Source organism: Camelina sativa, chromosome 19 (assembly GCF_030686135.1).
Source record: "Camelina sativa cultivar CO46 ecotype springtype chromosome 19, ASM3068613v1".
NCBI lineage: Eukaryota > Viridiplantae > Streptophyta > Magnoliopsida > Brassicales > Brassicaceae > Camelina > Camelina sativa.
Window position 1 is genome coordinate 19636149 of NC_141898.1, and position 288358 is coordinate 19924506.

Here is a 288358-nt window from a genome sequence, read left to right on the forward strand (position 1 = left end):
CCTCCACATTCATAACACTGAATCTCCTTTCTCTTTGCAGAGTAGTCAGTGTCTGGTTTTGTCGATCTACCACTAGGCTTGTCCCGTTCTGAATTACTCCAAGCCGCTCATCTTTGTTTTTGTTTCTCTCAACCTTTTTCAAGGCTTTACCAAAGTTGTTGGCCAGCAAGGCCATGCTATCCTTGATTTCTTGAAACCGATCAGGTTTTTGCTCAGCTTGAAACGCCTTTTAGACGGTTTAGCTTTGTCTTCATCAGCTTCCATTTCTTCAGATTTCAGTATGCCAACCAATTCTGCAAATGTCATTGAATCAGTATTACTAGCTACCCTCATCACAGACTTATGAGCAGCAAATTTGGTCGGAAGACACCTTAGTAGTTTCTTTACTAGTTTTTGATCCTTGTAGGTCTTCCCAAGTACTTCAGCTTCATTTGCTATGGTGCTTATCTTTGAACTGAACTTCACAATTGTTTCATCAGGAGAGAGAGAGGAGAGATCAAGAATAATTTCCTTTTTCTAGAAAATCACTTGCTAACAATTACGAGTTTGAATGGGATGACAAAAAAAATAAAAAAGCAGGTCACCCTTTAATGCAGTCCTCCTATCATCAAGTCACAATTCAAGAATTTTTTTACTTTTAAAAGTTAATGCAGATGAACTGCACACAGTTGAAATCTTTTTTGTCTTTTTGTGGTAAATGTAGGAGCAGAGCCGGCCCATGAGCTGCAATTAGTTTTTTTTTTTTTGGGCCAGTGGCTCTGTGTAGGAGAGATGCATGCTGATCTACTCTACAGTTTTTTTTATGATGTTCACCCTTTTTTATGCAGACCATTTAAATAAAATAATAATTCAAACACATTTTTTTTTTGCTTTTTTTTCTTTCCAGTTTTATAAAAAAATTATATAACACACAATTAAAGTTTCTATCATTTTCATTCTTATTCTCTATCAAAAGTATTTTTTTACACAAACTAAACATAATTTATTTATCTATATATTAAAATATTCTTTTATCTTTTCTATACTTATTGATATTTAATAAAATTCTGTAAGTAAATAAAATACAATTTTTGTAATTATTGATATTTATGGTTATGTATTGTATATAACTTATGTACATACTAATTTTGTTGTAGTTAGTATTATATTATATTTAAAACATTAAATAATTTCGATTAGAAAATATAATATATTTAAAATATATTGAACCGCTTGATCTGCACTTGAACGGCCAAATCTGCTTGATCCGCTTTTGTTCTGCTTGATCTGCTTGAACCGCTTGATATGCTCTGCCCGATACGCTCTCTCCATTCGGAGCCTACATTGAAGATTACAATTATATAATAATGATAAGAAAAGAAAAAAGCACAAACAGCAAAATAAGGAAATCACATAGTCATTATTAAACTAAAGTCACTTTATTCTTGTCTAGTTAGAGCTCTCCTCCAATCAAATATTTTCCCCACTTGTTCTTCACTTCTATCTTCAACTCTAAGGTAAGTTTTAAAAAAAAAAAGAAAAATAGTTTAGAAGTGACAAACAGATAAGGAAGATCGTAACCTCTGGTTAAAGAAACAATTTTGTGGTTTGGTGTTGAGAAGTTGATATTGAAATAACTAGAACCTTGAATACTAATACAAGAACACCAAAGATATAAGTAAACTGAGGTTTATTAAAGATTCCTCAAACAACTATCTTACAAGCTTGTTTGATCAGTTTCATGCAACACCACAACATGTAGTTTGCCACTAAATCGATCATAATCTCCCCAACCTTGCCTGCAAAGCAACAGCTATGCTCACTCGTTTATTCTCTCACCAACAAAGACACTCAAGCAATATCTTTTTTTTTGCTTAATTCTAGACTTACACTTTTCTACCTTTGAAAGTGCTAACCCTAATAAGATGTGTTTCTTTCTCTTATATAGACTTCAACAATCTTCACTATACTCTTCTTTATCCAGCAAATCCTCCAATGCTTCATGTCCTTCACAATACCTCTCTTTATCCAGTAGGTCTTGAGAAGTTCCCCATCATCATGTTGACTTTACCAACCCACTTGTTTGTAGCTTCCAACGAACACAATTTAGGCTGACACCTTTTTCGCCCATGCTCCCCATCTCCATCCTCAATGTGTTTCACTGTCTACAATGTGTTGTGCTGGCAGATGCCACTTGACAATTCCCCGCTTCGTCTGAAGTCCTTCAGGCATGTTCAGACACAGCTTGTAACTATTACAGGAACTCTGTTTCTTCAGATACTACCCTTTTAAGTTAGGTGTTGCTTGCAGGGAACGGGTCGGAACGGGTCTGAGGAGTTTGAGATCTTAATTTCAAGACTTTGGTGAGTTTGATGACTTTAGTGAAACAAACAGATTGAATTGATAATATGGTCATGTTTTAGGATCTATAGTTTTTTTTTTTTTTGAATTTAATGTTAAATTATATTCAAAAGAAAAATAAACGTTTTACAATGCATAGCAAAGCTTTTTCTCTCAATACATTTCTAGGATAAATCTAAATAGAGTTTAGTGAGGTCTTGCCGCAAACCAAAGTTGTATGGTGTTATCTTCTCCAGTACCTATAGTACTCAACCGGTTTCGAACATTTTTGTCTATAATTTTGATCAGCTTATCTTCCGTCGATGGTTGGTTACCATGGCGTCTGTCATTCCGTTCTCGCCAAATGGAATATAAGGTGTTCTGAAATGTGTAGCTGATGATGAACCGAGTTTTCTTGTCCAGCTCATTACCGCCTATCAATGCGACAATGTCTCGCCAAACAGCGGTGTACTTAGTCAAGAGAAAGCCTTTAGTAAGCGCCTCCCACACCTTCTGTGAAAAGGAACATTGAAAGAAGAGGTGATCACTTGTCTCCATGGGATGGTTGCAGAGTTTGCAGGTCGGGTCAACGTTGTGGTTCCAGTGATGCATCCTGTCTCCAGTTGTAAGCCTGTTCTTCATGACCAACCAAGTTATAAATGCATATTTCAGAGTGCAAAAAGGAAACCAAACCGCTCTGTAATTAGGCATTGTTGGATGAACATCCCGAATGAGGGACCAAGTTAGGATCTATATTTTCCATAAGGAGGTTTACTTCTTTGACAAACATTTTTGTTATGCTTCGAAAGGACGTCCTAATTCTCCCTCGGAACTATCGCATTGCACCAGATCCACACAAAACTTTGACCTCGTTCTATATCTCCCGCAAACTTAAATAGTCCTCCTATTTCTACCCGAATTCATAATTCTATTGCTATTTCTCCAAATTTTATGGTTAAAACAGTTTACTAATCAAACCTAATAGAAACCGATACAAATCCGGTATGAAACTAATTTTTTAAATCAAGCAAACATTAAAAACTCGACCCGACCCATAAACAATCCGATGCGAGACCTTCTTCTTCTTCACCGGGTTATTCAAAGCTAAAAAATTATTATTTTTGTGAATTTTGATTTTAAAATTAAGAAAGTACATTGTCAATATTTGTAATAAGGAAGTGTGTCCAATATTCCCGAAGTGTGACACACACACTTTCTATGGTCAAGAAGTGTGTCTTTATTCAATAAAGTTTTTTAAAGTTTATTACTTTGGGAACTGGATTCCTCATTCACCGGGATCTTCTTCTCACCACTCACCTCAATCTCACTTCCATCTCCGTCACCGAAACCGCTGAGGTCCGTCTTCAGAACGGTGTTGCCGCTGGCTCTCTTCCTTCACGGGTCCTACCCCTCTCTCTCTCAAGTTTGATTCAGTTTGATATTGTGATTTTCATGTATTGTCGATTGCTTGATCCGGGTCAATTTTGATTCAATGTAATCTGCAGAAACAAGTTAGTGTATATGTAAAGTCTAAAATCTAGAAAAAAACAGAAAGGGAAATTCTGAAAAACCAAAGCTCACAAAAACATAGTAGAAAACGGTTATGCAAGTCATAGGTGCGCGAAAGAGTTTGGAACAACACTTATAACACAACCTCTAGTGTCTTCATGTTGTGGCTCATGCTCCTAAACTGTCTTTGTATATGATTCAGTGAGATTGAACTTAACTTGTAAATTATTGATTTGTATTTTGACATGTTTCAGATCATGGTACCATGCCAGACCATCGTTGTGATGATGATGGTGGTATTGGTCACAGTGCAGTGGTTGGGGTGTACTTGTAGTTTTGCAGAAGGTTATCCGGAAGACGATTTGGTGGTGGTGCTTCCAGGTCAACCGAAGGTCGGGTTCAGACCATTCGCAGGATATATCAATGTGGACTCGGAGAATGGTCGTAGTCTGTTTTACTACTACGTCGAGGCTGTAAAAGAACCCGACACTAAGCCCTTAACCCTTTGGCTTAATGGAGGTCTCTGTTCCGTTTCTCTGTTTCTGTTAATAGTTTCATCGGTTTAAGCTAGTTTACTATTTCCATATTAAATTACATATTTGAGGTTTGTATTGCAGGTCCAGGTTGTTCTTCAGTTGGTGGAGGAGCTTTCACTGAGTTAGGTCCATTTTACCCCACAGGCGATGGTCGTGGCCTCCGCATTAACTCCATGTCTTGGAACAAAGGTTTGTTGAATTGACTGTTATATATATAAAGAGAGCAGAGAAACTCTGTAATTCATGCTATCGTATCTTGTTGTGAAATGTGTAGCCTCGAATCTGCTATTTGTGGAGTCACCAGCGGGAGTAGGATGGTCATACTCGAACAGAAGCTCTGATTACAACACCGGGGACAAGTCTACTGGTAAAGCTCTAAATTGCATTTTTCAAACTATATTAGAAGACTGTTCTTTCCAGCTGATCACATGTTTTTTATTTTTTGAGAACAGCTGATGATATGCTTGTGTTCTTGTTGAGATGGTTCAAGAGGTTCCCAGAGTTGAAGTCTCGCAACCTCTTTCTCACTGGCGAAAGCTACGCTGGTGTGTCTTTGGTTATTCTGATTCTTAGTTTAAGAAAATGGAGATTATCTGAAGATCATGGAACTCTTTTAGCTTAGCTGGTTTGCTATTTAATTTCCTCAGAAGTTACTTGTCCATGGATCTTCCTTTTATCTAACCAGGATTTGACTTCATTCTCTCGCAGGACATTACATACCTCAGTTGGCTGACGTGATACTTACCTACAATTCACGCTCAAGTGGGTTCAAATTCAACATCAAAGGCATTGCAGTAAGCAAAAAGGAACCTTCTTCTTGGCGTTACATCAACTCTTTTGGCTCTCTTCTGATTCCTTTGTGTGTTCTTCATTTTTCTGATCAGATTGGGAATCCACTTCTGAAGCTTGACAGGGACTCTTCAGCTGCATACGAGTTCTTTTGGTCGCGTGGGATGATCTCTGATGAAATGAGACTCACAATCATGAGCCAATGTGACTTTGCCAATCCCAAGAACATGAGCAATGCATGTATAAATGCTATCGTTGAATCCAGCGTCCTCACTGAGTATATCAACAGTTATCATGTTCTTCTTGATGTATGCTACCCGTCTATTGTCCAGCAAGAGCTGAGGCTCAAGAAAATGGTTAGCCCCCTTTCCACATGTACAGCACAGTCAATATCTTTTTTTTTTTTTGTCAACAATAGATTAGCTCAGATGAGCCAATGCGAAGGGAAATTGTTTACATACAAAACATTATGCGGAGATGTGCGCGCACAGCGTGCCAGAAGATCCGTTTTTACATTTGCATTTCTATGAATAAAATATAAGGAAAGAAAAGAGAACTCCTCCCTGTCCATCTTGATATCATCAAGATACGTCGAGAACGCCAGCCAGTCGTGTGGCGAAGACACCATCTTCACCAAATCAGCGCAGTCTGAGTGGAACGCCACATCACGGTAATCATGTCCGATCATGCAACGCATCGCCCAAATGAAAGCTTCGACTTCAGCGTGTAAGGGGGTAAGACTTCGTCGAAAGTTAGTAGCTCCCATACTTGGCGTCAGATCCTGAGACTGGGTACAAAACCATCCGGCTCCTGCGAAAAGATCTCCTAACTTCCAAGAGCCATCAACGAAACAACGATAGCCTGAAAAGAACATGGTAAGGGAAGTGTTTGACCCCCGTAAACGAGAGTCAGCAACCGTTGGCTGGACAGTTGAAACCACAGCTTCACCCTCCTCCTGAGCCTGCTGCCAGGATAAAGCCTCACCTTCAGCTACCCGAACGACCTCCTCTGGTCGCTCCGTGATATTTTCAAAAACCTTTGCATTACGCGCTTTCCATAAATATCACAAAATCCACGGGAAATCTGACACATGGGATCCCGGGCTTTTGGGATCCAAGAAATGATCCATATTAGCATAAACAGACTCCACCGGAAAACAATGTGATCCTACCGGTACCTGAGATAAAGCCCACACCTGACGCGCTGGTGGACAGAGAAACAGAACATGATTAATTGTTTCCTCCTCAGCACCACAACCTGAACAGCCCAAATCACACGCGATACCACGCCGCCGCAAGTTTCGTGAAACCGGAATACACCCAGACAATGCTTGCCACATAAAGTGGTGGAGTTTTGGTAGGCAACGAACCTTCCACACACTAGCTAGGAGAGAGGTTTTCTCTGGCCCGTCACCAAGCGCCTTAAAAGGCCCGGAGATCGTCATACGTGCCGCATGATAACCAGATTTAACCGTATACCTCCCATTCTTCGTAAAATGCCAACCAAAAGAATCCTCCTTTGGACAACTACGTAAAGGTAAAGCTCCTATCAACGCAACATCAACTGGATCAAAGTGTTCAGAAAGGACATCCATCCGCCATGAATTTGTCTTACAATCAATTAAGTATGACAATCAATATCTTTTCTAAAAATAATAATATAATAATAATAAACTTGTTGTTATATTTCTTTTAAAAAATAGTTTGTTTGAGATAGTATTTATTTTTAATATTGTAATTGTTCGGTAAATCTATATATATCCTTTTGAATACTAATTATTTTAGAATATTATAGTTTTTAATTTGTTTGATGTATAATACAGTTTTATATTGCTTGTTTGTATTATTTGCATCATTATTTTGTGAATTATTTTGAAGTAGTAATTATAATATTGTAATTGTGAGTAAATAAAATTTATGAATCTATCAGCCACATAAATTTATTTTTACCAATCCGCCAATGAGAAAAATTAAAATACATATTTTTTCCTTATAGATTGAGTAATATATTTTTGATTTTTAAAAATTCAAATCACAACATATGCAGAAATTGTTTTTACATATTTATTAATCATAAGTATTATATGATAATTCAAAACAATTTGTAAATAAAATGTAAAAAAAGATGATAGGAGAACTATAATTTAACATCTTAACAAAATCTTTCAAATCTAGTTATTAAAATAATCATATTATCTACTTGGATATAAATCTTAGTTTTAAAAATTCTGATTTGGTTATATATTTTAAAAAATAAATAATAATTTTCGTCCATAATTAATTAGTAAAAGAAAATATTTTTTTTTTTGAAAATTAATATTTATTTAAAAGAGTTTATTAGAAAATTCTGATATATTGTTTATATTTGGTCAAAGTATTTATTATCTTTATTAAATTAAGTAATTAATCTTTATTAAATATTTCTAATGGCATTTGAACGTAAATTTTTACATTTTTTAAGGTTAGTTTCATATTTGTACTTCTCAATTAATATAGTAGGATATAAATTTTGTAATCATATTAATTAAGGATTAAATTTAAAAAAGATTATTACCTTTTATCACTTAAAATAATGAAAATTTGTTAAAAATACCCTTTTTGGGATACCTCTTTACAAAAATACCCTCTTTTTTAACATTTTCATTTTTACCCTTTTTTACATAATTTCAATGTGTTAAATTAATTTTTAGAATTTTTTTTTTTTAGGTTTAGATTCTCATTTTACATTTAGGATATAGTTTTGAGGGGATAGGGTTTAGTATTTGGAGTTTAGGGTTTAGAATTTAGTGATTTTATTTATAGAAAAGGGGTATTTTTGAAAATGATCAACATGAAAGGGTATTTTAAAAAAGTAACATGGAAAAAGGGTATTTTTGAAAATCCCCAAAAATAATTGCAAGCGAAATTGTTAAGATCGAATCTAAAGCATTTATTAATTAGATTTTGGAAAAACATATTATATTTAGTAAGAAGCCTTCCAAATTCAAACAGCAACAAAATAGAGAAGTTAGGGGAGGTATTGGTTTAGGATTTAGAAAGAATTTTAATGGCTTTATGTTTTTGCTGATTGTTAGAATCATAGAAAATTGAAAGTTAAAAATAAAGGATTCTAAGAGATTGTTTAGGAAGTTTTTTAAAATGTTGATGATTTGTTTTTTCTAATCTTGTAAAATCTTTCTATTTGATGAAAGAGTTTTCATGACTTTTGTTATGAAGGAAATGATATAAAATCCTAAACCAATAACATAAAATTTGAATTCATTAACAATCCAAGATTCTTTTGTTTTACTTGAATAACATAAAACTTTTAATGACTTTATAAAACTCTTAATCCAATAAGACTAGATTTATCAAGATTTTAGATAACTTTTTACAAATCCACAACCAATAACAACCAATTATAAATATACCTTATAATTGAACTACATAAGGTATATATATATACCCATCTCCAAGAATTCTTTATTATGCCGAGAACCATAACCATAGCTTGGCTTTGTTACTTTAAAACCATAATCATAGCTTAATTGTGTTCCTTTAGTTGACCTAGAAAAGAAAACAGTTTATAAAACATAAGATTTGCTTATTTTATGTTAAAGAAAATGATAATATAAACACAAAAACATAAACCAATAGAGAAATCATATTTGATTTTGTTAGAATATAAAATCTATTTAAAATACACATATAAAGGAGTTTTTAATAAGGTTTGGTGTAGTTTAAGACTTCTAGAATTGTTTTCTGAAAACATAAATCATTGTTTTTTCTGGGATTCGCCATGTTGTTGATATCACTCTACACATAGCCATGCGCATACATATCAGTTTAAAATTTAAAGGCATGGTCAAGATAATGGAAATCAAATAATGAAATATATGTACCTCTTCTTTGAGTATTATTGAGAATATGTAACTTGAAAGCGTGTTGTGTTGACCTATTAAGAAAGCCAACATATGAGCATGAAATTAGAAAAAAACATTCCATCTTGATCCCCAACCACATTCCATCTTGATCCTCAACCTTGGTTCCCAATAGGTGACTCAATCGGGCTGGCTTCAATCTTATCATCGTGCTTATTCTGTTATTCAAGTAGACAATATATATGTAAGTAGCAATAGAAACAATCAAAATGGAGAAACTGAAAATGATTTGTTCTAAGTTATTAGAGAGACTTTATAATACATTATTATACAATTGCTTTACTGACTTACTTTTTTTAATTGCTATTTCGCCAGTCTGGATGAAGTTCTGAAACATCATTGACATGAGCCATGTGAGATGAAACAGGAGAAAATGTAAGTTTCATTGGAAACTGTGGAAAAGATTTTTTCAAAAGTTTTAAACAAAACAGTAACACTTACTGCAATATCAGCCAATACCATCTCTAGTGTCTCTCCAGTATATGTGCTATATTGCTTCCACGTATAACGATCTTGACTCTTATTTTCCAGGTTGTTTTGAAAGACTTAATATCCGAGACATGAGTGAAACCATTATTGGCGGCCATCATTTCTATTAAGGTGAATATCTGAGCTATTATTTTAGGTTTGATTTGCTTGATTGTTTATACGTCTCTTTGGTTTTTATAGATGTTTAAGATATGAGTAGTTGTGATTGTGGTAATATTTGCAATATTCGATTAGGGATTAGTTCAAGATTTTATGGAATCAGTTTAAATTTTATAATTAATGTTTTGATTTTATTTTCGGTTTCAAATGATCTTGTAGAGGATGATTAGGGATTGCATTAAAATTGATTACGATTTTAATTGATTTGATTGGACTCGCTGATTTTTTGGAGATTAGATGACGAACAGAAATGGTAGGTTGTCTTTGGAGTCGCTGTTTTTTTGCAGATTAAATGACAAACCAAATTATACGAAAAATATTTAATATGATGCTGTTTGGATTTTAATTTGCTTACAGGTTTGGAAAGAATAAACTGTTTGGATGCTCATGCAAGATATCCAAGATCCAAATGAGATCATCCCCAAACACTTTGGATCCACATCTTTTATTCCCATTTTATTACCTATTTGCCCTTAATTTTTTTTCTTCTTCTTCCTTTGTTTTGTCGTGAGGGCATTACATGTCATACATGGTTTTTTGTTTTTTTTAAGCCTAAGTGTGCTTCCAAATTAATTGTATAGATACTAAAAAAATAAAAACTTTTAGAGCATCTACAGTGGAGAGCTCTCGCAAAGTTTCTCACCACTAAAATCATATATATAAAAGTTGGCTAACTCTCTCTATACGAGTGTTATATCATCACACCAAAAAATGATATGTGTCTTTTTACAGATTTTTTTTATAATTAATCAAATTAATTGAAGGAAAATCAAAAGACACTCTTAACTAAACTTAATGAAAGGAAATAAAAAATTTCATTAAGACCATATACTAATTAAGTAATTATCATATGTATATGGTCTTCTCTCTATTCAATTCAATACATTATGGTAAGTTAGTAATATTGACATGGAGACGTTAGACGTACCAATAAATTCAAGAGAAGACACACTCTCATTTATTCAAAGTGAGAGATCTAAGAATGTTTACTGAAATGACTTTTTAGTTTTAGGTTTCTTTTTCTCTTTCATATGAAAACTCATGAAGCAAATAAGTAATTATAGTTATACATATGTTTTTTAAATTATGTCAATCCAGATTTTAATCAATAGCCTACCATGATGCATGTAACTCAAGTACTAGAACATGAGAGAATATATGGAATAAGAAATTGTTTCCCTAGAATCAAGTTAAACAAGTTTGAAGCATTATCCATATAAGTAACCTAATTGCATAGAATTGTGTCAGTATATCCTATATTGTTTTTGTAGGTATAGAAATAATAATATGGATATATGAAAAAATACAATTGATATTTTGAGTCGAACATGAATCTTACCATACAAGTTGTAACTAAATAAATCTTAATTTATTAACTACATAAAAACACACAAAATAACAAAAACTAACCACATGAATAGACAACATAATTCTTTTGAAACAATTTTCAAAGAAAAGCAAGGTAATTTTTTTAAAAACAAATTTCTAAACAACAACCCGCGCTTAGCGCGAGTATTCACCTAGTTAAATAAAAAATATTAAAAAAATTTTGAAAAAAAGAGTGAGAATCGATTCTGAAAGGACAGGAGAGACTAACCCATGAAAACTACTTATGTGGGCCCCAAATATTACACATGTCTTCCTTTAGTTGGTTTCTATTTTATTATGATAATTGTATCTATAATAATTTTTATAGGTAAATAAATAGTTTATATGTTTTTATTACTTTATTATTTTTAATTACAAATCATAAAATAAAATTATCAATATTATAAGTTCTATTATGCATAAGTTTTAATTATTTATTAATATTATTTTCAATAATTAATGAAAATTAGAATAAATCTTTTAAAAAATTATGCTGCATTTATTTTTATTTTTTTTATCAACCATTGGGCCACAACAGGTCGGCTCATTAGCCTAATCCCTATATTCGTAGGGAGCGAGACTCGATCCCTGGTGTGATGGTGTCTTGTGCATTAAGATGTTACCTTTAGCCACTGCACTAAGGTCACTTCACAAAAAAATTTGCATTATTTTAAGAGAATGTAATGTATTAAAAGTATTTACGGTTTTATTATTACTATTATCATAAATTATATTAAGAGACATAACTAATACTCCCCCCGTTTCAAAATATATGATGTTTTAATTAAAGCACGCAGATTAAGAAGTTTTTACTTTTAACAAGTTCAACCAATCAGAAACAATACTGTATAATATAAAATACTAAACTAATCTAAAAGTTGCATAGAAACTTGAAGACATCTTATATTATGACACAAAAAACTTCTCTAAAACATCTTATATTTTGAAACGGAGGAAGTATATAAAAATATATATATATATATATATATTTAAAATATAATTTGATATGATCTAAAATATATTAATTAAAAGTCTTAGAATTTAAAATAAATAGTTAAATTAATTTAAACCACAAATATTAATCTACATTTTAAAAAATAATATTATATTTATGAGAGACCATTGGAAGTAGTAAATAATGAAATGGTTTTAGCACTAAAGTTTACTAAAATAATATTATTATAATGGTGAGAGCTAAGGGTTTGCACATGGACCATTGCAAATGCTCTTAGAGCACCTCCAGTGGTGATTTACATAGGGTTGATTTTAATTGAAAAATTAAAAATATTAAAAATGCGTAACTAAAGAGAGAAATTAAAGAACCGTTGCTTGTATAAGTATTTTAGGAACTGAGAGAGAGAAACGTTTCTCCTTTATCCTCTCTTTTTTATTGGTTAAATCTTCTTTTAAATATTTAATTTTAAGAAATTTAAATGAGTTGCTCATTTGTGGAGATGGTCTTATATGCTTCTCCATCAAAGCTAGACATTTGGCTTGGGCTTAGTGAGCTAAGGGTTTGGGATATCACACTAACTCGGGAACTTGTCATATATCTAAAAGTAATACGCCGTCACAATTACAAAGCACATGAAAGTGTAGAAGCTTCCAATTTAAACAGCTCGACGAGTCTCCAACATGAACTGTCTCGCGTTTTATCCATGCATGCAAGCTATTTAGATTAAATATAGAGAACCTAGAACAAGATAAGCATGTGAAAGGCGGAGACTAATAAGAAGCTTATATATACCAAATCATGTGAAGTTGAAGACAAAGAGTAAGAGAGGCATATAGGTAGAGGTTGGGCTAAAGACAGGTACCGCCACTTGGGGCTACAACTTTAATAGATCACTTTCGGCCAATAAATTGGGGAGTGGAACATTGACTACTGTGCATCTGCTCTACCAAATCAATTTGTTGATTAGTCATAACGTTGTGGTCCATTTTTAATGAGTTATAGTTTGTATTTAAGAGCTGGTAAGTAAAGTCTTTTGATTATTTATGTTTGAGGGGAACTAATGCGGTCGTTGATTGCGAAAAGTACTAGTCCCTACACGAAGTAGGTAGTTTAACCGGTTGATCATATATATAATTTTTTTGAAGACAGAAGCAAATAATTTTCATAATTTGGTTTTCGGTCCAAATTCATTATATATAGGTTGCGAAAGTATATGAAACTAGCTACTTTATTAGAAAATAGTGCTAAACTTCATTTATTAAAAAGAAAATAATTATACCATGGAGAAAACCTTTTATGTGAATCAAACTCGGTATGTTGTATGTAATTAGGCTTCTTACTCCTATGCATTATTTTTGATGCAAGGGGTGCGTGTAACCGCACTCATTATGAATAAAGATCAAGCTTAGAAGAAGAATCTACCACAATAGTTTTAAACTCTGATGTTTATTCATTCAATATCACATTATTTTTTCTCGAAAACTTTGGAATATGGAGTGGTTGAAAAAGAAATTTCTCTTAGTCACAACACAACCACTACATTATTCTTTAGTAATATAGAAGCCTAAAGCCTTATTTTTCGTTAATCCTTTATTTGTTGTCCCGTATGTGTGTCTTATATAGTTATCTCTAAATTCTTTTTTTTTTTTAATAATCAAAATTACTTAACACCTTTCGATTTGTAGAGGAGACCAAAACACATTTAATTGTTATTTAGATATTATTTTCTGTATATATTGTATATGTATGTATGCACATGCAACCATGAATTCGTTTAGTCAAAAATATGAGCCATAAATTGCGCCAACACACACAGACACATATAATATATATTTATATACGTAGGCTCCAAACTCACAGAAAATCAGACACACACACACACAATGGATTGGTTCTCATGGCTGTCTAAAACCGATCTTGACCCGACCCTAAGCTACGAGTACGGACTCATCTTCGCCCAAAAGAAGCTCCAGCGTGAAGACATCGCTCTCTTCAACCACAACTATCTCCGCCGACTTGGCATTAATGTAGCCAAACACCGCCTAGAGATTCTGAAACTCTCAAAACGAGAGACACAAGAACTCGGTTCCAATCACCATCGTCCCGCCTCGGCGAAACTCATATCTCTCGTCATCAAGGCGACCAAAAGCATCGGCGATCGCTTAAACAAGTGGCTTTTTCTCGGAGGAACCGCCGTGGTTAAACCGTTGAAGGAGAAGCAGTCCCCGCCGCCAGCCTACCGCACCGGAGCGTTTGTGACTGGTAGGTCAAGATAATGCACCTAATCATTACAACCAAACTAATTTTTTTTTCCAACAAAACTGCTTTTATGATTGAAGCAAGAAGTCTAAATTCTGTAGATTCATAATTGGTGTATAGGTAGGAGAAACTGGTAAAGTGATTAAATCTTTCAAGTTATGTAATAATTAGGGTTTAATAGTTGAGGTGGTATTAGTTAAAACTTCTTTTTATTATGTTGAGAAAATTAGTTAACAACTTTCAGGTAACAGCAATAAAGTCAATGCTGAAAAAGCTGAAGTACATATGGAGAGATTACCTGTGATCAAAAGGAAAAGGATCGCAAAATCTGGACCGTTGGATCTGAAACATGGAATGCAAGAGAAAACGACGTTAGTAAGCAACCGAAGCATGAACCTATCAGGACCCTTGGATCGAAGCGTCCAAGAAAGACTCATATTAGCTTATAGAAGCCCTGTTGTGTCGGGACAGTTGGATGGAAACTTAAACGAACGGCTAAGATTATCAGGGCCGTTGAAGGGAAGACCACCGAGCCCAAGTGTGTATGTGGAGTACAATAAAAGATACGATGATACACAATGGGATGCTATGTTTCATAACTTGAAGCCAACGTAGATCCCAGAGTATGAATTATGTTTTTGTTTCATTTTGGGAAAACGGATGTAGCTACTTATATGTAATGTGGGTATCTATCGTGCGGAATATACAAACTATATATTACCTGACCTCTGGTCTTAAGTCTTAACTCTTAACTATGTAGTTTTTACATATATTTTGTTTTTCTTTTTCGTCATGTGAAAGTTCATCTACAATCACCATCCACGTTTTAAACGGGGAAGAAAAAAACACAAAAGGAAATAGAAAGAAATAGGGCCAATTTGACCAATAACCAAATTCAAGAATAAAATTAAAAATAAAGCACATTAAAAGAAAAATTAGAAAAATAGGATTAGACGTTGAGCCCAAATTTGTCAAGAAAAGTAAAGGTTCGGTTTGGGGTTTCATGAAGGTTCGGTTTACTCAAATGTGCATTATCTGCTCTTGAATATGAAGAATCAACAATGGCCAGAGGAGCTAAGAAATGTTTTCCCATGGACTCTATAGAGGATTTGGAAAAACCAGAATTCGCTTGTTTTTGAAGGTAAAATTTTCTCTCCACAGGAAATAGCTCAAAAAAGTAAAGTATACTTAGTGGAATGGACAGATGCACAATTAGTCGATAATTCTGATGAGGAAACAGAAACGATTACAGAAGGGGTCAGTCATAGTAGGGAAGAAACAGTTGTGGTTCGTGGTGTTAAATCTTGGCATCCTCCTCCCTTGACTTGGCTAAAATGTAACATTGGTGTCTCATGGTCCCGTAGAAACAGTCTAGCGGGTTGTGCATGGGTGTTAAGAAATCATAGAGGTGTGGTCTTACTTCATAGTAGAACAGCTTTTACAAGGGTTCAAAATAAGATGGAGGCTCATTTTCAAGGTCTTATGAGGGCGTTTTAAAGTATGAAAAGCTACAAAGTGGTAAAAGTGATTTTTGCATTGCAGGAGGAGTGTTTGGTTAATGTTATTAACAAATCTACTTTATGGCCTTCGTTTAGATACCAATCTATGGAAGTGGATCGTATGTGGGGATATTTCAAGGATTGGAAATTCTTTTTGAAAAACTTATCTTCAAACAGAGGAGTTTTGATGATTGCAAAAAGTGTCACAGAAGAAGGTAGATTGCATTCATATGTTGCAACGAGTCATCCGGTTTTGCTTGAAGGATTATTTGCTGAAGAAAGGCATGTGACATCGGTTTGAGCATGTTTCAAGGGAATGAGCATGTTTTTACTAATATGGCTCAAGGGAATGAGCATGTTTTTTTGTATAGGCCTTGTCTTCTTGACAAGAGGCTTAGGGTAGAATCTGTCCATTTTATATGGGCCTTGTTTTGTAGATACGTAAAAAACAATATTAATCTAATATAATTCCAGTTGAAAAAAAAAATTAGAGGTCGAGAAAATTACCATTTTAGTGCGGATGATGTGATAGTTAATGATGGTGATAATGGCCTTCGGAGGTGGTCGCCGGAGTAGTGGTCGGTGGAGGTGGTCGTCAGAAATGGTAGCTGGGGTGGCCACCGATGGTCGGAGATGGTGGCCACCGCCGGTGGCTGGAGGTGGTGGTGGTGATTGTTGTTGGATATGGGCTACGCCCAATATGCCACTCGGCCCAACAAGATTAATTAATCACAGCCTCGGCCCGATAAGATTGGGAGCAAGTCATTAATTCCTGCAAAGGGCAACCTCGGAAATTCACGACGAAAACCCTAGACGTCCCTAGGTCAACAGTCCCCTATAAAAGGAGAAAGCATTTATTGGGATCAACATCCTGACCCGCGGACAATACCTAGAGAGCAACACTTTGCATCGAAAACTGCTATTGTCTTTCGTATAATTCGTTCTTGTTTTCAGTTCGTCACTTTAAGCTTACTAGTTCGTTTGTGGACTAACAAAGCTCTAATCCGACTTGTTTTAAGTGACGATCTCACGTTTTCCCCGATTAATAAAAGAACTTGCTTGCTCTTTCCCACAAAATCTTTATTTGTTTAAACTGTGTAATCCCCGGTACAAACAATAGGCCCCCACCGTGGAGCCAGAGTAAAGCGTTTCTTTTGACGAATCAAAACCGACGATCCTCACTTCTTCGGAATCTCAAAAGTCATGACGAACCCCAGCGAAAACTTCGACGAAGCAACGGAGCAGCCAATGGGGCAGCGATGGGGACGAACAAGAACGCGAACTGTCCCCCGCCGAGCTCCCTGCCGAGCTCCCTGCCGAGCTCCCTGCCAAACTCCCAGCCAAGCCCAACCGAAGGCTCCCTGCCGAGCCCAGTCGAAGGCCCACTGCCGAGCACAGTCTCTCCGCCGGCGCCTGACGCGTCCTCCGAGCCTCCTGTAGCTGCACACGTCAAAGCCGGACCTGCCGCAGACCAGCTGGTTACCAACGCCGCTGCTCTCCTAACCGCCGCTCTCACCAACGCTACCGCTCTCCCCAGCGCCACTCTCCCCTTACCTGTACAAAGAAACAGACTCGACGATATGATGCAGGTCATTCTCGGTCGTCTCGATGGCCAGGAAACACGAACGAACGGCTCGAGGCCATCGCAGCCGCACAAGAGGCCTCGCAGAACCAAATGAGCAAGCTCCAACGAAGGAGGGGCGAGCGCCGAAACGACATCAGTCCTGCTGGCGATAACGAGAATCCTCCCCCAGCGCAACCTTCTGTGGAGGACCGATACGACAGCCACAGACGCCGCCCGACGTCCATTATCGTAGGATCCGTTGATCGACGCAGTAGAGAGGAGCCAAGTGAGAAGCTGCAAGACGGCCAAGACCAAAGGAGTTGTAGCCCGCCGACTCCGACACTGCCGATCCGACAGCCCGAGGCCGATCTTAAGGATGAAACCATATGACGCCTAGAGGCGATGGTCCACGAACTCTCTTCCAGAGTCCATCGAGCCACGAGCTCTGCTCCCAACCTCGATCGAGTGCTCGAAGAAGTCCAGCGCTCATCGTTTACGGTACGAATCTCCTGCATTCAAGTCCGTTATGTAAACAAGTTTAAGTTCACCCCGTATAACGGATTAGACGATCCGAAACCATTTTTGACGTCAATGAGTTTTGCAATCAGCCGAGCTCATTTTAGTGACGAAGAGTACGAAGCTGGCTGCTGCCAGCTATTCGTTGAGAATTTAGCCCATGAGGCTCTAGGGTGGTTCTCCCGGCTCCCGCCGAACTCGATAGGGAGCTATCACGAGCTTACCACCGCCTTTCTCCAACATCACTCTACATTCATGATTCGAGGCGCGTCGAACGCCGATCTCTGGAACATGTTCCAGCGAAACGACGAATCCCTCCGAGAGTTTATGGAGAGGTTTAAAAGAATCGTCTCGAAGCTCTCGATTGCCGACGACACGACAATATCAGCTCTCCGAAATGCTCTCGCTCACGGCTCCCGATTTTGGGAGGACATAATAATACACGAGCCTCTGACTCTGGATGACGCACTACACCGTGCTAACAGATACATAGAGTTAGACGAAGAGAAGGCATCGAGGACAAACCGTCCAGAACCCCCGGCCCCCAAATCGTCTAAAGGAAAAGAGAAGGCACAAGAAGAGCATCATGAACCTCGTCAACACTTTGACAAAGAATACGCCGATAAGTTGGACAAAGGAAAGAAAGTCCAAACGTTTGCAGTTAGCAATCAAGATCCCAAGGCATCTTCGTCAAGGCCCTGGAATAACAAGTGGGTCCGAGACCCATCAGGAAAGGTGGCAACAAATATTGCGAATACCACAAGCGAGCAGGACACTCAACAGAAGAGTGCCGCACCCTCCAACAAATATTGCTCGACAAATTTAAAGAGGGCCAAATTGACGTCGATCTCGAGCGACGACAAATAGCCGCTCACAGGGATAACCATTTTTTCAATCCTGAGAACGAAAACGCAAGCAAGCAATATAACACCACCCCCGCGCCACAACCGAGACCCGAAACCCTACCTCCGCCCCCACTAACCCATAAAAGGAATCCGAGCGAACTGAGGATGCGAACGCTCCGGCTCCACGCCGAAGAATCAACATGATCATGGGTGGTCTGGCGACTTGCCGCGACTCGGTCCATTCTATCAAAGCTTATCGACGGGGACTAGAGGTCAAGCGAGGATGGTTAGCTCAAACCACGCCACCTACTATGAACTCCGATCCAATCGTGCTCACAACGACCCACTGGTGGTCGAGATGGAGATCGACGAAAGCATGGTTACCAAAATCTTGATCGACACAGGTAGTTCGGTAAACGTCATTTTCAAAGACGTGCTCATTCAAATGGAAATCGACCTGCGGACCATCGAGCACGATGTTTAACCTCTCACCGGATTCAACGGTGACACGGTGATGACGGCAGGCAAGATCATGCTACCAGTTTATGTGGGTGGGACGATGCATTGCATCAACTTTGCTATCGTCGACAAGCCGATCGTATACAACGTCATCTTCGGCACTCCTTGGCTGCATAAGATGAAGGCCGTGGCGTCAACTTACCACCAGTGCGTAAAGTTCCCAACTCCTAGAGGAATATTTACACTACAAGGGGACCCGCTGGTAGCAAGAACCTGCTTCATCATTGAGCGAAAACAACGCCACGCCCGGACATTCACCGTTTCGGACTCGGCCGAGCGCTCAGATAGTCGTGTTCGCCCTAACTCTGAATCGATCATCCAAGTAAACATTGACTCTTCCGACGCAACTCGATGTGTGGGAATCGGGGCCGACCTGCCACAACCAATCAAGGACGAGCTCGTAAAGTTCCTGTGCCAGAACGCAACGACCTTTGCATGGAGCATGAGCAGTATGACCGGCATCGCCCCAACATAACCTGCCACGAGCTCAATGTGGACTTGACGTTCAAGCCGATCAAAAAAAGGCGACGAAAGCTCGGACTAGAGCGTACCGCCGCCGTTAACGAGGAAGTCAAGAAATTACTCGAGGCTGGATCCATCCGTGAGGTTAAGTATCCCGACTGGCTGAGCAATCCAGTAGTGGTAAAGAAAAAGAACGGCTAGTGGCGGGTGTGCGTCGATTTTACCAATCTCAACAAGGCGTGTCCAAAGGATAGCTTCCCCCTGCCGCGCATCAACCAACTAGTCGAGGCAACCGCGGGGAACGAACTTTTGTCGTTCATGGATGCGTACTCAGGATACAACCAGATTATGATGCACAAGAACGATCAGGAGAAAACGGCCTTCATCACCGATCAGGAAACTTACTGTTACAAGGTTATGCCATTTGGCCTAAAGAACGCTGGTGCAACCTATCAGCGCCTCGTTAACCGCATGTTTGCCGAGCAGCTCGGACAAACCATGGAAGTTTACATCGATGATATGCTGGTCAAGCCAACCCAGCCCGTTGATCACGTCTTGCATCTCGCTCAGTGTTTTGAAGTGCTAAACCGGTACAATATGAAGCTGAACCCAGCCAAGTGTTCGTTCGGCGTGACTTCTGGAGAATTCTTAGGATACCTCGTCACGAAGAGAGGTATCGAAGCTAACCCGAAACAAATTTCGGCGCTTACCAACCTCCCATCTCCACGCAACACCCGAGAAGTTCAGCGCCTCACCGGGTGGATCGCTGCTCTGAACAAATTTATTTCACGCTCTACCGATAAGTGTCTACCGTTCTACTAGTTGCTTCGTAGCAACAAGAAGTTCGAATGGGATGATAAGTGCGAGTCTGCTTTCAAAGAACTCAAGCACTACCTAGCTACTCCCTATGTCCTAGCAATGCCCGATCAGGGCGAAACTCTATATCTGTACATCGCTGTCTCCGGCTCGGCGGTCAGTGGCGTACTAATCAAGGAGGACAGAGGAGAACAACACCCAATCTTCTATGTGAGTAAAAGCTTAGACGGAGCCGAGCTCTGATATCCCACATTAGAAAAACTCGCTTACGCTGTAGTTATTTCGGCCAGGAAGCTTCGACCGTATTTTCAATCCCACACTGTTGAAGTCTTAACCAACCAACCCCTGTGAACCATTCTCCACAGCCCCAGTCAATCCGGCCGCCTGGCGAAATGGGCAGTGGAACTCAGCGAGTACGACATCGAATATAAAAACCGCACTTGTACAAAGTCTCAGGTGCTCGCTGATTTCTTGATCGAACTCCCCCCCGAGCTAGAGTTCGGCTGTCCGCGAGAGGAGAAGTGGACACTGCACGTTGACGGCGCATCTTCTCGACACGGCTCCGGGATCGGCATTCACCTCGTTTCACTAACGGGTGAAGTACTCGAGCAATCATTCCGGCTCACCTTTCCCGCCTCGAACAACGAGGCCGAGTACGAAGCCCTAATCGCCGGAATGCGATTAGCAAGTGGAATAGGGGTGAAAAAGATACAAGTCTTTTGTGACTCACAGCTGGTAACTCACCAGTTTAGCGGCGATTACGAGGCGAAGAACGACCGCATGGATGCCTACCTCAAAGTTGTCCAAGATATGTCCAACCATTTTGAGACATTCGAGCTGAACAAAATTCCCCGAAGTGACAACGCACCGGCCGACGCTTTGGCCGTCCTCGCATCCACCTCTGATCTCGACCTACGCCGAGTCATCCCTGTCGAGAGCATCGATCGACCAGGCATCAATCTCCTCGCACACGCCGAGCCCAATATCCAAGATAAGAAAAAGAAAAAACAGATTATCGAACATGAGACTTTCAGCGATCAAGTCTCGAAAAAGCAAAGAACAGAGGACAGCACCCCCATACTCACACTCTTCGTCGTTGAACCACCAGCAAATGTACCACCTGTTGAGTGCTCGGCCGAGCAAGGATCCGTGACTATCAAAGAAGGACGAACTTCATCGTCTCAGGAACAATCGTCACCATCTCACGAACGAGTTTCATCGTCACCATCACAAGAACAAGCGTCATCATCGCACGCCCAACCCAATCCCGAACTTCACGAGCGACCACACGATTGGCAAAAAGAAATCCGTTGTTTTATTGCAGACGATATCGTCCCCTCGGACAAGTGGGAGGCCCGGCGCCTTCGGACTCGCTGCGCGCATTACACACTTCTCGATGGCAACGTCTTCCGATGGACAGCATCTGGTACACTTTTGACTTCCATCGGTCCCGAAGAAATCAATGATGTAATGAGAGAGGTTCACGAAGGTTCCGGCGGTAATCACTCCGGAGGTCGTGCTCTCGCACAACGCATACGCAATAATGGTCATTATTGGCCAACCATGAATGACGACTGCGATAAATTCGTCGCTAGATGCAAGAAATACCAGCGCCACACTCCAATCATCCATGCGCCAACCGAACTGTTGAGAACGACCTCTCCACCATATCCCTTTATGAGATGGGCAATGGATATTATTGGACCTCTCCCCCATATCCCTGCATCCCGTCAGAAGAAATACATTCTCATTATGACGGATTATTTCACCAAATGGGTTGAAGCTGAAGTCTACGCAAAAATCGGAACAAACGAAGTCCAAAAATTTGTGTGGAAAAACATCATTTGCAGGCACGGAATTCCGTATGAGATCGTCACCGACAACGGCGCGCAGTTCACTTCGCTCCAATTCGAAGGTTTTTGCGCGAAGTGGAGAATCCGTTTAAGCAAGGCGACCCCCCGCTATCCACAAGGCAACGGACAAGCCGAGGCGACCAATAAGACCATCATTGACGGACTAAAGAAACGACTTGAAGATAAGAAAGGTCTCTGGGCCGACGAGCTCGATGGCGTTCTATGGTCACACCGAACTTCCCCGCGCCGATCAACAGGAAGGACACCGTTCTCCCTTGCGCATGGAATGGAAGCCCTTGCACCAGAGGAAATTGGCGTACCTACATTGGGACGCTCAATGCTCGTTCACGATCCTACTCTCAATACTAAGATGATGCGCGACACCCTCGACACTCTCGAAGAGGAATGCGACAAGGCACTTCTTCGAATTCAGAACTATCAACAGCAAGCCGCTAAATATTACAACAAGAAGTTGAAGCCACGCCACTTTGACGAAGGCGATCTCGTCCTCCGAAAAGTCTTCGAGAACACTGCCGAGCTCAACGCAGGAAAAATGGACGCTCATTGGGAGGGCCCTTACCTGATTTCCAAGGTCGTCACTCCCGGCGTCTACCAGCTGCTCGCCATGGATGACACACCAATTCCTCGCTCATGGAATTCCGACAACCTCAAACGTTATTACCATTAGAACGACCGCACCGCCGAGCTAAAAAAAAAAAAACAAAAAAAAAAACAAAAAAGAACGCTCGTACTTCCGAGCTCTCCCTTTGTATTATGAACTACGAATGGCTTGATCCCTTTCTAAGGGTACGTAGGCAGCCCGTCACAAGGCACAGCTATACCAAAAAATTAAAAACAAAAGTTCCAACCTATCAAAACACACGAGCTCTCTCGAACGAGTCCGTCTTTGTGAGATGTCCAGCTCTTACATCAACCCTCTGCCCAAGGGAACGATTTAAAACGCGTTCCTCATGGATGCAGCGGTGAAATAATCTGCATAAATAAGCCGACCCAGATCGCATTCAGCTAGCAGGCGGTTAAGTTTGTATAAGCCAAGTTCTTACTTGCACTCTCTTGCCGACCTCGTGGCACACACAGGGTAAGCCGGACACCAGAGCCGCACCTAAAAGGTACGACGAGCTTATCTCGACTACCACCCTAAACATTTGGTATTCGATACACGTAATAGGATAAGCCAGGAGACGTCTTGCACCGTAAAATACAACTCGATACCAAAAATAGGAAAAAACACAAAAACATTCTTATTCCGGAAAAACACAAGGACAAGGCAACGAAAGCCAAATACGAAAGGCCACATTCGGCACAAAAAAAAACTAACAAAACAAACAAGTCTCAAAGTGCAAACTTAGTCTTCAAATCCCAGATCGGCATCGGAGGGTTTATCAAACTCAAGCTCACCGATCTTCACGTGCCAGACCTGGCACTCCCTCTGCAGACTTTCCAGCGTGTCCATCGAAACATTCGCACCCCTAGCAACCATCTCCTCGAGATACGAGCGAATCCCCTCAGCACGGTTGCTTTCAACGAAGAAATGGTCTGTGCACTCTAACTGGATAATGTAACGATGCAATATGTCAACCCGAGTCCGGCATGCGTCAAGCTCGGGCCGACCTTCAAAGGGCCTGCTCCCAATAGGATCGAGATCGTCCGCTTCAAGGACGGGAATCTCCACCTCAGCCATTGACGCCTCACGGCGAGAGCGCTCCTCTAACAAACAATCCCATCTCCATTTCGGGACCAAAAATCCTTTGTCGATCATAGTTTCAAGATATCCGATAATTCCGTCAACACGATGAAACCAAAAATGACGCTCGAACTTTCGACGCGTAGCGAGAATGTAAGCCCTCAACCTCTGGATCCGAGCGCGATAAAACTCCATCTCGGAACGAACTACATCATCGGACCTCACAGAGAGCCGTTCTCGTGCCCTCCTCAGCCATGCCGACCTCGTTGTCACAGGCATATGACCGATCTCAACTACTCTAAAATCAAAATGAGAGGTTTATCTTTAAAACAAGAAAGGAGGATGATGAGAAATGAGCAACTTGAAGTCTAATTTATAGAACAAACAGTACAATTTTTGAGGCAAAGCAATCAATACCGCAATTCTCGAAAAACACATCCATAGAATGATGAACACATATCATAAAATCAGAAGACAACACAGAAAGCAAGTCCAATCATAATGCAAAGGTTCAAAAAGAAAATACACCGCCAAAACGGCTCAACATCCGCTACAAAACGGGAATAGGTTCTAAAAGAACAACAAGACAAAAGCAAGTCACTGCTCAGCAGCAACCTGAGCGTCCGAGCCCGCAGGTGCCCCTGCCATGACGACCTCCTCTCCTACGATCACGGGAACCTTCACCGCCTGAAGGTTCGTAGGAACGATCGCAGTCTCTGGAAAAGCCTCAAGGTCGCTGTCCAAAACGTCGGCGATATCGAAACCAAGAACCTTGTCCTCCCACATCTTTGCATCAGCCTCCAAGCCGAGCAAAGTCTTCGACGGAATGACCGTACCACTCTTCACCAGCTCCTGAAGACAGTCATAGGTGCCACTCACCTGGCTCAGAGTCAGAAGAGACTCCTGCGCTGCTCTGTTGTCAATAATATGCTTCCTCATCCTCTCAATACGAGACCTGTAGCCAGCAACCTCGACATCGATGCCATGCCGCTCCGCTTGCAGCTGCTGCAACTGCGCTTTCTGAAATGCGTGATCAACCTCGAACTGCTCGAGACGAGAGCGGAAAGCGTCAAGAGAAGCCTTGAGATCGGCCACTTGCTTCCTGAAACCGGCAGTTTGCTTCGTGAGGACAGCAGAAACCCCTCGCTCTATATCAAGATCCTGACGAAGCTCCTCAGCCGATCTCCTCGATGGTTCAGAAGTACGAGAATCAGCAAGTTGCTTCTCAAGCTCGGAAATGCAACGCTCGTACGAGACGACCATGCGATTCACGCCACCACCATCCTGAAATGCAAGAAATAAAGAATCAAGATAATAATTGGGAAAAATTCAATCGAGAACATAAAGAGAAATGCCAACCTGGAAGTGTTTCCGAGCCAACGACCGATACAGCTCGGGATCATAGAGAGAACCCACAGAGGGGAGCGGGTCGAAGGAGCCGCGAACCTTGCTAGCGACCTCCTGCTCCTCTAACAAACGATCCCTCACGGCGAGAGCGCTCCTCCTGCAACTCGCATATCGGCACCTCCGCCGGCTGACGGGTCAACGACTTCAGTGTCGGCAGCGCGCAAGGAAGACCCAGCATCAACGGCGTTCTTGAACTGATCAGCGTATCGAGGAAGACGAGTGTTAACTTTTCCCATCCCTAAGCGCGGTAGACCTAAAAAAGAAAACAAAAGTGTGACGACCCAATAACCACCAAGGAGAGCAACAATCGATACAACAGAATAAGCAGGAAACTCACGAGATCTCTGAGTAATCGAAGGCCAATGGAGCGCCCCTAATGCTCGGATCTGTCTGAGATTATCAAAAAAACCTGGAGGATGAACGCGCAAACGGACGACAGGCTCTGCAAACACCAACAAAAACAAGGAAAGGGTTAGAAACCAGTCAAATGGCAATCAAACAAGTATGAGTGAGAAACTATAAAGCTACCGGGAAACATATTCCACTGAGTAGCACAAAACACATCGAGATCGTCAAACGAAATCTCGTCCCGCTTGACAAAGAAAAAATAACGTTGCCAACGACGAATCTTTTTCTCAGCCCCGACGATTATCTGATGACCCGATTTGGCACTGGTGTAGAAGTATCCCGGACTACCTCTAACTTTTGTGAACTTGGTGGCTTCCTCCAGAAAATGCACATCAACCTCTATACCACAGTTGGTACCAAGTATCGCCAAACCGACCGCGTTACGAATACCTCCCACAGAAAGCTGAGAAATGCCAATCCTACGCCTCGCACAATAACGTATCAAAAATTCTGGCAAAGGGAACCAAAGACCGCATTCAGTAAAGTAATGCTCAAAAAGCGCAATGAAACCTGTCGGAGGCGTCCAAGGACGTTCGTGAGACTCAGGAACCCGGAAAACCAATCCCTCGGGCATCCTACACCACCGCGCCATCTCAGCAATACTATCCGATGTGCACAACGAAGGACCGTGATCGGCCGAACCGGCTGAAAGATTAGCACCAATCGACGCAGCACTGAGACCCAAAACAGCTGAACGAGGACCAGTATCCTCGGCCGGGACAACGTCCATAGGACTCCCACCAGAACCACTAACGCTATCTTCGCTGAACTCGAGAATATCGGCAAAATTGTAGTCGTTGGCCAAACTATCAAAATCTCCACACTCTGCCCCAATACCGACACTAACATCATCAAAAACGTCTTTATAAGCCGCAAACTCTTCGGAAAAAGCACGCTGAATTCCCGCAAGAGTTTTACCACGCGCATACGTTAAAACTCGGGAGCTCGTCGAAGGACGACCTTTCTTTCTGCACGAAATGCCGACCTCGCGACCACCCACCATGAGATCGGCATCACCATCGTCAGAATCGACCTCGCAGGAAGTACCGACGAGATCGGAACCGACCTCAACCCGGCGACTAAATGCGCCAACCTCAGGAGCACCCATTCGCCGAGCTGACATCCTGCTCGCGAGACTACCGATCTGACCAATTCGACGAGTGATCGCAGCGCCCTCAACCATGTCGATCTCCGGTTCGTCTCCTATGCCGACCTCGGGCACGTCTTCCACGCCGATCTCACTGACGCTAGGCCGAGCTACGAGATCTCTCATCCCGATCTTGCCGACAGATTGCCGACCTCCGAGATCTCTCATCCCGATCTTGCTGACGCCAGGCCAAGATCCAAGATTTCCCACGCCAAACTCACCGGATCCAGCCATTCTCGGCGGAAAAGCGCCGACCACACCATTCAATCTGGAATCCTCTCGATCCGATCCGCCGATCTCCGCCGATCTCCGCCGATCTCCGCCTCTCTCAGCCGGACTCACAAAATCCATGCGGCGCCGATCTCCGACCATCCGGTTGCCGACCTCGTTCTCTCTGCCGCCCTCGAAATCCTCTCGATCCGATCCGTCGATCTCCACCGATCGACCGAATTCGAACACTCCGCCTCTCTCGGCCGGACTCACGAAACTCATACGGCGCCGATCTCCGAACATCCGGTTGCCGACCTCGTTCTCTCTGCCACCCTCGAATCCCGGTTCGACCTGATGACCTTTGAGCCCGCTCAAGCTTGAGCCAGCGCGGCAACCTCCATCTCCCCCCGTATCGGCATCGTGCCGATCCCAAGCCAAACGGCTTCGCTGACCGCCGACCATCGGCGATCTCCCCATGAGAAGCTCGGCGGCGGCAGCTGCTAGGTCTTCAAGGATATGTGACCAAACAAAGGGGAGAGAAAAATAGAGAGAGAAAGAAGTAAAAGCATAAAAATAAAAGGATAGAAAGAGAAAATTACCTTTTTATGGAGAGGAGGAAGTGAAGAAAAATGAGAAGATGGGGAGACATAAATAAGTAAATAAAACGAAAATTTTACTGCAAAATATGTCGCCTCGATATGCGATCTGCTCTTTTTGGGAAATTCATCGAGTACCGCGCTTAGAGTAAAAACTGCTGGATATCCACGGTATCTCTCGAAGAACGAGCCTGGTGACTACAGAAAAATCGCTGTAGCAATTTTGTTCCATAGAAGCAACCCGAGACAATATGTGCCAAGCAGGCATATTACGGACAATTTAAGTACGCCCGCCGATCGCAGAAGGACTGCCACTCTCCGGACTAAAGGGGAGACTATTGTTGGATATGGGCTACGCCCAATATGCCACTCGGCCCAACAAGATTAATTAATCACAGCCTCGGCCCGATAAGATTGGGAGCAAGTCATTAATTCCCGCAAAGGGCAATCTCGGGAATTCACGACGAAAACCCTAGACATCCCTAGGTCAACAGTCCCCTATAAAAGGAGAAAGCATTTATTGGGATCAACATCCTGACCCGCGGACAATACCTAGAGAGCAATACTTTGCATCGAAAACTGCTATTGTCTTTCGTATAATTCGTTCTTGTTTTCAGTTCATCACTTTAAGCTTACTAGTTCGTTTGTGGACTAACAAAGCTCTAATCCGACTTGTTTTAAGTGACGATCTCACGTTTTCCCCGATTAATAAAAAAACTTGCTTGCTCTTTTTCACAAAATCTTTATTTGTTTAAACTGTGTAATCCCCGGTACAAAAAATTGTGATGGTAGAAGATGGTGATGTTTGTGGTAATAGGGATGGTAAAAGGTTAATTATACATGTAATTAATATATAAAATATTTATTGTTAGTATAGTTATTGGGTGAATTATAATTATTTTTTTGGTTATACACTGCAATTCCTTAAAGAAATAAATCCTACAATAAAATCAGGAAAATAAAAAAATAGATAAAACATAGGAAATATCAAACGACGTAGAGGGGACAAACTAGGAATGACTCTTGTTGTGTGATGGTATTGGATTAGACACAAATCCGATCATTCACATTGCTTCTCCCTTCGTTAGACATTTAATTATGCTTGTTCCTATATTGGGGAGGGCGATAGGATCATACTAATTGTAGAGAGAATGTCTTGTTTATTATTATAAAGAATACAATACATATTTATACATGTAGAGAGGAGGAACCTCTAGGTAAAGTATAACTTGAAGATATCTCGTGGTTATAGCATGAATCAACATTTTTTAAAAAAAATTATAATATAACAATATAAATTATTATTTTATTTTTTCAAAAAAATATTATTTTGTTTAAGATAATATTTATTTTTAATTGTTATGTAAATCTATTAGTCTATTTGAATACTAATTATTTTAGAATATTATAATATTTTATTTTTGATGTATTATTACAGTTTTATATTGTTTGTTTGTTGTATTTGCATCATTATTTTGTGAAATATAAAATAATAATTTTAATATTATAATTGTGAGCAAATAAAAATTATTAATTTATCATCTATATAAATTTAGTTTTACTAACCCGCCAATGTGGAAATTAAAACACACATTTCCATACATTGAGTAATATATCTTCGTTTTAAAAAATTCAAATCACAACATATGCAGAAAAATATGCATTTTGTTAATTATAAAGATTATATGAAAATTCCAAACAATTTGTAAATAAAATAAAATAAAGATGATAGGAGAATCATAATTTGAAATCTTAACAAAATTTTCGAATTTAGTTATTAAAAATAATTGTATTGTATACTTGGATATAAAATCTAAGTTTTTAAAATTCTGATTGGCTTATATATTTTTTTAAAAAATAATTAGTAATTTCGTCCATATTTTATTAGAGAGAGAAAATAGTTTTTTAGATTTTTTAGATTTTTAATATTGGTTCTATGAGTATTTTTATTTTTTAATTAATTATATTTATTTAAATTAGTTAATTAAGCTATAATAATTTTTTCTAATGGCAATTGAATGTAATTTTTACACATTTTAAGGTTAGTTTCATATTTGTACTTATCAATTAATATTGTATGATAAGAATGTTCCTAATATGTTAGCAATCAAATATCTATACTATTAATTGGGGAGTACAAAGCAGAGATTTTCGAAAATAAACAGAACAAATTCCATTAAATGCCCTTAGCAATTTCGATTATGTGTGAAAAAATAAATAAGAACAAGGGTAGTTAAGAGAAAAATTAAACGATAATTTAACTTACCAGTTATAAAGTAATTTGGATCTAGAATAAGTGACTCGGATCTTGATAGGTGGGGGACGCGGATCCTAAACGTGTTAAGTCATCAGTTATAAGACTATTCAGATCAAGAATAAATAATTCAGTTGGATCTTCATTAATATTATCACGAAGATATGTTTCCAAAAAACGATTTGCAAGTAATATATTCTACCTAATTTATAGTAACTTATTCTAATTGATACAAAATCTACCAAACTTTCAAATCATCGCAATCATTGATAACAATCACTATACACACCAATCGCAAAATCCAGAATTGCCAATATAAAAAAGATTCGTTACTATCAAAAGTCAAAACCCTTAATACTTTTCTATAAAAGGGAGCTCTGGTAGAAGAACAATACCTCAAACTTTGCAAACAATCTCTCCGTCTCTGGCAGAAACAATAAAAAATGGCTACTCCGTATGAGAAGATTTGGCGAAGTCTAGGGAAATTCTGTAAATCATAATTATTTAGCTTGGCATCAATCATCATAGATAATGCCTATTTACTTTGTGTGATTTATATGTATGTAGCAGGGATTGAATCAAGAAAATGTGAAATGCTCTTGGGACCTTCGTGACCGAAAGAGTTTGGTTCGATTCTCAAGTCTATATATTTAGTTCCATTAAAATATCTATTATGTTATTTTCTGCTTCAACAGATATTAGAAATTATGGATATTGGAAAAACCTAATCAACGATGGTGATAGAAAAGTTGCTACAGTCGAATCGGGAGCCTTGCTTTGGGTGTGGATCATGAGCTTTTATCCGACTTTGAATACATTGTTTTGTTGATTCCATGCATGGACTTAAAAAACTATCTATAAAACAAGAATATAGACCTAAAATCAATTGTTACAAATAATTCTCATATTTTTCAAGTGGCGTTCTCGTGGGAGATTGATTGACAAAGGAAGATGTAGAATCGCATCTTGACCTCTTCCTTTTAAAAACTTACAGTTTCTAATTTTTGGTAAAGTTGTCCACATTGTATTTTTATTTAAAACCAATTTGTCGACACTTTAATTTGTTCTTTTTCTTTCTCAATTACACATATCAAACAAAACAACCATATAAAGCCCAATAGTAATATAATTACAGATATGATTTTCAGCTATAAATGTTCGAACATATAGTAAGAATATATGTGAAATAGTTTAATAGTTTATAATATATATGAAATAGTTTAATTTCTATGGGCATTTGGCAATCTCTTTGGGTTCGGGTATTATCCCATGAGGTCCGGATAAACGGATTTAGGAAAATAGAACCCATTGGTTATTTTTGATATATTGGTTTGGTTCGGTTCAAGTATTATCGGGTTCGGGTACCATAATTTCAGATACTAAAAAATTAAAATTAGTACTAAGGAAAAAAATTAAAATTAGTACTAAGGAAATTAAAATTAGTACTAAGAAAAAAATTAAATTTCAGATACACAATTTTTTAAAATATAAAAATCAGTTGTGTTATAAAATCAAATCTGATAAAAAAAATCATAAATTTAACTTGACGTCCAGGCGAGGCAAATCAAATTGATAACCTCACATATCCTAAACCATTTTCTTTGACCACCAGAAAAACGAAACAATTTTATAATCATGAATTTAACTCGTTTTCATATTTAATTGATCGCTACCACCTATGTTTTCGTGTTTTTTATTCAATGTTTTCTTATTCTTCATATTCTTTCTTGTCATTTTCATTGTCAAATTTTGTGTTAATTGTCATCATAACTTTTACCGTTTGGTTATTCGTTATACTCTTTTCTTCTTCTTCCTCGTCAACTTCTTCACATTCTTCCACTGAAAAACCTTTTTTTAGACTACCACACAACTTGTTAACCCATCAAACTCCAAGAACAAAATCATTTATTTTCTCATAAAATTTGTGAAATTCATTATTACCAGCATAGTCAACACATACACCCAATTATTGACAATTTTATCCATATACTTATTTGGTTTTAGATCCATGCATTTAGAAACTTCTCAAACCAAAATCCTTACTTGGTTTCTAATATTTTAAAAACATAATAAAATATACTAATAATTATTTGTTTAAAATGAATCATATAATATATAGAAATATGAGTACACTATAAGAACATACTAATTATAAATAAATAATATCAATTTTATTATATCATCAAATAATATCAACCGTATCATATTATCAAATAACCATAATCGTATATAACAATAACCGCTTGAACCATAACCGTATTTAAACGTAACCGTTTAACCGTTTGTTAAACGGTTCTGGTTAAGGTTACAAAAATTTCTAACCATAACCGATGGTTAATAAACCTTAACCGTGACAACTGTAATCCTGGTCATGCCTATGTATAGCTAATAAAACATGTGTGTTTGTCGTCCATCTTTCTTCTTTAAACCTCAAAATTTGACTCAAACATCAAATTAAGGTCTTGCGATGTCAATCCTTCTTCCTTAAACCCAAAAATAAAAAATTAATGAAAGAATATCAACTCATCTATAAAATCATACACAAAAATATGTTTTACAGCTCATAAGAAATAAAAAGCACAAATGTAGATAAATAAGATAATTTATGTTTTGCATCAATATTTATAATATTTAAAACTTTTAAAAGGTTTCGAAATATAAAATTTGAACCTTTTAAAAATTTTCAATATTTATAATATTTTAAACTTTAAAATTTAAAATTTATAATATTTAAAAACTTTTTAAAAGCTAAGAACTTTTAAAAGTTTCAATACTTATGATATTTAAACTTTTAAATTTTTTAAATATTATAATATTTTTTTGAAACTGTTTAAAGTTTAATTTGATCAAATAAAAAACAATATCAAACCAAATAAAACTTTTAAACTTGGACGCCTGATAAATCAAGCTTTCATGCACATTCGTTGTTGGAAGCATATTAATCTTATTTATATTGGTTCTGAACCATTGTCTAAAAAAATTCTAGCCGATGTGGGATATTGTGCTTAGTTCTTTGATTTCCATAAATTTAAAATTTTCCTTTTTCTAAAAAATTCTGTAAATTTAAAAAATGTTAATGAATGACATGTCAAATCATGATAGGTTGTTTAAAATAATTTTTAATATAGAAAATTCTGGAAATTGTATAAAATGTTAATAAGTGATATGTCAAATTTCTATTGGTTGTTTAAAATCCTATGTGGACGGCCTTAGGAGCTTATAACTCCTACCTTTTATTAGTATAGATGTTTAAAACTAATTGACATATTTAAAATTATAATTAAAATTTTCGGTAATTGAATTATATTAATACTAAATATTATAAATAGTTTTTAATATATTTATATATTCGGGTTATGATGGATACCCGAACGGATACCGGATATTATCCAACCCTGACCCTAACCCAAACCCACGGGTATTAGAAAATATAAACAAATAGAGTTTTATAGGTAAACCCATACACAAACCAAACCCAGTTTTTGGGTCGGGTTTCGGGTTGGGTATTCGGATACGGTTTTTATGCCCATGCCTATTCTATATAATACAATATAAAAATAATTTCTATATTATAATTTTTTTATTGAAACGTCTGTTATCCATAGGTTTTGCAAAATCAAACAAGATGAATGGGACACACTTCTCTTATGGGTTTCGCGGGACGGGTTTTCTACAGGTAAAAAATAGCAAAACCATTACAAGGCAGGCCTAGCAAGATAGATTTGTCCAGCTACACAAATTTAGGTCATCTGATTTGACAAGTTTTATTTAATATTTTTGGCGAATTTTATCGGTTTGATAGTTCACGGGACGAGACGAGACGACTTTTTTGTTAGTTCCGATCTGGGATGGGTTTTCTGTTAGTTCCGGTCTGGGACGAGTTTTCGGTTAGTTCCGGTTTGGGATGAAACGGTTTGATAGTCCACAGGAAGGGACGAGACGTGTTTAAACTTTTAAGATATCATATTTTTCTTACTATTTTTTAATGTGCCACTAATAATAATAAAAACAATCAGATCATTTTTTTCTCTATTCCGAATTAGACACAAATCGACGAGTTTGGCCTATGAATGTTAATAATATTTATATAAAATACGCTTACAACATAATCTAACACGTACGTAAAATATTGGAAACTTGATCGCAAACTTAATTTTTGAAATCAACCCCGCACGTACGTGCGGGTCCGAACCTAGTTTAGTAATAAAGGAGAATCCTTATCATATCTCTTACACGTCCTCTCAAGATGGAGGAGCTTTGGCAACTCCAATCTTGTCTCGTAATTCTAAGAACCTAGGACGTGGTAGTGGCTTGGTTACAGCATTGGCGAGTTGATCCTTGGTGTGAATGTGAGCAACACGTAAGGCCCCTTGTTGTATCTGACCTCGAACAAAGTGGTAATCAACGGAAATGTGTTTCATCCTTGAGTGGAAAATAGGGTTGGAACAGAGAAATGTAGCACCGATATTGTCACAATAGACAATTGGTTTAGTTGTAAAACAACCTGGCCAGTTTTTTTTATTAAAATAATAATAATATTAATAATATAAATAAATACTCTAGAACTATTGGTCCCATACCCACTAGTCTCCTAACCACAATTAAACCAAACAGCAGAAAACATAATCCATAACAATAAACCAAACATATCCAATAAATAAATAATCAATATCCAAAACATAACAATTCCAATATCAAACAACAAGAAACAGAGAACCAGCAACCTAGCAAGTTCTAAAGACCCAACTCTAGCAACCTAACAATGCCAGAAAACATCCAATCGAGTCCCTAGAACATCTTCCTCTTCATCGCCTTGATTCCACGATCACACTTTGCCTTTACCTGCACCACAAACACAAATTGAGATGCATGAGTATTTGATAAACACTCAGTGAGGTAATCCTCCCATCTACTGGGCTATACACACAAGCAACATTGATTCCAATGTCCCAAACAATCAACAAACAAGACATACAAACCAGGAAAACAAACATCATCTCGCTAAAAGGGAGGTGTCGACTGACACTGGCCTTGGTGTCGACCGACACTACCCCATAGTGTCGATCGAAGCCGTTTTGCTGATGTCGACCGACACCAATTGGTGTCGATCGACACTCCCTCTGCAACCATGATCTGCTCGAAGCCGAGAGTCGAATCTCGCTTCCAACCTCCTCCAAATCGTCCAATACTCAAAAACCAATCCATATACATCCGTAGGAACCTGTAGCAATTAATCCCAACAAGAAAAACACACAACAACAACAACAAACAAGCAAGAACAAGGAATCAAAGGATTAGATCAGCCATAGTCATGCACTCACCTCTTTACAGGAAGATTCAGACCAACAGCAATGAATCCAACCTTCCTAGCAAGCTTCTAACACGTCTCTAGCCCTGGATCTTAACTCTCTCAGCAAGATCTCTCCAAAAACGCCTTCAAATCTCACAAACTCTCTCCAAAGGCTCAAGAACAATGTTTTCTCCCTTCTTCTCTCAAAAACGATAAACGGCAACCAAGACAAAACAAACACACGACCTAGGTCGTTTTCTCACTTTAATATCTCGGTTCCATGGTTTTCCCTAAACCAAACCAACCAAAAATTGACAATTATGTCAATCTGGACGAACCAGAAATAAGTGGTGTCGACCGACACCACCTGGGTGTCGATCGACACCCACCCCCAAAACGCAGAGTTTTAGTCGCGGGTGTTACAAGTTAGTAAGATGATGCCGAGCTCAGTGAACTTTACAGACCCCACTTATTTCAGCTGCAGTATTCTCTACAGCCCAATACTCGGCTTCAGTGGATGAGCGAGCAATACCGCGTTGTTTCTTAGCAGTCCAGGAAATGGGGTGACTACCAATGTAGATGATGCAACCATTGGTGGAAGCGTAGTCGTCCGTGTCGCCGGTCCATTCACGAGCAACGCCAGAATATAAGGTGAGCTTCAGATGAGACGACATTGGTGTGCTGACAGGTTTAGCATTTTGCATATTGTAGCGATAGAGGAGATCAACGATGTACTTCCGTCAACATAAGTGTAGGCCATCATCTGTCTGGTACGCCTCAAGACCGATAAAATAGTTCAAATCTTTCATGTGTTTGACAAAGAACCGATCAGAGAGGAGTGTGAGCACTTTGGTAATCCCTTCTTTACTACTTTTTGTAACCAAAATGTCATCTACATATACCAATAAGTAGATATAGTGCTGACCTTGCCTCAGAACAAACAAAAAAGTATCGGAGAGTGAGTTGTGAAATCCAACACTAAGTAAGTAGGTTTTCAATTCAGTGTACCAAGCACGGGAAGCCTGCTTGAGTCCATAGATTGCTTTGTTAAGTTTACAGACATGAGTTGGTTTGTCTGAATCGATGAAGCCAGGAGGTTGCTCCATGTTGTATCGGCCATGACTTTGAGACAACAATTTCAAGGACCATGCGAATGGTGGTGGATTTGATGATGGGACTAAATGTATCAGTATAATCACCACCATATTCTTGATTGTAACCTTTGGCGACTGATCGAGCTTTGCACCTCTTATAAGCACCACTGGAATGAAATTTATTTTTGTAAATCCACTTACAGCCAATAACATTGTGTTGAGGTTAACGAGGGACCAAATCCATTGTGCCATTAGGAGAAAATGCATCAATCTCCTCAGACATGGCTCCTCTCCATCGTTTATCCTTTAACGCCTGGTTCACAGTCTGTGGTTCTAGGGGAATGTGAGGGGAGATTCTCATTGAAAGGTTGTATTTGGGATTGGGTTTGAAAATGTTTTTTTCCAGCGGTAGGTAGAGTGCCATCGGAAGAAGAGGACGAGGAGGGGACTGGAGTGGGTTGGTGTGTGGTAGGACTAGGTTGAACTGTGGTGGAGGACAATGACGTAGAAGTTTCAGGGGAGGCGGATGATGCATCAGACGAAGAAGTGGTTGGTGCAGGGGATGTTTCAGTTTGGGGCTGGTTCGATGGGCTTGAAGTGAGAGATGGGCTTGGGTCGTTTTTTGGGCCTGTTTCTGGTGAATCCATTCAAGATAAAGTAGATTAAATAGAGGTTCGTACCTAAGATGATGTAACAATGGTGGTTGTGGAGTTCGTAGCAGGTGCGACTTGTTGCGTAGCCGGAGAAGCCGGAGGAATCGTGTTTGTGGGTGTCGGCAGGAAATGTATGAACGTCCAAAGGATTGGAATTTTGGTGACTTCAGGGGTGGTATGGGAGGATGATATGGAGAGAACTGGCAGCGAAAGATGAAGAGTTTTAAATGGGTATATTTGCTCATCAAATTTGACATGGCGAGACGTGTATATGCGACTAGAACTGGGCTGAAGGCAGAAATAATCACTTTAAGTCGGAAAGTAGCCAATGAAGACACATGGTGTTGATCGATCTTCGAGTTTGTTGTTATTGCATGGGCGGAGCAACGGAAAGCATAAGCAGCCAAATGAACGGAGCTTGATGTAGTTGGGAGGAGCATCAAAGAGATTCTGAAACGGTGATGTCATATTAAGGACCGTAGTAGGGAGGCGATTAATGAGGTAGACGGCAGCAGCGAAAGCGAATGTCCAATACGTCTTTAGGATACCAGCGTGAGAGAGAAGAGTTTGTGCTTCCATTCGGAGACTCTATTGTGTTCTGGAGTGTGAGGTGAAGAGGTGAAATGAGAGATCCCAGTGGACGCAAGAAAAGGTCGGAGAGCAATATACTCACCACCTTTTTCAAAGTAAAGCGTACCAATCTTGGTGCTGAAGCGGTTTTTGACGAGGGCTTTGAACGGTAGGAAAGTTTCAGGAACTTGTGACTTTGTTTAGAGAGGTAGAGCCATGTGTACCGTGTGTAGTGATCAATGAAAACACCATAATATTTGTAGTTGTCGATGGAAGGAATTAGGGATGACCAAACATCCGAGAAAATGTATTCGAAAGGTCTGGTGGAGACAATTGTGGATTCAGAAAAGGCAGTTTGCGTGTTTTATTGATAGAGCAATCCAGACATAATGAAGGTGATGTTACAAATTGCAAATACGGAAGAGAAAAAAGAGAAAGAACATTTTTGAGAATATAAAGGGAGGGATGTCCTAAGCGATGATGCCAATCAGATATCGATGGCTTTGATGTGGTTGTGGCGAAGAAAGATGTGATGGTAGAGGAGGATAGTGGCCATTCATATAGCTCATCCTTATTCTTGCTGCGGATTAACGGGACACCCGAGAACATATCCTTCATCTGAAAAGGCGCAGAAAAGAATTCCACAGAGACTTTGTTAGCATTACACAGGCGGTAAACGGAAATGAGATTTTTTGCGAATGTGTGGACCACACAAATCGTTGGTTAAAAATAAAGGTTTTGAAGGTAAGGTAGAAGAGAGTAGGGATAGTGAACCAATGTGCGTTATGGAGATACCATTACCGTCACCAAGAAGAACATTGTTGTTGCCATTGTATGGATGATGGAGGGAGAGATTTTGCAGATCACTTGTCATATGGTGAGTCACTCCACTGTCCATTACCCAAGGACTTGCACTAGACGCGTTTCCCATGAACAGGTTTGCTCGTGGTTGCCAGGGATGAAATTGTGGTGTCATTTGGTTGTTGTTGTATCCACCGAGGTGGTGTTGGAGTTGCTGGCAACGTTTAGCATTGTGACCATATACACCACAGAGTTGACAGCGGCCTTGGTACCCTCTTGTCATCCAATTATCTTGTTTTTGATTGGGATATTGTTGTGAGTTGTTGTTCTGCCAATTCTGAGTAGAGCGTTGATTCTGCTTACCTTGATAGTGTCGAGACCGAGAGGTAGCAACATTTGTAGAGATCGGTGCTGACATGGGGAGGGAGGAAGAAGTAGCCATTAGTTTGGCTTCCTTGTTGAGTAGCTTCGCATGGATCTCAGTGACGGACGGAGGAGTATCCCTGCTTTCCATTTGATCAATGGCAGATTTGTACCCCTCCGGGAGTCCATCAAGAATGAACTCAATTTGATCCTCTGGTTCAATCGGTTTGCCAAGAAGGTCAAGTTGATCGAAGCGGGTGGTTAACCCCTGAAGATAAAACGTCAATGGATTTTTCGCCTTTTGTGTTGTGCTTCAGCTGAATCCGAAATTGTTGGACATGACCCCAACTGGGGTTATCATAAGTGGCAGAGATCTTCTTCCACATCTCAGCAGAGGTTGCAGTCTTTGAGACTACAGATTGGATCGAAGAAGACAAGGTGCCAAGAATACCACTATAAATAAGTTTGCCTTGGCGGCGCCATTTGCCGTATGCAGGATTTGGTGTGATCTGGGCACCTGTGGTGATGTTTTGATCAGACAGAACTGACGAGCCATCAATGTAGCCTGCAAGATCGCAGCCATCCTGAAGAGAGTGAACCTGAAGGCTCCAAGTCATGTAGTTGGTAGCGGTAAGTTTGGTTACATTCATCATGTTGATTTTGAGAAGAGAGGATGTGGTGTCAACAGGTTCTGCGGCAGCCATGATGAGAAGAAAGGAAAGACGAAAGAAAAGAAAGAAGGAAGAAAACGAAGTAAGGAAGAAAAGAAGATCTGAGAGACGAAAAAGAAGAAAAAAAAGTTCCAGGCTCTTGATATCATGTAGAGAGAATGTCTTGTATATTATTACAAAGAATACAATACATATTTATACATGTAGAGAGGAGGAACCTCTAGAAGTATAATAAGAATGTTCCTAATATGTTAGCAATCAAATATTTAGTAATAAAGGAGAATCCTTTTCATATCTCTTATACAGATGATACGGGTTTTTAACTTGCTAGGTGTCTCATTATGATGTTTTTTCTTGCATTTTTATTTAGTCTGAAGTCTTTTAACTTTTAAGGCATTTTTGCATGGCAAAATGCTTCAAAGTGTGCTCTAATATGGAAATATTTCTATAGTTTTAAGCATAGTACCTATTTGCGTTTCTTTGAAGCAACACACCATGAGTAACACATTTTTTTCTTAATCCTGCAAAATTTATATGGCTCGCATATATTTTGATCCAGATAAACATTCCTTTTATATATTTTTCGGAAAAAAAAATCGTTAAGCGTTTGCCGAAACTTTATATCTTTTTAACAAAAAAATCTAATTACATATCAAGTTGGCACATGAATTGCTTAGGTATTTTATTAGGATGGGGGACATTAGATGAAGCCAAGCCATTAACACAATAAATAAACGCTAACATGTGCATTTAGAATTGTTTGCTAACATGTGCACATATAACTTTTTGCTAACATGTACATTTAGAATTGTTTTTAGTGAGAAAAAGAAAGTAATGTGTTGTCAGAAAAGAAAAAGAATATAAAGCAAATTATAAAAAAGTTCGAAAGACAGATAATTGCGAACACGTTGGTTTACATAACCCAGTCAACTAAGAAACCTGAATAATTCTGTAAAATTATCAATCATTCTACCTTATCGTATGGATTAAAAACAGTAGAACTGAGAAGTTTATCCTTGAATTAAAAACATCTGGCGTACTAATTACTAAATTATAAAAATGGTAAAATTCATCACTTATCATAATTAACACTAAACTTAAAAGAGATTAAAAAAATACACTAAACTTAAACACTAGTATTATTGTACTCCTTCTGTTTTATAATATAAAATGTTTTAGATAATTTATTTTATTTTATAATATATGATATTTTCAAGTTTCTATGCAACTTTTAGATTAATTTAATATTTTATATTATACAGTTTTGTTTATGATTGATTGAACTTTTTTAAAATAGTATTTTCTTAATCTGCCTCCTTTTACTTAAAACATCATATATTTTAAAAGAGAGAGAGTAATTTACGAAGTCGAAAAATATAAAAAAGATTTAAAATTCTATGACGAATCCATTTTAGCTATTTTGTATTTCTGTTAGTCCGTTTTGCTTCTGATTAGATCTCATATATTTTGTCATCTCTGTATTTTTTTTTTGTTGGATTTTAGTAGTTTTGTAATTTGTCTTTAAAAAATAAAAATTTGACAATAAAGTGAAAAATTATAATCTAGTGGTATGATGTTGTCAATTAACTCTATGATTTTGTTGCAAAATCAAAAAGAAAAAAAATCAGGTAAGACCAAAAAACAAAAGATAACATGTGAGTAACTATTCAAAGATGAACACATGTTCGTTCGTCAGTGGTATGATGAATCGTTGTAAGAACAAATTCAATCGTTTATATTTATAGCTATTGGAGATAAGATAACGTACTACTCGAGATGGAGAACACATGTTAACTTCTCAGTGGATATTCCAAATGTTCACCTTCTTGGAATTGTCTACTGAATACGAAATTCGACCCGAACAGAGAGTGTGATACATTATACTCACAATCAGAAATACGTATCCGAAGATATTTTACCACATTGAAAATTAGAATAAAGGAACATCAATTAAATTAATAAATAAAGAGGACAGTTGTGCTCAAAAAGATTAAATATCACTGTCACCTCCAGGCTCCAACAACAAGTCTTTATTCTCAAAGATTTGCTTTTGTGACGCGTGGGCATATTACTTAGAAAAATCATTGTTAAGTTTCTACTAATTTAATTATACAACAAGTTTTAAACACAACCAAAATATTCTATTCCTGATTTTTTTTCTTAAAAAAAGAAAAGAAAAGAAAAGAAAAGAAAAGAAAAGAAAAGAAAATTAATGCTTTTATTTAAGAGAATTATATGCGATGGAACATCTTTTAAATTAAAAAAAGATTGAATTACTTTACAAAATGCAGATTAAAACTATTATTAAGAAAATTGATTTGAAACTTATATAAAAAAAATCAATAATGAAAACGCCGATGATTCGAGGAAGAGAAGAAGAGAACCGCGTCAAGCGAGCTCTCAAAATCAATCGTGTTCTTAACGTGACCCCATTGTTTCTCAAACACGATCATCAAGAATAAACATTAATCTTGACAAAAAAAAAAAAAAAAAAACAGAGAGAGCAAAAAAAAAAAAAAGGAAAACCAAACATAATGTTGTGTTCCAGATCTAAATTAGTGTTGTGTATTCTTTCTTCGCTTCTTCTTGTCGCCACTGCAACATCGTTTACTGGTAAAAAATACTACTGTCACAGATATATTTTTTAAATGTACTTCATTTATTAAACGTATCGATTCAAGTTCTTAAGGGGTTTGGATTGTTTTTAAGGGTTTGGTAAGAAGGAAGAAGAAGGAGGTGTAGAAGAATGGACCAGGACAACAATAAGTGTAATAGAAAGAGTTATTGCAGAGGAAACTGGAGTAAACTCATCTTTGATTTTGGCTGCAAAGAGAACCAAAAGAAAAGATCCTCAAGATGATTTCAAGCTTTACACTGGTGGATGGAATATAAGCAATTCTCATTATTGGACTGTGAGTCTTTTTTTCTGTGGTCCAAAACTTTTCTTTTGTTGGGTGTATGTAATCTCTCTCGTTCCTTGTTGGGTATGCTTCATGTTGCCTTGGGTTCTTCTTAGATTCCTGAATTTTGGCTTAAGTTTCGATCTTTAGTAAAGATTGGCTAGGGAGGTGTAATTATTATGCTTCACTATGAATTAATCAATGGATTAGGTCCCAGACTATTTGGGTTTGGTTTGGGTTCTTCTTAGATTCCTGTATTTTGATTTAAAGTTATGATCTTTACTATCAAAACTCTGGGTAAGTGAAGTTTGATTGTTTTGAGGTGTATTTATTTTTTATGCTCAATGAAAAAATTAGGATACTTAGCTAGCCTTCTTGATTGGTACAGTGTCGTGCTAATATGGATGAAAGATTTTTGAAAACAATGGATAAATTTTTCATCTTTATGAAACTGGATTAGCATTCATAACTAGCCTCTTCTTGTCTGAATCAGTTTTGTGCTTATATGAATGAAAGATGTTTGAAACCAATGGCTAGAGTTTTCATATACTGCTATAAAATTTTGACCAAAACAAACTCTCTCATTGTTTGGTTGTGATGCAGTCTGTTGGTTATACGGCAGCGCCTTTCATTATAATTGCATTAGTCTGGTTTGTCTTCTTCGGGCTATCGTTGTCTCTGATTTGCCTTTGTTATTGCTGCTGTGCCCGTCAACCTTACGGCTATTCTCGGATTGCTTATGCTCTGTCCCTTATCCTCCTCATATTGTTCACAATTGCAGCAATGTAATTCTCATTACTAGTCTCTTTTACTTTGCTCACCCTTGTTTCTAGCGGTTAATTTCTGGAGTTGACTGCGGTATCTTGTGTTTGATATTCCAGAATAGGATGTGTTTTCCTTTACACGGGTCAAGGGAAATTTCATGCTAGCACAACCGATACTTTGGACTATGTGGTGAGTCAGGCAAACCTCACGTCAGAAAACCTCAGGAATGTGTCAGATTATCTCAACGCTGCTAAGAAGGTGGATGTGCAATCCACCATTCTGCCAAAGGATGTTCTGGCGAGCATTGATAACATACAGGGAAAGATTAACTCCTCCGCCACAACTCTTTCTGTCAAAACAATGGAGAACCAAGACAAGATTCAAAATGTCTTAGACAACATGTAACAAATCCAGTACCATATTGTTATTTTTTCATCTGTTTTCACCTTTTTGCTTTTATATAATTTGTGTCTCTATTTATTGCAGGAGACTTGCGCTCGTCATCATCGCTGCCGTGATGCTTTTCCTTGCATTTATTGGATTTCGTAAGTCCTAAGTCGTCTAGTTATATGCATCAGCAAATGTCTAGAGATTAATATTTGATTAAAACTCCCAGCAAGCACTTAACTTGGTGATTTTTTTTTTCACAGTTCTCTCTATCTTTGGACTGCAGTGCCTTGTGTACACGTGAGTGAAGTCTCATTCTTATGTTCCCGTTTACGATGGTTCCAATCTCGTGTTGAAATTGTGTTTGTGATTATCAATGGTTAGGTTGGTGATTCTTGGTTGGATTCTCGTCACGGGTACCTTCATCTTGTGTGGTGGATTTCTGCTTCTACACAAGTGAGTTCTGTTCCCTCTCTACCATTTTGTCTTACTCAAATGCATTGAAAGCTAAAAAAAAACTTCGTCTACTTTGTCAGCGTTGTAGGGGATACATGTGTTGCCATGGACCAATGGGTCCAACACCCAACAGCACACACGGCTCTAGACGATATTCTACCATGTGTTGATAATGCAACCGCGAGAGAAACATTGACTCGGACTAAGCTTGTGACATACCAGTTGGTCAACCTTCTTGACACTGCCATCAGCAACATGGCCAACAGGAACTTGCCACCTCAACTTCGGCCCTTGTATTACAACCAGTCGGGTCCTCTAATGCCCCTTCTCTGTAACCCCTTCAACGCTGATCTGTCAGACAAACAGTGCCAGCCTGGTGAGGTCCATCTGAACAATGCTACTGCGGTAAATCTATGATTCCATCTGTATATTTCTAAATTTTCAAAATCACAACTAGAAATTGAAATCAAAATATTCAAATTGAATGCAGAACATTCTTAAAAGTAGTGTAGAATTTGTATCACAGTCTGTCTTATGATTCGGTATTTATGCAGGTGTGGAAGAACTTCACTTGCCAAATTGTAACACCGGGAACATGCAGCACACAGGGACGTTTGACTCCTAAGCTTTACAACCAGATGGCTGCAGCAGTTAATGTAAGCTATGGTCTATACCGGTATGGTCCGTTCTTGGCAGACCTGCAAGGGTGTGACTTCGTGAGGTCTACATTCACTGATATAGAGAGGGATCATTGCCCGGGACTGAAGAGATACACAAAGTGGATCTATGTGGGTCTTGTATTGGTGTCTGCAGGCGTAATGTTGTCTTTGGTGTTTTGGGTTTTATATGCGCGGGAGAGGAGGCACCGGGTTTATACAAAAGACTACAATGCCATGCACTCTGAAGATCCACGAAGCAAGGGCCATTGAGATATTATCTTCTTTTGCAGGTTCTCAGTGTACATTATGTGTGACAGTTTGGTGATCTTTTGTGTAGTAACTGATGGGAGGAATCTTTGATTGTCATTAATACTCTTTTTTTTTATATTGCTTTGTGGTACTAAAATATTGCTTTCTGTTTTTTTTTTTTCTTTTACCTAAGATCGTACAAATCTGTAGTGTTATTTATTTAAGAGAAATTGGCATAAATAACATACAAAAAAATTATAATTCATTCACTAACTACTCTAACCATTATAAAACAGAATATTCTATATTATCTATATTATATACCATTTTATCCTTTCTACCACCACCATCCTTATCACCTTGCCACCATCACCTTTACCCTCTACCACCACCAACATCACCACCATCTCTTTACCACCATCACCATTAGGGTTCTTAATGTACTATCCTTTAGGGTTTAGATTTCCTCCAACCACTATCACTGGAGAACCGCAGGAGAACCGTCGGACCACCGCCAAAAAACCGTCGGACCACCGCAGGAGAACCGCGCGGACCACCACAGGAGAACCGCCGGATCATCGCCGGAGAACCGCCGGACCGCCACCGGAATATCACCGGATCGCCGTCGGACCATCGTCCACCACCACCGACGTCCATCCCTATCCACTACTACCCTGAAACCAAAAACCCAAAATAGTAATTTACCCTACCCTTGATCCTACTTTTCTAATTTTTTTGAATAGATGGCTATATTATTTGTTAGTTTTTTTTTTGGCTACTCAGCTAATTCACCATTTATTTAACCAACACTTCTCTTGAGTTTTTTTTTTTGATCAAACACACTTCTCTTGAGTTTAAAAACCATTTCCTGGCGACTTCCCTGTTGGCTTATATGTAAATTAGTGTTTCATCTTGTAATTGTAGTTTCCATCACACACCACTACAGGTTTAATACCTAAAAATTGATGACCTCGAGAAGTGAGAATCCATCACCTCCTTGTAATCATTACCTATAAACTGTAAAGACCAAGGAACAAAACGATACCATTTTGTTCACAGGCTCACAATGTGTAAAGCCCAACAAGCTCAATCCCAGTGAACAAGAGTCTAAGAGTGTGCAACGGCTACCTGCAAATGACAAAGAGGTGTTAACAGAGAAGCCAACATCCTTACATAGTACAACAGTGACATTGCACAATTGGTTTGAGGAGTTGGGACCAGATGATGAAGATGATGTCACGTGACAGTCAACAATCTCTCACAGCTGGTTGACTAGAAGAACAATCTAGAATCTAGGTTTAATCTCATGTAACTCTATATAAGAGAACCTCTTGTAATCATCTTCCTTAAGGATTGAATAATAAAGGAAACAATCTTTCATACTCTCTGTTACTTTCTTCATGGTATCAGAGCCATGGACGGAACCATGGAACCCTACTCTTCACCTTCTTTACACATCTCAAACTGTGTCACCATAAAGCTCACAGAGCAAAACTATATTATTTGGAAGTCCCAGTTTGAATCGTTTCTGCGTACTCAAGATCTTCTCGGCTTTGTCAATGGCGCTGCCAAACCACCTGATGAAACAATCCCCATCCGCAACAACAAATACGGCAAAGCCGAAGACATCCTAAATCCAGACTTTGAGAGTTTGTCCAGATTTGACCAAGTTGTTAAGGCGTGGCTGCTTGGCTCTATGACTGAGAATGTCCTGCGACTACTGGTAGGATCTACAACAGCTCAAGAGGTATGGGAAACTTTGATCTCTCACTTTAATCGCACGTCGTCCTCTAGGCTGTTTGAGTTACAAAAACGTCTACAAAACGCTGAAAAACTAGATAAGAGCATGTTTGACTATCTTAGAGGAATTAAAGATATATGTGACCAGTTGGACTCTATAGGAGATCCAGTTAGTGAGAAGATGAAGATATTTGCAGCTCTAAGCGGTTTAGGTCGTGAGTACGAACCTATCATTACTATCATTGAGGACTCTATGGATCGATGCCCTGAGCCTACTTACGATAATGTAGTCTCTCATCTCACCGGTTATGATGATAGACTTCAGGGATACTCTGTCTCATCTGATGTCTCTCCACATCTTGCCTTCAACACGACAAGGTCATCGGGTTATCAAAACAGGGGACGCGGTAACAGAGGCAGAGGACGAGGTTTTCATCAGCAATTCTCATCCTCAAGTTTGTCCCGACCTACTGTCAACACAAATGAGAAACCAACTTGTCAAATCTGTAGCAAACGGGGACACAATGCGTTTGAATGCTTGTACCGTTGATGAAGAGTATCAGCAACCTGCACAACCTGCAATCAACGCTGCTGCTTTCTCGGCTCTTCACATCACTGATGTCACAGAGGACAACAGCTGGTATCCGGACTCTGCTGCAACAGCTCACATCACCAGTTCCACTTAGCGTCTGAAGCAAGCTCAACCATATCATGGTTCAAATATGGTCATGGAAAGTGATGGGAACTTTATTCCTATCACTCATGTCGGTTATGCTAACCTTCCTTCAACATCAGGTAACCTTCCTCTCAAAGATGTATTAGTGAGTCCTGAAATTGCGAAATCCTTATTGTCAGTGTCAAAATTGACTAAAGATTATCCATGTAAAGTTTCATTTGATTTTGACGATGTTGTCATACAGAACAAAGCAACACGCAAGGTTCTGACAAAGGGAAGGGAAAGTAAGGGCTTATACAAGGTGGATGATCCTAAATATCAGATGTACTACTCAACCAGACAAGTCAAAACAAGTGATGAAGTATGGCATCAGAGATTGGGACATCCAAATCAGCAAGTTCTTCATCTTCTATCTGCAAATAAGGCAATTCAAGTTAATAAAAGTACCAGCAAGGTGTGTGAGTCATGTCAGCTTGGGAAGAGTTCAAGATTGCCATTTAGTTCTTCTACTTTTATTTCTACAAGACCTTTATAGAGAATCCACTGTGATCTCTGGGGTCCTTCTCCTGTTTCTTCAATTCAAGGATTCAGATTTTATGCAGTGTTTATTGACAACTTCTCCAGATATTGTTGGCTTTATCCTTTAAAGAAAAAATCTTACTTCTGTTCTACCTTCATCAAGTACCAGCTTCTTGTTGAAAATTTGCTGCAAACAAAAATTGGAACCTTTCAATCAGATGGTGGAGGTGAATTCATAAGTCAAAGTTTCTTAACGCAATTACAAACTGCTGGAATTCAACATTTTGTCTCATGTCATCACACTCTGCAACAAAACGGAATAGCAGAGAGGAAGCACAGACAGTTGATAGAAATGGCACTCACTTTGAGGTTTAAAAGTGCAACTCCACAAATTTTTTGGGTAGAAGCCTTCTTCACCTCAAATTTTCTCTGCAATCTGCTGCCAACTAATGCACTTGCAGGAAATACAAGTCCATATGAAGCTCTCTTTGGCAAAGAACCAGTCTACTCTGCTCTTAGATTCTTTGGTTGTGCATGTTTTCCCACCTTGAGATCATATGCTCACAACAAGTTCGATCTACGCTTTCTCAAATGTGTTTTTATTGGTTATACTGAGAAATACAAAGGACATCGATGTTACTATCGTCCAAATGGGCATGTATATTTAAGTCGTCATGTGATCTTTAACGAGACATGTTTTCCATTTGCAAGCACCTACAGCTATATCCAGCAATCAACACCTACACCTCTGTATGGAGCTTGGCTCAAGGCGTTTTCAAATGGTTCTACTATTCTTGATCATATGGATGTCCCTATTCATGCTTTTGCAACTCCGACTCACCCTACAACTCCGACTCACCCTACAACTCCGACTCTCCCTGAGACGGTAGTCCTTGCAAATGATGTCAGTAATGTTACATCTGCAAGAGTAACGGCTGAACCACTCCAAGGGACTGATGCTGAGAGTTCTGGGTGTACGGCAAGCATAGATCTTGTTCCTATAGGCAACAACTCTCATTCGTTAGTTTCCAATATGGACCTTTCAGTCGAAAATGCAGAGTTAAGTATCAATGCAGAGAATGACATTTCCTCTACAGAAGCGCCAACTCACCCAATGATCACACGCTCCAAGACAGGGATCTCCAAACCGAACCCTCGAAATGTACTTCTCACTCAAAAGGTTGCATATCCTAAACCAGAAACTGTAACAGCTGCTTTAAAAGATCCGAATTGGACAGCAGCAATTAATGAGGAAATGAACAATTGCAAAAAAGCAAACTCCTTCTCACTAGTCCCTCCAACACCTAACATGCATGTCTTAGGCTCCAAATGGGTTTTTAGAGTCAAACTCAAGGCAGATGGCACATTGGACAAATACAAAGCTAGATTAGTTACTTAAGCATTCAAACAAGAGGAAGACATTGATTACCTTGAAACCTACAGTCCTGTTGTGAGGACTGAAACAGTTAGAGTGGTTCTCCATTTTGCTACAATAATGAACTGGGAGATAAAGCAAATGGATGTGAAAAATGCTTTTTTACATGGTGACCTTAATGAAACAGTCTACATGAAGCAGCCAGCTGGATTTATTGACAAAAACCATCCGGATCATGTTTGCTTAGTGGCTATGTCAACATGTGCGTTAGTCAACATGTGCGTTAGTGGCTACACCACTTCCGCAGAAACTTAACAAAATGCCACATCAATGTGTTCTGTTTGCAAATCCTAAATACTTTCGTAGCTTAGCAGGACGACTGCAGTATTTGACATTAACAAGACCAGACCTGCAGTTTGCCATTAACTTTGTATGCCAAAAGATGCATGCTCCCTCAATATCTGATTTCAATCTTCTCAAAAGGATCCTTCGATACATCAAGGGCACAACTACTATGGGAGTCTCGTTTTACAGAAACACATGTTACAAGCTGCACGCATATAGTGACAATGATTACTCCGGTTGTCCCTCGACTAGCCGCTCCACGGGCAGATTTTGCACTTTCCTTGGACACAATCTGATCTCTTGGTCATCCAAGAAGCAGCAAACTGTCTCTAAAAGCTCCAGTGAAACTGAATACAGAGCCATGTCTGAAGCGGCATCTGAAATCACTTGGATCGTCAACCTGCTTCATGACTTTGGGGACTCAATAGCATACAACACCGGAACTCTACTGTGATAATCTTTCTTCTGTTTATCTCACTGCAAATCCGAGCTTTCATGCTCGAACCAAACACTTTGCCACACACTACCACTATGTTCATGAGCAAGTCGCCTTCAAAGATCTCATGGTCAACCACATTCCGACACACCTACAACTAGCTGATATACTCACCAAATCTCTTCGACAGAGACCATTTGAGTATCTTAGAGCCAAACTTGGCGTTGGTGTACCACCCACTCCAAGTTTGTGGGGGAGTGTAAAGACCAAGGAACAAAACGGGACGGTTTTGTTCACAGGCTCACAATGTGTAAAGCCCAACAAGCTCAAGTCCAATGAACAAGAGTCCAAGAGTGTGATACGGCTACCTGCAAAATGACAAAGAGGTGTTAACAGAGAAGCCAACATCTTTACATAGTACGACAGTGACATTGCACAATCGGTTTGAGAAGTTAGGACCAGATGATGAAGATGATGCCACGTGACAGTCAACAATCTCTCAGAGCTGGTTGACTAGAAGAACAATCTGGAATTGAGGTTTAATCTCATGTAACTCTATATAAGAGAACCTCTTGTAATCTTTGACAAAAAAAAAGAGAACCTCTTGTAATCATCTGCCTTAAGGATTGAATAATAAAGGAAACAATCTTTTATACTCTCTGTTCATAAACTTCATGATGTTTTTTTTTTTAATTATTATAACGTTTTTTGAGTCAATCTTTGTTTTCGACTGAGATTTTCATATTTGAAAGGTTTCCAGAGAATGATTTTCCGAGTTATCTATGGAGGTGAGTTATATAAAGACGATGAAGCAAAAAGTCAAATTATATGATGTTTTTCCTAGTTAAGCCGTACTAGCTAACATATTACTAACTCTACTATTTTCTTTCTTTCAAATACATTTAATTTTAATCCACGTAAATTTTTCATTTATTCTAATATTTTAATTGTTGGCATTTTGTAAATTAATGTGTTTTAAAACACGATATTCCACCATTGTTGTCATTTATTTATAGCTTTTTTTTTTTTCTGTCTTCCATCTAGGGTAGGCGTTCCGGTTTGAAAAAGTATTTTGAGTTTTGGATTTAGATTACAATTATCCCAAATTTTAAAAACTCAAAATTTTAGTATCTAAATATGTCCAAACTAGTAGAAAATATAAAAACTATTTCAAAAAGTTAGTATTTTTATCCGGATTTATTAAAAAAATAGTTTAATACCTAAACAAAATATCCATAATATACAAAATCTGAATATTTTGGACATTTAGATGATTATATTTTTTTTTTGGGTCAAATTAGATGATTATAAATAAATATAAATATTACTAATATATTATTATTATATACTTTATATTATCGATGTATTCGAGTATTCATCTGGATTGAGGTTTTCGAGTCTTGAAATTTAGAACCCACTAGGATAATTTGTAATTTCAGGTTTAGATTCGCATCGAGTTCGGATAGATTCCTCGAGTTCAATTATTTTGGCCATGTTTCTTCCATATAATAGTTATAGTTATGAAAATGCCAACAATAAAACTCACATTTTGCAATAAAGTTTCAATGGTGTTACTAAAAATAATATTTTATACAAAGAAAAGTTATGAATTTTAAAATAAATAAATATTTTTTTAAAGAAATGATGATTATACAACAATAAATAATGAAGTATGAACTTTTTTCATAATAATTGGTTTGAATTTAATGTGTACACTTTTACAGTAATCAAAATTTGTGAATAAAAGTTACCTAAATTTTATATAGATTAGTAAATTATTCAATTTTTCCTACATTAAAATTTATGGGTCAATTTGGGAGATGACCACTTTTTGATAAGTTGTTAAGAATATAGCACACTAAACCGATAAATTAAGTGAGTGACAACAGCCCATCGTAATATTACCATTTTAGGCCCAGGTGTTTTACACACACTTTGGAGGTGGAAGCGTGAGGGAAGACGTGGCAAGCTATTCGGGTAGGTTGCTTAGTGACCAAGCGTAAATGGAATTATGTCAAATCAGTAACATAACCGAGATAAAATTTACAGTTTGAGTTTTAAATCCCTAATACAAATATCACAGTGATTTTTCCCATAAATAGTGTAGACATGTCGCTTTATATCTCCACAAAATAATATAGACCTGCGAATAGTATGAGCGAAGGTAATAGTAGGTGGACAGTGGAAGCAGTTCGAAGAGGACTTAAGGTGAAAAACTTCTTTTTAACCTTATACACTTATTGAATGTCTTTAATAGCTACGCAACAAATCTGTTTCTATGTCTAGAACAGCATATTTGTACTTTTCCATTTAGATATGTCCTATTCCAAATCCTTAACAAAATTTAATAGTATTTTCTGATCCATCTGTCCAGATCTGTTGGTTTTCTATTTTTAAATGTAGCTGCTTTTAAATTTCGGTGTATAAATCATTCCCTGTGATACCTCCTGCCCTGTTTGTAGTATCTTAGACTCATGTAGCTTGTCACTTTGCTGTGTAGATGACAACGAAAGACGAAGTTCGTGTTGTTTTTGGGGAGTGGATTCGGGTTGATACTTCGGTGTGGAACTTCGAACCAGAAACTGCCTCTGGTAACAATTTTGTTAGGCTCCGCGATGGCATGACGTACAAGCAGTTGGTTGCCAAGGTGAAAGATAAGCTAGTCTTGCGTGCGCACAAAAATGTCATAAAGATATCGTACCAGTTCCCTGGGTGGTTTGAGCTTGATGAGAATGAGGGAAATGAATCAGCGCCTCAGTATATAACAGACGATGAGGAGGTGGGTGTGTTTATACATATGCGCCGCTTCATAGAAGAGGTTGACCTTTGTGTAACCGTTGTGAACAAAACGCAAGTACAGGCGCCTACTCCACCGAGTCCCGCTAGGCATTGGATGCGATACGTTTCTGCAAATGACGCAGCACTTCGGCCAGACAAAACGAAACCAATCCCACCCGAAGGCCCTGCTACGGAGGACATCGTCATGGCTTCTGTTCCTGCAACTAGAGGGAGAGGGATAATAATCAATGAAAGAGGAGATACCATCCTTCAAACCAGACCCAGTTGTGGTAGCCGTGATAAGGGAAAAGCTGTTGCGGACGCAAATGGAGATGGAACAAGCAGCGATAGTGATGAAAATGACTTTCAGATTGTGCCATTTACCCAACCAGATGACCCTATGCTAGTTGAATGTAGCCAAGCCAGGCCACGAGCGGAAGAAGTAGCCTCTCATGACGCGCAAAGGGGACCCCCATCTGTACCTACTTCAACTGGGAGCACTAATGCTGGCGGTGATAAATTGGAAGTTAACTCTTTAACAATGTGGGGGCGTGTTGAAGAAGCATTGCACACCATGTTAACAGACATGAGTGACGACCCTGCATTGTTTTGCCGTGATGCACCACCTGTATTTAATGATGGAAAAGGTGAAGGTAACTCCCATGTCCTTATGCAACTCACACACATTCAAAATTTTAATGTAGTGTTGGCGTAACAGATAATTCGTAAAGATAACAGCGATTATTAATGTCTTACTATCCAGGTGTTGAGACAGCTTTGGAAGACATACAATATGAAGGGGACACGCTTTTTGTTGGATGGGTATTCAAGAGTAAAGCTGACTGCAAGATAAAGCTGGCAATCCACGCTATTAATAGGAAGTTCCATTTCAGGACCAATCGTTCAACACCCAAGTTCATGGTGTTGAAATGCATTTCGAAAACTTGTCCTTGGCGTGTGTATGAAGTCAAAGTCGATTCGACTGAGCATTTTTAAGTTCGTCAGGCGAATCAAAAGTATATGTGCACTGTCGATGAGAGGAGGAGCTACCATCGATTGGCAACAACACAAGTCATAGGGGAGATTATGCAACACCATTTTGTTGGAATCAAAAGAGGCCCGAATGCAGCTGCAATTCGTAAAATCTTACTTGATGAGTACCATATCAGTATCTCATATTGGAAAGCATGGCGTGCACGAGAGGTGGCTATGGAGTTGTCTATAGGTTCTATCGCTGGTAGCTACGCCCTACTCCCAGCCTATATTGGACTCTTACAGCAAACCAACCCCGGTTCTATATGCTTCACTAAGCATGTAGATGATCCTGATGGTGTTATGCGTTTCAAATATCAGTTCATAGCTTATGGAGCATGCGTCAAGGGGTACCAATACATGAGAAGAGTCGTAGTTGTCGACGGTACATCAATGAAGGCGCGATATGGTGGTTGCCTCTTAACCGCCAGTTGCCAAGATGGAAATTTCCAAATATTTCCCCTTGCATTTTCTATTGTCGACAGCGAAAATGATGATGCGTGGTAGTGGTTCTTTCGTCTACGACACAACCGAGCTGGTCTTCATATCGGATCGGCATGCAATCATATATGCGGGCATGCGAAAGGTAAAAGTAGTTTAAATTATTGCCCAAAACAAACGTACAGACTTATATACTAAACGACGGTTGTGTGTATCTTATACTCGCAGGTTTATACGCAAGCGCACCACTCGGCATGTACTGTTCATATGTGGCGCAATGTACGTCACCTGTACAAGCCACAAACACTAGCTGGCCTTATGTCTGCAGCAGCGAGCGCATTCGTTGTAGATGACTTCAACAAGAAGTTCTTGGAAATTCAGAGGGTTAACCCTGGGTGTGCAGCATATCTTGTCGATATTGGTAAGTCCTAATCTTCTTGAGGTAATATAATTAGATTTTTCCCCTTAGCATTCATATAATACAGAAATATTAACGCATTCGATGACGATCAATCAGGTTTCTCGCACTGGACAAGAGTCCACTCCGAGGGGAAGAGGTACAATATCATGGACAGCAACATTCCAGAGTCTTGGAACCAAGTCATCAAGGAAGCAAGGAAGTATCCACTCATATGCATGCTAGAATACATCCTGACAACGATGATGGAATGGTTTGTTGTTCGCAGGTCAAGAGCTGCACGTTCTGTTTCGGTGATAGCTCCAAGGTGTTGTACGATTATTGAAGAGAACTTTGAAAATGCTATGGCCATGGCGGTGAGGCCAATTAGCGACTTCGAGTTCCAAGTTCAGATCAGGACTGGTGAATGTTACACTGTCAAACTAGTTGAGGGAACTTGTTCTTGTAATGAGTTCCAGTGTCTAAACATCCCTTGTGCTCACGCTATCGCTGCAGCGACACGCCTTTGTGTTTCAATTGAAAATTTCGTTGATGTGGCCTACTATGAAGAGACACTAAGGTATTCCTATGAAGAGAAGATCTACCCTATTCCATCAGTGGGTGGAAACTCTTCGACAGGATCAACCTCTGGCACAAGGGGTAACCTCAATCCACCATTTTCACGGCGTCCACCTGGGAGACCCAAAAAAATCAGGATTTTATCTCGTGGGGAGTTCAAGGTAGGTTCTGAATATAGTAGTACATCTAAACAACTATGAGTCCAATTTTCCCCTTTTTGAGAGTCTAATTTATTTATTAATCTATTTGACAGTGACCTCGCCGTAAGTCTACAAGGAGATGTTCATGTTGCTGCCGTACTGGGCACAACAAGGCATCTTGCAAAAATGTCATCTAAGTAATCCACTATAACCATGGGGTTGGGAGTAGATGTTCCCCGGAATGTTTTTGGAATGGGCTAAATAATGGGATGATCCAAGGTAGGTAAACGCATTGATGTACATAGTAAATGCGTTTGGGGTCTAATTTTGACACAAAATACCATCGTATATAACTAGACAGTTATATACCTTTGTATTTTGATGTATAGGTTCCCCAAGTAATGTATAAAGTAGTGCCTGGTATGAGGAAGGTGTATGTATTTAAGTATTGCCCATGAACACCAAGGCTTGTTGTATGTGAAATATTAATGGAATCCCCATGGTGGCTTTTTGTATGTAATATTCTTGGAAATTGTTCTTAGGGTTATTCATTTCAATACCCAATACCAGCAGGGGAAACTAAATCATACACGATGAAATCAGAACTAAATAGAGAAGCGGTAATACAAATCCTCATGGGTTTACAGAGTCATATCTCGTAGGGGTGAGTGTTCTAAAACATTGCTACATCAACCTTCTTTATGACAGATGTGTTGTTCTGCTAGAGGAAAACTAAACCCTACACGATGGTATTTTGGGAACCCATGGGCTAGCTAGTTCTGTCACGTAGCTATTAATTGAGTTAACGCAAGCAGTTTAGGTTCTACATCTTATGGTTACGGGGTCTTGGTATGGCACATTCTATACAGTTGGGTGATGTTGTCAAAGAAGTGTTTCTACTGATAATTCTCTAAACCCTACAAGATAATGTTTTCCAAAGCCAAGCAAAGCCGATATTTTCTTCGCTATATGTTTAGTTTATGTACGCACAACAGCAAGCACGAACCGTTCCAAGCTTTTACACTAACCCCATATATTGTAGTATAGAAATCCTACTTTCAATATGGAATAGTATGTTCTCCAAATGGTAACATACTATGGAATCCAAAACAGGGGTAATACAAATCCTCATGGGTTTACAGAGTCCTATCTGGTAGGGGTTAGTGTTCCAAAACATTGCTACATCAACCTTCTTTATGTCAAATGTGTGGTTCTGATGGAGGAACTCTAAACCCTACACGATGGAATTTTGAAAACCCATGGCCTAGCTAGTTCAGTAATGTATCTACTCATTGAGTTTACGCAGGCAGTTTAGGTTCTACATCATATGGTTACGGGGTCTTGGTATGGCACATTCTAAACAGTAGGGTGATGTTGTCAAAGAAGTGTTTCTACTGATAATTCCCTAAACCCTACAAGATAATGTTTTGCAAACCCAAGCATAGCCGACATTTTCTTTGCTATATGTTTAGTTTATGTACGCACAACAGCAAGTACGAACCGATCCAAGCTTTTACACTAACCCCATATATTGTAGTATAGAACTTCTACTCTAAATATGGAATAGTATGTTCTCCAAATGGTAACATACAATGGAATCCAAAACGGGGGTAATACAAATCCTCATGGGTTTACAGAGTCCTATCAGGTAGGGGTTAGTGTTCCAAAACATTGCTACATCAACCTTCTTTCTGTCAAATGTGTGGTTCTGATGGAGGAACACTATACCCTACACGATGGAATTTTTAGAACCCATGGCATAGCTAGTTCGGTAATGTATCTACTCATTGAGTTTACGTAGGCAGTTTAGGTTCTACATCATATGGTTACGGGGTCTTGGAATGGCACATGAATACAATAGGGGGTGTTGTCAAAGAAGTGTTTTTACTGAATATTCACTAAACCCTACAAGATAATGTTTTGCAAACCCATACAGAGCCGACATTTTATTTGTTATATGTTTAGTTTATACACACAGAACAACAAGCAAGAAAAGAGCAAATGTTTTACTAAACCCCACATATTGTAGTTTAGAAATCCTACTTTTAATATGGAATAGTATTGTGTCCAAATGTAAAAATACAATGGAATCCAATGTATACGACCTACTGAATCGAATGTCTACGAAATTCAACATGGGGACAGAGATTATCTCGGGGAAAAAAACATAATACGAATACACAGGAAGTTAAACGTAAGTAGCAGAGAAAATCAAATCTTTGAATACGCTCAATTTATTAGTGTCGCGGTGGAGTTGGTAAGGATGTTTCAAAGGCCCCAATCGCATACTGTCGTGCGGCCGTCTGCACCTGCTCATCATCAAGAATCCTATAGTATGTCGCCAGGGAAGATACCGCGTGAAGTTCAAGGAGAAGATGTGATGCGGTCCCAACCAGAGCTACAAGAAAACAAAAAAAAAGTCGGAGCTAAGAGAACTTTGTGATAAGGTTATGAGCATAATGTATACAAGGTTACTAAATTACTCCGTGAACAGTGCAAAGGTATGGTCGGCCTTAGTATAGCCATACGATCCAGTCCGAAATTCGAAGCTGCTCCAGTCACCACATATTTCCGGAGAAGATAGGGGAGCATTACTGCAATGTGTTCGACATATTTAGTGACCTGCTGATCAGTCAAGCAAGACCTGTTGCAATCAAGGGCAATAACCTGCCACGCTTTGAAGTCAATAACTAAACCAATCCAGTGATGTCTCTCTATCTGCATTGGGCTGTATAAGATGTCCACATCATTAATCCAGACAGGCCGGGTTGTGAAAGGTACGCTCGTTGAACTTGAGAAGACAAAATGCAGTTTATCAGTGGACATAACAAATCGATTGTACTGGCGGCATAACTCAGATAGGAATGAGGCAAGTACGAAATCAAAACGATGTGAAGGATCTTCATCTCGACGAGCTTGGATGAACTTAACCAACAAATCTGCACCATGTAACTAAATGTTGTGTCAAGGGTGGAAAATGCAAATGTACACCATCGCCATGCAATTAGTTAGATACATAGCATAACTTAGATAACATACCGACTCATCAAGGAAGGCGGATGCTTCAAAAATTTTGAGAAAATCAGTATTGTCGACCACCATACCACATGTCAAATCGTAGGATCTGCATCGACAAGCAACCTGAGATCAGATTAACTGAGTTTCTGAATCATGGCTGAAATTCAAAGGCGTTAATTAGTAACGACTGACCTTGCCCTTTCCATCATCTTCAGGAAATCATAAACCAACTTATCAGTTGGTACTGAAAATGCGGCAAACCCTCCAACTAGTAGCATGGGTGATGCACGCTTTGTCGCATTTGACTGCAAGTCACCGTTAGAAGATTTTGTTTCAGTTCGGCGCTTCTTCCTGCTTTTGTAGACGATATCAGGTTTCGCAGTTGCCATCAATGAACTACTCTGGCCCTCTTCACATGCAGAATGGCCACTGTTTGGTACACTACGGATGTGCAGGCTCATGCGGGTAGGTTTTTGTCTAGATTGAGATGTCGCTCTACCCTTTTTAGATGACCTTTTGCGAGTAACTTCAAATAGGTCCTGCGTTAAGTCAACTATGCCAACCGGCTCAGTTAACTCAACCTGGGGACATGTTTTAACCGAGCTTGTTCCATACGAGATGCGATGACCAGTTATTACAAAAGCAGTAAAAAAATATTGAGACTCAATTCATATAATAAACCAAGCAAACACACGTTCTCAGCTGGCATCTTCCCTTCTTTCTTTATTTGTGTCAAGCCAATAGAAAACGTAGGAGGATCCACATCGACGATGTTGGGGACAGTAGTATCCATGGGCGGTGCAGACGTCTCATTTTACGGCTATCCATTTAAAACACATTATCAAATTATGTTTAGTAAATCAAGAAGGTGAAGCCAACATATAACATAATTTCAAGGTTGGACGACATACCATTTGTAAACCATCTGGATATCCCTCATTGTTGCTAGGTCCAAACATGGATTCTCGATACCCCTGAATACAGAACAGTCTATCGAGTTGAGTATAGAATAATGCATCTACTGTATATAGTGTAGTATGATTCACAACTGAGGAAGAAGCAAAAGAGTCATCTATATAGAAGTTATGAAACTCAATGCAAATTCATATTCCAATGACACTTACTTTCTCAGCTTGCAAATTCCCTTCTTTCTCGATTTGTGTCAAGCCAATAGAAAACGTCGGAGGATCCACATCGATGTTGGTGACATTAACGGTTGATAACTTGGGCGGCGCAGCCCTAGCATTTTCCTGCTACCGGGAAAAAAAAGTAATACAGAGATTTTAGTCCCTCAATGATCTTAATACAATGTATAGCAGAAGTATAAGCTGGAACACACACCACTAATGTTCCATCTGTAACTCCCTTATGGAGGCTTGGTCCACACCTGGATTCCTGAGTCCCCTGCATACAAAACAGTATATTGATCATACCATAAAATAGTGCATCTGCAAATATAGTATGGTATGATGCACATTCCATAATGTCGCAACTTATAATCTGAATATATGTTGTGAAAGTGTAATACCCTTTGCTCTTACATCCTCAATGTTCCGACCAGTAGATGTAGAACCATTTTGTACCATAGATGCTTTAATCAGTGTAGCTATATTTTTTTCCAAACTAAACATGCTGGCGTCAAAGTAAGCTTTCAGTTCCAAAGTATTGGTCTTCTGTTGGCGAACCATACACTCCTCCAATGCGTGTGTTGTTTCTTTCACTAGTTTCACCATATCAACGATCTTACCTTTAGTTGAATCAGCACCGCTATTTGATGTATGGTCTTCTGCGTGATCTGGTAAACCGTCAGTACACCCGTTCTCGCCTTCTTCTTGCTCCTCTGGTGTTGGTCCATGAGGGCCAACTTCATGAATAGAATCAACATCTACCCCACCACACCAGCTGTTGTGTTCGAAAGGATGACCATCTAACACCATTTGAACCAAATTTTTGACGTCGTCATCATCTTCCTCGTCAGAGAAAGCTTCGCTATTAGCTTCAAGCCGATCCGCATTCAACATGGATCGAACCAACGCCTGTTCAACATAAACAAGAGAAATTAGATTGTTGTATTTAGTATTGTTAGTTAATGCATTCAGGCCTAGTAGCAAGACAAAACCTGGCTTGTTTCATCAACCACTCTAGCTGCTTGGACGTACACAGCAAGGTTCCGCTCGCAAACATTTTGAACAATATCTTCCACTGGGATAGACGGGTCATTCATGTCAATACCAAATATAGGACCCTGGATGATATTAGGACAACAAGCTGCAGTTACAAGAACCAACACGTGTGAGAACCCTTGGATGGCACATGTATCTTGCGCAAGCTGTTTCACAGTTCGTGCGTTAGCACTCCTCACTGTTTTGAGGAATGAATCATGACCCCATGGATACTGCAGAAAAGCTTCAACATCCCCAACCATCTCGACATGTTCTGGACTAATATTTGTATTACCACACGTTGGGCATAAAATGCCATCAACTAAAAGCAGCAACGACAGCCTGAAACGGGTGTTAACATCCCGGTATTTCTTCCCCAACAATAACTTCTAGAAAATCCACGAGACTGTAGGTTTTGGCTCACTGCCAAACAAGGACTTCCACATTGGGGATGGTGCATTGCATCCCTTCTTGACCGCTTTATCTCTACGCTTGCCCAACTTAAAACCAGACTTCTGACAATTGAGCCCTGTCACAAGTGTGAAGTCATCTAGGGAGTCATCTAGGGCGTACCTAATTGGTTTCCCCGTAAATACCCACCAGAGATCGTACTTTTTCTTCGTAACAAGCTGACGTGACAGAAGGTAATGAACAAACATAACCGAGAAGGTATGGTTGCCCATTAACAATAAGTGGCCAAACTTGGAACTCGCCAACTGCTCCAGTTGGTCATCATCGAGGGCCTTTTTAATATTTTCTATTCAACGCAAGTTGAAATAGTTATTCACTCTATTTCTCCCTGAAGGCTCACATCCTGACAAGAACAATCGCTGAGGCAATCTATTCTCATCCATCGAATCTAGTAGCGAATAAACCTGTTGAAAAGCCACTCCAATAGGTGTTAGATAGTCTGAATAGGGATGGTAAAGTAGAAGCCAGCCAGATAACAATTCTTATCATATCGACATGCACCGACTAATTTGATTATATATTTAGTCAATTACTAGTCAAATTTCAGTTAATAATCTCTACATACAAGCGATAATGAACAGAGTATTCTGTCGATAGACTAAGAACACCATTGAAGAGGAACAATATCCAATTTGACACTCACCAGCACACGAACCGCGAAGATCGATCACAACCCCAATCGGTAAGTTTGTCCTAGTCAGACAACAGTTTACTAAAGTTGTCACTACTCAAATCTTTCTCCCAGACGACGTCAACCTTTTCCCCAACACTAGGCGACGGGATCGCGTCACACACCCTTCACCATGGTTCTCGGATTTCTTTACTAGTAGCCGTGCTCTTGTTCTTCAATGGTCCCCGGATGGTGTGATGCGAAACGGCGGAGAAACCCCTTTAACTAATGTAACACGTCAGTCCTTTCATGAGTTGGGATGTAAGAGTAACGCCTATTCACCTTCACCACTGTTTAGAGAAGAGAGAGATAGTAGGCAACTGTTGATCATACAACAGGGCTAATTTAGTAAATATTATAGAAAATATGTTGGGTATTAGTTTATCATGGTTACTATAGTCATGCAGTAAATTATAGTTTGATTTATGATCATTCCGTGCAATTCCCCAAAATTTAATCCCTCAACGAAAAATATCTATTTTTTTTTTTAAATAGATAATCCCTTAAATAATGAATAATCAGGATAAAAATCTAGATGACACCAATCAAAAAAACTTCTTAATTCTTATCATGCGTCGACATAGCAATTAATCTGTCTATAAATCAGATCTTACCTCAAAGACATAAAAATCCCTAGTCGTACCAAAATCTAGGGTTTACCTTGACCGGATCTAGACACATAAGCTGTTGAGGTTCTCTCCTCTTATTCTCTCTCTCTCTTTCTCTCCTTGTCTCTTGGTCTCCTGTAGAATTTTTTTTTTTGTTAAAAGTTGAACACTTTCTGTCTTCTCATCTCTTACAGGAGTGTTTTTTTGTTTGTGTTCAATTTTGAGTAGCTATGGAAGTGGTTGCTGCTGCTGGGTCAATGGTGACGCAGAGTCAACAGACATGGGCTTGCTCTGTCACTGAGTCGCTTCTCATCCTCGTCGGAAAGAATCTGGCTTGTCTGCTCCTTGTGGTAAAGAACAGTTTTTTGTTTTTTTCTTTTCTTTTATCAGTCTCCTTGTAGTGTAGATTTGCTTTGTTTGCTTCTTGTTTCTCTGTTAGGATTATAGTTGTGGTTGTTTGTATTGTATTTGATTTGCAAAGAACATTAGGGATTTTTCTTCTCGTTTGTGTAAATGGTTCATATTTGCATATTCAGATTTCTGTTCTAAGGTCTAGATTTTGTGTTGATATTGTTGTGGTTTGAATTTAGCTATGTGCAGGTTTTTGTTGGGTCTATAGTCTCTGTGGCTATAGTCTTCTGTGTAAATGGTTCTGGATGGGTCTTTGGACTATGAAGTTGAATTTAGCTTAGAAACAAAATCCGGAGTCACTCTTTTTGTTAATTGGTCACTTTTATTTTGTGGGGTTTGCCAATTGTTGTTAATTCATTGCCCTCCGCTTGTGTGTTTCTTTGTAATGAGGATGTGTTCTTGGAGTTGGGTAAGTAATAGAGCAAAACACAAATGAAGTCCCTCTTTGCAAGTTTGGATCTCTATACACAAGGACTGCAACAATAAAAATTTTTGTTTTTTTTTTGTGTGTTGGTGGTTGTTATTTGCTTTCCTTTTTCGAGTATGATCCTTTTTAACTTGTTTTCTCGCTTTTGAATTCCCTTTTCGACCAATCTTGCATTAATGCATCATATCTTTATCACACATTCTGCTGTTTAGTTCTGGCTTCCTATTTTAACAACATTCTTGTGTGATTGTCGCAGGCAGAATCATTGCTAATGGGGTTAATTGCTGTTGACCAGAGGTGAGTATGACGGGCTTCCTTTCCTTGTCTTATTGTCGAGGTACAAGAGTTGTATCTAAATGAACCAATCTGTATTCATGTTTCTCTAGCTTGTCTCTGAAGGAGGGTTACAAAAGAGGAAGCCGTGTTGAGGAAAACAAAGATGCCAGTGACAGTGACGATGACGATGATGATGATGAAGACGCTGATGAGGATGACGACGATGAGGATGATGCTAATGATGAAGATTTCTCAGGGGAAGAAGGGGAAGAAGCTGATCCAGAGGATGATCCAGTGGCCAATGGTGGAGGAGACAGCGATGATGATGATGACGACGATGATGAGGAGGGTGATAATGATGATGATGGAGATGAGGACAATGAGGATGAGGAAGAAGACGAGGATGAGGAAGATGATGACGATGTTCGCCAGCCACCCTCGAAGAAGAGAAAATGAATCATGTGTTAACAAGTGTTTGTGCTTTGGATGGTTAAGACTTGAAGAGGATGATCTTCTGTGTTGGTTTAAGTAGTGTAGGGATACTTCTTGTCCTCTTATTGAGATTTCATCTTGTGTTGGTTACCATTTGTTGTCATGTGTGATTTTTTTCGATGTGGATTTTAGTTATCTTCTGTGTTTAGAATGCTTGGTCTCTTCTTCTTTTCTTTGTTTCCACATCTGCCTACGGTGGTTAGCGGCATGAATGCCCACCGTGGTTGGCAGTTTCTTGGTTGCTGTTGATGTTTCTCTTGCCATTGTTGCATCAGCTGTTTAGTCGTTAACACTTACTTAGGGTATCAATATGGTAGGCACAGTTCATGTGGTCGAACAACGTACACCTTCGCAATAAGAGAAACGAATCTAAGAAAAATCCTAGGAGCTTGTATAGTAAGAGCTTTCACCATATGTCCTTTTAAGGAATATTTTACGTCGTTGTTCTTTTGAGTTTCAACTAAAAGACTTTTGGCGTACTTCTCCAATGCCACGATACAAAGGTGAAGGTTCTAAGACTACCCTCTACACAATTTGTAAGGTACGGAACATAGAAATTATGTAAGCTTTTATGGTAAGAGCTTACATAGAAGTCTCACAGCCCATCACATCTCAGCTGACCAACTTGAAGTAGTTCAGACCATCAGTAACCAACTCTTCTTCTTCTTTCAAACGAAGGGCCCTTTTCGAAGTTTATTTCAGATGTTTAACAAATCCTATATAAACCCTTCATTATGTCTTCATCATTAGGTTCTCTCTCTCTCACTTAACTGTTAACATTTGTAGTCTGATAGGTGTAAAGGTTTTGGTTGAAATCAAATTTACAGAAAAACCAATTCCAAAATAATATTAAGGCTCATGAACCAATCCTTAGTACTTAAAGAGATTGACAAGACATTGAGAAAATAGTACAAACTGTGATCATCTAGTTCAATAGTAAATATTCTTGCAAATGGCAATCACTATAATTAAGTTGATCATGCTGAAGCCCGAAATCCGTGAACCAAGAAACCACTCTTCCTCCCACCTACTGAATACACGAACAAAGTAAATTAGATCATATGGAACCAAACATAACAACCCAAAATTGTATGAGTCTCTTCAAAGCATCCATATAGAAGATTCCACAAAGCAATCCACAAAATGGATATGAAGATGTTTAGCAACACATATTGATAGAAGAGTTAAACCAGTTTAGGCGTCTCTGAGATATACATGAATCAGAATAGTATCAACATATCAAAATGAAAACTTTGGTCCTCTCAGACCAGCAAACAAACTAACAAGAAGACATCATACTGAAATGATTGAGACCCATCTATACAAAGAACATTCTATACTATAATCAAATGGAATTCATTTCTTCAAAAACCCCAACTTGACTTCAAAAGATAGCACTCTAACGTTTACCTACAAATTCAGTCGAAAAATCGAGCTAACCATTCTATAACCATTTCTTCAATAACTAATTTTGATCTCATTAAATCGAATACTTATAAGTTTACTGGTGAAATTCAATCAAAAAAAGCTAACCACAGAGATTAAGAAAGACTAACCATGTCAAGGAAGCTTTCCTGACCGGAAAACAGCAAACTTTGTCATGTCCGAATTGGAGAACTCAATCTTGTTCTCTGTAAGAAACTCCTCAATCATGGTCTTAACACGCTCTGGTTCTTCTGTCTCACATTCAATCTCAAAACATTTCCCAAAAGCATACTTGGTCTCATCAACCTTAAGTTTGACACCTCTCCACTCATACACATTCCTAACATTCTCAAACCCACCTAAACAAACAAACCCTAGAAAGTCTTTAAACCCATACTCCTCTTGAACCCTTTTCAAAACCCTAGATCCAACGGCTGAGAGCTTATCCAGTGAATCAACACATTCTTTACCAACGCCATAGTTGATCTCCTCTTCATCTTCCTCCACACGGCTAATCTCATTAGCCAGAGTCGGTTTCGCCTTGAGGGAGACGATACAACGAGGAGGCGGAGCAGAAACGGCGGCAGCGTTTTGGAGGAAGCGAAGGCGGAGGACGGCGCGCCGGAGGGAGAGATCGTTTTTGGGTGTGTCGAAGAAGATATTGCGTTGGTGAAGGGTTTTGAGGTGAAAAGGAGTGAGGAGAGTGGTGAGACGGAGATGAGCAGCGGCGGTTAGGAGACGGAGCTTGACTTCGACTTCCATGGAAGTTTTCAGGAGAGGCCGATTCTGTCGGATTTGGAAGAAGGGTTTTTGTGTTTTGGGTCTATAAGGTGGAGGAGAGAGGATGACGAAGCTGTTGTGGCAGTGGTGCTGGTGGTGGGAGGTTGAGATTTGCGTGATTGTTCAAGCTCGTCGCGGTCTTCGATTTTGAGTTGGATTTTTGTGGGTTTTCTTCTCAATATTTCGGAATCAAGCGACCGAACGACCACTCTGCATCAATCTCTCAATTTCTTTTGTTCTGGTCTTTGAATTCAATAGGGTTGCTTTGACGGATTTGTCTCAATTTTATTTATATATACATCGCATATATAGTTCACTAATCCGATGTAATAAAGTTATAGCATAACTAATAGTGTTAGGAAGAAGGATGAACATCACTTATCAGGGTCTTTAGAAACCATAGATAAATTTGAGTTATCTAAAAAAAAAAATAAAGTTATCTAGCTTGACAATTTGTTTGTTTATGACAGCTTGACTTCATTAGCAAATATTATCCGTGTCGGATAACGTGACTACTCCTCCTACCATTGTAGAAGCAGAATATGAAACTTACCTATCAAGTTGTTATTTCTTTAGTAGAATCGGGACCAAATATATCTAGTCATGCATAAATAAAACTAGGTTAGTATTAGGAGTGAATTAGTTGAGCCGGTTTAATTATTTAATTGTAATTAGTTTTTCGGTTTGGTTTAATCCGGTTTACTGTAAATCAATGTATATAATATATCTTGTAAAGTTTGTTACAGATCAACAGAGATGAAAACTATTTGACATTTCTTTTTGCTCACCAACTTTATTATCCGCAATTCTCTGTGATTTCATCATCGTCTTCTTCAAATTCCTCATTATCTCACCGGAAAAACGCTTTGATCATCATCATATCTACTTCCGCTACTTTGATTTTTGCGAAAATGGTGAAGAAAGGGGGAAAATTGAGAAATCGAAGCGAAACACCTGAGAGTGAAGCATCTGCGGTGAGGATCACTCGCGGATCTACTGTTGTTGAAGATCCAGATGTTGAAATGGCGAAGCAGCAACATTCTCTCAGATCGGATGGATATGGAGATCATGGAACTACATCGAGGTCATCTGAAGCTTCCGATAGTCCACTAAGTCTTCAATCTTCCGATCATCCAGGTTTAATGATTGTCGCACACACTCTTGATGGAACGAATTACAATAGCTGGTCAATAGCGATGAGGATTAGTCTAGATGCTAAGAACAAGCTTAGATTCATTGATGGATCTTTACCTAGGCCAAGCGAGAATGATTACGATTTCAAGATTTGGAGTAGATGCAATAACATGGTGAAATCATGGATCCTAAACGTTGTGAGTAAGGAGATTTATGATAGTATATTGTATTATCAAGATGCTGCTGAGATGTGGAATGATTTGTTCACGATATTCAAAGTGAACAATCTACCAAGGAGGTATCAACTTGAATAGGCGATGATGACTCTCAGACAAGGTCAACTCGATTTATCCAGCTATTTCACGAAGAAGAAGACATTGTGGGAACAACTAGCAAACACAAAGTCAAGAACAGTGAAGAGATGCGATTGTGACCAAGTCAAAGAGTTACTTGAAGAAGCTGAAACAAGTCGAATCATCCAGTTTCTGATGGGGTTAAGTGATGATTTTAACAATATCAGGAGTCAGATATTGAACATGAAGCCTCGACCAGGATTGAATGAGATCTACAATATATTGGATCAAGATGAGACTCAAAGAGTAGTAGGGGTGACTTCAAGACCAATCTCAAACCCCACTGCTTTCCAATCTCAAGCTATGATCCCGGATCAGAATTTGATTTTGCTAGCTCAAGGAAATTTCCAAAAGCCTAAGTGTTCACATTGCTCTCGTATTGGACATACCACGGATAAGTGTTACAAAATCCATGGGTATCCTCCAGGTCATCCACGGGCAAAGAAGAACAATTATGTGGGAAGCACGAACCTTGCTAGTACTGGTCAAATAGAGGAAGTCAAAGATCAACTTAAGGAGAATATCAATGAGGATATGTCTAAGGAACAGCTTCAACAGATGATCTCTTATTTGAGCACTAAACTTCAGTCTTCATGCGTCAGTTCATGCCCAGAGAAAGCCATAGCTTCGACTTCTGCCTCCGTACCAACTATCTCGCAGATATCTGGTACATTTCTCTCTTTATATGATCTTACTTTTTATGACATGTTGACTTCTTCTATACCTCATGAAACTGAATTGTCTTTTAGAGCTTGGGTCATAGATTCAGGAGCTAGTCACCATGTTACACATGAAAGGGGTCTTTATAGAGATTAGAGATCTTTATATAAAACCTTTGTTAGGTTACCGAATGGTCAAACAGTCAAGATAGAGGGTACTGGCTACATTCAACTTACGGATTTATTGGCCTTGCATAATGTGTTGCATATACCTGAGTTTAAATTCAATTTATTGAGTGTTTGTCACTAAATCTTTGAAATCTAAAGTGAGCTTTACTTCTGATGAATGCATAATACAGGCTCTTACTCAGGACCTAATGATTGGGAAAGGTAGTCAAGTCGCAAATCTATATGTTTTGAGTCAAGATAAATCGCTGGTCAATATGTCTTGTTCTGCGTTTAAAGGTATGTCAGTTTGTTCTATTTCTACTAATAACTCTGATGTATGGCACAAAAGATTAGGACATCCATCTATAGCTAAAATAGAAACTCTATCTGAAATTCTGTTGTTACCTAAGTCTAAAATAAATAAAAACAAAACTCATTGTCATGTTTGTCATTTGTCTAAGCCAAAACATTTACCTTTTAAATCTTTGAATAATATGAAAGAAAAACCTTTTGAATTGATCCATATTGATACTTGGGGTCCTTTTTCAGTTCCAACTGTTGATGGTTATCAATATTTTTTAGCAAATTGTTGATGATTTCAGTCGTGCTACCTGGTTATACATGTTAAAACAAAAATCTGTTGTCTTGCATGTGTTTCCTGGTTTTCTTAAATTGGTTGAAACTCAATACAATTCTAAAGTTTGTTCTGTGAGGTCTGATAATGCACATGAATTGAAATTTACTGATCTATATTCTCAAAATGGAATTAAAGCTTTTCATTCATGCCCTGAGACAACTGAACAAAATTTGGTTGTAGAAAGAAAACATCAGCATTTGTTGAATGTAGCTAGGGCACGTATGTTTCAATCATGAGTTCCTATAGAGTATTGGGGTGATTGTGTTCTTACGGCTGTTTTTCTGATAAATAGATTACCTTCTCCAATTTTAGGTAATAAGACATCTTATGAACGTTTAACCTCTAATATTCCAGATTATCATAGTCTTAAGGCTTTTGGATGTCTTTGTTACTGTTCTACGTCTTCCAAATCTAGGACTAAGTTCGAACCTAGAGCTAAAGCTTGTATATATTTTTAGGTTATCCCTTAGGTTATCACGGTTACAAGCTATTAGATATAGAGACATACTCAGTTTCAATTTCTAGACATGTCATTTTTTATGAGGATATCTTTCCTTTTGCATCATCCACTATCTCGGATGATGCAAAGACTTTCTTTCCTCATATTACTCTCCCTGCACAAATCACTAATGATCCATTGCCTCGCGTGCAATCATCTTCCGATGCTCCTCAACATCATGATGAGACATCATCCATGGTTTCTGTTCTTTCTGAACTTAAACCAACTCGGCAGAGAAAACCGCCTTCCCATTTGCAGGATTTTCATTGTTATAATAATAATACTCTTACTATAAGTACACCACAAAAGGCTTCTCCTTTATCCACTTGAAAACTATATTTCTTATTCATATCTATCTCAGTCTTTCTGTGCTTTCATTGATATCATTACAAAGTCGAACATCCCAACTCGCTATTCAGAAGCTCGGCTGGACAAGGTACGGGTTGATGCAGTAGGTAAGGAGATTGGTGCTTTTATAAGAACTGAAGCTTGGACTGTTGGTGATCTACCTTCTGGTAAGGTTCCGGTAGGTTGTAAATGGGTGTTTACGATAAAGTATCATGCTGATGGAAGTGTAGAATGATAGAAGGCAAGACTAGTAGCTAAAGGATATACTCAACGAGAGGGAGTTGATTTCACTGAAACCTTTTCTCCGGTTGCAAAGATGGCAATGGTTAAAATGGTTCTCTCCCTTGCACCTAAGATGCAATGGTTTTTACACCAATTGGATATTTCTAATGCATTCTTAAATGGTGACCTCGATGAGGGAATATATATGAAGCTACCACCAGGTTATGCAGAGATTCTTGGAGTTACAGTTTCACCAAATGTCGTGTGCAAGCTTCACAAATCCATTTATGGTCTCAAGCAAGCATCGCGCCAATGGTTTCTCAAGTTCAAGACAACTTTATCAACTGGCTGACGTTCTGACAAAGGCGCTTCATCCAACACCTTTCCAAGCTAATATGCGCAAGATGGGAGTTCTCAACATCTACTCGTCTCCATCTTGAGGAGGGTATTATGAGTGAATTAGTTGAGCCGGTTTAATGATTTAATTGTAATTAGTTCTTCGGTTTGGTTTAATCCAGTTTACTGTAAATCAATGTATATAACATATCTTGTAAAGTTTATTACAGATCAATAAAGATGAAAACTATTCGACATTTCTCTTTGCTCTCCAACTTTATTAGTTAGTGACATGACAGATCAACCATGCTATACTACTAGAGAAGTTAAGTCATTTTACTCATCTTAGCTTGTCATATATGATATATCCCATCAAGCATCTGGTTGAATAACAACGAACATGTTATGATGATTCGAAAATTCTGAAATTATAGGTATTGGACTAATTGTTCTTTACTTAAGTGATTAAAACTAAATAACTGGAGAGAGAGAGATTAAATATATTCAAAACTTAAATCCATTAAAGCACATGAAAAGAAATAGCAAATGTGATGGACAAGCATATATGAATGTTACAAATGAGCGATCAAAGAATATGACAAAGCACTAGACAATATACAATATTAAGAAATGAAGGAAACCTATAGGCTAAGAAAGAAGTACGTCAGTAGGAAAATCTATTAAGAGTGGAATACGTTGTTGTTGTTGTTGGGATAGATGATGGATATCCTTGACGATGTCGAAAACGGCCTCAGGTTGTGCTAACTTAAGAGCATTTTCTGACATAGTTTTTAATCCTGTTTTGTTGCTGCTGAACCAATCGGCCACGATTCTCGCCGTTTCTTTGGGACTTCGAGTGAAAACTCCAGCCCCATTATCCACAACATACGGTACATTCCCTTTTTCCTTTAAGAGTTCCATTCACAAGAGTTAGTTTATGGATTATGATGGGCCTGATCAATCCTAAAGGTGAAGCAAATATGTACCTGTCCAGGAATATAGTCATTGAGGATAATTGGGAGACCACATATCAATGCTTCCGCGATTGTACCTGGACCAGCCTGTTTGACGGCATAAACACTTGTTAAACTTGTGGTTTTATGAAATCAATCATGTTAAGTAGTAGCAAGGTGTATAGAGGAATCAAACTTCAAAGATATGACTTACCTTTGTGATGATACAATCACAAGCTCCCATCCATTTTTGCATTTGTGTTTCAAACCCTCGAACCTATAAACCATAACGAATATATATTACTAATTACGTACTGGCTATAAGTATACATTAATTAGTAGTAAAAAAAAGTAACCTTTTAATTTGTACCTTGACGGGAATCTTCCATTCATAGGATGCTAATGCAGAGGCAAGAACTTTGTTCCGGCCGCATATGACAATTAATTGTCCTATTGGCTTTATTTCTTTAGAGTTGTATAAGGAATCCCCGAGGGCTTTAGCGGTTTTCTGAACCGGACCCATTCCTTCACCGCCTCCCATTAATAGAACCGCAGGTAGATTTAAGTCTATTTCAAGCTCTCTCCTTAGTTCATCCTGACAAAACACATAATACTGATCTTGGTGACGGAAAACAAAAAAAAACTCTAAAAGGTTTGGATGGGACAAAAGTTACCTTGTTGATAATAGTTCGGGGAAATGATGGGCGGACGGGTAAGCCAAAGACACGGATTTGAGAGTCATCAAGGCCGTCTACTAATGCTCTCTTAGCGACCTCTTTGGACGGACAATAACATCTGCTGACTCCATGATGGAACCTATTTCGTACATCAAAATAAAATATTTCATTTTTGAGCTATTAGATTAATTTTAAACATCGCATATTATCTTTATTTATTATAAGAAAATCATGAGAGAAACATGAAAGGATTTCTATGAACCAAATAACATGTTGACGTGTGGATTACACTGATTTGAGGTACTCATACAATAAATACCTATAGTATATAAGTATTAAACATCATATATCTTACCATGTACGGTGACAAGTGTTTAGATCAGTGATGACCGTCACGAAAATGACTTTCTTATGAAGTCCTTGCCATTTCATTACCCACAATGGGATGTGTTGCATCAATGGATGCACGCTAATAATAATGTCCGGTTTGTACTCCATTAAACCGGCCTCTATTTCTCTGTTCACCAAAAGTAGAAGAATAATATCCATTATATTGCTAATTTGTCACACCAAGGGATCAATAAGACACAAAAAACAGATGGTTGTCGTATTACTTGGCATAATATGCGGCAAGAGCACTGAGATAACTTTTGTGGATCCATTTGGGAGAGGTACCATGAAACGCGACTGACCAAAGACCAACATGTTTCACCATGAACTTGTACTGTCTCTCCATGTCATTCAATGGCCATCCAGTGTATTCTTTCCAAACATCTTTTATGATTATCTATAATACAAAAAAAAGGTCATTAGTACGTCGAGTAATATCAGAGCTAGAGAAATAAATAATGCAAAAATTGTAATCATCATTAATTGACAAACAAAAGAAAATAACGTGGGACAGGTTTTTAAAGACATAAAATGTTGACATCAGCGCGTATCTCCGACACCCTGGCAAACTCCAAGAACTATACTAGGCTACAAAACTTCCAAGTAGATATTTGTTTGGTTTTTTTTAATTTTTCTTTATCAAAGTCAAGAAGACCACACTACGACGGCTTTAAACGGCTGACTTCTTGTTAGAATCAGTAACTCCTCTATGATATACTAGCATAATAGTCAATTTATTCGATGTATATATTTACCAGCTTTGAAAATTTCTAAATGAACACTTCAAAATGTTTTTTTTCCCGTTTAAACAGAAAAAACAAGTATATGCTTGTGGATTTTGTAGCTTATATAATCTTTTTTTTTAAATTGTTTTTTTGTTGGTTATATAACTTATATGTTTTAGGAAGCCTGTTATTGGCTCCACTCCACCCTATGCGTTGGATTCAAGGCAAAGAGAAAATAAATTAAAACAATAAAATATTTACCCGGTAATCATCTCCGAACTCAATCTTGAAAGCGTCACGGATAGCTTCGGCGGAGGCACGGTGGCCACCGCCTGTATCACTCATGAGAATAAGAACAGTTTTGATCCTCTCTGCTCCCATCTGCTCCATCTCCATAACCACTTCCTTTTCTTGGAACCCTTTCTTTCTTAGACTCACTCTCTCGTAATCACTTGATCTCCGACAATGGATGTAGTCATCATCCTCGACCGTGGAGATGTTAAAATTGCTGTAGACTCGTCGGAACACCTTCTCAGTGATTGAATCCGACCGTGTACGAGGAGAGGCCACTTGCATCATGACTGTTTGGTGCTGAAGAAAGAATAAGAAGAAGACCGATGGTTGTGAGTTCTATGTGGCTGGTTGGTGATCTTTATGTAAAGATCTTTTGGGGTTTTAAAATTTTTGGAAGCAAAAAAAAAGGGAAGACCAAGTTGCTGCTTTGAATAATTGTCTTAAAATGATTTGAGGAATGATGCTGGAATGATTCTTTTTATTTATTTTCTGTTCCTATAGTTTTGCTTATGTGTTTATATTTCGTGTCTTTATTGTTTTATGTGGGGTTTAATTTAGTGGTAGAAGTAACTAGGGAATAATGCAGCTTGGAGCCGTCGGATCCGTCTTTGGTTTCGGAATCTTCGGATATGAAGATTCGGATCTTTCGTTGTATCTTAAGTATTTGAAACAACTTGACTTTTTTCCATTTTTTTAATCACATGGATGCTACTTTATGTTTGGTCAGGCATAATTTTAACAAAAAAATTATCTGGTTATGTGAAATTTGAGCGTGTTTGGTTTTGATTTTCAAGGCATTTAAAAAAAATATATGTCAAATCTTCCAATCATAGTTGATATTGATACCAATCGACCCTGTGATTTGATTCAGATTAATTTGGGTCCATTTTTATTTTTTTAACATATTATTATACTAATATTTTTGTTTGATTAAAGTGATTTCAACTTTTGTTTAGTTTTAACTTAGATTAAGTCATGTGTATAAGCGGGATTATAATGTAATATTTAAAAATGTGGAAAAATCAAAAATAGAAATATTTGACAGTAAAAAAATCATTCGTGAAAATATATTTTCTATACATTAAAAAAGGAAATATTTTTGAAGAAACTTTTTGTGAATCCTTATATTTACTCATCATATGCTAAAATACCATTTTCTGTACTTTTTTTTGTGAAATTACCCTATCTTGTTGTTCATTTGCAATAATACCTTTGTTATATATACAATGACTGTATTCTAAACTCAAAACTCCAAATACTAAACCTACCTTCTCAAAACTACACCTTAAATATAAAGTAAAGAAGCCAAACCTAAAAAAAATTCGAAAAGTTAATTTAAGATATTATAATTATGTAAAAGAGGATAAAAATGAAAATGGTCAAGAAAAATGATATTTTTGGAAAGAACTATCTAGAAAAGAGTATTTTTAACCATTTCTTTATATTAAAAAATCCTTATATTTTTACTTATATTTAATTACATAATATAACATTGTAGACTTTTTGTGAATCCTTATATTTATCTATATTTTAAAAAGAGTTTAAATAATAAAAATTTTAAGCACAATTACAATCTTAATAAGATTTTCACACAGATTTTACGATTTTTTTTAGTTTAAATAGTAATTTGTACTCGATTCTTATTTTTTTTCAAATTTTTTTGTTGAGAATTTGGGAAGGCCATTTAACCTCCAAAATTGCTTCGTTAGAAGGGCTAAATGTTATGCCTCGAATGTTATGAAGCTTAAACCTCCTTCTGAGGGAAATAGGCAGAGCTTGTCCCACATACTGCAGTGGAGACCGAGACACTTGCTCTGGTGTTCCACAAAAGTAGTTTCGGGTTTTGGTTTTCCGGATTTTTAGAATAACGAAACCAAACGGTTTGTAATGCTGGTTGGGTTTCAGTTTAACATTTTAGGCTTGGTTCTGTTCGACTGTTTCGGTGGTAGTACCCAACCTAGAAGTACTCAGTCATAAATCAGACAACTCATTTGAAATCAACAAAATCTCGTAAGAAAGTCAGTGAACAGAAGTGGTCTGAAGAAGGCAAAATGTATAAAGAAGTAATATTATCTAACAAAGAAAGTCTAGCAGTTGTGTGTTTTGGACGTGTGAAAGACATTTATTTTAAAATATTTTATACCATTGAGCGCCTAAGATAACTGGATCTTATAGCCCAAAGCTGCTTCCCAACAGCTTCCATGTCCGGGCGCTCTTTTTTTGTAGGAGCAGCACATTGAAATGCCAAACTGAACATCTTCCTTAGTATCTTCTCGTCCACTCGTTCCCTCGCGTTCGGATCCACCAGTTCATACACTTTCCCTTCATTGTACTTGTCGAATGCCTGCCAGAACCGCAAAGTCGATTCAGTAAGGGATGCAAGTTTGACAAGAAACAAAGAAAGTGGCTTACCCATCGAACCGTAATCCTCTCATCATGAGGTCTCTTGGCTTCTACTGGGCGACGGCCTGTGAGTATTTCCACAAGCAAAATCCCGAACGAGTAAACATCGCTTTTCGCAGTGAGCTGATAAGTCCTCATGTACTCAGGATCTAGATAACCAACTGTTCCTTTCACTTGTGTTAAAATGTGGGTCTGGTTCGAGTCAGTAGGACCGCCTCTTGCAAACCCAAAGTCTGCCACTTTGGCTCTCATGCTATCCGTGAGGAGAATGTTGGAGGATTTTATGTCACGGTGTATTATCTGTCTTTCTGTTTCAAAGAGAGAGAGAAAACAAAACAAAAAACATCATATAGTCTTTGAATAAGATCCTTACAATATTTATTTCTAGTTATATAATAAGGAAAACAATCATTAAGCACAACATTCTCTACCTGCATACGAATGGAGATAAGTCAATCCATGGCAGACATCAATCACAATCTCCAACCTTTGATTGAAATTAAGTTTGGTTCCACTAGTACCTGCAATAATAACAAAAATGAGCCTTTCTTGTTTTTTATTTATACGTTTCTATAGCCGGGACAAGCTCGGGCAGATGTAAATAAGTTCTTACCATCCAAATGTTCCCGGAGTGTACCATTTCTGACATACTCGGTTATGATAAGCCGCTCGTCTCCTTTATCAACATAGCCAAGAAGCTTCACTAGATTTCGATGGCCTATTTTGGACAAAAGGTCAACTTCACTTTTGAATTCTGTTCGCAGATTCTCAAAATGTTCCTGCATGAAAATTGTGATTTAGAACTCATAAAAATACTTTTGAGGTGTATAATACAAATGAGCAGATGGAGATATATTATTCATCTTAACCTACTAAATTACAACAGTTTTAAGTGCTAAATCTTTTATCTTCAAGATTAAAAAACCAAGAATGGATAGCTCCATTTGTATCTTCTACACTAGCTCCCTGAAAGATCCATAGTTCGACTTCTAATCTTGGAGACACAAAGCACCATTACTCAGTAAGACTAAACCAAATATAAATTAGAGTGTGAACATGATTTTCTAACATAACAAGACCAAAGTGCCCGGGGAACTCTATTACCACAAAAGTTAAGGTCGACATGCCAGTTGATTATTAGCTTCTGTCAACATTTTCTCTATCAATATTATAGGACTTGACTGACTAAACAAACTGTAATTAATATTTTGATACCACAAGAAAATTAAAGCTGAAGAACTATTAAAAGTACCTTTTTTGCTCGTTTAATGGCAACCACCTGGCCATCATCAAGGTAGCCCTTATAGACAACCCCAAAGCCTCCTTCACCAATTTGATGACTTTCCGCGAAATTGCCAGTTGCTGCAGCAATCTGAGTCATGGTCAGATTCAAGGGTCCTAGTCTACTAGGTCTCGGGGACATAGCATATCTAGATGGACTTTGCGGCACACGGGACGGACTTGGTGGTGCCCGGAACGGACTTGGCGGGATCTTTTCAGAAGAAGGGCTCATTTCAAAAGAGGAAACTTGGTGCACTGTGATACGATATATGAGCCTTGAATGTCAAAATGTTATTCCAAAAGAGGAAACAAAACGCATAATGTAATCTTTGGGGGTCTAACAAAGCAATATACTGACCAAACACCACTAGTGTTGTTCCCTATGTCAATGACTATGTGCCTAAATGAAATCAAACACTTTAATGATGTCAAGAAGAAGGCGTAGACAAACTCTATCAAAATTAGAAGTTGCAACATTCTTGGTCTCTCTGCATATTCTCACCAATGAAGTAAAAACATGTGAAAGATAAATGTAAGTGAGACAATTAGTCACCTGAGTTAGATTCCTTGGGTAGAACTTCATGACTATTTGCTTTCCTCTCCTTATGGAAGCAAGGACAACAGAGCGCACAACACAAGAGAAGAAACCCGCTTGCTGCCATGCTGACTTTAACATGGTCATGTTCAAATCCAGCCTCATTACTCTCAGCAGATTTTTCTTCCAAAAACCTTCTCCCTGCATCATAAATGCAGAAGCCGATCAATGATGACACACATAACCAAATCCCGTTACTGTGTGGTGAGCTTACCTAGTAGATGGTGAACTGTGCAGATGTCATCGCCGAAAGAATCCCCAAAGATACAACCTTTGGCTTTGTGAAACCGTATAGCTTGGCAAAATCGGGCTTTGTCCACAGGATTCCCGTTAATTGTGAACAAACTCCCTTGTTGATAAGGCTTTGTGTATGTCAAGTTATCAGAGAGACAACCCACAAATGATGCTGATGCAGTTTCCTTGATATGCAATAACGTTAAAAGACCCAACAAAGCCGTAGTAAACACCAATCTTGTGAAGCTCAAATCATATCCATCCATAATTTGATTTTCTATTAACAAAATATAACTCAATAAGCCATTTTATTGGTTCAGAAGATTTTCCCCTAAAACCTGTGAAAACAACAAAGAAACTCAGCTTTAGAAAGTCTTAAAAAACATTAAGGTTCCATTTTCAGTTGAATTCTTGAAACCCTTTTTGCTCAATTCTTGAAACAAATCAAGTAAACCCTAAAATAGCAAAATTCTCAATTTCAAGAATCAAAAGATCTCCAAGCAAACCAAGAACACAAAATCAATACGTAAGCTATAATAATAACCCAAGATTCATGGATGGTGTTGCAAAATCAGAACCAAGAGCTTTTGACTCAAACTTGTAGAACAAGACCAATTTAGAGAAACCCAGAAAATTTTGAAGCGAAAGAAAGAACAGAACCTAGAACAAGATCTTGTAGCTTTGACTTGACTGTACAGTATTAGAATCAGTTTGACCAAAGACGAAGCTTTTTTATTCTGTTTCAGACAAGTATGCCAAAGAAAGAAGACTAAAGAAGGCAAAAAGTATTTGTCTGAAGGAGAGGAATTAGGGACGTGGTAACGATCTCAGGAAAATTCGTGTTCTCTTTTATTTTTCTTTCCGTGTCAGGAAAATTCGTGTTCTTTTCTTTGTTCTTTTTCTACTAGCTGATTAGATAGGAAAATGGCCATTTCCGACTTATATAATGTAAAAGTGCCAATTTATATCTATACAAACGATCGGTGTCAATTTCTACCTATACTTTCAAATTTCATACCCAATTTTATAAAATAGTGTCAATTTCAAAGTCAACATAAACAAATATTAGTCAAAAGCTGACTCAGATGACACGTGTTTGAGAAGGTGGCATCGAGCATCAAAAACGACGTCGTTTTGATGCTTTAGTTTCGTTTTAAAAGAAAATGTAACAAGCTAGAATCTAACCCTAGTCCATTAATCTTTTCATCAATGCATTAACCAACTGATCCCACAAAGTTATTCGAAACATTAGGGAACTTTTATGTTTATAACTATATCTACGTGCGATAATCTCTATTTCTTCATCTTCCTTTTTTTCTTGGCATCGCCAATGGCTGCTGCGTTCTCCATCTACATCCGCCTCCGTTGGCCCAGTCGCTGATTGTTTCCGTTTATTGTGGTTTTCCAAGATTTTATTTTTTTTCTTTTTGATTCTTTTAAACTTTGGAGATTTTTTGTTCCTCTCTGATCATCATCATCATCATCACTAGGGTTTCTGTTTTCCAGTCAATTTTGAATGATGATGCCAAAATTATCAAAACTAGAGAAGTTAGAAAAATTTGATATGTTCGTCTCTCTTAGCAAGCAGAGATCGGTTCAAATACTATGGAGAAGGAAATCAAAGAACCATGGCGGAGCAGCCATCGACAATGCCAACAAAGAAAGGAAGAGGAGGAAGAAGGGAGATCGGTCGATATAGTTATAAACATAATCTTTCCATATTATTTTGAATAAGTTTGTGGGATCAATTGGTTAAAGGTTTGTTTAAAACTTTGAGAGACCAAGGTTCAATTCTAGGTAGTTACATTTTTTTTAAAAACGAAACTAAAGCATCAAAATGACGTCGTTTTTGATGCTCGATGCCACCTCCTCAAACACGTGTCATCTGAGTCAGCTCTTGACTAGTATTTGTTGATATTGACTTTGAAATTGGCACTATTTTATACAATTGGGTATGAAATTTGAATTTTATAGAGTATAGGTAGAAATTGACACCGATCGTTTGTATAGGTATAAATTGGCACTTTTGACATTGTACAGGTCAGAAATGGCCATTTTTCCCTGATTAGATAGATGATGGTTAATGATTAAAAAAATTTTAAAAAGAAAAAGAAAAAACAAATATTAATTAAAAGTTGGATCAACCCGGATGTTGAACCAGACTGCAAACAAGAATTACTAAGAGAGATTCAATTTATATTTTAAAAGATTTGGTAAGATTCTAACATATTAGAATTTTGAAAGATTTAGTTGAGTTTTTAAGAGATTTTATTGTGTTTAAGAGTTTTTATATCTATATTAACATTTTTGAAGTACATTTTGGTTTATGCCCTTGAAGTTTATCTTATTTAATTTTGTTTATTTGTAATATTAACCCCTACAGATTTTCTTAAAATAATATTTCTACTTAATTAACCTCTACAGATTTTTCTAAAATAAACAGTTCTACTTAACTCAATTAATGGAACTATATTAGAAGTTAAAATTTATTTACGCTTATTGTCATACACATCATGACACCATCATTTAAGAGATCGAGATTAAATGCTCAAAACTTATTTAAAGAGATCTTTATGATAGTTGAATGTAAATCGGCCGACTTTGAGAAACAAAAGATTACAACCTCAATGATTATTATGATGTAGATAACGTTCATTAACACGAGAAGCCAAATTAAGAAACTCAAATTTTAGCAAATATTTAACTGAATATTTACATCTGTATATATCTCCTTTAGAAACTGAATATTGTTCTGCAATATTCAAACAACTCAAATAGGCATGCAGAAAAATCTCGTGTTTATTGCTAAGGATCGTTTGACTCCTTGCTCAGCAAACATTTATTCAAGTATAAATATCAATTTCAAAAGAGAATCACAACACCCACAACCAAAACCTACATCCGCATAGCTAAACACACTGAGAGAAATGGCTGCAACATTTGTTTTTTTGAGAGATGTCCGCCCTTACAAGACGGCATGGAGAGTGCAAGTGAAAGTCCTTCACTTGTGGTGTCAATACACAAGTAGCACTTCAGAAACCCTGGAGCTGATCTTGGCTGACGAAACTGTAAGAATCAAAACATAAATTTTCATTATTTTAATTTCTTACTCACATGAATTTTACTATTATCTACTTTAATCATTTCAGGGAATGAAAATCCACGCATCAATCAAAAAAGACTTGGTTAATAGGTATGTTAACCATCTACCTATTGGTGAATGGAGGTTCATAGAGACATTTTCTCTAACACATGCCAGTGGAAAATTTCGTCCCACAAATCATCTTTACAAGATGAGTTTTGTTAACGGGACTATGGTTACAAGAAGTGATCCTAAATCTGACTCCAACTTTTTATGCTTGGTTAAGTTTGAGCAGATTAACAGAGATGATGTAAAGACCAACATGCTGATTGGTAAGTAATATATACAACACATACTGCGTCAATATACATATCTTTTTAGGAATGACTATTTCGTTATGTCCTAAACAATCCCTGAAATAAACTTATAGATGTGGTTGGACAAGTTGTGAACATTGGTGAGATGGAGCTGCTTGAAGTTAACAACAAGTCAACTTCCAAACTCGAGTTCGAGTTGAGAGATGAGAGGTGATATCAAGATTTTTGTCTCCTTTCTACTTATTTTTAAAATGTCTAATACAAATCTCTTAATTACTTCACACCTCCTATTATTAGTGATGAGAGATTGTCGTGTACCTTGTGGGGTTCCTACGTTGAACATCTGATATGTCTATATTTTGCCTCTCCTTAGCATATATTTATCATTCATTTAGGTAGGATAACTCATTGGTGTGCATCATTTTCTAGTCTTTTCTTTGAATTTTGTATGTTTAGGTAGTTCTTGCATCATCCTTGCATGCATTGTGCATTTCAGAGTATTTCAGGTATTGAGGAGACGTTGGAAGCGCATCCGTCCGAGCCATGCTCCCCAGCGCATCCGTCCGAGCCATGCTCCCCAGCGCGTCCATTCGAGCCATCCTCCCCAGCGCGTCCATCCGAGCCATGCTCCCCAGCGCGTCCGTCCGAGCCATGCTCCCCAGCGCGTCCGTCCGAGCCATGATGACATTGCATTCCATTCGACGCGCACAGACTCGATCGCACATGGCAGGAAGAAAGACGTTTGGTTTCACATGCTTCAGGAGATTACCGAACCGACGCTTTACCTTGTCGTTTTAAGTTTTAGGGCTTTCCATGTTGGACTACGATATATACATTTTGTTAAGTCTTTGCTGAGATCTTATCTTTTATATCATATTGTTTTCTTTTCCTTAAGGTTGACCTAGCCACCAAATACGTTTTGAGACTTTGTATTCCGATATCTTTGAGATTATTTAGTTTTTGCATTGGATTCCTTCTAAAAAATTGTTCATTGTTTAGGGATGGTTTGCTTGTGACATGTTAAATACTCTATAGACTAGGATACTCCACCGACATCAATTACTCCCATCTTTAGGACTTCTTTCTTTCTGATTTTTATTACATTCCTGAGATTGTTTCGTTTCTTGCTTTTTAGTTCATGCTTAGACTTGTCTCCGTTTTCATTCATTTTAGTTTCTCGTCATACATTTTTTGTTTTTAGTTCTATGTCTCGTTTCCGTTTTGCATTTTGATCACTCTAGGATTGTTAGACATAAAACCATTCTCTGAATTTCCTTGACTTGTGATTGCTTGATTGCACCTTAATTGTTAGTAAAGTTTCCCAACTGGATTGACACCTTAAGTATCACAATTGCATAAGGTTAATTGAACCTGCTTGGATAGACACACAAAAATCCTAGTATCAATTTGGCGCCGTTGCCATTTGGGATTCGTTTTGCTACATTTTAGATTTCACGTTTTGCAAGATTAAGTTCTATTACACTTATTATTCTGAGTACTGACTTGTTTTGGTTGTCTGCTTGTTTGTTTTGCATCTCAGGAACCTGTTGATTGCAACCTTGCATGCACACCAGATCAAGAAGGCATCAGAATCTCCTTCCTGCTATCGACGACATCAATCGGTTACAAAGACAACGACAAGCTCGCCAACTCACTGATCATTCCGTGCCCGTCACTATGGAACAACCGAACGGACCAAATCCGGGGCTGCGAAAAATTGGTGCTGGGGATGCACCAAACACTCATACTCAGCGTGCTAGAATCGTCCCTCCCACCGTGAAGAACAACAACTTCGAAATCAAGAGTGGTCTGATCTCCATGATCTAAGGAAACAAGTTTCATGGGTTGCCTATGGAGGATCCACTCGACCACTTGGACGAGTTCGACCGTCTGTGCAGTCTCACCAAGATCAACGGCGTGAGTGAGGATGGTTACAAGTTGCGCCCTTCCCATTCTCCCTGGGAGACAAAGCTCATCAATGGGAGAAAAACCTTCCCAAGGGATCAATCACCACCTAGGATGGTTGCAAGAAAGCATTCTTGGCCAAGTTCTTCTCCAATTCCAGAATAGCACGTCTCAGGAATGAGATTTTTAGCTTCACTCAGAAGAGCTCATAATCATTCTGTGAAGCCTCGGAGCATTTCAAGGGTTACAACAGCCAGTGTCTCCACCATGTTTTCAGCAACGAGTCACTACTGAGCACTCTTTACCGTGGTGTCCTTCCAAAGATACGTATGCTGCTTGACACTGCTTCTAACGGTAACTTCCTAAACAAGGACGTAGATGAAGGTTGGCAACTGGTTGAGAATCTCTCCCAGTCTGACGGCAACTACAATGAAGATTATGACCGCACAGTTAGAGGTGACGCCAGTTCTGAGGAGAAGTACAAGAAAGACCTCAAGAACGTCAATGAGAAGCTCGACCGTATCCTGCTCAGTCAGCAGAGGAGTGTCCACTTCGTATCTGAGGATGACCCTTTCCAAGTTCCAGATGGGGAGGGTGAGCAATCTGAAAAGATCAGTTATGTCCAAAATCAAGGTGGATACAACAAAGGTTACAACCAATACAATGCAAACCCAAATTTGTCTTACAGAAGCAACAACGTCGCTAATCCGCAAGATCAGGTGTACCCTCCAACACAACAACAACAAGGTCAACAAAATCCTTTCATGCCTTACAATTAGGGATTCACGCCCAAGCAACAGTTCCAGTAGGGTTACTTAGCTCCCTCAGGACCACCGCCAGGATTCTTCCCTCAACCAATTCAGCCTACTCCAGCCCCAGATCAAGAAATGAAGCAAATGATGCAACAAGTTCTTCAGGGTCAAGCTAGCGGCTCTATGGATACAGCTAAAAAGTTTGCTGACCTAAGTCAGAAGATGGAATTTTCCTACAATGATCTGAACGTCAAATTTGAAGCTCTGAATTCAAAGATACGGTATATGGAAGGCAAATCTGCTTCTACTTCTTCACCAAAGTCTGGCCAATTCCCATGGAAAGCTGTTCAGAACCCCAAGGAGTTTGCAAATGCAATTACGCTGAGAAGTGGGAAAACATTGCCTCCCAGACAAGGAGTTCCAGACGTCACTGAGGACAGTGAGGAATTAGATGGGGAGGATTTTGTTCAGGATGACGCTCAGATGGAGAACCCTGTTGAAGCAATCAAAGATCCAATCAAGCCAGTGACGCAGTCCGAACTTGAAGCTGTTAAGGAACATATTGTTTCTGAAGAAAAACCTGTGAGATTCATCCCTCCACCATACAAGTCTCCTCTACCATTTCCAGTGATGTTCAAGAAGCAGCTTACTGAGAAGTACAAAGCTTTGTTCGAAAAACAAGTCAAGGAGATTGAGTTGAGGATGCCATTGCTGGATGCATTCGCACTTGTTCCTCACTACCAGAAATTCCTCAAGGACTTAGTGATGGAGAGATCAAAAGAAGTTCAAGGGATGGTGGTACTAAGTCTTGAGTGCAGTGCAATCATCCAGAAAAATATTGTACCCAAGAAGCTCAAAGATCCTGGATCATTCACTCTACCTTGCTCTCTTGGACCTATTTCTTTTGATAGGTGCCTATGTGATCTTGGCACTTCAGTTAATCTGATGCCACTCTCTGTTGCTACGAGGTTGGGTTTTATAAGGTTCAAGGGTTGTGACATCTCTCTCATCCTTGCAGACAGATCAGTGAGACTTCCAAATGGTATTTTAGAAGACTTACACGTTAGGATTAGAGACGTGGAAGTACCAATCCACTTTGTGGTTCTGGAGATGGATGAAGAACCAAAAGATCCGCTGATCTTAGGAAGACCGTTCTTGGCGACTGCTGGAACCATCATTGATGTCAGAAATTACAAGATTGATCTTAATATGGGCGACGACTTCACCATGAAGTTTGACATCAAGGATACTTTGAAGAAGCCGACAATAGGAGGACAAGTCTTCTACATTGAAGAGATGGATAAGTTGGCTGATGAGTTGTTGGAGGAACTAGCTGAAGAGGACCATCTCAAAAGTGCTCTAACCAAGGATGGAGAAGAAGGGTTCCTGCATGAGGAGACCACTTGTTACAAGAATTTGCTAGACTCCCACAGAGAAACAGATGGACAAGAGGAGTTCGAGCAGCTATCTGACGCAGAGGAGGTATGTGCAGTTGAGGCAGAGAATTCAGAACGTAAGATCTCCCACTCGACTATGACCAGTCCTGACTCCCATGCCGATGACTGGTCGGAACTGAAAGCTCCAAAGGTAGAACTCAAAACTCTCCCTTCTGGACTTAGGTACGTTTTTCTGGGAACCAATTCTACTTATCCTGTCATAGTGAATGCTAGGTTGAGTGACGATGAATTGAGAATGCAAGTAACTGAACTTAAGAAATATAGAAAGGCTATAGGTTATTCTTTAGATGATATCAAGGGAATCTCACCTAGTCTTTGCACACATAGGATCAATCTTGAAAATGAGTCTTATGCTAGCATTAAACCCCAAAGGAGATTGAATCCTAACCTGAAGGAAGTAGTAAAGAAAGAAATTTTAAAACTGCTTGATGTTGGAGTTATCTATCCTATCTTTGATAGTACTTGGGTATCTCCAGTGCACTGTGTACTTAAAAAGGGAGGAATCACTGTTATCAAAAATGAAAAAAATGAGCTAATCCCAACTAGGAACGTCACGGGACATAGGATGTGCATTGATTATAGGAAGTTGAATGTTGTTTCTAGGAAACATCATTTTCCTCTGCCTTTCATTGATCAAATGTTGGAGAGACTAGCTAGTCATCCTTATTACTGTTTCCTTGATGGGTATAGTGGATTCTTCCAAATCCCTATCCACCCAAATGATCAGGAAAAGACAACCATTACTTGTCCTTATGGCACTTTTGCCTACAGACGCATGCCATTTGGTTTGTGCAATGCTCCTGCCACCTTTCAGAGGTGTATGACTTCGATTTTCTCTGATTTGATGGAGGAGTCAATGGAAGTGTTTATGGATGAATTCTCTGTATACGGTTCCACTTTCTCCTCTTGTTTGTTAAATTTGTTCAGGGTATTGACACGATGTGAGGAGACGAACCTGGTGCTGAACTGGGAAAAGTGTCACTTCATGGTTGAAGAAGGGATCGTTCTGGGACACAAGATTTCTGAGAAAGGAATTGAGGTTGACAAAGCTATGATTGAGGTCATGGTTCAGCTTCAACCGCCTAAGACAGTGAAGGACATCAGAAATTTTCTGGGATATGCTGGGTTTTACAGGAGATTCATCAAGGACTTCTCAAAAATTGCAAGACCTTTGAAGAGGTTGCTTTGCAAGGAGGTTGAGTTCGAATTTGATGCAGCATGTCTAGAAGCTTTCAGCAAGATCAAGGAGGCTTTGGTTTCAGCACCCATAGTGCAAGCTCCAAAACTGGGATCATCCGTTTGAGATTATGTGTGATGCTTCAGACTTCTCAGTTGGAGCAGTTCTGGGACAGCGTATTGACAAGAAGCTTCATGTCATCTACTACGCAAGTCGCACCTTAGACGAGACCCAAGGAAGGTATGCGACCACAGAGAAGGAACTCCTAGTAGTTGTGTTTGCATTCGAAAAATTCAGGAGTTATCTTGTGGGTTCGAAGGTAATTGTGTATACCGATCATGCTGCTCTGAGACACATATACTCGAAGAAGGATACCAAGCCAAGACTGTTGAGATGGATTCTGCTTCTTCGGGAGTTTGACATGGAGATCGTTGACAAGAAATGAATAGAAAACAGAGTTGCAGACCACTTGTCAAGAATGAGGATTGAAGATGCAGTTCCAATAGATGATTCAATGCCTGAGGAACAACTTCTGGTTGCCCAGATTTGTGAGCAGATGCATGACACAGGGGTTGAAAACCTAAAAATCAATTGTATGGTGATCACTTCAGACTCTGCACCAGTATGCTGATTTCGTGAATTACAAGGTCTGTGGAGAAGTTCCTGATGAAATGGATCCCTACAGGAAGAAAAAGTTTTTCAGAGAGGTCAACCACTACTTCTGGGATGAACCCTATCTGTACAAGAGAGGTTCTGACGGTCTGTTCAGAAGATGCATAGCAGAAGGGGAAGTGCAGGGAGTGCTTGAGCATTGTCACGGTTCCACCTATGGAGGTCACTTCGCCACATTCAAGACAGCTCAAAAGATTCTTCAAGCAGGTCTCTGGTGGCCAACCTTGTTCAAAGACGCTCACAACTTCATCACTAAGTGTGACGCTTGTCAGAGGATGGGCAACATCACAAGGAGAAACGAGATACCCCAGAATCCGATCCTGGGAGTGGAGATATTTGACGTTTGGGGGATAGACTTCATGGGACCATTCAACCCCCCATCTAATGGGAATGTCTATATTATGGTGGCAGTTGATTACGTTTCTAAGTGGGTTGAAGCCATTGGCAGCCCTACCAATGATCACAAGGTATGGGATACCTAGAGCAGTGATCAGCGATGGTGGAACTCATTTCATCAACAAAGTGTTTGAGAGTATGTTGAGCAAGTATGGGGTCAAGCACAAGGTATCTACTGCGTATCACCCTCAGACCAATGGACAGGTTGAAGTCTCATATAAGCAGATCGAAGGTATCTTGTCAAGGATTGTTGGGGTTTCGAAGAAAAATTGGTCTGTCAAGCTGGAGACTCTTTGGGCGTACAGAACAGCTTACAAAACGCCGATAGGAAGAACACCATTTGAGTTGGTCTATGGAAAAGCATGTCACCTCCCTGTTGAGGTTGAGTACAAGGCGCTCTGGGCTATTAAGTTGCTGAACTTGGATATTGACACAGCTCAAGCTAAAAGAACTCTTGACATCCATGAGTTGGAAGAAATAAGACTTGATGCTTATGAGAGTTCCAGGATCTACAAGGAAAGGACAAAGAATTTTTATGACAAGAAGATTATTGTCAGGGAGCTCAAGGCTGGAGATCTGGTGTTGCTTTTCAACTCTAAACTTAAGTTATTTCCTGGAAAGCTTAGCCTAGGTGGTCTGGACCATTTGAAGTCAAGGAAGTTCTGCCATTCGGTGCCATCACTCTTCTGAACAAAGATGGTAGTGAATTCACAGTAAATGGTCAGAGAGTCAAGAAATATCTAGCTGATCAAGTCCGACCAGAGAGGTTTTATGTGCTCCTCTATGAACCCCCACAAGCATAAAAAACTGAAAAGTCAAGCTAGGGACTTTAAACAAGCTCACTTGGGAGGAAGTCCCAAAGGTATCACTGTAAATATTTTTTAGGATCCTTGTGTTTTTAATTTTTGTTTTTGGTTTTCTTGTATTCAGGGATCTACAGAAAGGAGTATGGACAACAGAGATAGAGGATACAAGAAAAAGCAGAGTGAAAAGGAGAGTGAGTGAAACTTCTTCTGATTCAAAAAATAAAAAATAAAAAAAATGAGAACGCCGACGTGAAGCTCCCTCTCCACTCAATCTCCACCCACTTCCCTTTCACTCCACTTACTTCCCCCCCCCCCCCCCCCCCCACGTGATTTTTCAACTCTCTTGTCACCTCACCTCCCATCCCTCGTGCTCCCCCTAATCAAACAGATCAACTTTCTGTCACCACTATCCCTATCCTCACAACTCTCTCTCTTTTTAAACAACACTCCACGCTCTCCTCCTCTTTCACCTTCACAAAACAAACAAACTCTCATCTCCCCATCTCTCCTCACTTATCTCGCATCACCCTCTCTCACTTCGCACCTTCTCCATCATTCAAGCAATCTCGCCGTGATTCTCGTTGTTTCGTGAACCCTGCTCCATCGAGCCACTGTCACCATCGCCACTCTGGTCCAGTTTGACGAAGTTATCCACTGTATTACACTCACCGCTGCATTACACTCACGCCTCCACTCAAGCCACGCTCCGCTGCTTCCATCGAGCCACTGTGATACTCATCCGATCGAGCCATCCTCTTTACTCCGCCAAACACGGCCGCTCGAGCCATCTTTAGGCAACCCGGTCGACTCGCCGTCGTCGTCGACCGTCCACCTGTTCCACTCAATCCTCCACGAGTATCACTCGAGTCGTCCTCTCGCGCCAGCCACTGTTCGAGCCCGCGAATCACGTTTCGAGCACACCACTCCCGGAACCGTGACCATTTGACCTGTCCAAGACCGATCGAGCAAACACATCCACACCTCTCGATCGAGCCATACTCACCCGATCGAGCTACTTCCACAAGCCTTGATCGAGCCATCCCCGTGATCGAGCCACTGGAAAATCTCGATCGAGCCATCCCCATGATCGAGCCACTGGAAAATCTCGATCGAGCCATACTCACTCTCATCAATCCGTTGTCTTTACAATGTCTGACAATTTTTGGGATGAGATGTATGAGAAGTATGGTTGTGAGGTACCAGGACGTGTTGCTACTTCTAAGCCGCCTACTAAAGGCGCTGGATCAAGCAGACCAGACAACCCGCTCTCTAAGAGCAAGAGTCGCGGGAAGAGACCGGCACGAGCGTCAAACTCAAAGGAGGACGAGAGTGATTACGAATAGGAGGAACCTGCGTTGAGTTCAGAACAAGCTCCAAGAAAATCGGTCAGACGGAAGAGCGCTGAGACGAAACTAACTCCCAAGGAATACTACGAGCTGTTCTCGCAGTTGGAATTCGATGGAACAAGGTATCCCCATGTAGAGACGATGCAACAACTCGGGATTGCAGAGGATGTTCAGTATCTGTTTAGGAGGTGCCATCTGGAGAGAATCATGAACACACCCAAGAATGGATACAAGGAGGAGACAATTCTGTTCCTCTGCACTCTGGAGATGCACTTATATGCGGATGAGCCGGGAATGATGTCTGATGAAGGTCTGGGTTACATTACATTTTGCGTTCACGGCCAATTCTACACTCTCACCCTCAGAACCGTCGAAGAGATGCTTGGATTTCCCAGCGGAACGGGGACTACGCCGCAATTTGAGCGAACTGAGATAGCCGCACTCTGGGCAACAATTGGGAGCACGCCCACATTCACTTCATCGAAGACAAAAGCGCTGAACCTGCGAAGGAAATCAAGGGATACATGACGAACGAAGAGCTTGAGATGATTGATCTCGCGCTTAAGGGACTCTCATTCACTGCTATGGATTGCATCGCGATGCAAGGTGACATATCTGATGTCATACGAGAACTGAGTCTCGAGGCTCAGCAACAACCACACTCCCAGAGTGATGTGCATGGGAGGCGTAGTGACTTGGTTCCTTGAGGCTGCTGGTGTTCCCCTACACTCTGAGTCGCACCCACCACGTTGGATAGACATCAGCAACCTACGGCAGCTACGCACTTTGGATTGGGGTTTGAGGCATGGATGGTTACTCTACAAGTTTGTGCATCCTGCTGTCGGTCCTTCGAGATTACTCCTCCCTCGCGTCGAGTTGACTACAATCTTAGGGGGTGAGCATATCGAGTTCATCCCTCCCGCGGATACCCTATACAATTCTGAAGCTGAGGAGGAGCATGTAGACGTTGCGGAAGCAAAGGCCGAGCCAATGGAGGAAGACACCAAGGAGTACCGCCCAAAGCAGTTCTACTTTGAGGAGTACTCAGACCCAAGAATGGCTAAGGGGGTCAGAGCAGCTCATCAACGCCTCAACCAGCTTCAGCGATGGGGGAAAGCCAGAGACAAGGCGCTCAGCAGCTTCACCAAGACTATCAAGAGCTTCATGCACAAGTTTAACTGCTCGACTTCCACAACCGCTATCCCTTGGTCTATCCCCGAGGACACTAGACCAATGTCAGGACGTCCTTCCGCGGCCCTAGCGCGAACACCTTCTCTGAATCCCTCTCCAGCACGTCAATCTTCATATGTACCTCGGGAGCGTCAGCCCTCACCCGTTCCTTCACGCCACTCGTCACACGAGTCTAGGGAGAGACAGAGATGCGGTTCACGAGGTTCTAGAGCCTCTTATAGTCGGCGATCAGCGCGTCGTTCGGCAGCTCGAGATGAGCATGATGTTGAGGTTGAGCAGCAAGTTGAACATCAGGGTGATCATCAGCCTACGGAGGTTGTTGTGTTGGCATCGGACCATGGCAAGTCCAGAGTCGATGACATGCAGTGTGACGAGCAGCCGAACATGTATCAGAATACGCAAGCGGTTGAGCAGCAAGTTGACCAACCAGCTGATGTCAACCCGCGGATCTCCAACAAGGCGAAGGACAGAGTCAGTTTCACGCCCTTCCTTGGACGAGCACGGACTTCTTCTTCTACTACTGAGGTACTCCAACCTTCCCTTTGTACATACCATTTCATTCCTGTATTGTTTCTGTTGTGATTCTTAAATCCTCCTGCAAATTTTTCTTACACAGGAGACTGTGTAATTTAAATTTGGGGGAGGGTTTGAGATGATGTATCTGATGTTGTTTTTTGTGATTCTTATCTCATATTTTTGTATCATCTCATGTTTGAGTCTGAATTCATTTATTTGCATAGAAAAAAAAAATTGATAAAATTCGAAAATTTCCACAAAAACAGAGTGTTCATGTAGCTTGCACTTGCATATTAGGATTAAGTCTAGTGTCATTCATATAGGGTTGTTGCATTTAACATAGGGGGTGATGATGACTGTAACCTTGGTAGCATGCTGAATTCAATAGGATAGGATCAAGGTCCTTGTTATTAGTTCTTTGATGCATGTTGATTGAATTTGAAACTGTAAGATTGAAGCATGTTTTGAATTGACGTCATTCCCTATCTATCTGAACCTAATCCTGACTTGCAATTATCTTTTTATGCATTGAAGTTGAACTTATGGATACCATATACATACCTGAATTGTCTTTCACATTTTTACCACCCTTGTCAATCCAAGTAGCTGATTCCCATTTTTGGAACAGTTCTCCGCACCCTTAACCAACCGTTCTTTCAAGCGAATTGTATTCTTGAGTGTCATGCCTTTTCCGAGTTGAGCTTGTTAGAAAGTGTTAGGTTCTAACCGACAAGAGTAGGATCCTGTGTAGTTCTAGTTTGCGTTATCCGGACTAGTAGGACTAGGTGAGAACTTGATTTTGGGTATTGGGTATGGATTTGTGCAGAAAAGTAAAGGGTAGAAAGTCTTAAGGAGGGGGATGTGTTTTCAAAGTTTATAAGTCTAGTAAAGGATTTGGGTTGAGCAAAGTAAAAAGAGTAATTGGTTCTGGGCATGAAATAAAAAAATTAGACAAAGAAAGGAAAGTAAAAATGATTAAGATGTCTAGAGTATTTAGAAGAAAAGAAAAAGAACCATAGTGATATTAAAGTTTTCCCAATCCACTAGAATGAAAAGAAATGAACTCCTCCTAAGACTAAGTGTAAAGAGTTTGAGATCTTGTTGCTGACGAAGGGTAGAGATAGGACCAACTTCGGTTTGGAACGTTCTTTGGGTAGACAGGGCGCTGCTCTTGTATGTATCAGTTGGTTTCAACCTTTAGCCTTCTCTTAAGCTCAACTCCTTTTCGTGAGAGAACCTTGTTCTGTATTAATAAAACCACTTGAGAAGGAGACCATCTATGTCTCTCACTTTTTACCCTAGCCAAATGAGTTCAATGACATTGTTTAGCTTAATTCACGATTCTCTGTTAATGAATGTTAAGGGGAATGATTGATAGGATTGCATGCGTAGATTAAAGAAATAAAGTTCCTTCACCAGGTATCATAGAACTAAAAACAAGGACCTTGATTCTAACTACTCTATTCAGCATGTTTTAGGTTCTGAGACCTCATCTTCACACCTCTTCTCCATACTTCGTTCTTGATCGGTTGCTTGAGGGAAGGCAAAGAATAAGTTTGGGGGAGTTGATATATCTATATTTTGCCTCTCCTTAGCATGTATTTATCATTCATTTAGGTAGGATAACTCATTGGTTTGCATCATTTTCTAGTCTTTTCTTTGATTTTTTTATGTTTAGGTAGTTCTTGCATCATCCTTGCATGCATTTTGCATTTTGGAGTATTTCAGGTATTGAGGAGACGTTGGAAGTGCATCCGTCCGAGCCATGCTCCCCAGCGCGTCCGTCCGAGCCATGCTCCCCAGCGCGTCCGTCCGAGCCATGATGACATTGCATTCCATTCGACGCGCACAGACTCGATCACACATGGCAGGAAGAAAGACGTTTGGTTTCACACGCTTCAGGAGATTACCGAACCGGCGCTTTACCTTGTCGTTTTAAGTATTAGGGCTTTCCATGTTGGACTACGATATATAAATTTTGTTAAGTCTTTGCTGAGATCTTATCTTTTATATCATATTGTTTTCTTTTCCTTAAGGTTGACCTAGCCACCAAATACGTTTTGAGACTTTGTATTCCGATATCTTTGAGATTATTCAGTTTCTGCATTGGATTCCTTCTAAAAACTTGTTCATTGTTTAGGGATGGTTTGCTTGTGGCATGTTAAATACTCTATAGACTAGGATACTCCACCGACATCAATTACTCCCATCTTTAGGACTTCTTTCTTTCTGATTTTTATTACATTCCTGAGATTGTTTCGTTTCTTGCTTTTTAGTTCATGCTTAGACTTGTCTCCGTTTTCATTCATTTTAGTTTCTCGTCATACATTTTTTGTTTCTAGTTCTGTGACTCGTTTCTGTTTTGTATTTTGATCACTCTAGGATTGTTAGACATAAAACCATTCTCTGAATTGTCTTGACTTGTGATTGCTTGATTGCACCTTAATTGTTAGTAAAGTTTCCCAACTGGATTGACACCTTAAGTATCACAACTGCATAAGGTTAATTGAACCTGCTAGGATAGACACACAAAAATCCTAGTATCAACGTCTTTACCAAGCCTGCAATGTAGCTAATGGTATCATTGTCGTCTGCGTCCTTAGGTTTGCGAAAATCAGATCCTACAAAGGTAAAAACTGTCTACATTTAGTTATAAGATAAATATAACATGGTATTATTGTCTAGATTTGATATTATTAACTAGCTGTTATATCATTTACAGGGTTAAAGAGTGTCTCTAATGCATTTGATGCTTCACAGCTTCATATCAATCAACCTTGGCCTGAAGTTGATGCTGTCACTCAAAAGTATGTTTTGCGATTAAAATGATTTGTCCAAATTACAACCAACATACAATCATTACATGTCGTTATGCCCAGGCTGCCAGCTGATGGTCTCTCTCTCACATTCCGTGGGAGAGTCCCACGGTTCCAGATTGTCTCGAAGGAAGATGGTGATAGTAGTCAATATCCAAGAAAAACCATTGCCCTTTCTATGGATTATAATACTAATATATTTTCTGCAATAAAACCTCCAGTTCATTAATATACGGATACTACTTTGTCTATAAACAAACATCAACCATCAAATTATGTTCCATTTATCAAGGAATTCCCCACTAGAAATTTAGAAACACAATTCACAAATGCTTCATCCTCTCATTTTAACCAAGGTATGTCCTACTATCACCAAGTTCTTACGATTTGTGTGCCATCTATATTAACATTCCCCTAACTTTTATGGGATAGGTCCAAATGGTGATATAGAAGAAGAAAACGATGATGAAAGTAGCAATGATGATGAACTATTGGGAGGAGAATACCTTGACTGTTTCTCTGACGATGATGAAGTTGATCAAACTTACAACTATAGCACTGATGATGAGATAGAAACTGCACATCAAAACCCAAGAGGATTAGATATAGATTTAAATTTGCCCCCCATCGCAGAAGAAGACAATCAATTCCTATCTATGCTTGAGGAAAATCTACACCAGACTTGGGAGAAAACAAAGGCTATTATGGGAGTCGCAACTAGCAAAACATCATCACGTGTAAAAAAAAAACAACTGAGACTTCTACCTCAAAACAAATCAAAGCAGGTTAACATTCTACCATTAAATGTTATATATCTGTATTTGTGCTTTACTTGTAAAACTAAAATCTACTATTTCAACTTTTTAGGTTATCTTGATCATGGTGATCCAACATTTAAGTGTAAGTATTGTGGTGCATTGATGTGGTATGAAGAATGTCTAAACAAGAGGCGAAAACGAAAAAATCCGGTGTTTAGTATTTGTTGTGGTCAAGTGACAGTTAAACTACCATTTCTAAAAGAATCGCGTAAAATTCTTAGAAGACTACTTCATGGTAATGATGGCCTAAGCAAGAATTTTCACCAAAACCTCAGACTTTATAATATGATTTTTGCTATGAGTTCTCTTGGTGGAAAGATAGATCGATATATTCCTAAAGGGCATGGACCAAATATGTTTCGTTTGCAAGGAGGAAACTATCATAGAATAGGTAGTTTGAAGCCAGATGAGGGTGATTTTGCAAAGTATTCACAACTATATATAGTGGACACAAAAAATGAAATAGAGAACCGAGCGACTGTTATTGAGTAAGTTTTTGAATAATTAAATCTCTATTGCAACTTTTTCCTATTTCCTGATATAGATTTTCTGTATCACAAACAAAGTTTAATATTTGATTCTTTTTCTCGTGCTTAGTAAGTGTAAAAACTTAGAAACTGGAAATCGAAAACCGAAACTGAAGAAGGAAATCATCGAAGCATTAATGAAAATGCTGAATGACGTTAATCCGTATGTGAAGAACTTCAGGACAGCAAAAGATAGGTTTCAAACAGACCAAGAACAACCTTTTCATATGAGAATTGTTTCTGACCGTGTTGGAGTTGATGGAAGAACTTACGGTATGTCTACAGCATCAGAGGTTGCTGCACTAATACCTGGTGATTTTCAAAGAGAAATACCTTCACGTGATATAGTTATAGAGGAAAAATCTACTGGTCACCTAAAGAGGATAAGTGAAGTTCATATCTCATATTTGGCACTAAAATATCCGCTAATTCTTTGTTATAGTGAAGATGGTTTCATACCTGGCATCGAAAAATGTTTTAAAGGAGCAAACAACGCCAAGAAGAAAAAGAAGTGTATTAGTATGAGACAGTGGTTCGCATTAAGGATTCAAGAGAGGGATAATGAGTGTCATACGCTTCTACAGTCAAAGAGGCTATTCCAACAATTTTTGTGTGATGCTTACACAACCATTGAAACAAACACTACAAGAATATTGACTTTTCGTAGCATCTGAATATCGCTATCTAAAGATACTATAGCGTTTTATGAAATGCTCTACCATCGCCCGTGATAATAGATCCGTCACTTTTAATAGCGGTTTTTGACATTGCTATCGTGTCTTCATCAAATATAGCGCTTTCTTCTATGCTATCGTAAATTCAACAATAGCAATAATACTTTGCTATTAATTGTTACACCAAATTTAATATAAATTACTATTTTCCAGGATTATTTTTTTGGTTTTTGGATAATTTGACAAATTAAAAGAGAAAAATGCCATAATTTAATTATATTTATATAATAAAATGATACAAAATATTCATTACAAAATGTGTTGAATTTAAAGCTAACACAAAATTCCAAATTCAAAAGCTCCACTACTGCCGTCTTGTAATCACTTCAAGTTCTCCAGCTCCACTCAACACGTCTTCTTAGTCCAAATCATCTTATGAGTCCCTGAGAAGAAGCTAATAAAAAATTCCAACATTCAGAAACTCTTAATTAAAGATTACTAGATACTAGTAGTCAATGAGAAGAAAGACTATTACTTCACGACAAAGAATTTTTTATCTCACTTAATCATACAACTCCACTATTGAAATTTCTGATGACTTCAAGTGTCTCTAAGTCTTTAAAGGCCATCTTGAAATCAAGCTATCATATTGCTATAAAGAAACATAAAACACACAACAAATCCCCTTAATTATCGAATTATTGAGAGCTAATAAACAAGATTAGGGTTGAAATTAAACTTGCCTTGCTTCTCATCTGAAGATCAACTTTAGGCTCTTTTTATCCAGATCAAAATCTCCATCTTGAAATGTTCCACTCCTGTTTTCAAATCGAGTTCAATAAACATTCATATTTACAGAAGCTATTCAAACCCAGAAAAAAATGGTTCAAGATATATCAAAAAAAAAGTATAATTAGAAGTTCTGAATCAATGAATCAATGGAGAAGCAAGTAGATAACATCTTTTTGCAACAAACAAATCAGATCTACAAGTCAAAACCTTTAATCACAATTAGAGCTGCAAAGATGACGACATAATCTCACTGAACCTAACCAAATAAATACTTTTCTTAATGTTCTTCTTGAAATCAATTCCACACTCGGAAGAAACGAGAGACTTGCACGTAGATCTCTAGATCTGGAAGCGAGACCTTCAGATCTGATTTCAAAAGACCAAACTCATAGCTAATCGCCTAAAGTAAAACGAAGACATGCAAGTATGTAATTACCTCAGATTTCACAATACATATGAAATAAAATGAATAGATCTGGTAAAGACGAAGAGAGATCTATGCGAAGGTGGCTAGGGTTTCGAATCCCAATCTCTCTTGCTTTGACGGTGGCTAGGGATCGATTTCAAAAGAAAGAGTGAGAGGGAGAGAAATGACATGATAAACGTTTACTGAAGAAGGCATCACTAGGGTTTTGTTATATGGAGAAGAGGAAGATGATTCATCTGGTTTTGAATCTGAGTAAAAATTTCATTGGATGAGAAGCATGGTTCTAAATCTGGGGAATTGGTAAGCAAAAAGTAAACTAGTGTGAGAAAAAGCTTGAGAATATGGACAGAGATAGTAAGAAAAAAAGCTTGAGAAGTGAAACAATGGAGTGAGAGGGAGAATGAAAAATTTGTTAGCCGCTCTATTTTTTCCCCAAGTACTTAGCGAAAAATAGATTTATTTTTCCGCTTCAAGTATGCATAGCATTTTAAAAATACCAATGCTATGTATACTACAATTAAAAAATATTTTCTTAAAAATAAATTATGACCAGTAAAACATAGCGTTTACATTTTAACAAACACTATCTAAAACTAAGAGATATATCAATTATGGCAAAAAAACATAAAACGCTATGTTATAGTGCTATCAATTCTCTAATTTCTTGTAGTGAAATAGGTTGAATTTTATAAAGTTCAATCAGTCAAAGAAGCGATGTGAGAACTACAACAACATAAAAGAAGCTGCTCAATCAGAAAACACCACTATGAGTCAACAAGGGAATCAGATTAATATTCCAACTTCCTTCACTGGTGGACCTCGGTATATGATTCAAAGTTATTATGATGCTATTGCCATATGTAAACATTATGGATTTCCTGATCTATTTATTACATTTACGTGCAATCCTAAATGGCCAGAGATAACAAGATATGTAACAGAACGGGGGTTGACTTCTGATGATAGACCTGATATCGTTGCTAGGATTTTCAAAATAAAGTTGGATTCTCTAATGCATGATTTAACAGAAAAGAATTTGCTTGGCAAGACAGTTGTAGGTACTATATTTATCATGCTTTCTTTTATTTCGGTAGTTTGATAATATTGATGATTATATTAAATATTGGACTATTGTATATTTGCAGCTATGTATACTGTTGAGTTTCAGAAAAGAGGGCTTCCACACGCGCATATCCTCTTATTCATGAACCAGAAAAGTAAACTACCAACAGCTGATGATATAGACAAAATTATATGTGCAGAGATTCTAGATAAAGAAAAAGATCCCGAGCTTTATGAGGTGATTAAAGATTGTATGATTCACGGTCCATGTGGTGCAGCTAATAGGAGTTCGCCATGTATGGTGGCTGGAAAGTGTTCTAAGCTATACCCAAAAAAGCATGAAGACATCACGAAGGTTGGTAGTGATGGTTATCCTATCTACAAGAGGCGTCGTGCTGAACTGTTATTGAGAAGGTTGGTATTAAGTGTGATAATAGGTATGTTGTCCCTTATAATTCCAAGTTATCAGTTCGCTATAGAGCTCACATCAACATGGAAGTGTGCAATCAAATCAGTTCTATTAAATACTTATTCAAATATATGAACAAAGGTCCGGACCGTGTTGTTGTTGTTGTTGATCCTGTTAATACGGCTCAAACTCCTACTACGACCACTACCAAACCAGGATAAGAATCTACTGAAACTGAGAAACAAAAAAATGAAATCAAAGATTGGTTTGACTGCAGGTCAGTTTTCTAATTTTTGACCCCTGTAATGCAATTCTTATTTCGAAACTTTTTTCTAACCATGGTATTTGATTTTGGAAAACTTTTAGGTATGTCTCGGCTTCAGAGGCTATTTGGAGGATTTTCAAGTTCCCAATCCAGTATAGAACAACACCAGTACAAAGGCTATCCTTTCATGATGAGGGAAAGCAACCTGCTTATTTTGAGGTTGACGATGCAATTGACACAGTTTTGGAACGAGTGGCAAATCAAGATTCTATGTTTATGGCTTATCTCACTTTGAACAGAATAAATGCAGTTGGAAAAGATGGAAAACATGCAAGGGAGCTTACTTATGCGCAAATCCCTGCTTATTTTACTTGGGAATGTAATAAGAAGCGGTTTAAAAAGAGGGCGAGAGGATTTTCTTTGGGTCGAATAACCTATGTTCCACGTAGGCTAGAAGCTGAATACTACTTACGAGTACTTATCAACATTGTGAAGGGACCTACATGTTTTGAAGACATAAAAACCTACAATGGTGTACTCTATCCTTCTTATAAAGAAGCCTACTTTGCACGTGGTATTTTAAATGATGATCAGATTTTTAGACAGTCTGTTTGAAGCGAGTCAATGGTGTTTCGGTGAATATTTGAGAAACTTTTTCTCAATGATGCTACTTTCCGATTCTCTTTCTAGACCAGAGCACGTTTGGAACGAAACATGGGAGCTGTTAGCGGAAGGGATTGAGAAAAAGAAGCAAGAGGAATATAACAATCCAAGTTTGTTTACTAAACTTGGCAATATCTATGCATTTTAATTATGATTTTTCAAGTTTCTGTTTTTAATATTTCTCTGTACAGATCTTAATTTATCGGAATCTGATATCAAGAACTATACTCTACAAGAGATTGAGAAAGTTATACTTTTTAATGGAGGATCGCTTCTGGAAATAGACAATTTCCCAAAGCCAACCAGAGAAGGTATTGATAACTCGAACCGCTTGATTGTTGATGAGCGTCGGTATAACCGTAGTTATTTGAAAGAAAATTATGATGAATAGATAGAGATGATGACCGCAGAGCAGCGAGGTATATACAATGAAATCACTTGAGGCTGTTTTAAAGAATTTAGGGGGTGTATTTTTTGTTTACGGCTTCGGAGGAACTGGTAAAACTTTTATGTGGAAGACACTATGAGCTGCTATAAGGTCTAGAGGAATGATTGTTCTTAATGTGGTATCAAGTGGCATTGCTTCTTTGTTATTAGAAGGGGGTCGGACTGCGCATTCTCGGTTTGCAATTCCTATCAACGTAAATGACTATACCCTTTGTCGTATAAAGCCTAATTCTGATCTTGCGAACCTAATAAAAGAAGCATCTTTGATTATATGGGATGAAGCACCAATGATGAGCAGGTTTTGTTTTGAGTCTTTAGATAGAAGCTTTACTGATATTATGGGGAACATAGACAACAAAGTGTTTCCAAGAAAGGTTGTTGTTTTCGGAGGTGACTTTAGGCAAGTGCTCCCTGTACTCAATGGAGTGGGTCGTGCAGAAATTGTTTTGTCAGCTCTAAATGCCTCTTATCTCTGGGATCACTGTAAAGTTCTTAAGTTAACTAAGAATATGTGTTTGCTATCCAACAATTTGAGTGTTGATGAGGCTAAAGACATCAAAGAATTTTCTGACTGGCTATTAGCTGTTGGTGATGGTAGGATTTCAGAGCCTAACAACGGTGAGGCTATCATTGATATTCTAGAGGAATTTCTTTTAACAGAAGCAAATAATCCTATAGAAGCAATTAATATGGAAATTTATGGGAATCTAGCATTGTTAGGAGAAGTGAACGATCCTAAATTTTTCAAAGCAGAGCCATTTTAGCCCCAACCAACGAGGATGTCAACACTATCAACCAGTATCTCCTAGAGAAGTTGGACAGTACGTTTTCTTTTAAACGCGTTATATTCATATATTTTTATATGTTTTGGTCTTAATGATATCAAGTTTTGAGTCAAATGATTAAGTGGTAACACATGTTTTTTTTTTCAATTACGGACATGTGAAGAGAGGATTTATCTAAGTGATGATAGCATTGATCCTACTGATTCAGATTCTTTGTCGAATCCTGTGATTACACCAGATTTTTTAAACAGTATCAAGATATCGGGTTTGCCACATCATAGCTTACGTTTGAAGGTTAGTGCTCCGGTTATGCTGCTTCGGAATATTGATCCTAAAGGTGGCTATGTAATGGAACCAAGCTTCAAATTACACAGATGGCAAATCATGTTTTGGAAGCAAAAGTGATCACATGAGATAGAGCAGGTTATATTGTATTGATTCCTAAGATTGATCTAACACCTTCGGATACAAAGTTGCCTTTCAAAATGCATAGAAGACAGTTTCCACTATCTGTTGCATTTGCGATGACTATAAACAAAAGTCAAGGCCAATCACTAGAGAAGGTGGGACTTTATTTGCCAAAACCAGTGTTCTCTCATGGTCAGCTCTATGTTGCTTTATCTAGGGTTACTTCTAAGAAAGGGTTGAAAATTTTGATTGTTAACAAGGAAGGAAAGATTGAAAGACAAACTACTAATGTAGTTTTCAAAGAGGTGTTTCAGAATTTGGATTGAAAATGAAGTTCACTACAAGAAACGTTTACTTGAATTCAGGTATGTTTACTTTACTTTGTTATAATGCATTCATTCTATATTTCATACAGAAATATTCTAATCATGACATGTTTCATCTATGACAGTCTACGTAATTTATTTGCAAGGGGAGGAAAAGAAGCAAATTGTCGGATTGTTCTCAGTTACAAGATCTTAAAAGTCTACCAAACAAACAAGGAATTTACTCTAGATTTTACAAGTTTTATTTTCTTATATTGTTTTTGATTTCTAAATAACTTTACTTTGTCTCACTACGAGAAAACATGGATTTACCAACTGCAAAAACAGTCACTATACAATCGCTAACTACTTAGTCACGACTGATTGACGACTGACATACGTAGTCGTTAAACAGTGCGTCGCTAAAAAAATCAGTCGCTTAAAAGTCGCTATGGAGCTACTAATTGGCGACTAATAATTGGGGTCGCTCTTTCCTCGCCAAACAGTCGCTAAAGTTGCGACTGAATTGCAACGCTTTAGCGACTGATATGGTTACTCATTTGCGACTGTTTGGGTACTGTTTTGTTTACGTTTTCGTAACTATTTTGCGACTGTTTAATTATCATTTTTTTAAAAAAATTCTGGTAAAAATGCATTATTTGATTTTATAATACCAAAACTGATTAAGAACACATGTACTAAAACATAACAAACATAAAATTAAACAAAGACATAAGTACCATGTTTTTACAAAAGTTGCAAAAGTTCCAAAAAACATCCAAATATCCAAGAGTGTTGCAAATATTACATGAGGGAACCTAACTTTGAAAATCAGCAGGGTTTGGGTCATTGGTTTGAGACTCAAGGAAAGCGACATAGTTTGTTGCTCAGATGCAACCCGCAAAGCCTCAGCTGCAACCCGTGAAGCCTCTGCGTCACGCTCTGCTTGTAGAGCTGCTTGTTCCTCTATCTTGCGGTTAGCGTTTTCAAGCTGTTGTTGCAGGGTTGTGAAAGTAGAAGAGCTTCCAGGGTATTTCCGCTTCCCGTTGATGTAACTTCCTAGGCTTCCAACTCCAAAGTATGTTCCTCTATCATTTATGTAAGTAGACTCCATACACAAAACAGAGAGAAAAAGTTATTATAATTACTTAACAATGAAAAACTTAATAACTTATTAGAAAGAAGCAAATTACCTGAAGAAAGAGCTCATCATCCTCCTCGTGAGATAGCTCTGATCGACGTGAAGTACCATCTGAAAACTTATCATTATCCTGAGCAGCCAACTTAGCTTCCCTTCTTTTCTTATATGCTTCATGAACTGTTTGCGCTTTTTTATCCACAAAAGTACCATCTTTTTTGGTATGAGTCCTGAGAAAAACTTCAGGAATAGTTGGCGATATTCCCAATTCTACTTCCTGGAATGTTAGACAATGAAAAGGTTAGGAACCATTTGATGTCAAGTAATTAAACAATGAAAAGGTTATGATGTAACTCATCATCTCTTGTTCGATTTGTAAGTAAGACTTCGGCCCTGATACATGCTTGTGAGGGCCAGGACCATTACGGTCAGACATTCGAGCTGCTGAAGTGGTTGCACTCTTTGCCATGGCTTCTTCTGTGTTCCAATAGTCACACATTTCTTTCCAAAGAGTTCTCTCAATCCACCTCGGTTTCACTTCTTCTCGCTGAGCTGCTGCCTTGGAAACCATGTCTTTCATACGGTTTTGACAAATGCTATAGAACTTTACTTGAACCACACCGGTTAGAGAGGGATCCCAGGTGTGTGTTTTCTACAAAAGAAGACTAGTGTTAGTGATAAAAAAAACCAAGAAAAAAAGCTATAAATACAGAAATCAAATTGAAAGGAGTAGAAGTTTACCGCGAATTCCAAAAAGTAACCTTCTCTTCTTGCATTCGGAACACAACCCCAACTGTAATATGGACCATCAAACTTGTTTGTAAACACTTTTGTAATCTTTCGGGTAAGTGATGACTTGTCTTTACCAAACCTTCAAACACAAACAAATCAATAGTCAAATTCCAATCAAACACAAACAAATCGATCAATCCAAGTAAAATTCTAATCACAAACAATCCAAAATTCTAAAAATTCTAATCACAAACAAACACAATCAATCCAAAATTCTAATAATTCTAATCTCAAACAATCACAAACAATCCAAAATAAAAAATTCTAATCCAAATTCTAATCACAAACAAACAAACACAATCAAATTCTAATCCAAACAAACAAACACAATCAAATTCTAATCCCAAATACAAAATTCTAATCCAAATTCTTACCAAGTGGTTCCACGCTCTAATGAGGGAGAGAGGACAATGGTATACTTCTCACGGCTTGGTTGGACAAGCATGTCATGTAAAGAAGCGAGTACATCAGCTGGGAGATTTGATTCCCTTGCACAGTCATCCTCCGAATCAGCTTCTTCCTCATGTGAGTTTTGCGCTTGAGAACTGTGAAGCGATGCAGAAGCTGCTCGAGGTTGACTAGGTTGAGAAGAGGGTGGTCGATGAGACTGTCGAGGTAGAGTAGACTCTCGTGGTAGATTCGAGACTTGAGGAGACTGTCGATGATGATTCATGACTGACGGTTGAGGAGACTCTCGAAGTTGACTCGAGAATTCTGGTGGATTCGTCGCAGAGGCGAGAGGTTGAGGAAAAGGACGCCTGGTTGGAACTTCACCTGAAGGAAATGTTCCGGGAAAGCTCCTCGAGTGCTGGAACAGATTTGTCGAAGGTGGATAGTCTCGGTAAGAAGGTGTAGGTCTCGCTGGAGGCTGGAGGTTTGGGACAGGAGTTCCATGAGAATCAGTCTCTGGAACTCGATGGTTCGCCGGCGTGAAGGTATACTGGGGAGGAAGATTGGTGGGTCTGTGATTCGTTGTTTGTGAGGTTCCAGAGGTTCGATTAGAGGGGTTTCTTCTTCCTCCGCCTCTTTTCTTTACTTCAGCCATCAAGGGTTTACAATTTCGTCGAGTGAGAGGAATTTAGATCTAGAGTTTTGAGGTTTTGTCGTTTCGTCTCGAAGAAGAAGAAGAAGAAGAAATGAGAAAAAAATGTTAGATTAGGGTTTGTTCGGGGAAGAAAACGAAAAATAATGGGTTTTCGTGTTTTGTTACGGCCCAAATTTTGTTAAGGCCCAAATTTATTAAAGCAGTCGCTAAATAGTAGTTCTTTAGTCGCAATCTTTTAGCGACTGTCAAACTGGTCTCCAAATTAGTCGCAAATTGGCGACTACACTACGACAATATGCATCAGTCTCCAATTAGCGTCTACTAGGCGACTGATTTATTTTAATAGTCATTCAGTAGCTAAACAATCGCAATTCAGTCGTTAAATTTAGCGACTGTGTTTTTAGTCGCAAATTATAGTAACCAATTCCATGTTTTTTTGTAGTGTGTACGATATGGTTTTCATGGGTGTATAATTCACCAACTTACTACGTAATTTAGACGGCATATAAAAACATACTAGCACCTATTAAAGTTTCGAAATAGATAGGAAGACAGTAATAACTTACAAGATGGTTTGAAGAACAGACAAATATTATACCCAATTCGTGCTAAGGGTTTGTTATACGCATTTCAGTATGTAATGAAAACCTGCAAAAGGAATCTACCATTAGTTAGTTTTACAAAAGTTATTAGTCAAAAAAATTGAATGGAATAGTAAGAGAGTGAACTGGAACTTTGGGACTTATCTTTTTTCTATAATGTTCTCAATTAAGAGAGATGAGTTTTATCAGATCTTTTAATTTATGTTTCTGATAATAATGTTAAGTACCATTAACACAAAACCTGCAAAAGAAATCTACCTGAAGTCAATTCTAACAAAGATGTCAATGAGAAATATAAATTGAGTACAAATATATAAAATCTGGGATTATTCACTTATCTTTTATCCCAGATTTTCTCTAGACACATACACTATTTAAATCGTAGCACAGCTACCTGCATATATATAAAAGGTGTTAAACCAAAAGTACCTAAAACTTAAAATATCACAGTTGGAGAATTCTGAAAATAACATCGAAATACCTTATCTCTTTTAATGATCCTCAGATCTGTTCATGAATCATATATTGATGTTTCTTATTAACCCGTGAAGATGGAAACAACACAAAGTAAACTGCAATAGAAAATGTTGAACTGCGTCAGTTGTGTGGAAGATAAAACCAGCCAAAAAAAGGAACAGTAATGTTAGTCTCTTATCTTTTGTCGACAATAATCAACCGTAGTTCACCCTTGGCTTCATAGTTTCCGTACATGACCAGCAACATCGTCTCCGTTATGAATCAAAAAATAAATAAAAAAGTCGTCAATTAAGGATATGAGTCATATATGGTAAGAAGTAATCAGACCAATACTACGAATCACTATATCAGATTTTTTTTTGTAGAAATTGGGAATCTCGATTTTAATAAAATCAGCCCAAACTCATACATGAATTCATCCATATTCATAAGAAATTAGACGGAAGCATGCGAACCTAAATCCCACATGAAGTCATTGATGAGGAAGGATCAAAGAAGAGAATTAGCTAATTGAAATCTGACATACCTTCATATTTCATCGGGGTTAATATTGCTAGATCACAAATCGTGAATCGGTATGAGATATCCAGGTATAAACAACTGATGAACAAAAACCGATTGCCTCTTCAGTTTTTTGTTTTTTAAATCCTTTTCCTATTTTCTTATATTGTTCATTAGAAATATTCTGAAACATATTAATGGGCCTAACGATATACTAATAGGCCTCAGAATAATTATCCTGTTGTATACTGTTATGTTTACACGTTCGTAAACATTTTCCAAACAAACAATTTTTTTTTTTTTTTTTCCAAACAAACAATACGTTGTTATAATTTTTTTTATATAAAACACCTACCACACTTGCCTTTTTAATTTCCTTATATATACACTAAATTTAGATCTTCTAAGTTTACATAACTAGACAACAACAAAAAAAAAATTGTAAGAAAATGAACACAAAGAGTAAAGTGATTTTAGGTAAAAAATATGTTTCGCTTTATTTTATAAGTGTTAGTGTATCCCTTTGATTACAATAAATTTAAATTTTGTGTTTTATCTTCGTTCAGTTTTATTACACTTCGCCCTCTAATTTGTATAATTGACCAGACTTTACACACAATACACTAATATTCACCCGCGATGACTTCTATATTAACTAAATTTATATTCAATATACAGATTAACCCGCATATACACCCATAAAAGTTACAGAATTATGTTGACAAAAAAAGTTAAATGTACCTGAACTCTAGCTATTTTGAAAAATAATATCATAAAAATCTACAACATATAACATCAATTTAAATAAAATTTAATTATAAATAAAAGATAGACTCGCATTCTACCGTGGTTAAAATCTAGTTGTTTTTAAAAATGAAATGTGATAAATGTATCTATAAGTTATTACATTAGTTGGGCTATGAATAGATGTATTCACTGGCCGTCGCTCAATAGAAACCAAGAGTATCTGCGTTGATTGGGTTTAGTGAATGAGTTATTAGTTGGGCTCTAGATATATGTACCTGTAAGTTTTTTGCAAAGCAATCATGATTGGTAAAAGAGATTTTTTTGAAAATGCTTTTTAGTGTGTTTTTTAGAGAAATACTGTACTCATTTTACCTATCTTCACTATTTTAAAACTATATTTTGTTAAATCTGAAAGTATTATAAAGTTTAAAAGGTATTTTTGATAATAATTGTTATTTAGCGACATGGTTTAAGTATTTGTAAGGTTTTATCAAGGTTTAAAAGATTTTTCAAGGTATTTTAATAGGTTTTACAAGATTTTAGTTTTTTTTTTTATTTTTACAAAATATTTATAAGGTAAGATTTTATATAATATCTATAAAGTATTTATAAGATTTTACACACGCACAAATGTAGTTTGTATATAAATTTATAAGGTTACACACTTATTTCAAGTATATTTCAATTTTTTAGAAGCATTTTTAATATGGGCATTTTTAAAACGTGAAAAGAGACTTTTGAAAAGTGGTATGGGAAAAGGAGTTGTATGTTTGAAATTACCCCTAAATAAAATACTAATTATTCGTTGTACAAGTTTATTTTTTACAAGTTACTTTTTTATTATAAGAACAAACAAATAACAAAATGTAACAACTGCGAATCAAAATTCGTTTTGAGGTTTGGTGTTTAGGTCTGGGCAAAAAACCCGAACCCAAAAATCTGAATCTAACCCAATCCAAATAGACTTCGATTCTTAAAAAAACGAACGGATCTTGTCTTTAAATACTTTAGATTTCGGTTCGTATTCCGGTATATCCGAATATCCAAACTAATACTAACTAGTAATCAAACTACGATATGATTCTGGAATTCTGATTATAATTCCAACCCTTAACAATACATACACACATGAATCCACGATCCACGATGCAAGAGGGTTTCCCCTTTCTTCGATTACTAATACTATCCCTAAAAAACAATTACTATTCAACTTCTTCTCCTCTTTCACAGACATCGAAGAATCAATCTTAGGTTTGTTTTATTATTCGTCTTCTTCCTTATGCCTTTAATCCGAATTGATTGTTTGACTTGTGTTGATAACATCAAACGAGGTGTCATTCAACATCAAGAAAGTGGAAATGATCTAGAGTCTCAGTTTTGTGTTTTTACTAGGTTACTGTGTGGTTTAGTTTTGCATTATTACTAGAATGCCAATTGACTAAAATATGGTAATGTGGTCTACGTCTCATGCCATCTACATCTCAAAAAACTCAATCAAATATAGGTAGAAGATAATACATATACCTTCCTCGTTTTGAGGCTTCCTCGTGCACCACTGCCGGAGCCTCCTTCTCCGCCAACTCCACCGGAACCACCAGATTCATCGGATCCTTAGATATTCTTCTCCTTTGGTGAATCTCTTGCCCAGCCACTGAGTCCCTCTTCTTTTAGAGCATGTGACTCGTTCGTCGTCCCTCTCTCCTCCGCACCTGGTATTCTGTCGCTGGCTGACTGATACAAGACTCGGTAGTGAGGCTTGTACCAGGATAGATGATGGCTTCACAAGCTGGTGATTGCTTCTCTATTGTGAAGAAAATATGGTCGTTGATGAAGATATGACACGATGGCGGTCGCTTCTCTCTTGTGACCGTACACAAACTCTGAATGAATTACACCATATAGTTATTACTGGTCTCTGATACAGTACACAAACTCAGCCTTGTGGAATAGCACACACAAGACAAAGAACACTCGAAAAGGAAAATTCAGCTTTTTTATTGATAGAAAATGTGAAAAATCGTACAACTGTTGTAGGGGGAATTTATAAGAGTCCTTCAGCTCGCCTTCAGGACAAAATTAAATGAAAAATAAGGCAACAAATGAAACAAAAAAAATCAAGCACAAAACCCTTGTTGTTGGAAATAAAAATAAACTAAATAAGGAAGCGACCACCATCGTGTTATTGGGGCTTATTGGACCTGCAAAATATTGAATAGAACTTACTTTAGCTCAAAATACATTACTTTAGCCTCCATAGTATCTATAAGAGCATATCTCCTTGATAAAGCATCAGCAACCACATTCTCTTTGCCTTTCTTATACTTTATCACATATGGGAATGTCTCAATGAACTCCAACCACTTTGCATGTCTTCTCTTAAGTGTAGTCTGAACCTTGAGATACTTGAGGGTTTCATGATCAGTATGAATGATGAATTCCTTGGATAACAAGTAATGTTGCCACGTTTCAGTTTCTCAAACTAAGGCATAAAGCTCCTTGTCATAGGTCAGATAGTTCAACGGTTTGGGTGGTAGGATCGATGTCCAAATCCCTAACGCCCTCACCTTACCTCACTAGATGGTCCATCACATATGCTCTAACTCTTTGCCCTATGAATCTTCTTCTAAGATGGGAAGTTTTTGTATGTTGGTCGAATTTGTGGCTCTGTTTTTGTGGAATTTGGATGAAGTTATGGGCTTAGATATTGTTGTGTCTTCTTAAGTGATGCGGGCATCAGAACTAAACCAAACCGGGAGCATGGCGAACCAACCGGGCCACACACCAAACTGGTCCACGAAAAGCAGCTTGGAGAATCTTTTCCCAAATGGAGTTTTGATTAAGCACAAAGAGAAGGGTTAATTAATCATCATCAAATTTACCATTAGGAGTCCAATGGTTCAATAGGGATCAAGCATCAGAAAGTCAAATTACCTCATTTTTGGGATATGACTATTGATAACTCTTTAATTTGAATGTTTTTAGCATCCTTTTTTGTCCATATTTTGCATTGTTCATACCCTTAACTTAGCATTTTTAGGTCATTTGTTGTAGGAATTCACTTTTAGGCCATTTAGGGTGTTGCATTTTTGCATTTGCATGTTTTGGATGAAAACAGGTGCTTAAGAGCCTAAAATGGGGAAAAACAAGGACAAACCCGAGCATGTACCCGAAGGAGCCATCGAGCTGGAAGAAAAAGTCCGACCCCCAACACGATCGAGGAGGATCCAAGAACATGAAGAACAACCCGAAGATCCACCCGAGGAGTAACCCGACTTCATCCTCGTGTACCCCATCGAGTAGACCATCAGGCAGGTCTGGGAAGCTAGGTCAAAGGGGTTTCCATATATAAACCCCTCCTCTCCTAGCTCGAAAACTAGCACGCCGCAGACCCTCAAACCAGAGAGCGAGAGCTTCTGTGAGGGAACTGAGCGACTCAAACATTTTTCCCTTTTGTTTTACATTTTATTTCATACTTTTTATCGTTTCTTTAGATTTCTATCATGTATTCTTTCTACTCTACTCTGCCGTTTATTATAATGCAATTTTCATTCTTATTCGTTGTTTTGTTTCTTTTTATTATGCCCGAGTAGTGTAGTAAAGTTTCTAGGGATGGGATAGATGAATTTGTGTTCTTGATCGGTTTGGATGCCTTAGCTTGATTGTATACGTTTGATAGATTTCCTTCTAGGTTGGTGTTCTTAATGCTGTCAACAGACCAAGAGGTTGAGATTAGATCTAAGGTGTTTTACCACCGAGAGGTGTAGATGAGATACTTGAATCAACCAATGTTAGAGGTTTACTCACTTAGCCTAAGAGATTAGATGAGTAAGGGATTTACTGAAAATAATGAATCGGATCTTATTTCCTGCGTGGTCATGTTTCTCCAATGAGAGTTGGGTAGGGGAGTGATCAAGGTTGATTGTTGCTAGTGCGAGAGTGTGGTAACAAGGTTTAGAGATTCATTTTCTAGGAAATATTTGCTTGAGGCATGTAAGGCATCTGCACCAGTCAAGAATACTTAGGATTCAATTACCTCATCCTTAGAAGCTTTCGTATTTTAATTGTTTACATTTTCTTTCATTACACGATCCCTTACCCGATTAGGTACACTGAATTCCACAAGCCAAGCCCACTCTTGGTGAAGCCCACCAACCAAACCATAGCCTACTTAAGGGTTTCGAAACCGTTCTCCCTCATTATCATCGATAAGTCTTCTCTCAACCCTATAGTTTTAAGTTTCCATAGTTTCTATTCTCTCTAAATCTCAAGCCTTATTCGATTTTCTTTGGGAACTAACCCTATTAACCTCGAAGCTTAGCTTTTTCTTCTCAAGGATTCGAACATGGAGTCACACGCGAAGACCTACCAAAGGAAGGGAAGAAGATCAACCTCCACTGCTGCTACAACTGGAGTTGATACCACCGAACCTCGAGAGTCCCAAGGGAGAGGAAACGTTCCGCACTCCCAACCACAGGCTGGACGTTTTGCCTCCCCAACCCGATGCTCAACCCGATCCGTAACCCAATCCGGTGCTCGAGCAACCGATCGTGTAGACCACCTAATCCGATGGCGAGTGCTGTTCACCGATCTCCTCGATGTAGATACCTGTCTACATCCGAAAGAACCGTTACCGACCCCATGGAGGTCGAAGGAGGTGGAGACTCCTGCAAGACTCTTCAAAGTTTCCGGAAGATGAGCTTCGTTGGTACCCGATACCCTCACCGTGAGACAATGAAACAGTTGGGCATCGCTAGAGATGTTGAGTTCCTGTTCGACATGTGCCACCTGGGCCATATGATGCGAGCTCACCCTGAAGCCTATGAGGAGGAGACGGTCCACTTTCTCTCCACTTTGAAGCTGCACTACTTTGAGGACCACCCGACCCTACTACCCGATGGGGGGATCGGGTTCATCACCTTCTCTGTGAGGAACAAAGAGTATCGGCTCACTTTCAAGGATATGGAGAAGCTGTATGGTTTCAAAGCTGGTAGTGGAGAAGGAATGGAGGTTGCAAAGGAGGAAATGAGGTCCCTATGGCTGACAATAAGAGACAAGCTCCCCTATAAATCCACAAGCTCCAAATCGCTCAAATAAGGAGCCCTGTCTTGAGGTATTTTCACAAGTCCCTCGCATGCACTCTTTTTGCTAGAAAAGAGACTGGGAATGTGAATGACCACGAGCTTCAACTTCTGGATGTTGCATTGTGTGGAGTTTTGGACAATGCTAGGGATGGTACACCACTAGTCGGAGATGTCGCGGATACTAGTATGGTGTTTGTAATGCTCGATCAGTTCCTCTACCTCAAGTCATGGGCGATTAAGAGAAGAGAAGGAGGCGGAAAGATCTCCATTGGAGGACTGATTACACCGATCTTGGTGGCATGCGATGTGCCCTTGAAGGGAATAGTGCACGAACCGAGATGGCTGGATGCAGATTACCTCGTGCTGGCGAGATTTTTGGCCCATGAGAGGCCTAATGACATGATGCTTTTCAAGTTCGTCCATCCAACCGCCGGAGCTGCCCAAATGATCCTACCTAATGTCATGTGCACCAAGGTTCGGCTGGGAGACAACATCGACTTTGCACCACCTTTGGAGGAGCTGTACAATCCAGACGAGGAGTCTGAAGCTGAGAAGAGAGAGGAAACCGGGCAGGGACAGGGAGATAGCTCGGAAGATTCCGATTTTGAGGAGTATGTTTGCTCTCAAAAGCAACCGGTCGGAGTGAGGGAAGCCCACAAGAGGATCGGATGGCGGAAGAGGATGAACAAGTTTTTGGTGAAGAAGGTAAAGGACCTTACTGGTTCGGTGAAGACTATGGGAGGTCAGATCAAGGAGTTTCAAGACAAGGCAAGTTGTGCCTCAGCTCCTACCTCGGCACATGCACCAACTTGGATGGGGAGAAGCGGACCGCTAGGAGGAACTCGAGGACTGCCACCTCCAGAACCTTACCGAGCATCATCATACGAGCCCCAAGCCGAGGAGAACATCACCCGACCAGAAGCATCGCGGAGAAGCCATTCAAACGCCTATCCGACGCCTAACCTGATGGGATACACGATGCCTTATCTGATGCACCCATCGAGCACCCAGTCGGGTGATTACTTGGGACTCTTCCCTCCGACTTACCAGATACCATTCATGATGCCGTACACGATGCACCCTGCGAGTGGCTACATGGGTGATCATTCTGGACCTCTTCCGCCGTACCCGTCATACTACCCGATGACCTACCCAATGAGCTACGCGATCCCACCCTTGATCAACCCCTCGGATGCTGGTCCGAGTAAGTCGTCCGTGCATATCACCGAGCTCTCTGACGAGCAAACACCGGCGCCTGCTGAAACCGGAGACGACCCTGGCTACACGTTGGCGAGTATGGAGGCTACTGCAACCTCCTTTTTCACCAACCCATGAGGTACCACTTTCATCCGATCTTTGTAAATAACATTGCATTTCGTTTATTTCATTTTGTGTGATTCTTGGATTCTTTTTCCAACTTTTATTTACACAGAGACTGTGTAATTTAAGTTTGGGGGAGGGTCCTAGAATATTTTTAACATTGTGTTTTATTTTCTTATTTTAAATTTGCATGCTAGTTTTATTCATTTGAGTTTGGATCTATGTGCATTGCAAAACCCAAAAAAAATTGAAAACCCCCCAAAAAAAAAAGAGTGTTCATGTAGTTGCATTTACATATTAGGATTGAGTCTAGTTTGTTTCACATAGGATTGTTGCATATGCATCTTAGGGGACAATGATTAAAACAACTTTGTTTAAAATCAAACCTTAGGATTGAAGCTACAACCCTTAGTCACAGTTCATTGTTGCTAGATCAATCTTTGGAAAAAATTTAAAAATCTTTGCTTAGAACCTTGTGTCTTTTGAATGCTTCCTCCACTTGTTTGAATATTAGAACATCTCTATGGAACTTTAAATTGTCTTGCGTATGGAACTTGAATACTTGCTCATAGTAACTCTAAACTCGGGTTGGCATTCCATTTCACCAATATTTTTCGTTTAACCCGATTTGTTTGTCCTACCCATGAACCCAAACCTTTCTTTCAAACCTTGTTGTGAATTGTGGAGTGAGGCCTTTTTCAATGTGCTATAGGTTGTGAAACCTTGAGAGTATTGAGAACGACAAAGAACTGCCTCTTGATTTAGCTAAGTTAGAGTTTGAACTAGGCAATAGATTCGGTTTTGAAATATAGGTGGTTAGAATGTTTATTTGGGGTTGGGTTGAGGAATAATAAAAAAAAAAGAGTCCCTAAGGTTAGAATCAATTAGTTCTAAAATAAATTTAAAAAAAAAAAAAAAAAAGAGAGAGAGAAGAAAATCTTGCTATAGTCTCCTAGAAAGAAAGAAAATGTATATATATATATATATATACATATGAGGAGTTTAGCAAAGAAAGAAAAGAAAAAAAAAAAAAGAAGAGAGCTAGAAGTTTAAAGTATAAACCTTAGGGAGTTAGAAAAAGAAAAGGAGAGATTAAATCAAGGATGTGGGTAGTGTAATTCTAGGGGGTTTGATATTAAAAAAAACAAAAAAAGTTAATGAGAAAAGGGTTTAAACTATAGCTTGAACCCTTCGCTTATCATATAAAGGCTATGAGTCCCCGCTTTCAAACCGCACCCTCTTACTTCCTTGCTAGAGGATTAGCAAGATTTAAGTTTAGGGTCTAATAACTCTCTAATTTGCAAGTTTTTAGCATCCGTTTTTGTCCATATTTTGCATTGTTCATACCCTTAACTTAGCATTTTTAGGTCATTTATTGTAGGAATTCACTTTTAGGCCATTTAGGGTGTTGCATTTTTGCATTTGCATGTTTTGGATGAAAACATGTGCTTAAGAGCCTAAAATGGGGCAAACAAGGACAAACCTGAGCATGTACCCGAAGGAGCCATCGAGCTAGAAGAACAAGTCTGAACCCCAACACGATCGAGGAGGATCCAAGAGCATGAAGAACAACCCAAAGATCCACCCGAGGAGTAACCCGACTTCATACTCGTGTACCCCATCGAGTAGACCATCGGGCAGGTCTGGGAAGCTAGGTCAAAGGGGTTTCCATATATAAACCCCTCCTCTCCTAGCTCGAAAACTAGCACGCTGCAGACCCTCAAACCAGAGAGCGAGAGCTTCTGTGAGGGAACTGAGCGGCTCAAACATTTTTCCCTTTTTGTTTTACATTTTATTTCATACTTTTGATCGTTTCTTTAAATTTCTATCATGTATTCTTTCTACTCTACTCTACCGTTTGTTATAATGCAATTTTCATTCTTATTTTGTTGTTATGTTTCTTGTTATTATGTCCGAGTAGTGTAGTTAAGTTTCTAGGGATGGGATAGATGATTTTGTGTTCTTGATCGGTTAGGATGCCTTAACTTGATTGTATACGTTTGATAGATTTCCTTCTAGGTTGGTGTTCTTAATATTGTCAACAGACCGAGAGGTTGAGATTAGATCTAAGGTGTTTTACCACCGAGAGGTGTAGATGAGATACTTGAATCAACCAATTCTAGAGGTTTACTCACTTAGCCTAAGAGATTAGATGAGTAAGGGGTTTACTGACAATAATGAATAGGATCTTAATGCCTGCTTGGTCATGTTTCTCCAACGAGAGTTGGGTAGGGGAGTGATCAAGGTTGATTGTTGCTAGTGCGAGAGTGTGGTAAAAAGGTTTAGAGATTCATTGTCTAGGAAATATTTGCTTGAGGCATGTAAGGCATCTGTACGAGTCAAGAATACTTAGGATTCGATTACGTCATCCTTAGAAGCTTTCGTATTTTAATTGTTTACATTTTCTTTCATTACTCGATCCCTTACCAGATCAGGTACACGATAACCTGCATCGAGTAACACCTCGAGTTGTTCATATCCCATTTGCTTACTCGATCACCCCACCCGATCATGTACTCGAATGCTTGCATCGAGTGCTTAGGTCGTGTGGTTTCTTGTTTATATTCTTTCCTTTTAGTTATTTTAGGATTGTTAGATAAAAACCCTATTTGCTTGGCTTGAGTTGCACTGTTCTGATCATATCCTTCCTGCTAGCAATAGACAACCATTTGGATTGATAACCCTTTGTACTACAACTGCATAGGGAATTGTACCCTGGGTGAAAACCTGTTTATCAACTGTTGCACTCTTTTTCCCTTGTCTAGGGTTTTTCCCACTGGGTGTACCTAGGTTTTTAATGAGGCAACACCAAGTCATCAAGGAATCATTTACCATTCATCTGATTCAAAGATGACACAAGAAGTCATAGCTGAAGTACTTGTTGAACTACTTGTTGAACTACTCGCTGACAGACATGCTGAATCAGACATTATTGCAAGCTACAAAGTGTTTTGGCCTTTTGACACTTGCACCAGCCCTAGAGGAAGCCCACAAACCTATTTGATTCACCACAAGTCCCCAGCCCATGGAGAACAACCCAAGAGAATACCCAAGTCCAAACCAACCTTTGAATCATGTCTGTTGATTTACTTGGAGCCAGATATGGAAACTTCCATTTGCCTTCACTTGGACGTGCCTCAATTCTACATATGGAAATCAGGAGAGCCTCTACAACCACCAGAGAATATTTGGAAGATATTCACACGCAATAATAGCTATTGGATCAGGCGGATTCAGTTATATAATTACTTGCTTTTTTTTGGATCCGATTGTCATCAATGCCCAACGACTACTTCCTATTCTATTCTTATGCATATTTGTGTTTCTAATAGTGCCCAAGAAGCTTCCAAGACGTCACCACTTCCTCCCCAAGTTAACGAGATACAAGGCACACCTCACTTTACTTGGACTGATTCTACACTTAATGGTCCAACGTCATATTTTCATTAATTATTGTGATTTGTGTATTCTTTCTAACTCTAAAACGTGTGTAATCAGCCTATATATGCTGATCATTAGTCTCATTGTAAAGCACCCTTGATCATTTTTAAAGTAATAGAAACGTTTTCTTCTTTACAAAGTTTGAGTCTTTGTATTGCTTGTTCTTTAGTTCTTTGTGAGTGATTCACTTAGTGCTTTAGAATCCTGCGGATTAAGTGTGTTGAGTGATTCAACATCCTTAATGAGAGAGTGCTTCTGAGCCAGCTCATGAATTCCACCTTCCGCAAGTTAAGCTTGGAATCTCCTGATCCTTGTGTGATCTTAAGTTGGAGTGATTCCAATCTTATATCATTTAGTGATCTCTTGCAGCACCATTATTGCTTTGATGTGATCATTTATTGTAGTGTGCAGATTTTATCTTGGTTAGGATTTTGCTAAAACTTGACTTGTGGCAGCTTGGACAAAGTTCTTTGAGTCTAGCCAATTGACCAGTTCACCTGGTTCATCGGGGCTTTTGTATCCCTCATCATTCCTTTATGGAGCCTTTTATCCTCCCATATACCTCACTTGTGTTTAGTGGTAGTGATACTGGGAGCATTGTATTAACTGTTATGCTTGAAATAGAAGCGGGATTGTTGTTCAAGACTGTTCTCCTTCATCATTTGCTGACTGTTTGACTTACGTGTCATTGGAGGCTTTGTTTCCTCCTCCTTGTGGTTTCAGCAAGGACTTCCAATCTAAAGAGGATTATTGGATGCTCCTGGTTTGATGCTTCTTTGGCATAAATTTGGTTTTCTTCCCAAAAATCCCTCCTGTTTGGAGTGGTTTGGATTATCAAGATTTGTCAGTCTTGCAAGGTTCCTCCTCCCAGCTGATGGTCCCCTCTACCTATGTCTTAGAGTTTGTAACCCTTCGAGTTATTATGGATGCGATCTATCAAGAAATTGTTGAGATTGTACTTGTTTGTTGGTCTCTTATGTTATCTTCCTATGATTTGTATCTTGTCTATCCCTTGTTTAACCATGTGACACCCCGGTTTGCGGAGAGGCTTAAAAGAATTAATTTGGCCACCTATGTCACCAAAGTGCACATATCTTTTCGGTCAAGGGTCTTGAGAGAACTCCAGAGTTAAGCGTGCTTGGCTCGAGTAGTCTCAGTATGGGTGACCTTACGCAAACGTAGCAAACTGACCGTTGAATATAGATGGGCTCACGGGCCTAGTGAAAGGACGTGAGGCCCATTAAGGAAAGTGGGCCCATGGGCCGGAAGTGGACCCAGATGTGTGTGGAGTCGAGTGGGCTCACACCGTCGGGGAGATGGTCTTGGTGCGCAACGAGGACGTTGAGATCTATTAGTGGGGGTAAATTGTGACACCCAGGTTTCAGAGACATGCAGAGAGTTTAAAAAAATTGGTTTAAGATGGGTGATCCTCCAGAAAAATGCACTCATCTTTTCAGTCAAAGGTCCTGAGAGAACTCCACAGTTAAGGGTTCTTATGCTGGAGTAGTCTCAAGATGGGTGATATTTCGGGAAAAGACTGTCAAATCTATGCGAGTGAGGATAAAACACAGGAAAAGATCATTTGGTGATTTGTAGGGACGGTAAATAAGTCTTTAATGCCTCTCGGACATAGCAAACCGACTGTCAAATATTAATGGGCTCACGGACCTAGTGAAAGGACATGAGATCCATTAAGGAAGATGGACCCATGGGCCAAGAGTAGATATGGGTCTCACTAAGAGGTGGCGGTCGGGATTTTACAAACCATCCGTTGATGTGTGTTTTGTTTTGCTTTTGTTTCTTCATTCATTTGATTTGGATGTATTTTTTTAAGACGTTAAGACTCTTTACTTTAACAAAACTAAAAATGTTTGCCCAAAAAAGTATTTTGTAGACTCCATTGACAATATACCATGATTTAAACTTCCACGTCATTGATGTACAGAAGGACGACTATATTGCGGGTGACTTTTGAAATTGTTGTATTAAGCTGCAATTATTTGACATGAACGTTATTTTGTAAAAAATTGTTACTTAGCTTCAAGCATTTTTTTTGCCCGTAATAATATTCATGGTTTAAACCATCTCAAATCATAATCTACAATAAAAAAATTTAGCTCAGTTGTTGAAAAAAGATAATATAACAAAAGAAACATTAACTAAAAAAACTATAAAAATTCATTTGTACAAAAGTCAAAAACGTTAAAAAATATGTATCAATGGTTGAAATAATATTTCTTTATATAAATGAATAAGATTTGGTATCCACTTATTGCGTGGATTTTTAATTTTAAACATTTTCTATTCATATAAAATTTTTAGCACAAATATAACCATTCAAAATTTTGAACATAAATCTATATAAGCACTAAACTTAAATTTCTAAGTGATTTACAATATAATATTGTTGACGATAATGTTTTGTTGACAAATAAATACTTTGATATATATCACATGGTAACAAAGATCAGTTTAAAAATTCGCTTGAAAAATAAACGGTATGAATGACTACCTCATGATATTTTATTTTTAAGAGAGTTTCTTTCTTATTCATATGACATGAAAACCTTCTTGAAATGCTTTAATGTTGCTTATCGATAGTTGATTTAATTGTATATATCATTTATGATTAAATGTTGCTACTAACATAACACTATTTCGTAGAAAATCTGAATATACCGAATCTCATGAACATTACTTAGCGAAGTGTACATATATAATATCATATCGTTATAATATCTTTACCTAACTTGATTTACCCATCAAAGCAAGTACATCGTACCATATAAAAATACTCAACCAATTCATAAATGTGCCTATCTTATCTCACTTTCCATGATTATAAGACCAAACGGTTAAGTCCGACTTGGAATCTAATATTATATTAATAATGTAGGTCATGTACTTTTCTACAAACTCATTTGTTTTACACAATGAATGAGATTTCAAAGAATTTAATTTAGTCATGTGTGCTATTATCTTTTCAAATTTTAGTAATTTATTTAAACCCTTTTAACTGCAATTCCCCAACAACGGAGGAGGAGGTGCAATTGGTAATTACGGAGGAGATAAATGGGCGTTTAACAGCCCCAACAACGAAGAGGAGGTACGAACGGCTTTGTATATGATGCACCCGGATAAAGCCCCTGGGCCGGATGGTATGACTGCTTTGTTTTTTCAGAAGGCATGACAAATTATCAAGGCGGATTTGGTTTCCAAGGTTAATCGGTTCTTTGACGAAGGGGTTTTTGATAAGAGTTTAAATTGGATGCATATCTGTCTTATTCCAAAGGTGGCCAGGCCGACTCGAATGGCGGAATTACGTCCGATTAGTCTGTATAACGTTGGGTATAAGATAATTTCTAAGGTCTTGTGTCAACGGCTAAAATCGGTTTTACCAAGTCTTATTTCAGAGACCCAACTAGCTTTTGTTCCTTTGAGGCTGATTTCTGATAACATTCTGATTGCCCAGGAGATGTTCCATGGCCTCCGAACCAATCCGTCCTGCAAAGGAAAATTTATGTTCATAAAAACGGACATGAGTAAAGCGTATGATAGGGTAGAGTGGGGATTTGTGGACGCATTGCTAAGGAAAATGGGTTATGCGGAGAAATGGATCTCTTAGATTATGTTTTGTGTTACTTCAGTTGAATACAAAGTTCTCATGAACGGTCAACCCAATGGTCTGATAGTTCCAGAGGAGGGTTGCGGCAAGGAGACCCCTTATCTCCTTATTTGTTTATCCTCTGTACGAAAGTGTTAATTGCTAATATAGGCTGAAAGAGATAAGCAGATCACGGGGATTAAGGTGGCTAACAATTGTCCACCAATAACGCATTAATTGTTCGCGGATGACAGTCTATTTTTCTGCAAGGTGGATAAGGATCAATGTAGGGCAGTTTTGGATATTTTAAAGAAATATGAAGCGGGCACAAGATTCCTGAGGAGAAAAAGATGGAGGTGCAAGGGGTACTTGGGATATCGAAACTGGGTGGGATGGGCTCCTATTTAGGGATTCCTTAGATTTTGGGAGGGTCCAAAACGAAGGTTTTCTCGTTTGTTCGGGATCGGCTTCAGAGCCGAACAACTGGCTGGATGGCAAAACATTTATCAAGTGGGGGGGGGGGTAAGGAGGTGATGATAAAGTTAGTGGCGACCGCGATACCGACTTTTGGCATGTCATGTTTCTGGTTGCCGAAAACAGTCACGACTAAACTTACTAGTGTAGTGGCAAATTTTTGGTGGAGCTCGGGCCAGTCTAGGGGTTTACACTGGGTAGCATGGGAGAAGCTTTGTGGTAGTAAGCAGTTGGGGGGGGGGCTGGGTTTTAGAAATGTAGATGAATTTAATTCATCTTTGTTGGCTAAACAATTGTAGTGGTTGATTGAGGCCCCAGATTCCCATTTTGCTCGGGTTTTTAAAGGCACGTATTATCAGAATTCAAATCCTGTGGAACCGATCCGATCATATTCACCATCTTAAGGGTGGCAGAGTATCATTTCAGCTAGATCTTTGGTAAACAAAGGGCTTATTAAACGAGTTTGTTTTGGAGAGTCTATTTCTATATGGACTGATCTATGGATACCGGGTCAATCCCCAAGACCAGCTTTGAGTAAAGGACCTTTTAAGGATCATTCGTTAAAAATTTCAAATTTAATTGATCGCCAAACAAATTCATGGTGTATGGATATGCTTCTTGTGCATTTTGATCTGGAGGATGTCGCTCTGATAGGGGCTTTACCTTTGGGTAGTTCTCAGATAGAAGGCTCCTTTGGTTGGCATTTCACAAAATTTGGGAAGTATACGGTGAAGTCAGGGTATGACACGGAACATTTTGAAAAACATAGGACTTCTAAGGTCCTTCGGTATGGGTCAGACATTACTCCTTTACATGCAGGTGTTTCGAAAGTGTCTTGCCCGCCAAAACTCCAGCATTTTATGTGGCAAGTTTTGTCATGTTACATTTCGGTATCGGCAAATCTGAGGGGGCGAGGAATCCCCTGTGATCCAGGTTGTGCTCGATGTGGGGCGGATGAGGAGACAGTTAATCATGCCATTTTTAGGTGCCCTCCAGCTCGTCAGGTTTGGGCTTTAGCACAAGTACCGGTAGGACCAGTTTCCTTTCCTACGAACTCTGTGTATGCCAATGTGGACCATTTTTTGGGTAGTTCTAATCCGGGTTCTCAGGTTGCGGCTTTCCCATGGATCATGTGGTATATATGGAAGGCGAGGAATCATGCCATTTTTAGGTGCCCTCCAGCTCGTCAGGTTTGGGCTTTAGCACAAGTACCGGTAGGACCAGTTTCCTTTCCTACGAACTCTGTGTATGCCAATGTGGACCATTTTTTGGGTAGTTCTAATCCGGGTTCTCAGGTTGCGGCTTTCCCATGGATCATGTGGTATATATGGAAGGCGAGGAATGCTCGAGTTTTTGAGAATCAAATGGAAAAACCGGAGGATGTTGTTAGGTTAGCGGTTGGGGAGGTGGCTTTATGGCTGCAGGCTCAGTCACAGGATGTGGAGGATGTTCCCTCATTAATCCCTCTTGCCCCCAATGTTCGGGAAAGGGGGCTTACGAGTCACCTTCCTACTCTTTTTTCATGTTATCGGTGTTTTGTAGATGGCTCGTGGAAGGCGGGTGATACTTTTGCGGGTTCAGGATGGGTGTGTTTAACCCTTCACGTTTCGTTACCAACAAGGGGAGCTGTCAACTTTCGACGAAGTCTTTCCCCATTACATGCTGAAGTCGAAGCTTTTGTTTGGGTTATGCGGTGTATGATTGGGCATGATTATCGGCATGTGGCGTTTTCTACCGAGTGCTCAGACTTGGTGAAGATGGTGTCTTCTCCACAAGAATTGTCGGCTTTCAAGACTTACCTCAAAGATATCAAGATTGACAGGAAGGATTTTTCTTCTTTTTCTTTAACTTTGATTTCACGCAATGCTAATGTAAATGCGGATTTTTTGGCACGCAAAGCGCGTACATCTACGCGTCCTGTTTTGTTTGTAAACAACTTTCCCTCCAATTGGCTCATATGAGCTGATCTTTTGTTGTCAAAAAAAAAAAATACAATTCTTTCGTCATTAACTATGATGTACTTGTTGCCTTTATTTTTACCTTCTATTGCCTCACATTTAACATATATCTCTATGTTAGTAAAAGAGAAGTACAAAATTAATTCATAATGTATTTAAATTACCCATAATCAACCAAATTGGATTCGGGTCAGAAACATCCATTTCATTTATAATGGATTATCGGGTTAGAATCTGAAAATGTATTTAAATTTTGTAATATTTATTTAAATTATACTCCTAAGGAAAACTAAACAAACATTTCAAAAAACAAAAACAATATTAATTACGAGAATATTGGTTTTCCTATTATTTAGGAAACTCGTATATATATAAATTTTAAAAATAAAATCATATTTCTTATTTAGAAAATAGCATATTTCTTATATGACTAAAGTTATTAATAACTAATTAAGAAAAATTGTAAATTTTACTACAAAATCATTTAATAAAAATCTTTATGTTTTTGAAAGGAGATTATTTTTAAAACAAATTTTAAAAATTTACAAAAATAAAATTAGGTTTGTTATAAAATTATCTCTGTAATTCTAATAAAGTACATAATAATGATAATATAATATATCTACATCATCAAATAGAAAATAATGTAATTATATGATGATTTTAATTTTATAAACCATTACAAAACCTTTAAAGGATTATCGTTTAAACAAACTTACCATAACTAAAACGTATAAATATATTTTAAAATTTTGGTTTAAGGAAAATATCTAAGAAAATCAATTTAAATTTAGCATTCCCCAAATATAATACCTAACATACAACTATAAATATATTCGAATCCCAAAAACCTTTAATGTTAATTATTCCGATTATGAAGAAAAAAACTAACCATATTTAAAAACTGTTTAGAGATAATAAGAAAATCTAAATGAAATCAATCACCCTAATAATTAGCACTTGACATAAGTCACATAACCACTCGAGGAATAAACTGATTTTAATATTTTTGGGAACATTAGTGTATAATTTGATTTCAAATCTACAAACTAACCAAAAATAAAATAAAATTTTCAGTTACACGTAATAGTTTACAAAATCATATCACAATAGTTATTATATTTGCAAGTATAATCTTAATCTTAAAAATGTTAAAAAAAAATCTTAATCATAAATATAGATTTGATTTTTTGGAAATTGAGCATATATCTCGAATCTATATTTAAACATTTGATTCACAAATCTATTATAAAGATCATATTTATGACATTGTTAATTAACCTTCAATAATGAAACCAACTTTATTTATCCTATAAATGCAGAAGTCGACTAACATATGCAATCCTCACTAATCACTAAAACTTTGGTATTTTTATTGATATTTTTAACTTATATCGAAACAATGACTATTGCATGGTTTCAAACAAGATATACATGTTTCAAACAAGATATACATGTTTCTTGAATCACTTCAATGAAACATATGGTGCTTTTTTGAATCTTCTCTTTTTGATAGCAATGATTGGCTCATGTGTCAATCTGTTAGTTTTTATATAAAGACCAATTATTTTTCTTTTGTCATGATTTGTTGATAGATTGTGTTTAACTTGGATACAAAAATAAATCTGAATGTATCCCAAAATAATATGAATTTATATTAAAAAATACAAATTTGAATGTAGCTTTTGTTTTTATGTCCTTCAATTTGACAGATAAACACATTTCACGGCCATATATTTTCATACCTCTCAACATATTTTTCAAAAATTTTAAGAACAGATTTGACTTTCTTTTGCATGATTGGGAGACATGTTGGCTGAGATAAGATGTAAGCTCATTGAGATTTGATATTACCAATTTGTTTTTCTACTATTTTATCCAAACTCATTACACAAATATATGATTTAACATAATTGATTATAATAAAATTTCTATGTAGTATATGTCCGCAAATATTCCCCCGCGCTGTAGCGCGGGTGAGATCCTAGTTAGACCATAAATTGATTTTCAAGACATATTTATAACTATTTTCAAATTAGTTTTTTCTTTTTGATCATGTTATAACCTAATATTTCACTTTCAGTTTTATTTTCATGTTTAAAATTTTATAAATACAATAACATAAATGTTGTTTTATTCTACCATGAATTTAAAAATTTACTTCCATTCCAAAAAATCATTAACACATAATCATTTTAAAATATGGTCAGTATAAAAGAAAAGTTTAATTATATTATTACCACTAACAAAAAAACATATAGTATTGCTTTTCTTATTTTCACATTTTATTTATTTTACATAATTTATTTTCTATTTATTAAAACATCTATTAATTCAGGTAACATAAATACACACTAAATTAATATTTTAAGTTTGTTTTTAATGTTAAAAAATAATGTTGCTTAGGTGAATGTTTATGTGGTAGAATGAACTTTATAGATATAGATGAATGTTGCATGTATGAGTTCCCCAGTAATGTAACGTTTCAGCTAGGTTCCCCATGTACTTTCAGTTTCTACCTAATTTCACATATACGACTTATATTCTACCCAATTCCATCCAGGATATAAAATATACCTAATTAACCAAAATCAATAAAGCTTCTCAGTCGCGTTAAAAATCAATAATTCAAGTTTTAAAATTCAAACAATTCTGGTCAATTTCAAACAAATCTAACATCAATAGCAACTTAGGTAAGAGAATAGAAACACTTACATCATATTTGTTTGGGTAATGCTTGATTCTGACCAATGACGCTTCAAATTCTCAACTCCAATTACCACCACAGACGACGAAGGAGAAGCAGGATACAAGGAATAAGAAGAAGAAGATGTATAATGTATAGAGAACGATACAAAAACCGAATGAAAGCTGGTCGGGTCATTAATTTTAAAACACAATTGAAAAGTTTAATTGATTTTGGTTAATTGGGTAAATTTATATAGTCTGGGTGGAATTGAATAGAATATAAATCGTATAGGTGGAATTGGGTATATGCTGAAAGTACAGAGGAAACCTAGTTGAAATGCTATATTACATGTAACTTGTTAATTGAAATTAGAACTGGTAAGATTTAAAATTTTGGATATGATTTGAGCACAAATTGGTAATTAACTGAAAATATGAGACAATCGCACCCTGATTCTCAATCCTCGCACTGGACACATGCGAAATAGTCTCAACGGGACCCTATAATTTCGATGAGACAACCGGCGTCTAAATTGCTACTTACAAAAACATAAAAAATACAGGCTAGGTCCAACTAACCCAAACTCAGTATCCACATAACACAGCCAAACAAGTGTACTTTAGTTCCGTAAGCATCTTAGATTCGTAGAGTTTGATAACCTCGCATCAGACTCCTTTGATCCGACTGGACAAACAACTTGTCTCAACTTCCAGGAAAAAGCTTTACTTAATTCACGTACCCCGAACACCACCTCATCATGGTATTTAATCGCACAGCCAACCACCCATAAGCGACAAAGTATCAAAAGTGTCATATAACTATCGTATTAGAGGATATACCCTTCTATCAACAATATGAAGAATATTTAATATATTTAAGATGGACTGGAATACTCCATTCCGCTTCTGCCACGGTCTTCGCCACACCAACGATCCGTTTCGACCCACACTGGCCATTCTGCAGTTCTCTATTTATATGAAAGGTTTAGAGTTTCTTGAAATCACGCTAAACCGCGCATAAATTAGAGACCAAACCAAATGATCTGGCCATTTGTGGTGTCGAGCAACACTCACCACAAATGGCGGTCGACGCACTTCTTGAAATCCTAAACTTCGGTTCAAGGGTGTTACAAATACTGGTAAGAATTAAAGCTATTTTAGGGAATTATTCAAGCTGAAAATATTTGTATTACAAACGGGATACAAATATACAATGTAGCAACCACTTTAATATATTTGTCCTTACTTAATCAGATTTCCATAAATTTTATTTTGTTTTAGTTACAAAAATATTTAATATATGGCAAAAATGGAACTCTTACAATTAAGCATAACAAATAAAATTTTATGATTAATCATATTTCCAAAATTGTAGCAACTAATAATACCCCAAATCACGTCAACATCTATTAAATACTACTCCCTCTATTTCACCTTCTTATAATTAATAGAGGAGTATGTTTAGCAAAATGACTGAAATCATCTAAGTAATTACATAAATTGCCACTAAATACATGAAAAAAGAGAATGAATCGTCAAATTGAAGCAATTTTGTCCAAAATTGAAAGTTAGTCATAACCCGTGTTTTTACATAGAATTCGGTTTCATTCTTTAATGGGGCCATCTATATACGATTAAAAATGCCAAAAGGCCATAGAAGCTGGAAAATTAATTTTAATTGTTCCGAGGCCCAAAATTATCAATATCGACAATCATTTTGAAGAATATTCCACATATATATTGGGAAAACTTAAACACAATATTTAGTCAATCAATCCCGCCCTCGAATCTCTCTTCATAATCTACATTTGCCTTCATCCAAACAACATTGATTTCAAATTCAATCAGAATCATAATTTAATCCTAATCATAACCAAAAATCTCGCAGTCATCACCGACTCTATTAATGAGCGATCCTATATGATACCCTAAACTACTAGACCACTATAAATAATCCAATATCAAACACATACACAACTCATCAAGCAAAAACCATTTCTCAAGCAAACAAGTCATTAAAACAAGAAACCAATGGCTGCATCTTACACTTACCTCTGAGACGTTAAGCCTTATGAGACTTCTTGGAAGGTGCAAATGAGAGTTCTTCATTCATGGAAGACCTACTCAACAAGGTTTGGTAAAGCCTTCGATATGGTGCTCTCAGATTTCCAAGTAAGTTAAACTTCATTTGTCTCTCAGCATTTAAGTTAATATATTGTAATAGAATGCAACTAAAATTTATCTTATACCCTCTTCAATCAGGGTATGAAGATTCATGCTTCGGTCAAAAAAAGATTTGATCAATCGCCGTCCTTGGGCAATGGAGAACTGTCGAGAACTTTGGGTTGAGTATAGCCATTGGTTAATTCACGCCAACGGATCATCGATTCAAAATGTCTTTCATCACTCAGATGATTGTCAGTAGGATGGACTCTCGGTCTGATGATCCGTATTTAACCCTCTCCCCATTTGTTTCTGTCCTATCCGAAAACCTAAATAAGAAAAATTTGATTGGTAAGTTATTATATTTGAAGCATCTTCTTTAATACATATAATATTAAAAGAAATTTGCTAATTCAAGACATTTTTTTCAGATATTGTTGGTCAAATTGTTAATGTTGATGAGAGGTAACATTTTATCCATAATACTTGATATGTGAAAACATACTAAGTCAGTCCATTCATAATATTATTAAATTATGAGTGTATTTTTATTTTGTGATGAAAGACTACCATGTACTTTGTGGGGTACGTTTATTGAGCAAGTAAGTAGTGCATGTGACAATGATGCTTCTGCATGGGTTATTTGTGTGGTGAGATTTGCAAAAATTAAGACTTACAATGGTAAGTTTAAAACAATTATAATTCCAATGTGTAATAACTTTGTTATTCCCCATGACTTATGCAATGTTGTTTATTTGTATAGATAAGATAAGTATCTCCAATGCTGTAAACGCATCTCAAGTGAAAATTAATCCCGAATATGCTGAAATTGTAAAGTGGCAGAATAAGTAAGTTTAAGTTCATATAATCAATGAAAGTTATAAAAACTGTATATTTTAGGATGTGATTATTGTATATTCGAGTGGCTTGTGATAATACAACATATATGTAAGGTTACCAAATGATGGCCGTGCTATTTCATTAATTGAGAAGAAAGCAAGGAATAATTTGCAGTTAGCAAATGGTGGCGAATTCTACCAGAAAGTTCCCAAGGAGGAACATACAAGATATCTTGGATGTGGTTGAGGTAATTTACTTAAACCATACTAAATTATAATTTACATACTTTAAGTTGTATTCTTTTTAAGTAATTTACTAATCCGAGTATATACAAATTTATAGGAAGGAAGAGTGAAATTGATATGTATTATATATGCCATAGATTATGATTGGGCTTGGTATTACATATTGTGCAAGAGGTGTAACAAGAAGATTACTCCTATCAACACTATTTCTAACGGTTCTGTTTCATTGGCAAAGAAACCCCAGTTTTGGTGTGATGGTTGTCGAGGACATGTTACTAATGTCCTTGCAAGATAAACACATTTTAAAGAATTATTATAAATGTACTAATGTGATAAGTGCATAATTATTTCACTCATCTTTTCGTTTGATTCTAATAGGTACAAACTACATGTCAAAGTTATGGATAATTCTGGTGAATTGAAGTTGATGCTTTTCGATATCATGGCCTTAGAGATTTTAGGCTGTTCAGCAAACTCACTCATTAACGGGCCATTTTATGAGGTATTTCGTATAATCTTCATATAACCCATATATTAAATGTCGTATATATTTTTAACAATTTTTATATTGTTTGCCCTTTTCTGATTATTAGATGGAAGATCATGAAAACTTGCCACATGATATCAAGAATTTGCTAGTAAAAACATTTTGTTTCTTGTGAGTGTTGAAAGTGAAAACTTGTGGAATGAGTTGGATACCTACAAGGTTTCAAGGGTGATGGCTAATGATGATGTAACTGAGGATGATGTTCATGATGATTCAAATGGTGGGGACAGTCCAATGGTTATTCTTAACATCAGGATTCACTTAATAATGATAATATATCATTCAATGGTTATTCTTATAATTTTAAAATTTGTATTTCTTCTAGGCTAGCCTGTTCCTGACCAGCAATCATGAAGTTTCTGATTTTATGACTCCAACGTCAAAGCGTACAAGTGATGATAAAAACTCGTCTAATGACCATTCTTCGACTACAAAGAATCTTTGTCTGGACCACATCAATGTGGTTCAGATTAAACGGACAGGAAAAGCTGACAAAGGCATAAATGATGAAGGAGGCAAACAAGAAGAAGCCATCGCGTGAGGTTGGATTGAATATTGCTTCGTCGAAGAAAAGATTCAGGATTAAGATTTATGCTAAGAGTTTTAAAAACTTTCATTTTTAAGTTCCCAGTTTGGAATAAATGATTCAGTGTGATGAATCTTAATCGAATAAATTCTCATCAATTTCCCTTAATTAATAAAAGGATGAATTCCCTATTTACATTCATGAAAGATCTTCATTATTTGAAGCGTATAAAACTATTAATGATAATTTCATATAAGTTAAACATAAAAATTATCATCAAATATTTAAAATTGAAAAAACAGAAAAAGCTGTCAATCGAAAAGTATATATATATATATATATATATATTTTATTTTGGACAATCATTTGCGTTTATTCCATTAAAGAAGATAAACAAATACAGAGCAAGGAGAATTCTGAAAATCCAAACTTTAGAACATAATTGAAATGGGCATTCACTAATGCCAAAACAACAAAGCAACAAAGATAAACAAGGTAGATAAGGTTAATCGACAATTGATTCTTGAGAGCTTTGAGCCAACAACTAAGAGCATGTTTATCGGTCATACTGGGATGAGGATAAGACTAATAAAAAATCAAAAAGTAATAAAAAGTTGATGAAAGAGAAATAGATAAGGTCTGTGCCGAGACCCGTTAAGACACCCTCACATCTTACTTTTGCTAAATGTCATGTTTTGATTGGTTGATTTTCTAAAAACAAATAAAACTTAAATTAAATGATATTATGTTACTAAAATATTATTTCACAACCCATTTTCACGGGATGACCGATAATTGTGCTCTAAGAAGCATTTTTGTACATGTGAGGTCAAGGATTATCGACACTTCTTCCATGAACAATTCGATGGATGAAGAGATGGCCACTGTCATAATAACACGACGGAGTAACGTTGAATAAAGGGGCAAAGCTATGATTCTCGCCGGCGTTAGAAGAGCTACACAAGGTAGAGCTTTCGAGCAGGGATAGAGATGCTCTGATGCTGACATGTGAACTAGACTTGGACAACCCATAGCCATAAACAATGCCCAGACAACTTGGAGTCGGGAACCACAAACCATACAAACTCATGCAATAAGGTTCATAAATCAAAGCCTTAAGGGATACTTTTACCAGGGTTTTCAGAAGATGGAAGCTACGCTATAGTAACAACGGTATCCCGATGGGTTCCATAGATATTGTAATCTTGACCACACATTCGTCGACTAGGTTTTGGCTTCGACAATTGAGATACAAAGCCATACTTGGAAATCTAATGATTTGGACTTGAGGCACACCTAATGGGCTTAAGTAATTGGAGCCTTAATGGGCCAAAAGCAAATTCAGAGAGTTTGTAATCGAAAACTTACCAGCCGAAAAGATCAGCAATTGCAATCAACCAACTCATTTAATTTATTGCAAAACATCCACTTGAAATCTTCGAAATAGATCAATAAGCAATCGATTTGAGAAATCGATGATATAATAATTATAGGGTTTGAATCGTGATCTCCTGTTGAACAGAAGAATTGCGTTGATTAAAAACAAAAGAAGAAGATTAAAAAAATCAGATAGACCCCGGAGAAGGACAACAAAAGTCAATTGTCTTTTACTATTTTTAGTTGGGCTTTTTTTTTTGTCCAAATGGGTATTAAATCTATGAATATAATTTTGTTGTTTTTTTTCTCTCCATTCTTTTGTTCCAACCGAAAAATGCTTATCAATTATATTTTTAAGTTTTCCAAAATAATTGTCTGAATATACAACAATTACCATATTACAAATGCTTTATAAATGATTTGGAAAATATCCCAAAATATATTTCATAATAAAATACAGAAACAAACCTTCACACTATATATAAATTAATAATTAGAAACACCATACAATTTACTGTATCCCAAAAAAAAACCAAAATATACAAGTTAATTAAAAGATTTTAGTTATATAAAAATAATAAACTTTAAAAGTAATATTCATATTATAACAAAAATTAATTGTACTTCTAAAATAAATAGTAAATAATTGCAAGCTAAAATGCAATTAATAATAAACATAAAAGATCAAAACTAGAAAATTATAAAACATTTGACTCGCGGTGTACAGCGGGTCCAAACCTAGTTATAAGTAATGTTTAAGGTTTTTATAGACAAATTAAGAGAACATATAATTTACATGGGGAATGTCTTTAGTCAAGTGGTTACATTACTACCTCTGCAACTGATCCCACCGGATTTCGACTTCACTAAGTTGCGTTACCCCACGTAGTATGGATTAGCTATGGATCGGGCGTTGTTGATTCAATGATGACAAAAAAAACATATAATTTACATATTTTTCATAAAAATATCATTAAATAAAATGAATTCAATCAATAGGAAAATAAAATGTAAAATATGATTGGTCAAAACAAATTAAATACATTTAATTTTAGCACATAATTGAAAAACACCAATTAAAATGAAACAAAAATAGATCTAAAATTTCAGACCTCTCTAAACGTAATTCTCTCTCGCCTCTCTCCTCTCAAAACTCAAAAGCCACCGCCTTTTTTTTCTTGGCCAACTTCCGGTGGCTTTATAGCCCGTTGCTTCTTTATGTTTCTCTTCCTTATGTTGTAGTGTTCTTGTAACACCCGCGACCAAAACTCTCTGCGTTTTGGGGGTGGGTGTCGATCGACACCCATGTGGTGTCGGTCGACACCAGTTATTCTGATTCGGCCAGGTTGAGTTTTTGATCGTTTTGGTTTGGTTTGGTTTAAGGAAACCATTGAACCGAGTATTAAAGGAGAAAAATCGACCTAGGTCGTGTTTTGGTTGTTGTCTCGCCGCTTGAGAGAGAGAGAGAAAGAAGAGAAAAGTATGTTCTTGAGTTTTTGTGACTTTTTGTGAGATTTCAAGGCTTTCTGGGTGAGATCTTTATGTGGGAGTGAGGATTCAAGTCTAGGAACGTGTGAGAGGCTTACTGGGAGTGTCGGATTCGTCATTGTTTGTCATAATCTTCCTGCAAAGAGGTGAGTACATGACCATGGCTAATCTAAGCTTGAGATTCCTTGTTCTTGCTTGTTTGTTGCTGTTTTTGTGTGTTTCTTTGCTGGGATTGATTGTTACAGGTTCCTAAGGACGTATTTGGTTTGGGTTTTGAGTATTGGACGATTTGGTGGAGTTTTGGGAGCGAGATTCGACTCTCGGCTTCGAGCAGATCACAGTTGCAGAGGGAGTGTCGATCGACACCAGTGAAGTGGCATCGATCGACACTGTGGGGTAGTGTCGGTCGACACCAAGGCCAGTGTCGGTCGACACTTGGCTGGTGTTGGTCGACACCTCCCTTCCAGCGAGATGATGTTTGTTTTCCTGGTTTGTATGTTTGTTTGTGTTGATTGTTTGGACTTTGGGATTACAGTTGCTTGTGTTTATAGCCCAGTAGATGGGAGGATTGCCTCACTGAGTGTTTATCAAATACTCATGCATCTCAATTTGTGTTTGTGGTGCAGGTAAATGCAAAGTGTGATCGTGGAATCAGGGCAATGAAGAGGTGGATGTTCTAGGGACTCGATTGGTTGTTGTCTGGCGTTGCTAGGTTGCTAGAGTTAAGTCATTAGGAACATTGCTAGGATGCTGGTTTTGTGTTTCCTGGTGTTTGGTATTTGGATATTAGTTATGTTATAATATTGGTTTATTATTGGATATTTATTGGATGTTGGTATTGGTTATTTCCGCTGTTGGTTGTAATTGTGGTTAGGTGGCTAGTGGGTATGAGACCACTAGTTGTAGTTTATTTATTATCATTATTATTATTTATTATTTATTTAGTTAAAAAAACGGGTCGGGTTGTTTCAGTTTGGTATCAGAGCCCTTACGGTTCTAGGTATGGGTTCACTAGGTTTTTGTTGTGATGTTTGGGATTGCATGTCTTGATTAATTATGTGAGTTAGTCAATTGTGTGTGGCATGGAGTCCCAAAACATCCTCTTCGAGCCTACAGTGTGATTCCACAGTGAGTTTACGATTTTTATGTTATGTTAATTGCGTGCTTAGCCTTCTGTTCATGATCGTGCAGATGACTAGAGAGGGTGCTGTTGCTGGTCGTAGTCGTGGACGCGGACGTGGTCGTGGTAGGGGCAGAAACCCAGCGGTTAGTTAGACTACGAACCAGGGTGTTGGCGAGTCGCAGGGTGTCCAGGGGGATTCCATGAGTGTGGCTGGAGTCTCAGTGGGTGGAGTCCCGGGTGTCGACCTTGCGGGTTTGCTGACACAGTTGCTAGCGCGGTTACCGCGTGTGGTACCGGCTCGGGCACCGGTATTGCCGCCTGTGGCGGCAAGGGTGCAGCAGCCAGTGGCTGCGGATGTGGGGGTTCATTCTTGTTATGTCAGCATGCTGAGAGAGGTGGGCCGTATTGGTACCGAGCGGTTTTTGGGAAGTACTGATCCTACTGCTGCGGATGCGTGGAGGATGAGTGTGGAACGTAACTTCCATACTCTGAGATGTCCTGAGGAGTTTTGGGTGGACATTGGGGTCCACCATTTGACTGGGAATGCTTAGTTGTGGTGGTGTGATGTGGCTGCTAGGAGAGTGCAGAGGGAGATGTCTTGGGCTGACTTCGTCTTGGAGTTCAACTGCAAGTATTTTCCTAGAGATGCACTAGATAGGCTGGAGGTGCAGTTCCTTCAGCTAGCTCAGGGGACACGGTTAGTGCGGGAGTTTGAATTGGAGTTCAGTCGACTTCTAAGGTATGGGGGTCGGGATATGGAGTCTGAGGAGGCTCAGATCAGGAGGTTTTTTAGGGCCCTACGTGATGATTTGAGGGTTCACTGTAGAGGGCGGAGTTATGCTATGCGTGCAAAGCTGGTTGAGACTGCAGCAGTGATCTAGGAGGATATCCGGGCACATTCAGTGGCGGCTAGCCCAACACTTCACCCTAGTAAGGCTCAACATCAGGGAGGTTCTAGCAAGGGCGGCAAGCCTGCGTAGGGAACCAAGAGGAGATGGGAGGCTATGCAGAGGCCGAGTGGTGCGCGTTGCTTCGGTTGTGGGAGCAAGGTTCACAAGGTTGCTAGATGTCCCAAGAGAAGTGCTCCTACGGCAGCAGCTCGTGTATGCTATCACTGTAGGGAGCCAGGGCACATCAGGCCATTGTGCCCCAAGTTGCAGCCGGTAGTAGTGGCAGCGTTGCAGTTATGTTTGATTCTAGAGCTACTCATAGCTTCATCAACCCGGAGTGTGCAGAGAGTGCGGGTATCATGGGAGATCCCGGAGAGCGTGCGGGAGTTGTCAGAGTTGCTGAAGGCAAGTTTCTGAGAGTCATTGGTCGAGCGAGGTGTATCGATATTCAGATCGCGGGAGAGTCTTGGCCTGCGGATTTGCTTATCAGCCCAGTGGAGTTGTATGACGTTATCTTGGGGATGGCCTGGTTGCATCGGTAGATGGTTGATCTGGATTGTCATCGGGTTAGAGTTGAGTTTGAGCGCGGAGGAGGGAAGTTGGTTTTTCAGGGGATTAGACCGACTTCAGGGAGTCTCGTGATCTCGGCTATTCAGGCTGGGAAGAAGATCGAGAAGGGCCGTGAGGCTTATTTGGTTACTATATCTATGCCAGAGTCAGTGGGGAAGTCTACGGTTAGCGGTATTCAGGTTGTGGAGGAGTTTGAGGATGTGTTCCAGTCATTGCAGGGATTACCACCATCTCGGTCTGATCTTTTTACGATTGAACTGGAACTAGGGATTACACCGTTATCCAAGGCTCCTTACAGGATGGCTCCAGCAGAGATGACAGAGCTGAAGAAGTAGTTAGAGGATTTGTTGAGCAAGGTATTCATCTGTCCTAGTGTATCATCGTGGGGACAGCCAGTGTTATTCGTTAAGAAGAAGGATGGGAGTTTCCGCTTGTGTATCGATTACAGAGGTCTTAACCGGGTCACTGTGAAGAACAAGTACCCTCTTCCGAGGATCGATGAGTTGTTGGATCAGTTGAGAGGTGCTACTTGGTTCTCCAAGATAGATCTGGCGTCGGGTTATCATCAGATTCCGATAGATGAGGCAGGTGTGACGAAGACTGCTTTTAGGACGAGGTATGGGCATTATGAGTTTGTGGTGATGCTGTTTGGGTTGACTAACGCACCAGCAACGTTTATGAGATTGATGAACAACGTGTTTCAAGAGTTTCTGGACGTATCTGTCATCATTTTCATCGACGACATCCTGATTTATTCTAAGAGTCCTGAGGAGCATGCATTGCATTTGAGGGCAGTTCTGGAGAAGCTGCGTGAGCAGAAGTTGTTTGCTAAGCTGAGGAAGTGTAGTTTCTGGCAGCGTGAGATGGGTTTTCTGGGTCATATTGTGTCTACAAATGGGGTTTATGTAGATCCGGAGAAGATTCAGGCTATCAGGGATTGGCCTAGACCGCAGAATGCCATGGAGATCAGGAGTTTTCTTGGGTTGGCAGGTTACAACAGGAGGCTTGTGCAGGGGTTTGCGAGCAGAGCACATCCTATGACTAAGTTGACAGGGAAGGATGTTCCTTTCGTTTGGTCACAAGAGTGCAAGGAGGGCTTTGCAAGCCTGAGGGAGGTGTTGACTACTGCTCCAGTTTTGGCTTTGCCTGAGCAGGGAGAACCCTATGTGGTTTATACAGATGCATCCAGAGTTGGTTTGGGGTGTGTGTTGATGCAGCATGGGAAGGTGATTACCTATGCTTCGCGGCAGTTGCGGAAGCATGAGGACAACTATCCTACTCATGACTTGGAGATGGGTGCTATAGTTTTTGCCCTGAAGATTTAGAGATCTTATCTTTATGGTGCAAAGGTACAGGTGTTTACAGATCATAAGAGCCTGAAGTATATATTCACTCAGCCCAAGCTAAATTTGAGACAGAGGCGGTGGATGGAGCTGGTGGCAGATTATGATTTGGAGATAGCCTATCACCCTGGTAAGGCTAACTTGGTTGTTGATTCCTTGAGTCGGAAGCGGGCGGCTTTGGCTCAGGAGCAGGATATGGAGTCTCTGGTAGGGGAGATCAGCACTTTGAGTTTGTATGCGGTTTTTCAGGAGTCGTTGGGTTTGGTTGCATCTGATAGAGCAGATCTGTTGAGCAGAGTGCAGTTGGCTCAGAAGAAGGATTTGGGGCTGGTGAATGCCTCAAAGGATGTTGATTCAGAGTATCATGTTTCGGCTAATGGTACTATTTTGGTGCATGGGCGGATTTGTGTGTCTAAGGATGAGGAGTTGAGGCAGGAGATCCTGAGAGAGGCTCATGCGAGCATGTTCTCTATTCATCCAGAAGCGACTAAGATGTACCGTGATCTCAAGAGGTACTATCACTGGGTCGGGATGAAGAAGGACATGGCTAGTTGGGTTGCAAGGTATGATGTGTGTCAGCTAGTGAAGGTTGAGCATCAGGTACCAGGTGGTATGCTGAAGAGTCTTCCCATTCCAGAGTGGAAGTGGGATATGATTACTATGGACTTTGTGGTAGGTTTGCCAGTGTCCAGGACGTTTGATGCTATATGGGTCATAGTGGACCGGTTGACTAAGTCGGCACATTTTCTGGCCATTAAGAGGATTGATTGAGCAGCGGTCTTGGCTAAGAAGTATGTGAAGGACATAGTCCGGTTGCATGGGGTGCCAGCGAGCATAGTGTCTGATAGGGATTCCAAGTTCACTTTGGTGTTCTGGAGGGCATTTCAGGCAGAGATGGGCACTAAGGTGCATATGAGTACAGCTTATCATCCCCAGACAGATGGATAGTAAGAGAGGAAGATCCAGACGTTGGAGGATTTGCTGAGGATGTGAGTGTTGGATTGGGGTGGCCATTGGGCAGATCACTTGAGCTTGGTAGAGTTTGCTTACAACAACAGTTACCAAGCGAGTATTGGGATGGCTCCTTATGAGGCTTTGTATGGGAGGACTTGTCGTACAACGTTATGCTTGACTCAGGTGGGGGAGAGGAGCATGTACGGGGCAGATTTTGTTCAGGAGACCTCAGAGAAGATTCAGGTTCTCAAGCTGAACATGAAGGAAGCTCAAGATCGGCAGAGGAGTTATGCCGATAGGAGGATGAGAGATCTTGAGTTTCAGGTTGGAGATAGAGTGTACCTCAAGATGGCTATGTTGCAGGGTCCGAACAAGTCATTGACTGAGACTAAGTTGAGTCCGAGGTATATGGGTCCGTTCAGAGTGATTGAGCGGGTTGGACCAGTGGCATATAGACTGGAGTTACCTGAGGTTATGCGAGCATTCCATAAGGTTTTCCATGTGTCTATGTTGCGGAAGTGTCTCCTTGAGGATGATCAGTTTTTTGCTAAGATTCCTGAGGATCTTCAGCCTAACAAGACTTTGGAGGCGAGACCAGTGAGGGTGCTCGAGAGGAGGATCAAGGAACTTCAGAAGAAGAAGATTCCTTTGATGAGAGTCCTTTGGGACTGTGATGGTGTTGAGGAGCAGACTTGGGAGCCAGAGACGAGGATGAAGGCAAGGTTCAAGAAGTGGTTCGAGAAGCAGGTCGCGACTTGAACTTGTCTAGCCTGGTCCCAGTTGTAGTAGTGGCTAGAGCGGGAATGGAGTATTCCAGCCCATCTCTCTTGTTTACTTGGTCGCTTAGGGGTGGTTGGTTGTGCTACTAAGTAACAAGATGAGGTGGTGCTCGTGGTTTGAGGGAAAGTTTCCTAAATTAAAAGTTTCTAAAAGTAGAAAGTTTCCAGAAGTGGAAAGTCTGAAAATTGAAAGTTTTATGTGAGTTAGAATTTGTCCATTTTTGGTGATTGTGAGCCTTGGAGAGGCTGGTGTGGCCTCTGTGGCGGGCTGTCTAGCCGTGTGTGGCCTTTGTGGCGGGCTGTTTAGCCGTGTGTGGCCTTTGTGGCGGGCTATTTAGCCATTGTGTGGCCTTTGTGGCGGGCTGTTTAGCTAGATGTGTGGCCATTGTGGCGGGCTGTTCAACGAAATGTGTGGCCTTTGTGGCGGGCTGTTTAGCCAGAGTTGCCTGTTTAGGCGGTCCTTCGGGACGAGCGGTCTTTGTGACGATCCTTCGGGACGATTGGCCTTGGTGGCGGTCCTATTTAGGACATTTGTTTGGCCTTTGTGGCGGTCCTGTTTAGGATATTTGTTTGGTCTTTATGGCGGTCCTGTTTAGGACATTTGTTTGGCGTTGGTGGCTGTCCGGTTTATGACATTTGTTGGCCTTTGTGGCGGCCCGTGGGGTAGTGAGATGATCCTTGTGTGGTCATGCGGTATTCCAGTGAGGGGATATGTGGCTGGTAGGGCATTGTGTTGTTCTACGCGAGCCACAGGAAGGAAACCTGGTTAGGGATAGGACTCAGACGTGTTTAGAATTGTTTGCTCGCGACTCTTGGGGGCGCGCTATAGGGTGGCAACCCGAGAGACGAGTATTAGACTTCCTTATATATTATGACATGCGGGTTTAGGCCCGATGAGGAGCCAATATTATGGCATGCAGGCTTCAGTCTGATGAGGAGCCAAAAAAAACTCAAGGTTTAGGCCTGTGAGTAAAGGAAAGTCCAAAAGTCGATAGCAATAATGCCTGGAACGTGAGTCTATCGGTCGGAGGAGTGCGGGCCGTGGAGATGGTTGCACGGGAGTCCTTGGCTGATGGTTGTTTGAGATTCGTGGACGAATCTATGTTGGTGGGGGAGAATTGTAACACCCGCGACAAAAACTCTGCGTTTTGTGGGTGGGTGTCGATCGACACCCATGTGATGTCGGTCGACACCAGTTATTATGGTTCGGCCAGATTGAGTTTTTGATCGTTTTGGTTCGGTTTGGTTTAAGGAAACCATTGAACCGAGTATTAAAGGAGAAAAATTGACCTAGGTCGTGTTTTGGTTGTTGTCTCGCCGCTTGAGAGAGAGAGAGAGAGAAAGAAGAGAAAAGTGTGTTCTTGATTTTTTGTCAGTTTTTGTGAGATTTCAAGGCTTTATGAGTGAGATCTTGCTGTGGGAGTGAGGATTCAAGGCTAGGAACGTGTGAGAGGCTTACTGGGAGTGTGGGATTCGTCATTGTTTGTCAGAATCTTCCTGGAAAGAGGTGAGTGCATGACCATGGCTAATCTAAGCATGTGATTCCTTGTTATTGCTTGTTTGTTGCTGTTTTTGTGTGTTTCTTTGCTGGGATTGATTGTTACAGGTTCCTAAGGACGTATTTGGCTTGGGTTTTGAGTATTGGACGATATGGTGGAGTTTTGGGAGCGAGATTCGACTCTTGGCTTCGAGCGGATCGCAGTTGCAGAGGGAGTGTTGATCGACACCAATTGGTGTCGGTCGACACCAGTGAAGCGGCATCGATCGACACTGTGGGGTAGTGTTGGTCGACACCAGTGAAGCGGCATCGATCGACACTGTGGGGTAGTGTCGGTCGACACCAAGGCCAGTGTCGGTCCACACCTACCTTCCAGTGAGATGATGTTTGTTTTCCTGGTTTGTATGTTTGTTTGTGTTGATTGTTTGGACTTTGGGATTACAGTTGCTTGTGTGTATAGCCCAGTAGATGGGAGGATTGCCTCACTGAGTGTTTATCAAATACTCATGCATCTCAATTTGTGTTTGTGGTGCAGGTAAATGCAAAGTTTGATCGTGGAATCAAGGCAATGAAGAGGAGGATGTTCTAGGGACTCGATTGGTTGTTGTTTAGCATTGCTAGGTTGCTAGAGTTGAGTCATTAGGAACATTGCTAGGATGCTGTTTTTGTGTTTCCTAGTGTTTGGTATTTGGATATTGGTTATGTTATAATATTGGTTTATTATTGGATATTTATTGGATGTTGGTATTGGTTATTTCCGCTGTTGGTTGTGATTGTGGTTAGGTGGGTAGTGGGTATAGGACCACTAGTTGTAGTTTATTTATTTATTTATTATTATTATTTATTATTTATTTAGTTAAAAAAATGGGTCGGGTCGTTTCAGTTCTTGTCGGCTGTGTAGTTTTTGAGCATTTTTTTTGCTTCTCTCGACGAGATCGAAAGTGGAGCTACTATGGTTTCCAAGTGTAGATATGTTGATTATTTTGAAGATGTTGATGTCTTGTTCGATCTACCTGTGTGTTGGATTTGTATTGCCAGCGATTCGTCCTTTTTTGTCGTGTTCTCAGAGTCTCGCTCTACCTTTGAAGATACAGATCTGGTTCATCGAGTTGGTTAGTGGTGCGGTTGATTCTTTTGTCCGATAATCAAGCTCAATCATATCAAATTAAGTAAGTTTGGTATATCCTGGCTAATTTGATGTTGGCCTTAGATGTTGTTTGTTGCGTATTCTACTGGTTTGTTAGGTCATCTATTCTAGCTTTCGATCTCGAGGAAGTTACAGTCGGGTCTTTTGTGTGGTTTAGGATAAATTTCGTTTACATCTTATTTGTTTGTTGATCTTTAAACCAAGTCTCCTTCCACCGCTATTAGTCTAGAAAAATAAATAGGTTTTTTTACGTGTTCTGTTCCTTGTCTGTTCTTGTAAGGCTAATCTCTTGTGGCAAATGACCACTTATGGGGACGCAAAGTCCTAGATGTAGATTTTTCGGTATAAGATTAGGTGGTTAGGAATTAAATTCGCGTTCCTTGCTTATTATGTCCGAGGTATTTGTTTTTAGTTGGGTTAAATCTTTGCAGTGGCCTCTATCCTTATATCTCTTCCAATTACGTTTGCAGGTCCTTTCGACATTGACTCTTGAGGAGTACTTATTCCCGCGTCTAATGTACTCTTCCGACTTCTCCGATGATTTTGAGAGCTTTTATTTTGGCTTTAGTTTTCTACCTTGTGTTCTCCGCGTATCGAGTTTAAGCTTTCAGGGATATCTTTGTGTTTTGCTGGCTTTACGATTTCAAAAATATATTCTATCCTTGTATTTCACCTTGGAATAATATAATGAAAATGGTCTAACGAAAAAAAAAATGAAACAAAATTATTTCATTAAAACATCACTTAAAGTGAAACAGAACGAGTAATATATGAATCATTACTTTTTTTTTCAAAATTTCTATAAAAAGGTTATACAACGGGTCGATTTGAGTATGGTGTATAGATTGTGTCAAGATTGAAAGAAAAGATTCGAGAATAACATAAATAGATCATATATATTTGCGTGTTTATCATTTTCAAAAACAATATAATGATGTTTTTACCCTTTTTGCAGAATAATTAAAAAGCCTTGAGATTAATGGGAGTCACATGTAATTTTTATGTAGTTGCTTGTTTAATAAAAAATTTCCGATTACTGGCAGAGATTTTTGTTTTTGTTTTATAATAAATCTAACTTAACATTTTTGGAGTATATTTTTGTGCAATCCTCTCTTAACTTTGTATCCGATCAAGTCCCAAACAAAATTTTTTACAATCCTTACAACCAAACACAATCATTTCCTTATATGCTAATATTAATTTCCTAAAATCTATCTACCTAATTTAAATCAATATGTTAAATTAAAATATAATTCTCCTTTCACTTTTATTTAATCTTATATTTAATTATTTGAATTACTATTTAATACATAATGTTAATAAAATTTTGGATTTTTTTTCAGCATATGTGATTTGAATTTTTATAAATGGATATATTTTAAAAATTGTTTTAGGATTTTTGTAACAAAAAAAATATATTCTAATATAGATTATTTTACATTTGAGTTATTTTAATATATAATGAATATTTACACTTAATCCCTATATTAGTTGAAACGAGAAACCATATTGAAGATATGCTATAATATTCGGGTTATAACAAAAGCCAATAAAATCCATAATAATTATCAATATACAAGCATATTTGTTAACATGGATAAACACACAAATACGCATTCATAACGATTTCAATCACAAAATCTGGTTTTGGTAAGATATTTTTAAATAAAGAAAAGAATTAAGCGGTTTTAGTACTAAACATTAATCAAGAAATCGTAATTCAGTAGAGATTTCTCCCATTTATTAGCTAAAGATCGAGAAAATATGGAAACATAAAATTTGCTAGACTAACATTCCTTATCTAAATATCTTAGGCTTGCTCACCAATTTTCTCTCGATTTGCAATCATACCTAACTGACATCATCAAAGATCTCTATAAAAAGCGTGTTAATAGAAGGTAGAAAAATCATCTAAGCAAACACAATTTACTTATAACAATCCATAATAAACTTTAAGATTTCAATGGCTGCCTCAATTGCATACCTAAAAGATTGGTGTTAGCGCAAGTGATTGGTGTTAGCCGATGAAAAAGCAGATCTTTGTCAACACTTTATTTCTGTTTTCTCATGTATACATATATCATTATATGTTATGTATCAATTAACTACTAATAGCACTTCTTGATTTCTTAAAAACTTAGGGTTTTTAAGGTTTTTTTAGGTTTTTTTAATAATTATTTATTTCAACAAAAAGGCAAGATTGGAACACCAACAACTAATGTGGTGTTTAAATATGTCTTTCAGAATCTGGAGAACAAAGATGTTAAATAAACATATTTCCACTTATATATTATCCAGATCGTATACATATTTCTACCTAAAATTTATCTTTCTCTCCGTACGTTGAGTTTGTACAGAAAAGTAGAAGTAAGAGAATGTTAGACAATTTCTTAATTAACTATGTCTTTGTCAACCAAACTTAGTTTTATTTAACTCTTTCATCTATTTTATGTTAATAATATAGTCAGATTATTGAATTTTTACAAAAACTAATAACATGATTTTTTTTTTGGGCAAAACGTTACAGAATCGATTGAGATATCTATTTCAATATCAACCTCTTATTCACATAATCGAAGAGATAAAAATTTAAAAATCAATCTATTTTACATCCAGAACAAAATATTGATTTTACCTCGGCTCGACTCTCTTTGTTTGTTATGTATCATTACAAAATATTGTTTGTTAACAAAAATCAATCGAAGTAAAATCATTTTGTGATTCCGATTGTTCTACGGTGTACTCGGCTCTCTTTGTTTGGACAAATGAAGAGTTTTCAATTATAATACTCATCATATTTTTTATATTGTTAATTCTCTTGCATTAAGTTTCTCTCCTTTCCTTTTAAAAAAAAATTAAAAATACTTTTAATAAACAACTATTTGCACACTTCATGGTAATTTCGTTTTATAAAGATATACAAAAAAACTCTTCAAATTAAAATATTACCTAACATTAAAATATAGTCCTTCACATACTATTATTTTCAAATTACTAACAACTACTTCAAAATTATGAAAAAAACATATTTATCTGCCAAACTCAAACAAAATTATATACTACACCTAAACAATTATAATTGACAATTTATCTAAATACCGCTATATCTTTTAATTATACCAGATATAATAGTTTTATAATTTTTGAAAATTTAAAATATTATAACCATTCAAACTTACAAAAATGTGTAAAATATCATCTGAGTGATATAATGGAACGGATTTGGATTAACATTCATATAATTTTAAGAAATTTAATTTGATACTACCACACGACTAAATAATTTTATCTGATGATATCTTACTTTTTTTATAAGTAAGACTCAAATACATTTAATAAAATATACTGTTAATTATTACAAAACATCAATATATATATATATATATATAATAACACTGGAATATTTATATTAAATCCCAATCTACTTCAAATACGAAATTATAAAAATTTGATATAATAATAAAATGAAAAACGTAAAAATTGTCACCTGATGTATTATAGAGTAAATTCTAGTAATTAATATAGAATAATACAGTAAGTGTTATTAAAAAAAAAAGAAATAAAAAAGAGAAAGTTCACGCAAAGCGAGGATCGGGTGGTTGGGTGTATTCGCTGGTGATCCGACCCGGAAATTACCCTAAATGGCCCAGGCAAGTGTGGCATCGAGCAAGACGAAACTGATACCACAAGTAGCAAAAACCCCATAAAAACGAGGATTCGAGAGAGAAGCAAAACCTGCTGAATCGGCGGCGATTCGCGAGTTCCTGAGCAACGAACGAACGATGCAACCACTGAGGGACGAAGACTCGTCTTCGATTCATCACGACTCTAAAAACTCTTCTATCCCTTCCGGTGATACTTCCGTCTGGGCCGATGTCTCGCCTCTCCTCTCCGCCGCCTGCACTGGTTCTCTCTCTCTCTCTCTCTCTCTCTCTCTCTCTCTCTCAGGGATTAAAGATGTGTTCATAGTATGCTTTTGATTCGATGGCTGAGAATTATGTACTCTCAATTTGGTTTGAACTTTGTAGGAGATAATTTTCTGATTGAAGTCTTCTTTCTTTTGCAGATCTTCAAGAAGGCCAACTCATTAATGGAGATAATTTCAATCTTTTTGCTGCCATGTCTGCTTTGGAGGTTCTACACCTTTTGATCTCCCCTCTGTTCTTTATTTCTACAACAGATATAGATTCTGCTTCTATGCTGCAACTTTATTGAAAATGACATTATGAACTGGTCGCATCCCTTATTAAGTGTGGCCTATCTTCAGTATGTGTATCACAAACTGTGTCTAATTGATTTTGTTGTTGCAATCTCTTCCCCGTCACTTAATGGTGTCCCTGCTTTATGCTAGATTATGGACCCAAAGATGGATTCTGGAATGGTGTCTACATTTTATTCTATAGATGAAGCCATCGAAAGCGGTTTTGCTCCCGTCCCTGTAAGCTCTGATAGTACTGTTAATGTGCAATCCATTATTGACATTATGGATCATCTTCTGGCGTGCGAGGTAATCTCTGTTAAAGATGTGCTAATATGATACTACTTGAGTTGTAAGTATATAGCATCTCACGTTTCCTTTTCCTGAAAGAATTAATCACTTCGCATTTTGAAACTTCTGATAAAGAGACCTGTATGTAGCTATCATCTTCGACTTGGAGTTGCTTCGTCCACAATTTGTGTCTTCTTTTTGTTTTGTTTTTTAGTGTTATGTAAGCAAACATGTTACCTGATTTTGGTTGATCTTTTGTATCTTCCTTATGAATTCTCTACTTTTTTGCAGGCAACGTGGCACATGGGTCATTCGTTGGCCCAAACTGTGTTTTCATGCATCTATGTTCTGAGGCCTGAAAGGACATCTTCACAGGCTCTATTGCATTCTTATTGTAGGGTCATCCGAGCAACTTGCAGGGCAGTTGTTTCTGTTGTTTCAGATGCACGTACAAATGAAGTAATTAACTTTAACAAATTTTTGTCCTCTTTTACTCTTGCGGTATTAAGCAAATGTTTACTTCTTAGATCTTTTAATCTGTCCAACATTTTGTTTTCTGGCATAAAGAAAAGTAGTTATTTACCCATTTGACATTTAATAGTTGTCAGTAACTATAAGCTTATCTGAGTTTATATGTTAATATTCCCAGTTTAAATTAGAAGCCACAGTTCCCTGCTTGGAGACATCAAAGATGAAAACAGGATTCACTTTACTCTTCTCTTCTGATGAAGTCTTTGCATTCGTTCTCATCTAGTCGAGGCAGTTGTTTTTGAAAATATTGAGATGATTAGCAGAGGGTAGAAATTATTTGTGTAGAAAATTTCCACCATTGCCTGCCGCTAAATGCAGATGAAAACTTAAGAATATATGCCTTGATATATTTTGGATAGAAGTTTCTCTTGACTAAAGAAAGGCTGTCTTCAATATTTTGTACTGAATGATTTCACCTCATACCTGCTTATTAACAGGAAGAGGATCTTTTAACCATGACATATGGTCTTCCTTTTAGTGGAGATGAAGATGCCAAGGGCTTGTTACTCTTAAATGCGGTCGAAGAAACGATCTGTCGTCAGCTGCGTGCTTGTAAGGCTACAAGAAGGAGAGTGTTGGAAGGTACTTTTTTTTTTGCATATCTTCCTTTTCTATTTTGCATGCACATATTCAGAAGAGAGATAGAAAGAGAGTATTCATATGATGGGATTGAAGATTATTCTTTTGCCTCTTTTCATTGCTATGTTGTTTACTCTATAATGGTAATTATGAATTTGAAGACAGTCTAATGCATTGGACTTAGATATTCTGCAACTGCTTTCTAAGAGCAAATACGAACTTGCAATTAGCCTCTCCTGATATGATAACTTTGAGTCTTCTACTGCATAATGATTTATATGTAAAGTCTGCTGATCATTTCAGTTGAATTTTTCTTTGGAAATATTACTCTCTATGGCCTATTGTTTAATTGTAACACTGCTGTACAGCAGCACGAACCGAGACCAATGAGTTTCTTTTTTTCCTAAAGATGCAGAATTGGAACCTCTACAAACTAATCCCCATCTGGAAGAGAGTTTTTGCAAAGCTCTGTTATGCCGGATACGTTTCCGTAAGGTCTCATGCTTTATTTATTCTTTCTTTGTTACATTTATTTGCTCGTTTTCTCAACTTTAGTTGTAGAGGTCATGTTAACTGGTGTATCATATAGTCTCAGTCTGTTCCTTCTATAATAATGTATTCTGGTGCCCATCGATAAACACAAGTTTTATATTACTTACGTTGAAGAAGAAAGACTAAGTGGTAGTTAAAAATAAAGTTACACAGAACATGAGTTTGATTGAGTTGCTTTTCCTTGACCTTACCTCACATTGGGGAGTGGCAATCAGAGTTACCATACGTTTCTTCATGTCATATTTTCCAAGTACTGCAACTCCCAATTTTGATTACCTGTTTACCCTCATTACTCCCAATTTTGATTACCTATTTACCCTCATTCATGGTTAGAAATACTCCCCAAACATGTGAGCCGTGATGTAGTTATTATTTTGTTTCGTAAGCCGTTTTTTCTTACCTCAGTAGCTGTTATGCACTTGCGCATTGCTAGTTTTTTTAACGTTTTCTCTATAATTTTCAGCATTTTCTACACGCTCTTAATTGCATGAGACGGCCACAAGGACGAGGCCTTGAATTGGCAAGGAAACACATAGCCTATTGCATATCAGAGCTAGATTCTGCTCTGGAGTCTGCGGAATTCCTAAGATTAGATATTGTTGAAAATGGCCAAAGCGAGATAGACGAAAGTACAACTGCATCAGGTCGTTCCCCAATTGGATTTGATTCTACTTTAAACAAAAGATTATCAGCTCCAACCCCTCCGCGTGCTATTAAACTTCTTTCTTGGAAAAAGGTTGGAACTTTAAAATTCTGTATTCATAATATATTGTGTGTCTATATACACACACACTATATATATATATATATAGAGAGAGAGAGAGAGAGAGAGAGAGCCTGAGATAAAATTTGTTAGTAACTAATTTTATCAATTTTTGCTTCTCCAGGCTATTGACTATTATGTGAAACTTCTTCACAATCTGGATCAGATCTGTGTATTCTCATTGGAACCAGATTTAGATGTCGTCTTGCAGTTTGTGATTCAGTTTCAAAAATCTCGTCCTGATTTGGTTGCTAGGGCTCATCTTCAGGTGCCTTACTTATAACATAATAAACCAAAATCTTGCAGCTCTGTGCTTTCGAATACCCGTAGATCATTTTATTTCTTGTTTTGTGTAAATTTTTTTGGCTTTCTCTGCACTGAAGATGTTCACATACATCCACTACGGTGTGTTTGCATAGTGGAATATATTGCTTCTTTTCTTACCCGCTTCCTTGCTTTGCATTTTTATATTTGTTAACACTCTTTTCCAACTCATTTTCTGACTTAAGAGTTGTGTGATTGAACCATACGAATATAGTCAACTCTTGTGAACCACCTTTCCCAGCTCAAGTCCGCTTCCTCAACAGAGCTGTTTAGTCCTCTACTTATTCTCATTGTTGACTCTTTATTGCTCGCTAGATTTTAGTAATGGTGACGTGGGAATATAAGAATATATTTGCAATAATATATGTAGTTGAGGTTGAATCTGGTTGTTAATTTCTGTATATGTGCAATATTAGTAAATAAGTTTATGTGTTAAGCTAGCATAATGCCTTTATATCTTATATACTCAAAATTCTATCTTGTTCTACAGCTTCTCCTTGTGCAAGATGGGAAACTTTACGGCCGTGATACCTTTTTGACTATCTGTGCCAGATCTCTTGCATTGGATGTCTCGAAGAACCATGGCCTTCATACAAATGAGTACATTCTTCAACTTAATCAGGTAAACACGGGATATTAAAAAATACGCTGGGTTCATTTTTTATCTACAAACCTGTCTGAGGTAACTCTTTATTTTTCCTAGTGCCACTCTGTCTAAGGTCAGCATTAAACTCCGGTTTTTGTTAGTTATTCATTAGATTGAGACAAATGGATGGTCAATTCCTTGAGAAGGGTTTGAAACTTGGTAAACCTTGAATAGTATAATTTTGTATTCGTTTTATTCAATATTTGGTGTTTGGCTTGTAAGCTGCAATATCAGAGACTTTTTGCATGTGTGGATGTAAGTAATTATCAAGAAGATTTTTTTTTAAATATTGGTTTTTGTGGAGACTTTGATAAGAATGCTTGGTCTTACTTCTTAGTGTTTCGGGTTTTTCCTAGCCTCTGGATCCTGACAAGTAATACATGATGGATAAATCTAAATATTCAACTGACTTCTTCCTTAGAAAGCTCAATTTGATCTCTGATCTCATTTTGCGGTGCAGTTGATGATTAATCTACTGAAAATACTATGTGCTAATACCCCATGGCAGAGACGTAAGCTTGGGAAAATCTTAAACGACTGGCGTGTATTCCATGTGCAGGTTATATACTATTTGTACCTTTGGAACTGTATTATTCTTTACTTAGCTATAAGTAAGCTTGCTTACCCTAATATTGTGTGCATACTGATTTGGGGTTTTTTATGTCAAGATCTCATTCATTCGTGTTACTTTATTTGGCAGATGGGTATTACTGTTGGTCAAATGTTGCAGCAAGATTCATCACGGGCTTCAAAAAATGGGGTAGGTTTACTACCATCACTATTCCTTGCAAAGACGCCAGGTCCATTTAATCAAACCTCTATTGTTGACGGCTGTTAATTTGTTGTTCTTAGCAGGAACAAACCAGTAGTCTAAATTTCTACAACTTTTGTTTTTCTCCTTCCAAAATTTATGCCTCTATTGATAAGCAGCTACGGAAATCATGTTGACTTGAATCTATGTATCTTTCAGGATAAGTCTGTCGTCATTTTAAATCATATATATGGTTGGTTAGATGAGCAAATTAACTGGGTGGCCATTCGCTTTCTCATGCTGGGGTTTGACCTAGACCTCTACTCTTCAAGTGAGTATTGCATGGTATACTGGTACATGTATATTATACTCTGGAAGCTTGCTGAAAGAGCACGTTTCAGGGTCTTAATCGTTGTTAACACTGGTAAGCATTCATTTACTCATTTTTTTTTTGGTATCCTAGTTTTTCGAAGATGAACCATCTGTACAGTAGTTGGTTTGGCATAACTGCATAACGAATTTGTATCTTTGTATAATACATTTACGTATCATCATCTGTGCCAGAGGAAAGAAAAGCAAAGAGGAATAAGGAATATTCTAGGGACATGGCTCGGGAAGATCGGATTAGTCTATGGGTATTGTTTCTCCAGTGTCAGACTTGCCTTGCACAGGGCCTCGCTGTGGTGACTTTTTTGGTTTTCAATATCTTGCTTTTAAGCTCCTTCATTGATGTTATCAAGTACTTTAAACCTGACCAAACCTTTTGTGTTTACCGTAGATGATTGCTGCTTTGAGAAATGAAGGGATGTGTTTAAAGAGTCAAGGACCTTTTAATACCGAAAATGAGGTAAGGATAAGTCCCTTTATTTGTTACATAGTTGTGGAATTCAGGTGTTCGATGACTTCGACTTCCCATTTTCCTCAACCTGCAGAAATTTATCCAGCATTTTGAACTCCTCCAGAAGGCATCGCTTCCCGAATATGACGCATATGAATCATTCTCAGGATCTACATCTCAGGCTCGTCTTGACGTAAGTGTGCTCCGTACAACTTTTTCTTATGCTTAATTTTATTTACTTCGTTAGATGAATTGTAGAAGTAGGCATGTAATAGTAGGTAAAGGTTGGATATGGGTATTTCAGTTATCTAAATCTACTACCTGAAGTATACATGTAATAAATGGGTGGGGTAATTCATGAGTCGAGTAGTGTAAAGGTAGTTCAGGTACCTACAAAGATTAATACTTAAACTCGCAATATCTCGAGTAAGGTTCAGGTAATTTGGATAGTACGGAAAAATAAGGATTTACTATTCATTTAAAATATGTCCATGGAAGATTTACCACTTAACTATTTGATTAAAAGCAATAACTTGGTTAACATAGTAATGTTCACTATGTTTTTTAGTGATGAGTGATGACTGTGTACATGTATAATTTAGTTTGTTGGAGTGATGAATTTGTATATGGATAAATAAAACGGTGGAAATAGTTTTGAACATGGGAATAAAGTTGTATTTATTACTTTTGCTGCAGTATCTTCCTATGTATGAGTACTTTCATGATGCTCAAAAGCTCGCTAAGGACATAAAAGTTGGTTACGCCAACAATCCTGATAAATTGGCTGAAGTACGGGGATTAGAGCAAGTCGCAGAACGCAATATTGTCGCTGTGAACCTTTTCTGTCAAGACCGTTCGCTTAAGGTGTCGTTCGAGTTCACACACCATCCTTATTTCGCCACTGCTGTTGTCCGTAGATCGTGAAACTCGTTGCTTTTGTTACTAACTAAATTTCAATTTGGGGACAGACCCTATCTAGTTTTGGAAACAAGTTCGCTAAAATTAGTTTTCTCTTAGTTTTCGTCATGCTTTTCCTCCGATCTTTTTATTTCCTTGTTCATATAAAATTTTGTTGTTCTAAGAAATTTAATTATTATATATCTTCTTTGTGCTTGTTAGAGAATTTGTTTTGTAAGACACGTAGTAAAGCTCTAAATGCTACAATGAAGATCATTATGAGGATGGGGAAACTGAGTAGTCCGGCCTTTGTCTCACATTTCCAATGTCCGATCGCATTCTCCATTTGCTTCAAGCATAGGCCCTAGGGAGACAAATAGATACGACGTTAGAACGTTCTTTTTTTCTTCTATTACAGAGTAAAAACAAAACTTCGGTCTTTAAGATTTGGCGGTGGTCAAACGGGGCCAAATACCACTGATTTCTACCGGCGTGCCAAATGAAGAATGAGAAGAGGCCCAAAAGAACTTCAATTTTTTTTCCAGATTTTGTATCTATGTTTGTTTGACAAAATTTCTGTTGGCATCGTATTTAATAGTTTGATACACTGAAAACTATTAAAGTGTACTTTGATGTGTAGTACTCTCTTGTATCATAATGATGATGTTTTAGAATTTTTTTTGTATCACAAAAAATATATTTTTAAAATATATTTAATATTTTTATTTTTAAAATTAAATAACTAAATAAGCCATTTTCAGAGGTTGTGGAGAGAGCTGTTCGTAGCATGTTTTAAGGCGTTAGGACCTGATAGATACCAGCCTGTTTTTTGCCAACTGAACTGGGAGGTGATAGGTGACTCGGTTAGTCTTGGAGTTTTTTTAAGACTGGTATTTTGCCACCAGAGACGAATGATGTGTTGTTGGTCCTTATTGCAAAAGTGGAGAGACCAGAAACGATAATGCAGTTCCGTCCTATTAGTCTCTGTAATGTGTTGTTTAAAACCATTACAAAGGTGATGGTGGAGAGACTAAAAGGGGTCATGACACGGGTTATTGGTCCAGCAGAAACGAGCTTTCCTCCAGGGAGATTAAGCTCAGACAACATCATTATTGTCCAGGAAGTCGTTCACTCCATGCGGCGAAAGAAGGGGAGAAAAGGTTGGATGTTGCTGAAATTGGATATGGAGAAGGCATATGATCGAGTTAGATGGGTTTTTCTGGAGGATACTTTGCAGGCAGTCGGTTTTTCAGAGATATGGGTGAGATGGATAATGGAGTGCGTCACGGGTCCATATATGAACTTGCTATTGAATGGTGAGAAAACTGATGCTTTTAAACCTTCAAGAGGATTGAGACAGGGGGATCCATTATCCCCTTATTTGTTTGTGTTATGTTTGGAGAGGCTCTATCACTTGATTGAAGGCGCAGTGGAGGAAAAAAAGTGGAAGCCAATAAAACTGTCACAAACGGGACCAGGGTTGGGTTGCTGGGGATGGGAGACAAATAAGGTTTTGGACTGATAGTTGGCTCTCGGATAAACCGTTGGTGGAAGAGATAATGGGTGTGTTGCCGACCGGGTTTGCACTTGTTACAGCTCGGGAGCTTTGGCGGGATGATGTTGACTGGGACTACTCCTGTATTAATCCATATATAACTGACAATAAAAGATTGGAGCTTGCTATTGTGGCTTTCGATAGCTTTACGGGTTCTAGAGATAGACAGTCTTGGAGAGTAAATCTGGATGGTAAGTTCACGGTTCAGTCGGCTTATAGAATGTTGACACAAGACAGCATAGCTAAGCAGAACATGGGTAGCTTCTTTCATCATATTTGGAGGGTGATGGTACTAGAGAGAGTTAGGTGTTTTTTGTGGTTAGTTGCTCAGTAGGTGATCATGAAAAATGCATAACGGAAGAGGAGACACCTCTCATATTCTGATGTCTGTCAGGTTTGTCGAGGAGGTGTGGAGTCTATTATCCATGTGCTCCGAGACTGTCCTGCTAGTTATGTTCTCGAATTATATCGCAGTCTAAAAGAATCCTTTTTCCAATCATCCTTGCTTGAGTGGGTTTATGATAATCTGGTAGAACATGGAGGTGGGAGTGTGGGAGCATGGCCCATGCTGTTTGCTATCGCTGTATGGTGGGGATGGAATTGGCGGTGTTGCATTGTTTTTGGTGAGAATAGGCCCTGCAGAGATCGTGTTCGTTTTGTAAAGGACCTGGCAGCAGAGGTGATATTGGCTAATGTGCAGGGTCATTCCCGAGATGTACAAAGTATACACGTGGACCGAGAGATAGGTTGGGTCGCTCCTGTCTCTAGTTGGTATAAAATGAATACGGATGGAGCTTCACGGGGTAATCCGGGTCTAGCTATAGCACATGTGACTGGTAAGGTGGTTTTGCAGTGACTATTGGTAGGTGTTCAGCACAACTAGCGTAGCTTTGGGTTGTGTACTATGGTTTGTGTACGGCGTGGGAGCACCGAGTTCAGCGGTTGGAGCTGGAAGTGGATTCAGAGGGTCTAGTAGGTTTTTTAACACAAGGTATTGCTGAGTCATATCCTTTGTCTTTCCTGGTACGTATGTTCCAAGGCTTTCTTGCAAGAGACTGGGTAGTCCGGGTTATTCATATGTATAGGGAAGCTAATCAACTAGCGGATGGATTAGTCAACTATGTTTTTTCTTTACCACTTGGTTTTCATGTTTTTGCTGTAGTTCCTGTCTTAGTTGAACCTTTGTTGTGCGATGATGTGTGTGGTGTCCGGAGCCATAGGCGAGTTCGTATGGAATCGGTTTTGAGGTTTTTATAATAAAATTTTGGGTGTGTCTGTAACGCCCCCAAACCGCCCGCACGGCCGGACTAACCACGGACCGGCCCGGCGACGTCACAAAACAGACGATTGCCTGTGATGCAACCGATGTTCCACCAACAAATTAGGATCCCCAGCCAATCCACTGGCACCCGTCTATCCGCTACGTACATTCCTTAGGCTTTGCAACCCTCGGTACATACGCGACGTTATGGTGGCCCGGACTAATCCGTACGAGCTCCACTTGTCCGAATTATATATTAAAATAATCGATTTATTACATATAAATTAAGGTTTACAAAATCAATAACAACACAAAATAAAAGCGTTGGATCCAACTTAACAAAGAAACAAAGAAATAAAAATAAAAGGAAGAAGCAAGGACTTTGCAACACAACACGAAAACATCCTATCTGATCCATTAAACTCGGTACTACCCTCTCAAAACTTTCCCTGCAAGAAAAACAATTGTAGAAAGGGCAACCCTCTAACATGCTATCCCCCTATAACATGCTATATAACCACATCCAACTACCCCACAACTACCCCACAATCAAAGCATGCAATACGGAAGCTTAACAAGCAAGCAAACAACACACACAATCAATCAATCAAGGAACAAACAAGAACCGACTCGTCTAGACCTTGACTCTAACTTGGCCTCCACCCCACATCACCTTGCAATCACTGCCAAAGTGGAAAGAGTTAGCTGTGCATCAAGATAACTTGTTCACGCTTGACTCCAAAGTCAGGTATCCACACCATGACTAACACTACCAGACCTCACCCAGGGATATCACAATCAACCTAGGGAATTACCATCAAATCTAGGGAAATCACATCCTAGAAATACCACCACAACCTAGGGCCCATCGATCCTCTGTTCCGTCCCAACACTCTTCCGCGTTGATACCACAAAGACAACCAATAGGACACACCCCAAATCCTCCGTATTGTTACCCATCCCAAGTAAACAACCGGGTATACAGTGCCGCATCGTCATGCGGTTCAGGCTAGTAGCTAGCTAGACCCGAATCCGTCCTGCCATGAGATCCCTCTGGATTAGCTCACCGGATTTTCATACACATGTCAGGAACATAGTTCGACCTCTAGCTACGAACCAAGACATTTAACCCGCAATCTAGCTAGGACAACACTTAACTCTAGGACTCAAGACTCCAAGAATTAAGCACAAACAAATCCACACACAAAATGCAAGCAACACATGCCAACATCAACAATCACCACACAAGCTTAAGCAACAAGAAATAAATCATGCAACTTAAGAAAATCCTACCATGCATGCATCCTATATGCTCCCAACCCCAAAAGTTTTAAGTCTTTTAGTTATAAAACTTTGCATGCATTCAAACCCCAATCATCTCTTATGCATGCGGCTCTTTCCGACCTGGAGATTCTCGCATGTCCTTAGAAAACAACACTCCAATGGTTCGATCTTCCATCGACACCATGAGGTTATCATTCTTTGGTTTTGGGTTCACATGCGGCACTCTTCCTCGCATGGCCTCACCAACAACCATTCTTCCAATTTTTAGAGGTTAAACTTATTCCTTGTAATCTTTGGGTCCCTCATACGGCTCTTTCCATCCAGGAAATTCACATATGGACTCACCAAAAATAATCCACTCCATAGATCAATTCCATCGGATCTAGGAGTTTAACCTCACCCAAAAATTATGCAAAATTAAATTATAATTTTTAACATGCTTATCACAATCCCAAAAATCTCAAAATCGATCATGCAAGGCATTCCACACTTACATGAGATTTTAAAATATTTTTCTACCCTTGTAAAATTTTTTAAAACCCCAAAACTCATCATGCAAGGCATTTCACACTTGCTTGATAGTGTTAGAAATTATTTCCACCCTTGGAAAATTATTAAAACTCTAAAAATCCATCATGCAAGGCATTTCACACTTGCATGAGATTTCTATAATTATTTTTTTACCCATCACAAGTTTTAAAATCATTAGATCTAACATGCAAGACATTTCACACTTGCATCTAGCCTAAGAAAAAGCCATTCTCCTCCAAGAATGCTCTAAAAACCCCCTTGTCTACATGCAACTCTCTAGATCTACATGCAACAAGTACACCATGCAACACACAAGGGTTGATGCAAGAGCTAGAGAGCTCACACACCTCCCATCCCCCAAAATCCACAACTCACTTTAGCTTTGGAGACTTTTGGCCGATTGGAACTCTACCACACCACTCCTATCTAACAACACTTCCTCTTGCTTCATAGCTTTTATCTTCAACCAAATCTCCTTTTCTTCTTCCTCCTTGATCGAAATCAAGAAATTTTCTCTCCAAAAGAGTTGAGAGAAAGTTTGGGCAGAGCTTTAGTGTTTAGAGAGAGTCTTGGTCGAAATTGAAGGCATTGAGGGGATATTTATAGAGAGTGTGGGCGACTTATGCATGCCACACGCAGGGGGTATGTGTCGCCACCACATTCACTCTTCTCACACTTGGAAAAACGAAAATAGTGAGGTGTCTTCTTCTCCTTGCTCCATCTCATGCAGTGAGTGGGGAATATTCCCTCCCGCTTAGCAAAACCGATTAAAAAAATGCTCCACTTCCTCTATTTTTAATTAATTAAACACTTAGTGGAAAAATCCCACTAATGCCTAATTAATTAATATTTAAATCCCACTAATTTCTCTTGGATTTAAATATTATTTTAGCGGATTCCTTCCCGTTTTCCGCGTCCATCCGCGTCTCTCTTGCGTCCCAAGTACGTCTGCACTCGTCCGCAGAACAATCCTTCCTCCGCGAGTCCATTTCCTCGGTAGTCCCCGGTCCTCCTTATCGTGACATAATATTTTTGCGTCCATCCCCGGACCTCTCGTCCGTGACACTCGACTTTCACGTCACGTTCGTACCGTTTTTCCGATCCATTCGTGATCCAGTGGTACATCGTCCGTCCGGCTGGTACACGACCATTCCATTCCCATGGTCCGTCTTACGTCCTTCGTACCGTTTTTCATGGCCATTTCTTCCTTTTCCTTCCTTTCACCATCATCCTCGTTCGTTCGTCGTCCCATGAACCGGATGTCCCATCAGTGCACGTCCGTTCTTCGGCTTTGGACCTTCCGCAACTTGGTAACTTTTAACACAAGTTACTTAGACCCTTCTTAGAAATTATCTTTTCTTTGTCTTTTCGAGACATCTCCACGTCCTTCGCGCATGTTCCTCGCGTCTGGTGCGTACTTCGTGATACGGGTCACTAGAGTGTCATCTCCTGGTTATTCACCAAAAAAAATCAAATAACTAATTAATATTTTTAGTTTTACAATACATAATTCAATGTATGCATGTAACTGAATGACATGACAAGTGTAAAAGAAACATAACTAACTGAATACTGTAATATCAAAAGAGGTAGAAAACAAAAGTAATAATAATACTGTAATACATTATTTATTATATTTTTTAAATTTAGGTAAAAAATTTAAAACATCAACATTTCTAAAAAAGTTAAACTTTAAAAAGTGAGACATGCCATTGAATTTTTTTTCTCTCTCACTTTATCATATATATTCATTCTCTTGTTATCAGCATTTACTAGTTTTTATCCTCTATATATCACCTATTCCAAACCTAGTTTTTACTCGTTTTTCATGTTTAAAATTTGTGGCCATGAATAGCGGACAATTTAAACCATTAACAACATCAAAATTTAATATATGTACAGTCTTCAATCTATATTGAACAAATAGACGATGGTTTGTTTTCACTCTTCTCGTGCATACATATCAATCTATATTGTAACCTTTTTTCTCCTCTCGCAGTGGCCATATACCCACCAATGCAAAATCTAACATAGCTAGCCCTTTATCAACGAAACCAAAGACATGTCCATATCCTTTATCGTTGATATCAGAGGCTTGTAAAGGCACCATGTCATTTTCACTCCTAGAAGAAGCATGTATCGAATCTCTAACCTTTGATCACCGAACACCCTCCGCATCATCTTCATTGGATTTGGCTACGGCAGCTCTTTCTCTTGCCATGAAGAAGGCAGAGCAGACGCAGTTTCTAATTGGTTCTCCCAAAAAGCCATGTTTCAAGAGTTGTATGAAGAACTATAAAGGTGTTGTTGTTGAGGGGTTACGTACAAAAGATCCCTAGTTTTTGCGGCCAACATGGATGTGTATAATCATATTACGTTTGTGATGAGTGTAGCAGACTTGTTGTAGAGCAATCTCAAAATTCCATTCAAGTTAAAGATATGTTGAATGATCATAACCAGCATCTTCAATCTGTGAATCCCGTTTAGAGTTCCTCACTTTGTCTGTATCATCATCAACAGAAATCATAAATACATTAAATACACTAAGGGGTCGATTTATATAGTAAAATCGATCCCATATAAAAAGGGTTTTTAAGATGGTTGGTTACTCACTCATTCTCAGGATGATGCAACACACTTGTAATAATACCCCAAGAACATCTCATCCTAATCCTAAAGCCACTCCGAAAGACTGCCACAACGTGTTTTTTCCTCATTGTCGAAACGCTTTCTCTGGTCTAACAATTCAAGTCGTCTAGTAACCCAATCCGGTAAATCTGAGCCAAGCCAGAGAGCTTCACCTGTGTCTTCATGCTTAAAGTCAGGTTGCCTTGGGTTCTTCTTACTTCTTCTGTTGTCCCACCACTCATATGGATTCGAAAAGAAGACTTGCCACAAGTATATCTCATCATTCTTGGATTCTTCTATACCATCTTCTAAGGAAACAAGAATAAAAAAACATACAAGCTCATCTCAGAGGGAAATTATCATCTTTTCACACAAAATGTATACAACACTAGAAGAAACTAATGAATAGAACTTTTCATAAACCCGGTATCCGAAACCAGAAGATATACAACAACACGTTTCAATGTGGATTCATATTCACAACCAATAGAGGGGATGATGAGTAGAAGAGATATTAACCTGCTGTTGATATTGGTTTTTCAGATATCTGAGAATCTAAGACGTTACTTGGTGGAACCGCCGCATAATTCACCTCTGTCACATTAACCTGCAATCATTCACAATTCACAAACCTGGTGATTTTTAAGCACAGAAGACATATTATTAACATTACAGATACATTAAGTTAAGAACATATATGTAAACGGATCTCAACTACACAAGACATCAGAAGAAGCTGGTGGAAGTATTTAAAAATTGAGATAATTTTTATGGTCAAGAAGAAACAAATACCTGGTAACCAAAATCTAAGCCGCAAGACTCATCACTGGAGCTCTTGCTGTAAGAAGCAAGGCGTCCTGAGACAAGTATGTGATCATTTGGCTTCAGATGCGCTATACACATCTGTGCCATCGCGTCCCACATACTAAGATATATCCTGTCATTGAATTGCATCATCACATTAACAAAGTCTAATTCAAAAGGAAACTCTCATCAATCTTCGAATGAATCGACATTGTGCTATTGGAAACTAAGACTTTAACAATCACAAGGCTTAGGAACAATACAGATCATAATCAAACATCATTAAGGCCAACTAATCCAAAGAATCCAGTTTCTAATCCCAAACTAAGGATACCCTAATCTTCGATTAAACAACAAACTTAGATTACATAATCGAAACAAGCAAAACGCGAATCGAACAAACCTGACCTAAAGCTCCGGTTAGGATAGAGCGGGTGCTTCAATCTAAGCATAGTGAAAACACCGAACATATCGGGTCCGGTGTCGATGACTCGTATGGGTCGATCAACGAAACCCATAAGGCTCACGGAGTTGAGCTTGGTCGATAATGGTTTCTTGAACAAACGAGCGTGGTGATAAACCACACTTTCTCCATCGGAGAAGAAACAACATTTAGGGAAAGACAACGAAGGGATTTGAGAACCAGTGCGTTGAATCAAGCTTTGAAGTTTGAAGAACATGTTCATCTATTCGAGATGCGAATCTACGGTTTACCTTGGCGGGCATTTTTTTTTTTTTGTTCTCTAATCGCTGATTTGATCTTTCGGTGACAGAGGAGGTCTCTGGTTTCCTGTTATTGGGCTTTGGTTTTCATATTTTAATTTAGGCCCATTATAGTTTTAGCCCATTAGATTTGGATCTGCTAATATGCCTTCTTCTTATTTAGAAAATCATTGATTTGAAGTTTGTAAGGACTTCTAACATCTTTTCTAGGCAAATATATTTCAGATTTTACAATGAACAGCTTAAAGATTACATACAGTTGTATTGCCATAAGAAGCCATTTGGAGATCAAACTTCTTTAGTCAAAAACATTTATAACTTTGACTATGCTTATTGACAAGATTTCGAGGATTTATTATAAAAGTAGGGATAATTGTTGTGAGTTTTTTCTCAAATCAAACCGAAAGCCTCTCTCTCCACACCTAAACCTTTCAGATGAAGATATGAGCTTGTTGTCAATAAATAGCCTTGAAGAATCCAAAGGATGTTGTAATGTTTAAGGAAGTTTAGTTACATGGTATGGTGAAAAAAAAAAAAAAAAGATCTTAAGTTCTCCCACTTCACTAATCGTTACAACCAAGACTGTCCTTGTCATTTCAACTTCTCTTGGGTTTTTCAAGTCTACAGTCACTAAACATCATTCCAAACCTTCTCATATATTCAACAGATCCGATCATCATGAATTCACACCCCATATTTTCTTTTTGGATCAAAAGATTCACATTCAGTGAATCACGTCGGTATAGTATTAATGGTTCCTTTGTCTAAGATGAATATGGTATTTTTTTGTTTCTTTTTTTTTATATATACTCTCAGCTAATTAAAAATATAGCATATCATTCAAAAAAATAAAAAACTAGGATGAGGGGAAGGGAGAATTATCGTTTTGATGTTCTAATTGTTTGGTAGGTGATAGTCGGTGGCCAGAATTAGGAGTGGTGGCCAATGGCTGAAGGCCGGGGTGGTGGTATAGTAAAATTTATATAGTAAAAATTCTTAGTCGCAATCGTATGTCCGACCAAATATTTTACCCATACAATAGTAAAATCTGCGGGGCAGAGAGACTATCTCATCCAGTCAATACAGGCTATTGTATTTGTTTGCCATATCTTTGTTAAGATCTTCCTTCGAAGAAAAAAACAATACGAATTGTTACCCCCTAGCCTTTTCAGGAACTTGGTTTAGTAGGTGCCAACTTGTGTATTACACTCATCCGTATGATCTTAGAACTTCTTTTTGTCTATCTTGTGATAAAGAGATAACCATGTTCCAATATATTTCACGTGTAGAAAAATTATAATTTAAGAGACTGTCGTACATGTCAATTATTAAGCAATTAGATTCGAAAACGTATCAGATATGTATTAAAAATATTGATTCTCCTATATCTCCAATCATGTGGTTTCCAGTTAAATTTTAAATTTTTGGTTCGTATATATATTCTTTTTGTTTCAACGTGAATATATTGAGTAATTTGATTTGAATTACCGTAGTCATCATGTAAAAAGCGAGTAATTACATGCGGTATCCCCTAATTGTAGTATAGGAGTACACTTTCAATTAAACTTCATTATATAGATTAAATTATCATTACAAATATGTTTCAAAGAATAGTTTTATAATAATCATTAAAGATAAAATTATCAATTTACTAATATATATAATTTAATTATTTATAAAACAAAAGTATATTATTAATTTTCAAAAAGTGAATAATAATCAAAATGCAGAGTTAATGTGTTTTTTTGGGCTTTACAAAGTTTACAAGATTTACACTTGGAGGATATTGAGTTGTAGTTTGATTAGGTTGCGGCTATTGAGACTAACAGTTTCTTTAAATTGGTCTCTTTGTCATTCTTACCTTGGGTGGATCCCTCGCTTACTTTTGAATTTCCGTAAAGTGTTTTTCAAGCTCACGTCAGCAAAAGCAAATTCAATTGCAAGAGATATTGCTAAAAGTGTTACACGAAATGGAAGATTCAGATCCTGTCATGATCATCTTATAAGGAGATGACTTTTGAGATCATCATATATCATAATCTACCTTTTCGACATGTTGAATATGAGAAGGTTAGGGCGAAGGATAAATTTTTAAATCTGGATTGTCGGCATACCTGTAAACAAACTATTGGAGCTGATATTGATTGAAGTTTCTCTAAATAACAAGGCAGCGTATGTTTCACATAAGTTTTGTGGTCAGCTTGTAGTACTGTTATCTATTATATATTTGTTATTGCGCATTACATTGATGATAGATGGCATTTAATCATTAAGATTTTGGTTTTTTGTGATCTTAAACCCCACACAACTGTAAAGAAATTGCTAAAAAAAATATGACCGCTTGAAAGAATGGGGTTTAAAATATATATATATATATATATATTCTAGATAATATTAAAGCTAAATGCTGAAGATGCTTATGCATCTTCTTCGCGGTTTGGCTGATAGTAGGTTATGGTAACAGACAAATGTGGAAAGGAAAGTTTTTGTTTGTGTTGTGAGATGTTCTGCGCATAATCTGAATATGATAGTAAAAGCATGTTTAAATGTAACAAGATAGTGTTAAATTTGTAAAAGCAACTGAGTTCCTTTTGATTGGTTATTTTACAATTAGAGTTTTAGTGGGATCATTTATATAGGGTCACAGCTGGGCCGGATTTAAAAACCTCTTTTAACATTCCTAAATATAGTGATTAATAACAAATTAATATGATAAGTTAGACATCAATTTTTTTTTCTATTGTTGTCTAAAATTATATAATTGTGTAAAACAAAAACAAAGCATGAAAGCTTAAAAAAAACAGAGAGCAACAATGCTCAACTCTGACGGCAAGATAGGATCTGGATGCTTTTAAAAAGAACAAATCAACCATGCTTTTGCTCTTCAATACGTGTATGCAACCACGTTGGGCCTACGACGGATAGATAGGATATGAGTCTTCCATTTTGTGTAACACTTTTAGCAATATCTCTTGCAATTGAATTTGCTTTTGGTGACATGAGCTTGAAAAACACTTTACGGAAATTCATACTGGTCGGACACGCTCTTTGCCATCACAGGGGACTCATCCCCTGCTCTTGATGAAGTTCTTATTCGCATGGTTTTTCAAACGACAATCTATTACGTATGGCGGGAACAAAACTCGCTTATTCATACCACAGTTTACTTCCCTTACCAAATGTTACTTGCCTAGATTGAGAAACTTGTAGCTGATCGGATTGAGAGCCTGCACTATCAGCCCCCCAACAAATTCCAGGCCCTGCTTACCCGATGGTGTTCGCTTTGAGGGGTGTTTGCTTTGCGGGACTCGTTAGAGCCTCTCTTCTCTTAATTGCATTTGTACTACCTTTTGTTTGATCTTCTGAGTTTTAGTTTTGGGAAAGATCAACTTGTCGTTTCTCTAATCTTTGCCTTGAACAATGATGTTCATATATTTCACCTTGTTTTACCTTAGTTTATTTACACCTTTTGCATGATTTACTAGCTTGTTTAGCCATTATTGAGTAATTTTAGGACTGTTTATGCATTAGAGTAGGTTTGCATTGCATTGCATTGTTTCTTGCATAATCAGGTGATTTAGGACTCAAAGGAGCATGGAGAAGTGCTGAAGGAGAGTGGAGCCATCAAGAGAAGCAGACAAAGGAGCTGGAGCAGAAGATAACCAAGGTCCGGAAGTCCACTCGACCACCACACTCGACCAGACACTCGACCATGTGAGGAGAGGGACTCGACCGATTGGAAGAAGCAGGAGAAGAGGTCACTCGACCATGCACTCGACCAAGCACATGGTCGAGTTGCCCGAACCGCCTTCCTATTTTGTCTTCTAGCCATTTTAGGGTTTCCTTCCTTCCTATATAAACCCATTGTACTCTATGGCCGCAAAGGAGAGTACTTTAGAGAGAAAATATCTAAGAAACCTAGTTTTTACCATTTTGGGAAAATATCTAAGCCACTTTTATGCATTTTCTCTAGATTTTCTTACTTTGTTGGTTCTGTAACTTTCTGGGTATTGAGAATCTGAGTTTACTTCTTTGTACAATATTGTAGATCTTTGTCTTATCTTTCTAATCATGCAAGTTATTTCTGGGTTTATGATTTTTTTCATCATGTTTAGTGATTCTGAGTAGTGTGTTAGGATCTTAGGGATGCATAAGGTTGGATAAGAGTTATGGTTACTTAGACTGATCAAGATTGATTGTTTAAATATCTCTTCTGGATTGGGTGTGCTCTAAGCTGTTTTTATATCTGAGAGGGTAAGAACAGATCTTAACCTTCTTAGCATCACACCAATGTCTAGGTTGTTAGATAAAGCCAATACTAGAGATTATCATGGTTGTCCCAAGAGATTGGTTGCACAAGGTGGTTTTTAACATTGATGATCTGGATCTTAATGCCTGCTTTTATATGTAATAGCTAGTGAGAACTAGGTCTAGGAGTATCTAAGCTTGATTGTTATAGTCATTAGAATGGATTAACAAGTATTAGAAGATCATTGTCTAGAGCTAGCTCACTGTTGATTGAGATTTGTTGATCAGTTTAGGAGATTATAACTCAAGTCCAACCCATGAATCCATCCCTAGGGCCTACTCTGTTTATTGATTTCTATATTTGATTACTGTTATCCGCTTTCTGTTTGATTTGCTTTCATTCTGCTCTGTTTTGATTGTTGATTTTGGTTCTATTCTTCGTATCACTCCACTCGACCTGTCACTCGATCGAGCATATGATCGAGTGCTTGCTCGAGCTCCTTCCCAGAGTTCTTGCTTATGTTCTGCATCTTTCTAGTTTCATTCATGTTTCATTGCATTCACCTTTGTTTCTAGTCACTGTCTTGCATTTAGTCTCTTATCTTAGTAGTTTTACATTTTGCATTTCATCATTATCATTAGGTTGTTAGTAAAAAACCATTTTCATACTTGGCTTAACTTAGATAAGTGTTCATATCCTGATTGCTTGCATCTTACTCATTATGGATTGACATCTCTTATATTACAACAACATAAGAGTAATTGAAACCTCTTGCATTCCACCTGATCATTCATCATCATCCATTCTTATGTCTGTTTGTTTGATTGCATCACTCATTCATTCATAAGTAAACCCATAAAAAAAATATGTTTCAAACAACTATATCAACCCTTTGTAAGTATTTTTTTTTGTTGATTAATAAATTTCACATTTCAACAAAAAAAAATATCATTAAATAATATGTTAAAAACCTAAAAAAATATTAATTTGATTTATTTTTTATTTATTAATTAACTTTATTAACTTATATATCTTTAGTAGTTTTCTTATTCCTATGTGAGTGTGAAAAAAAAAATATAATATCGAATAGCTCAACAATTTAGTAATAGATAACTCCAATTTAATAGCTTTTGGGATATACTTTTTAATTCATACATGTCATTTTTGTTTACTATTTTTCAAGGTTATACTGTAATCTCTATATATATAAAAGAGAAGTACAAATTCGAAAATTGCCAAAAATTTCCAAGATTGTCATTCAATTAGTTGTAAAGGAGAGTGTTTTTAAAAATTGGAAGGGGTAATTTTGTCAAAAATAAGCAATCAACATTACCCGATCCATTTGTATTAAGGATCCACGTCCTCTCTCAAAATAACCCGGATTCTACGTTTTTTGGCTTCAACTCCGATTGATTCAGCTTCTATGAAATACACTACCTAAAAAAAGTCTGGCCCATTAGATATTTGATATTAAACAAAAACCTTAAAACTATCCATCATAATCTCAAAAAATCTCTTAGTATTATCATAAAAATCGAAACTTCCCTAAACTGAAACCTTAATATTCGAAACTTTAAGACTATATGACCATGTCAAGCCTTAATATTCGAAACTTTAAGACTATATCACCACAACAATCAAGATCGGGTAACTATATAACTCATAACCAACTAATAAACCAAATTACCTTAATCATCGCTTCATCAATCAAAATACCAGGATTTAATCCATCATAATCTCAAAAAATCTCATAGTATTATCACAAAAATCCAAACTTCCCTAACCTCAAACCTTAATATTCGAAAAAATATTGGAAATTAAAAGAATCAAAGATATTATGCTTGCATACGTGAATCACCTATAAATATCTCATCAACACATACGGTAAAATCATCACAAATTTATCAATTCTCGAGTCCAAACTAAGAAACTTACCTTCCAATGGCTGTTTCCTACGCTTTCCTCCGAGATGTCAAGCCTTTCAAAACTTCCTGGAAAGTGCAAGTCCGTGTCCTTCATACATGGAGAACAGATACAATTTGGTGAATCATTTGACATGGTGCTCGCTGATGCTCAAGTAAGTACACAGAGCTACTATTATTATATACAAAATCAAACAATATTCAAGTTAATATTAGCTTAACAGCAATGTCATTTTCAGGGAACAAAGATTCATGCTACAGTGAAAAAGAATCTGATGAATCGGTTCGAGAACAAGATCAGTCAAGGATAATGGAGATCAGTTGAAAATTTTGGGTTAAGTTTTGCCGGTTGCCAATTCAAACCAACTAGTCATCGATACAAGATGCGTTTCATGACTCAAACCGTTGTGGCGAGGATAGATCCTCTGTCTGATGAGCCATACCTATCTCTTTCCCGATTTGATTCTGTAATATCCGGGAACCTCAACCCAAACTTATTAATAGGTAATCATATGAATAACATAAATATTTTAACTATCTCTTCAAAAGTTTATGTGTTTACACAGACATTGTTGGTCAAGTGGTTAATGTTGGTGCGATGGAGACAATAGATGTTAACAACAAGCCAACAAACAAGATTGATGTTGAACTCAGGGATGAGAGGTATATAACATTTTAAAATAAATTAAAATTATATGTATTTTTTTAATTGAAAACTTTTGTTAATGTAAAAATTTTGTTATTCTTTCAACACAGTGATGTTTTGTGAGGATCATTTGCTGATCAAATCTACGCTGCATGTCAAGACGTCGATGTGGAAATGGTGATTTGTTTTCTGAGATTTGCTAAAATCAAAATCTACAATGGTACGTTTCTATGCATAAATGAACCTACCGAAATTTTCCTATCAAGTTTTGACTAAATATGTTTAAACTGCTATCTTAGATGTAAGGACGATAGCAAATGCTTTCAATGCGTCACAACTCACAATAAATCCAGAGTATGGTCAGATTGTCGAGTTCAAGAATAAGTAAGTATAAGTTATTATGTTTTGTATTTATATAGTACTTATACAGTTTTGAGAAATTAATCACTTCACCCATTTGTCTGTCTAGGTTGCCAAATGATGGTCTTGCTCTCACTTTACTTGAGAGCAAACCAAAACGTGAGCTACAGTTAGCAAATAATGGAGAATTCTACCATCAACATGTGAATGGGACCATCCAAAATATCTTGAACTTAATTGAGGTATCACTGTGAACATTGTGTACTAAATTAATCTAATAGATTTATATGTTGTGTGTGATGTACACAAGTAAAGTTTTTTGATTGATTGTAGGTTGGTAAGGTTAAGCTGATATATACTATTTACGCCATAGACTGTGACTGGGCGTGGTACTACATTGCATGTAAAAAGTGTAATAAGAAGGTTTCCAAGGTGAAGTCTACTACTAATGAAAATGCATCTGTTACAAAGAAACAAAAGTGGCAGTGTGATACTTGCAATGCGCAAGTGACTAATGTCTTATCAAGGTAATAAACTAAACTACTCATATCCTTAATATGTAATCCATTATCACTCTAATACATAAATCGATTAGGTTCAAAACACATGTCAAGGTGATGGATCAAACAGGACAGATGAAATTAATGCTTTTCGATAGCCCGGCTGCTGAGATTGTTGGTTGTACCGCTAACAGTCTAATTGAAGGACCCTTTGATGAGGTAATATGTCTTTAGTTAAACAATTGTCTCTTTAGCTGTGTAAAATATGATAAATATTTAAAGGGCTATCGAAATTTTTTCTCAAAACAGATGGAAGATCCAGAAAATTTGCCAGCAACTATCAGGAATTTGGTTGGGAAAACTTACCAGTTTCTGATAAGCATTGAAAACGACAACTTGTGGAATGAGTTGGATACCTACAAGGTTTCAAAAGTTCTTTCCAAGGATGGTACTAACGATGATGATGTGACTGAGATGTCTCATGGTGGAGATAATCCAACTGATGATAGCACCGATGATCAGGTATGGGCAATTTAACATTATCTTATAATATGAATTTGTAAAATTTAGTTGAATGAATCTCTGTTTAGGTAACCCTACTACTTACAAGTACTGAAGAAGCCTCTGAGTCTACCACTCCTTCTTCCAAGCGGTCAACCGGTGATTAAGATGTTCCTCTAGATAATGCTTCTGCTACCAAGAAACTTTGTTTGGATCACATCAAGGTTGTCGACATAAAACAGGAGAATCACATAAAGGGTGAGATTATGGCACAGGCAAAGATGGCTACTGCAGGGAGGGTAAAAGGAGGCAATGGGGCTACTTACAAGAAGAAATGAGAGAATGAATCGGTCATTGGATCGTTGGAATTTTAAGTTTTAATTTTCTTTCAAGCACTAAATAAAGGATCCTATTCTTTGGAATCCATCGAGAATAATAATTGCTATTGGTTTTCCTTTGTTGTTGTTGTTGGCCTTACAACTTAATAAAATTATTACAAGGCATATTTGGTTTATTAAATTTTTTGACTCACATTATTTTCGATGTTTCCTGATTGAGTTTTATTATAAACCATTATAAATATGAATGTTATACACAGTTGAACAATTGTTATATCTCTATATAGATAGAACATATATTAAAAACATTTATAACTTATATATACAACTAAGTCTTTTAAAAACATTTTCTAGCATAAAAAATTATAGTTTGATTATTATAAACAACAATTTTTACGTTATTATTATTACTATATAATGGTTACTAATATAATAATATTATAATAATAATATTTATGTGCATAATTTCCTGGGTTTATGTGATAATCAAAATATAGGCTTATGTTAATATGAGATTCATGTACCTTAAAATATCTACAAAAATTTTGATGAATTTTCTCAAATAAATACTATACCATATTCGTATCAATATAGCCTAAAGAGAAAATGAAATACTCTTAAATATATGATACGTTAAATAACTTAACTGAAAATATTATTACCATTTCAGAAACAAGAAAATCACTAACAAGACAGCGAAAATCTTTTCGTACTTTGGTTTTATTAATGTCTACATCGATATGATCCTCAATTACAGAAACTTATTCCTTCATTTACGTTCAAAATGAATATAGGATTTGTTAGTTATTCCTTTAACTATTTTTTAATGAGATAGATAGCAAGAAAAAAAAAGTGACGAATGAGGAACAAGAGAGATTTTTCAGGAAATGGATTTGATTGTGTAAATCGAGAGAGTAAGAGGAAGTGTCCTACTGAGCCTACTACCAGTGATAACATGTTTGTGAATGAGAATTCTCATGCTATTCAAACAAAAGTTGATAGTTTCAATGTGAAAGGGATTTTTGGAAGGCTTTTTACAGACTTAACTAATTTATCTCCTGTTCTTCTAGAAGAATCAATCTATCCAACAGGAAACAGGGGTACTCCAAAAAAAAATAGGTAGACATTTAATTGGTGTTTACCTCAAATCTTTGTTTCTGTATGAGAATTGTGTATCATAAAGGTTGTCACTCTTTTGGCAATGCAATTCTGTCCTACAGGAAAAGAGAATCTTGAAGATCAAAACAACAATTTCTCACCAATAACAATCCGACAAAGTTTTGGTTCACTCAATAACAACAGAGCAAAGTTATCAACCTGTTCCTATTTGGATAGATCCTATTTGCAAAACAGCAGTAGTGTAATATGTATGTTTTCTACTGTATTTGATACAAAACATGTTATTGTCTTTGAATCTTATTTTAGCAATATAATCTGCATTTACAAGTGATAGGTGAAGGAGTGGCAGTAAACTGAATTGAGAACTACACATCTGTCCAGATAAACCAATCATATGCAGATCTTGGTGATGTAGATTTCTTATCCTCCATTCGTATCAGCTCTAAGAAAGGTAAACGTCAGTCATTATTGGATTAAATTTTCAACGTATATGCTCATTACACTAACCTCATTTCTAATAATAATATTGTTTGATTCACCAAACAGTAACCAGTTTCGTAGCAGAAGCATCTAATCTCTCTCTGGTGAATATACGACAATCCTACTATCCATTAGGAACAACCGATTTTATTGAAGATCTAAGAAATGAAGCTATCAAGTGTAAGTAAATAATACCATGTTTATTAAGATTACCACGTTCCCAAACTTAGCTGCCTAAACTTTTTCCTACACCACTAGCAACTTTTGAAGAGGAAACACAAACGATCCCTGTTACATTGACCAGAGAAAAGTCATCATTAATTACGAATCTATTTGGGACTTCAGAAAGTACTATTGTTGACGGTAATCTATTTGGGACTTCAGAAAGTACTATTGTTGATGGTATGTTTAATACCATTCTTTACTCAAATTTCTATAATTTTAGTAAATGGGAAACTGATTATAATTTTTGTTCACCAGATGTTATATCAACAAGTAAAGCGAGAAGATCAAGTTGTCAAAGCCAAAACAAACGTACTTCAAAACTGGTTTTAGAAGAAATTACAAGCCAACCTGATAGAATTAGAAGATAGAAGCCAAGCTGGCCAACACCAAGCAAGAGGACAAAACCTGGAAAATATTTAAACAATTAAGAGTTAGTATTGTTAATTATTATTCAAACATCTACATACTAATGATGCAAAACTTTGAAACTTTCAGATGTGCCAATAGAAAATGTAGTTAAGCAACCACTCAAAAAACAAAAAAATATATTCCACATTTGGAGGAGTATATGGAAAACACCAATTATGCTTCTTCAACTGAAGGTAAGGTGTCTGAGATTGTTTAATGATTAATTATGCGACCTCATCTATTTCATCAATAACTAATTTACGATAATAGGTGAGGATCATTCAGATAATGAACAGGATTTCGATGTTAGTAGTCAAGATGACACTATTTCAGAAACTTCACTGTCCAGCAGTGAGATCACAATAGAAACAGATGTTGCATTTACGGTAAAAAAGAAACGACGTAAAGGCTTCAGTGTAAAATCATTGTCTTTTGGTGGCACGTCAACATCTAATTCAAAGGGTAAATCTTCGGCTCGAAAAAGACAAAAAGGTATTATTCGTAAAAGTTGCTATCTGAATTTATTTAACTTAGTGGTTTATATTAAATTATATTTCAAATTGACTTTTGTAGGGAATGAAAGTGAATATTTAGATCATGGTGATCCAACATACAAGTGTTGTTACTGTGAAGCTATGATGTGGTATGATGAACGACTAAAAAAACGAAGAAGAACAAAAAAACCAAAATTCTCCCTCTGCTTTTTACAAGGAACTGTAAAAATACCCTTCCGAAAAGAAGCACCAGAGCTAATTAGGGAATTGCTTAGTAAGGATGATACACTAAGTAGACATTTTAGAGAGAATATCTGACCATACAATATGCTTTTTGCATTTAATTCTCTTGGTGGTCAAGTCGATCGATCCATTGAGAAGGGAAAAGGTCCTAAGCAATTCCAGCTACATGGCCAAAATTTTTACAAAATTGGAAGTATGTAGCCAGAAGATGGAGATTACGCCAAGTTTTCACAGCTATATATAGTAGATACTGAGAATGAGACTGAAAACAGATCAACTATAATGAGGTATGGAACGATCAACATTCAACTTTGATTGTTTACTACAAACGTATCCTTCACAATAGGTACTACTGTGCTTTAACAGACTTCTACTGATAAACGGGGGTTTTTTTTTAATGAAATTTATGAACAGCAAGGGTAAAAAATCCGTGAGTGTCAAAGAGAGAAATAGTATAAGAAAGGAGCTCATCGCTAAACTTATTAAGATGCTGGATGAAGTAAATCCTTATGTTGATGCATTTAGACAAGCGGAAGATAAGTTTGATGCTAATGAAGAAGATAAATTTCATATGCGCATCATTCGTGTAGGTAAGGATGGGAGAACATATTCTATGCCAAAAACAGCAGAAGTTGCTGCATTGATTCTTGGTGATTTTTGTCCTGAGATGCCTGGACGTGATATAGTTGTACAAGAAAAGAATTCTGGAAAGCTACAAAGAATAAGTGAAGTGCATGTTTCTTACTTGGCACTACAATACCCTCTTATTTTTCCCTATGGAGAAGATGGTTTCAGAATTGGAATAGAGAAAAGCTATAGAGGTGACAACCTAGATACAGAAAATAAGTTTATTAGTATGAGATAGTGGTTTGCTTTCAGAATCCAGGAAAGAGAGAATAAAGCTCAAACTCTCCTAAGGTCTAAGCGTCTATTCCAACAGTTCTTAGTAGATGCATACACGAGTCTGGAATCAAATAGGTTGAAGTATATTAAATTTAACCAGTCTAATGTAAGATGTGATAATTATGCATCTTTGGAAGCTGCAGCCGAAAGTGGAAACTGTAACATGGAGGAGCAAGGGAAGCAAGTTCGAATACCAGCTTCTTTCACCGGTGGACCTCACTATATGTTGCAGGGTTATTATGATGCCATGACTACATGTAAACAATTTAGTTTTCCTGACTTATTCATTACATTTACATGTAATCCCAAGTGGCTAGAAATTACAAGGTACTTGAAGAAGAGGAAACTGAGTTCAGATGATAGACCAGACATTATGTGCAGGATATTCAAGATAAAACTTGATTCTCTTATCAAAGACTTAATAGAAAAACATCTTTTAGGGAAGACTACAGCTGGTGAGTTTTTTTTTTATGCTTTATTTTGATATTATCTGTATTTAATTTACTAACATAATGTTTGCTATTAATGCAACAATGTACACTGTTGAATTCCAGAAAAGAGGATTTCCTCATGCGCATATCCTTCTATTCATGGATCAAAGTTGTAAATTTCCAACAAGCGATGACATTAACAAGATAATCTCTGCTGAGATTCCAGATAAAGATGAAGATCCAGAACTATATGAAGTTGTAAAGGATTGCATGATCCACGGACCATGTGGTGCGGCGAATCCAAACTCACCATGTATGGTTGATGGAAAATGCTCAAAATTTTTTCCTAAGGAGTATGTTGAAGATACTACTGTTGGCAAAGATGGATATCCAGTATATAGAAGGAGAGCATCTACGGTTTTTGTAGAGAAGAATGGAAGAAAGTGTGATAACATATATGTTGTCCCTTACAATCGTATCCTATCATTGCGCTATCGGGCTCACATCAATGTTGAGTGGTGCAACCAATCAGATTCTATCAAATACTTATTTAAGTATATTAACAAGGGATAAGATCGTGTAGCTTTGTGATAGAACCTACAAAGAAAACTACTTCAGACGATAATGGTGTCACCAATATTAGTAACAACTTAACGGACGCAGGATGTGGTGATGCTTCTTCCTCTATAAATCCCGAAGAGAAGAAAAAAGATGAAGTAAAAAATTGGTTTGATTGCAGGTATTTTTAAAATCCTGCACTACTCAATCCGAAGAATATACACTATTTAGATATTGTGTTGTAAAAAACTGATATTTGATTTCATTTTCTGTCGATATGTTTCAGCTTTTGAAGCAGCTTGGAGGCTTTTTAAATTTTCAATACAGTATAGAAATATACTAGTAATGAAACTTCCATTCCATCAACCAGGAAAGCAACCAGTTTTTTACAAAGGCAAAGATAATCTTGAAGATTTTTTGGAAAGAAGAGCTAATGTAGATTTTATGTTCATGGCCTACCTCAAATTGAATCAGGTTTGTGAATTTGCTAGGCAGTTCACTTATGCTGAAATTCCTTAATATTTCACTTTGGATGGCAAAAAAGAAACTATGGAAGCTTAGGGAGAGAGGTTTTTCTATAGGAAGCATTAATTATGTTCCACATAAGATGGAAGCAGAATATTACATGAGAATCCTTCTTGGTATAGTCACTGGTCCTAAAAGTGATGAAGATATTAGAACATATAGAGGTGTTGTGTATGACACATACAAAAAAGCATGTTGGGCGCCTGGTATTTTGGAAGATGATCAGGCCTATATAGATAGTATTATTGAATCAAGTCAGTGGTTTTTTGGTCCTCAACTGCGCAATTTATTCACTATGATGTTGTTAGATGGTTGTTTATAAAGACCAGAACATGTGTGGGATAAAACTTGGGAAGTATTATCAGAAGACATTGAGTACAAGAAAAGAGAACAATACAATAATCCAGGTTTGGTTTCATTTAAACATCTTACCGCTTATAATTTCAAAAAAAACAGTTAAGCAAGTTTTATTTTTGTAAAACAGTTAAGTGACTGATATCTAATTATTATGTGCAGAATTGAATTTAACAGATGATGAGAAGAAAAATTATACTCTCCATGAGATTGAAGAACTAATGTTAAGCAATGGTGGAACTCTAAAAGCATTCGACGAGATGCCTAAGCCAACTGGCATAAATGTTGATCATTCCAACCGTCTCATTACAGAAGAGAAGAACTACGATCGTGATTATTTGAAAGAAAAACATGATGAGTGGATAAATAAGATGACATCAGAACAAATAGCAATATATGATGAGATCATGGGGGCTGTTCTGAAAGACAATGGAGGAGTGTTTTTTGTATACGGCTTTGGAGGAACAGGGAAAACTTTTATGTGGGAAACTTTGTCTGCTGTTGGTAGATATAGGGGATTGATAGCAATTAATGTTGCATCAAACGGTATTGCGTCTTTGTTGTTGGAGGGTGGGAGGAATGCACATTCAAGGTTCTGTATCCCTATTAACCCTGATGATTTTACAATGTGTAATATCAATCCTAATTTAGATCTTGCTAACATGTTGAAAGAAACTTCTCTTATCATATGGGATGAAGCACCGATGATGAGCATATATTGTTTTGAGAATTTGGATAGAAGTTTGTCAGATATTCTGAAAAACAATGATAATAAGCCGTTTGGTGGAAAGGTTGTTGTCTTTGGAGGTGATTTCAGACAAGTTCTCCCTGTTATCAACGGTGTTGGTAGGGCTTAGATTGTTCTAGCGTCTTTAAATTCATCTTATCTCAGGGAGCATTGTAAGGTTCTAACTTTGACAAAGAACATGCGTCTTATGTCAAATGGAGTGTCGGAGAGCGAAGCAGAAAATATCAAGGAGTTTTCTGATTGGATATTAGCTGTTGGTGATGGGAAAATTGCTGAGCCAAATGATGGGGAAGCTCTAATTGATATTCCAAATGAATTTCTAATCAAAAATGTTGATGATCCTATAGATGCTATAAGCAGAGCCGTGTATGGAAATTTGGAAATGTTGCAGGAGGAAAAAGATCCCAAATTTTTTCAAAACAAAGCTATCTTATGTCCAACAAATAGCGATGTTCACACTATAAATGAAAGGTTCCTTGAAAAGCTCGAAGGTTAGTATATACTAAACACTTCTTATTTTACTTTGTTTGACATATTTTACATATTGATTATATCTATGTCTATATAATCACTTCAAGGAAATATTTCAGAATCTTTGAAAATAATGATGGATGGTGAGTTCTCAATATTTATTAAAAATATTGACAAGCAATATATATATATATATATATATATATATTATTCGAAAATATCTCTATATAATCTCTATATATTATGTAAAATTCTTTTTTAGGTTTTTGAAGGGACCAACAAGTGAAAAATATTTTAGGAGTTACCATGGCGTGCTCTACGACTCATACAAGGAACCATGTTTGGCTACAAGTTTATGAAACTGCTTAAAAATGTTTCCAGTTTTTTATTATTTATGTTGGATTTACATTCTGGAATCAAATCTTATCATAATAAAGTTTTTCATAGTTTTATTCATGATAAATAAATTCATGTATATAATAATACAGAAGTTAGTGTTCTAGAAAACTAACCTTTCAAAACTAAGGTCGAAACGAATTTTGTCAATCATGATTAATTTTCCCAGAATTTGGCTCATCAATATTACATGATGTCAAACTGGTCACCTACAAAGAATATAGCAGGCAGTTAGTATTTCAGTAGACAAAATCAATTACATTCGGGGGAGGGAGAAATTAGCAATATTCTTCGAATACAGAGAGAGACCTATTAATAAGAAATTAGCAATATTGATAAGAAATTACCAATATTCTTAGAAATTATGTATCTATAAACAATTCAGTATGATCAACGATCATCAAATTAACCAGGAAACTATAAAAAAAAAACAGAGATAAATCGATGAATACAAAGAGAGACCTCCGCAAGACATGGCTCCCGATTCATCGATCTCAGGTACAAACGCATCCAAAGGCAAACTGTTAACAGCGTGATGAAAGTCTCAATGGCAGAAGTTTCCAGTAGGTGTATAGGCAAATTTCAACTGCTAGAGCCTTAAAAAAATATGTGAAAAGCCACACACATCCACTAAAGCAGAAGGAAACAAACGATCAATGACAGAGAATATAACCTGATCGTTTCCAGAAATTCGATCTTTCAGATATAACATAAACCAATCTGATTGTAATTTATCTCTCTAACAATTAATGATTCCCCTGAATTAGAAGACAACAAAAAGTCAGTACCACCACAGATTACTTATTTGAATCTTGAAGTGCTAATTACATAATTAAAGCTATACCCGTGATATGATTGGTATATATTACGAGTATTCGGCAGATGTTGTCTCCGCTACATAAAAGAAATCAACACAATTTCAGATTGACTAAGGCACTTAGATTGGTCGTAAACGATATAAACAATTTTCTGTATTACACATCCTACTATTAGTCGGGATAAAACAAAACTCTATAACATCATCAAGTAAAAAATCTAGAGGATTAGATCTTCACAGCCAAAGATAGTAGAAATCATACAAGTACAAATGATACATAAAGATTTAGAAGCATCTTACCCAGATGATCGATTGCTTGAAGGAGTTAACCAATTTAAAGAAAAAATCATACTTGACTTGATTAATTCCTGATAGATAGCCGATTAAAACAAAATGGAAAAGCACCACTTTTTTAACAACAATCAGTATCTGACCCTTGAATAGCTCTCCAAAAAACAGATATATGGAAAGATTGAAAGGATACAAATTGAAATAGAGAACTAATTTTTTGGAATCAACATGAAAAGCTAGACGAAGTTGATTGATCGGAGATGAAGTTCAGCTTTAAGGAAATTAAAAAAAAAAGTGTCGTTTTCTATCTAGATTCCAGACAAAAATTGTCAGTTTACATTTGGAAAAAAAAGAAAACAAAAAACAGGCCCTTCAAATTCTTCATATAAACAGGCCTAATCTGGCCCAATATGAAATGGAATTTAAAACGTAACCCAATAGATATGCATGTTAATATTTTCTCATAAACCTAAATATATGATCACTATTATTTCGAAATCAAGATATTAATAGCAATTACAGATTTTTGAAAGTACAGAGATGATTAGTTAATAAAATTATAACAAAATTAAATTATAATTTAAAATTGTGTTGACTATAATAATGTGTTACAAAATTTAAACATATCACTTACGAAACGAATAATATATATTTATGTCTAAAACACTATACACTTTAAATTAGTCTACTGAAAAATATACTATTAAGCCATTTTACATCCTTAGTAAAACTAAATATATAAAAATGTTAGAACTTACTTTAATATATATATATATATATACATATATATATAAATCTATCAATTTCACTTAATTAGTTTTCAATTTTTTTAAAATAGTAACAAATCGTCCTGCGGTGTACCGCAGGTTCAAACCTAGTTGTATGTAAATATCATGTTCAATTAAATCAAGACATTGGACAAGATAAGGTCGTCTCATTGATGTTTTGGAAGACACGAGACCACTGCAATTGGATATTTCTCAGTACGCCTCTGTTGCTGATGTCTCAGATCCCAAGGGTTGGCTCCTTCGTCGTTCTTGGAGTACCATCTATCATGTTATCTCTTGTGACACCCCGGTTTCAAAGACTTGCGAAGAGGTTTATAAGAACTAATTTGGCCACCTATGTCATTAAAGTGCACTTATCTTTTCGGTCGAGAGTCTTGAGAGAATTCTAGAATTAAGCATACTTGAGCTGGAGTAGTGTAAGAATGAGTGACCTTCCGGGAAGTGACTGTCGGAACTGTGTGAGTGAGGACAAAACACAAGGAAAGATCATGTGGTGATTTGTAGGGACGGTAAACAAGTATTTAAAGCTTCCTGGACGTAGCAAACTGACCGTCAGATATTGATGGACTCACGGGCCTACTGAGAGGATGTGAGGCCCATTAAAGAGGTGAGCCAATGCACTGGGATTGGACATGGGTCCACTAAGAGGTGCGGTCGGGGTGTTACAAGTGGTATCAGAACCAAACCCAGACGAGTGTGGAGTCGAGTAGACTCACACTGTTGGGGGTGACGGTCTTGGTGCGTAACGAGGACGTTGCGATTTGTTAGTAGGGGTGAATTGTGACACTCGAGTTTCAAAGACTTGCCGAGAGGTTTAAAAGAAATGATTTGACCACCTATGTCACCAAAGTGCACCTATCTTTTCGGTCAAGGGTCCTGAGAGAACTCCAGAGTTAAGCGTGCTTGAGCTAAAGTATTCTAAGGATGTGTGACCTTCTGAGAAGTGACTGTCTAAACAATTAAAATATATATCTCTATAAATTAATAATTATTAATTTACACTATATAATAATTAATATCACTATATTTTACTCCTTGTGTTCCAATATATAAGATCTTTTAGGCTTTTCTATTTGTTTAATTTTATAAGATTTTTCAAGTTTCTATGTACTTTTTAATATTAATTCAATAAATTTTGCCTATTTAAATTTTAAAGAATTTTTTAATATTATTTCCATAAAATTTGTTTTAGTATTATTTTAGAGATTCTCAAAAATAGCACAATATTTTTTTTCCCCAAATTTAGCACAATATTTCTAAAGTTTCAAAAATTGCACTATATATATTTCAAAATTAAACCCTAAATTCAAATATTAAACATTACCTCTTAAAACTATGTATTAAATGTGAAATTAAGAACCCAAAACATAAAACAAAATTCTAAATTAATTATAAATATTATAATGTGTTAAATGTTTTTTATTTTTGGAAATTTATGAAGTGTGTGTTATAATTTTCCATAAAACTTGTTTTAATGCTAGTTTAGGATATTTATCTTTTTTCTATTGTTAAATTTTGTTAAATGATAAAATATTTATTATTTGTTAATCTTTGTGTTTTATCTAGAAAGCTGTTACGATAAAATCTTTGTGTTATAAATTGATTAGAGGTTTTTACCCGTAGACTGTTTTAAAACTCCATGTATAATTATCTTTCAATTAAAAAAAAAAATTAATAATAAACATTTATAAAAAGAAAAGAACCAATCCATAATCATGTCAAAATATTCAGGATTAGATTTACAATCGATACCTTGGAAAACGCACCGTTCTCTCTCTTTCTCTCTTTCGTAACCAATTTTCTTTGTTAAACAATGTCTTGGCTCTTCAAATCTCGCGGCGATGATGATGATGATGATCCCAAACCTACCTCTCCGACCACCACTCATGGCGGTGTCAAAGAGGATCTATCTTCCATACTCCGCGGCGTTGCAGCTTTCCTCGCACCGCCTCCTTGTGCTCCTTCAGTAGACGAAAGCCGCCTTTTATCTGATTCACCAACTCAGCTCGCACTTGTCGGGATCCGCAACGATCTGGCTGAGATTCGTGGAAATTTCACCAATTTCGCATCTAATTTGCTCCTTTTTCCCAGTAAAAGAGAAACTAGTAGTAGTAGTAAACAATCTGTGTTTGAGGTTGAGGGTTTGGATCAAGTTCCTGGGATTTCTGAAGAAGTTGTCGATTTTGCTACTAAAATCGCCACCAGACCTGGTTGCTGGACAGATTTCCCTTTGTCACTCAACACTGGTAAAAAAAGAACTCAAATTCGTTTTTTTTTTACCGTTACCTGTTTAGTTGGATATAGGAATCATAACAATTAAGGATTTTAGACTGCATTGATATAGTTGACTTTTTTTTCTTTTTTTTTTTTTTGGAAAAGATTTATTGTGAGTATTGGTTACAGAAGTCTACCCTTGGGATATTTATCTCTTGAAGCCCTGGTCTTTAGGATCTCTAGCTTCTCCATTATCTCTGGATTACATTTTTATATGCCATTTTGTCAGTGTTCTGTGTATAGCCTTGGTTAGCTTGGAAGTATTGTCAAAGCTTATATTGGTGGTTTCCATCTATTTTCCTTATTAATATCTCTTGATCCAAACAACGCTGACGAAAGATTTATTTAGTGAATTATTGTATGATGAAGTTTGGTTATGATTACTTACCGTGTCGTGTGTTTGTTAGGAAAAGATTGATTGGTTGGTTGTAGCCTCCATTATTTTTTTTTAAGGGAGTTCCTAGGGTTTTACAGATTTAGGATAGACCGTCCAACAGTTTCCTCTTGGGATATATTTCTCCAAGCTCGGGTCTTTAGGATCTCTAGCTTCCCATTATCTCTGTAGTTTTCATTTCCATCTGGCACTTTTGTCTCAGAGCTTAAATTTTTGATGTTTTTTTTTTTATATTTCCAATCGCATATCTTCGGTCTGTACAACCCAACCTAGTATATAATCTTGGTTAGCTTGGATATGTTGTCGAAGCACTTACTGGAGAAACATGATTGTGCTTTAAAATGATATAGTTGACATTTTTCAGTTGCCAAACATGATTGTCCTGCGGTCTTTCTGTCTTGTTGTGTAATTTTCTAGACCTTTTCAAATAGGATTTTTATTGTTTCTACAATTGATTTTGGTTGTAGACTCCCCTGTTCATTAGATGGATCTCTAGAGGGATTAAGATTAGGCTCGTCCGTTTCAGCAGTCTCCTCTTGGGATATACTTCTTCAATCCCGGATCTATAGGATCTCATGCCTCCTATTACTTTCTGTGGATCATATGGAACATATCCATATGCAACTTCGATTCTTTGTTTCTTATTTCCAAAAATATATATTCATTTCGTACAACCTAGTACAGAGGCTTCATTAGGTTGAAAATATTTTCGATGCAGTTAAAGGGAAGAGCAATATCTTCTTGCTGCACAACCTAGTAAATACGCTTGGTTTGCTTGGCAAAATACTGCCTAAGTACTGCCAGGAGAAAAAGATTGGCGGTATTTGTGATTTGCCTACTGAACTATCCTGAAGTTTCTCTCTAACTTTTGATGTCCACATTGCAGAATTCGAATTGTCTGAGGCTCAGAGGGCACATGCATCAGCCATTGAACATCTGGTTCCTGGCCTTGTAGCTGTGAAGAATGAAGTTAGCAGTTACATGGATGATGAACACTTCTGGCTGATTTATTTTATTTTGCTGATGCCGAGACTGAATGGACATGATTTTGAACTCTTAGCAACCTGCAAGGTAAGGCTTTATACTAGACATGCATCCTGCAGAATGTTCAGTATCTGATTCTATAATTTAATTCGTGAACGTCTCAAGATGAAAAACAAGGCTACGATATAATTACTTCTTTTACGGATTAAACTAAGAACAAGTTTAGAAACGGTAAACGCAAAAAAATTTTGTGTGATGCTTTTGAAATTGGATGGTTCTTGTCTTTTTATTTGCTCTGCATTTTTTTACGTATTACTATGGTGCCATTTTCTGAATCGTTGATAACTATATTGCGCGGCACAGGTATTTGAAACAAGGGATCAACTTTTACTAAAGCTGCAAAAGAAAGAGGCAGGGTCAAGCAAGAGGTCTGTTGGTCAGGAAACTCCTGTAGAAGGTAGCAGTAGGGCAACAGAAACCGTGGAGGGAGTCATGGACAAGATAGAGACTCTGAAAATTGAACAGAGAGAGATAAGTGATGAATCATCTGAAGAAAGAGGGAGGAGTTTCAGAGATGAAGAGGTAATCTCTTTCAGTGATCTAGATGTAGACGAGCCATGTTCCAACAGGAGTAAACTGAAAAGACCAGCATCAAACGCAAGCGGTTCAAGCTGGGTTCAGCTCAGCAGGAGTCAAGTTGGAAACAGCAAGGATTCCGAAGGTGATTCCAGTGACTGGCTTCCGATCGGCGATTCTGATTAATGTTGAAGGTAGAAATTGGATATTACTATAAAGTTACGACTATTGAACGTAAACGTAGCACATTTTAGTAATAACCTTCGGAATCCTTGCTGTAAAGTTACGACTATTGAACGTAAACGTAGCACATTTTAGTAATGAATTAATTGGCTACTTGATGATGTCTAGGGTTAGAATAGGAAAATGCTGTCCTACATATCGCCTTTACATATATAACTTCATTTCAGACATTATCACGGGGATATGGATTGTTGATCAGTGTCCACAAATCACAACCCCAGAAAAAACAGGTCTATCTATCTACAAGTAGAAAGAAGCAGTGGATCATAACTCATTTTAGGCTGTAAGAGATTAACGAGTGGCCGGCCACTGGATGTGGTGGAAGAATCTAAGCCATTAAAACAAAAAATATAGCACCTCATGCGTCATTAGCATACATCGCAGCTGACAAAAGTTACGAATTAATGAGTCATCCATCTGTCATTTGGAATTTACGACCGGCCATATGCACTGACCACTGGCTCTTGTTGGACTGATGCATGTTACCCGATTCGTATCCGTCCCGAGGAGGAAAAGAACTGATCTTATATAGCTTTTGATTCAGGTTAACACAGTATCATTATTCATTTGATAAATGATAGGGTACCGCATTATTCACTGTTTTTTTGGATAACATACTGTGGTTTTCTCCAAGTAATCAAGTTTTCTTTTTTCTTTTGGCGAAAAATAACCATAGTTTAATTTAAGAAAAGCTTATTGTTATTTAGATGTAATTCACACTTCTTTATTGTCAGTTAGATTGATACGGAGAGTTTATGAGTGGTACTCATTCATTAAATGGCCAATCCGGACTTTTTGCAGATAGATATGGTAAAAAAGGGAATAGAGTGGTGAAATGAGAAGTTTGAAGAAATTAAAAAAGAAGAAGATGGTCCACGCACACATGTTCTTTTCTTTTATGACACTACGTAACAAAATCATCACCAAACAACAAAAAGAGTATTCCAATTTTTCTCATGTCAGTCTTGCTTCTTTCATCTGTCTTCTTTACCTCTCAACTATATATTGGATATAACCCTATAGTAAAAAACTAAAATGACCTAAATTAAAAGTTTAATTAGATGAGTTATTTTTGGGCTAAAATACTTTTTTTTTTGCTTTGTTAGAATTAAAAGAAAGTCAAATGTACCCATCCAGCAATTTTTTAAAAAATCAAAATATTTTCAAAACTCTTTTGGACTAGTTGTGACAGATTTGTTATGTACGACATATTTGTTTTAACATCAAAGATATTTTTATGACATTTATTTTAGACGATAACTACGACAGATTGATAATCAATGGCATATTTATTTTTCACTACAGACTTATTAATAAAAAAACCACAGACTTTCATAATATATGACAGATTTGATATAATGTCTCACAGGTTATATTTCACACTTGTTTCAGATTTTTTTTTTCTTTTTTAACTATCGTAAAGTGACAGATTTTTTTATAGAAAAATAATTACTAATTTAACGTGAAGTGATAATATATTTGTTTTAAGTTACAACAGATTTTTTAAGTTAAATAAAAATCTGCCGTTTAATAACAATTTTATTAATGTTTTTGAAAAATTTCTAAAATGACCTACGTGAAAACTATATGTTATGACATATATGTTTACATTATGACAGATTTTGTTTTTGCTTTAAAAAATCTGGTGTTTGATAACATATTTATTAGATGTACAAGGTAAATATAATAACAACATATTTGTTTTAAGTTACATTTTTTCAAATCTTATTTTTATGCATTATATTTTTAAAAAATCATATTTTTGAATAAGATTTCTAAATATCATTTTTATACATTAAAATTTTTCAAAATCATATTTAAAAAGAAAAAACTTAAAATCATATAATTAACATATTGTTATACATAATATTATATTTTCCATAAGTCATATTTTAATATTATTTTTAGCTATATTTTATTATTAAACTTATTAAAATATATGTTTTAAAACATCATATTTTATACATACTATGCTTATAAAAAAAGTTTTGAATATTATTTTTGTACATTATATTTTTTAATCATATTTTTATTTTATGAATCTAATTTTTTAAGATATACTTAAATATTCTATTTTTATATATTATATTTTTCATTAATCATAGTTTTAAATCATATTTTGAGACATTATAATTTTTTTGTTTTTCATTTTTTTAATTGAAATAAAATTTTTGTGGGTTTTCAGTCTTTCTATATAAAAAATGTGAATTCTAGTAATAATGGAGTGTGTTAATCTAGAAATTAATTACCAAATTTGTGTCAAATTAGTATATTTTATGTTATTTGTTACAAATTTTTAATATAACTAGGATTTAACCTGTGGTACAATACAGAATATTTTTTCTTTTATATGTATGTAACTTTTTATGATTTTATATTAATATAGATGATGTAATGTTATATATAAGTAGCGTGGGTTTATTTTATATATTTTGGTGAAAATTATATATGATTAATGAGAGTTATGAAATATTATCTTATAAAAAACTTTGAGTTACTACTAAGGCAAAACTTTTATACTCAATTTTTAAAAAACATAAAAATCAGTTGTGCTAAAAAATCAAATCTGATCAAAAGAATCATGAACCAGGCGAGACGGAACGGTCATTCGAACTGGTAACCTTGCATATCCTAAACCATTTCATTTGACCCTAGACAAACAAAACATTTTTAGAATCATGAATTAATCTCATTTTCTCATATTTAATTGACCGCCCCCATCTATGTTTTTGTGTTTTTTCACTGTTTTTTTTACTCTTCATATTATTTCTCGTCAATTTCGTTGTCAAATTTTTATGATAATTGTTATCTTTACTTTTATCGTCCAGTTCTTCCTTATACTCTTCTTCTTTCTTTTCCTCGTCAGCTTCCTTACATTCTTCCACTTAATAATCATTTAAAACCATTTTTTTACACTACCACGTAATTTTTTAACCCATCAAACTTCAAAACAAAAATCATTGCCTCTTTTTTCATAAAATTTCATGGATCAGCATAGTCATCACATGCACTCGATTATTGATCATTTCACCCGTATAGTTACTCGGTTTATTGAAACTTCTCGAACCAAAATCTTTAATACTACAAAATTGTAAATTACTTGCAAAGAAAGTAATATGAACACATGTATAGCTAATAACAATGTGTTTGTCGTCCATCATTTTTCTTTAAACCTCAAAAATTAACTCAAACAACGTTAAATCAAGGTCTCGCAACGTGATCCTTCTTCCTTGGACCCAAAAATAAAAATTTTACTAAAACAATATCAAATCGCATATCAAGCCATACAAAAAAACATGTTTTACAGCTCATAAGAGACGTAAAGCACGAAAATAGATAAATAAGATATTTTCAAGATACTAAAAAATCAATTATATAATATTTAATAATATTTATTTTTTTTTCTTTTATAGAGTTTAAATATTATGATATTTTAAAATTTAGGTGTAGTTTAAATATTTATAACATTTTAATTTTTTTAGAGTAAAATATTAATGATACTTAAACTTTTGATAGAATTTAAATATTTTTAATATTTTAAGCTTTCTATGGGAGTATTCATAATATTTTTAAACATTCTATAAAGTTTAAATATTTATAATTTTTGAACCTTTAAAAGTTTTGTTAATTACAATATTTTAAAATTTTTTAAATTTTAAATTTGGTCGCTTGATAAATCAAGCTTCCTGCTCATTTGTAGTTGGAATCATATTAGTCTTATTTATAATAGTTCTTAGTCATTGCCTACAAAATTTGTAGCCGATGTGGGATGTTGTTTATACAGTTATTTCTATGAATTTTAATATAGAAATTTTACATAATTTCAAAAATGTTAAATATTGAGCTGTCTGATTTTGATTGGTCGTTTTAAAAATCTTAATATAGAAAATTCTAGAAATTTTTAAAATGTTAATCAGTGAATGCCTTAAGGAGCTTAAAGCTCCAACTTTTAATTAGTATATATATTTGTAATTGGCAAAAAAAGTTTTGTTATTGAATTGTGATTATGTATAAATATTTACATAAAAAATCGTAATTAAAGAAAGTAAGATATTGTGGTTAACATTCTCGATTAGATTTTATTACAAAATATTTCATCCAAATTTTAATATTTATTCAAACAACAAAGAATTATTTATGCAAATCTTATAAAAAGAAAAGAGTAGAACACAAAATGTACTTAAAAATGTCATTGAGTAGCACTTTAAACCTTGAGATATTTTCACTAACACTATAAACCTTTAAAATGATTTCACTAACATTTTAAACCTTTAAACTAACTTTCCTGCTGGTATAGCCACGAAAGATGACAGAACAATAATATCTATCAACGTGAAATGGTTAAACTATGCTGGTTTGATTTAAATACTTGTTTACTTCATTTAATTTAATTTAATTTATTTTTTATGACGATTGATAAATAAAATTAAAAATACATCAAAGCAAAAAAAAAGGAAGAATCAGAGGTAAGGTTAAAACATTTGACAATGTAAAATTGAAGAAGAAAATATATTTAGAAGATTAATTGGTTTCCAATGAGAAGCCAATCGATTTGAATCAGAATCCAGTGGAGATGCATTTATTAAAAGGATTAATAATGTAAAGGATAACGTCGTAAAAGTTTTTTCTATAATAAAGATGAACACAAATTTATTTTTTTATCTTTTTATTTTATTTATAAAAACTAAAACTAATTAAAATTTAGATTAAACCAACATAATTTAACTATTTCACGTTGACAGATATTATTATTCCGTTACTTTTTTTGTCGGTACAAAAATGAAAGTTAGTTTTAAGGTTTAAAGTGTTAGTAAAATTATTTTAAAGGTTTAAAGTGTTAATAAATTCATTTTAAAGATTTATAGTGTTAGTGAAATTCTCTCAAGGTTTAAAGTGCTATTTAGTAACAAAATGTTAATATAGATTTGTATATGAAACCACGGTTAAAGTACTTCGTTTATTAATCAATGGTCGTAGTAGACCATCTTTAGTCCGACTGTCGTTGGCCATGTACTGGTCCTTGCCATCTTAATTGTTTCTTATTCGTCCTATCCTCAATTATTAGTAAATTAACAAACTATGAAACTCAAATAGTAAGTAGAGAAATACTTATTATCTTATCCAAGAGTGTGCTAGCTGCTATGCTGATTTCTTAGAGTAACCACATTTCAACTCATGCTCGTGTTCCCTAACCTAAAACCCTTTCATGGTGCATTCCAACTTGAGTATCCCACGGTCCTCGAAAGCCACACCATTATTTCAAATAGCCTTATCCGTCTTCTCTATGGGTCCTTAACAGTCGATCGACTTGTGGAGATGCTTAGGAACACACACACACACAAAAGCCCGTAAACCAAATGTTACTCAATTTTCTAGTTTTTCGATAGTGTTTTTACTTTATATAAATATTATCAAGATTGATGATATCAACAACGTACTTACCTTTGGAATTTTAAATCATAATGTCCTAGTCATTGTAATGTCTCGCTAATTTGATTCATTACATTTCGTACTAGTTAAATGAACAAATATATTGGTTAGGAGGACCCAAGATTGTACAGTGTTAAAACTGAAGTTACCTTTGTTAAAAACTGTAATTAACCGAAGACAAAGAGACAATTACAAAAGGAGTGAAAAAAATTGGGGGACATGTGATGAGATATAGCGATGGGTCATGAAGGGAACCTTGTATTCTTATGATAATTGCCAACCATGCTTATTTTGGGACGTCTCTTCTTATTGCAGAAGTAGCCCCCATCTTCACGTGATCCTTTCTTCCCATTCATTCTCTATATATTCATATACTCTTTCGTATAGTTCCTCCATCCACTCTAACTCAACATGGACTCTATCAAACTCTCATCTCTCTCTCTCTACCTCTTTCTCATTTTCATTATCTGTTTTCCCCAACATTCCCTCTCATGCGGCTCTTGCAACCCCCAGAAGGGCGGAAAGCCCTCCGTTAAACCCCCAATACACGTTCCAAAGCTACCAGTTCCTCCAGTAACCGTCCCAAAGCTACCCGTTCCTCCGGTGTCAGGGCTACCCATTCCTCCGGTGTCAGGGCTACCTGTTCCTCCTGTGACCGTCCCAAAGCTACCTGTCCCAAAAATACCGGTTCCCCCTATAACTGTCCCTTCGCTACCCCCCAAGCTACCCGTCCCAAAGCTACCCGTTCCTCCGGTGTCAGGGCTACCCATTCCTCCGGTGTCAGGGCTACCTGTTCCTCCTGTGACCGTCCCAAAGCTACCTGTCCCAAAAATACCGGTTCCCCCTATAACTGTCCCTTCGCTACCCCCCAAGCTACCCGTCCCAAAGCTACCCGTTCCTCCAGTGTCAGGGCTACCCATTCCTCCGGTGTCAGGGCTACCTGTTCCTCCTGTGACCGTCCCAAAGCTACCTGTCCCAAAAATACCGGTTCCCCCTATAACTGTCCCTTCGCTACCCCCCAAGCTACCTGTCCCAAAGCTGCCCGTTCCTCCGGTGTCAGGGCTACCCATTCCTCCTGTTTCAGGGCTACCTGTTCCTCCTGTGGTAGGCCCCAATCTGCCACTGCCACCTTTGCCAATTGTTGGTCCCATCCTCCCACCCGGGACAAAGCCACCGGCCCCAGGAGGCGGGGATTGTCCTCCACCCCCAAAGAGTGGGAAGGCGACATGTCCAATAAACACTCTAAAGTTGGGTGCCTGCGTTGAGTTATTGGGTGGTTTAGTAAAGATAGGGCTTGGGGATCCAACTGTTAACAAATGCTGTCCGTTACTTAAAGGCCTGGTTGAAGTGGAAGCTGCCGCTTGTCTCTGCACTACTCTTAAGATCAATGCTCTTGACCTAAAACTCTACGTCCCTGTTGCTCTTCAGCTTCTTCTTACCTGTGGCAAAAATCCACCTCCAGGCTACACTTGTTCCATATGATAAAGTTCACTTCACTTGAAGGGTATGCTATTTCCCTCTCGTTTTTATTGGAACTTGGAATTTAAAATGTCGGTATAACTTGCATTACACAAACGTGTCGAGTCCAATCGATTAATATGGTTTTATCATACACCCTTTTTTATACCTCTTTGAAATTAGAAAATGTTATCGTTGAGATAATGTAGGTTGGAATTCAACATTTTTTTTTTTATTGTTTTTTTTATTTTTTGAAATTCAACATTATTATGAACAACAAATTTATAAATGTCCATGTTTGAACAACAAATCACTTTATATGAAAAAAAAAAAAAAAACAAATCACTTTTTTTTTTGGGTATGCATTTTATACATGTTCAGTTAATGCGCTTGCAAGTGTGATAGTACCTATAAGTAGATATAATAACGAATCCATGACCAAAATTTATTTGATTTTTTTTTGGTTACGCAGATAGTTTGGAGAACGAAGTGAGAAGAGAAAAGCAGAGCTACAATATTTCCTTTGTTGGTTTATCAAATCATATCATATCCCGTTGATTCTTTCCTCTATATATCGTTCCCTCTGCTTGTATCAACAATTAATGTGTGTTTCTAGACAAATGATTCTTCTCTTTGTATTAAATGATTTGAAATCTTTTTTATTTATTTATTTGACGTGAGTATGACCTTTATAAATTACTACTTAAATGAATCAACATATTAATTTAATTATAAATTATTATTTTTGGTTCAGTTAGTATATCGATAAATTAATAACTCGATAAATTATAAAAAAAAACATACTACCCATTATTGATTTACTAGGTAACAACTTGCACTATGTGCGAGATAATTTGATTCAAATAAAATTATGATGCATAAAATTATTATATGTGATCCAAGATCCGTTTTTGGCAACCAAAATCTGTAATAAAACGTACGTTTCACATGTAAAATATTTGAACGCAGAAGAAATTTTTTAAAAATCATAATGAAATAATATAGTTAAAAATATCTATGTTCTTAAAAAATAGACTTTTAATGAATGTTGTTTTCCCTTTGAGGTTTTTTTTTGGTAGAACAAAGGGAGTAAACTCCCCTAAATTATTAAGAAAAAATAAAATCAAATACAAACAGTTCGTTGTGTAACATAACCACTAACATCCTGCGAAAGCAAAACCGCAACACAATGTGGAACAGACTCAAACAAATGTACACCAAGTTGTAAAGAAAAAGCATAGGAAACTAAACCATCAGCAAAACGGTTAGCCTCTCTATGCACATGCGTAATCCGGACCACCCAGTCCCTTGATATGAAGCCATGGCACATACGTACTAAGAAAGACAGCGGATGAGTCACACTAATCCCTGTCTGTAAAAAACCGACCACTGTCTCATTGTCCACCTCCAACTCCAACCGCTCTACTCTCTTTGAGTTTTGAATATAGGCATGAATATATTTCGTTGGTGTTTTTTTTTTTTTTTTTTTTTTTTTTTTTTTTTTTTTTAATTCCTCTATAATCCTAATACGTTTTAGATGGTGATCATGATTAAATCCTCACATATAATTTTTTAAATTATACATAATTTGAACATTAGGTACAATCATGATGATATATATGCATTCAACTTTCCAATTCACTGAACTATAAATTTGATGAACATGACCGAACATTGCAATTATCCCTACGTTATTGTGTATCCATTTCGTCTTTGAGTTCATATACGAACATATGACTTTAAGTTCTTAAATTAATCAATTACATTTATTAATCGTGAGTGGGTTTTGAATATCTAATTGGAAACCTAATTGAGATTAACATTGTTGTGAGGGTGGTAGAAATGTTTTTTTTAATAAAGAGTTCCCCATGTGATCCATAGTGAATAAGTGTGTGTTTATCTTCCTATGAGGAACTTGAAGATCATGTCTCTCCCTTTCAAAAAGTTGTAATTTCCCTTCTTCCAATTTGCAAAGAGTGTATTGGACGTTTATTGGAGGTTAAACTTGTTGTGGAGAAGGGGTTTTTGGATAAAGATTTCAAAATGTGGTCCATAGTAGATGGTGTAATGATCTTCGTCAACAATGAAGACAATTGTGATGTGGTTGTTAAGGTAGAATCTGAGTTATTGTGTGAGAGCTATTGTTGATTTTTTAGATTCTTATTTCTTATTTGCTTTCAGATATGCGGAAACAATGACAATCTCAATAGCATGTTTAGATTATTTCTTTCTCAATTAACATGCGTGTTAATTTTGTTTTTATTTCTTTAGGAAGCGATCTATATTTGAAATTTTTTTGGGAGAGTTACTATAATATTACTAAAATGTTTCCTTCTTATTTGTTGAGTACGAAATTGTTGGAAATTATTAGAATAACTTCTGTACCTTTGTACCCCTGAAACTAGTGTTGAAAAAAATGCAATTACGGATAATGCCATTAAAAGAAAAAAAAAACATTAAGAACTGAAAGAAACTCTACCGGTTGTTTGATGGCATATAATTCTGGTACATAAAGATGGTAGATATAGTTTGGTATATTAAGATGGCAGAGTGAAGGGGTACATTAGATTTAATTGGTATATTTAGTTGTAGTGATGGTACACTTAAGTTAAAGGTAGATTAATTTGATAGATATATGATGGCGGTAGATTAAGTTGGTAAATGAATTGTCTTTGATGATAGACTTATTTTTTGAGCGGATAGATCGATAGACATAAAAGGAAGGGGAGATATTTATGATAAACTAAAGACCCGTTGCAAAAGATATATTTGACAAACTTAGTCCTTAACAGATATTTTTGGTATACTTACATTGTTTTTTGAAATAGTTGTAGTAGTGTATTGGTAGACTTATAATTTGTGGTAGATTAAGTAGACATTTGTGACAGCTGTAAGTCTTACCAGAATACTACGAATTAGTTTGAGCTTGCAAAGACAGTATAGAGTTGCGATAGACTTATAGTTGGGGCAGAGAAATCAATCTTGCTCTATTCTTCGCCTGGAGAAAACATGTTTTTCCTACTCAGTTTCCGAAATCCTTCCTCTGGGTACACAAATGCAAGAGCAAGATATCGTTTTGGTCTGTGGGAGGTGGAGGGTAGCCAAAAAGCGATGGTTGTTTGATGTTGATATTAACAAAGGGTAATGGATTATAAATGCCGATAAAGAAACCAAGTTTGAAGACTTTACTGCTATGGTGTTCGATGACTTTGGTCTCTGTGAAGGAACTTCTGGAATACAGCTGAACTATATGTTAGAGAGATTTTAAAAAAGTGGATGCGATATGCCACCGGTGATTGTTTCGAATGGTAGGCAGTTTCAAAATTATCTCAGACAGTGCAGAGGTGAACTCGTCCGGCTATGTGTTCAGATTAAAGAGAAATCTGGTGAAACATTGTTCGAGGAAGTTAAACCAAACAACACAGAGCCTAAACCCAAAACGCCTGAAGTCTTTGTAGAGGATTTCGTAGAAGACGCAGAAGAAATGGGAAAGAAAGATGAATAGTACGAGAGTCGGAATGGAGACGGTGAAGATAATGTAGGAAAGGATGTAGTAGACGAAGAAGCAGATGACAAGGAGAACAGTAGGTTTGATTACTGTGACGACAGCGATGGTGCAAGTTCAGGGGATGAAGACTATCAGCTGTACTCCAATTTCGCCCCAGATGTAGGAGAGGAATCATTGGACGACGGACGTGGTGGTGGGTGTTGTAGAGAGGAAAAGGTGTGTAACAAAGAATCAAATCTCCGTACCCGCAACACTAACTCCGCAATTGATGCAATTGAGAAGGAGGTTCGCAAAATAGAAAACGGAGGTGGTGATATAGCTGTAGGGGATAAGATTGATAGCAAAGCTACGTAAGACTTAGGGTGCTGATTGTATTAGACAAATATGATTATAATGTTCGTGCATCAACGCCTACTTTGCTAATCGTAGAGTGTTGGGTAAAAGGTTTTAAATGGAGACTACGAGCTTCAACAATTGGGGATTCGTCAGTGCTGCATATTCACAAATATTCTCGTGAACATACATGCTCTGTTACAGAACAATATAGCCGTAGGCGTAATGCTACACAACCGATCCTAGGTCATTTATACAAGGCGTATGTTGGTGGTGTAGGAGTTTCTGTTGTGCCAAATCTTGTCGGGGAAGCGCTCAACCTCCCCTACGGTGTACAGGTGGGAGACATTAATACTTACAATGCAGTCTTTTTAATGTGTATGGGAGTACAATATAATTCCATGATTTGTAGAGGTGTTTATGAACTAGTTATAATAGGTGTAGGGGTTGTCGTCATGGGGGTAAATTTAATAAGAAACTGTAATATAATTTGTGGTGTTGATATAGGGGCTTTATCTACGTGAAGATGTAGTGGAAATAATAACAAAAAGATTGTAGTATTAGTTTTTTTGTTTGTCGGAGTAGTTGATGATTTTTATTGGGTTCAATACACATATATAGAATTCTATCCACTGGATGTTTTTCAACGCTGATGTGTTTTACTGTCTCCCATTTTCATATAATAGCTTGGCTACTGGAAGACACATCGTACACTAATAAAGGCGCGGGAATATGTGAGGGGTACACCTGAAAGTGGATAAGCTGAATTACATTCATAATTATACAGGTTGAGGTGCTCTAATCCAGGGACCCTTACTAAACTGGTCGTTGATGCAGAAGACAGATTCAAGTGTGTTTTCATTGAGATTTCTGGATGCATTAAGGGTTTCAGGTATATGCGGAAAGTTGTAGTTGTAGATGGAACCTTTTTGAATTCAGATCAGGTGTTTTATATAGTAACGTCCAACGAATTCAGATCTGGGATTCATATTCACCGAGTTGTATTAACGTATTTGATATTGCCCTTAAATACATCTAGAGTGTTATATAGAAAAAAAAACAGCTTACATTTCCTTATGATGTTCCATTCCTACGAACTCTGGTTTTATATAGATCTTCGAAGAGGCTAATGTGTTGACAAGACATGGTGCACCTACAGAACATTTATAAGAATAAGTTATATATGGTTTACCAACCGTTTTATCTATCTGATCTATCATATCGAACGTACCTTCGTATCTTCCAACCTTCCAGAACCGCAAAACACAAAAGGCAGGCTCGGATGTATATGTAAGATCACACCCGTTTCCTTCCCAAGCATTTATGAATCTAGTAGCTAGTCATCTATGACACTACATTTGAGAGTTTGATTCCTACAGTTTTGTCAAGTTAATATAGATTGTGAAAAAACTTAACTTTAAAATGAAAATGTAATCTAAACGTAGAACAACTCTCTTTCACCTGCCATTCAGTAGGGTGAAGACAACTTCATTAAACGCATTTGCACCCTCGAGAATTCTTTTGTCTTCCACATCAACTACACACCCAGAAACATCAGTATATGGGAAGTCACATACTTTAAACGTTAAAATGTACTTTCTTGTGAGATGGTCCTCTAACCTAATTATCAAATTTTGGGGATAAAAACTATTTGATTCTGGAGCACAAAGATATCAGTTAGTTAAACAAACGGATTTTTAACAAAAAAAACCATTTCATCAACAAAATAAAAGTGTTTGAAAAACGTACCGAAAGATCTGGGATGAGAAATTCTGCCACGAGATATATCACCCAAATCCTCGAAACGGAAGTAATTTTTTGGACTTATCGATTCGAGCAGCGTCATCTCTGATTCACTAGTAAATTTGATTTGGAAAGGATGATGAGTATTCCTCTCCCTAAGTGTTGGCTGGATGATCTTGAAATTCCTAATATGATACCAATCACCATCATAGATATACTTCCTCAATTTCTTGTAGGTTCCTGGTAAAAACGCCACCTCGATTGTGTCACCCTATAAATAGCATATCAATCGTGTATAAGACCACTCCTACATTAACAAGTATGTCGTGACATTTTTTTAGTAAATTGTTCTTACCCGTTCATCAACAAGGAGCAGAACCCGCTTTTGGAAGAATTATGTAACAAACCACGAATGCAAGACCTTTGCCTGGATATACCAATTCGTTCTAGGAGGGTGAAGATCAGCGATGGCATCAACTCTGAAGTCCATGGTTTTATCTGATAATATGTTGTTGTTTCTTTGCAACCTGTGTTGGGAAACGAGACAAGGGAGATGCTATTTAAGTAAAACAAAGCGTCACCAGTAAACGTTTCGACTTACTCGTGACTCTCTCTCTCTCACCTTTTGTAATAAGCGCGACTGTTTGTTTTCTTCGGATGTGTTTTTCTATTATTCTTAATTACGGTTCAATTGTTGTGTGTACATATTTTATATTACAACAATAACGTTATGTACTTACGGTTCTCTCGCTTTGTTATGTACATTTTCCTCTATCTGTGTATGTACACTCAAATTACAAAATCTAGTATGTACACAAAAATAACAAAATCTGGGACGTACACTAAATAAGATACGTGTGTACGTACACTCAAATCATTCACGTTGTGTACGTCGTAGCAGTATATTTAAGTGTTCTTGCAAGACGATCTATATGGTTCTATATTTTTATTTCCTCTACACATCCTAATTACGTTTACGCACCCTTCCACTTACTCATACCATACGTAAACAACATATGTATGTACATATACAAAAGGCAGACAGATGTAGCAATTACAACGTAGTTGTGATCATATGAGAACGCGGTAACAAAAAGGATACAACATATCGGTACATGCTTCTAAATTACAGCATGAGGGAACATTCAAAACTAAAGGCCGGATTAAGTGTACGTACTAGAGTTTGAAGAATATATAAGTATGGAAGATAAGACAACACCTTTTGATGGAACATTTAGATGAAACATGGCAGGAGATAATATAACTAAAGGATCTCAGATATAGCTTTCGCCAACCACCACAGGCCGCAATTTGTGCACTCAATGTCATAATCTCGATAATTCAGAGAGTAGAAACCATGCTCCAATAAACACAAACGAGCACATTCCGGATAAGGGATCAAGGGAGCAACAAGATAGGCGAATGAGTCCCTGTACGTTGTTAGTAGCGCCGTCTTGTATCTACCCGACAACAGGAAGAATCCGTGCCCATAATCCTTGCTCGCTCCGATTTTAGTGGGTAGTGATGTGCATCAAACAGGTCAAGAAAATGAATAGCCATATCGATGTTCCGATCTAACATACAAAAAACCCACATGCTAGTGTCACATCAGCTTCTGCGGGAACGTTACGAGTTAGAAGTGCAATACCTAGCTTAATGTCTTTGTCTTCGGCAACAACCCGGAGACCTTCGTAATAGATTGCCATTTTGTTGCCAGTATCTAGGCATTTTTCGAAGATACGTCGATGCATCCCTTCATCTTGGGCTCTACCATTTGGGTTGTGTGTTGTTTCGAACCAAGAAGGATGGCAACATAAGTTGCAGATTTTAGCATCCTTTGGAACTTTGGGGGTAAGCACCGTTTTCACTCCTCGAGGACCTGCCATCAATATTGGAGCGAGGTACTCCAAAACATCAACTGCGAAAAAGCCCAGGATTTTTATCAACATTTCATCTGGTAGATAAGGCATTTTTTTGTCACAGACGCCATTTTGAAGTGATTTTTCTTTAACGTGTCAAGATTGTAGAACAACTTGTGGAGTTTGTTGGAACAACAAAAAACCCAGGGTCTACGTAGTAAGTGGGAGTGGTACAGTTTATAACATAAATATATAATGCTATGCATATATATATTTAGGATATACTGTAGCCGCTTAGTAGAAATGTGGCGAAACTACCGTAACTAAATACTGTTTAATTACACATCATATAAAACCTTCTGACCAAAAAACATAGATTAGATATAAATCATATTTACTTCAAATCTACAGTAACATCTACATAATTGTATTTACGACTTTTGGGGGACTGAGTTGTCACATCACGGAACCTACTACTGTCATGTCTACCCTACGTAGAGTTGAGCGGATTTTAAACAACATTATTGTCAAATTCGTGTATACTGCATTTCAAATCCGGTTATTAGGGTGGCAACACGTATATAGTAATATGAAATGACAGATTCTTGCTCAGAAATTATTTAATAATTTTTTCCCGAAAAGGTAAATTACCAAACCTATCAGCGAACACAATAACCTAAAATACACGTATAGCATTTGCGTTACGTATTATTTACGTACATTGTTTGGACAATAGATTACGAGACGCAGTGCCTATAAGAAATAAAATTAGGTTGTTTAGTAGGAACAGGATGACATCACACTTACGAACATGAGTAGTTGAGTTCAATTTTTAACAAACTTGTCAACAAATTCCTCATAACAATCCATGGCATATTTTTTCCTGAACCCGTTGATGTCTGCATCTGTCATATGACCCATATCGTTCAAGGTGAATCCCCGCGCATGCATCTCCAACAACTGAAAACTTACTTCACTTAGAACCAAGTTGTGTTTCTCTACTAGTTTTAGGAAGAAACCGTTGCTGACCATGTTTTGCGTGACTATGACATATTCACAACAAGAACCAGAAAAAAAATAATTTGTTTATACTTACTATGTCTGTATCCATGCATGAATGTAATAACAATTACTTACTCAGATTCATCCCGACGCAATGCTTTTGAGAAAACTCTCCATTCCTCTTCTCTCACCCCAACTAATGGCTTGTATTCCTCCGACTTTGGTCTGCCCGAAAATATTCCTGACAACAATGGATCCACCTTCGTCTTTGACCTCAGCTTCGTAGAGATGTACCTATTCCGTATACCCCTTGTAGTTTTTTCTAGGTCCCATAATACAGCTATCTTTATCGGTTGAACTGGTTTAGTAACAAGTGCATAGTTTGTATGTGTGTCGTCATCGGGTACCCTGCTTGTACTCCTCAGACCTGTACTTTGCTTTGTCACCTGACGTAATATGGAAATTTACCAATAGTTACATAGCAAGCTTTTATAAAAGGCACATATATGAGTTAGCATTAATTGATTAATGGAGTACGAGGACATAAGGTGTACATTGTCAGTGGTTTCTTCCGCAACGGAATCAGTGTTCTCAGCTGTAGTTGTTGGTCCAGAATAAACAGCATCCGCATTTGTAGATGAGGGAACAGCATAATCACCCTTACCCGGTGTTGTTGACGGTGCACAGTCACCGCTATCCACTGTTTTATATGAGGGTATATCATCATCACCTTTATCAGTTGTTCCTAATGGTCCAAAGTCAGAACATTCCCCTGCATTATGTGAGTGTACAACATGAGAACTGTCAGACGCATGTGTCGTTGATGGGACAGCATCATCACGCTTATTATGGAATCCAACTGTATTTGTTCCTAGAGTCACCACGGGTTCTGCTGCAGAGGTTTGGCTACCAAACTCTAAGGCGGGATCACCGTATTTTACTTCCCCGCGAAATTGTGATGAGGGCACACAAACATCTCCTGCTTTCGTAAACCCTTCCATTGTGTCTATGCATCCATCTGGACCGCTTGAGTCTGATTGTTTTGCGGGTTCCGCAGACGCATCTTTGGCATCAACCTACGCATAGAACACTTTATAATGAGAGAGATGAAAAGTTGAGAGATGAACTAGACCGTTATTATGGCACACAAACCTTCGTCAATTCACTCTCCTCTATTGGATGGGTTCTGCTACTAGTCTCAGCATCAGGGAAAATTCCACTGTCAAGCTGGTAATTGTGAAGTCACATTAGTACGGTATTCATGTTTAGAATGGTGAGTAGTTTCAGTGTATTTAGTACCTGGTCCTCACTGCTTGAATCTCCGCTGCATTGCTGGGGAACGTTGTTAGTTGGAGTGTTTCAGATAGACCATATGTTCTAGATATATTTTCATTCCCCATACCAACTATGTCTCCGCCTCCGTGGTCCATGGATTTGACAAATGGGGTTCGGGCCTGAACCCTCGGCCCGGATGTCAAGGGTTCGTCAGGGGAGGCAGCTTCATCTCTCGTTCTTTCACCATGTGTAGGACTTTTAGTCACTAGATAAAAGCGTTTCTCGATTTCAGTGTGATTGTTGCCTTTAACGCATCAACAGATCCACTTGATGCATCCGCACCGCTAGTGGGGCCATCCGCATGTACACTTGGTGGGTCCGCATTTCCTATTTGTTCGAATAAGCCAACAAATTCCACGTCCTCGTCTAAGAGAAGAAAGGTTACTCTTGATGTACTTTTATTTTTGGACTGCTTCAGTGAGGAGCGTCTTAGAGGCTCCATCTTCTTTTCCTCTCTCTGCCTCTTACGCAACCTAGTAATATCTTCAGCCTCTGAGACAGAGGGTACGCAGAATACGCCCATGCCCTCAAACATATGTTCCTTTCTCTTAATTCTTTCCTGTCACTCAGACACTCGTCTGCTTTCCCCTCTCCCACTTCTGTGTCACCCCATCTTGTCCATGATAATTTTTGTTTTGGCATCCCAATTCCAATTTTCACCGGCTTTTTCGGCTTATGTTCAGTTTGATAAACGAAGTCACCATCTGTGAATTTATGGTCTAGAGCAATATAATTGAGTAGGAGCTCTACCTGGCTGTCTGATACTTCGTCCTCCTATAACAGGTCCGACTCATTGATATATTCACCAGCCTGAAGTATTGGATTGACGTCGAGCTACATAAAACAAAATGTTGGAAACATTATAATCATACCAACCAGAGGCGTGTACCTCATCATAGTAGTTTTATTAAAAGTTCATTTAAACAAAGGACATACCTGTAGATTGGACTCTACCTCATAAATTGACTCCTCTGTCAGTAGGGTCACAAAGGAAGTACACCTTTCCGGGTTCTCCAGAAAAGATTTATTGTATTCTTTGCCCGGGATCTTACTCCTTAACATAGGTATTGCTTCGAACGCTAACAGTTGGAAAGGGAGAGGGATCTGACGCAGGCACTGTTTGACTGTCTCAGACTTAAAGCGACATTGGCGGCACGACCAGGGATTGCCGAGTCTAGAAGTGGAAACCCGTACCTTTCGAATGTCTTAGAGAAAGATAACCTTCCCCATGGATAAGCCATGAAAAACTCCTCGTCTGTTAACATCTCAACAATAGTGTCTGTTATTTGTGGCATTTTTTGGGAGCATATAAGTAACCCGTCGACGATGATGAGAAGAGCCAATGGGAGCCTTTTCCATGACTTCTTAGGTTCCTTCTCCAAGAGTCTAACCACTTCACTGACAGTAATAGTACCAACATTTTCAAAAAGTTTGTTGCACATATAACCCTTACCTGAGGGGACAACATCTACGTAGGGAGTGGGTGGTTGAGTTTGAGTTGGTGATTTTGGCAGAGGCCTGCAATTGAGACCAGTGATTATTTGGAATTCACGTAGTGAGTACCTGAAAGGCTTGCCGCCAAATGCTATCCACATCTCATATTTTTTTTCGTTAATAGTTGCCACGATAGGAGGCCGTGAATGACCTTTAAAGAGCTTGCTAACCTCTGTGCGGGGAGGTTGAAAAGTTTGCCAAACTGAGTTTTCAGTAATTTCGCCATCTCATCACTATCCGCACCCAAAGTTTTTACCAATGTTCCTATTAGAAACGGTTTTGAGTAAATGTTCAACCTTCCTCTGCGAGGGTACTTACCTAGAGGGAATAGTTGAATAGGTAGTCTGACCCGCTTACTCTTCATCCAACATTCGTCATCACACCGAACTACAGTTAACATAAAAATATGACCTGGAATCAGTTATCACGTAATTGAATTGCATGATATTTTATTGATATGACTGTGTATCACTTGGGTCTACAGCTTTCGCCTCCAAGGCGATTAGCAACCCAAAATTGAGAGTGGAGGTATTTATTTAACCGTCTAACCAATTAAAATGCTAACAGGTTTGTAAGATGGTGGTAATAATAACACACAGACCGTAGGTCACCCAGGTTGAGAAATCATACCTTCATCTCCACCAAACGAACGTTCTCCATCTTTCTCCGCCAGCATAGGGCCCACATTTTCTTCTCCTACCGTATTTCCACCCAACTCATATGTGTCCGCTTGTTTGACAGATATGTTTGAAGTCAGTGGCCCAATGTCTGATTCGGCTACAGTGTCGGCAAATCTTGTCGAACTACGGCGTATTTGGTCGGCCATGGTACGGTGGACGTTAAGAACCATTAGTTTAATTACCTATGTGGTGTGAGGATTTGGAAGACTATTACAGCTTTAGACGTCGTTTTTACTCTTTACTGTTTAAGCCACGTTTGACTAACCTACTGGCCATGTAAATGACGTATAATATCTAAATTGGTAACGATTGATGATGTGAAAATATAAACATACCTTATATTTTAAGGGCCCATTTATGGTGCATCACTTATTATTTTTTAATATTTTAAATATTTAACTTTGTACCGGCTAAAATTATTGACATGGGTAACAAAATTTCATGGGTCCGCCACTGAGGATGCTGTGTTAATATTATTACTTACTGCCTAGGTGAATAAGTAATAGTTCAGGAAGCTCACTTCGATATGATTATCATACAAAAAAATTGAAACAACTAGATTTAATTTATTTTATATTCATTAGTTCGGTATTTATTCATTAGTACACGAACTTAACACCCACCTAAGTTAATGCAATGGTAAATGTAAACTGATTTGACATCCATGTAAGTCAATTTAAATCGATGGGATTTGCATTGAAGTAGCTGTCCACTGCCATTAAACCACAAATATGTTATTTAACACATATACGTACATGACTACAAATGTACCAACAGAGTTTGTAACATATCGACAATTAGCTAAACTGACTTATATCATAGTGTAATATAAAACTTCTACTATACAATATTACCATTTATGTTTACCTACCAACTACAAACAACATCGAATTAATTGCCTTATATAACAAAAAATTGTTTCCTTGTTCTCTCTATATATAGGTGTTACGTATGAAGATCAATATGTTTGTTCACATATCATTTAAGCCCCTATTACCATATCGAATCTACAAAGATATACCATGAACCCCCCTCCAAATGAGATATTTCTGGCCATCAAGTTGCCAAACCCTACAAGCCTCCTAGTCAATTTCATCCCCTTTTTTGTCACCTCAATCACGGTCTTGGCTGAAGCGCTGAACACTGTAGATGTAAACACTGTTCAACTGCGTCCATTTGTTTTATGGCCACACTTCGTCCATATGGAGTCTAAGTTCAGGGCCTATTTCAAACTTCTCCTCCAGAGGGGCCATATCGTCGCGTTATACCTTGAGGGCGTCAAGCTTGCTTCTAACTCCCCAATAGTTGCAGAAGGTATGGCAATGATCTGCTCCGTTGCAGCAACTGATCCGTATGCGAACTTCGCTTATGTGTTGTTCACAACATGTACCGGCTATGGGGTGGAGGGAGAGGCGTTTGGGAATATGTTCTGGGAGATGTTTCCTCAGCTTAACACCGCAGTTGAAGTCGCTGCCATGGTGATGTTCCATGTCTCAAACCTCCACCTTCGTGGTATACCGTTTGAAGTAAGAGTGTCGACTTCGTTCCTCCAACAACCTAGTTGTGGATGTTGTAGCTACGTTACTGGGTGTAAGACCTGTTTTTTCTACTGGTATGCACAACAGTTTGAAACATTCTTCTAAGGGTCACTTTTCTTGTTTCTGCGGCTGAAGCTTATAATTTTTCCATCCCCAACTATGTTTATGCTTCAATATTATTCACTTTTTCGACCTTTTTTAAAAGATGGAAGTGTTATGCTTCGTATGCGGAAGTTTATTTTCTAATGAATCAATGTATTATATTTAATGAACAATATAACAACGTATCCAATAATTGTCTGTGTGTAAGTAGCATACAACACAATTCTTGAACGAAGTCGTACACAGTGGAAGAAAATCGTACATAACGAGAAATCATAACTGAATTCAAGTTGAGGTTTCAAATTAACAAAGTGTTAAATGTAAATGGAACTAATTATCGACATTTCCACACCTATATATATATATATATATATATATAAGGACACAAATGCAGTGCATCGTACATAACAACACATACATACAGGAATCAAAGTGTTATATTTTGAGAGGCGTTTAAAGTAACAAAAGTCTAAAATAGGTATATGTATGTACACAACGATGGAAACTATACATTTGGTTTCGTAAATAGGTAACAGGATGCATAGTCGGAATGAAAGTAGGACGTTTCGTGGTTAGTCATCGTTATTATTTAAAATGTAACTGAACTTATGTGTTTTCGAATAGGATTGAAAGAAGAGACAACCATAATCTGCTAAGGTTGCTATGACAACTAACATCAGTCTTGATACATATTCACTTCTTACATATAATAAATTATGAGTTATCGTGGTGCGCACAGGATGTTGGGAATACAGATGGTTCGAAGGATGTTGTACGTACTGAACACTGTCTGAGTGGTGATGCAGCCGCTAGTGACTAGCTAATGGACGCCATCAAAATAAATGTTGTTGTTTGTTGTTTATGCTGACCACGTTTTGGATATGACCGTCGTATTTTCACCTTTTGTAACATATGCTGACATCACACCCCTTTTTATTTATTGATTGTAGGGTACAAACCATAGTCCGACTGATGGGTGGGATACCCATTATTACGACTGTGACATGGACCAACCATCTCCTGACAATGGGGTTAATGTAAGTACAATATGGTTTCCTAAAAGTGGGTAAGTTTTATAAAAGTCAAATATGTGAAATTGGTTTACGTACGATGGAGCTAATGTACGTACACTTACTTTGTATGTTGTAAGAAGGTAGGAGATCACAGTTGGAAAGATGATGGCGGGGGTGAAGATGTGTTTGGTGGGGAGCTATCACCCACTAAATCAGTGTCCAATGTAAGGATTTGACACATAATGTTTATTACAATTACATGTATTTGGTCACCAACTTTGTACACATTATTTTTTGCAGATTTTGTTGCAACTGAATACTGAAATGGAAGCTGATGCCCGGTGTAACAAAATGGTTGGTCATGAAGTAACCATAAGGGAATCACCATATGTAGGTTTCATATACATTCGGTTGTTTGTTTATCTCCTGCGATCAGTTATTAAATATGTATTTTATAAGAAGGTCTACAAACATGCGGTTCTATATACATATAACAAAAGTTTAATTATTTAAAATAGTTGGATGGGGAACCACTGCATCAGGAAGACAGAAAAGTGGAGGTCTTTAACACTACTGAAGGGGACGCAATAGATAAGGAAGGCGAATCAGTGGAGGGTTGTAACAACACCGATGGACCTGTAGAAAATGAGAATACAGTTGAAGGTCAACCACTGGTAAGTGTGTAATTGTTATTTTATTTCGATTTTGTGTTATACCCACATATAATGTGTAGTTAGTTAGTTTTATGTACGTACATAGATTCTTATTTACGTAAATAAGAATCTATGTACGTACATTGATGTAGTACTTTTACTTCAATTAAATTATTAATCCACAATCTGCATTAATCAACTCACTAAGATTACACAAAGATTCTTAATCTATTCTTAAACAGGAATTGGTTCTTTGTAACAATCTTAACTAACTAACTGATTCAAAGATAGAAAACAAGCCAAATCAAAACCAATGCAAACTCAAAGAAACAGAACACAACTAGCAACAAACTTTAAATCAAGATTAAACAAGTGAACCCTGGGCAAGGTAATTGACTTGGGAGATAGCTAACCAATCCTAGATGTCTAAGCAACAATCAAGAACAATCCTATGGCTAAGAACACTAATGCAAATCAATCCATTTCCATGACAATCAAGTGATAATCAACTTCTTCCAAAGTCAATCAAAAGACAAGCATGCATTAAGAACAAGTATAAATACCACTAAGCACCCTAATCATCAATTTCCATTGGCTAGGAATGCAAAGCTCTTGAATAGTTTGAATCAGGAGTTTCATCAAACACCTTCTAGGCATGAAATTCCTAAAGTCTAGAATCAACATGATCAAGGCTGATCTACCATTATAATCACCAAACAAGATAGGAAACACATAAATAAAGCCCTAGAAATCAAAGATCAATCATCTATCTCCCTAATCTACCTAGCCCAAAGTTCTAAAAGATCTACTCACTCATCATCATGATCACACAAAGGAAGTGGTTTGATCTTTGTGAAATCATAATAAGAGATTATAGATTAAGAGATTTGAAGGAGAAATTGTTATTAAAAACTTAGAAGTACTCCATCATTCAACAAACCAAGAGTAGATAAGCTTAAGAATCCTAAGTGGCTGCTAAACAAGAGATAACAAAAGATAAGTCTCCCCTTAATAGGGTTAGAGTATTTATAGGAAAACAGAAAAGGACCCGGGTAAACCCAAAACAAACTGGGTCAAACCGGATTAAAACTAAAACAAGTATGGACTTAAGCGGCATCGGCCACTGTTTGGCCGATTGGCAAGGTCGATGGTGTCCACTGGTCACCTTCTGGCCGCTGGTCCTGGCCGCGGGTAGCTCCTGACCTTGGCGTGGACGGTTCAATCGGCCCAATCTTGGCCGCTGGTCCTGGCCGCAGGTAGCTCCTGTCCATGTCACTTCTCCAACTCCATTCTTCTTGCTTCTTAGCACCAAAATAAGTTCAAATGATCCAAATGTAGTGAGATTACTCCAAGAACCTGAGAAATGAGACACTAGATGCATATGCTCCTAAAATAACCTAGAATGACAAGATTATGCAACAAAACTAACCAAAAACAAGGCTTAAAACCCAACAAAAACACAAGATATCAACTCCCCCAAACTTATCTCTTGCTAGTCATCAAGCAAGAACCCAACAAAAAGTGAGAGAGAGAGTGATGTTCATATATTTTACCTTGTTTTCCCTTAGTTTATTCACAACTTTTGCATCTTTTGCTATCCATTTAGGCCATTATTGTGTAGTTTTAGGACTAATCATGCATTAGAGTATAGTTGCATTGCATTTGCATCTTTTCATGCATAAACAGGTGATTTTGGAGCTTAAGGAGCATGGAAGCAATGCTGAGGAGAAGTGAAGCAATCCTGAGGAGAAAACAAGAGAGTTAAGGCTGTAGAATCAAGGTCCGGAGTCCAACTCAACCGCACCACTCGACCACCACTCGACCGTTTGCTGAGAAGGACTCGACCGAGTGGAGAATGCACGAGAGAAGCCAGCTCGACCAGCCACTCGACCGAGCACTGGTCGAGTTGACCGAGCCGTTGACTGCTTTGACTTTTTGTATTTTTAGGGCTTCCACCTCATCTCCTATATAAAGCCCTTGTACCTGCACCCACCAAGGAGTCCAGCTTTTTAGAGAGTCTAAAACCTAGTTTTTACTTTTTTTAGATTTTGTTCCTTTTGCACTTTCTTTTATTTTAGATTTTGTACTTGTTTAAGAAAGAAAGACTAGATTCTTGTATTTTGTTTGTTTCATAACTTTCAAAATATTAAGATTTCGAGTTTTATTTTTTCATCAACATTGTAGACCTCTGTTTCATCTTTCTAATGATGCAAGTTTCATTATATTCTGGGTTTTTGACATATTTCACCATGTGTTCTTGTGAGTAGTTTGCTTAGGACCTTGAGGATGGGTTAGGCTGGGTTGATCTTGTGGTTTGTTTGATTTGGTCAAGCTTGATTGTTGTAGATCTCTTCTAGGCTAGATGATCTTAATGCTGATCCTATATCTGAGAAGGTAGAGTTTGATTTCAAGCATCTTAGCATCACACCAATGTCTAAGGAGCATAGATAAGGCTAGATCTAGAGCTTACCATTAGGCTTGCTAAGAGATTAGAAGTCTTGTTTGGTTTGAGATGTATTGCTTAATGCCTGCTTGTGTAGATTCTATTCTTTGTGAGAACAAGTCTAGAAATGCATAGGTTTGATTGTTTCTTGCCATGAGAGTGGATTAAACATGTCTTAGAATAGTATGTCTAGAGATCAGCTCAAAGCTTGCTTGAGATTTGTTGACCAAGTTAGATAACCACAATGATTAGCTCAGCCCATGAATCCCTCCTCAAGACCTTCTTTGTTTATTGAAATCTTAGTCTAAATATCATTGCTTGCTTGTTGTTTGATTAGTTTTAGCATTGCTCTGTTTTTCTTGTGTTGCTCTGTTTTCACGTTTAGGCTAGCTCGACCACGTACTCGACCTACACTCGGTCGAGTGCTGCTCGAGTTCATCCCCAGAACTTGTGTTTTTGATTTGTGATTGTCTTGTTTCATTCCTGTTTCATTTCCATTGCATTCACGTAGTTTCCTGTTCATTACTTGTCTTGCATTAGTTCATTAGCATAGTGTCTATCTGTGTTCTAGTTTCATTATAGCTTTAATTTGTCTGTTTTGTTTGCATTTAGTATCTTGTTCTAGTTGTTTTTATTTTCTGCATTTCATATCTCATTTTAGGATTGTTAGTGACAAACAATCTTTACAATTGGCTTGACTTAGACTCATATGCACATCTTAATTGTTCACAATCACTCAGATAGGATTGACACCTCTTATACTGCAACTGTATAAGGGGAATTGAAACACCCTGACTTCTATTCATTCCATACATCATTCATTCACCACACCCAAAAGAAAGTCAGTTTCAATTTGGCGCCGTTGCCCATTTGAGTGTGTTTTGTGACATTTAGGATCATTATTAGTCTAAGATTAAGTTCGTTTAAACACTTGTGGAGTTACTGAACTCGAATCTTCCTTTGCTTGGCTGTTTTGTGTTTCAGGTACCCACTCGACCACCTACTCGACCACCACTCGACCGAGCTGTGATCGAGCACTTGATCGAGCCAGAAGCCGGATCCAAATAGCCATTACTTCCCAGTCGACTCGAACCTGCGCTCGACCGTTTACCTGTTCGAGTCTGTAGTAGAGTTTGTTGATGCACACAAGGTCAAAAGGCAAAGACAGTCTTCAACAGCTTATTGACAACATCCACATGCTACAAAAGGGTTTGAGACATAAGCAAGGAAGAGTAGTTCAACAACAACAAGGTCAAGACATCATGGAGCAACAAGCTATCCATGAGCAGAGACCAAGGCACATTGGTGCAGGAGATGCACCCAATACCCACAACCAAAGGGCTGGAATTGTGCCACCTTCAGTAGCAAACAATAACTTTGAGATCAAGAGTGGATTGATCTCAATGATACAAGCCAACAAGTTTCATGGGTTGCCAATGGAGGATCCACTAGATCACCTTGATGAGTTTGACAGAATATGTGGACTCACTAAGATCAATGGAGTGAGTGAAGATGGATTCAAATTAAGGTTTTTCCCATTTTCTCTTGGAGACAAAGCTCACCTTTGGGAGAAGACTCTTCCTACTGGAGCTATCACCACATGGGATGCATGCAAGAAAGCTTTTCTGGCCAAGTTCTTCTCCAATGCAAGGACTGCTAGGTTGAGGAATGAAATTTCTGGGTGTGCTCAAAGGAATAATGAGAGCTTTTGTGAAGCTCGGGAGAGGTTTAAAGGATTCCAGACCCAGTGTCCTCACCATGGCTTCAGCAATGAGTCACTTCTAAGCACCTTGTATAGAGGAGTGCTTCCCAAGATAAGAATGCTTCTTGATACAGCCTCTAATGGCAACTTCCTCAACAAGAATGTGAAAGAAGGATGGGAATTGGTTGAGAATCTTGCTCAATCTGATGGCAATTATAATGAGGATTATGATAGGACCATAAGGAGCTCCTCAACTGATCAAGAGGACAAGTATAAGAAGGATTTGAAGATGGTCAATGAGAAGCTTGACAAGATACTCCTCAGCCAGTCCAAGTCTATTCACTTCATTGGTGAAGAAGAAGCTCCAGTTCAAGAGGGGGAGCCTGAATTTGCTGAGTTGTGCTACATGCAAAACCAGGGAGGATTCAAAGGCTACAACCAAGGAGGTTTCAAAAACAACAATCTCTCTTATAGGAGCACCAATGTGGCCAACCCTCAAGACCAAGTCTATCCACCTCCTCAGCCTCAACAACAATAACAAAACTACATCCCCAAGCAACAACACCAAGTGTTCCAGCCCCAATTGTGTCCACCACCAGGGTTTCAGACTAACCAAGGCCGGGAACAAGACTTAAGAGCAATGATGCAACAGTTGTTGATTGGGCAAACACAAGGCAAGATTGAGGAAGCCAAGCAGTTTGCTGAGTTGAATCAAAGGCTCACATCACAGTACAATGATCTGAACATGAAGTTTGAAGGTCTCAACTCCAGAATGAAGTATATGGAGAGCAACATTGCCTCTACTTCAGCTCCTAAACCCAACCAACTCCCTGGAAAAGCTGTTCAAAATCCAAGGGAGTTCACTGCAAAAGCCATTCATATCTCTGATGAGGAAGTCACTGAGGACAGTGAAGTCAAAGTTTGGGGGAATTCATTAGTTACTGAAGCCCCAAGTGACGTTTGTGCAAAGCAACTGGAGTCCGCTATTGCACTCGACCAAGTACTCGAACAGCCACTCGACCGAGTGCATGCTCGAGTGGTCGATCGAGTTGCAGACTCAGAAGATGTCAAGCCTGCTAAGTACATTCCTCCTGCCTATAAGCCACCTCTTCCATTCCCAGGACGTTTCAAAGCACAAAAGATTAAGGAGCTTAGGGAAATCATTGAGAGAAAGGAGATGATGGCTAAGCAACAAGAGGAAGAGAAGGCTTTGAAGGAAGTGGTTATGATTGAGAAAGTTGTGGTTGAGGAAGTGTTGGCCATACAAGAGATCACCATTGCTTACCAAGAAGAAGAGACAGGACCTGCCTTGGAACAGTATGATCCATATCCTCTCTACAAAGACTTTTTGCTTAATTTGTCAAAGAAGAAGGCTGAAGCTCAAGATGAGAAGGATCTTGAGGACCTTGGAGGAGTTATCATTCCAATCAAGCTTAAGGATCCAGGTCCATTCTATCTGCCTTTCACACTTAGCTATCTTCACTACAACCAATGCCTTTGTGATTTGGGAGCTTCAACAAGTGTGATGCCATACTCCATAGCACAAAAGCTTGGGAGAACTGATTTCAAATCCACTAACCTTCATATATGTCTAGCTGATGGGTCAAACAAGGAGATAGTTGGAAGGTTGGAGAATGTCCCAGTCAAGATAGGGAAGGCAAGGGTTCACACTGATTTTGTGGTGTTGGAGATGGACAAGGAACCTGAAGATCCAATCATTCTTGGAAGGCCATTCCTAGCCACTGTTGGAGCAGTTATTGATGTCAAAGAGGGTCTTGTGACCTTGAACATAGCTGAAGATATAGCCATGAAGTTTAACATCTATAACCTAACCAACCTTCCTACCATTGATGATCAACCTTTTACTATCAAGGACAAAGGAGGTCAAGAAGGTTCAAGTGGTGAAGCAACTCCAAAGGCTAAGCTCTCCTTTCAAGATTATTCTGTGGAAAAGCTTAAGAGGTCAGTTCAAGAGTTGAATAGTATGGTTGAGGATCTTCAAGTTAAGCTGAACAAGAGGTCCTTAAGGAAGGCAAGACCAAGGCTCAAAATCAAGAAGAAACATGGTTTGTGTGTTAAGGGTGAGGTGATCAAGGATAAACTTCACAGTGATCAAGAGGTTCCAGGGAGGATTTCATCACCTCCTTGGTATCTAAACCAAGTCTAAAAAGGACACCAAAGTCAAGCTTAGTGACTTTAAACAAGCTCACTAGGGAGGAAGTCCCTAAGGTATCCTTTGTAAATATGGTTTATTTTCCTTGTAGTTTTGATGTGTTTTCTTTTATGTTTGTGTTGGACAGGCCTTTAGGTGAAAATGTAGTTGGGTAAGGAGAGATTTAGACTTGGAGAAGGAGACTCGCAAGCCCACTCGACCCCCCCACTCGAACACGTACTCGACCGAGTCCCGGTCGATTCCCATTGTCGAGCTGCCCCAATCTCCACCTCCAAGTCACCAGCAAGACCCCAACTACTCCTATGACAGCATGCAGATGGATGTGGACAACTACTTCCACAATCCCTAAGGTACCACTATCACCTTCACTTGTAGATATCATTGCATTTGACATTGTGTTTTGTTTTTTGTTTTTAATCTTGAATCCTCAATCAAATTTCTTTCACACAGGGACTGTGTGATTTAAGTTTGGGGGAGGGTTTGAGATAGCATTTGACATTGTGTTTTGTGATTCTTATTTCAAATTTTTAGCATCATCTTGTTAATACTTGCATAGCATCTAAGGCATAGAAAAACCCTAAAAATTTGAAAATTTTTTGCAAAAATCTTTATAAAAAAGAGTGTTCATGTAGTTTGCACTGCACATTAGGATCTTGTTTAGCATGTTTCATGTAGGATTGTATAGTATTTGCATTAGGGATCTATGATGAGTATTCCCTTGTTAGCTTGTTTATTCACTAGACTAGGATCAATGCCCAAGTTAATAGTACTTTGATGCTAGTTGAGTGGTTAGAAGAATAAGATTGAACCAAGCCTTGAATTCCTACATTGCATTTGGTATAAATTGAAGCATGTTGAGATTTGAAACCATTTCCTATTTATAAGAACCTAATATTGACTTTCAATTATCAATGTGTGCATTGCTTTAAACTCATGGATACCATATACATATTTGGATCATCTTCTTCCTTTTTACCACTCTTGTTGATCCAAGTAGCTGATTTCCTCATTAAGAATCAGTTCCCCTACCCCTAAACCAAACCTTCTTTCAAGCCATGTTTATTCTTGTGTGTGTGAGGCCTATTTTTGGGATTGAGCTTGGTAGAAAGTGTTAGGTTTGAACTGACAAGAGTAAAGCCTTGTGTAGTTCTAGTTTGCATTTTTCAAACTAGATAGGACTAGGTGGTTCACTTGTTGGGTTTGGGACTTGGCTGTCATGAAAAGAAAAGAGGAAAAAGAGAAAGAAAAGGTTAGAGTCTTTTGGAGGGGAATGTGTTTAAGTAAATTTAAAGTCTAGTGAAAGAATGGGAAGAATAAGGTTGTTTAAATATGGTTCTAGTTAAAGAAAAGAAAGAAAGAAAAGAGAAGTCTAGCAAAATGCTTATATGTCTTAAGAATAAGAAGAAAAGAGAACCATAGCAAATAAGTAAGAATCCCCCATTCCACTAGAAAGATCAAATAAGAAACCTCTCCTAAGACTTTAAAACCAAAAGAGAAAAGGGTGAAGAAGAAGAAAAGAAGTTAAAGGGTAGCACTAGGATCAATTGGGTTTAGATTGATAGGATAAACACTTTGGGTGCTTTTGGGTAGACAAGTTTTTGTTCTTGTATGTGTCTAAGTGTTCTTACCTTTAGCGTTCTTCTAAAGCTCAATCCATTTTTTTTTATGAGAGAACCTTGATATTGATAAGCCCTACTCTAAAAAGAGACCATCATTGTCTCTAAACCTTTTACTGCCAAGCCAAATGAGTTTAAGCATTGCACATAATTGATTCATGTTCTTGATTAATGAATGTTAAAGGAAATGGTTGATTTGAATGCATGTGGACATCTAAGGCTCAAATCAGTGAAGGTTGTGATATGCTTGTCTAAAGTCTTTAAGTATAGCTCATTCAACTTGCATCATAGTACTAGTAACTTGGACATTGATTCTAGATAGTCTATTTGCAAGCTTTAGGAGCTGAGATCCCACTTTCAAACCTCACCTACCTTCTTTTGTCTTGATTATTTGCTTGAGGGCAAGCAAAGACTAAGTTTGGGGGTGTTGATGTTCATATATTTTACCTTGTTTTCCCTTAGTTTATTCACAACTTTTGCATCTTTTGCTATCCATTTAGGCCATTATTGTGTAGTTTTAGGACTAATCATGCATTAGAGTATAGTTGCATTGCATTTGCATCTTTTCATGCATAAACAGGTGATTTTGGAGCTTAAGGAGCATGGAAGCAATGCTAAGGAGAAGTGAAGCAATCCTGAGGAGAAAACAAGAGAGTTAAGGCTGTAGAATCAAGGTCCGGAGTCCAACTCGACCACACCACTCGACCACCACTCGACCGTGTGCTGAGAAGGACTCGACCGAGTGGAGAATGCACGAGAGAAGGCAGCTCGACCAGCCAGTCTACCGAGCACTGGTCGAGTTGACCGAGCCGTTGACTGCTTTGACTTTTTGTATTTTTAGGGCTTCCACCTCATCTCCTATATAAAGCTCTTGTACCTGCAGCCACCAAGGAGTCCAGCTTTTTAGAGAGTCTAAAACCTAGTTTTTACTTTTTTTAGATTTTATTCCTTTTGCACTTTCTTTTATTTTAGTTTTTGTACTTGTTTAAGAAAGAAAGACTAGATTCTTGTATTTTGTTTGTTTCATAACTTTCAAAATATTAAGATTTCGAGTTTTATTTCTTCATCAACATTGTAGATCTCTGTTTCATCTTCCTAATGATGCAAGTTTCATTATTTTCTGGGTTTTTGACATATTTGACCATGTGTTCTTGTGAGTAGTTTGCTTAGGACCTTGAGGATGGGTTAGGCTGGGTTGATCTTGTGGTTTGTTTGATTTGGTCAAGCTTGATTGTTGTAGATCTCTTCTAGGCTAGATGATCTTAATGCTGATCCTATATCTGAGAAGATAGGGTTTGATTTCAAGCATCTTAGCATCACACCAATGTCTAAGGAGCATAGATAAGGTTAGATCTAGAGCTTACCATTAGGCTTGCTAAGAGATTAGAAGTCTTGTTTGGTTTGAGATGTATTGCTTAATGCCTACTTGTGTAGATTCTTTTCTTTGTGAGAACAAGTCTAGAAATGCATAGGTTTGATTGTTTCTTGCCATGAGAGTGGATTAAACATGTCTTAGAATAGTATGTCTAGAGATCAGCTCAAAGTTTGCTTGAGATTTGTTGACCAAGTTAGATAACCACAATGATTAGCTCAGCCCATGAATCCCTCCTCAAGGCCTTCTTTGTTTATTGAAATCTTAGTCTAAATATCATTGCTTGCTTGTTGTTTGATTAGTTTTAGCATTGCTCTGTTTTTCTTGTGTTGCTCTGTTTTCACGTTTAGGCTAGCTCGACCACGTACTCGACCTACACTCGGTCGAGTGCTACTCGAGTTCATCCCCAGAACTTGTGTTTTTGATTTGTGATTGTCTTGTTTCATTCCTGTTTCATTTCCATTGCATTCACGTAGTTTCCTGTTCATTACTTGTCTTGCATTAGTTCATTAGCATAGTGTCTATCTCTGTTTTAGTTTCATTATAGCTTTAATTTGTCTATTCTGTTTGCATTTAGTATCTTGTTCTAGTTGTTTTTATTTTCTGCATTTCATATCTGATTTTAGGATTGTTAGTGACAAACAATCTTTACAATTGGCTTGACTTAGACTCATATGCACATCTTAATTGTTCACAATCACTCAGATAGGATTGACACCTCTTATACTGCAACTGCATAAGGGGAATTGAAACACCCTGACTTCTATTCATTCCATACATCATCATTCCATACATCATTCATTCACCACACCCAAAAGAAAGTCAGTTTCAGAGAGGTTTGTAAAAAGGGATTCAGAACCAAAACGTATCAACAAAGGATTCAAAGCATAGTCCTTAAATGTAATGAAATGGTGCTAAGATCAATCAAAGTGCTTACAAATATTTTTTCTAATGCTTATCACAAGGCACCACTCTAGTTTACCTTCTATCTATTGGTAAAGACTTGCAATCCTATTGAACAACTCTTTCACATTCATTAAAGTGTTTGGTTTGATCTTGCAAATGGAAAATAAATCAAGCTCAATTGGTTTAAGGGAAAGGCTTTTTATAAAGTGGTTTGTAATGGTGCTTTTGGGTGGTTTACTTTCAAACAAAGAGGAATGCTAGACAGTAGTGAAACCTATCTAAAACTGAGAATAATTTGGGCATACAAAGCTTAGCTCTTGATATTCTACCCACCTAGAAGCTTTTCTACCTTTTTTCTCATTCTTCTTTTCTTTCTTTCAAACCCAAAAACTCAACTTGATTCAACTCAAACCCCTTTCTTTTCTTTACTTATGGTCTTAAACTTTTGAATATCTCTAAGGCTTCACTTTAAACACAAGCTCTTTTTTTTTTTTTTTTTTTTTACTTCTTTGAACTTCTCTTGATGAACTCCCATTCTTATGAAGCTATGCTTTAGCATTTTTTTTATTATTATTAAAACTTTTCTAGGAGACAACAACTAGACCTTTCTTTCTCTTTTAATACTTAGAGACTTAGAGCTTTTAACCAATCTTAACCTTAGAGTTAAAACTTTTCTTTTCTTTTGACCAAGTAATTCTTTCCTTTTACCCCCTTGATCTCTCTTGTTTCCAAACCTTTACCCAAATCAAAATTCTAACCACCTATTTCTTTCAAAACCAGTCCTATTAGCTAGTTCTAGAGATTCCCAACGTAGCTAAAACAAGAGTCAGTTCTTTGTCATTCTCAATACTCTCAAGGCTTCACAACCTATAGCATTATCAACAAAAAGGCCTCACTCAACAAATCAACAAAAGGCTTGAAAGAAAAGGGTTGGTGTTCAAAGGTATGGCAAGAGATTGGGTTAATCAAAATAGAGTGGCAAAGAGAGATTGTTAACCCAAATGAAATTTCCATGAGCTAGTATTCGTAGTCCATATGCAAGATAATTTTAAGATCAAATTAAAGTCCAAATAATATAGAGATGCAAAAATGATCATGCAAGCTTTACACTAGAAGAAAGTGCTTTCAAGTGACAAATTGCTTAAGCTTAGACTCTTCATTTTTTCGCAAAGATTAAACAAGCACCAATGAACTATAAATGAGGGCTGTGAGTTCAATCCTAAGTCTCTACCTTTACAAGGCAACTTTATCATTATCCCCAAATGCAAATGCATACTAAATGCTTCTAGACTCAATTCTAAACACAAAAATGAATATGCAAAGCTACATGCATTTTTTTGGTTTTTAAATTTTTCCAATTTTTTTTTATTTTTTTTTCTCAAAACATAGCTATTAACAAATGCATGAAACTAAAAATGAAAATCAAAACAAAACACAATCTTAGATGGTTAGTCCTTCCTCCAAACTTAATTCACACAGTCTCTGTGTGAGAAAAGCCGGGAAAAAGATTAACAAGAAAAAATAAAGGTGAAAAAAATAAGAAAAGACTCTATGTACAAGGACTTGGAGTGTACCTCTAGTTCATGGAGGAGTCAAGAGAGTAGGAGAAGTTACTAGTGCATGGTGTTGGAGATTTCTCAGCCCTTCTCTTCCTCCTTGTCTCCTCTCATATGTTGAAGCTCTTGGTGGGTCATAGAAACCAATGACATTACTAGCTTCAACATTGAATGAGTGTCTCTCCAACTCATCCTCAACCACATCAGCTTGCTCTTCTCTTGAATTCACATCAACTTCAGGATTTGTGTTTAAAGTACTTGCAATGTCAAGTCTTCCCTCCACATGCTTCAACCTTTTGTTCAAACTTTTCACTTCCTTTACCAGCTTCTTTATGGTCTTTCCTTGCGATTTAACAAATCTTTGGAGAAGGTGAATGTGGGTGTGGGCGTCTCTAAGAGACTTGTTTGTAGTGGCCTCTTCAAATGGTTGGAAGTCATACCTAGCACTCCCATAAACTGGATTGGGCGGAGCTGCTTGTGAAGTGTCTTCAGCTTGACTTCCCCCTCTCATTGAAGTTGTTATTGGAATCACTGGCCCATCATCTTTGAATGAGTAGAGGTGATGATCTTTAATGTGGCAGCATATTCCAAACCCGATATAAAGGGATGTGACCTCTGGTTGAGGGAGTAGGAGCCTCTTCTTCTGCATGCTCTTGAAGATGTAACCATAGTATGCATACAAACCCTTCTCAGTTTGGCCATCCAAATAACTAGTCTTCTTGAGGTAGACTGGATCAAGCCTTGCAATTCCATGGTCAAACTCACCAAGCTCAACTCCTTTTGCTTGTAAAATGGGAGTGACAAGTCCACCCATACTCAGAACAGGACTCTTATCTGTTGTTGTCCAAACCCAACCTTGGTAGTGAAGCATTTGGTGGAGGAAGACAGCAGCAACACAAGTGTCTTCAGTATTGGATAATAGAGGAGTTCTCTCTTTGTAGGTTCTTAGGAAAGGTTGCGCCCCTGCTAGAAGACAACCAAGTTCATTGGCTAGAACTCCTCCAGCCTCCCTTCTTGCAAAAAGAGTGTGAGAGAGAACCTTATGAGCATATATCACTGTAGAATGCATGATGCTTGTGTTCTTCATTTGACCAGCAGTGTAATTTCCCACAGAAAAATATCTTGCCAAAAAGAATCATACTCCTTTGGGTTAGTGTTGTACTGTAGCCTTGTTCCTGTTTGAAAACCATATATAGCTCCTAACTCTCCAAAAGTCATCTTGTAGTGCTTCCCTTGAACTCTAAATTCAAAATGTCCAAGATCATTGGCCTCCTCCACCATCTCATCTTCATAATAGGTCACTGACAAGGATGCAAGGAACTCTCTAGTTGGCTCAACATATGTGGGGAAAGCCATATTGAAGAACTTTCCTAATCCCAAAGATGTGAAGATGGTTTGCATATCTTCAAGAAGACCAGCATTTTGAAAGAATTCATGATCTGGGTATCTAGTTGGAGCAAACTTGATCTTCTTAACCAGATTCCTCACTCTCACTCATATCCCTTTCTTCTGAACCAGATTCCTCAATCACAACCTCCTTACTCTTCTTCTTGTTTGTTGGAGCTTTTTGTTTGCCAAGTGAAGACTTAGATGGAGTTGCCTTTTTCTTCTTCTCAACAGCCCTCTCTACAACCTCCTTGCCCTTAGTTTGTTTTTCTCCAGGTCTCAAATTGGTTCTAGCCATTGTTCCTATCAAAAATACAAAAACACTTGAAAAATATTAGTTATGCTCACTAGGAGCAACAACTTGAATTCACAACCAGCAAGTGCTTATTATCTTAGAGATAAATCAATTATAGTAATCCAATGAACAAATGAGAACCAACTCAAGTATAAACCCCATAAGCAAACTCAACATTACTTCTTCTTATAAATTTTAAAAACTCAATAAACCATCAAACATGATCAATTGGTCTCCAAACTTGCTAGTCTCTTACAAATTGATTCAATGTACCATAGGCAAGGTAAAGAAACAATAAAACCCAAATTCCCCCAAATTTTAGATTTTAACAATTCTCAAGAACCCTAAATCCCCATAAATCAAAATTTTCGAAATTAATCATCAAACATAGCAATTCAAACGAAATTGGAACCGGTTAACATCAATACCAAGCTAAACAACCTAAAATTAATGCATAAATAACTGGCAGGTCGATTCTAGCACATAATGGGTTCAAACTTGAATGAGAGAAAAGGAGAAATAAAATGTCTTACCTTGTTGTCGATGAGAAGTGATGAAGAAATAGCAGGTGGGGGTAGAAGTAATTAAAAGAGCTTTGAAAACCGAAACCAACACACCAAAAATCTTTGAAATCGATTGAGAGATGAGAGAGATACAAAGATTTTAGTGTTATTAAGGGTTTAGGGAACTTGAAAATCGACAAAGTGAGGGAGAGGAGAAGGAGAAGGATTTCGGGTTTTAGGATTTGAGGAGAGTAGTAACCGGTTAAAATAGGTTAGGAATTGGTGAAATTTAGACTGGTTGACTAGGATTGGACCAAACTAAACCGGGAAGGATTAGGAAACATCACCTGGATGGACGCCAGCGGCCACCGTTTGGCCGATGGCCATGGTCGATGGGCGCACACGGGCACGGTTTAGCCGCTGCACCTGCCCGAGGATCCCAATCAGTTGTACTCTGACCGATTGGCCCGACTGTTCGCGTCCTTCGGCCGTTGTTTGGCCTATCGTTGTGACCACTGCATGTCCCTGACCAAAATCTTCTTTTGCTCGAGAATTTTTAATCGGCCATGGTTTGGCCGCGTGCTCATGCCGCTGTTGGTCCCTGTCCAAAGTCCCCCGAAACCCATGAAGCTCAACCGGCCATCGTTTGTCCGATGGCCGTGGCTGATGGGAATTTTGAAAACACAAAAACACACAAACTAAAAGAAATTAAGAATATATGTACATAAGGATACCATGAGAATGCCTCCCAAGTGCGCTTGTTTTACGTCTCTAAACTTGACGTTACCGCACTGCTTAGGCGTCTTGAGGTTCAGAGAGAGAAACTGTTGTTCCCTCCTCAATGAAATCATTAGCCAAATAGTGCTTCAATCTCTGACCATTAGCCACAAAATCCTTGCCAGCCTTGTTCAGAAACACAAAGGCTCCATAAGGTCGAACTTCTTTGATCTTAAATGGTCCCGACCAGCGGGATTTTAACTTTCCTGGAAATAGCTTCAAGCGGGAATTGAACAGCAACACTAAATCTCCTTCCTTGAAAACCCTTGGAAGAATTCTTTTGTCATGAAATGCCTTTGTCCTCTCCTTATAGATCTTTGAGCTCTCATAAGCCTCAAGGCGGATCTCTCCCAGTTCATTCAATTACACCAAGCGTTTCTGAACAGCATTCTTGATATCAAAGTCAAGAAGCTTGACTGCCCACCTTGCTTTATACTCTAATTCAACTGGCAAATGACAAGACTTCCCATAGAGAAGGTTGAATGAAGTTGTTCCAATAGGTGTCTTATAGGCAGTTCTATATGCCCATAGAGCATCATCCAACTTCTTAGACCAATCCTTCCTTGTGATACCCACCGTTTTCTCAAGAATTGTCTTGATTTATCTGTTTGAAATCTCAACTTGACCACTTGTTTGGGGATGGTAAGGTGTGGTAACCTTATGCTTCACTCCATGCTTCTTAAGAAGACTCTCAAAAACCTTGTTGATAAAGTGCTTTCCTCCATCACTTATGACCACTCTTGGAATACCAAACCTTGGAAAAATGATTGTCTTGAACAACTTTAGTACCACCTTTGCATCATTAGTAGGACTAGCTATTGGTTCCACCCATTTAGAGACATAATCAACAGCTACAAGTATGTAACTGTTACCATATGATGAAGGAAATGGTCCCATGAAGTCACTGCCCCACACATCAAACACTTCAACCTCTAAAATAGGAGTTTGTGGCATTTCATTTCTCCTGCTGATGTTTCCTCTTCTTTGACATGAATCACACTTAGAGATAATCTCTTGAGTGTCTTTGAACATGGTAGGCCACCACAGACCAGCTTGAAGGATCTTTGTGACTGTCTTGAATGTAGCAAAATGACCACCATATGCTGGTCCATGAAAAAGTTCTACTAAACCTTCTATCTCTTCTTTAGCAACACATCTTCTGTAAATCTTGTCTTTACAAAGTGTGTAGAGGTAAGGTGCATCCCAATAGTAGTTGTTGATGTCCTTGAAGAACTTCTTCCTAGCATAACCAACTAAATTTGGTGGCTCAAGACCACAAGCAAGATAGTTAACATAATCAGCATACCAAGGACCATTCTCTTTGTCACGACCCGCTCCCAAACCCTTTGGGACTACACTAGTTTTCTTACTAAAAGGTTATTTTTAAACACATCCATATAATAAAAATACTAAGTTACTCATATTTCCAGAAAATCCTTCCTTAATTAAAATAAAAACCTTAATGCAATATTTCAATAGTCTTATTAAAAGAAAATAAAAGAATGTCATAAATAAAAAGAAATCCGAACGTAAAAGAAAGATAGAGAATAACCGGTAAAAATAATAAACCCAACGTTCCCAAAAACACACCACAAAGCAAGACGACTTGTGCAACTACTCGAGATTCTCACCGTGACCTGAAGAAAAAAGATTAGGGAGTGAGTAATTAATTACTCAGTGAGGTGGTCAACACTGCCCACCGAAACATAACCTCACAAATAGACTTTCACGCAACTTCCAAACACTAGCATAAAATCAGACAACAAGCATATAGCTTTCACTTGCGTGAAAGACTACGACATACCACCACAATTATTTTTCATAATATATTAAGTATTTTACTTTGATTATAGATTTGGCCATTAACACTTTATATGGCTCCCAAACCTCATTCCTAGAAGACCACGGCCCGTAGCTCGATTCTTCCCGTACTGCTCGTCAGCGGTTTATGACCCATAATGAACCCGTCGGTTCATTACAGTCCAACAGTCTCAATTCCCATTTTTAATTATTTTCTTAATAATTTTCTCAACACAAAGACTAAAGTATGACGTAACACATTAACAAGCAACATGCATCTCACGTCCTCATATTACCATGCAGCAACCCTTACGACTTAAAACACTAATAATCTACATGCATCTCACGTAACCATATAACCATGCAGCAAGCATTAAAACATTTAAATATTACTAATCTAACCACCTAGCAATCAACAATCAATAGTGTCTAACTTCAAACTAACACTTATCAGATGCACAAAAGTGTAAATGAGGTGTTATGAATCCGCAAATCAATCCCCCACCTGATTGAAGACGACGAAACTAGGAATGGAGAAGTTGAAAGTGGCTAGCCTGAAACTTGTACAAGGAGAATACTGTTCAACACCTTAATCCGGAACTTGCAGAACTAGAAAACCAGAACAAAGGAACAAGAGACTTACTGCCCAAGGAACCAGACAACCTAACTTGCAGACGGAGGAAACAGAAACAACAGCAGACGACCCAACTTGCAGATGCCAACGAACCGACTTGTGACAGAAGCAACCAGAAACAACAACCAAAACTTTCAGATAACTTGTAACAGAAGGAACAGATTATAGAAGCTAACACAGTGACTTGTAGAAGATGGGAAACAAATTAATGTTTGGATTTCCTTACCCAAACGAACCACCGGTGATGGATCTCGACTCCAGTGAGAGAAGTGAACGACGGAGACAAACAGTGACTCAAGCGGCGGTGACTACGGATCGACGTAACGTGGAACTTGATCTCAACGAGAATGGTGATGGTGACTTGAGATTCAGATTTACGGAAACAAGAGAGTGATCGAAGTTGGAACGAAAACTTTGTAAGCGGCTATGACGAAGAAGACAATACGTACACACATACATACACACTCGCTTAAGGTTTTTGCTTAACAAAGGGACTGGGCCTTTAATGGGCCTAAACGGGTCTCACACTCTTCCAACCTCATGACTTCTACAAGCTTTTTCCAAGTCTCATGGCTCTTGTCAAGGAGTTGGATTGCCATTATCTGCTCTTCAGGAAGTGCATCGTTGATTGGGATCTCATTGTCAATCCTTAACCTTGATAGATGATCAGCTACTCCATTCTCAATACCCTTCTTGTCTTTAATCTCCAAATCAAACTCTTGAAGTAGCAATATCCATCTCAAGAGTCTTGGTTTAGCATCTTTCTTTGCCAAAAGATATCTCAATGCTGCATGATCAGTATGAAAAATGACCTTTGAACCTACCAAGTATGACCTGAACTTTTCAAATGCAAAGACAATAGCTAGGAGCTCTTTCTCTGTTGTAGCATACTTGATTTGAGCTTCATCCAAGGTTCTTTTTGCATAATATATCACATCAAGCTTCTTGTCTTTTCTTTGACCAAGTATAGCTCCAACTGCATAGTCACTAGCATCACACATGATTTCAAATGACAAATTCTAATATGGGGCTTGAACAATTGGAGCACTAACCAATTCTTCCTTTATCTTCTTGAAAGCTTGAAGACACTCCTCATCAAATTCAAAGTCAACTTCTTTACACAACAATCTTGTGAGAGGTCTAGCTATCTTTGAGAAGTCTTTAATGAACCTTCTATAGAATCCAGCATGCCCCAAAAAACTTCTTATCCCCTTGACTGAATTTGGTGGTGCTAGATTGGTCATCACATCAATCTTAGCTCTATCAACTTCAATACCTTTTTCTGAAATCTTATGCCCCAACACAATTCCTTCTTTCACCATGAAGTGACACTTCTCACACTTTAAAACCAAATTTGTTTCCTCACATCTCTTTAAAACTCTGCACAAATTAGAAAGACAACCAGAAAAAGAATCTCCATAGACAGAGAAGTCATCCATGAAAACTTCCACTACATCCTCAATTAGGTCAGAAAAATTGACATCATGCATCTTTGGAAAGTAGCTGGAGCATTACATAATCCAAATGGCATCCTTCTATAAGCAAAAATACCATAGGGACATGTGAAAGTAGTCTTTTCTTGATCATTGGGATGTATGGGGATTTGAAAGAAACCAGAATAACCATCAAGAAAGCAATGATGAGTGTGACTAGAAAGCCTCTCTAAAATTTGATCAATAAATGGTAAAGGAAAGTGATCTTTTCTAGATGCAGCATTAAGTCTCCTATAATCAATACACATGCGATGTCCAGTTATAATTCTAGTAGGAATTAGCTCATCTTGATCATTCTTAACAACTATAACTCCTCCTTTCTTTAGCACCACATGTACAGGTGAAACCCATGTACTATCTGATATAGGATATATGATACCAGCATCAAGGAGCTTAAGAATCTCTTTCCTCACCACATCTCTTAAGTTAGGGTTTAACCTTCTTTGTGGTTCAATGGAAGTCATTGATTCATCATCTAAATGAATTCTATGCATGCAAAGAGTTTCAGAAATTCCTTTGATATCATCAAGTGAATAACCAATAGCTCTTCTATACTTTTTTAATTCACCTAGAAGAGTAACAATTTCTTGTTCACTAAGTTCTTCATTGATAATGACAGGATAAGTAGAGTTTTTACCTAGAAAAGCATATTTTAGCCCTTTAGGGAGTGGTTTAAGTTCAATCTTGGGTGATTTAAGCTCATCCCAATCTTCATTTGGATGAACTTCCTGAACACACCATTTGCTCTTTCAACTCAAGGAAGCTTCCATCATTACTAGAGCGCTTGTGAGAGTCAAGAATCTTTCCATACCCTTCACTATCTTCCTTTAGTAGACCAAACTCTCCTTGTTTAACTGTCAAAGTGCTTTGGAGTTCATCCTCCATGGCCAATTCCTCCAAAAGCTCATCAGCTAAAGCTTCTATCTTCTCAATGTAGAAAACTTGACCATCAATTGTAGGCTTCCTCATCACTTTGTTAATGTCAAAAGTCAAGGATTCCTTTCCCAAATTCAATTGAATTTTCCCACTCTTCACATCAATCATTGTTCCTGCAGTTCTCAAAAATAGTCTCCCCAAGATGAGTGGATCATTTGGTTCTTCATCCATTTCAAGCACAACAAAGTCTGTTGGGATCTCAAAATGACCAATCATCACCGGTAAGTCTTCAAGCACTCCTACCGGTGTTCTAACTGACCTATCCGCAAGAACAAGGGTGATCATACACTTCTTGTAGCAGGTGAAACCTAGTCTTTTGGCAACTGAGAGAGGCATCAAGCTCACATTAGACCCAAGGTCACATAAACAGTGGCTAAAAGATAAGGGTCCAAGTGTACAAGGGAGAGTGAAGCTACTAGGATCTTCAAGCTTCTTTGCTACTACCTTGTTTTGAATGATAGCACTACACTCATGGGTTAAGATTACCATTCCTTGAAGAGCTTTCTTCTTTTCCATAACTGCATCTTTGAGGAACTTATTGTATGATGGGTTCAGCAAAAATGCATTAATGATTGGCATTGTGATGGCAACATCTTTCATTTGAGCATCAAACATAGCTCTATATTTATCCACTCGTTGCTTCTTAAACCTACCAGGAAATGGCAGTCTTGGCTCATAAGGTGGAGGCACAAATAGAATCTCCTTGGCAATCTCCTTACTCTTCTTGAAAGCTTCATTAATGGTGTTGTCTTGCTTTGGTTCCTCAACCACTTTACTCTTGCCTTTGTCAACCACAACTTCATCAGCTTCTTTGTCTTTACCCAAGTCTTTCACTACCAACTCATCCTCATCTTCAATCTCAACCACTACATCCCCTCCTTTAGTCTCAATGTCCCTATTGAGCTCATTGGTAGGTAGTTGCTTACCACTTCTCAGCATGATGGCATTGATGTACTATTTGGGGTTTGGTTCTCGTTTTCCTGGTAAGGAACCCATTTGTCTTGGTGAAGATGAAGAAGCTTGTCCCTGGACCTATGTTTGCAACCTCTCAATCTTAGCATTTAACTCACCATAAACATTCTCAACCTTGTGGTGCATGTTCTTCATTTGTGTGGCAAGTTCAATGGCACTTCTTCCTTGGCCCTCTAGGATCTGTCTTAGTAGAGCATTTGTATCATTTCCTTGACCTTGAGGGTGTGGTGCATTCATTTGTTGTTGAGGTTGGGAATAGGTTTGAGGCTTAACTTGATAGTTCCCTTGAGGTTTAGGTTAATAGTTTGGTTGTGAAGGAAAACCAGGAGGTTTTTGTGGTGGATAAGTCTGGTCTTGTGGGTTCTCCACATTGGTGCTGCGGTAAGAGAGGTTTGGGTGGTTGTGGTAATTATGATTGAACTTGTTATAACCTTGGCCACCTACATAGTTGACTTCTTCTTGACCTTCAACACAAGCTTCCATACCTTCTTGATAAAGTTCACAATCATTGACAAAGTGAACTTGCTTTTGATTGACACTAAGCATCTTATCCATCTTGTCATTCAAAGCTTTGATCTCCTTGCGGTGCTGCTCATTCATCTCAGTATAGTCCCTTGGAGTTCTATCATAATCTTCTCCATAGTTCCCATCACTTTGAGGAAGATTCTCAAGCAACAACATTCCATGTTCAGCATTTTGACCCAAGAAGTTCCTATTCATGGCTGTCTCAAGTAGCATCCTATACTTAGGCAAAACTCCTCTATAGAGTGTACTCAATTGTGACTCCTTGGAGAAACCATGATGTGGACACTGAGAGATGTACCCCTTGAATCTTTCTCATGCTTCACAAAAACTCTTATTTCCCTTTTGAGAAAAGCTTGATATCTCATTTCTTAACCTTGTTGTGCTTGTAGTAGAGAAGAATTTTGAAAGGAAAGCCTTCTTACATTAATCCCAAGAGGTAATGGTGTTGTGAGGCAGATTCTTCTCCCAAATGTGAGCCTTATCACCAAGAGAGAATGGGAAGAGGCGAAGCTTGAAGGCATCTTCAGAGATACCATTGATCTTAACAGTTCCACAAAACCTATCAAATTGATCTAAGTGATCAAGGGGGTCTTCCATTGCCAAAGCATGAAATTTTGATCCTTGCACCATGTTGAGAAGACTGGCTTTGATCTCAAAGTGATTGTGCTCAACTGGTGGAGCTCTAATACCAGTTCTATGTCCATTGATATTTGGTGCATCATAGGCTCCAATGAGACGAGCTTGTCTTGGTACATGGTGAGGAACTTTATCATCATTGGGCTGGTCATTTCCATTATGACCAGCATCAGGAGGAGGGTTGTTGTCCATAGCTTGTCTTGCTAACCAGCGATTCTCTCGCTCAAAACGGTAGATGTCGTCAACCCGCTCAATCAAGTCTGCTTGGCCATGACTTCTCAGGTTCATACACCTTGCAAAAGAGAATTCAAAACACCAAAGCAAACCAAGTAAGTAACAATGTAAAGTAAATGAATAGGCTCAAGCAAAGTTGAAATCCCAATGGTCATTTTGAATGCAAATGGGCAACGACGCCAAATTGATGTAGTACTTTTACTTCAATTAAATTATCAATCCACAATCTGCATTAATCAACTCACTAAGATTACACAAAGATGATTAATCTATTCTTAAACAAGAATTGGTTCTTCGTAACAATCTTAACTAACTAACTGATTCAAAGATAGAAAAAAGCCAAATCAAAACCAATGCAAACTCAAAGAAACAGAACACAACTAGCAACAAACTTTAAATCAAGATTAAACAAGTGAACCCTGGGCAAGGTAATTAACTTGGGAGATAGCTAACCAATCCTAGATGTCTAAGCAACAATCAAGGCAATCAGAAGACAAGCATGCATTAAGAACAAGTCAAAATACCACTAAGCACCCTAATCATCAATTTCCATTGGCTAGGAATGCAAAGCTCTTGAATAGTTTGGATCAGGAATTTCATCAAACACCTTCTAGGCATGAAATTCCTAAAGTCTATAATCAACATGATCAAGGCTGATCTACCATTATAATCACCAAACAAGATAGAAAACACATAAATAAAGCCCTAGACATCAAATATCAATCATCTATCTCCCTAATCTACCTGGCCCAAAGTTCTAAAAGATCTACTAACTCATCATCATGATCACACAAAGGAAGTGGTTTGATCTTTCTGAAATCATAATAAGAGATTATAGATTAAGAGATTTGAAGGAGAAATTGCTATTAAAAACTTAGAAGTACTCAATCATTCAACAAACCAAGAGTAGATAAGCTTAAGAACCCTAAGTGGCTGCTAAACAAGAGATAACAAAAGATAAGTCTCCCCTTAATAGGGTTAAGAGTATTTATAGGACACAGAAAAGGACCCGGGTCAACCCAAAACAAACTGGGTCAAACCCAGATTAAAAGTAAAACAAGTATGGACTTAGGCGGCATCAGCCCCCGTTTGCCCGATTGGCAAGGTCGATGGTGTCCACCGGTCACCTTCTGGACGCTTGTCCTGGCCGCGGGTAGCTCCTGACCTTTGCGTGGAAGGTTCAATCGGCCCACTCTTGGCCCTGGTCCTGGCCGCGGGTAGCTCCTGTCCATGTCACTTCTCCAACTCCATTCTTCTTGCTTCTTTGCACCACAATAAGTCCAAATGCTCCTAATGTAATGAGATTACTCCAAGAACCTGAGAAATGAGACACTAGATGCATATGCTCCTAAAACAACCTAGAATGATAAGATTATGCAACAAAACTAACCAATAACAAGCCTTAAACCCAACAAAAACACAAGATATCATACATTATTAGGGGGAAGTCGAGGCAATATGTAAGGAAAGCGATATCGAGGAGGGCTGTAAAGAATCTAGAGGTCAACCAGATTACATTTCAGTGATGGAAGGTATTCCGAGTGGATAAGATACACTGGTGAAGCGGTCAGTTATTATTGTGGATGAAGGAGGCCGGGCAGAACCGATGATCATCAAGGTACGTGAGAATCGACCATCCCTTCCCATAGTGATAAACGCACTGTTTTTTTACTTCGATTTTGTGTTATACCCACATATAATGTGTAGTTAGTTAGTTTTGTGTACGTAAATAAGAATATATGTACGTACATTATTAGGGCAAAGTCGAAGCAATATGCAAGGAAAGCGATATCGAGGAGGGCTGTAAAGAATCTAGAGGTCAACCAGATAACAGTTCAGGGATGGAAGGTATATCCAGTGAATCAGATACATTGGTGACACGGTCAGTTATTATTGTGGGTGAAGGAGGCTGGGCAGAACCGATGATCATCAAGGTACATGAGAATCTACCATCCCTTCCCATAGTGATAAAAGCAGGTTCGGTTTCATACGACCCGATGGAAGAGGTTGATGATGGGAAATTTGCCAAATTCACCGACTTGATAAACGGAGATAATGTGTAAGTGTTGCTCCATATTTTCCGGACGCCAAACTTGGTAGGTGTCTATTGTTAATATAGTTAATCGTCACCTCGATTCTGCAGGATACACAGCCTTTTCGGATTCTGCAAGGCATATAACCTATTCTTCTCTAATCTTATATTGCCTCAACAATGGGTGCAAACTATGGTAACCATTTCATTTTTACGTACATGATTGTTGGTGTGTACACACTATGCGTACATTGTATGTTGTTTGATTGAAAATTGATTGGGTTGGGTTTAACTACATCTGCAGCACATGGAGATGATCGCCCTAACGCTGTGGCAAAAGAACGGAGAAGAAATGATAAAACAATGGAGCGTAATTTTGGACTCAATTCTCTTTTAAGAGTTGTCAAAAAGGTTCCAAGCCTTCTCCAACACCAAGAAAAAAAGAGAATTTCCATTGGGACAAAGTCCTCGTTGACATCGTCAATGGAGAAGGGATGCACCACGAACCAAGGTTGAAGTGGGTTACATATGTCGACGTCATATATGGTCTAATGAACTAGAAATCTGCACATTGGGTCGGAGTGGGCATAAATCTTATAACGAGGATTATATCAATTTACGATCCTTTGATAAGCCTGGCTAGAGAACCTGTTGTGAAGACCCGGATGCAGCCAGTGATTGAGATGATACCATTCCTACTTCAGAGGGTTGTCGATGTCAATTACCCTGCCGATCCATTTACATTGTCCAGGGTCAAGCCTCTAGGTCAAAACGAGAGGATGGGAGATTGTGGACCTTTTGCTATGAAGTTTCTAGAACTGTTGAGCATGGGTAAACCGATGATTGACTGCTTGAATATCAGTGACTAGAATGTTGACAATATCCGTAAGAAGTACACGATGGACATCTACGAACATGGTATTGGGCCGATAAATTAAGTATCGAATAACTCCAGATTCTTGTACTTATTATTTTCACCTCGGTCATTCATATGATCCGAAACCGTTTGTTAGGATGATTCAAGTTCGTTGACTTGGAATATAATTTAATTTCTTCGCTCATCATGCCTACCTAGATGTTGCCTATGTACGTAGGATTGCCAATAGGAACTACTGAATGTGCTTAAAATGGATAGATACATGAATGTCCGTACACTGCACATATGTTGTACGTATATAATGTTACATAGTGGATTATAAGAAAAAACATATAATAGATCCGTACATAAGTAAACATACCAAAATAAGACACTGACAGGACATAGAATAAACGTTACTGAGTTTAGTGTACGTACACGGATTAATAAAACAGTACATATAATAACACAGGTTAGTAAGACGTCATAATGATACATATCTAAACCGATGGGAGCTATAGGTGTGATCAGATGTCAAATAATGTAAGAACGACATCCCCATATACCACACCCTAGACCAAAAGATATGACTCCTCATCCACATATCCCACATGTTACCAAAAAAATGACCTAAGACGCTTGTTCTATTTACAACACGGGTCAAACCAATCTTCACCGGTTCAAAAATTATACTGCTACGTGTATTGTAATATTTATAGAACCTAAGGGCTTCAACTATTTCATCCAGAGATGAAGTCAGCTTCTGGATAATCTAGTGTCACAGACGTACCATCTAGTTGCAGAAAGCAGTCTTTGTCTGGAACCTCATCAAACACGTCGGCAGCAAGTTTCATCCTAATCAAAGGCATGGCCGCATCACATAGGCCAGTCTAATTTAGACCAAGGGCTAAACACTCAAAGCACTTCAACGTATACACACCACATTCACCTTGTTGATGGTTATGTGGGAGTGTTTTCACTCTGTAATAACTGAATGCCGACGCCCCGATTTGCTGTTGTTTGTACGTCCGGTAATATGCTTGTATCAAGTAAGGAATCATTTTAATGAACGGCTTACACTTCCTTTGGAGAACCTCGTCGCTGCAACCGCTGTTTATGCTATCGTAAACTTTAAGCCTGCGCTTGACTACATCAACTTCGATGGCTACCCAGTGTTGGTTATCGATGTTTTATGGGAAGTACAGCTTGTCTTCATCGTCAACCCATAACTTGTGTGTCATTCCGTATTTTGGCAGCCTCCCCATGTACGTCTCAAAATAACCTTCTCCAAATTGCCATTTCTTAGAGGCTTCGAATTGTGGGAATTCGAGTGCCCACTGACTAACAAACCACGGGTCAAGGAAAGCAATACGATATGTTATAAATGGGGATGGCGATTGCGACGCCCTAATACGGATCATATGCATACATGTAATCGTGTTCTGCAACACGAGTTAAATGTATCAGACATTAGTCTACCATTGTTAGTTGCGATAAGTAATGGTACTAAACTTCGAAGCTTACCGCATCCCATAACCAGCCGAATGTTTGATCACGAGTTGGCCACGATTGTTTAGGGATCAGGAGACACAAATAAAATTCGGCATTTCCAGTGCCTAAAACTTTAGCCCTGAAACTCAATATTAACCAATCAGTTATAAATCCTAGTTGATAACCAAATATAAACACTAATTTTATTAGAACTGTCATTAAACACTTACAAATCATCGGTTAGGAAGGACTTCAGCTTCTCAACTTTCTGAGGACATGCCGCAATGAAAGGATCGTACACTGCGGGTGAGAGGACTACCCTTGGGTCAAATGCTCGGCTAAGTAATGCAAGTCGCATTGATTCGTCATTGCGGCTTACACCTATGTTAGTGCCCACTGGATCTCCATATAGAAGATCATCCTCTCTTGAGGGAGGAAACAACTTTTCTAACAGATGTCCAAAATACCTGACTTTTTTATTTTGTTTCAGTATATGAGATGATCCAGGAGTACTGGTCCCCTCGGTTAAATCCAAAAAAAAATCGCACCCACGGTCCGACGGTACAGGGTTACCACTGTTTGGGTGAACACCACTTACCGGATGGATAATATTAATAGGAATGTGTTGTACACCTCCTCCATGTACTTTGTCATTAAGCTTTACTCTTTCATGACCTTCTTTTGTCAGCCCGCTTTGTACTCTTTTTCCATGCTGTACACTGTCTACCATCTTCTTTGGAAATCGGTCTAGACTCTCGGATTTGTTACCTTTGTCCTCTTGTTCGATTTTAAAACTTCCTGACCCAATGATCCTATCCTTTATCGCTATCGGATTCCTAACACAACTTGTAACTGCGTAACCATCCTTAGGTGAATGCTTCATCTTTAATAGCCATGACTTGAACAAAGAGATGTATTTGACGTTATATACACGACATTTGAAATATACTATGATGCTGGTAAACTAGAGATAAAGTAAACAATACAAAATTTGTCTGTACAAAAATCTAATTTGAAATTTAAATTCACAGTATACAACTTCACAATAGTCAAAATAACGTTGTTTCTTCGAATATATACATACAAAGACTTCATACTAGCCTTTCCCCTCCTAACGACAACCAAAATTCTGCATCAAAAACCATCGTATCATACCCTTTCCTGAAAACTATATATAAAATTATATATATATATATATATATATATAACTAATTACAATTTTATCTATACGGTACAGAGAGCATACCACCTCTATTTAGGGTCGTCATTTCGTCTTGTACGCGCTACAACCGCTCCTTCATCCGTTGAGTTGATAACAAATTTCTTCAATAGTTGAACGTCATTCTCAAAGTTCCTTATCTTACTCTCCATACCTTCAAGTTTGTTGACAACTTCCGCTAGTGCTTTATCAAATGATAACTCAATATTATCCATTTTCGCCCATAAGGTTTCAACCATAGTTAACAACCTTACACTACCTACATCACCATCCACCCCTCTTTGTCGTATTTTCACCCTTCCTTTTGGACACAATCCCATTCGCTTTCATCCACTATGCCATTGATCACGTCAAATAGCAGATTATCCAGTTTCTTCTTCCCACCTTCCCCTACACCATACACCGAATTCTCTCCTGGCCAATCTGGATATATGAACTCCATAGGTTTTGGTACTAGATGTTTCACCTCAAGCTGCATTTCAGATATAATAACATTATATATGCTTCTATTAGATTAACTGGTAACCAAAAATTGTTATGTAAATTGTAGGAATACCTCTCCATTATTAAGCAGTTTGCTCCCGGATATGAAGGCTTCAAAATAAGTAGTTGGATTCCGCTAGATACAGTAACACTCCCAGTTGCGATTTTTCTCTTATTTTCCCGTACACCTCATCACCAACGAAAGCTTTCAAATCAACAATATTGGACAAACTACAATCGTGGTGCATGATTCTTATCTGCAGTGGACATTTAACATCCCGATACAGCTACTTGGATACCTCTTGGCATCATTGCTTGACCCCATATCTATGATAGAAGCATTAGTTTTGTGCTTAATTGAACATCACAAAACATATGTTGCTTAGTTTATCAACGAATCAACATCAACTCACAAATATCTTCCTAAAAACTGAGTCCTACATCATACTGAAAACTGAAATGAATATATCGACATGAATATCGTCTGAACTACCATTCCACAAAATACAATGCCTACTATGTAATACTCAAAATCTTACTAAACAGTAAGCAATATAGATTAAACCACGATATAAAAATATAAATTTAGCAACGCAGACAAGATCGCTAAATTTAACTCCTCCAAAAACTTCCCTCGACCTCGCCATCAACTCGTCCGTCATCCCCCAAACGTCAGTCCTCCACCCAGATTCAGTTCTCCGCACAGTAACCAAATTTTTTCACAAATAGCCGATCTTAATTTGCAAATAACCCAACTTACATAAGATAAACACCCAAACCTTCAAGGGATCGATTCCTGATTTTATTTAGATTATCTTCGATTCCTGATTTTATTTAGATGCTCTACCTTTCTGTTAATTCACACATACTTTAAATGTAAATGGCATTACTGTAATAAAACACATAACCCTGGTTTAGAAGTAATAATCAGACTTTTCTGTATTGTTTTAGTAAGTCGGTTTTCAAACGTATTATTATTGTAATAAGAGTACTTTTTAGTAATATTCTAGGTAATTTCCCAATTTTTTTTATCTTTTTTTTTATTTTAATTGTCGGAAGCCTTTTTTATTTACTTTGCATATACATAATTGTACTAATTGTTACACAATCTTCACACTAATGGAATTTAAGTATTTGATTTTATTATCCTTTTTAATGTTATTATTCTTAGAAATTAGATTTAAATTGAAAGAATTATTATTTGTTGTTGTTTTTTGTTTTTTTTCAAGGAATATTGTTGAAAATAGGACAAATATCCAATCAAACTGGGCTTACAAATAAGAAATCATCCCAAGACTTTTATAACATAGAAAAGAATAGGAAGGAAATATCTCCAGCACATTACACACATGTAATCATATATGTCTTACATCCCAATATTTACTATTTTATTTGTTATAGATGTATTTTCAACCTGTTGAGAAGAGCGTCCAAGACATAAATCAGCAAAAGAGGAGTAATTGGTTTGAGCAGGAATTTCAACAATATCAAAATAAGCCCTTTTAGTTTTAAAAGGTAAGATATGTTGAAGACTACTCGTAAGCCATTTATTGTGTCTCTCATGAATAATGTTGACGAAGAAGAAGACTGAAACGTTATATTAAATTTGTTAATTGAATTGGTTTTTTATTTGATGTAATCCAATTCATATGTTCATAGGATATTAGATAAATAGAAAATTTTGATTTTAAGTTTACAAGTTATTGGGCTATTCTTTATAGAATTTACACTTATTAAGTTTGTTTGGGTTTTAATAACACAAATTTTATGGGCTGAACAAAAAACTAAAATATGTTGAGGTGGAAGATGATGTGGACAGCTCAGAATGAGAGAAATTCTCCCATTATATATATATATAGACTAGTAATTGATCCGCGCTTCGCGCGAGAGTTAGATGATGGATTTTTTTTTTTGTTGTTTTGGTATTTTGTTTTTTGGTCATGTGTTTTTTAAATTTTGGGTGCTTAACTTGTATGTATTTTTTAATTTGTTTTTTTTTCCTCTATGTTTTATCTGGTAGTATAATTTACTTCAATTTTCATACGTAATAAATGTAAAGCATGTTGTTTATTAATTTTGTTTTCTTTTAAATATAGAATTAGAAGTTAAGTTTATATTGGAATACTTGTTCTCATTAAAATATAGAATTCACCCGTCTGTGGCCTTTGAATTGTTATGAGTATTAATATTTCGCTCAGTAGAGGGGAGGACACAACTTCATATGAGAACGTATATAACCGGTTTTGGTTGTTCGCCATTTTAGTGCTAATTTTTTTGTTTGTTTTTTGGCCTACGCTTATAACTTTTGGAATAAAGTATAGGATTGGCATATATAGATGCCCTCTACTCGTGAATTAAGAGTCCTCCATTAATTAGTTTTTTTTTGTGTTGGATGGATTACCCCTGATTTTTTGTCTGGCTGTCGTTTCTCATTGCTGTAACGGTGTAGTGGTGCTTTAAATGTATTTCAATAGGTTTGGCAAGTTTGTAACCGAACTGAGAAGTTTGGGTTAATTAGAATATATTTATTGTTACCTATTTGCGTATTATTTTTATATTTTCTGAAAGAGTTTTTCATTACACATGGTTCAGCCGGTGCCTTACAATTTAACATTGTTCCAAGTGTTTTGGTTTTTGATCCATACCTTTGGTTAATAGGTCTGGGCCGAAATATAGTATTTTTTTCTCCAGGGTTTTTAAGGGTGCAATGGCATATTTAAAAAGTTAGAAGTTGAGGTCCATCTTCTTTTGTTCAATGGCATTGTCGGTTCATAACCTTCCAATTTTTTCAATTTACTGAACATCAAAATTCCTGCATATTGCGTTGGGTTTTAATTTTGTAAAAAAAAGATGTCAAGTTTCTTTTACTTTCTTTTATGTTGTAGTCTACTCGTATGTTTTGGGTAGTTTGTTCATTGTGTTTGTGAACCATTTTGAGCATTTTAAGTGCACTCTGTATTTGTTAAAACCTTTTGAAGAATACACCATCAGTTTGGTTATGATTTCTTCCGTTATTCCTCTACTTTGAGATATGCTCTATTTTGTCCTGGTTGTATTTTCGTATGTAGAATGAAACCTATACTTTGTGCATATTCCCGATCTCTTTATTAACTATTTTGAAAATCAAAACAACTTGAGAAGAAGACTTGTTACTGCTAAACAGTGCAAGTATTTCAGACACATGGGCTTTTTTTTTTCAACGACGTTTTACAAACTTCGTAATCTGTTTGTAGCAGTAGCAGTTCTTGCACTTTGTATCCATATCGTTAAGTTTGAATATCTTATTAAGTTTGATGTCTCTTATAGATTGGAAATAGCATGGTTTCATGATGATATGGATGCCTTCGAGAGATAATTTGATCTTGGTCCAACAATGATCAGACCTTGTTGTTGATTTAGCCCATTGTAGCTTATCCTAATATTTTTTACCTATGTCTATTTCTCCGATACACAACATGAGAATCCCATATAGATAAATTCCTTTTTCATACAAACCTTCAGGAGAGGTGTGGAGATGATGTAGTCCTGTACTTGGGTTGTTGTAGTAGAAATATTGTTTCACGCCTTCGATGTAATGGGCTTCTGCATTACAATTTTGTTGACATCTCTCCATTAGTCATTGGTATTTGTATAATGTTGCTAATGGATTCATGCCAGCAGCTTTAGCGTGATATTTTTGGAAACTCTTTCATCCTTGCAGGCTATTGCTAGTTCATGAGAAACTTGGAAGCAATGACGAACATGTTGGCAACAATATTTTGCAACCCTGGAGAGAATGTCGCCAAGAAGATCTTGTGGGAGGCTTTCTAAGACTAAAAGATGTTTGGAAGGTGGCATTTCACTTTCTTTTCGGTGGTGTGACTTTGTGTATTGCTTCCTTCCTGTGTAGAGATTTTATAGTTAGGTACTCGTGGCCGTTTCATTATTTTAATGTATCAATAAACGATTGTAATAGATTTTTTTGGTGTTAGTGGCTTTTAATTACTGTCATGATAGTGGTTAGTGGCCTTTAATTACTGTCCAAATCAACAATTACGACAAACTCGCCGAACCAAAAATCATTGGTGTTGACCGACACCCCCCTATGGTGTCGATCGACACCCCTTCCCAAAATGCACATTTTGGTTCGCTGATGGTACAAGTCGAAGCGCAATTGAGGTTCGAGGCTTTGTAGGTGTAATAGATCGGTCGTTTCAAGTTCTGTTTGCTAATTTTTGTTCTCTTTAATAGTCTTATCCATTTGTTTTCTCGAACATGGGCCTTGTGCGGACTTTGACATAAACTTTGTTTTCAATGATATAGTTCTTGAGTTTGTTTAGGCCTTTATTTTGTGTTATCTATATTTTCTCATAATGTTTATAAATGGTTCACAAAATTATACTTGGTTGTTTGTGTGTACATTTTTAGAGTTGATAGTTGGAATTAAACTTTAAGAACTTTGGAAAATAGGAAAAAATGTATTCAGCTGTAAATATTTATTTATTTAAATAAAAGGATTTCCTAGAGTGGGACATGCAACGTAGTTTTTGATGGATGTCTGTTGTCCTCTCTATTGGCCTGAGAAGAAATATAAAGGATAGTTAGTATATTTTCTCCCTATATAAAGCAGTACTTTGAAAACCAAAGTTGTGGGTATTGTACATGGTTGTTGTCATGTATAATGCATCCTCACTTAGGAATGTACCTTTAACTGTTTATGTTGTTGAAGACTTCTTTGTAGACTATATCCATGAACCCTTTAGTACAATTCTTCTCTGATGTTGCATATAGGATTTTCAATCCAGAATTTGAAGTTACACGGGATAGAACGACATACAACTTACTGTCCGTAAACACTGCGGTAAGTAAAGAGCGACTTGTTTCAAACTTTGGCCTTGACTCTTGTTAATCGTCATTGCATAGCACACTCTTATTGGGAGTTGCTTTCTTCGTAGGGTGAAAGGATGCTTGGTGTCATTGGGAGACAAGACAATGCTTGGGATGAGGACTTTTTCACCAATATGAGTGCCAATGAGTATATCTGCCTCTATTATCTTTAGACCAAGTCTGGTGACAATTAGACGTGTACCATTTGATAACCCTTTTTCTGGTTAGGATTTCGGAAGAGCATTACTGGTACCTCTACATCAAGCGAATTTCTTGGTTTGGTAAACCTGGAGACTCTAGAGAGTTTAAATACTCGACTGTGTATAAGTTACTCCAGTCTCCATTGAGCTTAAGTATTCCTTATTGTCACATGGCACCATGGATAGCTGGTATTCATTTATTTCAAGGACAGTCTCATTCCTAGGAGGTAGGATTGCCCTCTCTGTTAGGTAGTGTCGTTCCTTGAAAGATTGAGAGAACGTTGGATATGCAGCAACTGAAATCGCTGCTAGGCGGTTCCCTCCGTTTGGTAGCATTAAACCTTCATCCATAGCTATTCTGCACCCTCCAACATTTTCTTCAGGGTTTGTGCCTGCTAACATTGAGTTTCCATCTCACACTTGTAAAATCCAAGCTGCAAAAGCTGCATCAGACTTGTTTAGCCTCATGTTTATTGTTAGTTTGTAAATTTGACAGGCAGTCCAAAGATGTGATCGATTTAAGTATGCTTGTGCGGTGTCCTGGCAACTTCCTTGGGGAACCACAGGTAATATCTGTCTGAAATCTCCTCCTAGTAGAACTATTTTACCACCGAACGGCTTGTTTACTGCAGTTTCGTCGTCTAATGTCATCAGGTCTCTGATTGTATGATCTACAGCTTCAAACGCGTCTCTATGTGCCATAGTATTAAGTCAGCCTTTGTAATTAGGGTCGCTAGCATTGTTCAAGACTTGATTTCACATGTTGACCCTTCGTTGAGGTTGATTGGAAGTTTGAAGCGTGAATGAGCCGTTCTTCCGCTAGGCAGGAGCAGAGCTGCAATTCCAGCAGATGCGACTAGGATTACGATCTTGCTTATTGACCGTAGGTTAGCAATAATTGTTTGGTAGAGGTTTGTTTTCCCGATACCTCCTGGTCCTTGTAGGAAGAGTATTTTGCCTGCCTTATCTTCGATGGAAGTCAGAACTGCATCTTATATTTTTTTTTGATCTTCATTCAAAATTGGAAAAACTCCCATGGTCATCCCTCTCTTTCTCGATGTCAAATTGGAGGTCTTCTGTCAAGCAACTCTGGCTGATTCTTTTCAGAATTGCCTTGTCAGGCAACAACATATCATGGAAATTAGTCACAGACTTATCATTCTCCATTAATAGCTGCTCAATTTCAATCAAAGCATATTGCTCCAACTTCCCTTCATTTAGGTCTAGCTGTCTCGGTTATGTTGCACATTTTCTGCTAGGTATCTCCAGTTCTTGTTCCAAAGTTCTCGAGGGCTAGCTATTTCATAATTGAGGAGCAGTGTGACAAATAGATACCTGATTTGATACGCTGTTGCCCATTGTGCCAACTCTTTAATAACATCATGCCACTCTTTATCATCGTCTAGTAGTCCTCTATTGTAGCAAGCTTCTTAATTTGTTGCATATAATACTCCAGCAACTGTCTTACTGTCATCAAAACATGTCGCACCTTTGAAAATATTCAATATTACTCTGAGATAGAACAAATCACCAGCTGATGGGTGGATATGTACAATCCTCCCAATAGCAAAACCTTGTTTCCTTCTTGTCCAGGTCTTTGTAGTGTTAGATACATAATACTTAGGGAATTCCATATATGTGAGATCATAGGCCTTGATTTCTGAAATGTATCCTACATCACGTGAATCTTTCTCTCTTTTGTTTGTGGCCATCCATTCAGGCAGCATTGTTTTTTCTACATCTTCTCTACTAATGATGCTCTCCAGACGTTGCAACTGGTAAAATAGAAGTGTCTGTTGATCTTGAAGATGAATATGTAGGCGTATGACCACTAGCTTGTAGTAATGGATGTGGAAAGCAAAAATTCTCCAAATTGCTTCGCATGCAGAGACATAGCCGCAATCAAGGTATTCACTGATTTTATCAACAAGTTGTGTTTCTTCTTTGTCCAACCTTTTTTTCCCCCTTTCCATGGTCTCACAATCACAAATGTTGCTTTGTCAACACCTCTAGTTTATATTTGAATAGATACTTAAATGCGGTTGTTTTACAACACCACTCCACATTGATATGGGCCTTATACTTTTTCAGCAGGTTGACATTGTGCGGTACAACATGGCGATTGTCCGATCTTGTGAGACCTTTGAAGACAAATTTGGAGTCATCGTTACGTCGATGGTAGACAATGTAACCGAAGCTGTTAAGGGTAGTGTTGTCCACAAAGGGTCGTGGGTATTTTTTGCTGCAAATACCATTTTCCATGCATGGTGAATACGGTCTATCTAAACCAAAAGGACCATGTATCATATGCTGCTCTACCAGCTGAAAGCCATCACTGTATGTTTTCTTATCTGGTAATTCTGCTGAAATGAATTTATCAGTAACAGCTGGGTATGGGTTTTTGCTATTGCCTTCTAGCCATAGTAGGATGTGTGCATGTGGGAGACCTCTTTTTCGAAACTCTATTGTGTACACTACTTCTTAATACAAAAGTGAACTTTAGTTAGGTATAGACGCTTTAATAAGTGAGTATATGAAAGCGATGGATTTATAATAATTAAAATACCTGCCACAGGAATAGGGAAGAAGACTCCATTGTTAAAATCGGCGAGCATATTGTCTAGTTTTTTTTGAAAACTCTGGATTGGAGATCAGGCCTTGATTTTGATGCTTCGGTAATATAGGTTTGTAGATGTTATGTAAACTCTGGCCAATTAGGGTTTGCTGTGAAGGTGATAAATAATTAAGGATTTCCAAACCACTCTAAACTCGGGTTAACACTCCAATTTTACCAATCTTTTCATTTAACCCGAATTGTTTTCCCTACCCTTGAACCCAAACCTTTCTTTCAAGCCTTGTTGTGAATTGTTGAGTGAGGCCTTTTGATGGTGCTATAGGTTGTGAAACCTTGAGAGTATTGAGAACGACAGAGAACTGACTCTTGTTTTAGCTAAGTTTAGAATCATTTGGACTAGCTAATTGAATCGGTTTTGAAAGATAGGTGGTTAGCATGTTTATTTGGGGTTGGGTTGAGGAATAAAATATAAACTAAAGGAGAGATTCCCTATGGTTGAGTTTAATTAGCTCTAAGTCTCTAAGTAAAAAGAAAAAACAGAGAGAAAGATCTTGCTATAGTCTCCTAAAAAAAAAAAAAAGGAAAACAAAAAAATGGGAGTTTACCAAAGTAAGAAAAAGAAAAAGAAAATAAATTTGTTTTTTTAAAAAGAGCTAGATGTTTAAAGTTAACACCTTAGGGATTATAAAAAAAAAAGAGTTTAAATCAAGGTTGTGGGCAGTTTTACTCTAGGGTGTTTGATAAAAAAAAAACGAATGACAAAAGGGTAGATTATCAATAGTTAAGCTTTGTATGCCCTAATTGTTTTCAATATTAGATAGTTTTCACAACTGTCTAGCATTCCTTCTTTTAAAAGTAAGCCACCCAAAGATATTGCTTGAAACCTATCTACCAAAAAAGGCTTACCCTTGAAACCGATTGAGCTTGATTCACTTCCCATTTGCAAAAATTCGCCAAACACTTTAATGAATGTGAAAGAGATGTTCTTTGGAATTACAAGTCTTTACTGATAGTTGGAGGATGAACTAGATCCATGCATGGCAATAAGCAAGGAAAAATATTTGTAAGTATGTTGATTGATCTTAGCACCGTTAAACTATCTTTAAAGACTATAGCTTGAATCCTTCGCTTAGCACAAAAAGGTTATGAGCCCCCATTTTTTAAACCTCATCCTCCTACTTCCTTGCTAGAGGACTAGCAAGATTTAAGTTTGGGAGTGTGATAACTCTCTAATTTACATGTTTTAGACAAATTTTTTGTCCATATTTTTGCATTATATATACCATAATCCTGGCATTTTTAGGTCCTTTACTGTAGGAATTTGCATTTAGGCCATTTAGGATGTAGCATTGTTGCATTTGTGCAATTTGGATGAAAACAGGTGCTTTAGAGCCTAAATTAGGGGAAAACAAGGTCAAACCCGAGCATGTACCCAAAGGAGCTATTGTGTAAGAAGAAAAGTCCGAACCTCAACCCGATCAAAGAGGATCCAAGAGCAAGAAGAACAACTCGAAGACCTACCTGAGGAACTACCCAACCTTATCCTCGTACACCGCATCGAGCAGACCCTCGGGCAGGATTAAGAAGCTAGGTTAAAAGGGTTTTCATATATAAACCCCCCTCTTCTTCCTTTCGCCCTAGCACGCCGTAGACACTCAGAACAGAGAGCGAGAGCTTCTGAGAGAGATTGAGCGACTCAAACACTTTTTCTACTTTGTTAGGATTGGATTTCGTTTTTTTTGCAATTCTTTTTAGTTTCGATTATGTACTTCATTGCTTTTCTCTTATTTTCAATACCATGAGATCTGAGTAGTGAAATAAAGTTTCTAGGGATGGGATAGACAAATGTGTGTTCTTGATCGGTTAGGATGTCTTAGCTTGAATGTTTATTTTATATAAATTTCCTTCTAGATTGATGTTCTTAATGCTATTTTTGGACCGAGAGGTTGAGACTAGATCTAGGGTGTTTTGCCATCGAGAGATGCTTTTAAATGCTTGAATCAATCAATGCTAGAGATTTACATGGTCAAGCACTTCAAGTCGCCTATGTATTTTGTTTGTTAGCTAATTTAGGGCTTCCCCCTTATCCTATAAATATCTCTTGTACCTCAGAGAAAATATCTGTAGCCACCAAAAAAACCTAGTTTTTATCCTTTTTGGGTTTTTAACATTTGTTTACATCATTTACCACTTTTGTTTTTGCTTTTCCCCAGATTTTCATATTTTGTTTCATAATTTTCTGAGTATTGAGAATCTGATTTAGATTCTTTATAATAAGTTATAGATCTTTCTCTTAACTTTATCATCATGTTAGTTTCATTAATTTATGGGTTTGAATTCATCATTATCATGTCTTGTTCATCTGAGTAGTGAGTTAGGATTCTAGAGATGGATTAAGCTGGTTTAGGGTTGTAGTTGTTTGGATTGGTCAAGCTTGTTTGATATAAGAACAGATCTTAAGCTTCCTTGCATCATACCCATGTTTAGGTTGTTAGATAAAGCTAATGCTAGAGATTATCATGCTTAGCCTAAGAAATTAGTTGTCTAAGGTGATTTTTGACATATAGTGAGCTGGTTCTTTAAAGCCTGTTTAGTTGATGTTCATATATTTTACCCTGTTTTCCCTTAATATATTCACATCTTTTGCATATTTTGCTATCCTTTTTGACCATTATTGCATAGTTTTAGGATTGTTCATGCATTAGAGTATAATTGCATTGCATTTGCATCTTTTCTTGCATAAACAGGTGATTTTGGAGCCTAAGGAGCATGGAAGCAATGCTGAAGAGGAGAAAGCAAGGGAGTTAGAGCTGAAGAACCAAGGTCCGGAGTTCCACTCGACCGCTCACTCGACCAGACACTCGACCGTGTGCGGAGAAGGACTCGACCGAGAGGAGGGAACAGAAGAAAAGCTAACTCGACTGGTCACTCGACCGAGCACCTGGTCGAGCTGATCGAGCCGCCTAGCTATTTTGTCTTCTAGCATTTTTAGGGCTTCCACTCCTTTTTCTATATAAGGCCTTGTACCCTGCAGCCACCAACGAGTCCAGTTTTTTAGATATTCTCAAACCTAGTATTTACCTTTTTGGGAATTTATGCTCTTTGCACTTTTATTTTCTTAGATCTCTCATCTACTTTTGAAGAAAAACAAGAGATTCCTTGATATTTGTTGGTTTCATAACTTTCAAAATATTAAGAATTCGAGTTTGATTCCTTTTTCAATATTGTAGATCTCTATTTCATCTATCTAATCATGCAAGTTTTGTTATTTTCTGGGTTTATGACTTTGCTCATCATGTTTAGCATTTGTGAGTAGTTGCTTAGGATCTTGAGGATGGGTTAGGCTGGATTGTGGTTGAGGTTTGTTTAGCCAGGTCAAGCTTGATTGTTATAGATCTCTTCTAGGCTAGATGTACTCTATGCTGATCCTATAACCGAGAGGGTAGGGTTTGATTTTAAGCTTCTTAGCATCACACCAATGTCTAGGTTGCAAGATAAGGCTAGATCTAGAGATTATCATTAGGCATGCTAAGAGATTAGATGTCTTGTTTGATTTTTGACATAAATAATATGTTGCTTAATGCTTGCTTGTATAAGTTCTTTGCTTTGTGAGAACAAGTCTAGAAATATATGAGCTTGATTGTTTTTGCCATGAGAGTGGATTAACATGTTCTAGGAGATCATTGTCTAGAGATTAGCTCAAGTTGATTGAGATTTGTTGACCAAGTTAGATGACCTTAATCATTAGTCCAGCCCATGAATCCCTCCTCAAGACCTTCCTTGTCTATTGATTTCTTAGTCTAAATCATGTTGCTTGGTCGTTGTTTGATTTACTTTTGTCTTGCTCTGTTTTGTTTGCATTGCTCTGTTTCTCGCATTTGTCCGACTCGGCCCTGTACTCGATCGCACACTCGATCGAGTGCTTGCTCGAGCTCATCCCCAAAATTCTTGTTTATGCTTTGTGTTTGTCCTGTTTCAATTCCTGTTTCATTTTAGTTGCTTTTCTGTTATATTCATTTAGTTTCCTGTTCATTACTTGCCTTGCATTAGTTTATTACTTGCATTACTATAGTTTCTATTTCTGTGTCATTGCATTGTTGTTTAGATCATCCTGTTCTCTTTACTTTTAGCATCTAGTTTTATAAGCTTTTACATTCTGCATTTTACATTCATCATTAGGTTGTTAGTGACAAACATCCTTTACAATTGGCTCAACTTAGATAAATGTGCATCTCCTGATTGCTTGCATCTCACTCAGATTTGGATTGACACCCTTTATACTGCAACATCATAAAGGGAATTGAAACCCTTGCTTTCTACCCATTCATTCATATCTCATATCATTCACCAATCATCACCACCACAAGAAAGCAGAGTTCCAATTTGTCGTCGTTGCCACTTTTGAGTGTTTGTTTGTGACATTTAGGATCCACATAAGTCTAAGATTGAGTTTTGTATCTACTTTGTTCACTACTAATCTCGAATTCTTCCTCTGCTTGTCTGTGTTGCGTTTCAGGCACCACTCGACTTTCAACTCAACCACCACTCGACCGAGTGAGTAATCGAGTACGTGGTCGAGCCAAGTCCCGGATACAAATAGACCTCACTTCCCAGTCGACTCGACCATCAACTCGAGCCTGTGCTCGACCGAGTACATGTCCGAGTGGGCGATCGGGTTTGTTAATGCAAACAAGGTCTCAGGGTAATCACAATCTCCAAAGGCTTCTTGACAACATCAACAGGCTACCTAGAGGTTTAAGACATCAGAGAAGAAGAGTAGTGCAGGAACAAGAGGATCACGTAATCATGGAGCAACAAGATAACCATGATCAAAGAGCTAGACACATTGGTGCTGGGGATGCATGTAACACCCCCGAACCGTCCTATGACCACGCAGGCCACAGACAGCCACGGAACGCCACTATGGGAACTGCACCGAGGTGGTCCAGTCGAGGGACGGAAGCTGCAGACTTCCCGACCGGTCCTCTCTAGCACCATTCCGCCCGCGACTGAGACTACTTAGGCTTTGCAACCCTCGCAGCCTGGCGCGTTGTGTTGGCCCGGACAAGGCTAGTACCAGTCGAACTCACACAAAATAAATGAAACAACTTCAACACTTTCATTACTTAACGAAAAAGTTCACAAAACATTCATAACGTTTATGGTACCGGGCCTAGAGCCAAAAAGCGAAAACTTAGATTACAACAACAAAACACCTTGCAAAGGCAATACAAACTACACCGGCTGGCCTAACGTCCTGCACTCCCCTCTAAGGCTTTTTCCCCACTAATGTTACCTGCAAAACAAATTATGGAGTCTTGAGTGCTAAACACTCAGTGAGTTCGGAAACCTAACAAGAAACCAAACCCAACCCCAACCCCAGCAAGCAACACACAACATGCAAGCTATCTAACAACAACTACACGCAGCACTCAAATGCAACAAGTATACTATCAAAGTATACGCATGCGGAAGCTAACAACTCTTCTTCGTCTTCAAGGCCCTTCACTCCTTCAATCCACCATTTCATCGCTTCCTCACCTCATCTTTTCATCGCCTCCTCGCTTTGTTACTTCCCCCCATACCCGTGAACACCTATACTCACAGCCACAAAGGCACGCGAGCATAGAACATCACATGCGAGTCCCTCTCAACAGGCGCACTCGAATACACCATCGTGTATACTCGGCCCTAGGCTGCAATTCCGTCTCTCCGAGTCTTCGTAATCCGCACCGATTACGGCCTTGGGGAAGTCTTCTCCTGCACAACCTCACACACAACCAAACAAACCTGCAAGGCACACAAGCTACATGCAAGCTACAACAACTACATGCAATGCACACAAGCAAACATGCGACCACAAACAAGCAACATGCAAGGCACACAAGCCACATGCAACCAAAAACGAGCAACAAAGAGACTAGAAATAAATCTAGAGACTAAGTGCTAAACACAACCTCACACCAACATGCAAACAAGCAATAAATGAGACTTAACTTCCTAGAACTCAATCTAGAAAGAAAGAAACGAGTCTACCCAACAACCCACGAAAGCGCCTAGATTTATCACTTAAAATCCTAAGCAACTCACCTCTCATAAACGCTTAAGTCTATCCCGCAAAGACTTTAAAGAAAAACACCCCAAAACCCAACCTATCATGTGCCATATCACATGCATCGAAACTCACCTGGCTTGGCTGAGAAGAACAAAATCTAATCGGACTTCTAGCACGGACTGAACGCGATCAGCTCCTACGGCGGCACTTTGGCTAACAACTCGCGGAAGAGAACTTCTAAGGGAAGAACTCTCTCTCTCTCGCTCTCGCTCTAACTTCTCTTACTCTTCTCTTACACTCGCTCTTTCTTTAACTCTCACTCTCTAACTCTTTCTCTTTTTCTCTAAGGGAAAGAAATGACCGAAAATGGCTCCTAAGGCTCCTATTTATAGTGGTTTGGTGTGACTTTTGGCTGAGACAAGTGGCTGGACATGCGGCTCTCTCACCGCATGGCGAACAAATGGCGATCTTAGAAGCTTCTCCTTAGTGCATGTCGCTTAACACTTGCGCGATTTTAACCTTAACACTTGGCCACTAAATTCCCACTAACTCGCCTTCATTTGTTTACTCGCCCACTAACACCACTAACATCTCCTTGAATTGTTTAATCCTCCACTAACTCTTCTTGATTTAAATAATCTTAGTGGAAATTCCACTTAGATTAAAATAATCAACTTCTCTTAGTGGACTCCATTCCACCCTTAGTTCACGTTCGTTCACATCCTTAACCGCTCGGGGTTCGTCTGATACGCCCGTCCGTGCACTTACGTCCGGTACGGTACATGGTACATGGTACATGGTACCATCGGCCATCTCTTGATCCGTCCAGAATTTCTCGGACTTTCCTTAGGCAATCTTTCTGCTCTCCTTGCTGGCTTCCTTTCTTGGTCTTTTGGCCTTGAGTTTTTATTTTGAAATTTTATCCCTTGGCGAGGGTCACTACAATGCACCTAACACACATAACCAAAGAGCTGGTATTGTGCCTCCTGCTGTTGCTAATAATAATTATGAGATCAAGAGTGGATTGATCTCTATGATTCAAGCCAACATATTCCATGGGTTGCCAATGGAGGATCCCCTAGACCGCCTTGATGAGTTTGATAGGATTTGTGGACTCACTAAAATCAATGGTGTGAGTGAAGATGGCTTCAAGTTAAGGCTATTCCCATTTTCCCTTGGAGACAAAGCTCATCTCTGGGAGAAGACTCTTCCTACTGGAGCAATAACCACATGGGATGCTTGCAAGAAAGCTTTTCTAGCCAAGTTCTTCTCCAATGCAAGAACTGCTAGGTTGAGGAATGAGATTTCTGGTTTTGCTCAAAGGAATAATGAAACCTTTTGTGAGGCATGGGAGAGATTCAAAGGTTTCCAAACTCAATGTCCTCACCATGGTTTCAGCAATGAGTCCTTGCTCAGTACCTTGTATAGAGGAGTCCTACCTAAGATAAGAATGCTTCTTGATACATCCTCCAATGGAAATTTCCTCAACAAAAATGTGGAAGAAGGCTGGGAGTTGGTTGAAAATCTTGCTCATTCAGATGGGAACTATAATGAGGACTATGACAGAACAGTAAGGTTCACCTCCAGTGATCAAGAGGAAAAGTATAAGAAGGACTTGAAGGCAGTTAATGAGAAGTTGGACAAAATTCTCCTAAGCCAGCAAAAAGCCATTAATTTCATTGGTGAAGAAGAGGTTCCAGTTCAAGAAGGAGATGCAGAGTATGCTGAGTTGTGCTACATACAAAATCAAGGAGGATTCAAAGGTTACAACCAAGGAGGATTCAAGAACAACAATCTCTCCTATAGAAGCACTAATGTGGCCAATCCTCAAGATCAAGTCTACCCAACTCAACAACCTCAACAACCTCAACAGCAACACAACTATGTACCCAATCAGCAACATCAAGTGTTCCAGCCCCAATTGTGTCCCCCACCAGGGTTTCAAACTAACCAAGGCCAAGAACCAGATTTGAGAGCTATGATGCAACAAATGTTGATTGGGCAAGCCAATGGAAAGATGGAAGAGGCAAAGCAGTTTGCTGAGTTGAACCAGCGGTTAACATCCCAGTATAATGATCTCAACATGAAGTTTGAAGGTCTCAACTCTAGAGTGAAGTATATGGAGAGCAACCTTACTTCTACTTCAGCTCCTAAGCCTAACCAACTCCCTGGAAAAGCTGTTCAAAACCTAAGCGAGGTCAATGCTATGGCCATTCATGTCTATGAAGAAGAAGTCACTGAGGATAGTGAAATTCAAGCTGGGGAGGATTGGTCATTTCTTGAAGCCCAGAGTGAAGATTATGCAAAGCAAACTGAATCCGGCATTTCACTCGACCATGTGCTCGAACCAGCACTCGACCGAGTGTCAGCTCGAGTGGTCGATCGAATTGAAGGATCAGAAGCTGTCAAGCCTGCTAAGTACATTCCTCCTGCTTACAAATCGCCTCTACCATTCCCAGGACGTTTCAAGGCACAGAAGCTGAAGGAACTAAGGGAAATCATTGAGAGAAAGGAAATGATGGCTTTGCAACAAGAGGAAGTGAGGGCTTTGAAGGAAGAAGCTGTGATTGAGAAGAAGGAAGTGATGGCCATACAAGAAGTCATCATTGCTTACCAAGAAGAAGAGAGAGGACCTGCCTTGGAACAATATGATCCATATCCTCTCTATCAGGATTTTTTGCTTGAAATGTCAAAGAAGAGAGCCCATGCTCAAGACGAAAAGGACCTTGAAGAGCTTGAGGGAGTTATCATCCCAATTAAACTTGAGGATCCAGGACCATTCTATCTGCCTTGCTCACTTAGCTATCTTCACTACAACCAGTGCTTATGTGACTTGGAAGCATCTATTAGTGTGATGCCTTACTCTATAGCATAAAAGCTTGGGCACACTGAATTCAAGTCCACCAACCTTCACATATGCCTAGCTGATGGGTCAAACAAAGATGTGGTTGGTAGGTTGGAAAACATTCCAGTCAAGATAGGGAAGGCAAGGATTCATACAGATTTTGTGGTTCTAGAGATGGATAAGGAGCCTGAAGATCCTATCATTCTAGGGAGGCCATTCTTAGCCACTGTTGGAGCTGTTATAGATGTCAAAAACAAGAGGATCAAGTAATCATGGAGCAACAAGATAACCATGATCAAAGAGCTAGACACATTGGTGCTGGGAATGCACCAAACACACATAACCAAAGAGTGCCTCCTGCTGTTGCTAATAATAATTATGAGATCAAGAGTGGATTGATCTCTATGATTCAAGCCAACAAATTCCATGGGTTGCCAATGGAGGATCCCCTAGACCACCTTGATGAGTTTGATAGGATTTGTGGACTCATTAAAATCAATGGTGTGAGTGAAGATTGCTTCAAGTTAAGGCTATTCCCATTTTCCCTTGGAGACAAAGCTCATCTCTGGGAGAAGACTCTTCCTACTGGAGCAATAACCACATGGGATGCTTGCAAGAAAGCTTTTCTAGCCAAGTTCTTCTCCAATGCATGAACTGCTAGGTTGAGGAATGAGAATTCTGGTTTTGCTCAAAGGAATAATGAAACCTTTTGTGAGGCATGGAAGAGATTCAAAGGTTTCCAAACTCAATGTCCTCACCATGGTTTCAGAAATGAGTCCTTTCTCAGTACCTTGTATAGAGGAGTCCTACCTAAGATAAGAATGCTTCTTGATACAACCTCCAATGGAAATTTCCTTGCTCAGTACCAGTTTAGATAGTCATTGCTTGAACACCACCTCATCTTGTTACATAGTCACACAGCCAACCACCCCTACGCGACCAAGTAACAAGAGAGATGAGCTGGATTACTCCATTCCCGCTCCAGCCACGGACTACAAATGGGACCAGGCTAGATAAGTTCAAGTCGCGACGTGCTTCTCAAACCACTTCTTAAACTTTACCTTTATTTTCGCCTCTGGCTCCCAAGTCTGTTTCTCAACACCGTCACAGTCCCAAAGGACTCTCATCAAAGGAATCTTCATCTTCCGAAGATCTTTGCTCCTCCTCTCGAGAACCCTCACTGTTCTCGCCTCCAAATTCATGTTAGGCTGAAGATTTAAGAATCTTAGCCAACAACTGATCATCCTCGTGGAGACACTTCTACAATATCGACACATGGACCGGTAGCAACTCCAGCCTATATGCTACCGGTCCCACCCGTTCAATTACTCTAACGGACCCATAAAACTCAGACTCAACTTAGTCTCTGTCAATGACCTATTCGGACCTCGCAACATGGCTATCTTGAGGTACACTCTGTCTACCACCTAAATCTCAAGATCTCTCGTCCTCTCATCGGCATAACTCCTCTGCCGGTCCTGAGCTTCCTTCGCATCAAATAATGCTTCCATTTCTGTATTGAAAGAACTATTGCCATGAGTTCTCTTTCATAGACAGGTTTTAACTGTTCTCTGGCTGTTAAACCATGGCTGAACTATGCTATATGACTTTTTTCTTGCATTAACACCGCTCCCAATCCATAACCTGAAGCATCAGCATCTACACAAAACGTTTTCTCAAAATCTGGCAAAGCTAGTACCGGTGCTGTGGACATGGCCTTTTTTAAATGATCGAAAGCAACTCGAGCATCGCTGATATGTGTAGAATTTCACTTCAAATCTTTTACCTGAAAAGACTACACAACGACTGAAAGTGCACAGTTAATCAGTGTAGTATTTTAGGATCGATCCCACAGAGGGTAATAGCAAACACAAATTGAATTATAAGAGAAAGAACTATGGCTAAGACTAAAGAAGAGATTGGGGTTTTGGTTTTCCTAATAACTATTGCAAGAAAATAAAAGTAAATAAAAGCGGTTTAAAACTATAAGACTAAGGCGTTGGGCGTTTTGGGAGTTATCTCAGGGTTTTCAATGTTCTAAGCAATATTAAGTGTAAGATCTAACAAGTAAATACTAATTTTCGGTCTAGGTTCTCAACTACGAAACACTAATGAACTAACAAGCTATTCTCATAGAATGAAAGTCTAAACTCTTCACACTCTGTTACTCAACTTTCGCATGCAACGACGCATGTCAACCAGCTAGTTAAACAGGTTCGATACATTCACCAAACTTCGCAACTCAACTTACGTAGGTTATGAGCAAGGTTTCGGTATAACACTAGTTCGGAGAAGTAGGATAACGAGGTTAGCGCTCTCGTTCTCTAGATCAGTACTTGGTGATCAGTCCAAGCATAATCATTAAGATAAATATGTCCCAAAAGAACTCTGATATAAAACCGAAAATAAGATCTAACAACCTAATTGAAGCGAACCATGAATTCCCCTTGAATCACCCCATAAAACCCAACAAAGTAAACTACTCGCTCATGATGCAAAGAAACGACATTGATATTATATAGAACAGCATCAAAAACGAATCAATAAACAAAAGGGATTCAAAGGAAACTTCTCTATTTGTCACAAAAGTAACTTGATCCCAAAAGCAAAGTAAGAATGAAAAAACTAAGGAAGAGTACAGATTTGGTGTCTTCGGCGATGGCTTATAAGAGGAGGTGAGACAGGACGAGCTTCAACGGTGGTAGAGGAGTCTCTGGTCGTGTCTAGGTCGGCTGCTGGTGGTGTGGATGAAGAACTTAGAGGCACAAAGGAAGCACACCTCAAAACCCTAGGTGTTAAAAGTATTTATAGGGTAGAAACGTCTTCTCTTCTTAAGTGCAGGACAAGGAGCGGCGAATGAGGCTTCTGGACCGTGGAAGGGGCTTGGAATGGGCCGCAGTGGTGGTCGCTGGTCAGGCTTTGAAGGAAAGCCCATCGGCTGGTTGCTTCTCTTTATGTCGGTTTATAACACGTCTCAGTAAAGCGGGCATAACTTCCGGATGAATGAATGGATTGACTTGATTCCACTTCGAATAGAAAGATGACGCTTCCAGCTTTCCATAGACACCAAATAGAAATATTATGAGTTCTAGAAGCTCTTCAAAAGTTGCCCGTACTGTAAAGCTCTGAAACTTTCCTAAAACGTATTTTTCTTGTCTTTTGGTCCAAATTACTATAAAACCTGTTAAACCTTATTGAAACCTGAAATACTTGATAATAGACATTAAAACATTGAAATAAACTCTTCCTAAATGCATACTAAAACTATAGCTAAAATGGGTAAAATAATGATGTTATCAATCGTTACTCCATTCGAATTTGTCTTTGCGTAAAAGATCTGTGAGAGGACGTGCCAACACTCTGTATCCTTTAATGAACCTTCTATAATAGCCGGTCAAGCCCAGAAACCCACGTAGTTCCTTCACGTTTTTAGGAGTTAACTCGTCTATCATGGCTTTTTTTTTGATCGGATCAGTGGACACGCCTTTATCAGTGATAATGTGGCCAAGATATTCAATCTGGTTCTGACCAAACAAGCACTTCTTCTCATTTGCAAACAACTGACTGACTTGTAAGACCTTCATAACGATCATCAGATGCTCAATGTGCTCCTTAACACTAGTTGAATAGACTAAAATATCATCGAAGAATACCAAGATGAATTTTCGCAGGTATGGTCTAAACAATTCGTTCATCAAAGCTTGAAAAGTTGTTGGGGCATTAGTCAACCCAAATGGCATGATTAGAGATTCGTAATGTCCATCATGTGTCTTGAATGTTGTCTTCTCTATATCCTCCTCACGCATTCTAATCTGATGATATCCGGCTTTTAAGTCCAATTTAGAAAACACCCTTGCTCCATGAAGCTCATCCAGCAACTGGTCTATTATGGGAATAGGAAATTTATCAGGTATTGTTACTATGTTGAGTGCCCTGTGCATATGCATAATTTTTTTTCTTAGTAAGCATATGCATAATTTATTTTTTTGTTTGGGCTTATTGTATCAATCAAGACTTATCACCTGTTGTCGGCCGAGACATGCTCGACTTCCCTGAAAACCTCAATTTGTGTTGACCGACTCTTTCACATGGGGTTGATTGTGAGACCCAATCCAGGCCCACTAAGGGCCCAACAGTTTTGATCGTAAACCTACGTGCGCATGTGTACATATGTATACATCTCCCTCTACCTCCAGCCGCTTCTTTGCACAGCAAAGACAAAACCCTAAAGCATCAGATCTCCTTTGTTTCAATCCTTCATCGCCATCGTTAGTGATCAAAAGTTGACGTTGTGTTTCTATTTCCTTTCGGGATCACGTTAAGCGGAGAGAAGAGTTGGACGTCTTGTTTTCACCGTTTAACACCGGCTTCATTTATATATATGATCTATTCAATTGAATATGCCTCTATTGGTTACTGAGTTCGTAATTTATGACACCACAGTTGGTTTTAGTGAAGAAGAGAAATTCAGAAACATTGTCAAGTAGGGGTTTTGGTGATCCATGTCCCGTCGGATCTGAAGGACCCAAATCATGCCTCTGGTGTCGTTGGATAGATCATGTTGCAAGGAAGAAGTAGCAACTTTCAGTTATTTATTACGAGGTAAACTCCATCAGCAGTTAAAGTTACAAGTTGGTGAAAAATCATTGTTTTCTGAACCCAGAAATTAACTAAGTGTCAGAATCAGTTTGCAGTTTCGACCTGAGGTTTTGGTAGAAGAATTCCGGCGTTACCTAAGCACTTCAAGTCATTTCAACGGTTGTTACCGATAGAAGGACTGTTATGGAAGCCACCTGAGCCATCGTTACCACCGAAAAAGGTATACCTTAGCTTCTCGGACAAAAATCATCTGCTTCTGTCAAAAACCACGAACCCTAATCCGTGTTGAATTGTTTTGCTTCTGCTACAAGTTTCAGATTGTTGCTAGCTGCTTCAGCCTTTCTTTCCAGTTCTTGCCAGCTCAAAGTCAGATGAGGGTGGTATTTGCGGTTATGCAATACCCTCTTTCCTTATATATTCTTCGATAGTTGCTAAGTATAGGCTCGAGCATTGTCTTTGGGTGGTTTATAACTGGAATGTGTGATGTTAATGTTTAAGGATACATGATAAAACAAGTTAGCGAATTGCATAAGCATATGCATGAGAACGAGAATGAGAATGTTAGTGTGGGAGTAGTTGTGCCATGAGGGCGTTGCTCTGAGTGTGGGGATAGTTGTGCCATAAGGGCCTTGCTTTGAGTGTGATATTTAAGGTGCATGATTGCATGATAACGAGATAAAGAAGAGTATAAATAAGTATGTGTTGCATATCGTCGATGTGATGATTGTTGATGGTTAGACGTTTTGATTGAATGCTAAGTAATGGTTGTGTTTATGTTTGGAACGTGTTTACTGTATGACCGCTGGGCAGAGTTGATCTCCTCACTCAGTAAACTGGTTTACTCACCCCTTTCTCTTTTCCCTTCTTCAGGCCAGGAGAGAAATGTGAATAGCTACACAAGTTGGTATTTTCTTTTGGTGAATTTTGGGACTGGGGTGTTACATTGATCAACACTCGTTAGAGTCCTCGCGCCATCCTCGCATTGGTGTCGATCGACACCATCATTTTCCTCGAACCTCCAAGTTAGATCTCCTCCTCTATTCGCATCGATATGTCCATATTATGTCTCTCCTTAGCATGTATTCTTCATGCATTTAGTTAGGATAACTCATTATTCTGCATCATTTTCTAGTCTCTTCTATAATCTTTGCATGTTTAGGTAGTTCTTGCATCATCTTTTCATACATTGTGCATTTTGGAGTATTTCAGGTGTTTAGGAGATGTCCATACTGTTGAAACCAAATGGAGGCTGAGACACGTGACTAGACTGACGCACTCCCAAGAAAGACGATACGAGACTCGACCGACACTCCCGGGAGAGAAGCAATGTGACTCGACCGACATGCGACTTGGACGCGCTCCCAGGAAGAAGCACCAGCATCCCACTCGACCAACCACGCCATACATCCGACTTCTTCCACCTCTTTGATCGAGTCAAGTGAAGATTACTTTGGGATTTAGCTTTCGACGACTTCATCAAAGTTGTAGGGAATTAAGTCATATTTCTAATGTCGTTTATTTCAAGCCAATCAGAGGTGAAGTTCAATAGTTATCATCGTTTTAGTGGATGCATATTCACCCAGCTCGAGCCAACACCACTTCGTTCGAGCCATCTGTTCGAGCCGACCTTCGAGTCACTGCTCAGGCCAAAATTCGAGCCATCACTCAACCTCGCTTGAGCCAGCCTTCCCGCACATCACTCGATCTCACACGAGCCATCTCGATTGAGCCATTGGACGCACACCGACTTGATCACACATGTCAGGAAGAAATACGCTCCATCTGACACGCTTTAGGAGATTCCCAAACCGACTTTTTACCTTGTTGTTTTAAGTTTTAGGGCTTTACATGTGTTGACTATAAATAGATTTTGTTAAGTCTTTGCCGAGGACATCTCTTATCTCGTTTTTTTCTTAAGGTTTACCTAACCACATAAAACGTTCTTTGATTTTGTAATCTAGATATCTTTGAACTTATAGAGTATTTGCATTTGATTTCTTCTACAAATTTTTGAACCTAATTTTTATTTATCTCATGATTCTTGATTCAATGTTTTCTGAGATTGCATCCTTGATGATGATTTCTAGATCCGAGTAGTGTGATAGTTCTTGAGGATGGGATAGATTAGGTGGAGGATCTTAGTATGTAGGCTGGGTGTTTAAGTTTAGATTTGTGTGATTCCCTTCTGGACTAGAGTTAGAAATATTAGTTTCTCTCTGATCAATTGGAACTAGGTCTTAGACATTTCTGCACCCAAAAGGTGTTTGATGAAATGTCTGACCAACTAGTGCTAGAGACTTGCATTCGTAGGATAAGAGATTAGTTGTCTAGGGTGTTTGTTGACGTGAATGAACTGGTTCATCATGCCTGCTCGACCATGTTTCTCTAGCGATAGGTAGGTTTGGAAGTTGTTAAGTATGAGTAGCTTCTGCCAAGCGATTGGATTAGCTAAGCCGTGATGTTCATTGTTTAGGGATAGTTTGCTTGTGGCATGTTAAACACTCTGTAGACTAGGAGACTCCGCCGACATCAATTACTCCCATCCTTAAGACTTCTATCTTTCTGATTTTTATTGCATTCCTGCGATTGTTTCGGTTCTTGCTGTATGTTCATGCTAATATTTGTTTCTGATTTTACTCATGTTTACTTCTTCTCATGCATTCTCGTTTATAGTTCTGTAGCTCATTTCCGTTTTGCATTCTGATCATTCTAGGATTGTTAGACAAACATTCTTTTTAAATTGGCTTGACTTGTGATACTTCGATTGCTTCTTGAGTGATAGCATCATCCCAACTGGATTGACACCTTAAGTACTACAACTACATAAGCTAATTGAGACCTACTAGGAGACACAAACATCCTAGTATCAATTTGGCACTGTTGCCATTTGGGATTCGTTTTGCTACATTTAAGATTTCAAGTTTTGCAAGATTAAGTTCTGTTACACTTATCATTCTGAGTACTGACTTGTTTTGGTTGTCTGTTTGTTTGTATTGCATCTCAGGTACCTGTTGATAGCAACATTGCATGCACACCAGATCAAAAGGGCATCAGAATCTACTTCTTGCTATTGACGACATCGATCGGTTACAAAGTTCACGACAAACACAAAGTTCATGTTTACTCATATTAGCTATAGTTTTCATATGCATTTAGGAAGATTTTGTTGAGATTTCAAGTATAAAATGTCTATTATCAAGTATTTTAGATTTTAAGAAGGTTTTACAGGTTTTATAGCAAAAAGGACCAAAAGACAAAGAAAATACGTTTTAGGAAAGTTTCAGAGCTTTACAGTACGGGCAACTTTTGAAGAGCTTTCAGAACTCAAAATATATCATACGTGGTGTCTATGGAAAGCTGGAAGAGTCATAATTCTCCTCGAAGTAGAATCAAGTCAATCCATTCATTCATCCGGAAGTTATGCCTGATTTACCGAGACATGTTATAAAACAACGTAAAGAGAAGCAACCAGCCGATGGGCTTTCATTCAAGACCTGACCAGCGACCACCACTGCGGCCCAGTCCAAGCCTCCTCCACGGTCCAGAAGCCTCTTTCGCCGCCCCTTATCCTGCACTTAAGAAGAGAAGACGTTTCTACCCTTACAAAACCCTAACCTTAAACAAAACCCTATAAATACTCTTAAGACCTAGGGTTTTGAGGTGTGTTTCCTTTGTGCCTCTAAGTTCTTCATCCACGCCACCAGCAGCTGACCTAGAGAAGACCAGAGACTCCTCTACCGCCGTCGAAGCTCGTCCTCTCTCACCTCCTCTTAGAAGCCATCGTCGAAGACACCAAATCTCTACTCTTCCTTATTTCTTTCATTCTTACTTTGCTTTTGGGATCAAGTTACTTTTGTGACAAATAGAGAAGTTTCCTTTGAACCCCTTTTGTTGTTTGATTCGTTTTTGATGCTGTTCTATATAATATCAATGTCGTTTCTTTGCATCATGAGCGAGTAGTTTACTTTGTTGGTTTTTATGGCGTGATTCAAGGGGAATTCATGGTTCGCTTCAATTAGGTTGTTAGATCTTATTTTCGGTTTTATATTAGAGTTCTTTTGGGACATCTTTATCTTACTGCTTATGCTTGGATTGATCACCAAGTACTGATCTAGAGAACGGGAGCGCTAACCCCGTTATCCTACTTCTCCAAACTAGTGTTATACCGAAACCTTGCTCGTAACCTGCGTAAGTTGAGTTGCGAAGTTTGGTGAATGTATCGAACTTGTTTAACTAGCTGGTTGACATGCGTCGTTGCCTGCGAAAGTTGAGTAACGGAGTGTGAAGACTTTAGACTTTCATTCTATGAGAATAGCTTGTTAGTTCATTAGTATTTCTTAGTTGAGAACCTTGACCGAAAATTAGTATTTACTTGTTAGATCTTACACTTAATATTGCTTTGAACCATGAAAACCCTAAGATGACTCCCAAAACGCCCAACGCCTTAGTCTTATAGTTTTAAACCGCTTTTATTTTCTTGCAATAGTTATTAGGAAAACCAAAACCCCAATCTCTTCTTTAGTCTTAGCCATAGTTCTTTCTCTTATAATTCAATTTTTGTTTGCTATTACTCTCTGTGGGATCGATCCTAAAATACTATAACTGATTAACTGTGCACTTTCAGTCGTTGTGTAGTCTTTTCAGATAAAAGATTTGAAGTGAAATTCTACACACATCAATCCACTCGACCACTTGGACGAGTTCGACCATCTATGCAGTCTCACAAACATCAACGGGGTGAGTGAGGATGGTTACAAGTTGCGCCTCTTCCCATTCTCCCTAGGAGATAAAGCTCATCAATGGGAGAAAATATTCCCAAGGGATCAATCACCACCTGGGACGACTGCAAGAAGGATTTCTTGGCCAAGTTCTTCTCCAACGCTAGAACAGCACATCTTAGGAATGACATCTCTGGTTTTGCTCAGAAGAACTCAGAATCATTCTGTGAAGCCTGGGAGTGTTTCAAGGGTTACCAGAGCCAATGTCCACATCACGGATTCAGCAACGAGTCATTGTTGAGAACTCTCTACTGTGGTGTGCTACCAAAGATACGTATGCTGCTTGACACTGCTTCAAATGGAAACTTCCTGGACAAGGACGTCTATGAAGGATGGGAATTTGTTGAAAACCTGGCCCAGTCTTATGGCAATTACAATGAAGACTATGATCGCAAAATTAGAGGCGACACAGGTTTTGAGGAGAAGTACAAGAAGGACCTCAAGAATGTCAATGATAAGGTTGACCGCATCTTGCTCAGTCAGCAGAAGACTGTCTACTTCATATCTGAGGATGACCCTTTCCAAGCTCACACATATATGATTCGCTTGTCTTTGTCAAAAGAGCCAAATACAGATTTTAGAGCAGTCATGAGGTGCATAAGAGAAACTAAAAAGAACGTAGGAGACAAAAGATTTAAGCCACCCAATTTGGATCAAGGTGAGTACCAAGATGTCAACAGCTTCATTCTGATCCAAGAAAAACCCCCAGATCCACTTGCATTAATCATGATGAGCATCAATCATACCCAAAACATTATCCAGCTAAGTAATTCCTTAACCCAATTTGTTTCTCATGATTCTAGAGCTTTGATTATCAGTTTTTTACATTCAGAAAACCATGGAAAAAGGTTAGGTTTATTTAAAAAAAATCTGAACATGACAAGGATAGTGATTTGTACCAAGCTCAGAATTGTACCATGACTATAATGACGCACTTGATCTTTGCCAAAGGTATTGAAAATTTTGCAGGTACAAAAGAGGAGCCCCCAGATTTAGCAGTTCTTTCGTCCAAAATCTTTGCAAGAACCGGAATTGGAGATATTTTGATGCATGATCATAAATCTATTGGTTGTTTTAGGATGATCTTTGAGGTTAGAGAACAACTAATGGTACACTTGATGACTAAACAATTTCCAGCTAAAAAGGAGTCAAAACTAATGCGAAAGATCGATGGACCATTCACAGTGCTCAAAAGGATCAACAACAATGCCTACCAACTCGACCTCCAAGGTAAGTACAAAGTTATTGGCAATTTCAATTTTTATGATCTTCTTTCTTATTTTACAGATAATTCGGATTTGAGGTCAAATCCTTTTCAAGTGGGAGAGGATGATGAGATCATGGCCAGCTCAACCAAACCACACGAACCTGAGGACCAGCTTATAGCCAAGGAGCAGCTAGTAGCCGAGGACTACTTAGGGAGCTGGACAAGAAGCAAGAAGACATGGCTCAAACCACCTTAATGATGATCACAACTCAGGGTGTTCGATGAAGGGATAAGTGTTGCTTATGCACTATTTTTCCCTATGTCAAGTTTTGTCCCATTGGGTTTTCTTGACAAGGTTTTTAATGAGGCTTAAGTGACACTTTCAAGCCCCCTTTGTCACCCCATTTTGTGGTCCAAGTCCCATCTCTTTGCCTTGGCCTATTTTCTATTTCTCTCTTGTTCAAATTTTGCATTTATTACTTTTGTATCTTCCTAGGCATTGTGCATGAGCTTGACCTTGTTAATGCTCTTGTATGATTTCCTAGACCTTTATTTCTCCCTTCTCTCCTCTTCTCCTTCATCTCCCTTCTCCTATAAAAAGACAATGTATTTCTCATTTGCTACTCATCAAACATTTAAATCAAAAACCTTCTTTTTACTTGTTTGATCTGAGAAGTGTGTAGTATCTTCTCAACTTGTTTACTTCTTAGTGTGTCATATCTAAGTTGCAATCAAGCATGTAGTCTAAGATATCTCCATCTCTCTTAGAAGTACACTTCATTCTTCCCCTTCAATCCGCGACAATTCCACCTCTTCACCTTCATCGCCTTTCATTTATCATTTTCGCTGCATCGCTGAAGTTCAATCCATTGTTCATCATCATTTCATCCTTCCCACTTCAAAACCTTGCAAAGTGTGTCCTAGGGCATAGATCCTCATCCATGAGTCTATCAATTTGGAAATTTTTGAGTCTGAGTAGCTTTTGCCAAGAGATTGGATTAGCTAAGTCGTGATGTTCATTGTTTAGTGATAGTTTGCTTCTGGCATGTTAAACACTCTGTAGACTAGGAGACTCCGCCGACATCAATTACTCTCATCCTTAAGACTTCTATATTTCTGATTTTTATTGCATTCTTGAGACTGTTTCGGTTCTTGCTGTTAGGTTCATGCTTAGATTGTTTCTGCTTTTACTCATGTTTACTTCTTCTCATGAATTCTCGTTTATAGTTCTGTAGCTCATTTCCGTTTTGCATTCTGATCATTCTAGGATTGTTAGTCAAACACACTTTTTAAATTGGTTTGACTTGTGATACTTTGATTGCATCTTGAGTGATAGCATCATCCCAACTGGATTGACACCTTAAGTACTACAACTACATAAGGTTAATTGAGATCTACTAGGAGACACAAAATTCCTAGTATCACTCACCAAGCTCAACCAAGATTCACACAAGAATCTCACGAAGCCACATGAACCACGAAATCAAGCAAACAAGGAAAGGAACCAATCATATAACTCATAGACAACAAAATCAGAGAATCCCAAGCTTAGATAATCCATGGTCATGCATTCATATTTCAAACAAGAAGATTCTGATTCAAAACCCATGAAAATAGTCCCACAGCAAATTTCTCCTACATCCTTAGCCTCAAATCTCCACTAACTCTCAAAAACAGTAAGGTTCTTCACCGAACATACATCAAACTAGCAGAAAACTATTCTCTCTCTCTGGAAAGCTGAAAAGCGGAAAAACTATTCCCTTTTAAAATCTGACCTTATGGTTGTTCCTAAAACCAAACCACCTCAATCGATGATTTAAGCTAATCCTATTGAACCAGAAATTGTTGGTGTTGACCGACATCCGCAGTGTCGATCGACAACCATCCTAAAACCAAAGAAATTGGTTCACGTATGTTATACTGATAAAGGACATCTCAACCATCACTACAAGAAAACATGGAATTGCCGACTACAAAAACAGTCACTATACATTCGCAAACTACTTAGTAACGATTGATTGGCGACTGACATGCGTAGTCGGTAAACAGTGCGTCACTAAAATAATCAGTCGCTAAACATTCGACACGGAGCTACTAATTGGCGACTGAAAATTGTGGTCATTCTTCCCTCGCCAAACAGTCGCTAAATTTAGCAACTGAATTGCAACGCTTTAGCGATCGATCTGGTTACTCTTTTGCGACTGTTTTGGTTACTGTTTTGTGTACGTTTCGGTGACTGTTTAATGACTGTTTAATTATCATGTTTTTAAAAAAATTCTGGTAAAAATGAATAATTTGATTTTGTAATACAAAAACTGATTATGAAAACTATAACTAAAACATAACAAACATGAAATTAAACAAAGACAAAGTTTAACTTTACATCCAACATAAGTTCCAAAAAACATCCAAGAGTACAAGTCACAAATATTACAAAAGTTTTCATAAACATGAGGGAAGGAGGGATAGTGAAGGAACCTAACTTTGAACATCAGCAGCGAAATTCCATTTAGACATCTAAAGTTAGCAATAAGCAGGCAACAAGCAGACATCGATATTCCACATATGTGCCTAACGATCCATGCTTAAGGGTGAGAACTTCGTTCTGTTGGAAAACATCAAAAGAACTGACTTAATAAGCACAAATGGATATCGAAACTAGGAACAAGATCTTAAAGACTTAAAAAGAGTTTATCTTTTACCCCATAGTCAATGTCGAAACCATCAATCTGAACATCATCACCATAATCCTGAACATGAATCATGTAAGTATCAACATAGTATAACCTACTGCAATCTCAAGTAACACAAGGAACCCTAGAGATAATTAAAAAAAGGCTTCACCTTTACTTAAATACCTCAATTTTTGCAAGAAGGTCGTTTATAGTTAAGTTGGCTAATTTGTGAAACTCATCCTCCTACAAAACCGAACTGTTTTCTTCTTCCCGTTTGTTTCAAAATTTTCATGAAATTAACGAAATCAGATAACAACAAATGAGGATTAAAGTACCTGTAATCGACAGAAGCAGGACCTTGAGAAGAGGAGAAACTTCTTGTAGTTAAAGAATCATTGCGGATTCGAGATCCCATTAGCCAGAAGGATTCCACCGGTTCTAAGGACTCTTGAACCAAATTGCTTGTATACCTTACGCCATTGCTACGGAGAAGGGTTGGAGAAAGCTTGAGAAACCTCGGCAATTTACTTAGAAACCTTGAAGTTGTAGCCATGGCTGCTTCTGTCTAAATTCTGTCGATTTGGGCCTAATAATGGGTTTAGGGTTTTCTCGATTGATACAAGGACGGGGATGAAGATTTAGGATTTTCTCGATTGAGAGTAATTGTGATCTAGGGTTTTCTCGGCGGATGAAAAGAAATGAGGGATTAGGGTATCTCGGGGATGAGGATGAGATCGATTTGGGTTTTCGCCGTTTTGTTACGGCCCAAATTTGGTTTAAGGCCCAAATTAAATATATCAGTCGCTAATGAGTAGCTGTTTAGTCGTAATGTTTTGCGACTGTCAAATTGGTCTCGAAATTAGTCGCAAATTGACGACTAAACTGCAACATTATGCATCAATCTCGAATTAGCATCTACTAGACGACTGTTTTATTTTAGTAGTCATTCAGTAGCAAAACAATCGCAATGCAGTCGCTAGCTTTTCAAGTCGCAACTTGCAGTCGGCAATTATATGTTTTCTTATAGTGCATTAAAACAAATGAATTATTTTGCAAAAATATGGCATTTCAATTAACTATAGTTCTTTAACTGCTTTATGGACGGGATGGACCTGTATGTGCACTTATATACTAAGCCTTCTAATATGTATGCATTTTTTCATAAAACCATTTCGGTGATTTCAAAGGCACCGTTTCTGCGTACCTATTTCTGATTGCATGCAGTTTAGATATATATAAAGTGAAAGATTCATGTTAAAAAATTGAAGTATTTTTGGATTGTCTTTAAAATGATTCCTGGAGCATTAGAATCCGTATATATAAAAAGTCAACCAGTTACCAAAAGCTTACAGCTTTGTGATCGTAAGTAATCGATCAAAGCAAAGATCGCTTAACTTTATGTGAAAATAATAATAAAAGAAGAGAGAGTCCGGGGAAGAAGGGTAGACAAAGAGACCTCTGTCCCGGCAAAGACGGGCTGTAACCTTCTTTTCCTAATACATTGACCCCACCACCCACATGCCTCCATGTTCTCTTTTTTCTCGTCCCAACATTTATTTTGTTCATTTGTTTTTTTTGTTAAAGGGTTTTTATTTTGTTCATTTGTTCATATTTTTTTCTTTCTTTAACGTAAAACTAAACCTTAACATTACTGATAAAGAAAACAATTGGTCGTTAAACTCTTAAAAAAATTTAATGAAGACATGAAGAATATTTATACTAATATCTGTAAATAATTATTCATATGGAAGTGTTTATATTTATATATATATTAAAATGTGAAAATGAATGGTGATAATTATTAAGAATTAGTAAATGACAAACCAAACTACATGAATTCTTAGCTCTGAAGTTTTATCTTTAGTGAAATGAAAAATAATGCTGATATGATTTCTCATGTTTTACAGTTTTGAAGTTACTTAATTTATTTGAAAACCAAAAGAAAAAAAAAACAATCATAGCACCTATGTATCCGATTCACAAGTTGTATCAGGGAAGAGATCTTTTTCTAAAAAAGGATTGTATTTTGACCAAACAATATGTCCTAATAATGCCATCTTCAGATTGAGTGACTTGTCCTCAAGAAACAAAATCACAAAATCAAATTTGAAGAAACAAGACAATTAAAATACACCAGATTAGTTTCTAAAATGTCAAAATATCATCTGGATGTGTATGCCCAAAACCTTGTTTGAAGCGTTTAATATATTTATTTGGTGTTCAAAAGAAAAAGAAAAAACGAAGTTTAACTATTACTAACCAACACACAAAAAGAAATGCACGTAGAACCTTACAAGATGTTATGGCAAAGACGAATCGGGGATACATTGGAAAGATAATGAAGAAAAAAGGCTTCGACATGGACCACCGGCAAAACCTGTGATCAATAGCAAAGCCACCATAACCTTTCTACAATGATATAAATAAATTTCTCCGAATATTCAGTAAAAAGCACATTTGTCAATAATTGAAGCGCATGTTTAATTTCTTGCTCACCTTACTGGCTTTCATGGAGATGAAGATCCTGCAAGACAAGTTCATCCCCTAGATCATTAACACAACTGTAAGATTTAATGATAAATCTATTTAATAGGAGAAGTATGTGTGCGCAAAAAAAAAGGAGCAGTATGTGTGCTGGTTTGTGTTGTGCCACATGTACTTTATCCTGTAAAAATTATTTCGTATCATTTCGCTTAACGTTCGCTTTCTAGGGGTGACTCTAGGGGTACAAAAGATTTAATAACTAGATGGATAAAGTCACATTTTGTTTGGGTCATGGACACCAGTTGGCGAAATCATGCATGCTACTTAATACAAATTTCATCCAGCCACTAATTGCTTGATTAGTTATAATCTTCAACGCACACATATCTACATTGAAGAGTTTTTCTACAACAGATATTGTCAATTTTGCATAACGATATATTTTCAGTCTACAATTTCCTTGCTATAAGTTCACATAATCATACCAATATCAATTGATTTTAATCAGTATTATAATATTATATTTGGTATCCACCGAGCTTTTATAAATTGACTAATAATTCGACTACCAACCTTTTTAAAAAAAATTACGACCAGATAATTCATACATGACTATTTATAAGAAAACCAATTTGTTATTTTATTTTTCAGTATTTAAATGTGTTGTAAAAATAACATTATCAACTCTGTTTTTCTTCTTATGTTTTTTGAATTGTGCAATACATATAGTGCATATTATTTTTAGTTTTCTTTTCGACATTATTTTAAAGTTAAGATGTATTTCGATTTTTGGAAGCTTCATCAAAAATCATAAGATATATAAAAAAACCTTTTTTTCTTCATTTCCCTGTATATAGTTTACCAATACCACAGCATGCAAATGCAGTGAAGTATAATTAAAATTTAAATCAAAAATATATGTTTAAATTAATCATGAATAACAAATGTTACAGCAAAAAATAAAAAAAATATATAAATAGAGGGAGTAGTAGAAAAGAGGTGTGTTAAGAGGCCAATATTCTCCTAGGGATTGGTGCTGTAAAAGAATGACCCTTCTCTTCCATTGTCTCCCTATAAATATATTTCCATCGAACATCATCCTTCTCACAATTCCAACTTCTCTCTTTATCTTAATTACCCTTTTGTCCTTGTTCTCCTCTTTCTCAATTAGGGTTTCGTCTACTCTACATGACACTCTCTGTATTCTTCCACAGCTTTCTTGAACTGCAAAATTTCTTCAGATTTGTTTTATATCTATTGCCCATATATAAAAAAGTGATTTTTATTCACATCTCCTTGATCGATTGATTTGCGGTTCAAAAAAGCTGTGGGAAGATACAGTTAGAGTCAAATAATTTTCTCAATTTCGTTCATATATTATAATAAGATCTTCTCTCAGATCTTTCATTTTACGTGTTTGTTTCCCCTCTTTGTTATGGCTATCTAGAAGATAGATTAGTAGATTCAAGATTCTGATCTCTAAATAATTTTTGTTAATTTGATTCATGATAGAAAAACCCTAATTTTTCTAATGGGCCTGATAGGTGTTAATGAATATAATAGATATAAATCAGTTTATGAAATAGGATCCATAATTTTCGTCAAATTTTATAATATTGGTATGGAAAGATTGTATTGGTTGTCTGATGGACATGGTTTAGATCTATGACCTGCAGATCTGTCAACCTTAAATAAATATTTTATTACGATGGATTAATTCGGCTCCTAATAATTTAGTTGTATAATGGATCTCTATTTTTATGACCATTTTTTTTTACTTTAGCAAATTGGAGTCCATTTGGGAAGGTCTCAAGTCTTCTTAGAATGTAATTGCGAAATACGGAGCATTGATAAGCAAATTGTGTTTGGTTGATGCGTTTAATAATGTGTTTCTGGACCACATTTTAAATATTCATGATATAGAGGTTCTTATTATTTGTCTGATCCACAAAATTTGGAATGATCTCATATTATTTGTTTTTGAGTTAATGATTTAATAGTGGAGAAATGGTGGAGAAACTAGAAAGGATTGAAAGAAGTTGGTAAATAGAAACCCGTAAAGAACAAGGAGATCTTGGGTTTCATCGAATATATTTTTTTAACTCTGGTTGAAAATTTTCAGATATTTTAACAGTGAGCTGGATGATTTTTATATTTTTGATATTGGTTATATTCAATCGTTTGCATAAATTTAAATGAATGTCAAGAAGCAGATCGTATATTTTTTTTGGCTAATATAAACATATTAGATCACAACCTGCACAGTTGCATAAACTAATAAAAAAAATATTACAAGTAAAATTATTATCTCGGAATCAAAATCGGTTTGTGTCAAACAAATTTATTTTAAGTAAGAATAAATTTAATGACCAGAACAAAATACAAATATCAAATTTAATTGTATTTTGATATTAATAGATATTTTTGGTACATTCATTTATTTTGTAGTGTTTGGACTTTGGAAACATTTTTTTGATATATTATTTGATGTTTAACTATTTTTACTATAAAAATTACATGTTATAATTTAAAAGTTATTTAGAAATATTCTTATCACTGCACATTTACAAAATTATTTCTAATATTTTGGTTAAATATATAATGAGGGTGAATTGTTCAAAGGGTTAAGTCAACCATATCAGCCTCGGTTAATAATTATTTTTTAAAAAAAGTCATTTATCAAAACAGTTTTTTTGTTTGTTATTAAACATGTAAATTCAAAATTTATGATGTTTTAAAATAATTTATGTTCAAAATATTGATAAAAATTATAAATTTTATCTTATAAATACATGTTCATTTGTTTACTATAATTTAAAAAATAATATTTGAGCAACGATGACAAAAAAAAGTACATATTCTAGTTTTTTTTTAAATTTTATATAGTATTTTCATCAATAAAAGCCAAAACATACATATATTATAACTAAATAATTATTATTTTTCATTAATTCAATAAAATAACCTTAACTAATCTTTAATTAATCTCTAAATTTTTTGTTTGGCGATAGGTCCACCTTTGAAAGATCGACTAACTCTAATCAATATATTTTAAACAAGAATAGTAGGTAGATGAAAAGCGTAATTCAACCATCATCACATATTCACATATTTTAGCAAAATTGATAAAAAAAATTAATAAAGTAAAAAGTAATGGGTACTCTGGCCCCTTAATTACGTGATAAGATGTCTTACTGTCGGCTTCTAATCCAGCACACTCAAAATTGTTTTTTCTATATAAAATTATAGTAATTTTTTAAAGTGCAATTGGAAGACAAGTTTCTTTATTTTCTTTATATACATATATTTCTATTTTCTTCTTGGTCCCATTAGTTTTATTTTAAAGTGTTTGGACACTTACTGGTATGTCTTTATCGCTTGCCAAGTCGCCATGTTGTTCTTTATATGTTTAGTGGTATATGCTTTACTTTTATTCTTACTCAATTCGTTTGTCTTGTTTTCGTCCAGTTTTAATCACTTTAGAAGCAATTCAAATGCATTGTAATGGATACTTTTTTTTTTGTTTGGGGAAATAGGACGTTTTCCCATTTTATTAACATGAAACATTACAAAACAGAAGCAAAGACAGGAGCCCAACAAAATTCGAAAACAACCAAAGCCCAACAAAATACGAAAACAACCAAAGCCCAATTGAATTCACTATTGCGCCGCTTAAGAAGAAGATTGAGTCAAATAAGTCCACTCAAAAACACGTATCAGTAACACGTGTAAGATGAGCAATTAAAAGGTTTCCATCGTCATCGTTCGCCATCGGAGCCACCGATTCTTCCGATCAATGAAACTATTGCCGAGATGAAATCAAGGATAGATAGATTCTTCTGTTTTTCACCGGTAAGTGCAAAACAGCATAAGGATAAAATACATAATCTGTTAAACTCTACTGTTTGCATAACGGATCAGAGAAAAAGAAATCTGATTAATCCAAACTGTTGCCTTAACCAATCGACGCTCAGAAACAACTTGTTGTAAACAAGAGACAGCTAAAAGGCAGTTGTAATAAGCTGAGGAAATTGCTTTATATCTTTATCTGAAATCACAAATCGCTTAAATTGTCTCCGTACACCGCATGCCACCACCAACACAGATCGAAAGATCTGAAAGCTAAAAACAATCAACGGCAGATAAGTCACCGTGATAGAAACCGGACAGACGCCAGAGGAAAAACAAAACTAGCCATCATCGCTAGAAAAAGCCGATCGATGCTAGACAAAAGGCGAAAATAGACATCTCTGCTAAAGGAGCCAGAAGATTCCGGGCAAGTAACCGACCAACCACTGCATAAAAAGCCAGTGGATGTCGGGCTGAAACTGGTTACAACTAACCAGACGGCTTTGTCGGAGAATTCCGGAAGGCGGAGTAAGGATCGGAAATCACCTCCCTCTCTCTAAAAAATATCAAGGTGAGGAGAGAGAGAATCGCTTTCTTCTATTCTTTCCTCCTATTCCTGATTGTAATGGATATTTTGATTGGATCCCACTCCGTTTAGTTAACAATTAAAGGTCCCATAAATCATCTATATATTAAATTACAAGTAGACGTACATACAACCACGCAAACCTTTAATGTTGTTACTTGAAACTTATTAAAATAATTTTTAATATATCTATATTAATAAAGGAAGAGTATTCACTAGACTAAAATTAAACGATAACTTTGTTTTGATACGTTTTTCATTAAAAATGGATAGAGAATCGCCTAGTTTAATTTAATTATTCTATAGTTTTAATTTATTTAAATGACGTTTTATACCCATAGGACCAACACATATTTACAACAGGGTTGATATCCGGATCCCGTATGACCCGACAATAGTAGACTTCAAAACATATGGATCCGTTAGTAACCCAGATTTACACTATTCAGACCATATATTTGGTTTGATTCAATAATAATTATTCCTGTAAATAAGGAAACATGTATCTGAGTATTTAATGGCTTCAGTAATATCTAATATTAATTACTACCATACTTAATCCCTATAATTATTATGAATATTAATAATAATGAGAAATCTTTAATACTTTTTGATTGTGACTTTGTTGCTTCCAAAATAATAAATAGATTAAATCTGAAATTATATATATATATATGTAAACTTATTTCATTTGCTTTTATATTGTGAGATATTTACGTGAACAACAAATCAACGTAATACAACTAAATAAAAACAAATCATTATTTAGTTTAGATTTTCCAATATTTCCTTAACAAAATTATAATAATTAATTATGAGTAGAATAGATGGAAAGAATAAAAAACTGAGAAATTGTAAATATGTAAAGTTGTAAATTAATTTACAGAAAAGGTGTACTGTATATCCCACATCGACTAAATATTTTGGAATATGGTTCATAATCACTATAAATATATGACTATTATGTTTTGAATACAAAAGAGCAGGAAGCTTGATTTATCAGGTATCCAGATTTAATAGATTAATTAGGTTCTATATTTGAGCATATTTAATCTTTTAAAAAGTAAACATATTATAATATATTTACGTTTTTTATAAAAGTTTAAGATATTATAAATATTTAAATTTTCTAGAATGTTTAAATTAGTATAAATATTTGAACTCCGTCGAAAGTTTAAAATATTATTATATTTATAGTCTATAAAATATTTAAGTAATATTAATATTTTTACTCTTAAAAATTTTAAAATATAAAAAAATTTGAGTTAAACCCGTAAAAACATGTATTTTTATCAAAATATAAATTAAATTGGTTTTTTACAATATTTTTCACTTCGTAATCTTCCCAAAACGCAAATGTGTTGAATTGCGAGATATTTTTGTAAGTTTTTTAAAGTTGCTTCCTTAATAATCATTCAAAAAATTGAAATTATCTATATTAAAGCAGGAGTACTCATAGACCAACTTTTGGACAATGACTTTGTTTTGGTAGTTTTAAAATAAAATGGTTAGTAATCAATAATTATTAATACATTAGTATATTATGACATTAAAATTCTCTAACCATTCAAATTAAGTCGGATCTCGCGTGGGTAATTTAGTACCCGATTATTTGATCCGATTTTCTTATCACACATGGATTATCCGTTGATTCTCAAAATAAAATTATATCTTGGCCACATATGTTTTCAATGGTTTTAATTAAAACCATATATTTTGATTTCCAAATCTTACAAAATTGCTTGATTGTCGAGATTGTTTTTAACTACAAATCTAAAACAATCTTTTGCAATAATCTTACACATGAAATATTTATCTTTTAATTATAACAAAACAAGAAACAAGATATATTTTGTTGAGATTTGATATATCAAATATTAACTTCTAAATGATAACCTAAATATACATAATATCACTATAAATACAATGGTTTCCTATCCATTGAAATACCTCACACTAAAATTTAACAAGCAACTTCTCCTCTCTTGACGACAAACCAAAATAAAGAAAAATTCATCCTCTTACAAAACTACTATCCGATATTGCTGTGTGTCTATCCTATTACAAAACTACTATCCGATATTGCGAAGTGTCTATCCTCTTACAAAACTACTATCAAATATTGTGGTGTGTCTGTTTTCGTGAAAAACTACATTCTGCAAACTAATTATTATATTAGAATTTCCAATTTACCATATAACTCCAAATATACAAATAAACACTATATAAATAAAGAAAATAAGTCAAAATAAAAAACTATATTACAAAAATACAAATTACAAAAAAAAAATAACTAACAAAATCTATAATTCCGTGCTGTAGCATGGGGCTCCCCTAGTATAGATATACTAGAATAGGACCCGCACATACGTGCGGGGTTGATTTTAAAAACTAAATTTAATTACTAACACATTTATCATTTATTACGTACATGCTGATTATGTTTGTAAACGTATTTTTAAAAATTGTTAATAGAATTCATAATCCAAACTCGTTTTGTATCAGTTTAGTATTTGATTTTTTTTTTTAATTCGGTTTAGATAAAAAGAATGATCAAATTTGTTTTTGTTATCATTAAAATCTGTCATGTCCCATATATGTCATGTTTTCCATCTCATAATTATGGTTTTAATAATAACTTTTCCATTTATGATTTGTATATTTTAGTTCAACAAATAAAGATATATATATAAAACCCACGATTTTTATTGTAGAATTCTTTATTTGGTATAGCATTTATAACATAATCTTTTATTGGTTTGCTATCATCAAATTTGTTAATACTTAAAGTGATAATGATTCACCATAAATAATAGATTGACATGATAGTGGACCTGGATCGAGTGTGATCCGGATTAGTGATCAGCTATATTTTTATTAAAATCGTGAACAATCAAACCGAATAAAAACACCAAAAAAAACAATTAAACTTCATGAACCAGATAACCAATATATAGTTGTCAAAATGGTCAAACTCGTCCACTATACCTGCTCTTCAGTGGATAAAACCATTATGACCAGCAAAAAATTTGTTCCTTGTAATCCACATGAGTAAATATTATGTTTGATCGGCATATACCTTGCATAAATTTGCATTACCCATATATTTCTTCATGTATTTTATCAGGAATAGTTTAGCTAATATTTTTATTTTCCGGATTACATGTTCATTTCCCTTACCCGTTCTTTCAGGTCTCGATATTTGAAACAAATATGAAAATTGAAACTGAATTTAGATATTTAAAATTTGTGTTCATGTACTTGTTATTTGATATTCAAAAGTATGTTATGAATTTAACAATCTAAATGTCGTAAATTTTATGATCTCTTCTGTTTACCTTTATTTTTCGTCCCGTTTTATAATGAGAAATAGTATAGATAATGTTTTTATTTTTCAAATTACTTGTTACCGTCTTGTACCTGTTCTTTCCTATAAGATTAGTTTTTTATTATTAACACCATGTACTATAAAAAAAAATCAAAAACACCTAAAAGTTTCAAATAATCATCCCAAAGTATAGAGTTACATGTCCAGAAATTAACCCTTACTTGAATTAGTGAGATATTGAAAAATTAAATATAACTACCAATTTTTAAATATAATTATTTAACTGGTTATATTGATTAATACTTGTTAGAGACAAATAAAAATATTTAGGAGTAAGCGTAATTCATTGTTTGTTCTTTCCTGTCCCATTTGATCTTATAAGCGCTCGTAAGTGCTCGTTAGTATGGTACATTTCTCATATGCGGCAATTTTATATTCTTGAAATAAAAATGGGACGGAACGAAAACATAAACTCTTGAAGTCCCGTTTGGGACAAACACAAATATAAATCATAATATATTTCTATATCATGTCATATGGTAAAAATATTAGAAAATTAGTTGACCTATTTATTCTTATTATTTGATATATAGTCCATTTATATTGGATTACACTTTTTTGTTTTATTTTTTTTATAACTATTATAGAACATAGTTTAATGTTTTTTCTTTTTCTTTTGAACATTTTTTATGTTAAATAAATTGAAAAATATGTTACATAATATATTCGAAGCATTAATTTATTTTTAATTCTAACATGACCCTGGATTTTGTTTTTTGAAAATTTATATTCTCTATCCTGTTCCTCCTTCCATCCTTCCGTCCCATTGTTCTTTTCTCATTTCCTCAAAATTATTTAGCACACAATCACATAATAGTTTGATTCAAAACAAAATAATGTATTTGATGAAGAAAAATAATTTCTTTGAAATATTCAGTTAATAGAATCACACATACATGCCATGTCAGTCATCTTCAACATTATTGACATCATCGAGACATGCAAATCCATGTCACCTCTGATTCTTTGAAAGATATATTTGTTTTGTCACTTTACCAGTTCATTGCAAAGTTCATTATGATTTGAGAAAATATAAAGAAGAAATCAAGCACACTAATATGATTTAATACCAATAGGCTATATGTAACAATATAATTATAGATTGTTTAAAAAAAAAAAATCATGCAGAAAAGTACACTATTATAATTAATGTATTTATATGTACTAAGATAAAAAAAAACTGTAACTATTCTTATGAATAGTAAGAGAAAATCAATTATAACTAAATTGTTTCACAACATCTGTATTTTAGAAGTTGTACAGCTTGACTTTTATGTTTCACGTATTTTTGAAGAGTTTCAAAACTGAAACACTATAAAATAATGAAAAATATAAAAGTCAGAAAATTTAAAACTCCAAATATTGATGCTCGGAATTTTTTTTTGTGAATGAACGAAACTAAAGACTTCGACACGTCTTATATAGAGATGAAGGTTAACATATCTTTCCTAACACAATATATTTTAGGATACTAACAAAAAAGATTTTGGTAGTTATTTTAAATTTGTTCATTTAGTTTTAGAATATAGATTTTTTAAAAAGGAAATCATAATATAAAATCATAAATATTGTTTACGCAGATATCTCACAATATATAACCAAATTATATTTTTATACATTTATACAATTTTTTATTTAATTGCTCGATATTAATAGAAACAGATTTAAATCATTTCTATAAACAAATTTAAATGATTTTGTATATTAGGTAACATCAAAATCAGAATTTATTGTTTCCGGATATATCTCAAAATATAAAATCAAATTAAATATGTTTACATATATATAATTTCGAATTTAATTGCCCAAATTAAATATGTACATTAATATCAAAATTATTGTTTCCTTAAATTGTTTACACAAAACTACTTACTTTTTTTTGAATTTTATTGCAGATGCTTGTTTCGATTCTATTTGGATACGGGAGTATGAAAAACAGCTCCGAACAATTAATACACGATCCGAACATAATCAATCCGGGTCACAATAGGATCCGTGCATTTTTATTATCAAATTTACTTTAATGTCTTTCTCGTATTATATGCTTTGGAATATATTCAGGGTCAATTTATGTCATATATTCTCAAGTTTTATTTTGCCTTGTAAATAATGCTTCCCTTTTAATAGTATAAATATATAGTACTTCCGTATTTATTTAATTGACGTAAGATTGTTTTGGGTAGATTGAAAAATTAAGTAAATTGACTATTTTAATCTTACAAACAACGTTAATTTAAAAAATGACTCGAGACATTTTTGTAGACGTGAGGTTATAATTGAAATTCTTTTACAAAAATTATATGATAAGTGTGAATGATAAGTAGTGCACACAAAAAAAAAAGTGTGAATGATAAGTATTGTAAAACAAGAAAACAAACTTAGAATGACAATTAAATCAATACGGATGGAGTATTAGATTATTTTGGAATGCAGTTGAAACAAGTTAATATCTTAAAATCAATGAATAATAATAGGACCAGAAGGATTCTCGATTTCCCATCAGTAAGTAGTAATATAATTTAGTCACTATTGAACTGCAGATTTTTGTCTTCTAGTTAACATTATATAATATATAACTAAAGTTAGATTCCACTTTCTTCTTCCGAGCAGATGCTTGGCTGTTGAATGAAAAGACAAAAAAAAGCTTTCACCACATACTGTAAATAATAAATTAATCGATCAGTACATGAAATAATGTCTAATTTTGACTAGAAATAATGTTAGAAAATTGGTCAAAAACACCTATTTTCGATCGATTGATGAAATTCTTGATTCAGCTTTCAAAAAACACTTATATTCGATACTTTTGTTTTTGAGGTGCATGTACCATTCTCCCTATAATATATGTGTTTACTAGAATCATTTTCTGTTTGCCGTAAAAAAAAAAAGAATTTAGTCTCTATCTAATTTACCATATACTAGTTATAAACTTTTTTAATTCTTCATAATCTGTAAAATACTTTTTAATTAACCAAATTCAACAATTTTAAAATTGTAAAAGTGCATTTATTATTTTGCGATTAGAGTAAACTCAATGTTTTGTTGGTTTGTAGCCAGTCTTCAAAAGAAATGGTAGTAGTTTTATCTATACATGTCTACACTAGTTTTGGGCGCTTGGATTTTCGGTTATGATTTTTCGGATTTTGGATTTTTTTGAATTGGCATATATAAAATCCATTTAGAATCCGACTGTTTTTTCTATCAGATCGGTTTTCAATTTTTTTTTAGATCCGAACTTAAACCGAATCTCTTATATAAAAATATCAGTTGGAGAGTAAAATCGAAAAGGTGAAATAGGTCAAATGGCTAGAGCGTGTGTCCCTTTACATCAAGGTCTAAGGTTCAAAACCTCCTTCTAGTGATATAACTATGAATTTTTATAAGGGATTCATTAATAGTTTATATTTTTATTCGGTTTAGCAGATAACCAATCGGATTTCGGTTCGGATCGGTTTAGAAAAAAAATCCGATTCCCAATCAATACATAAACCAATCTGTTTTAACAGATAAACTGAAACCGATCCAAATTGGTTTCTTCGGTTTAGGATTTTATGTATTTTTTTCGAAAAATATATCGCTCTAGGAAGTGTTGTGTTTGATCTATTTTGGTGTTGGATATGGTGCTAATAATGTCAGGCGAATTAGTGAAGTAGCTGGACTTGAACACCCCTTTAGCTAGGGACTCCCAAACTCCGGTTTAAGCTCAATCATTCACTGATGCGTTGACACGTTCTATACTCTCACTGGTCGCACATTTGCACGTGTGAAGGTTTGTTAGACTACTTATGAGTGTCTAAGTTCATCTTCCTCTTCCTCAAGTCGATTCATTCGTAGAATACAGAGAGGTTGTAAAGAGAGAGAGAGTTCTGAGCGATTGTAATTGATGTGTAAAAGCTCAAGTTTAGAGCTGAAGTATAGTGAATTCCGGTGTACCATCGATGTAGTGACCTGCTCTAAGGGATACAACTCAAAATAAAATTCTGAAGAAGAAGACTCGGAAAGAACTCAGAAAGAAGGAGAAGAGAAAATAAAGAAGAACAACTGAAAGAAGTCCGAAGAAATATCAATAAGTCGAAGAATGGCCGATGGCCAATGCCGGACATGGGAGCCATCAAACTAACGGAATGGATGGCCGATGTTCAAGAGATTTTCACCGATATGAAGTCTTAAAAAGTAAGAAGAAGAAGAATGTCCGAGTCAAAACTAAAATAAGCCAAAGAACGGTCGAGACTTTGTGTTCCGATTGAAGACCAGCATCCCATGCGGAAATATGGATGTAGGAAATACGCGGGACAAAGACATTACAGATAGGACAGACGCGTGACAGACATGATACAGAATGGACATACGCAGGCGTACACGGTACAGACGCAAGATAGATACTGGACGGATGCTGGACGAACGCCGGACGAACGTAAGAGAGACAAGAACTTGGAGAAAGGTCGAAAGTTCATATTTTTGATTGTCAAAGTCCAAGGTCTTATAAGGGAAGAAGAAGTGAGACACTTGGGAAAGATTTTGCCATTTGTCACAAGAATTTCCATTTGTTGAAGGAGAATTGATGCGACCTGGCCAACTGGACCAGACACGTACACATACGCGGACACAGACGCAGACACGAATGCGGACATACACTTGGACACGCATGCGACCGGCCACGGGACCAATTCAGGACAAGGCGCGAGGGAGGCTGTCCCAGTACCACATATTGCTCTAGGAGCTACTACAAAGAGCAATAGTGCAAGCCGGAACCTCCGAAACAAGTACAACCTATTTACCAAATGGTTCCTTCAAGCTCATGATCCATCTGGCCATGACCCACGACCGGATGATCCGACCTGTTTGTCCGAGGTTGTCCAGACAGTCTTCACCATTACCCAAGGGTGAAGACACTAAGCCGTTAGAGGAGTAGTACTCTTTTTCCTTACTCGGGTTTGTCCACATGGGTTTATCGAGAAGGTTTTAACAAGGCTATGAGCTCTAATGTATTGCCCGCCCAATTGACATGACAATCCTATCTTTCTTTACCTCTCTTTCTTTTGAACTATCTTATGACCATTGGATTGATCATTATTTTTGTTTGTTTCTACTTTTACTTTACGGCCAAGTGTATGGTTATCCCATGGCCACGTTTTCTAGGGTTAAGTGTTCCCATGTGTAGTCTTGCCTATTTAAAGTCCTAAACCCTCATATTAAAAGTTAGCCTAGATTGAAATCAAAAATTTGTTCTTTAAAACTCTTCGTTCTCACTCTTCAAACGAAAACCCTTGAACGGATTTGAACTGGGTCCAAATCGTTTAAGTTAGTCGTATTACAAGTCCGTTCATAGCTCGTGTGTTGCTACTTTGATCCATCGTCCATCCCTTAAGAACCGATTGGGTTGAGTTACATACCAAGACGTTCTCCCATCCGTCTATCCAAGCCGGAGGTTATCGGGTCGACTTACTCATCAGTTAACCTCCTCTGTCCGTTTGACCTTTTCTGAAGCCGATATTGTCTGTCCGTACGCTGTCCAATATCAAAAACGGTTTCGTCCAATCGTCACTGTAGCTGGTGTCGTATCAAGAATCACCACTGGTCACCAGCGCTGCCACTTGTGCAGTGAGTGAGCTTCACGCAAGCCATGCAGCGCCACTTGGGCGACGATTGTAACGCACGCGCGCCATGCAGCACTTGCAGGGCCAAGTGTCAGCGCATACACTACACTTGTCTATGTGAATCTAAAGGGAGAGATGGGCATGCACACCTGTAACGCCCCCAAACCGTCCTATTGCCGGAAAACCCACAGAACGGATCGAGAACATTAGAAAATGAAGACAACCGCCTACGATCCAGCCGAGGTTCCACCAACAAATCAGGTTCCTCAGCCAGTTTACCGGTCGATGCCTTCCCGCTGCATACGTCCCTTAGGCTTTTTAATCCTCAGAACGCAGGCGACGTTGTGCTGGCCTGCACTAGGCCGTGTACCATTCCACTTGTCCGAATATATGAAAATAATTCAAATTATTACTTAAATATAATGTTACAATTCAAAACAAATAAACATAAGTAAAACAAGTGGATCCATTTCGAAGAAAACATGTTAAAAGGCATAGGCAGAACAACATGAAAATCCTAGCTGCCCAAGCTCTAAAACCACCGCTAGCCAAACTTTGTCGCGGACTTTGAGGCGGTTGATTACCAGCGGTGTATACATTGATATTCACTTCCTCCTCCTTACACCATTCTACGAACTTATCAACCACCTCGGGAGTCACAAAACTATTGGACGCTCCCAAATCGAACAATACATGAGTGGGGTTACCACCAACTAGTAATGTTCCTAATGCATAACAAGTATAAAAATGCAATGCAAAAACTAAACACGCAATCACACAAACACACAAACACACAATCAATCAGAAGAGAGTTAGAACTTAATCAAACCTGTTATAGGACCTTTCACAGGTTTTGGAGGTTTGGGTGGCTCTACTCCTAAGGCATAAACATTAGCTGGGGTCGCTTGCATCTCCACTGGGCGTTCCTTCACTTGCTGCACAGGTTGGGCACGGTTCATTTCTCCCCAAAGATCAAACAAAAATTTGAGAGAGTTTTGGTGCTTTTCACGTCTTCCCCAAAATCGCAAATCTGCTCAAGTGGTGGTATTTATAGGCGCATGGCTTCTCTTGGGGGAAGGGACATGTGGTGGAAAAACATCAACATTTGGCGTTTTTAATGGAGCATGCAGCGACACGTGTTAGCTGGCAAGACCATCTCGTGCGCGTGTATCATACGCTCTGGCACTTAGATTCTTGACATTTCCACTTAATTATTTTTTCTGTCCAATCGGAGTTATGACAAGTGGCATCGCGGGGGTTTATTTCTCGAATCCCGTCCATGTGACGTACTTTGCTCAGTTCCTGGTACGTCTCTCTTGTACCACAAGGTCCTTTTGACGGTCCCATGGTACATTTCTCTAGTACAGCGAGTTCCCTTTGATGGTACCTTTGTCTATTCCTCTTGTACTACTAGTTCCCTTATCAGACTAGTTCCCTTCTTTACTCCACCCTAATACCAAGACGTACGTGATACGTACCATGGATCACCCATGACGGTCCCTTGGTACACTGGCCAATCAGCTGGTACACGACCACATTATTTCTACCATCCGTCTTTGACTTTTCTTGCTCTTCCTCGGTTGTTTCTCTTTTTAGTACTTTCTAAGTCCTCCCATCCATGATTTCCCGTAGACCATCGATCATCTTTTTCGTTGGCCCAATGGTACTCTTCCGATCTTTCGCCATCGGCCATTTTGAGTCTAAGGGATTTTTCTCCAAAATTATCCTGGTCGTTCCCCACTATCTTTCCTTCTCCATCTTCTGAGTTCTTTCTGGTCCTTTTTAGCAATATTTTTATTTGGGTTTGTACCCCTTGGTGCGGGTCACTACAACACCTATATACACGTATCAAGGGATATGTGTAACGATCCGCTTCCACTGTACCGGCGGTACGAGACGCAGTACATTAGTGATATGTACGCAGTACAGAAGATGATACTTACGCAATACGGAAGATGGTAAGTACGCAGTAGAGGAGATGGTATGGGACACGGAACGAACGAAGGGTCGATAGCGGTACGCTAATGGGTCGATATCAGGACGGTATGGGACACACATTATACGAAACTCTGTACGTAGTAGGACGAAGTCTGGACGATATCCGGACGTACATAGGATGTACGTAAAATGAACCATGGTACAAAGGAAACTAGCCTTGAGTTTGATATGAGAATGAGGAGTTTGGGACTACCGAAGTAGTGAACAAATACTTAAACTGAAGAAACGGAATCCCAAGTTTACAGTGATAGATCATTCAGGCTTGCAAGTTCATGGATGAAATGGGAAAGTTCGGTATGTAGTCTAAGTATCAGACCGAGTGATAGTGGGAGTGATAGTGAAATGCCCCAACCCGGTTTCTACCTTGCCGTGGCAACTCGTGACCAAGTTTAACCGATTCAACACTTAACATTTTTCCGATTCAAATTCTAGACAAGTAATTTTAAGCATAAAATAGAATATTTGAATTAATAATGAGGTTCCAGTACAACGGTGAGTTTGCTAATAAGCTATTACACATTTACATACTAGACCGAGTACAACTACCCATAAATAACCATCCTTCCTTTCTTGCCTTAGTCCCGCGAACTGGTTCAAGCGGCCCAATTACCTTCCCGATCACAATTCTTTCCTGCATCACAAAGGAGGCATAAGCAAAAGGATTTGCTTAGTGAGAGCGGTCATCCCGTGTCACCCGACCACAAGCAAGTAATCGCAATCAAACAGTCAATATTGCAAGTCGCGAACAGAAACTCGTCCAGCGTAACCATGTGGAGTTATCTAGCAATCTTTCCGCAACCGAACAGTCCTTAGCAAACATTAATGTTCCCAAGCGTACCGCTGATATAGATCCTCGATAAACTGCATCGATCACCAAGACTAAATATCAGATATACAGGATACGACAAGCAATCATACTTATTATACAAGACAATCAAAGACTAAGTGAATCTATGCAAGAAAACAACACAAGACTCATCGCCACGGTCACGTAACTCACATTTGTCTCTCGGATACAGTTTCTGACACCTCTTGTCGCGTAGAATCTCGACCAGGTCTTAATATAGCCCGCACTTCCTAGAAATCTGATCTACTCGACGATCTCATCCCAAACTTTGACAATCTCTCTCGGTTTCTCGGCAATCTTTCTATTATTTCGGAGTTCTTATCTTTTTCGTTTACGTTCGCAAAGAACGACGCTCTATTCCTTTTTATAGTCGAGTCTTGGCAGTTAGCACCAAAGAAAACCGCTCAAAACGGTCCAATAAACGCTCTGCATCCCTTTTCCCGCACAAGTAACTGTTCCCGCATTATATAAGTAAAACGACACGTTCCACTAAATACCGACAATGCATGCAGATCAGTGTACATCGCGGTTTCACGTATCACCAATAGCCGCTCGTCCACTCCCGACCAAACTGTCCTGCGGAAACCGTATGTCCGAGACTTGATGCGGATATATCGGACTTCAGCTCAAATGATCGGCCAGCTCGATCGACCATCGCTCGATCATCCAGATTGTGCGCGGAGACGGGCGTTACAACTCTCCCCCCCCCCCTTAGCGTGGATTCGTCCTCGAATCTAAACCTTTTTCTTTGGAACCTTCTGCTTTTCAAACCATTTCTTGAAGTTTACATTCACCACCTCTTCCGGTTCCCAAGTTGTTCCTCGTCACCGTCAGAATCCCAAACTACCTGAATCAGCTTAACGTTTTTCTTAAGGTCCGACCTTATTTTCTTATCCACTATCCGAATTGGTCTTCCCACAATAGTCATATTCTCTTGCAAGTCTGGCGGTGGTTCAGAGATAACACATGGAAAACTTTGTGAAAAGCATCCATTGCCGGTGGCAAACCCAGTTTGTACGCAACAGGTCCGATCCTTTCCAGAACCCTGTACGGTCCCATGTACCTTGGTGACAATTTTGTGTTTGAAACGATCCGACTCGTTTTTTTAAAATAAATAATAATAAAAATAATATAATAAATACTCTATAACTAGTAGTCCCATCCCTAATAGTCTCCTAACCACAATTAAACCAAACAACAGAAATAATACCAATACCAATAACCAATAAATTATCCAATAATTAAAACATAACAATTCTAATATCAAACATCAGGAAGCATAGAACCATCAACCTAACAATGTTTTAGTGACCCAACTCTAATAACCTAACAATGCCAGACAACAACCAATCGAGTCCCTAGAATATCCTCCTCTTCATTGTCTTGATTCCACCATCACACTTTGCCTTTACGATCAACCAACAATCAATAACCAAATAATAACAAACCAGAACTCTGCATCGACCGACAGCAATCATGCATCGGCCGATACCAACTGGGGTTTTATCGATCGACACAAACTTGCATCGACTGACACAAGGTCCACCTGCATCGACTGATACTATGCGGAAACCCTAATTGCATCGAAACAATCTCAGCTACCAAATCCATTGGAAGACTTAAGATCGTCATCTTCATCTTCTTCTTCTTCATTCTTAACTATTAAAAATTCAAAACCCTTTTTCTTGAAGCAGTGGCTATGTGTATAATAAATACTTGAAGACTAAAAAAAACCCTAAATAGATTTAGGCCAATCGTGGGCTTCAAGAATTTATGTGGGCTTTTTTTACTGCAATGATATCACATAAGACCAATTTGATTTGATATTATACTAAAATCACTAATATTTTTGTTGGCCGATGCAATGCAATATACTGTACTTATTTAAGGAAGATTGCATTGAGAGTACAATATATTTTGGGAGAAGTAATTTAGTTTGTTTTTTTTTTGTTCAGAAATATTTCATTATTAATGTAATTAATCAATCAGAATAACGTGTTTTATTGTTGGCACATTTAATGCGTTTTTAATCGGCATGTATATTTGGAAAAACACAGATTTGTTTGGATGGGATTTTATATATGTAGATTACAACCTTTGAGAAGTAAACACTGTTGCGTCTTAGACACGTGTTTACTAAAAGACAAAAGGATTTGGTTTTGTGCACATATTTTTTTGTTGACTCTTTGACCTGAACCGTAGATCAACGGCATGTCAAACATTGAAGTCTAATTATATGTGTGTAATCTTGATTGGTTGGAAAAAAGGAAATTAGAAACAAAAAAAGCAAAATATAAGTGACAAAAAACTAAAGAGGAAGAAGAAAGCTAAAAAAGCTATGTTTTTTTTTCGAGGTCCGGGAAAAAGAATTTTAATTTAGGGTTTTTTCCCTTTTTTCATCCTCTTCTTCTTCTCATCGTTTTGTTTTTTTTTTTATTCTCCGGCCAAGTCCTGGAGACTTGTGATCTGTGGTGGAATTGGTGTTTAATTTAATCAAGACGCGATGATCTCGTCTAAGAACGGAGCTGCGATGATCTCTCGACCTATGTTTCTTTCGGATCGAGTTGATGAACTCTTCTCTATAAAGCTTGATTTATCTGTTTCTTCTTCCTCTTCTTCGAGTCTTCTCCAGCAGTTCAATAAGACTCATGAAGGTTCTGATTTGTCTGCCAACTTTAATTTTTATTTGTTTTTGTGTGTGTGTGTGCTTTGTTTAATCGCAGCTGAATTGATTCTGATCCTTGTGTGGTAGCTTCCATCTGTTTTTTACTATGAACATAGGTTTGTGCATAGGCCACACAATGGCTAAACAGTCCGTCACAAAGGCCACATAATGGTTAAACAGCCCGCCACAAAGACCACACAATGGCTAAACAGCCCGCCACAAAGGCCACACACGGCTAAATAGTCCGCCACAAGGCCACACACGGCTTAACAGCCAGCCACAAAGGCCACACCAGCCTCTCCAAGGCTCACAACCACTAAAAATGGACAAATTATAACTCACATAAAACTTTCCATTTTTAGACTTTCTATTTCTGGAAACTTTCCACTTTTAGAAACTTCTAAATCAGGAAACTTCCCCTCAAAACACCGCTTCAAGGAAATTTCGTATCCCGAACACCACCTCATCTTGTTACTTAGTCGCACAACCAACCACCCCTAAGCGACCAAGTAAATAAGAGAGAGGGGCTGGAATACTCCATTCCCGCTCTAGCCACAGACTACAACTGGGACAAGGCTAGACAAGTTCTTGAACCAAGTCGCGACCAACCAAGTTGCGACCTGCTTCTCGAACCACTTCTTGAACCTTGCCTTCATCCTCGCCTCTGGCTCCCAAGTCTTTTCCTCAACACCATCACAATCCCAAAGAACTCTCATCAAAGGAATCTTCTTCTTCCGAAGTTCCTTGACTTCCTCTTGAGCACCCTCACTGGTCTAGCCTCCAAAGTCATGTTAGGTTGAAGATCCTCAGGAATCTTAGTCAACAACTGATCATCCTCACGGAGACACTTCCGCAACATAGACACATGGAAAACCTTGTGAAACGCACACATAACCTCAGGTAACTCCAGTCTATAAGCCCCTGGTCCAACCCGCTCAATCACTCTGAGTGGATCCATATGAAACCTGACTATCTCCTTCACATACTTCTTAGCCAAGACTGCTGTTCCATCAGTCTTCTTAATGGCCAGAAAATGTGTCGACTTAGTCAATCAGTCCACAATGACCCAAATAGCATCAAACGTCTTGGACACTAGCAAACCCACCACGAAGTCAATAGTAATCATATTCCACTTCCACTCTGGAATGGGAAGACTCTTCAGCAATCCACCTGGTACCTGATGCTCAGCCTTCACTAGCTGACACACATCACACCTCGTATTAGGCACACAAATCCGCCCATGCACAAAAATATTACCATTAGCCGAAACCTGATACTCTGAATCAACATCCTTCGAGGCATTCACCAGCCCCAAATCCTTCTCCTGAGCCAACCGCACTCGCACTCTGCTCAACAGATCTGCTCTATCAGCTGCCACCAAGCCCAACGGCTCCTGTGAAACAGCACACAGACTCAACGCACTGATCTCTCCTACCAGAGACTCCATATCCTGCTCCTGAGCCGAAGCCGTCCGCTTCCGACTCAAAACATCAACAACCAAGTTAGCCTTACCAGGGTGATAGGCTATCTCCAAATCATAATCCGCCACCAGCTCCATCCACCGCCTCTACCTCAAATTCAACTTGGGCTGAGTGAATATATACTTCAGGCTCTTATGATCTGTAAACACCTGTACCATTGCACCATAAAGATAAGATCTTCAAATCTTCAGGGCAAAAACTACAGCACCCATCTCCAAGTCATGAGTAGGATAGTTGTCCTCATGCTTCCGCAACCTTCGCGAAGCGTAGGCAATCACCTTCCCATGATGCATCAACACACACTCCAAACCAACTCTGGATGCATCTGTATACACCACATAGGGTTCTCCCTGCTCAGGCAAAGCCAAAACTGGAGTAGTAGTCAACATCTCCTTCAGACTTGCAAAGCCCTCTTCGCACTCCTGTGACAACTTAGTCAACGGATGTGCTCTGCTCGCAAACCCCTGTACAAACCTCCTGTAGTAACCTGCCAGACCAAGGAAAATCCTGATCTCTGTGGCACTCTACGGTCGAGGCCAATCCCTGATAGCCTGAATCTTCTCCGAATCTACAGAAACCCTATATACAGACACAATATGACCCAGAAAACCCATCTCATGCTGCAAGAAACAACACTTGCTCAGCTTAGCAAAAAACTTCTGCTCCCACAACTTCTCCAGAACTGCCCTCAAATGCACTGCATGCTCTTCAAGACTCTTACAATATACCAGGATGTCGTCGATGAAAATGATGACAGACACGTCCAAAAACTCCTGAAACACGCTGTTCATCAATCTCATAAACGCTGCTGGTGCGTTAGTCAACCCAAACAACATCACCACAAACTCATAATGCCCATACCTCGTCTTGAGAGCAGTCTTCCTCACATCTGCCTCATATCGGGATCTGGTGATAACCGGACGCCAAATCTATCTTGGAGAACCAAGTAACACCTCTTAACTGATGGAACAACTCATCGATCCTCATAAGAGGGTACTTGTTCTTCACAGTGACCCGGTTGAGACCCCTGTAATCAATACACAAGCGGAAACTCCCATCCTATTTCTTAACGAATAATACCGGCGCTCCCCAAGGCGATACATTAGGACGGATGAATCATTTGCTCAACAAATCCTCTAATACCCTGAATAAGCCTCATGGACCTTCTCGATCATCTTTCCAGGCTGCATAGCTGAGATCATGAGACTCCCCAAAGTCGGTCTAATACCCTGAAAAACCAACTTCCCTCCTGGATGTTCAAACTCCACTCTACCTCGATGACAATCTAGATGAACCTTATGCCGATGCAACCAATCCATCCCCAACATGACATCATACAACTCCACAGGACTGATAAGCAAATCCGCTGGCCACGACTCTCCTGCGATCTGAATATCAATACCCCTCGCCCGTCCAAAAACACTCAGAAATTTGCCTCCAGCAACTTTGACCACTCCTGCTCGTTCTCCGGGATCTATTCTGATATCTACACTCTCTGCACACTACGGAGTAATGAAGCTATGAATAGCTCTAGAATCAAACATAACATGGGACTTAAACCCGCCCACCAACAAGGTCCCTGTGATCGCCCCGGCACTGGTTCAACCAGTCTCTGCAGTCGTGTAAACCCGTGGCACCTGCATAATCCGTGCCACCTGCTGCCCTCCCGGCTGCACCTGCCACAACGCTGCCACTGCCACCAGCTGCAACTTGGGACACAAGGGCCTGATGTGCCCTGACTCCCTACAATGATAGCATACACGAGCCGCTGCCGTCGGACCACTCCTCTTGGAACAGCTAGGAACCTTGTGATCCTTGCTCCCACAACCGAAGCAACTCACACTACTCGGCCTCTGCATAGCCTCCCACCTCCTCTTCGTTCCCTGCGCAGGTTTTCCGCCCTTGCTAGAACCTCATGATGGTGAGCCTTACTAGGCAGAACTGCTGGACTAACCTCCACTGACTGAGCCTCCTCAGACTCCATAGCCCAACCCCCATACCTCAGAAGTCGACTGAACTCCAAGTCAAGCTCCTGCACTAACCGTGTCCACTGAGCTAGCTGAAGGAACTGCACCTCCAACCTATCTAGTGCCTCTCTAGGAAAATACTTGCGGTTGAACTCCAAGACGAAGTCAGCCCAACACTCTCCTAGGAGCCATAGAACTCCACCACACCTGAGCATCAACAATCAAATGGTGGACCCTTATGTCCACCCAAAACTCCTCAGGACATCTTAGAGTCTGGAAGTTACGTTCCACACTCGCCTTCCATGCATCTGCAGCGGTAGGATCTGAACCACCCAAAAAAACTCGCAGTATCAATGCCACACATCTCCCTCAGCATAGACACATAACGGGAATGAGCTCCCGCATCCGCAGCCACTGGCTGCTGTACCCCCGCCACCACTGACGGCTATACCGGTGCCTGGGCCGGTACCCCTCTCGGTAACCGCTTTATCAACTGTGCCAACAAGCCCGCAAGATTGACACAAGGGACTCCACCCGCTGGGACTCCCACACCCAAACCCTAGCATCACCGGCCACTGGAGCATCAACATCGCCCCTCCGGCCACACTCATGGAATCCCCCTGGACACCCTGCGATTCGCCAACACCCTCAGCTGTCACACTCTAGTCTGCAGT

At 37.7% G+C, this 288358-nt stretch overlaps 15 protein-coding genes, 2 long non-coding RNA genes, 6 other non-coding genes and 10 pseudogenes across 46 annotated transcripts; 17 read left to right on the forward strand and 16 right to left on the reverse strand.

The window, feature by feature from the left end:
- Positions 1-4085: 4085 nt before the first annotated feature.
- Positions 4086-5576, forward strand: LOC104773166 (serine carboxypeptidase-like 43). Its single transcript, XM_087501248.1, has 7 exons — positions 4086-4347; positions 4446-4553; positions 4639-4731; positions 4817-4909; positions 5073-5158; positions 5249-5528; positions 5572-5576. The coding sequence occupies exons 1-7, from the start codon at positions 4086-4088 to the stop codon at positions 5574-5576; spliced, it is 927 nt and encodes a 308-aa protein (XP_087357374.1).
- Positions 5577-5620: 44 nt separating this feature from the next.
- On the reverse strand, positions 5621-6747 carry LOC147920817 (uncharacterized). The gene is made up of 3 exons (XM_087501249.1): positions 6331-6747; positions 5788-6189; positions 5621-5677 (listed from the first exon to the last, which is right to left on the reverse strand). The coding sequence occupies exons 1-3, from the start codon at positions 6745-6747 to the stop codon at positions 5621-5623; spliced, it is 876 nt and encodes a 291-aa protein (XP_087357375.1).
- A 1794-nt stretch (positions 6748-8541) lies between these two features.
- Positions 8542-10260, forward strand: LOC147920818 (uncharacterized). The gene is made up of 4 exons (XR_015590625.1): positions 8542-9256; positions 9388-9447; positions 9604-9672; positions 10078-10260. It is a non-coding gene; the product is annotated as an uncharacterized LOC147920818 (long non-coding RNA).
- Positions 10261-13627: 3367 nt separating this feature from the next.
- Positions 13628-15027, forward strand: LOC104773155 (uncharacterized). Its single transcript, XM_010497730.3, has 2 exons — positions 13628-14305; positions 14547-15027. Exons 1-2 carry the CDS (start codon positions 13927-13929, stop codon positions 14915-14917), a joined length of 750 nt encoding a protein of 249 aa, XP_010496032.1. The 5' UTR covers positions 13628-13926; the 3' UTR covers positions 14918-15027.
- A 3982-nt stretch (positions 15028-19009) lies between these two features.
- LOC147920819 (uncharacterized) lies at positions 19010-19908 on the forward strand. The gene is made up of 3 exons (XM_087501250.1): positions 19010-19130; positions 19251-19645; positions 19696-19908. Exons 1-3 carry the CDS (start codon positions 19010-19012, stop codon positions 19906-19908), a joined length of 729 nt encoding a protein of 242 aa, XP_087357376.1.
- A 21775-nt stretch (positions 19909-41683) lies between these two features.
- Positions 41684-45118, forward strand: LOC104773153 (uncharacterized). Its single transcript, XM_010497729.3, has 9 exons — positions 41684-42158; positions 42255-42457; positions 43049-43230; positions 43327-43611; positions 43697-43755; positions 43861-43897; positions 43982-44053; positions 44134-44458; positions 44608-45118. The coding sequence occupies exons 1-9, from the start codon at positions 42080-42082 to the stop codon at positions 44980-44982; spliced, it is 1617 nt and encodes a 538-aa protein (XP_010496031.2). The 5' UTR covers positions 41684-42079; the 3' UTR covers positions 44983-45118.
- An 8253-nt stretch (positions 45119-53371) lies between these two features.
- On the forward strand, positions 53372-54369 carry LOC147920820 (uncharacterized; annotated as a pseudogene).
- A 252-nt stretch (positions 54370-54621) lies between these two features.
- On the forward strand, positions 54622-55877 carry LOC147920821 (uncharacterized). The gene is made up of 3 exons (XM_087501251.1): positions 54622-54724; positions 54821-55440; positions 55809-55877. Exons 1-3 carry the CDS (start codon positions 54622-54624, stop codon positions 55875-55877), a joined length of 792 nt encoding a protein of 263 aa, XP_087357377.1.
- Positions 55878-59251: 3374 nt separating this feature from the next.
- LOC147920822 (uncharacterized) lies at positions 59252-61453 on the reverse strand (annotated as a pseudogene).
- A 682-nt stretch (positions 61454-62135) lies between these two features.
- On the forward strand, positions 62136-64105 carry LOC104773152 (uncharacterized). Of its 4 annotated transcripts, none has more exons than XM_087503177.1 (4): positions 62136-62432; positions 62577-62698; positions 63443-63483; positions 63586-64105. In XM_087503177.1, the coding sequence occupies exons 2-4, from the start codon at positions 62579-62581 to the stop codon at positions 63992-63994; spliced, it is 570 nt and encodes a 189-aa protein (XP_087359303.1). In that variant the 5' UTR covers positions 62136-62432; positions 62577-62578; the 3' UTR covers positions 63995-64105. The 4 variants fall into 4 exon arrangements, with proteins under 4 accessions (XP_087359303.1, XP_087359305.1, XP_087359304.1 ...); XM_087503179.1 differs by having other exon boundaries at positions 62238-62432; positions 63573-64105; XM_087503178.1 differs by lacking the exon at positions 62136-62432 and having other exon boundaries at positions 62441-62698.
- A 669-nt stretch (positions 64106-64774) lies between these two features.
- LOC147920823 (triphosphate tunnel metalloenzyme 3 pseudogene) lies at positions 64775-66622 on the reverse strand (annotated as a pseudogene). 2 transcript variants are annotated; one of them, XR_015591536.1, is made up of 2 exons: positions 65511-66622; positions 64775-64984 (listed from the first exon to the last, which is right to left on the reverse strand). The product of XR_015591536.1 is annotated as a triphosphate tunnel metalloenzyme 3 pseudogene, transcript variant X1 (transcript). The 2 variants fall into 2 exon arrangements; XR_015591537.1 differs by having other exon boundaries at positions 64775-64981; positions 65511-66575.
- Positions 66623-67070: 448 nt separating this feature from the next.
- Positions 67071-68720, forward strand: LOC147920824 (uncharacterized; annotated as a pseudogene).
- A 2294-nt stretch (positions 68721-71014) lies between these two features.
- LOC104767934 (monogalactosyldiacylglycerol synthase 3, chloroplastic) lies at positions 71015-74094 on the reverse strand. The gene is made up of 8 exons (XM_087503181.1): positions 73522-74094; positions 72760-72932; positions 72501-72662; positions 72143-72284; positions 71839-72063; positions 71683-71745; positions 71502-71576; positions 71015-71421 (listed from the first exon to the last, which is right to left on the reverse strand). The coding sequence occupies exons 1-8, from the start codon at positions 73837-73839 to the stop codon at positions 71164-71166; spliced, it is 1416 nt and encodes a 471-aa protein (XP_087359307.1). The 5' UTR covers positions 73840-74094; the 3' UTR covers positions 71015-71163.
- A 1450-nt stretch (positions 74095-75544) lies between these two features.
- On the reverse strand, positions 75545-79003 carry LOC104766616 (calmodulin-binding receptor-like cytoplasmic kinase 3). The gene is made up of 8 exons (XM_010490529.3): positions 78728-79003; positions 78048-78405; positions 77792-77974; positions 77210-77493; positions 76571-76736; positions 76389-76478; positions 75967-76265; positions 75545-75898 (listed from the first exon to the last, which is right to left on the reverse strand). Exons 2-8 carry the CDS (start codon positions 78331-78333, stop codon positions 75692-75694), a joined length of 1515 nt encoding a protein of 504 aa, XP_010488831.1. The 5' UTR covers positions 78334-78405; positions 78728-79003; the 3' UTR covers positions 75545-75691.
- Positions 79004-80982: 1979 nt separating this feature from the next.
- Positions 80983-130286, forward strand: LOC147920825 (replication protein A 70 kDa DNA-binding subunit D-like; annotated as a pseudogene).
- LOC147920826 (small nucleolar RNA R71) lies at positions 83539-83645 on the reverse strand. The gene has a single exon (XR_015591914.1). It is a non-coding gene; the product is annotated as a small nucleolar RNA R71 (small nucleolar RNA).
- Positions 95421-102103, forward strand: LOC104767933 (uncharacterized; annotated as a pseudogene).
- Positions 102779-106786, reverse strand: LOC104766615 (uncharacterized). 5 transcript variants are annotated; one of them, XM_087503185.1, is made up of 8 exons: positions 106663-106786; positions 106141-106385; positions 105624-106053; positions 104387-105124; positions 103962-104091; positions 103575-103872; positions 103276-103497; positions 102779-103190 (listed from the first exon to the last, which is right to left on the reverse strand). In XM_087503185.1, exons 4-7 carry the CDS (start codon positions 105055-105057, stop codon positions 103463-103465), a joined length of 1134 nt encoding a protein of 377 aa, XP_087359311.1. In that variant the 5' UTR covers positions 105058-105124; positions 105624-106053; positions 106141-106385; positions 106663-106786; the 3' UTR covers positions 102779-103190; positions 103276-103462. The 5 variants fall into 5 exon arrangements, with proteins under 5 accessions (XP_087359311.1, XP_087359312.1, XP_087359310.1 ...); XM_087503186.1 differs by having other exon boundaries at positions 105624-105900; positions 106663-106776; XM_087503184.1 differs by having other exon boundaries at positions 103276-103872; positions 105624-105900; positions 106029-106053; positions 106663-106773.
- A 14685-nt stretch (positions 130287-144971) lies between the features above and the next one.
- Positions 144972-152031, forward strand: LOC104766614 (uncharacterized). 8 transcript variants are annotated; one of them, XM_010490528.3, is made up of 16 exons: positions 144972-145346; positions 145507-145574; positions 145792-145947; positions 146221-146388; positions 146898-147042; positions 147449-147534; positions 148055-148327; positions 148479-148622; positions 149169-149300; positions 149785-149883; positions 150025-150084; positions 150295-150499; positions 150640-150758; positions 150854-150922; positions 151008-151106; positions 151610-152031. In XM_010490528.3, the coding sequence occupies exons 1-16, from the start codon at positions 145223-145225 to the stop codon at positions 151835-151837; spliced, it is 2175 nt and encodes a 724-aa protein (XP_010488830.2). In that variant the 5' UTR covers positions 144972-145222; the 3' UTR covers positions 151838-152031. The 8 variants fall into 8 exon arrangements, 7 of the variants coding, with proteins under 7 accessions (XP_010488830.2, XP_087357613.1, XP_087357616.1 ...); XR_015590862.1 differs by having other exon boundaries at positions 144978-145346; positions 149785-149935; XM_087501487.1 differs by having other exon boundaries at positions 145018-145346; positions 147455-147534.
- Positions 152032-158304: 6273 nt separating this feature from the next.
- On the forward strand, positions 158305-158848 carry LOC147920827 (uncharacterized; annotated as a pseudogene).
- Positions 158849-158861: 13 nt separating this feature from the next.
- Positions 158862-160641, reverse strand: LOC104766613 (protein OSB1, mitochondrial-like). 7 transcript variants are annotated; one of them, XR_002036709.2, is made up of 5 exons: positions 160282-160641; positions 159862-160006; positions 159589-159676; positions 159055-159374; positions 158862-158943 (listed from the first exon to the last, which is right to left on the reverse strand). XR_002036709.2 is itself a non-coding variant. In XM_087500672.1 (4 exons), exons 1-4 carry the CDS (start codon positions 160557-160559, stop codon positions 159115-159117), a joined length of 771 nt encoding a protein of 256 aa, XP_087356798.1. In that variant the 5' UTR covers positions 160560-160629; the 3' UTR covers positions 158862-159114. The 7 variants fall into 7 exon arrangements, 3 of the variants coding, with proteins under 3 accessions (XP_087356798.1, XP_019096666.1, XP_087356799.1); XR_015590596.1 differs by having other exon boundaries at positions 159055-159377; positions 160277-160638; XR_002036708.2 differs by having other exon boundaries at positions 159055-159377; positions 160282-160626.
- A 6145-nt stretch (positions 160642-166786) lies between these two features.
- LOC104767930 (replication protein A 70 kDa DNA-binding subunit B-like) lies at positions 166787-169112 on the forward strand (annotated as a pseudogene).
- Positions 169113-171147: 2035 nt separating this feature from the next.
- LOC109130995 (uncharacterized) lies at positions 171148-177361 on the reverse strand. The gene is made up of 5 exons (XR_002036744.2): positions 177312-177361; positions 177141-177225; positions 176930-177053; positions 176584-176676; positions 171148-171341 (listed from the first exon to the last, which is right to left on the reverse strand). It is a non-coding gene; the product is annotated as an uncharacterized LOC109130995 (long non-coding RNA).
- A 2716-nt stretch (positions 177362-180077) lies between these two features.
- Positions 180078-182927, forward strand: LOC104766612 (uncharacterized). The gene is made up of 3 exons (XM_010490522.3): positions 180078-180609; positions 181918-182102; positions 182379-182927. The coding sequence occupies exons 1-3, from the start codon at positions 180177-180179 to the stop codon at positions 182775-182777; spliced, it is 1017 nt and encodes a 338-aa protein (XP_010488824.1). The 5' UTR covers positions 180078-180176; the 3' UTR covers positions 182778-182927.
- A 5595-nt stretch (positions 182928-188522) lies between these two features.
- On the forward strand, positions 188523-190392 carry LOC104766611 (uncharacterized). Its single transcript, XM_010490519.3, has 2 exons — positions 188523-189768; positions 190195-190392. The coding sequence occupies exon 1, from the start codon at positions 188676-188678 to the stop codon at positions 189744-189746; it is 1071 nt and encodes a 356-aa protein (XP_010488821.2). The 5' UTR covers positions 188523-188675; the 3' UTR covers positions 189747-189768; positions 190195-190392.
- Positions 190393-209083: 18691 nt separating this feature from the next.
- LOC147920828 (small nucleolar RNA R71) lies at positions 209084-209190 on the reverse strand. Its single transcript, XR_015591896.1, has one exon. It is a non-coding gene; the product is annotated as a small nucleolar RNA R71 (small nucleolar RNA).
- A 14417-nt stretch (positions 209191-223607) lies between these two features.
- On the reverse strand, positions 223608-226995 carry LOC104767929 (uncharacterized; annotated as a pseudogene).
- Positions 226340-226446, forward strand: LOC147920829 (small nucleolar RNA R71). Its single transcript, XR_015591860.1, has one exon. It is a non-coding gene; the product is annotated as a small nucleolar RNA R71 (small nucleolar RNA).
- A 5836-nt stretch (positions 226996-232831) lies between the features above and the next one.
- LOC147920830 (uncharacterized) lies at positions 232832-238790 on the reverse strand. Its single transcript, XM_087501252.1, has 3 exons — positions 238583-238790; positions 238221-238480; positions 232832-233011 (listed from the first exon to the last, which is right to left on the reverse strand). Exons 1-3 carry the CDS (start codon positions 238788-238790, stop codon positions 232832-232834), a joined length of 648 nt encoding a protein of 215 aa, XP_087357378.1.
- Positions 238791-248006: 9216 nt separating this feature from the next.
- On the reverse strand, positions 248007-248113 carry LOC147920831 (small nucleolar RNA R71). The gene has a single exon (XR_015591820.1). It is a non-coding gene; the product is annotated as a small nucleolar RNA R71 (small nucleolar RNA).
- Positions 248114-250222: 2109 nt separating this feature from the next.
- LOC147920832 (small nucleolar RNA R71) lies at positions 250223-250329 on the reverse strand. The gene has a single exon (XR_015591866.1). It is a non-coding gene; the product is annotated as a small nucleolar RNA R71 (small nucleolar RNA).
- Positions 250330-259054: 8725 nt separating this feature from the next.
- On the reverse strand, positions 259055-259161 carry LOC147920833 (small nucleolar RNA R71). The gene has a single exon (XR_015591837.1). It is a non-coding gene; the product is annotated as a small nucleolar RNA R71 (small nucleolar RNA).
- A 3321-nt stretch (positions 259162-262482) lies between these two features.
- On the reverse strand, positions 262483-265531 carry LOC104766610 (frataxin, mitochondrial-like; annotated as a pseudogene). Its single transcript, XR_015590630.1, has 5 exons — positions 265319-265531; positions 263158-265199; positions 263006-263078; positions 262850-262897; positions 262483-262752 (listed from the first exon to the last, which is right to left on the reverse strand). The product of XR_015590630.1 is annotated as a frataxin, mitochondrial-like (transcript).
- Between the last annotated feature and the right edge of the window lie 22827 nt (positions 265532-288358).

Excerpts from the sequence above, each read along its gene's own strand:
- LOC104773153 (XM_010497729.3), top strand. The coding sequence starts at position 42,080 with ATGTTGTGTTCCAGATCTAAATTAGTGTTGTGTATTCTTTCTTCGCTT. Across the intron at positions 42,159-42,254 it reads CACTGCAACATCGTTTACTG|GGTTTGGTAAGAAGGAAGAA; the intron begins GTAAAAAATACT and ends ATTGTTTTTAAG. Across the intron at positions 43,898-43,981 it reads CTGCAGTGCCTTGTGTACAC|GTTGGTGATTCTTGGTTGGA; the intron begins GTGAGTGAAGTC and ends ATCAATGGTTAG.
- LOC104766615 (XM_087503183.1), bottom strand. The coding sequence starts at position 105,057 with ATGGCTGAAGTAAAGAAAAGAGGCGGAGGAAGAAGAAACCCCTCTAAT. Across the intron at positions 104,092-104,386 it reads TTAGAGCGTGGAACCACTTG|GTTTGGTAAAGACAAGTCAT; the intron begins GTAAGAATTTGG and ends TTGTGTTTGAAG. Across the intron at positions 103,873-103,961 it reads GTTACTTTTTGGAATTCGCG|AAAACACACACCTGGGATCC; the intron begins GTAAACTTCTAC and ends CTTCTTTTGTAG.
- LOC104766614 (XM_010490528.3), top strand. The coding sequence starts at position 145,223 with ATGCAACCACTGAGGGACGAAGACTCGTCTTCGATTCATCACGACTCT. Across the intron at positions 149,301-149,784 it reads ACATTCTTCAACTTAATCAG|TTGATGATTAATCTACTGAA; the intron begins GTAAACACGGGA and ends TTTGCGGTGCAG. Across the intron at positions 150,500-150,639 it reads CTTAATCGTTGTTAACACTG|AGGAAAGAAAAGCAAAGAGG; the intron begins GTAAGCATTCAT and ends CATCTGTGCCAG.
- LOC104773152 (XM_087503177.1), top strand. The coding sequence starts at position 62,579 with ATGGAAGTGGTTGCTGCTGCTGGGTCAATGGTGACGCAGAGTCAACAG. Across the intron at positions 62,699-63,442 it reads TGGCTTGTCTGCTCCTTGTG|GCAGAATCATTGCTAATGGG; the intron begins GTAAAGAACAGT and ends TGATTGTCGCAG. Across the intron at positions 63,484-63,585 it reads TTAATTGCTGTTGACCAGAG|GAGGGTTACAAAAGAGGAAG; the intron begins GTGAGTATGACG and ends TTGTCTCTGAAG.
- LOC104766611 (XM_010490519.3), top strand. The coding sequence starts at position 188,676 with ATGGACTCTATCAAACTCTCATCTCTCTCTCTCTACCTCTTTCTCATT.
- LOC104767934 (XM_087503181.1), bottom strand. The coding sequence starts at position 73,839 with ATGATGCAAGTGGCCTCTCCTCGTACACGGTCGGATTCAATCACTGAG. Across the intron at positions 72,933-73,521 it reads AGTTCGGAGATGATTACCGG|ATAATCATAAAAGATGTTTG; the intron begins GTAAATATTTTA and ends TTTGTATTATAG. Across the intron at positions 71,577-71,682 it reads GTGATTGTATCATCACAAAG|GCTGGTCCAGGTACAATCGC; the intron begins GTAAGTCATATC and ends GCCGTCAAACAG.
- LOC147920830 (XM_087501252.1), bottom strand. The coding sequence starts at position 238,790 with ATGGCACATAGAGACGCGTTTGAAGCTGTAGATCATACAATCAGAGAC. Across the intron at positions 238,481-238,582 it reads ATCACATCTTTGGACTGCCT|GCACAAACCCTGAAGAAAAT; the intron begins GTCAAATTTACA and ends CAATGTTAGCAG. Across the intron at positions 233,012-238,220 it reads TAAGCTCAATGGAGACTGGA|CTTGAGGTGAAACATCTAGT; the intron begins GTAACTTATACA and ends TCTGAAATGCAG.
- LOC104766616 (XM_010490529.3), bottom strand. The coding sequence starts at position 78,333 with ATGGATGGATATGATTTGAGCTTCACAAGATTGGTGTTTACTACGGCT. Across the intron at positions 77,494-77,791 it reads ACCCAAGGAATCTAACTCAG|TGCACCAAGTTTCCTCTTTT; the intron begins GTGACTAATTGT and ends ATCGTATCACAG. Across the intron at positions 75,899-75,966 it reads AGAGGATTACGGTTCGATGG|GCATTCGACAAGTACAATGA; the intron begins GTAAGCCACTTT and ends CGGTTCTGGCAG.
- LOC104766613 (XM_019241121.2), bottom strand. The coding sequence starts at position 160,559 with ATGAACATGTTCTTCAAACTTCAAAGCTTGATTCAACGCACTGGTTCT. Across the intron at positions 160,007-160,281 it reads TATCCTAACCGGAGCTTTAG|GATATATCTTAGTATGTGGG; the intron begins GTCAGGTTTGTT and ends ATTCAATGACAG. Across the intron at positions 159,677-159,861 it reads GCTTAGATTTTGGTTACCAG|GTTAATGTGACAGAGGTGAA; the intron begins GTATTTGTTTCT and ends GAATGATTGCAG.
- LOC104766612 (XM_010490522.3), top strand. The coding sequence starts at position 180,177 with ATGTCTTGGCTCTTCAAATCTCGCGGCGATGATGATGATGATGATCCC. Across the intron at positions 180,610-181,917 it reads CCCTTTGTCACTCAACACTG|AATTCGAATTGTCTGAGGCT; the intron begins GTAAAAAAAGAA and ends TCCACATTGCAG. Across the intron at positions 182,103-182,378 it reads AACTCTTAGCAACCTGCAAG|GTATTTGAAACAAGGGATCA; the intron begins GTAAGGCTTTAT and ends TGCGCGGCACAG.
- LOC104773166 (XM_087501248.1), top strand. The coding sequence starts at position 4,086 with ATGGTACCATGCCAGACCATCGTTGTGATGATGATGGTGGTATTGGTC. Across the intron at positions 4,348-4,445 it reads AACCCTTTGGCTTAATGGAG|GTCCAGGTTGTTCTTCAGTT; the intron begins GTCTCTGTTCCG and ends TTTGTATTGCAG. Across the intron at positions 4,554-4,638 it reads CTCCATGTCTTGGAACAAAG|CCTCGAATCTGCTATTTGTG; the intron begins GTTTGTTGAATT and ends TGAAATGTGTAG.
- LOC147920821 (XM_087501251.1), top strand. The coding sequence starts at position 54,622 with ATGTCTGCAGCAGCGAGCGCATTCGTTGTAGATGACTTCAACAAGAAG. Across the intron at positions 54,725-54,820 it reads AGCATATCTTGTCGATATTG|GTTTCTCGCACTGGACAAGA; the intron begins GTAAGTCCTAAT and ends ACGATCAATCAG. Across the intron at positions 55,441-55,808 it reads TATCTCGTGGGGAGTTCAAG|GTTCCCCAAGTAATGTATAA; the intron begins GTAGGTTCTGAA and ends TTTGATGTATAG.
- LOC104773155 (XM_010497730.3), top strand. The coding sequence starts at position 13,927 with ATGGATTGGTTCTCATGGCTGTCTAAAACCGATCTTGACCCGACCCTA. Across the intron at positions 14,306-14,546 it reads CACCGGAGCGTTTGTGACTG|GTAACAGCAATAAAGTCAAT; the intron begins GTAGGTCAAGAT and ends AACAACTTTCAG.
- LOC147920819 (XM_087501250.1), top strand. The coding sequence starts at position 19,010 with ATGGTTAGCTCAAACCACGCCACCTACTATGAACTCCGATCCAATCGT. Across the intron at positions 19,131-19,250 it reads CAAAATCTTGATCGACACAG|GCAAGATCATGCTACCAGTT; the intron begins GTAGTTCGGTAA and ends TGATGACGGCAG. Across the intron at positions 19,646-19,695 it reads AACCAATCAAGGACGAGCTC|TATGACCGGCATCGCCCCAA; the intron begins GTAAAGTTCCTG and ends GAGCATGAGCAG.
- LOC147920817 (XM_087501249.1), bottom strand. The coding sequence starts at position 6,747 with ATGGATGTCCTTTCTGAACACTTTGATCCAGTTGATGTTGCGTTGATA. Across the intron at positions 6,190-6,330 it reads AGGTGTGGGCTTTATCTCAG|GTTTTTGAAAATATCACGGA; the intron begins GTACCGGTAGGA and ends CGTAATGCAAAG. Across the intron at positions 5,678-5,787 it reads ACTCAGACTGCGCTGATTTG|AAATGCAAATGTAAAAACGG; the intron begins GTGAAGATGGTG and ends TTTTATTCATAG.